This window comes from Petromyzon marinus, chromosome 10 (assembly GCF_048934315.1).
Source record: "Petromyzon marinus isolate PM22_M1 ecotype Great Lakes invasive population chromosome 10, UKy_Petmar_22M1.pri1.0, whole genome shotgun sequence".
In the NCBI taxonomy this organism is placed as follows: Eukaryota; Metazoa; Chordata; class Hyperoartia; order Petromyzontiformes; family Petromyzontidae; genus Petromyzon; species Petromyzon marinus.
Window position 1 is genome coordinate 10783503 of NC_133676.1, and position 287743 is coordinate 11071245.

The following is a 287743-nucleotide window of genomic DNA, read 5'->3' on the forward strand; positions in this document are numbered from 1 at the left end:
AACAACTCATAATCTTTATTTATCTTGGATGAATCCGATGAGCTACGGAGCACTTTTTCACCGATGTCCAGTCGGAACGTGGGGTCAGCGAGTGACATCAACACACAGTGCAAGAGTCGACCTGTCAGCGAGTGACATCAACACAGTGCAACAGTCGACCTGTCAGCGAGTGACATCTACACACAGTGCAAGAGTCGACCTGTCAGCGAGTGACATCTACACACAGTGCAAGAGTCGACCTGTCAGCGAGTGACATCAACACACAGTGCAAGAGTCGACCTGTCAGCGAGTGACATCAACACACAGTGCACGAGTCGACCTGTCAGCGAGATGACATCAACACACAGTGCAAGAGTCGACCTGTCAGCGAGTGACATCAACACACAGTGCAAGAGTCGACCTATCATCGAGTGACATCTACACACAGTAGAAAAGGCGACATGAGCGCAAGGGACAAGGTAAGCTTGTCGCTAAAATGAATACATCCAAATAAAGTACCGCACGGAAGTACAAATCGCACGAGGGCATTGCATTCCTGCCGGTAAGTCAGCGCCACAAGGAAGCTTTGGCGACGGGGCTGGAACAGCAACAGCCACAGACCACGACAGCGGCGCGCACCCTCGATCGGATACCACTCGTGGCTCTCACACTTGACCCGAACCCGAATCAACGATGCCAAACACAATATAGAATTGAAGCTCTCGTGACTGCAGAAATTACTATACTCGTTGTTTTTTTTAGGTAAAGTCACGTATGTAGAAATAAAATAAAAATTAAACTAAATAAAATTAAATTACAATAAATCACGACGTTTCGAACGAAACACAAGCGATCATCATCAGGTGTAAAACAAATAACGAGGGAACACATAGGGGGACATCACGCACATAGCACATAGAGAAATGTTAAACTGCACGGAGGCAAATACAAGAAGAAGATGAGAGACGAGAACTCAACACACCTAATGAAAAAATAATGTGATGCAAAAGCAGTCAGCCAACAACACAGTTAGACACTGACCTGGTTGATCACGTATTTCAGAAGACTGCTAAATTTCGTGTTCATCCTCTGGGTTGAACAAACCAGCATAGACAGAGTGAACAAATACGAGGTACAAGGTAGCAGAGATACATACACAGGGAAGAACATCCAGGTAAATATGTATTAGGCAGCACAGATGGACAACCAGAGTAACACCACACCAAGAGAGTTTAATTCATTGACTACGTCTGCAATGGGGACATCGTCCGGTGGCACCAAATACATGTACACAATATAGCAATGTATCACGTGATATTAAAACAAAAAACAAGAAAAAGTGATCACAGCGTTAGTATTTTTTTAATGTGTTGATGTTGTTTGGAAAACCATCCATTACGTCAAGCGGGAGCTAGTTCCAATGCCTCTTACAAATGTAAATTGGTATTATTATTATTATTCATGAGCTGTATGATGCATACATCGCTTTTTCCTGCGCCACAAATCGCGCCTCGAGACGCAACTTATTCCAACGGGCTTTTTTCTCCTCCTTTAATCGGTTGGATTTAATTGGTGTGGGCCTGCGTGTGTGCGCGCGTGTGTTTTGGGGGAGCGGTAGTGTCGCGGTTAGCGCCTTGGGCTACGGAGCCAGTTCGATTCCTGCTCACGGCCAACGCCAGTGATGATTATCTGTACCGGTCCTGGGCCTCGCATAGGTTGACTCAGCCTCAAATGAGTACCTGGTGTGGTGTGTAAACATCGTCACTCGGGAGACAAAGGCGGTCGGGCGTGGTGTTGGCCACCCCCTCGTGTGCCGTGCCGGCCCTTCAAATGTGCTCGCTAACAGCACTTGTCCCTACAGTCTTTTAAGGCTATACGGGGAATCTTTGTTTTTGTACAGCCAAATGCTCGTGTTATCTCCGAGTGAAATGCTCTTTAAAAGTGCACATCATTGAGTATTTCCGTATGACAGTGCACCCAATTATACTGCTGAGTGGACATAGGAGGCGGAGGGAAGGGGGCGTTTAACGAATTTGCACCATTGGGTCAACTGCCGCGCCCGGAGATCGAATTGACCTCTGCATTGCATGTTCAGTGTGCTGACCATTAACACCACGGCGGTAGCATCTGCCATGCCGGGTGTTATGAGTGTTTAAATCATCTGTCCGCGGAAGAAAATAAAAAAAATAACTTTGAGTGGCAATAAAACGGTGAAGTGATGTACGGGGCGAGGCGGCGTGAACAACGAGAGGCTGTGTTTATGTGTTTGTTTGGCTGACCCCGTGAGCTTTTTAAGCTCCACTATTGATTTCCTGAAGGGGGGGTGGGGGCTGCTGGGGTGGCAATAGGGGGGCATGGGGGGGTCGTGGATAGGAGGGGTGATGTGAAAGATCCTTTTATGGGCTGCCCTTACAGCAGAATTGCTGTGAGTAAAAAATAAATATATATACCGACATGAATTTGCACTCCACTCTGACCGGCGGTGAAAGTGAGAGTGAATGTATTTGGCGTTTCGTCGCCCGGCGTTCACTCCCCGTGTTTTTATTTGTGACGTACTCACGCGGTGTCTTCCTCGGATCCTGCAGCGCGCCGGGTAACGGGCAGTCGCATCTCTTCTCGTGTGCGACACCATTCCGCGATGTTGATTCAATCACTCGCTCGGCTCGCGCCGTGAGCCTTCTTGGGATCTGCGTGATGAAGGTGAATGTGCAGCGCTCTGCTACCTCTTGCTCGCGCCACTGCCGGTGGAGGGATAATAATAATAATGATACTGATTATAATTGACTTGTTTTTTTTATTCCGGGAAAGCCACACCGAATCATAGGACTCAGTTTCAGGAGGGTCCGATCGCATTGAGGTTTTTTTTTTTTAAAATAAGTGTTCCGCCAATTAATGAATAGTTGTGTTTATTATACTCGTGGGAGGAGACTGGAGCACCTGGAGAAAACCCACGCACGCGAGGGGACAACACTCTATCCCCGTACGAATGGTAACAGATGGCGATTAGTCCACTTGCTATACTGCCTTCTCCTGGCCAGCCAGGATGTGGCACCTCACCGCTGCCCCACGGGAAGGGAGTTTCACAACATTTGTGCGGTCATCCGCCGACCCTCGTTGCCTCCGCAAGAGGATTTGTTTTTGGCCTACTCTCCCACGCTGGCAAGACGTTTTGGAGGTTGTGGGAGTACCCACGCTTTAACCCACCACACACGACCTGCCGATCGACTACTCTATAGGCAATTAACAAGACAACTCAACAAACTCGTCAACAACACTGCCTTAAAGGAAAAATATATGTAATTGGCAACGTTTCAGGCAATAGCCCTTCTTCATAGCACAAAATCTATGTGCACGTAATTAAAATAAAATGTAACGTATCCAAACGCCTAGTCATTATGACGACCATTTATCGATCCGGTGCCTGGATGAGAGCCTCACCGCGCTGAACGTATGGGTCGTGGGGGGGGGTGCGCTTTGACCATACTTCACCAAGCTGGTCACTGCGGGTTGGTGAAGGCAAGGGGGCATGGATGTGGAAGCAACTAGAGTAGAATAATAGGATTTGTTGTACCGTGCTCTGTTGACAACGTAGCGGCGAACCCACGATTCCGAAGGAATTAAAACATTCATAAACATAGTGTATACCCACTCCCCCCAAAAAAATTGTATTCCAATTGCACTATCGACCTCATGTCACCAGACGTAGAATCCGTTCGGAACGCTCACACAGGGAGAACTGCATCACCCCGTGTAAGAGAACAAACCGTGGAAGCAGATATCATAGAAGTACTTTTGATGTTCCTTCAATTGCTCTTCCTATACTATATATATGTGTGTACATGTGATGATTTACGCGGGGGTATAGTCGCAGCTAAGCAATTGTGTGTGGATATTTCAGATAAAACATACTTGCATTTGACAGGCAGAGTGCATACATGTGAAAGATTCATTGAAACTGCATAGCTGTATGCGTCACCCACCGCACGCGTCTCATCGCTCTCAAACAAGCATGCTCGCGTCTCTGACCACACTCCCCCTCCACTCCCTCTCCAGCACGATGGGAGGTCGCTCCTTCTCTTCTGCTCCTCTCGAAGACATCTCAATTCTCCACGACGCAACGCACGGCTCGTGCCTGGGTGTCCGCGGGTGTGCACGCCGCGACGTCCGACGTTTCGCACCGCATTCGGGGAGCTTCTTCAATGGTACGCCAGATCTTGAAGAAGCTCCCAGGACGACGCGGGGCGAAACGTCGGACATCACGCCGAACAACACGCGGTATAACCCGAACGCACGTCCACAATTGCATCTTTGGCTGGGTGAAGCTCATGCCAACGTATTCCCTCCCTAGTGTCACAGACTCATTCTGTTGCACCACAGCATCGGCTCATCGCGCGACTGCTGCTCTCCCCCTCTTTTCTGTAGTTCCTCCTCCTGCCTTTGTGTCGTCCTCTCTCTCTCTCCTTCGAGAGAGTGAATACTGTGCTCATTATAAGTTGAAATTATTATTGTGACCATGAAGAATTCAATGGGTTTGTGCCGCACTTGCAAGATCCAATTTCCGAGTCCGGCAAGAGCCACTCGTCACATGCTGAAGTATTTTCCTGGAATCGTTTCTTGCATACTCTCACTCTCTCTCTCTCTCCCGGCTTCTAATACATCTCATTTCTTCCTATGTCTGTGCACGTGCGTATGCGTCATTATCCCTGGTTTGGCAACGTACGTATGTTGAACTGTCATGCATTGTGTATGTTCGTCAGCAACACTTGCCCCAAACGTCTCTGCAACGGGAGATGTTTATCTACGTGCATGGTTTTTTTAGTCTGTACGCGTGTCCGTGCGTGTGTGTTTGTATCAATGTGTTTGTGCTTGTATGGGTGGGGAGCGGTGGTGCAGCGGTTAGCGCGCCGCGCTACGAACCCGGCCACCCGAGTTTGATTCCCGCTCACGGCCAACACGGGTGACTATTATATGAACAGGTCCTGGGCCTCCCAAAGGTCGACTCAGCCTCATATGAGTGTGTAAACATCGCCACTGATGGGACGAAGGCGGTCGGGCATGTTGCTGGGTGTACCGTTACGGCGTTCGCTATCAACAAGGCTATGTATGTGGTTCACATGATGATTATGCTGCTGCAAGTACATCTTCAAAATAACGATGATCTTCAGAAGAATTAAGTCAATGTTCATGTGCAGCGGAGCATGCAGTTCACATCGTCATCATGATCATCATCATCATCCGCACCAGCTTATGTGCGCATCTGTGTACACTGCGTGTTAGTAGCGGCAGTGCAGCGGTTAGCGCACTGCGCTTCGATCCCAGCGAGCCGAGTTCACCATCAATGAGCAAACTTTCTATCTCGGCGCGTCCTGTAATGTGCCTGGTCCGGTGTGTAAACACAAGCACTGGGGAGACAAAGGCGGCAGAGCGTGGTGCTGACCACACCGTGCCCTCGTCCGCGGGTTCCGGTCTTCATAGGTGCGAACAGCACTTGCCCCAACAGTCTGTTAAGGCTATACGGGGGGGGGGTCATTGTCTTTGTTTGTTAAAAGAGCAATTGGTGAAAGCTCGTCATTTTACAGCAGCGGTGGAAAATCGACATTCGTATGCCGGCGTGAGTCCAATCAACGGACAATCACTGTCTACTTCCACAAAGTGGTACTTAATGTATCGACCCCCATAGTTGTGAGTGCAGAGGTGAGCAACTCTGATGTCGGCGTGGTACAAGCTGGCATCGCCACCACCATCATCGTCATCATCAAGTATGCATTACGTCACTCGCGCTTTTGAATCCCGACACCACGACGCGCTATGACGCGGCGTGTATAAATGACCACGCGGTCTCAAAGCTCAGAGATACACCGCTCTCCTACCCACACCTCTTACTCGCCTCTCGCTCACGCCCTCTCCTCTCTCTCTCCACTCCCATACGCTCATAACGCGGCGGATCAACACGGCTCCCCACCATGCTCCTACCGCTATTGTAAGTTACCACCTGCTGCACTCACACTTAATACTGTTACACCCAAATACATCATTACTATCATCATCATCATAAGCATCATCATCAGTATATAAATGTCCATGCATAAGTGTGTATGTGGTTCACATGATGATTATGCTGCTGCAACAGTGCATTTTCAAAATAATGATGATCATCAGAAGAATTATGTCATTGTTCATGTGCAGCGGAGCATGCAGTTCACATCGTCATCATCGTCATCATCATCATCATCCGCACCAGCAGCATAGTCATTCACTGGCTCACGTGGAAGTGCACATGATTCGGATCATCAACCGATAACCGGTTATCATCATCGCCGATATAACAGTGTATCTGGTCACTACTGGTACGAGTGGTGCCAAGATCGGCCTCTGTGAAGGAGGTTCGTGAAGGGCGCTACTGGGGAGTTGGAGGCAGTTTGCCCTCCAGCAAAACGAATAGGAGCGACGCTCACAATAACAAGCAGAGCGCCGGGTGGATAAAACGCAGAAAATTGGCACAGTGGGGAACTCAGTTGTGGTGCATCTGCGAGCCATCCCAGTCAGTCAACCCGTGGAACCTGGGTCTCTCCCGTGACCTGAGTTCCTACCAGCGAGCCTTCGGCACTTCACGTGGCCCCAAAGTGCCCCTAGCCTGGCACAAGCGCCGTGGCGACGTCACAGCCACTTAGTGGTGAGCGGCGGTTGTTGTTGTGGTCAGGCTTACACCGAAATTGTTCACGAGCAACGGTGAAAGTCCTTGCAAGCAGCGCTGGCGTAGTTTCCGCGCAGGGTTTTCATGTCCAACGGGTCGCGTGAATACGGTTCAGCCGACAATGATGACCACCAACGTTCAATTGCTCATGCGCGACAGTGCGCGTGGTTGCGACGACGAATATGATGGACTGTGATGCTCATCATGACCATGATCGTCGTCGTGTTCACCACCACCGCTTTCTTCACGTCAATGTTTACGCGCCGCGGCATTGCACTGCCCGTGTCGAGCAGTCGTGGCCACGTGGCGTGCGTGATGCGTCCTCTCTCTCACTCTCTCTCACTCTCTCTCTCACTCTCTCTCTCACTCTCTCTCACTCTCTCTCACTCTCTCTCTCACTCTCTCTCACTCTCTCTCTCTCACTCTCTCTCACTCTCTCTCACCGGCAGCGCGGCGGCCGTCGTCGTCGCGTCTCCTCGAGCCCGCTGCGTCGCCGCCCCCCCCCCACCCCCCAATTGGCGGCCGCCCTCAGTCGCAGTGGCATTGGCCTCTTTGTTGGTTATTTGTATACAAAATATCAAATATATTAAATGATTCTCGCCACCTGAAGAAGACCGCTTGTGTTGCGATCGAAACGTCGTGGGTTTTTTGCTTTTAATTTTGATTTTTGTTTTCTATCTACGTGACTTTACCGCAAGAACCAAGAATATATTAAATGATATTCAAAATGAAATATATACAATTTCTACCGCTTACAAAATTGCATATTTGTAATATATTAAATAGTAATACATTTTGACAAGCGTTTAATTTTGATTTAAAGCTTTCGTGACTGCAGGGATTCATATTCTTGGTTCTTTCAGTAAAGTCACGTAGAAGGGAAACAATAAACGACATTTTCATTATATATTTTATTATTTTATTGTTTCCCTTCTACGTGACTTTACCGAAAAAAACAAGAATAAGCGTTCAATTATTTATTTATTCCGACTCGTGTGTGTGGTCTTCAAATGGTATTATGGCAACAGTGTTATGTTTTCAGACGCATGCATCTGTTTGCTTTTTTTTACTGCAGATGCCACTTCGCCATAACTCGAGCTGCTGCTGCGACATCTGAGTGGCTCCCAACCACCCCGACTCCTCCATCTCTCTGATCTCCCCCCATCTCCCCCCTCGGCCCTTGTCATCTCCCACATTCTATCTCTCATATCTCCCCCATGCATTTATCCCATTTCCCCATCGCCTGCCTCAACCTTCTCATCTCCTATCTTTCCGGTCTCCCCAATCTATGTCATCTCACACTGCTCCTCTTCCTCCACATCTCTCCGACCTCTCCAAATCTCATAATCTTCCCTCATCTTCCCCATCTCTTTCATCTTCCCATCTTCCTCATGAATCCTTTCTTCCTCATTAATCCCATCTTCATCATGAATCCCATCTTCCTCAATAATCCCATCTTACTCATGAATCCCATCTTCCTCACGAATCCCATCTTCCTCATTAATCCCATCTTCATCATGAATCCCATCTTCCTCATTAATCCCATATTCCTCATGAATCCTATCTTCCTCATGAATCCCATCTTCATCATTAATACCATCTTCATCATTAATCCCATCTTCCTCATTAATCCCATCTCCCCCCGATCACTCCCCACATTTTCCTTCTCGTACTTTCTATCTTCAACATTTGCCAATTTCCCCGATCTCCCTATCTTATCTAGCTCGTCATCTCCTCATCCACTCATCTTATCCCCCATCTCATCATCTCCCCCCCCTTCTATCTCCCTCTGTGTTTCTGCACAGGAAAAACGGCGCCCCGTTTAGGGGGCTGAAGCTCCTGGCTGCCCTGGGGGGCCTCTGTCTCCTGCAGGCGACACTCGGAGTCGCGGAGAGCAGGCGACCACAACCGAGCCCCCTATATATCCGAGGTGAGACCCCCTTCTCGGGTTGGGTCAGCGACCACCTCGTCAGCTACTGTAACGAGGGGGCGGTCTGTTATAATAGTAATAATACATCTCCCCGTTTACTCAGATAACATCACGCAGTCTTGTGACACGTTCATCAGGAGTGTGCTGAATTAAAACCACACACTTTATATATTCCCATGTCTTTCACCGAGTCTCTTTATATGCAGTACTAGCTTTACTACCCGGCTTCGCCCGGGGCGTGGATCCACCACGCCCGGTCGCATTTGTCTCCCCAGTGGCGATGTTCACACACCACAGCAGTTACTCGTTTGAGGCTGAGTCGACCTAGGGGAGGCCCAGGACCGGTTAAAATAATCGTTACCGGTGGTGGCCGTGAGCGGCAATCGAACTCGGGTCGCCGGGTTCGTAGCGCAGCGCGCTCACCACTACACTACAATGCGTTACGGTTCCACACACACAGACACACACACAGACACATACACAGCGCGCTCACCACTACACTACAATACGTTACGGTTCCACACACACAGACACACACAGACAGACAGACACACAGACACATACACAGCGCGCTCACCACTACACTACAATGCGTTACGGTTCCACACACACAGACACATACACAGCGCGCTCACCACTACACTACAATGCGTTACGGTTCCACACACACAGACAGACACACAGACATACACAGTGCGCTAACCACTACACTACAATGCGTTACGCTTCCACACACAGACACACACACAGACACATACACAGTGCGCTCACCACTACACTACAATGCGTTACGCTTTCACATGCGCGGGTCACATGATAGATTTGACGTCACAGCTCACTTGCCGTGCAAAAAATTAAATGCATTATTGAGCTCTCGCCCCCCCCCCCCCCCCAAAAAAAGTGCATTTTTATAATTTTTGCATGGTGTACAGTCTGGAAAGTACCCACATGGAAAATTTCAAGTTTGTTGCATGGCGGGAAATACGCTAAACATTTTGAACAGACACACATAATCACAACCTTGTCTTTTATATATTTGGAGATTTCCGTCCCGTCTCCTTGTCTGTGTGTGTGTGTCTCTCCGTGCGTCTCTCTGCGTCCCCCCAATGTCTCTCCCCGCACGTCTGTGTACCTACGTCTCTGTGTGTAAGCGACTCCCCCCCCCCCAACTCGCCTCGACAAACCCTGGCCTCCATCGCCCTCTCGCTGCATGACCCCCCCCCCTCTACCCGCTACAGGTGTCGCGATTTGGACTCCTCTGAGTACGACATAAACAGCTCAACAAATGTCGCGTCCCGGCCCTTGTCAGTCCACTGCTGGATGAATCCCTTCCCACGCCGTGTGCCTCTTTTTGTGGGGGGTGGCCGCCTTGCGTTCACCACAATTGGCCCCCGCTCGCGATCGGTGTTTCAGAACCGGCTCAGGTATCACTCGTCACTGGCGTTGGTCGCGGCAGGGAATCGAACTCACGTCGCAACCGGGTTCGTGGCACAGCGCGTTAACCGCTGCGCCACGGCTCCACCAACACCCCCCCCCCTCCACCACTTCCCCTTCTCCATCGTATAACTTGACTTTGTTAAATGTTAGCATCTTCGCATTTAAAGTTTTTGGGCTCGTGCTCAAGTGCTCCCGAAGGTTCCACCTTCTCGTCCCGGTTGTGTGTGTGTGTCTGTGTGTGTGCGTGTGTCTCCAGTTTAACAGCAGAGGTCTCACTCCGAATCAGTCGAGCGGCATTATCTTTTCATCGGTTGCGTAACGCTGTGTGGAAGCTACCTGGTCTGTCGCTCCGCACTAAGCTTCAGGTCTTCTCGGCCACGGTCATTCCCTCCCTTCTCTACGCTTGCGAAACGTGGACCCCCCCCCCCTAATGGAACATCTTCGCCGGTTAGAAACATTTAGGCTGGCCTGCCTACGATCCATCCTGGGTTTAACCAGGCTGGATTGTGTGAGGAGCTCACAAATCCTTGAAAGATCTGGGCAAGGTCCCATCGGTGAGCTCCTCCGGCAGGCAAGGCTGCGTTGGCTGGGTCATGTAGCCCGCATGCCCAGCCACCGCATGCCGAAACAGCTTTTGTTCGGCCGGATTGAGGGGGCTAAACGGGCGCGGCACGGGCTAGAGAAGAGATGGAGTGATGTGGTACAGGAGGACGTGGAGCTGAGTGGACTTGCCGATGACTGGTACCAGCGGTGCCAAGATCGGCCTCTGTGGAGGAGGCTCGTGAAGGACGCTGCTGAGCAGTTGAAGGCAGTCGCCCTCCAACAACAACGGAGGGCGGAGGAGCGACGCTCACAACAACGAGCGGAGCGCCGGGTGTCTAAAGCACAGCAGGTTGGCACATTAGGGGGCACAGGTGGTGCACCAGCCAGTCATCCCAGTCAGTCGACCCGTGGCACCTGGGTCTGCCCCGTGACCTTCTGCCAGCGGGCGTTCGACACTCCACGTGGCCTCAAGGTGCACATGGCCTGGCACAAGCGTCGTCGTGGTGATGTCACCGCCACTTAGTGCGAATGGCTGTTGTTGTTGTTGTGTGAGTGTGTGTGTGTGTCTCTGTGTTGTGGGGAGCGATAGTGTATCGGTTATCGCTACGCTGCGCTATGAACCTGGCGACCCGGGTTCGATTCCCGCTCACGGCCAACACCAGTGACGATTATCTGAACCGGTCCAAGGCCTGCCCTAGGTCGACTCAGCCTCAAATGAGTACCTGGTGCGGTGTGTAAACATTGCCACTAGGGAGACAAAGGCGGTCGGGCGTGGTGCTGGCCACCCACCCCCTCGTGTACCGTTCCGGCCTTCATAGGTGCTCGCTAACAGCACTTGCCCCTACAGTCTGTTAAGGCTATATGGGGGATCTTTATCTGTGCGTGCGTGTGTCTGTGTGCGCGGTAGTGTAGCGGTTAGCGCTACGGTGCGCTGCGAACCTGGCGACCCGGGTTCGATTCCCGCTCACGGCCAACACCAGTGACGATTATCTGAACCGGTCTTGGGCCTCCCATAGGTCGACTCGGCCTCAAATGAGTACCTGGTGCGATGTGTAAACATCGCCACTATGAAAACAAAGGCGGCCGGGCGTGGTGTTGGCCACTCATAACAGCACTTGCCCCTACAGTCTGTTAAGGTTATACGGGGGGTCTTTGTCTTTGTGTCCATCACGATGTTTCGCGATCGTTTCGATGACTTTGCTTTGAATGCCACGTGGTGGTGCCCCCCCCCCCTTGGGCTCGAACCCGACTCGGTAAAAAAAAGTCTTCGCGTTTCCATGGCGTCACGACACAGGGAATTGAAAATTCGCGACGCGCGACGCCGATGCGCGGAGAAACGCCGCATTTACCGGTGCGCAACACGGGCAGTTCACGGCGCTGCAGCGCGACTTCTATTAAAGAGGGGACGGTAAGGGGGAGGGGCTGCAACACTAATGTGCGGGGGGACGGGGGCACGATGCAGTCAATGTTTTACAAACGTTCAACAAACGTTGACTTTAAAAATATTTTTTTTTAGCATGAAGGCCCGAGGCCCTTCATTAGTGGGACCTCAGCACGGTCTCCTCGCCCCTTCCCCGGGGCTACGGGAGTTGGGAGATCATTCTCGTCCGTGGGACTCACTGATTTACTGCTGCGCGTGATTCACACGACGCGCGCGATAATGATACCACGCCCTTTTGGCAAACCAAACTGCTGGATGTATGTATTTAATACGCCAGTGTATCGCACGGGGGACACGATGCCGCTGAAAGTTATTTGGACGTTTTTTTTCTTCCTATTTTTTTTTAAATAATGAAGTTGCCATCATATTTTCTCACCACCGCACCCATAACATCCCCCCGCTCCCCCACGCCCCGCCGCCACCAAGGACGAGAAGTGAACCCGCTGTGGTACGTGGGGCGCGGGGTGCGCCCAATCGGCCGCTTTGGGAAGAGGCAGACGCCGTGGTTCTCGGACGCCCCCGCCGTTCGGATCCAGCAGCAGGAGACCGCGTGGCCCGACGCGTCCCCGGCGAGAAGGGGCCTCTGGCTGGTCGAGGGGGCCACTGGGGCTCTCCTGGGCCGCAGCGAAGCGGCCCGTCGAGGAACCCTTTCCCCGACGGGGCTGGCTGCCTCACGGTTCGGATCCGGTCTGCGGATGAAGCGCCTCGGTTGAGAAATTTCGCTTTTGCAGCTCGCGATTGACTAGTTTGTTTATGGGTGTGTTTGTTGTTAGTTTGCTCGTTTTGGTTATTTTGTTATCCTTTCGGGTGTGTTTTTTATTTATTTTTGCCGAGCTCGCACGGGGCATTGTTATTCTACTGCCCGCTTTGTATAATAACCGAGGTCAAAGTCGCCTCATTTCCCCTTCTCGTCTGAAATGTGGGTGGTGTGGGGGTGGGGAATGTTTCCGATGCCCCCCCCGCCTCTTCTTCGTCGCCCGCAGTTACTGGGACAAACGCCAAACCGATCTGCCTCGGGTGTTTCAGAAAAAAAATGTTTCATCCAGACTCATGGTGGGAAATTGTCTGTTATTTAAAACAACACACGCGTTAATAATTTCTGAAGAAGCACCTTTGATATGTTATGTATCTTCGCACAGTCCAACGGATGTTCGTTGCCTTTTCATATTTATCGACGTAAAAAAGTGTAATTTCCAGCCGTTTGTCAATCTACTGTTGGATGAAGGCAGGCCTCCACCATACCCGTGTCAGTCACTGGGGTTGTTTGTCCATACTTCGCCACGCGGGTCAGTGTGGGTTTGGTGAAGGGGATGTGTTTCGATGATCACGAGCTGCTGATGTGTTAGCCGTGGTCTGGAATGGAAATCAAGTATCTCGGATACCCACCTTACCGATGCGACAAGGTGGGTATAAATAACAAATTAACCAGTGGCACGTCGCACGCTCCTGAAGATTGGTAAAGTCGCGTGAAAGGCAACGTTTCAGAAGCTCTGCTCCATGCGATGTGACCGCATCGCCTAATCGCCCGTGAAGTTGTGCCGCCGTGTGACGTAAATTAAGCATGATTTGAAAATAAGACAATAAATTTTCAAAATCAAAGTCATCCATCGCGACATTATTCCAGTGGGAGTGGGGGGGGGGGGTACAGTGAGGACGGTGGCAGGGTAAGGCAGGGAGGGTGGCATCCATGAAGGATATTAATTGAGGGGGCTGGGGGAGACAAAGCATCTCCATCTGTTGATGTTGGTGGTTATGGTGGTCGAGGTGGTGGTAGTAGCTGTGGTGTCATGTGTGCTAGTGGTGGTGTAATGATTTCGCGCACTACGCTACGAACCCAGCCACCCGAGTTCGATTCCCGCTCACGGTCCCAACATTCGTGACGAATATCTGAACCGGTCCCGAGCCATCCTCTCGGCTGACTCTCAACTTTAACGTAGTATTTGGTGTGGTGTGTAAACATCACCACTGGGGCGACAAAGGCAGCCGAGTGTGTTGCTAGCCAGACCACCCACTCGTATGCAGATAACGCGGAGAATGATCATGAATGCGAATGCTTTAAAGGCAAATTTCCGCACAGATGGATTCAATAATCCCGTACCGTTTTACAATCTCTTGGCCACTTTGCATTTCAAAACCAACATCGCCCAATATTCGCCGGCATTCTCCCTTACAAATACGAGCCGCCCCCGGACAAAAAAAAAACCTGCTTAGCTTCTGAGATATGAGATCAAATTGTGTTCAAGGTGATTTGGCCGAAGGCATTTTGGGAGAAGTGGCGTCGCGCGACCCCATCGACTTGGCCCTCTCGCCCAAAGAGTCGAAGGGGACCTCTGCTCTCCAGTTCTCCCATTCTCTCCTGGGTATCGACAACAGATCCACTTCTCATTGCAAAAACATCAACGGGTAAAAGAATTCTTCAAATCCACAGGGCTATACGTTTGTAAGCAAAGCGTCTTCTTTCAGCTACAGTTCTATGGGGGGGGGGGGGGGGGGGGGGGGCGGAGAGGGAACTGCACTTTTGGAGCAAAACCCTCTTGAAAGAAACACTCATTCTCACCATGGGAATCTCAAACCCACGCTGAGAAAGACCATAAGGTCCAGTCTCCGCACATCAAGGGCACCAGAAGGAATGTTCTTCTGTGGGTTCATAACAAAAATAAATTATCCCACCAGCAGAAGTTGACTTCAACAATCGCCTCCTGTGGTGCTGCAGGAAAAAAAAGCATCCAAGCAGGTGGGCCTAAAAAAACTAAAATCCCCTTTGTTAAGAGCAAGTTGCGTCAAAATGCTCACCGATATTTTTTCGATTTAAAGCTTTCGTGACTGCAGGGATTCATCTTCTTGGTTCTTTCGGTAAAGTCACGTAGAAGGGAAATAATAAAATAATAAAAAATAAACCACAATAACATGTACATTTATTTCCCTTCTACGTGACGTTACCGAAAAAATCAAGAAGATGCTCACCGATAGTTGCGTCAGGGGAAATTGCGAATTCGTGTTTGAAAGTCCGAGTGAAGTAAATGTGTTCGTTTCGATTTAGCTTCGTCACAGCTGCGACTTTTAAAATGAAAGAAAGAAATGTTTAACATTACAGTCCTGTATACTTACGTACAGCCCTTGTTAATCCACCGCTGGATCAAGACCGCCGCACGCCATGAGAACAGGGGGGTTCGTTTGGGCAAACTACATCATCGGGGGGACAATGAGGCACATGATTGGTTGAGATGACACTCGCCACTCATATTAACCGCGTGTGGGAATTGAACTCGGATTATCGTGGCTCTATAGAGCAGCATGCGAACCGCAGAACCACCGCCCCCCCCCCCCCTCGTTACTGAAAAGTAAAAAAATAGATAAAATGTGACGGCCGGTCCCGTATTCATGTTCCAGTAACCTTAATAATCACTGACATCGCTCAAAGACGTCGTGGTAAATTATGCACGTGCGACAAGAACGGATGAGAAATCTCATTAAATGTCTCAAGTCCCGCAAGATTTATTCATAATTTTTGCATACCGTATATTTATACACGTTTAAAATGAAACTCGATATCATTGTTATGGGCAGTAGAGCCTGCCACTTTTTTTAAAATATATACATGCTTTAAAAATAAATCGAACAAAAGCCCTCCCCCCCCCCCCAAAAAAAAATGTTTTTTTCGACAGAGCTCCAGGACTTGCCAGAGTATTGAACTCTGAAATAATCTTCATTCGTGCGATCGCTCATAATCTGAATGTGAACGAGAGGCCCACGGGGGGAAGGGCAATTGATCTCATCGTAATTAACTTAACGATTTGGACCAATTGAAACCCATGTACGGCTTCGGTTTGCACATCAGAGGCGGGTCAGGTGGGCGACCACGCGCGCCCATTTATTATCAACCGACCTCCCCCCCCCACTCTCAATCCCGAGCGAGCGAGCCGAGCTGAGAGGGCTCTCTGCAGAGAACCACGTGCTGCCATTAAAATCTCCACCACGCGAATGAGTCGTCGAACGCAATCGAAGGTCGCAACGCAGGGAGGAGACATCGGAATCGTTTGGGGGGGGTCACCGGGGCAGACTCGCCTCGAGGAGGGCGCACTCACTCGCCCGATCGGTTTCCGCCGCCCGTCTGTGATGCACATCGCGCGATCGTGCTCACGGGGCAAAAAAAAAATCGATTAGCTTTCATCTATATCACTTTTTTTTTTACATATCACGTTACCAATCACAACCGAACATATCCTGCAATGCCCATATATGGGGATTGAGTGCTAAGCGAGGGCTGCATCGGGGACAAATGGTCCCTACAAAAATATGCATCGCTCCGTGTTGTGCGTACGTATGCATCGCATCTTTCGCACTGTACGTAGCCAACCGTGCAAATTGGAGGTGCGGAGGAAGGACAACAAACTAAACACAAAAAGCATTGTTCATTGGTCGGTCCAGCACACGTGACAGCAGCCTCTGTGAGACTGCTCAATATACATTCCACGTGCCACTGCAGATACGCACACAAAACATCTACAAGCACCAACTTACACACCCCAGTGTCCATCACACCCAGGAGCAAATAAACACACGCTGGCCGACACACGGGAATTGCAACAACACAGAGCATCGGAGGGGAAGGACGTTCCAGGATTAGGGGGCAGCACGAGGGACCGAGCGACCTCCCACTCAGTAAAGGTTTGACTGGACTCTCGATATAAAGCCTTGCTTGGTTCCTGCAGTGAAAAGTGTCCGGAGCGGAGGAGAGAAGCGACGGGCTAGGTGGCCGGGGTGGTGAACCCATCGAGGAACTTCAAGGCAGGAGGGCGCGACCTCCCAAGTTCAGCCGAGATTGTAGTGGGAGCCAGTGGTGTTCGGTCCATGGGTGATGCGGGTCTGGTGTACGGGTCCGAGAGGGGTATTTTTAATTGGGACCATACATTGCAATCATCGGCCCCATACTGGCAGGCGAATGCCCCCGGTCACTCTTCCAAACGAGGCTAACGCTGGTCTCTTGACTTCTCACGTGCTTAAGGAATAAACACTCGAGACCTTTGAGTCTGGCAGTGGCTTTTTTATCGTCTGCAGGCTTGGAGAGGAGGAATTTGGGGAGGCCGTGGAGGAAAGAGTTGCACTCGTCTACTCGGGATGTGATGAAGCCATGGCCGAGGATCCCAGTGGCAGCAGGGCCGAGAAGCTGGACACTCACGAGAAAGTAAACCGTCTGAAGGGCCCCAGGCTAGGAGTTCCCAACGCTGGAAATCTGAGGGGGCACCTCGGGACCGGGGCGTGCAGCACAGTAAGGCCGAGAGCCCCGATTGTTCGGGAGAGGAGCTGTAAGGGCACGTGACGTGAGCACGGGGCTCTTACCGGGGGTGGGCGGGCGGGGGAGGGGGCTCAGCAAGCAGAGATGCGCGGTGGTATGGAGCGGAGTGGACCGTGTGGGGATGGAAACTGCTGGGCAGTAAGGTACACCTCGAACATAAGGCGTGCGGACCTCCCTAACGCGGACAGACGTGTGAAGTCCGGGTTCTTTGTCATCTGGATGCGGTTTGAGGAGCGAACTCAAATCGATTTCCCAATTTGAAATCCATCCAGTGGCTTCAGGAGACGTTGAGTGTGCGAGCGAGTGAGGGTACGCCACTCGGAGCTACTCGAAGCTCCTCGAAATGCTCGTAATGGACGGGGGGGGGGAGTTTACGATGCGTTCGATCGTTTGGTCACCGGTTGTGGAGTAGGTGCCCTCATCCTTCGTGGCCGCTCTCTCGAGCGGGATGACAGTATAGAAAGGAGCAAACCCCGGACGGCCGATTCATCGCGTGTGTAACTGCTGTGAGATCTTGCCACGAGGAAGGAAACGATGGCGAGGTGCAGTGGCATAAAGAGCACACATCAACTCGCGACGACCTTGCGTGCCTCTCCAGCCATCCCAAGGAGCTGTCTGTCAAGCGTGGTGCCACTGAAGCTGGCCACTGCCCTGGACGTGCATATGCGTGTACGTTGAACGTCTTTCACATCGAATGAAGCCAACCGTGCCAATCGGAGGTGCCGACGTGCGGGTTCATTGAAGCTCGCCAAGCACCGGCAAAACAAAACAAAAAAAACACCCTTCTCTGCTTCACCTCACAGAATTACAACCGGCCACAGCACAAGACATGGAAGGGATGGGGGGGGGGGTGAGAGGGACATGACACAGACGCAACTCGTACGATAACACCGCTCGGTCCGCGTCTACGTCTCTCCAGGTCGCTGCGGGCGACGTCCAACATTTCACTCCGCATCCCGGGAGCTTCGACGTCGGACCTCACGCCAAACAACGCGGCTGGAGAGAGCTGTGACAGCACGGCCGCAAAGGGAGGAAACGCAAAAAACAAACGCCGCCGTCGGTAAAGGGCACGCAAGAAAGACAGAGCGTCGTTTGGGTGAGCCTGCATGCTCTGCATGTGGCCTGCAAGGTTTGTCGAGTGGCCTTCCCGTGCAGGTTCGTGGGTTGGTGCCCGGGGGACAAAGGGCCGACCAAGAGTAACGCACGCACGGAGGAGTCCGGTGGGAGAGAGCCTGGTGCTCCAGCTTCATTAAGGCACTCGAGAGCAGCGGCGGCGGCGGCGGTGGCGGCGGCGGCGGCGGCGGTGGATAACTCGCGGAGTTCGAAGCAGCCTCGAAGCGGCGACCGTCCTAGAAAAGCAAACAAAATGCACGGACACAGGGCCAGGGACTTCCACGCACACATTAACAAAACACATTCACCAGCCCCCGCCCCCCAGTCACAAATCCCTTCCCCCCCCCCCCCCCCATCTCGTGAATGCCATCGTAACGAGGTGAAGTTTCATTGAACGCGAGCAAAAAGGGAAGTTTTTGTTTCAGATTTCTTTCTTTGTGACGGAGTCTACGGCTGCTTTGCCGATAATAATTTGACTCGGGTGTCTGGCAAAATGAGCACAAGCTCTCACCGAAGGAGTCGGGGGGGGGGGCCGACGAAGCCAGGGGGGGCAGACGGAGCTGGGGGGGGGCGACGGAGCCAGAAGGGGGGCTAACAGAGCCGGGGGGGCGACGGAGCGGGGGGGGGGCGACAGAGCCGGGGTGGGGTGGCGACGGAGCCGGGGGGGGGGGTGACAGAGCCGGGGGGGGGCCGACAGAACCGGGGGAGGCCGACAGAGCTGTGGGGAGGGCCGACGGAGCTGGGGGGGGGGGGCGACAGAGCCGGGGGGGGCCGACGGAGCCGGGGGGGGGGGGGCGACGAAGCCGGGGGAGGGGGGCGACGGCACGAGCAGAGGGAGCCGACACTGACTCACTCACACATCATACACTGACTCACTCACACATCATGCACTGACTCACTCACACATCATACACTGACTCACTCACACATCATACACTGACTCACTCACACATCATACACTGACTCACTCACACATCATACACTGACTCACTCACACATCATGCACTGACTCACACATCATGCACTGACTCACTCACACATCATACACTGACTCACTCACACATCATACACTGACTCACTCACACATCATACACTGACTCACTCACACATCATACACTGACTCACTCACACATCATGCACTGACTCACACATCATACACTGACTCACTCACACATCATTCACTGACTCACACATCATGCACTGACTCACTCACACATCATACACTGACTCACTCACACATCATACACTGACTCACTCACACATCATACACTGACTCACTCACACATCATACACTGACTCACTCACACATCATGCACTGACTCACACATCATACACTGACTCACTCACACATCATGCACTGACTCACACATCATGCACTGACTCACTCACACATCATGCACTGAATCACACATCATGCACTGACTCACTCACACATCATACACTGACTCACTCACACCATGCACTGACTCACACATCATGCACTGACTCACTCACACATCATGCACTGACTCACACATCATGCACTGACTCACTCACACATCATACACTGACTCACTCACACATCATGCACTGACTCACACATCATGCACTGACTCACTCACACATCATACACTGACTCACTCACACATCATGCACTGACTCACTCACACATCATACACTGACTCACTCACACATCATACACTGACTCACTCACACATCATGCACTGACTCACTCACACATCATACACTGACTCACTCACACATCATGCACTGACTCACACATCATGCACTGACTCACTCACACATCATGCACTGACTCACACATCATGCACTGACTCACTCACACATCATACACTGACTCACTCACACATCATGCACTGACTCACACATCATGCACTGACTCACTCACACATCATACACTGACTCACTCACACATCATGCACTGACTCACTCACACATCATACACTGACTCACTCACACATCATACACTGACTCACTCACATCATACACTGACTCACTCACACATCATACACTGACTCACTCACACATCATACACTGACTCACTCACACATCATGCACTGACTCACTCACACATCATACACTGACTCACTCACACATCATACACTGACTCACTCACACATTATACACTGACTCACTCACACATCATGCACTGACTCACTCACACATCATACACTGACTCACTCACACATCATGCACTGACTCACTCACACATCATACACTGACTCACTCACACATCATGCACTGACTCACTCACACATCATACACTGACTCACTCACACATCATGCACTGACTCACTCACACATCATACACTGACTCACTCACACATCATGCACTGACTCACTCACACATACACTGACTCACTCACACATCATGCACTGACTCACTCACACATCATACGCTGACTAACTCACACATCATGCACTGACTCACTCACACATCATACACTGACTCACTCACACATCATGCACTGACTCACTCACACATCATACACTGACTCACTCACACATCATGCACTGACTCACTCACACATCATACACTGACTCACTCACACATCATACACTGACTCACTCACACATCATGCACTGACTCGCTCATCATGCGCTTACTCACTCACACATCATACACTCGCACAACTACTGACCCATTCACTCATCATACATAGATTCACTCATCGTGTGCTGGCTCACTCGCACTTCATACACTGACTCACACTGCCGCTGACTCACTCACACATCATACACTGACTCACTCACACATCATGCACTGACTCACTCACACATCATACACTGACTCACTCACACATCATACACTGACTCACTCACACATCATACACTGACTCACTCACACATCATACACTGACTCACCCACACATCATGCACTGACTCACTCACACATCATACGCTGACTAACTCACACATCATGCACTGACTCACTCACACATCATACACTGACTCACTCACACATCATGCACTGACTCACTCACACATCATACACTGACTCACTCACACATCATGCACTGACTCACTCACACATCATACACTGACTCACTCACACATCATACACTGACTCACTCACACATCATGCACTGACTCGCTCATCATGCGCTTACTCACTCACACATCATACACTCGCACAACTACTGACCCATTCACTCATCATACATAGATTCACTCATCGTGTGCTGGCTCACTCGCACTTCATACACTGACTCACACTGCCGCTGACTCACTCACACATCATACACTGACTCACTCACACATCATGCACTGACTCACTCACACATCATACACTGACTCACTCACACATCATACACTGACTCACTCACACATCATACACTGACTCACTCACACATCATACACTGACTCACCCACACATCATGCACTGACTCACTCACACATCATACACTGACTCACTCACACATCATGCACTGACTCACTCACACATCATACACTGACTCACTCACACATCATACACTGACTCACTCACACATTATACACTGACTCACTCACACATCATGCACTGACTCACTCACACATCATACACTGACTCACTCACACATCATGCACTGACTCACTCACACATCATACACTGACTCACTCACACATCATGCACTGACTCACTCACACATACACTGACTCACTCACACATCATGCACTGACTCACTCACACATCATACACTGACTAACTCACACATCATGCACTGACTCACACACACATCATACACTGACTCACTCACACATCATGCACTGACTCACTCACACATCATACACTGACTCACTCACACATCATGCACTGACTCACTCACACATCATACACTGACTCACTCACACATCATACACTGACTCACTCACACATCATGCACTGACTCGCTCATCATGCACTTACTCACTCACACATCATACACTCGCACAACTACTGACCCATTCACTCATCATACATAGATTCACTCATCGTGTGCTGGCTCACTCGCACTTCATACACTGACTCACACTGCCGCTGACTCACTCACACATCATGCACTCACTCGCACATCATACACTGACTCACACATCATGCGCTGACTAACACATCGTGCGCTGACTCACACATCATACACTCACTCAACCTAATACTGACTCGCACATCATACGCTGACTCGCACATCATACGCTGACTCGCACATCATACACTCACTAACGCTGCTGCTGACTCACTCACACATCATACACTGGGAGTGTCGTGCTGCCAGCTATGGCTGCAGGTTTTGTCGTATGTGTTATGTATATCGTTTTTTGTTAAATTTAAAATCACAGTTCCTATGACTACTGTTGTTACAGTTTTTGTAGCTTTATTTTGGTCTGGTTGTGGTGTAATCGTTTCTGCCATGTAGATTCATATTGTGTTAGTTGCGGTTGCACCCGACTTAAGAGCCGCATGGCTCACAGGGCTATACCTATAAACGAAACTTGAAACTTGAATCATTTTTACATTTCATGCATAATCGGATTTTGGGTTCGGCTGCAAAATGTAATGTAGGTACGTACGCATGTTGAACTTCTTTCGTACCGTACGTAGCCAACCATGTTAATCGGAGGTGCGGGAAATGACCTGACGACATCTGTGTCAGTAAGAACCCTCTCTACCTCCCAACCTCCGATAAGCATGGTTGAAAACGTACGATGCGAAAAAGGTTCAACATACATACAACACAGCCAAACAAGTGAATTGCCACGTACTCCATTGTATGCATGTTGAACGTCTTAAACATCGTACGGAGCCATCCGCGCCAGTTGGGGATGCGTGGGAGGGACGGCAGACTATACACGAAAAGCAGTCTTAAATAAACGAGTTTTAAATTTATATTGACACGTGCACAGTTCCAGTGGGCAATCTAATGTCAGAAGGAAAAGTGTTCCAGACAGTTGCAGAGGCACAGCTAAAAGCAATGAAATGCCATGACCATCTCCGTTCGGTGGGCAGCAAATCGCGTTTAACATGCCAACAATTATGGCTCCAGCCCACCGGTAAGTTAGAGAACAGGACGCGGATTCGTTAATCTTGACTTTCTGGATCTTACATTTTGATTTAAAGCTTTCGTGACTGCAGGGATTCATATTCTTGGTTCTTTCGGTAAAGTCACGTAGAAGGGAAACAATAAAATCATAAAAAATATAAACCAATAAAATCCTCACGACATTTCGACTGCAACACAAGCAATCATCATCAGGTGTGAAAACCACAGCAAGAAAATTTGAAAAAAGTGGCGGGTTTTTTTTAACGTTAGCACCACGGAGAGCGATTTGGTAGTTTGTTCAGATGGACGAGTCCATCTATGTTCGGAAAAGAGGAGGGGGGAGACGAAAATAATGGATGCGGTCTGAAAGCCACCGTAAGCGTGAACAATCAATTAAGACCCGAAATGGTTTATCAAATCCTTCCAATGATTGCTAAGCCAGAATCCATCTTCTCGGTGGCGGTTTTTTTTTTACGTTAGCACCACGGAGAGCGATTTGGCAGTTATTCAGATGGACGAGTCCATCTATGTTCGGAAAAGAGGAGGGGGGAGACGAAAATAATGGATACGGTCTGAAAGCCACCATAAGCATGAACAATCAATTAAGACTCGAAATGGTTTTTCAAATCCTTCGAATGATTGCTAAGCCAGAATCCATCTTCTCGGTTGAAATTGTCTCTGTGTTTGTATATGTGGATAGCCTCATGAACGAATCTGTCATGGTAGCCAGATGGCTTGCAAATAACTTCTGTCTTGGAGAAGTCAATGTCATGTGAGCCTACTGAATTATAACAGTGATCTGCCACGGCCGAGGTGTTGGTCCTACTGTGTTTTAAGTCTGCATTGTGTTCACGAATGCGGTCCGAGACATGTCGTTTGGTTTCTCCAATGTAACTACTACCACAGAGGCAACTTAGTTTGTAGACGCCAGGGTACTGTATGTCCGGAATCACATCTTTTACAGACAGAACCAGATCACGGATGTTCTGTAATGTGTTGAATCGGACCTGGATTTTGTGTTTATTCAAGATTTTGGAGATCTTTTTTGTGATCCCCGCAACGTAGGTTAAAGTGATGGTTTTGAAAGGCTCCTCAAGAGGGTCCTTCTTCATGGTTGGAGTGATAGCTTTGCGGCTTGTGTAGTCGGAGTAACCATTAGCCTTAATATTTGACGGGAGTTTCAAATTAAACGTCGTAACTAATTTCTGCAAAATGTTGGTGGTGAGGATTGAATGGATTACCAGACTCGGCATATGAGCATAACGCTATGTCAGTTGCTTTTCAAATTACGTAAAATAGGGAAGGACTTACGACCCACACACACATTGTTGTTAGTCAACAATTTAATGACGGTGGCAAGATGTCAATTACCTCGCCTGGTATGCAGGAGGTCGTGGTTTCGATCCTGACCCTGACGACTGCTGTATATTTGGAGTTTGCATGTCTCCCTCCCCGTGGTCGCGTTTGATTTTTCTCCGGGTCTTCCGGTTTTTCTCTCCACATTTAGAATCAAAATGCAACTTAAGAGTATTCGGCTGCTCTGAAGTTTCCACACGATAAGCCGTGTCGTCGAGCTATCATTTGTGGCCAGGTCGCTCCTGAAAAAGAGCTGTATAGATAAAAAAAAAATAGTTTATAGTTTCTGTTCATAAGTTCATGATGAAGATGACGTTGATGGCACTCACCACGTCGCCCCTGGGCTCAAGCGAACTCCGAGGGCTCCCCGGACAGCTCCCTCATCCAGTCCGCTGGGGAGATCGCAGCGGCAGCGCCACCAGCCCGAGACAGTGCAAAGTAGCAAGGAAATGGATCATCACGAAGGGCTCGCGAGCGTCATTCACCCCACGGGTTTCAGTTTGGCGACAGCGCTTGAAATCAATCTGGAGGCATGACGATGCACGATTTGAGTGTAGAAGACGCTCCCAACGCGATCGCATTCTCAGGGCACTGTTCACCACTAAGTGGCGGTAACGTCACCACGGCACTTGCTTGTACCATGCCAGGTGCACTTTGACGTCACGTGATGTGCCGAAGGCCTGCTAGCAGGAGGTCACTGGACAGACCCAGGTGCCATGGGTTGACTGACTGAGATGGTTGGCAGATGCACCAGCTGTGCTCCCCACTGTGCCAACTCTCTGCGTTTCAGCCGCCCGGCACTCCGCTCATTATTGCGAGCGTCACTCCTCTGCCCTCCATTGTTGCGACCGCCTCCAACTCCCCAGCAGTGTCCTTCATGAACCTCTTCCATGAATCTCCTCCACAGAACCTCCTGTTATCTATCCGGGCAAGTAACACCTGGTCATCGTTCCACATTGCGGCTCGCTCCTTTAATCGCTAGACCGATCGATCAGTCCCCAAATAAATTACATCCCAACCGCCCCCTCCCACCCTCCCTCCCCCCACCCCCGGGTTGGAAGTAGAAAGTCCCCACAGGGCACACAATCGCAGCACGTACCTTGCACGTAGCTCTCACTTCCCGGTGGCGCTGGCAGCTTCCGGCTTCGTGGCTTTGGTGACTCCATGAGCGCGGCCTGTGGCATGGTGTCGGGGGGGGGGGTTTGGGTTAGATCGCGCAAATAAATAAATGTGTCGTTAAAACCCGCCACCACCCGACGCAGCCAACTAGTGAGGGTTGTCACGTAAACAGAACGTGGCCAATTCGTCACTAGTACAGCACTAACCGGTGTGTTGGAGAGCAAAGCCACAACATTCACAATCTGAGTACGACGTTTCGCCAGTAATGACAACTAGCTTCATCAGGCGAACGGCTACGTGTTAAACTTAATGACAACAACACGATAACAGCACTGCCGCCACGTGCGTAGTGAAGTAGGCGTCACCGCCTCGTGGCGTTTATGCCACTGCACATCACCGCCACACTCCCGCTCTTTGAGAAATCTCGTGATTGTTCAAAGGTCTGCATGATGATGATTCATGGCCTATGATGGTGACTGACAGATCATTGATGGATTATGATTAATGTGATGATGGCTGTCTTGTGGATGATGACTAAGATTATGATGTATGGATGAAAATTTATAGGGTGCTCATGACCGTGTATTGATGATGATTAATAAGGCACAGGCAAGGGTGCAATGATCATCAGTATGATAATGCCGATGATGATGATGATGATGCTGACGGTGATGATGACGGTGATGACGATGACGGTGATGACGATGAGGTTCGACGTCAGTCTGACCCTGCTGCCTGACCTGCGGCTCGCGTCTCGTTACGGGGCCGGCTGGCAGGCGGACGCCCAGGCAGGAGACGGACTGCTCGATGTCAGAGATCTGCTCCTCGGAGGGGACGAGCGAACAGGGCAGGCAGAGGAGCGACAGACGCAGCCGCCATCAGGGTCGGCGAACGTTCGTCCGCGACGACCACGCGCGGACGGCAAACGCGAGCGCGCTACACGTGAACGCGGCGGCGGTGTTTTGTGTAACGAGCAATGTACGTCCCATATAATGGACCTGAACAAAAAAAGCACAAAAAATTATCCGTTTACGTTTTGCGTCAGCAGCGCTGAGTATATCAACATGGGGGAGTGGTGGTGCAGCGGTTAGCGCTACGCTGCACTATGACAACCCGGCGACCCGAGCTCGAATCCCGCTCACAGCCAACACCACGTGACGATTATCTGAACCGGTCCTGGGCCTCCCCTAGGTCGACTCAGCCTCAACTGAGCACCTGGTGGTGTGTGTAAAGATCACCACTGGGGAGACAAAGGCAGTCGGGGACACGCGTGCGTGATGCTGAGCGGTGGTGAGAGGAGAGCGGAAGAGTGGGAGGAGGGGTAGGCGGAAGGGGAGAAGGATGGGGGGCGGGAGGTACAGGGGAGACCTACCCCCACCTGGAACCAAACCCGACTGCATCATCTGCCAATAAATTCTTACTTAGAATAGTTACCAAGAAGTGGTGGCAAATTCATCCTATTATCTGCATGTAGCCACAGATAAAGAGTCAGCTGGAAGTGGTCTCTCAGAAGAGCGAAAATTCATCCACCGAACAACCGCACCACTCAACCTGACACCACATTCATGAGCCGCCACGCACCACTCCCACCCTGCAATGCGCCTGGCTGCCACTACCTACCACGCCGCATCGCACCGCACCCATCAGTGGCAAAGTGTACTTGGCATGGGCCCTGGTGCAAGGCATTCAATGGGCCTGCCGTGTTCAATTCCCCCCTTCCCCTATCCCCCACTACGTAGCCCGATGCCGAGCCCCCTCTGGCCCATGAACCCCTGTGCAGTTGCACCTCCTGCACACCCGATAGCTATGCCACTGGCACCCACAGGCACACACAGCACCCAAGAGCCTGCGCCATATGTCCGCACCACCACACAACGCACCCGCCAACTTCACCCGCTGCAACGCACCCGAAATGTAAAAACGCGGCTGAAATAACGCGCATGAACAACCGTGAAACTTGGCAGAGACAGAAAAAATAACCAAGCCCGGCTGGAGGTTTCCTCCATTGTCGTCCGGACCTTTCTACTGGGCCGTCTGTAGCACCACCACCACCACCCTTACCTGTCCCTCGGCGCCCTGCACCTGCGCCGAGGCGGTGGCGACGCGATCCTCGAGCCACGCGAGCTCGCGCTCCGTGGTCGCCGCGTGGATCCCGCGCGCCCCCTCCTCCAGGTGCCGCAGCTCCTCCTCCAGCTCGAAGGCTTGGCCCGCGCCCACGTACACCTGCGGGCACGCGGGACGGCCACGGGGGCGGGGGGGGAGGGTCACGGTCACGTCCGCGACAGGGCTCTCGTGTGTTGACCTGCCGCTAGGTCTGGGCGGCCCAGGGCCCGCGGGTTATTATATCGCGCTCGTTGCGCGCAACAGACGCGGGGGGTGCATAGATTTTTGCGGGTTCGCTGACGGAATGGAGTAGGTGGGCACGTGACGACTGCCGAACTAATACGTTATAATAAAGTCGCGCTGATCACACACACACACAAAGTGCTTGCCACAAATTAACGAAAACACCTTGCTGATCTCGTCAAGGAGCATAAAACCGTCACGCGAATTCTGGCGATCCTCACAGCAGCGGCGGCGGCTTTTGGCTGCTGGCCATCGAACAAAGATGGCGGTCACCGCATCACGTGGCGCTTTCAGATGGGCTTCTGCGGCCGTCTGGAACGCTCTTCCTTTCGATATTAGGAAGCCACTGGAGCTATGCACTTTTAGATCATCAAGATTGAAAACTCATTTCTTTATAACTGATTTTTGTGTTTAGTTTGTTGCCCTTCCCCCACACCTCCGATTAATACGGTTGTCTACGTACGGTGCAAAAGAAGTTCAACATACATACGTGTATACATGTAGCAGCTACAGTGAGGAGGTATGATGGATGTGGTGTGACAGGTGCAAAGATATATTTTTATGGTCACCGACCAGGCTAAGTCACCGGGTGTAGTTTGCTAATCTATGTGCACCTGCTTTACCTCTAATAATAATAATAATTGAATATAGGAAAAGCTCACAGAGTAACAAGACGGATCCTGCATAGGCATGTAAGGCTACACGTGTGAGGAAAGCAACTGAAAATGTCCACACAGATGGGTTAATGAACCCGACTCGCTGTACTGCAATCGTTTGGCACCCCTCACAGCCCCACTGCTTTTTGGGAGGTTCACAAATCGGCACGCGATACACCAACCCTTACCGCCCGATGGCTCTGCTGAAAGCACAGCGAGCACATCAAGGCTGGCACGGCCCGGTTTTATTCATTCGGGTTTTAATCGTTTTTTTTAAATATAAAACCGAAGCACCTGGATCCTGCTCCAAATCCGGATTTATTAAAGTTAAGTCGGGATTTCTCATCGCACGCGCCCATTAGCGGGGTTCGGGCCGGGGCCCGGGCTCAGCGTCACGTGCGTGAGCCACGCGGTGCGTTCGGCCCTCGCCCAGGCTAACGTCGTCAGTTCGTCACTCGTCGGAAGCGACTATCCCGCAGCTCCAGAAGATCGCCATCAAACTGTTCAGCATGGCCACGTCTGAGCGAAACTTCTCGACGCTGGGATTGATCCATTCCAAGTTGAGGAACAGCCTGGCACCCAACACAGTCGAGAAGCTTGTCTTCATCAAGTCGAACCTCAACGCGTTCCACGACTACCCCACGCCCGACGACGGCGACGACAACACCGAGTCCAGCGGCGAGAGCGACGACGAAGACGACGACGAGGAGCAGGATTGAAGTGTGCACGAGACGCCGATAATAAAACCAGGTTTTAATCGGCAAAATCGGGTTTAATTCCATTAAAACCAATAACCCGATTTGTCGGGCAAAACAATCGGGGTTTTCCCACCCTTGGAGCACAGCGTTTCGTTGTTTGTATCTCCCCCACGGTTCCGTTGGAAACTTTTTTTTTATTTTACACACTTTCATTTAACTCACTCTGTTGTTGTTATTGTAACTCAACTTTTTACCCACTTCCCAATATGGAATCGACTGCAAACTTGGTATACTTATGTCATACTGATGACAATACTATATTCTATCATTAAAAATGTAAGCAATATTTTTTATATGTTATGTTTCGGCTTGGGTCTAATTGTCCACGGTCAACTGACGTTGGCTGTAATTGGTCACGGTCCCCTTACGTTGTGGCAAGCTTCGGGGTCACTTCATGGAGTCGTGGAGTTCTTCCATTACTAGTACATTTCATAAAAGCGTGTTTTTAAAAAAGTTGTTTAAATAGTACTTATTTAAAACGGAGAGCGCTGGGTCAGCCGCGTGACAGATAACTGGAAGTGACAGCCAGAACAAATTAAAAAAATGACACACGTCACTGTCATGTTCAAAACGAGTTGTGATGTGTCATCCTGACACGACTTATGCAAATGATATACAGTTATCAAATACAATACACACACTTGAGTCTACATCGGTATTGAAAAGAAAATGTTACAGAAAATGTAATTAAAAAATGTGAACATATATATCCTCTAAAGATACAGTATATTGCAGTCAACTGTTTCAAGTTAATTAACAATTGGTCATTTTCCATCTACAATGCAATCATCATCATCGACTGCGATCTTAGCTACTACTGGATGAAAGTCCCCCCAGTTCATCGCAATCTCCCTCGTAGTCCTGCAATTATCCATCTAACCCCTGAACATGATCCGATTTCATTGCCCCATCTCCGCAGTGGACGTCCTTTTGGGCCCATTCGCTTATTTTGGCAGCTGCTCTGTCATTAGAAAGAAGTAAAACATACATACATTAGTCTAGACCAGTTTGTGCTTAACCTGAGGTGCACGCACCCCCTGGGGATGCGAGATGCCCTGTCTGAAAACCAGTAAAAGTTAAGAACCACTGGTCTAGACTATCGAGTCATCCCTTGTCTCTAAAACGAATGCATGGTCTCTAATCCACGCGTTTCTCTTCCTCTCTCAGTGGAACTCCAAGATCAGGCCTCTCCGCCCTTCTGTTCCATTTTCTCTATTCAGGTCAACAACGTTCATGACGCGGACGTCATGGCAGGTAATTACGCACCGATCAAAACTGCCTTCATTCGGCACTTGGGTACATCGCATTTCATTGTCAGTTCCGTGTTCGAAAAATAAATCCAGCCTGATCTCGTCGGCGTATTTAATCTATCGCGTTGATCTCGGTCCACCTACAGTGTTCACTGCCCCAGATAGACACATTCAGTTGTGTCCCTCTGTCATACCTTTACATTTCCAAGCGAATTCACATGGATTTTGCTTTGCTCATCACACTTCATGCCATAATTTAGACAGTGCCGAATTAAAATTCGGTACAAACAGTCGCTAAAGAGCTCAATTCAATTTGTTTCAGCATTTGGCCCTGGTTCTCTGTAGATTTCCACAGCGACTCCATTTGGCCTGGCAACTTTTCCGTAATCCTGTGTTTATATTTATGCACCCATTTAACAACAACAAAATCTCCACTAGTTAGGTTTCTGTCGTGGACACTTGCACTTCGAGGGGCTGGCCCTTTGTGAGATTGCTACTGTTACTGCTCTTATGGAGTGTCGGAATATTTTCAGACGGTTTTGTCTTGGTCTCTTTTACTTTGCGTTTGTGTTGTTTCCCGGATTGTTTGCCATTTTCATCCTTTTTGTTAATCTCTACTTTTCATCGCGAAGCTTTTGGGGGTTTTTACATAACGCTCGATGTTTTGTGTTTTTTCATATATCTACGGTATATACGACGAGCCGTGCTCCGACCATGTAATTACATGCGTGTCTCTTTCCGTACGGCATCGTCGCAAGATCACGGGTCCTTTGACACGGCCGTATTCGGACACGTTAGATAACCGCCACTCGGCCGTGTCGTATCGTGTTTGACCCACACAGCGGCACGGCCTCTAAACACCGCTATCGGGGAAGATCGTGTAACACGAGCCCTTCCAGGGACGACGAGACCCCCGTACCAAGCGTAGATATCAGCCTGCTTGCTGGAAATGTACGCATCAAGAAAAATATATCTGAATCGCACACGATATGTACATTCAATGCCTTAATAATACATGTAAAGACGATGCTGCCACGTGGTTACGGTTGTTACACTGGACTTGCCATCCGGCGGTCGCCGGTTCGACCTCCAGGCTTGGCGGTAGAAACAATGGCCCAAGCTTCTTAAATCCCTCATCTCTCAACCCAGCAAATGCGAATGGGTTCACCACCCAGTCTATCGGCAGATCAACTCGTGGGGTAAAGTGTGGGTAATACCACCACTTCCAAAACGTCCGTCCATTGAGTAAGAAGAGGCCACGAATATCGTCTGGCGGATGTCATTATGCCAGCTGTGGCATTAGCACGTACTTGCAGGGCTGCATCTTTACCTTTAACATTTTAATAACACGTAGGCATTTTCTTATAATATTGTGCATTATAATATTTTAATTATAAGATTTTAATCATCGTTCAGCGTGCTTGCCCAGAAAATCCTCATTGATTCCCAATTCTCTTTTTCAGTAGCGTTCTGCCATAAACAAAAATGTTTTTTTGCAGAAGACGGTGATGTTGCCATGTGGAATCCCAATCGAGTAATTTTTCAGCATGAACATCATCACGATGATCGACGACGACAAGGATGGATGACCGCGACGATCAACGGCCCTTACGTTCTCCTCCAGCTCGGACAGCCGCTGGTCGAGCGCCCTGGCCACGCGTCGCGACGGCGCGGGGCCGCCATCGCCGGCGCCCGGCCGGGACAGCAGCCGCTGGGCGTCGGCGATGAGGCGCAGCGCGTGGGTCGTGAGGCTGCGCAGGGAGGCAGCCGTGTACCTCTAAGCGGAAGCAGGTCACCACAGCGGCAGGGCCACAGCGTCACGCGCGGAGGGGAACGGAGACATTGGGAGGGAAGGAGAAAGAGAGAGAGAGGAAGAGGAGCGGAGAGGAAACAAACTCAAGCCTGCCACCGCGAAGCATTGTCGGGGGTGGGGTGGGGTCGCATAGGGCCAACCCAAGCCATTCAGAATCGAACATCATTTTTAAATCGTTGCCATTTCTGTAGCTGCAAGACACGTTTTGATTTCCCCCCCTGCAACCCCCAGGCTAAGATCGTCTACGAAATATTTCCAGGATTCCGATGCAGATTATCAACATCAATGAGCCGAGAGTGCTGAGTGCCACACCTTCCGCATCTCCACCTCGACCTCCTCCTCTGCATCACCCTCATCTGTGGCGACGGTGGTAGAGTCCGAATCAGCAGCTGTCTCATCCTTTCCCTGGTCCTCCTCCTCTTCGTCCGCCTCCTCCTCCTCGGCGAGGATCCCAGTGGACATCCTCTCCTGCCGCTGCCCGTGTCTCAGCACCGTGCCCCATCGCAGAGGGCGCGGCGTGTCCCCGTGACGCTGGCCCAGCTCTGGAGACGACACGGACCTCACCCCACGCTGACAGCGGAGGGAGCGGAGGATGGAGAGGGTGCAGAGGGTAAATGATGGAGAGAGTCGAGAGACAGCGAAGAGAGTAGAGTGGAGAAAAAACAGGAAGTAGCAGGGTGGAAGATGGGGAGAGCAAAGAGAGTGATGAATGGAGAAAGTGGATGACAGAAACAGAGAGCGGAGTGGTCAAGTTGTGATCAAGTCCGTTACACACACTGCTCGAGCACCCCGTGATCAACGGATTCTTCAACATTTCGTCTGAATTGTCGTGCCGTGTGCCACCACGGCACCTGACGGCACCTCGCCCGTGCTCCGTACCTGAGCCCACGTGTGGGACGGCGCTAGTCCACTCTCCAGGCGGCACAGGCTGCTCTCTAGCACCGCCAGGCGACTGGACAGCGCCGCCAGCTGCAGGCGTGCTCGCAGAACAGAGGAGAGCGCCGACACGTGGCGATGGTGGCGATGGTGGCAGTGGTGGCAGTGGTGGGAATGGTGGCAGTGATGTCAATGGTGACAGTGGTGGCAGTGGTGGCAGTGATGTCAATGGTGACAGTGATGTCAATGGTGACAGTGGTGGCAGTGGTGGCAGTGGTGGCAGTGATGTCAATGGTGACAGTGGTGGCAGTGGTGACAGTGATGTCAATGGTGGCAGTGGTGGCAGTGATGTCAATGGTGACAGTGGTGGCAGTGATGTCAATGGTGGCAGTGGTGGCAGTGGTGGCAGTGGTGGCAGTGATGTCAATGGTGGCAGTGGTGACAGTGATGTCAATGGTGGCAGTGGTGACAGTGGTAGCAATGGTGACAGTGGTGGCAGTGGTTACAGTGGTGGCAGTGGTGGCAGTGATGTTAATGGTGACAGTGGTGGCAGTGGTGGCAATGGTGGCAATGGTGGCAGTGGTGGCATTGATGTCAATGGTGACAGTGGTGGCAATGGTAGCAATGGTGGCAATGGTGGCAATGGTAGCAATGGTGGCAGTGGTGGCATTGATGTCAATGGTAACAGTGGTGGCAATGGGGTGGGGGAGTGGGAGGGTGGAGACACGGTGGCAACGTTCGGGGAAAAAACATTTGAAATAACAAAATGAAAAAATAAAACCAGGTGACAAGAGTGGCAGCAACGTTAGACACAGGGATAGAATGGAGCAGAGGAATGAAAGCTCAAGAGACGTTTGGGGAAAAAAAATGTGAGGTCCATGGGAGAATAAGCCACGATGGTGTGACGTGACAGAGGAGTTTATTGAGAACAGATTTAACGACACAAATCGCACGATTCAGCACGTTGTTGGGGTTTTTGAATGCATGGGTCTTTTAGGCTTTTTTCAAACTTGCTCACAGTCTTGTTTGACACTCATTATTCTAAAATTTTCCCAGGTCTCACATGCAAAAAACTGCTTTATGTGGCCGTCTCAATTCTCTATACGTAAAAGCTTATAAAAAGCAAAACATATATAGCCTCTGTTCAGTCTCTATTTGCCACGGTAAACAATGGTAAGCGAACGCAAGTCATTTCAGTGCGTTGCAGTCATTTATTTTCAACTTACTGAAATCTTGCTATGACAATTTCATTGCAAATGAGAAGAGTGAGGTTGTGTGGGACCTGCAGTGTTTTTTTTATCACATAAGACATTTATTTTCACTACCTGTGAGGGAGTCAGTCAGCGATAACACTAAAAAGCAATTTCCATCGTAGATAGACACGTATCAGCTCATCATTACCACAAAAAACCATGGACCCTGTGGGAGTGATGAGAGCCATGTAGAATTTATGACCTTTGACTTGGGTCAAAAAATCCTCACCAACATTTCAACCGTAATCATCTTTATGTTTTCTAAAAAATACATATTCAAAAGATTTGAAAAGTTGTGGGTCAAGAACAATTTTCTAGAATGAAGAAAAATCCGTGCTATATTTTGCAGGGGGAAATTTGAGCCTTAAATGGGTGGTGCTGTATTGAGGGGCGGGTGTTAAACCGCAAAAATCCACAGGAACTCCACAGTCCACTCACACCACAGGGGCCGGAGTCCCCCTACGACAAGCAGCTGTACCTGATCCAAGCACCCCGGGCTGCCCTCGGCACCATAGGCACCCTCGGCCGCCGAGCCCTCCCCAAGCACCCGCGCTGGGCCCTCATGCAAAGTCCTCCTCGGCCCGCGCTCCGCGGCCGTCGGTGGCCCGTCGCCAACCCCCGCCGCTTCTCCGGCGTCGCACCCCGCTGGGCTGCCGCGACCTTCGCGGCCGCGTTCGGGGGAGCGCGATTCGCCGCCGCCCTCGGGCACGAGCGATTCGCCGGGGCCGTCGCTCGCCCGCGGAAGCCTCTCGGCCCCGGTCGGACCCGCGTCTGCGCGCGGCCGCCGACTTCTTCCACGGTGGCCAAGGCCCAGCGTCGCACGAACGGCATCGTCGTCGACGGAGTAGTCGCCGCTGCGGTGGCCCCACGGCGACTCTTCCCCCGGGTCCCCGCCTGCCCTCCGCCCGACTGACGCCGGCTGCTCATACGAAGAATCTCGCACGCCGATCGTTTCCCCTCCCGCGGCGGCAACCGGCGAAGGTCCGGCGTCGGGCGGTGGCACCGCCGGCGATGGGTCCACGGTGGTGCCGGGGGAGATGCTTGGATCGGCCAGGGGGCCGTCGGCGGTTGAGGAAGAGCGGCTAGCATCCCGACAGACCCCTACGCCTCCGGGACCGCGCGGTTCGTCCGTCTCCTCGCCCGGCGTGTCGGAGCAGCGGGGGACGTCCTCGCCGTTGGCATCATTGCCGGCTGCGGTCACGGGACGTCCCACACCCCCGGCGTTCCCGTCGCTCCCGGCGTTCTCGACGTTCCCGGCGTTCTCGACGTTCCCGCAGGTGTGAGCGGATGTGGCGGGGCCCGGAAGGAGCTCGGAGGTGTGGGTTGGTGCGATGGATGCACGGTCGCGCCGCCGTGCGGGCGCGGAGCGGCGGGGGCTGTCCGTGTCCGGGGATGTGATGGGGTCACCGTCACCGCCATCGTTACTCGGCATGTGGAGGACCCCACCGTGACCGGGAAATGAGGCGTCACCGTTCAATAGCTGAGGGAGGGGAAAGGAGGGGAGGGGAGGGGAGGGGAGGGGAGGGGAGGGGAGGGGAGGGGAGGGGAGGGGAGGGGAGGGGAGGGGAGGGAGGGAGGGAGGGAGGGAGGGAGGGAGGGAGGGAGGGAGGGAGGGAGGGAGGGAGGGAAAGCGATTCTCAGCTTGACTAAGATGCTTGTGAGCGAGCGAGCGACGCTTGACGTCACGGGTAACATGGCCAATGCAGGGTGTAACTGTTAGGTATGCAATGATTCACCATCCCTCCACCACCCAGGCCGGGTGATTTGATCAATTATAATGATTCAGAATCAAGGTCCAGAATCATGATTTAATTTAATAATTTGTTTGCTTAATTTTTGTACCGTTTATCTCACTTGTACAATTTAGCTTGCTCTGTTAGCCCATTTCTCAAATTAGGATATGTATATTGAATGCATTTCACACCGTACATAGCCAAACGTGCTAATCAGAGGTTCATGTCACTGTAAGGAAGAGCTGTTTAAGAGCGTTTTAAATCAGTGCCAAGTCCAAAAGTGCACTGACAAACAATGGAGAGATGTATTACTTGAAATCACGCTGACAGACAGAAAGATGAACACGTGGATCAAGGAATAGATGGAGATTGAAGACATCGAACTGACTGTAAAGACAAAACTAGTGGGCTGGGGGAGGACACGTCATGAGAAGGGAATGCGGCCAATGGTCGACACTGGTGGCAAGAGTGGCAGCTGAAGGACCTAACGCGCCCGACAGCACGTCAGCGGAGGAGATGGAGTGTGCGGGTGCTGGGCAGATTGTTACATCGCAGCATCGTGAGTGAAAGCGACGGCTTGGGGAGACCTTCGCCCAGCAGTGTATAAGACCATGGTGATGCTGATGAGAGTGATGAGGTGTGATTTGGTCTACGAATTTCACCAACGCAGTCATTTGAGCTTTACCATAAGCGACGGCGTAGCCGTCTATTAACGGCTGGGGTCACGGTTGCATGGTCCACGTGGGCGTGAACGTGAACGGTAATGAGTGACTGAATCATCAGACGCAGACCAAGGCAATGCCCTTAATTCGCCGAGTGCACGGAGGCAGAGCAATTCGCAAATGAAGCTCGTTAAAGGCTTAACAGTCTGACCCATGTGTTTGAGTGTCACAGTGGCCGAGTTGCTCGATTGCTGGGGTCAAAACTTCAAATGCTGCACCAATAAAATGTCTCTCCTGCGGGTCACTGATATGATGGGACCAACGGCTATGCTCATTAAACTGCCTGACCTGAGTCCTTAAGTCAGGATTTGTCAAAGTTCGGTTCTTCCCGACTCACCACGGCACGTCTCTCCGAGTTCACCAATTACGCACTACTGGACATCTGTGAAAAAGAGCGTGATAGCTCATCGGATTCCTCCAGTGTAAAAGAGATATTCTGATTCTGACAACGCCGACCAACTTGCAATTTGTACAATGGTTAGCGCACTATTCCCGCAACCCTGCAAAGTGGAGTGAATTTCTCCGGCCACGGCTGACATCAGCGGCGAGTAATATCTGAATCAGTCCACGATTTTCTCCACCAACCGCCACCCCAACATGGTGAAGTATGGTCAACAAGCCCCACGACAGATACATGGCATGGGGAGGCCCTCATCCAGCAGTGGATCGAAAAGGGCCGTGCAAAATAAAAATTAAGTTGTTACACTCTGCACTTGTCTGATGATTGATGAACATGAACACATCCCACGTGACATGGGGGTGCCGATTAACGTGGATCAAGCACCCACGTACATATACACAGTGAATGACTAAATTTGAATCGACACGTATTGTTACATCACGTAGGCTAGTGCAGTGCAAACTGACTATAGCTTGGCTCAGCTCGGCTAGATGCACCCTGGTGACTCACAAACAGACATGGGATCAATGGTAGTATTACCTCGATATTCACGAACTTGCTATCCGTAATTGTGATTGCTTATTTACGTACTCATTCAAGGTAAATATTTTTTTTAACATAGGTTTCCGTAGGTCAATATCATTATCCGAGAAATGTGCTATTCACGAGCGTCTCCGGAACGTAAATCCCTCGGCGAATGACGAGGGAGACGCTGCATTACAATTACGGGGGGGTGGGCATCGTTGAACGCAACCGCGACTGCATCGCGATCGTGTCGCTCGCGTCCGTGGCGGCGACGATCGCAGCCCTGAGCAGCCCGGCGCTCCGTGGGGATCCCCGCTCTGTTACAGCCGTGCGATGGGGCGCCCTCTGCTGGACGCATCGCGTTCCAGCACCACAAGCTGAACGTCCACAATCAAGGGTGAAAGATTCTTGGCCCTTTTCTTTGTCCACAAGGAAATGTATTTTTAATCCACGGCACGGATCCAGCCGATCCTCTTGCCCCCCACCACCCCCCCCGACCAATCAGAACGTGGAGTGTTTGCTCCGGCCTTCTTGAGATGACTCTGTCCCAGGGATCGTTTGGGACAATCACTACAAAGGTGTCGTTTTTTTTGAGCTAGATATTGCGTGAACGTAAATGTGCCGCAAACCCGCCACCACCCGCCACAGCCAATTAGTAAGGTTTGGCACGTAGAACAAAACGTGCCAATTAGTTACTACTTCAGCACATCCGGTTTGAGTACGACGTTTCTCTGGCGATTACAACAACCAGCTTTTTCAGGCGATTAGCCAGGATTGTGAAGTCGTCTTCTGCACGTGCCTGATGATTGGTAAACACAAACACGTCTTCTTCTGCACGTGCCTGATGATTGGTAAACATAAAGAAGTCGTCTTCTCAATCCTTAAGCCATGGCCGGGAATCGAACGCAGGTCGCCGGGTTTATAATACAAAAAGTACAAAACAAATTGCCATAGCGTGTGATAAGAGGACTTTAACTCGAAGAGGAATTATTTTAAATCGCTCTTAAAAGGGTTATGGGCTCAAACAGTAAAACCCTGCAGCTACATTGAAGCTGCCAAGACTCATGGCCACGGCCAAACGAAACAATATAAATGCCATCTGTAACGCTTTCAAATCTAAGGTTGAAGACGTTAATGCGTTAGCCCTGTCCATCTCTCTGCCCGTCCGTCTGTTACAGGGGAGATCATCAAACCGCTCGTAAATACGTATGCAACAGGAATTCGATTTCACATTTTTTTTCTTCTTCTCAAGGTTGCTGAGCAAGACCCGCAAAGGTCAAAGAAATAAACAGCACTTTTAAAGTTGTAATAGACAAGCGTTAATGTGTTTGGTTGAACTCGGTACGGTTAATATAAGAACTTTGGAAAATATACGATGGGAGGTAGTTCCAAAGTCGAGCAGCGCGAGGGAAGAAACAGCAAACGGAAGAGTCGTGGCCTGCAGCTTGCTGACTGAACGCATCACCGACGAGACGGAGCAGTCGCTCTTGAGGACAGTAGAGGGCGATGATTGCTGCGTTCTCTGAACGCTGTAACATCCTGCTGGAAACCTTCACAACGCTCGACCGCGATGCCAACACACACGGCCTGCCCTCTTTAAAACAACGTAACGGCGCGGAGAATGTCAGAATCAGAATATTTATTCATACTGGAGGAATCCAATGAACTATGAAGCTCTTTTTTCTCAAATGTTCTACCGGACAACTTTGAAAAATTTATTCATGTCCGGACTTGACATCTGTGAAAAAGAGCTTTAGAGCTCTTTGGACTCCAGGAGGACATTTTTTTAAATGCACCCGCAGCATTGACCAGGGCGGCCGTGGGGCCTCGCACCGCCAAGCTATGCAGCAAGCGGCGAGCAACCGGCCGCTGAGCGTGCTACCTTGCTGGTGATGCTGGCGGTGAGTTCGCTCACGAGGACGGCTCCGCTTCCGCGAAGGATGTCCAGCTGCCGCTCCTCCTCCACCCCTCCCTGTGGGAGAGACAAACGCAGCCGGGGGAGCGACGCGGCTTTGAGCGGGGCGCACCGCGGTGGCGGGATGTTATCTCCCTCGCCTGGTATGCAGGAGGTCGTGGGTTTGGTCCCGACCCTGACGCCTGCTGTATATTTTGGAGAGTTTGCGTGTCTCTCTCCCCTTGGTCGTGTGCATTTTTTTTCCCCTTCCACATTTAGAAACGTGCGTTTAGAGTATCTGCCTGCTATACATTTCCACGTGATAAGCCACTGCATTGGGCGATCATTGGTGGCCAGGTCACTTCTGAAAAAGAGCTATACAGCTTTGCCCGGTAATAAAATCGTGTTTAGTTTCGACGCACATTTTAGGCCGCTTTAGGTGAACTGAACCGCGAGGACGCACCACAAAAAAACCAGAGGCGAGGGCTCGACTAAAAATCCACGAGTCGTCGCTCTCGACTAACGACTCTGGCCGCGACATACCGCCGCCAGCGGCAAGGTCAATCCAGCGGTAGGCCCGCGCGAGCCGTTGACCTTTTGGCGCGCGAGCGACGGCGTCGTGGGGCCGTCGCCGGCGGCGAGCGTCCCCGCGGAGCGGCGTCCCCGGCGCTCGGCCCGCGAGGAGACGACCTCGCGCACGGCGTCGCTGGCGGCGCGCCACGCGGCAGCGCTCACCTCAGCCATCAGCGAGTCTGCGGGGACAGAAGCCGGGCGGCACGAGAGAGGGACAAGCGAGAGACTCCCCCCCCCCCCCCCACCATCGCCACCACCCGCCCGCCCCCGCCCGAGAGACTCGAGCGTGAAATTGTGTCGTAGAGAGAGAAAATTCGGTGGCACGTAGCGGATCTGTCTACAAGCTGTTGAATACATAGCAATGGTGATAGCTACGGGCCCGGTGGTGGGGGGAAAAACTGCAAGTGGAGATACGCTTGTACCGACGCATCATTTGATAATTTGACATCGATTCTTTACCCGTAAGAATCTATGCGTGCATCATAAGTGTTGGAATCAATGTTTATGGATGAATCGATGCAATGGGTCATTGTAGAATTTCCATTGCTGATTTTGAACGATAATTGTCTATGCACCAGAATGAATCAGAAAGTGTACTCAAATGTGCAACGCCGGTATAGGGGCCTCAACGTTAAAAGCCACATCACGTGCTCATGGCATTCTACACTGTTTGTCCACCACTGGTTTCCACCACGATCCGCCACGATCTACCCATTGCTGGATGAAGGCCTCCCTGTCCCCATCACTGACAGCCCCGCGATGCTCCGATCTGTCTCACTCGTGTGCACCTGAGCTGATGTAAAGATCTCCATCTCAGCGAGTTGTCTCATCCGCTCGGGTGCGTTCCTCCTTTGGCTTCTATTCCGTCACCAGTCTCGTCGTGCCTTCTAGCCGCGGCGTGCACATCCCAATCCCACTAACATTTCATGCGCGGTCAATCTGATGTTCATGATTTGCAATCAATCCCCGATCTACGTGCACCACTTGCCTGCCTCAGTGCAATTAAAAGCACGCACCTCCCCGGCACTTCTCCCACGCTTCTCACAAACGCCATCGTCTTTACGCTGCACTTTCGGCTACCCAAACGCCATTCAATTTTGCCATCAGCTGCCAATGTGAGCAGGGAGCGAGCCAGCGAGCCAGCGAGTGTAGTCCACACTGGTGGCGGCCCTGCTGCCTGGCTGACTCCCATCGCTGTCACGGGACCCCGGGCCGGTGTGCCGTCAAGCACCTGCCTCCAGCTCCAAGCAAGAGGAGGAGACGTCCATCTGCTCTCGTTCCCCAGGACACGTGGGCGCCTGCCCGTCCACTAACACGCGCACTTTTTGCCGAAGACATCTCGGAAACGGCAGCCGTATGGACCCCGACCTGGGTCCCCGTGCCGATTTCTTTCGCTTTCTGTTATCCAGCCACATGCCCAGATAAACGTCTCACTCCTCCGAATTAATTTCCCAGGATTGCACTAAAATTGAGCGCGCATTTTTTTTATTCAGGTTGCGCGGTCGAGCCTGCCCTGTTGTCACCTAATCCACAGCGATCGTGCCTGAATTGGAATGGCGCGCTGGTAATGGTTCAGCGTCGAGCAGTGATCATGACAAATGATAGAATAACAATACACACAATTATCTTAAAATGTACACTGCCATGTAGGTCATAAAATACAATCATTTGCAGCAAATTTCTCAATTCATTGCTGGATGATAAAGTCCCCCGGGGGAGGCGGGAGGTTCTGAACATTCTTCCCCATGCTGGTCAGTGCTGGTTGGCTCACATATCACTCGCCACTCGTGTTAATTGGAGCTGGGAATCGAATTCAGGTCGCTGGGTTCAAAGTGCAAAGCGCAAACCACTACCCCACCCACTTTCATGCATTAAATATATTACTTCATTAAATTAGTTCATCATTGTCAGCATCATCATCACCGATTTTTTTTGTTATACTTCACTGGATGTATTAAGACCTGAGTCAATCCAGAATTAAAACAATTATATCGTTATTTTAGACAGAAAATCCTCGCTGAAACTCAAGAACGATTTGCATGCGGGTCCTGCATTTGGATGTTTGGCCAAATTCCTTTTGCACAGCTCCGGCAACCGTCCCTAGAGCCAACACACGCAGCGTACGAGCGTCGTTTTTCATGGCGCGCCATCGTCTGGGTCGTCACGGCAAGCGTTTGCAACGATTCAAGGCCATATCCGGCAAATTTTCACCGCAAGCCAATGGAGTAGCGTGGAAGGAAAATGCTCACGGGGTGTATGTAAAGACCAGCTTACACGAAGCACCAACACTCACCAGCCACATATAAGAATTGGTTTTACCCGTTCTGGCAATGAAACAGTTTGTGTTAAGATGTTAAAACACCGAACAGAAACCTTATGCACGGAATCCCATCTGCATCAACCACTCGTACTCGTGGTGAACATGAAAAACATGCTCTGGTAGTATGTGCATTGTCTTTTAAACTGATTGGTCCACACCAGAGACAGCTTTCTTTAGAGCCTAGTCTCAAACGGTGTTAGACCAGAGGACGCCAAAAAGGCGAACAGCACAAAGACAATGCACGATCGGGCGCGTGCTTTTAAGAGACGGCGTCGCGAGCGTTAAACGGACGCAATGCCCCCCCACCACCACTGGTGACCATCATTGGCCAAGCTCGTTCTCGTCACGCGCGTCAAATTACATTTGCGCGAGTGGCCTTGCAGAAATTATGAAAAACATTAAATTAACCTGACGGCATCGCGCCTGACGGGGGCCTAATCCACGAGCGCTGCTGTTGTCTCGCCGGAGAGGGAGCCGGCCGTGTTGCTGAGATGCGTAGCCGTGGTGCGTCGATTCCATGAAGCGGGGCCGTTACGGTCACCCGTTCTAATCGCTCTCAAACCCAGGCCTATTTTGCAAGGGGCAGTCTATTGAACGGCATTGGTATTGTTATCCGTAGTTTTGTTTTGTTGATCTGCTCTGCATTGCGCTTGGTGGTGACCTTTGCGCATGATGAATACTAATAAGCCATCTACCCCTGCGACTACTACCGTGATTGTTATGCGCGCTGCACAACGCCGATCGTGCGTCCAAGAATTAGATCGCTTATAATTTAAGCGACGTTGAGCATGCACGCTATGCTTACATTAGGATACAGGGGCAAGATGTACAAATAGGGCGAAATAAAATCGATAGTACAAAATGAGGCTGGAAAAAAAGGGACAAAATAAGCAATCAATCTTGAATGGGCCCACGACTCCGAATTGTGGTAATTTATTTAATTGCTGGAGGGGGGGGTTGGGAGAAAGGAGACGCTATATGGTCTCATACCACCGAGTCTGAATTGTGACATTGTCAATGTTGTCACGGCGCTGCTAGGGGGCTCTAGAGCCACAGAAATCGCCAAAGACGTAAAGACTTGGGCACTCACACTCCGGAAGTCACAACACCGGCGGCGTGCGGATGCCACCATTATTTCGGCAGTGGCATTAACAAATAGGTTGAGGGTTTTGTTGTATTTTCTTGGTGCTTTCGGTAAAGTCACGTAGAAGGGAAACAATAAAATAATACAAATATAAAACAATAAAATTCTCACGACGTTTCGACTGCAACACAAGCAATCATCATCAGGTGTGAAAACCACAGCAATACAATTTAAAATTTTCTTGCTGTGGTTTTTCTGGCTGTGGTTATCACACCTGATGATGATTGCTTGTGTTGCAGTCCAAACGTCGTGAGAATTAGATTGTTTTATATTTTTATTATTTTATTGTTTCCCTTCTACGTGACTTTACTGAAAGAACCAAGAATATGTATCCCTGCAGCCACGAAAGCTTTAAATCAAAATGTTTTGTTGTAGTTGTTCTGTGTGTGTGTTCATTAATTGGGGAAGTTATTGATCAAGGCGGAGATGGCTGGGTGGCTAAGAAGTCAAAGCGAAGCAGACCCAGAACCGTTGAGGACCCGGGTTCAAATCTAGGTTTCGGCCTCGCTGCGATTAAATCAGGCGATGCTTGCCGGCTCAGTCACGAACGACTGCACAGCGAAATCAAATGCAGGTTTTGTTTGTCACTTAGCTTGGCTACCTTCCAGCTATGAGAATTAAAATTATCGGTTCGACTATCACACAACGACAAACACCAGTTTCACAGCAGAGTGAGCGTGCGGGAGTAAGCACGTGTGGGGGGCTTTTCATAGGCTCCGTGAAAGTCTCGGCCTCGCCCAGCCGTTGAAAGTCAAGCGGGGTCCCACTACGCTGCTGAGATTTCCGAATGGATTCTTCGTCTCATAGGACGTGACGCCAATCTCGCACGCCGGGAAAGAAAATTGCACGAAGGGATAAAAAAACCACGAGGAAAAGGCTTTGCTAAAAGGACGCGGTTGGCCCGCATTTACACACAATTCTCGACATTGCAGCATGTGGACTCAAATACAATCACGGTGTCCTTCCGAGCTGAAATATTGAAGCCCGAAAATTAATTTCCTGCTGCCACAGCACGCTCACTCATGCTCGCTCCACCCCCCACCATCGCCCTGTTCCCGTGTGTGGATTTAACACTTTCATCAAGTTCTGGCTCATGGCTAGATTCCTTCAAAGGGAAGAATTGCATTGGGGTGACGGCGACGGCGACGCTCACAACCCACGCGTTGCTCGCTCGCTCGCTCCCTCTCGTAATCAACAGCCCGGGCGTGCTACGGGTGCGCCGAGGCCAGACGCAGGGCCTGACGCGGGTCCACGCGGGTCCACAAAGATGCCCTCTGGGGAGCTGCGGATTGCGCGAATGGGTGAAGAAATCCCTTTAATTGGGCGCGGCTCAGCGGGCTGCGGTGCATTGGTGCTCCGGAAAAGGAGGGCCTCTACTTTTTTTAAAAATAAATTATAATCTCCAAATTGTTGGTCAAACCTGAAGGCCTCTTCCACAATGAAGCAGAGGACCCAAGACCGGTTCAAATACCAAATGCCACTGATGTTAGCCATGGTCGAGAATAAAACTCTTTGACAGGTCCATAGGACAATGTGCTAACCACAGCTTCACCCTCAACTAATTTCCATGCATCTAAACTTGTCTATGTGTGTGTCACGATTATGGGGTTGTCTCTCTCGCCTTCTGTGTCCGTCTTTGTGTGCCTCTCTCCGAGCTCTGTATCTATTCCCATCTCCCTATATTTGTCTTTCTCTCCCTACGTGTATCTATTTATTTGTCTCTTTATGCATCTCTCTGTGATATGTGGCTGTCTCTTCATGTTGCCCTTGTGTGTGTGCCTCTCTCTCTCCGTGACACCACACTCTCCACGTCTCTCTCTCTCTCTGTATCTGCTTCTATGACCTCTATGACCCCCGCCGTCCTGCCCATCATCTGAACGCTGCGACGCCTCTGGCTGACCGAACGCATCGCCTGTACTACGCGACGTCTCGATAAATATTTTTTTAAACACCACTGGTCAACACGCCAACGCTCGTCGCTCATCCATGAGAGATGATCCGATCTAACGCTTGAGAGATTGAGCCAATGGACACAGAATCACCTCCGTCCTCCCACAACCTTATAGGACCGCATTTTAGCATCATCACCATCAACAGCCACGATCAACCCAATGCTAGATAAAAGCTTCCCTTACGCCGTAGCTATCTGAGATGCAACAATCGTGCACCGCGCCTTAGCATGGAGCGGAAACGGGCCAGAATCATTTACACAATCGTAAGCTTGGCCATCCGTAACCCCCCCCCTCTACCCCCCCTGCCCTCCAACGCAACAACACAAACCAGCGGCCGGCAATACAGGCCGGCCCTTGAGCCTCCACCCCACGGCGATTCCTCAACCCACCTCCCCCCGCTGCGATTCCTCCACCCACCTGCTGCGATTCCTCCACCTACCTGCTGCGATTCCTCCACCCACCACCCCCTGCTGTGATTCCTCCACCCACCTGCTGCGATTCCTCCATCCACTACCAACTGCTGCGATTCTTCCACCCACCACCCCTGCTGCGATTCCTCCACCCACCACCCCCTGCTGCGATTCCTCCACCCACCACCCCCTGCCGCGATTCCTCCACCCACCACCCCCTGCTGCGATTCCTCCACCCACCACCCCCTGCTGTGATTCCTCCATCCACCACCCCCTGCCGCGATTCCTCCACCCACCACCCCCTGCTGCGATTCCTCCATCCACCTGCTACGATTCCTCCACCCACCACCACCTGCTGCGATTCCTCCACCCACCACCCCCTGCTGCAAATCCTCCACCCACCACCCACCTGCTGCGATTCCTCCACCCACCTGCTACGATTCCTCCACCCACCACCACCTGCTGCGATTCCTCCACCCACCACCCCCTGCTGCAAATCCTCCACCCACCACCCACCTGCTGCGATTCCTCCACCCACCTGCTACGATTCCTCCACCCACCACCACCTGCTGCGATTCCTCCACCCACCTGCTACGATTCCTCCACCCACCACCCACCTGCTGCGATTCCTCCACGCACCTGCTACGATTCCTCCACCCACCACCACCTGCTGTGATTCCTCCACCCACCACTCCTCTGCTGGGATTCTTCCACCCACCACCCCCCCTCTCCCCCCCCGATCTATTCGGACACGTTCACCTGACACGTTCAGCTTCCCGCCGCGTCCCCTCGGCGTTCGGCGGCGGGACACTGCCGAAGGCGCCGTTTCGCTGCTGAGCCTTCTCCTCCTGTCGCCACCGAGCGCGCCGCGTCACGCCTCGGTGCCATTCATCACCGGCGGCGGGAGAGGGCGGCAGGAAACTTTCCACTGCGAACGAAATCGATTCCCGTTCAAAATCCTTTCAGCCTCCGCGAGCATCGCCGGGCTCTGCAGCCCGATGGGGCTGAACGAAGCTCCAGGCAGACAGCGGTGCCGCCGCTGTTGTTGTTTACAATTCCCTCCGGTTATTCCTCTCCTCCGCATCCCGATGTGCCAACCCCCACGGGAGTGAGCATACGCAACACGAGGCCGCTGCTTCGTGTGCGTTGTTGCTCGTGGTTTCCACGATGCTGGCCCTGCTGGGTGAAGGGCCCCCACCACACGCACTGTGTGCGTATCGTGGGGGCCATTTGATTCGGTCGTGCATCACCACGCCGCTCAATGCCGTTTGGTTGATGGCAGGCGGCATAGGTGTCGCAGCATAGTACAGCGCAACGATGGATTTAGCAGCGCTGCCCTCTGCTGATAACGTCGCACCAAACAGCGCCCTATAGCAGCCGTTCTACGCATGGCGGTCGTCCATTCGAGGACTGTCCAACAGGCTAGAACCAGCTTAGCTTGCGAGATCTGACCAGATTGGTTCCTTTGCGAGTGACTTGGGTCACAGGAAATAATAACGTAGCGGAGGGAAAAGTCAAAACCTCTTTCATTCTGCTCTAAAAGCTGCTTATCGTGGGCACATTGCCACTGAAAATCATCGCAAACTCAATGTCCCGGGACAATAAAATCTGAGTGTGCAAGTGCACGCACATACATGCGTATAAGCACGTACGCGCGTATACGTGCGAATGAGTGATCAGCTCTCCGCGATCTAAACCCAGCGGCCTCGTAACAACTCCCAGTCGTGCACAACGTCATTGGCGAGTGGTGTTGGAACATACTGTGGGCCTTCTCGAGGTCGACTCAGCCTTAAATGAGTAAAGTGATTGGTGGGGTGGTTGAAACATCAGCAGCGGGGAGGCAAAGGTGGCTTGGATGTGGTGCTGGCCACGAACCCTCATTCCTATGCCACACCAGCCTAAATCGGTGCTTTCTATTAAAAGTGGCCAAACATTCTGCAAATATTTCAATGATAATAATAATAAGTTACAACCATATGTCAGGATGTCGGATGAAATCCTACCCATGCTGCGCCAGCCGTTGGGGATGTTTGACAATACTTTACGACGCTGGTCAGTGAGTGTGTTGGTCAAGGGAGGTGCCCAGGACACGTTGAGACATCACTCACAATTGGTTTGAGCCGCGGTCGGGAACCGAACTCAGGTTCCCGGATTTTAACGCACAGTGTGTTCACAGCTGCAACGGCGCTCACCGCCATAAAAATATACGAGGGGATCGTTTTGGCTTTTAGTTCACGTTTGTATGCGTATATGCGTGCGTGAGTACGTGCGTGGGTGGGTGCGTTTCCGTGTGGGAGTGGCGGCGGATTGGATGGCGCACTACGAACCCGGTGGATGTATTCAGGAACAAATATTCGGCCCCCTTGTCCGCGTGTACGCCTGGCCACGAATGCGCATGCGTGTACGTCTGCCGGTGCGCGCGAGCGCGTGTGCGTACGCGCGTGCGTGCGCGTGCGTCACCGCCAGCGCTTGCGCCCCTCACAATGCCACCACAGCCGAGCCAAAGTCCCCCCCGCCCCAGCCCCAAACGAAGCCATTATAATCCCACGCCGTGCGTGGAGTAATGAAAGTGTCAGATGCCACCTGCACACAATCGCTCTCTCATCTGCTAGTAAACGCGTCTTTCATTTTCCGGGAAGCAGCCACAAGTGCAGCCGTTCGCGTAGCGCGGGAAGGGTTGGGGGTGAGGCTGGCGGGGGTGGGGGGATGTCTCCTCCTGCTCGTCGTCGCGTGGAATCGCAGTGCGTGATAGCGCCCGAGGTTCGTCGTCGTAAAAACGCGCGCGGAACGAACGAACGAGTAATTGAGTGAGTGGTTTTAATCGACAGATGAACGGGACGGCTGTCGCGCGAGTGCCAATGCCAGAAAAAGCCACAGCGCAAATGCCCTCTGGGAGTTTTTTTTTAATGAGGGCTAAATCTCTATTCATCGCTGTGACCTCCGTAATAAGTCCGGTTTAGCCTGCCACTGACAAAAGGGGGAAAAAACGAATCGGCATATGCTTGTCTTTGTGGAATTTTCAGATAAATTACCACCGAGTTAACCTTGCAAACAACTTAAGCCTTGCGAATTGCGCCTTGTTCCATAAACGAGGAGTAGATTTCTCAACTTGTATTCCTCCAATGATGTTGCTCCTTGGCCAGTGTCAGGGAGCTGAACCAATCAACGTTAAGAACCGGAAACACCAGCAACAACAGCACCAGCAGCACCAGCAGCTCCTGCAGGAGTTCCCAGCACATGCTGCGTCGTGCCGAGCAAAACGCAGTACAACCCGAAAACGCGTGGGAGAGCTGCACTGCAGTTGCCCACAAATCGTATTCTCAACACCGTGGCCCTCTCGTATGCCATAGGGAGCAGGCACCGACCACCTGAGAGCATGTCATGATGCGGTGAAAACTGGCCAGTGGTTGAGACTAAGGATGGAGGTGCAGCCAAAGGAGGCAACACGCCCAAGGCGACGTCCACCGCAGAGATGGAGTGATTGAAATAATAAGCTCATGTGCAGGAGCTACATACATAGATTGTTGCGCCGCAGTCACTGTCTCTCCGGGGGAGAGAGACGATAAACTGCTTGTAGGGGGCTTTCATCCTGCAGTAGATAGATCATGGCTGATGAATAAGATAATAATGATGATGATGAAATTGAAGTGGCTTAGCGGCTCACATGAGCACAAGAGTATAGTCTTGCTTTTTGGGGCGGTGTTTTTCGCCGAATGTAAGAAAATAAATTAAATGAATTTATCCAACCCTGACATCTCGGCTGTCGGCAGGTGTGATATAAAAGTGAGTGAAGGCTCCGCTCGGCTCGTGAGCGCGCGGATTACACGGACCTCGGAGCCGTGTCCGTCACCGCCGATGACCCCTCATCTCATCTATTATAGCGACACGTTTAAAATGTTGACTTTTCATTCCCGTCGGGTTGAACGTCACGCGTCCGAGAAGAGGTCCACCGGGAGACGGAGCCATGGAATCAGTGCAGGCGCTGGGTGGATTGTTACCATCGCTGGATCGGCTGAAGGAGGCCTTTATCCAGCAGTAGATTGACCATGGCTGACGATGATGATGGTGGGTGGGTCAACGTGTAATTTCTCCTGGACTGGCAACATTATTTTACAGAACGTATTCAGCGATAGTTTTGTAAACTATTTAATTTTCAATTGGAAGATAGATTACTCCACTTGAACGTATAAATAAAAGTAGGTTTTATACTAATTAGGCTGGGACAAACAATCAAAGATAAATTATAACTAGAATTTCGTACGCTTGTTACACAAGAGTTGGATTGCACGTGTAAGAATCAGTTGTTTACGATTCATACAATTTACATGCAAATTGTATGTGAAATATTACTTTCAGACTATTGGAAAAAAAAATGCAGAACACAAAGAACTGAATATGCAAGACAGCCATGACCAATCCACTGCTGGATGAAATACTGCCTAAGCCATTGCCATCTCTCATGGCCTTGCGATGTAACGATAATTTATCTCCCCAGTGCTGCCATTTACACAAGGCGAATTTGACTTGGGGGAGACCAAAGATCAGTTCAAACATTCGCCACAGATCTGGCTCTGACATCGCTCGTCACTCATGTTAGCTATGGCTGGGCAGCACGCTTAGATTGGCTGGTTCATTGTGCAGTCAGCTAACCAGCTGCACCACCGATCCATGTCCATTTGCCTATAAATTTGCATGGATTGTCAATAATACAATTCTCATGTGCACAATTCTTTGCACGTATCACGAACGTGATGATCGAAGATTGCATTTGCTGAATCGGTGCATAGTTACATGCCTAACAAGTACACGGCAAGTGATAAGATTTGAAAAATATATTGTTTTTCAGGAGGGTCCTTATGGAGATATTGTACCAACATCTCACTGGTTCTATGAAACGTGTCAGGAACACGTGAAGAGCGCAGAGAAAGAAAAAAAACAACATATACGCACATCGGAAGAATGATCCCAACTCTGCGCAGATGCCAGTAACATATTTGTTGTACTGCCTCGCCTATATGCACCTCCCTGTCCGACCAAAGGCGCGGCGGAAGGAGGGGGGGCTTACGTAACCGGCGCGAACGGCAAAGATTGAAACTCTCGGGCAGCAGCTTCATCGCCCCGCGTGCGTGCGACGCGCCGCGGCGTCCCCACGCGTGTTCATGCTCGCCACGCGTGTTCATGCTCGCGCGCCACGCGTGTTCATGCTGGCGCGCCACGCGTGTTCATGCTCTCGCGCCACGCGTCGCTAATGCGCGTCGTCAGCAAGGAGGACCCCATCACTCGACAACTGCCGCTTGGAACGTCGTAAATTCGGCTCGCCCTTCGCCACCCGGGGATCGTTTCAGCCTAAACCGCGAGCGCGTCTCTCGCGCGCCCCGCCAACGATGATGCACTAAACGCCAGTGTTCAAATTCCCAGCCCCATACACACACACCCCTGCCCGCCTGCCCCCATCCGGTTGCCATGGGGACGCCGCTGTAATCCCGCGAGATAAAGATCTCGCGCAAAATCACAGCCGCCGTCGACAGGCGGACGACGGCAGTCTCGGCGAGACGGCAGGGCAGCGGCGGAGGGCAGCGGCGGCGGCTGCCCGTTTGACGGGCATCGTTTTGTTGTGCCTTGGCGAGTTACGCAGGCGCCTGTGATTACGATAGTTGACGATGGACTTGTGCCGTTTTACTCCTGATCTCTACGTTGCCATCATCATCAGCAAGTCATCATCATCATCATCACGATCCATGGGCAGATAGCCCCCGGAGGTGTGCACTGCACATTTCGTAATTTGTTTCCACTTTCCTCTGTCTTGTGCCAACATGCTCAAGTCGTGGCCCACGTCTCTCTGGCACCAACCTCAAGTCGTGGCCCACGTCTCTCTGGCACCAATCTCAAGTCGAGGCCCACGTCTCTCTGGCACCAATCTCAAGTCATGGCCCACGTCTCTCTGGCACCAATCTCAAGTCGTGGCCCACGTCTCTGTGGCACCAACCTCAAGTCGTGGCCCACGTCTCTCTGGCACCAACCTCAAGTCGTGGCCCACGTCTCTCTGGCACCAATCTCAAGTCGTGGCCCACGTCTCTCTGGCACCAATCTCAAGTCGTGCCCCACATCTCTCTGGCACCAACATGCTCAAGTCTTCGCCCACGTCTCTCTGGCACCAATCTCAAGTCGTGGCCCACGTCTCTCTGGCACTAATCTCTTGTGATGTCGTCGTCAAGCCATTCTCTGTTGGCTCTTCCTCTTTTTCCGGTTACTTCCATTTATCTGAAGAACACACTTGTAATTAATAATAATAGGGTTTTTCCCCCTTTTTTTCTGGCAACAAAACTGAAACCTTTTTACGAGAATTCATGTCTGCATTAACCACAATACTTGCATCAAAATGAAAACAAAAAAACATACTATGATAATATATGCATTGTCCTTGAAACTCTGGCACCAATCTCAAGTCGTGCCCTACGTCTCTCTGGCACCAATCTCAAGTCGTGGCCCACGTCTCTCTGGCACCAACCTCAAGTCGTGGCCCACGTCTCTCTGGCACCAATCTCAAGTCGTGGCCCACGTCTCTCTGGCACCAATCTCTTGTGATGTCGTCGTCAAGCCTTTCTCTGTTGGCTCTTCCTCTTTTTCCGGTTACTTCCATTTTTCTGAAGAACACACTTGTAATTAATAATAGGGTTTTTCCCCTTTTTTCTGGCAACAAAGCTGAAACCTTTTTTACAAGTATTAATGTCTGCATTAACCACAATACCTGCAGTCAAAATGAAAACAAAAAACATACTATGATAATATATGCATTGTCCTTGTAACTGATTGGTCCACACCAAGGGACAAAGAAAGCCGTCCCTTGGTGTGGACCAATCAGTTTCAAGGACAATGCATATAATATCATAATATGTTTATTGTTTGCATTTTGACTGCAGGTATTGTGGTTAATGCATACATGAATCTTTGTAAAAAGGTTTCAGTTTTGTTGCCAGAAAAAAAAGGGGAAAAACCCTATTATTACATTTTGGTACTGGCAAAGGAGGTCTAATGATGTCGACACTTGTAATTGTCCTGTTGTTGTTCTCCATCCTACACGTGTGTCCCAATAGTGCCAGTTTCCTTCTCATAACTGCCTGCATCATCAGGTTGTCTTCTTCTCCGTGCAACCTTTGTCTGACTTATACGTTTGTCACCCTTTGGGTCCAGTTTAGATGCAGTATCCTTCCATAGCAATGCATTTCAAATGCCAATAGCAGCAAGTGTGGGCTGGTATAAGAGGGACTTCGAGCTTTGGCTCTGCACACTCTTGAGTTCTGGAACATTGAGTACAATTCGCGAAATATGTGCGTTGTTATTACGATTGTAACAAAAAACTAAAACGTGTCCCCGAAATCACACGGCCGGATGGATACACTGTCCCACGTACAACAAAATCAGAATCTTTATTTATCCTGGAGGAATCTGATGAGCGATGAAGCTCTTTTTCCACAGATGTCCAGCTGGGGTGGGTCAGCAAATGACATCCGACAAACAACGCAAAACAAATTATATAAGCGCAACATAGAGACAACGTAAGCAAATAGAAATACTCTTTGCGGTGACCCCTAAAGGTTTGGGATCGCAAAATGAAAATCACACTAATTGCGACATCACTATTGTCACAACAAGGCAGCCACTGTCTTGGCTCGGGACCTCTGCTAAAAGAGCAGAGCGTGGAGAGGGACCTGTCCACGCTTCGTTATATCCCTGTCTGTCAGCGGCAAAACAACAAAAAACCAAAATAAACCTTAAACGCTGCTCAAGAGTGACACACCAACTGCTCCTTCGCGAATGGGATCCCATCATAAAGAAGCAAGTTTCCCCGGTTAACGCTGACGTGCATCGTAAATAATAAAGTATAGCAATTAATATTTATGTCCCAGTCAAAGTATCAGTTAATATTTATGAACGCGGTAAATAATAAAGCACCAAATTCAATCAACGGCTACAATTAAACTCTTATCACCAAACATAACTCTGATCAGAGTCTCCCCATCACTTTAGCCAATAGCTGCCAGTTCATTTCTTCCTCACAGATACACCTTGTTCTCCCCAAAAAAACTGTGTTCCCCTGCGTACCCCACGTGTCCACTTGCAGGAGGGTGTAATCTCAGCTGGGTGTGTCCGTGGCGGGACCCTAGGAAAAACATTTCCGCACCCGGCACCCCACATCGAGTATACCTCTCAATATGATGGCCTGGCAACTCATCACCTGCCACCTACTCCAGTCAACTACCAGCGACCCGGAAATTACTCCGTGAGAACTCCCCGTCAAATTCCACTGCACACAGAATGTCAAGCACCACCATGTACATTATTCCCCTGTTTTCCCATGTTCCGCCTTGTACCATATTTACCCTGTGCTCCATACCCCCACCAAGTACTCTGTGCCGCGTTCCCCTGTGTTCTACATTCCACCTTGTATCTTGTTCCCCTGCGGTTCACGTTCGACCAAGTAAAACGCTACACTGACGAACGACGTTCCACCACCACCCCGCGTTCTATCGTTCCACCACGTGCGAGCCCACCGTGCCGTGTTCCTCGTAACCCACCAACGCATCCCCCTCCCGACCCCGCGTATGCAGTTCAAGAGCCGAATGGCTCACAGGGCTATACCAAAAAAAAAACTGAAAACTGAAGTTCCGCCGCCGCACCCCGCGTCACGAGCCAGCGCCGCGTACCTGCCAGGTGGGAGCCGCCCTCCCAGGCGGGGCGCAGCCGTGCCCGCACCACGCATGCCACCTCGGCGCCACCGCAGCCGCCGAAACGAGCGCGCGCGCCGTCGTAGAACCAGCGCAGCGCGAGCGACTCCACGCGCCTGCACGGTAAGGGGTGGGTGGGTGGGTGGGGGAGGTGTTGATGGGAGTAGGGGGGGGGAGAGGCAGGCGAGTGGGTGAGTGAGTAACACGGGGGCGACTCCGCTCGGGCAACACCGCGGGGTGGACGCCACGGGTGGACGCCCGGCAGGCACTCCCCAAAGCCGGAGGTCTTCGACCGGGCGCGCCGCTTCTGTCCGTCAAGACGCACGATCTCTAATGCTGTGCAATAGGAGCTGCCGTGTGCATATACGGACAGAAGCGCGACAAACAAACGGAGACACGTACGACTCCTTCTTCTAAGCCAGATGTCCCATCATTGCCCGAGGTCAGCCGCTCAAGATTTGCTTTCTCTTCTCACGTCACGTACACGGTCCTCGCATCTCGCTCCACCGAGTCCTTTCCTCTCACCATCACTCTCCCTCTGCCCTGCACCGGTGGCATCTCCGCCACCCTCCCATTTGCATAGTCTTTGTCTCTTTCTCGACACGTGCCCAAACCCGGTCTAGGATCCATTAAATTTATCGAGCATTTGACGAATGCACGCACAATTTTTTTTCCCACCATATTTTAACAGTTAAAATATCCCTCTCTGCGCATTCGCTAACAAAACATGTAACACGTTTGCTGCGCGCGTAATGTAAAGCAACGTGAAAAGAATTGAGAGGAGCCGGGCCGATCCGGGCACTGGTGGCGACGCGTAACGCCCAAGCCATCGCAAGACACCACCGCAACCTCCACCACGACAATCACCGCGCTCACAGGTAAACGTGCCACGCTCACCCCACCCTCGTTTCAGTAGCCGGAATTAACCATCCGCCGCCGTGAGACCGCGCGTCTTCTCTCCCGGTGCACATCTACAGTCTGACCGCATCTTACCGGAACGCTCCCAAAAATATATATATATATTTAAAGAAATCCACATGGAACCAATGGAGGGGGGGGGGAGGTGGGAGGTTAGGGGCGTCTAAATAACTAAATAATAAATAAATATCGGCGACAATCCTTGTGTTTTGTGACGTGGAACCGTCACATCGTCAGCCTCCTCCAGAGCGAACGGGGTACAAAGCGCAGGGTCCGGTCCGCGATTCTTGGCTCCGAGCCAGCGATCGCTTCCCGCTTCATCCCCCGCCCATCCCCCACCACCGCCTCCGCCCCCCCTCCCAACCCGTCTGTCGGACGTGCGAATCGGCGAGTTACAGTGGCCGGCACGAGGCTGATTGCGCTCCCAATGGGGGGATTGGGGGGGCTCGGAGTGATGGTAGGAGTGGTGGGGGTTTGGGAGTTATGGTGGGCGGGCGGGCGGGCAATAGAGGGAGAGAGATGGGGGGGGGGCCCAAGATGAGTGAGTCCACTGCTGCTCTGTGTGCTCAGGCCTGCCCGCCCGCCTGCCTGGTGGGCGTGGATGGCGGGCGCATCCATAAGAGGGATAATTGGATGCCGCTCCTGCCCCTCTCCTCGGGGGACGGAGGGACCCATAGCAACCGACTCATTACGCCCACTGACATACGCGCTCGCCGACTCGAAGCGCGCTAATGAACGTCACTGGGACGAGGGTTCTCATTACGGCAATTAAGTGTGGGGGGGGAGGTCACACCAACTTGTTTAAAGCGTTTAATTGTGCAGACAAGCTAGCAACGAGCTGTGCCCGGCACGAATTCAGCGTGATGTGCCGTTGTACGAAAATGATACAATTGTAAAAAAAAAAAAGGACACCGTCCACACGATGCTTCGATTGCCAAATGAGGACCAATAAAATACAAACAATTTCTGTTACCCCCCTCCCACTGTGTGAAAACGAGCACAGCATCAGCGCGGTGCACTTGGCACGGACCCTGGTACAAGGAATGAGATGGGACCCCCTCCTCTCCCTTCATCCCGTGGGCCCCTGTGCAGCTGCACTGCCTGCACACTCGATAGCTACGCCACCGCAGGACGGAACATTGAAACTGCACTCGGCTGTAGAGCAACCTAAAAACAAATATATGAATTTCCCCTGCATGTGCCTTACCACTGGCACCACGATCATATAAAAACAAAAATTGGCAAATGTAAAAATAATTTCCCCATGGTGCGTGGAACATTACATTTCATATCCGTTAATTCTCCAGAGGTTTACACAGAGAGAGAGAGAGAGAAAAAAGAAAAGTGTGATCCGATCATGAACATGGATTTTGCATGTTTTAATGCGGCCCTCCCAGTTTCTCCCCGCTGGAAACGCTGCATCTGCTTGATGTAGCATTAGCATCACGCTTGGCTCAAGCGCCCAGCAGTGGCGTGCAACAAAAGCTCACCCACCACGTATACAGTGCGAGCGCACGCCACGCCAAACAGCCCCCCCCCCCACCCCCTCGCACAGTCTAACCACACCGATCATCAGCTCGATTGTGTGAACCGAATCGGGACCGGGCCACGGCCGATGCGGCAACCTTACGCACAAATGGCGCGTCAAAGACTCGGCGGGCCTGCGAGCGGTGCAGCCGCAGGTCCCAAACCATGGGCCGCATCGTCAACGCTCCGCTGCTGCTCCTGCTGTCCTCGCTCCTTTAAAGGGGGAATGGACACGAGGTCCACTCTGCTTGTGAACAGACAATTGGGTGGATAACAAATCTAAAATTACATCTTTAATCTGCTGCTATTAATCCATGCGGAGGAGGAGGAAGACGAAGAAGAAAGAAATAAGAAGCTCGACTGCTGTTGTTTGTAAATTGATAGTCCTCTTTCAAGCCAACGATTGGTGGCTCCCGTGTGAATCAGAATCAGAATCTTTGTTTAGACTGGAAGAATCCGATGAGCGATGAAGCTATTTTTTTTTACAGATGTCCAGTAGGGGGCGGGTCAGCAAGTTACAACAACAAACAAGGATATGAGTGCAAAATAGAGAAACGGTAAGCAAGTCATTAAAACATATATACATTAACAAAGTATACAAGTACAAATTGCATACGCACATTAATTCATGTCACAACGGTCGTGGGAGATGTATGACCATACTTCACCATTCGATTCGGCACGAGTTGGTGAAGAGAGGGGAGGCCCACAACTCTCTTGGCTATCGGTCGCCAATGATGCTAGCCGTGGCCAGCAAACAAACTCAGGTCACCGGGCTCATAGCGCAACGCGCTAACCACCATGTTTGGCGCTCTCCCGACAAGACTGCTGTTGGCGAGCACCTAATAAGTGAAAATAGAGGGGAGAGGTTGCCGGCACCTTACATGCACGATTGCATTTCTAGATTTAAAGCTTTCGTGACTGCAAGGATCCATACTCTTTGGTTCTGTTCGGTAAAGTCACGTAAAAAAACAACAAAAAATAAAAATTCACGACGTTTCGACACTCCACTCACTCACTCCACCCACTCACTCCACACACTCATTCCACTCTCCACTCACTCACTCCACTCACTCACTCCACTCACTCACTCCACTCACTCACTCCACCCACTCACTCCACTCACTCACTCCACTCACTCACTCCACTCACTCACTCTACTCCCCCCCCCCCCCCCGCTGCTGGTCCGTCATGGTCCCCACCCGCTCCTGGTCCATCATGGCCCATACACCTCCAACGTACATCGTGCTCATTTTTTATACTAATTCCTTTGTCAAGCGTTTTGCTTCCTCCCACACAGCTTAAAGGACGCGACCTGGGCTTGGCTGTTTTCACTCCAATGCTGTCCTCATGACAGCACGGTCCCTTCACCTGATGAAGGCCACTTGTGTTGTGGCCGAAACGTCGTGAATGCACGATTGCGTTCACCTCCCCAGTGCCGATATTCGCACGCAAAAACTTGTGCTCAATTTACGTTGAGTCGCGACATAAGAGCGTGCAAAATGCGGACACTAAGCACCTCACCGGCATCACGCACACTCAAGAGCCGTCCCTAAGCTACGGCGAATCGGGGCGACTGCCCCGGGCCCCGCGCTTTGGGGGGAGGGGCACGCTTTGCCGTCACAGTGTAAAATCCAATGGTTCCAGTTTACTTTGAAGACGTTGGGGGGCCCACACGGTGGGATATGCCCAGGGCCACGCACCACCCCCCCCCCCTCCTCTCATGGACGGCCCTGCACCTTCGTCGGTGGATCTGTGGCATGGCACTGACCGTCACACCACGACGAATAAACACAGCACGGCAAAAGCAATCGGCAAATTTAAAATTATTTGGCGACAGCGTGCCAACACATTAACTCGGCCGCTGCGGCACGGGCTGCCAGAGACACGCAACTGCCATTGCCATCAACAGGGCGACCTTTTGCCGAGGCCGAGGATAGGGCAGCCCGACTGTGCCTCCGCGCTTCCAATTACTGCACCGCCGTGCTGATCATTTTTAAAAATAGGCGCATGTAGAAGAAACACCCCCCAAACACGCGACGCACAGACCGCTGCGTGGGTTTTCACGGTTGTGCTACCGCGCGGCTATCCCGTGTCTTGTGGTGCTGTGCAGCATGTTGTTCGGATTGTGCCACGTGTTGTTCGGCAGGATTGTCCGACGTTTCGCCCCACGTGCTGGGAGCTTCCTTTGTTAGGTTCTCCCGCGATAGAGCCTTGAGGAGAGCTCCAGCACGTGGAGCGTAAATGTCGCACGTTGCGTGTTTGTAATTCCGAACATCTGTTATCGCGCGCTCTTACGAGTCCAGCCCATCACAAACACGCTGCGCTGATCACACACACAGGAGCATGCTCTTTGGAATAACAACACTGGTTTAAGTTTGTTGCAAAACTGGCTCAGAGGACGGATCCCGAACATCTAAATTTCATTAAATTTTTACTTTCAACGGCATCAAGAAGAAGTAACCGACGGATAATGAGCGGAGGCGACCTCCAGTTCATGGGACCAACCGCGGCCCCTGTAGCACAGCCACCGGCACTGGTGCGCGTGGTGGACTCGCCCGTGTGCCCGCTTTACACCGGTAGACATCACCGGTGGACTTTAGCCATAATTACCGAGGAGTCGCCGCCGGAGCTTCTGCCGTAAGGGGGGGAACCGTATCGTGGGAGAGCCAGGATGTTAACCTTTCGCCGTGAGAACGGTCCCACGTAAGCTATAGTCATAAATCACGGGAGCCGCCATGGGTTTTAAAATATATATATTTAAGCTTTAACCCGTACTCCGTGGGATGGGCAGCAGGATGGCGAGATTTCAACTCCCGTGCCTGGTATACAGGCAGTCGTAAGTTTGACCCCAACCCTGACGCCTGTGTATTTGGAGTTTGCATGTTCTCCCCGTGGTCGCATGGATTTTTCTCCGGGTCCTCCGGTTTTTCCCTCCACATTTAGAATATATGGCTGCTATGAATTCCCACATGATGAACCTCTTCGTTTGTGGCCAGGCCGATTCTGAAAAAGAGCTATAGAGCTCAGGTGGGGCCTTACCCTGTAAAATACAAATTAGTAATAGAAAAAATATATGGCAGCAGCATGCTTTAACTCGGCCAATCAACAAAGCCAACAGATGGAATTCCACCACCGAAAGAGACGAGATTCCCAAACTGCTGTTTCAGCTCAACAAAGCCAACCAATTGATTTCCTCCTCAAATGATAATTGACACTTGCTCAACTCCTGTTTATGGCTCTGAGCCAGTGGTTGGAATTCCACATTCCTATGGGGCGGGGGGCGGGGGAGGTTAGATGGGTGGTGAGTGTATCAATAGAACAACCACTGGTGACTTTTTCACAAAAATGTACTTACTTTATCAACTCTAAAGGGATGATGGGTTGAGTCAATTCCCAACCAGGACTTGAATTTGCTGGGAGCTCTACCTTTTGAACCAGCTGGTCGGATTGACAGAACACCTCGCGTTATGTAATTTATAAAAAAAAACAATTCCTAAGACGTGTTGACATTCTCACCACCCGTTAGTAATTGCACAAAAAAATACTCTGCCCCACTTACGGTACTGTAATATAGGAGGAAATATTACATAACCTCGTACAATACTAAACAGCAGCCAAGCAAGGGAGGCCGAGGAATGTGGTTTAAAAAAAATAATTTAATCACTCAACAACCTAAGCATCGCTGACATCAGAGTTTGTTTGAACACAGTTATCGGAGGTTAACCGGGAGCATTAAATCGGCTTACAAGAGCCGAGTTAATGGACTATCTCTGCAATGGACGTGGTAACATAACCATGTTTATGTCATACATGAAATGGAAATACTGTAATAGATTATTGCTTCATGAATTTACGCATGTAACCTGCACGCAAGAATCAATTTCATACCTTTTTTCCTATTTGTTCACTCCCACAATTTTATTTCAAATGCACCCTCCACGTCAGGGCCGAGAGTTGAAGAGATGCCCACCCGCAACACTTTTGCAGTGCAGTGCATCCCTCCATAACACAATCTGGCAGCCAAACCGAAATGTAATATTGTAATTCTCGAAGCCAGAATTTTTCCAAATTTGGTGACATTTGACCCGGTGGGTTTTAGTTTTTTTTTCGCGGTCAGCGTTGACCACGCTGAGGCCACCGACTCAACGCAATGGAGGCCGTTTTTAGCACGGGTGGCTGAAACCTGGTATCAAACCGAGGATTTTTGACCTCTCGGTCAAATGGCCACCGACAATGGGTTTTTTTTCGTATACAGTGTTCAAATAGTTTTAACTGATTAATCGTTAAGTTCATCCATCCCGGGCGATGCAACGAGGTATCTCAATTCGAGCTCGATATTCCAGAATCTATTCTGTTTTGTTTCATTTTTACCACCTCATTTGTATTATTTCTTTTTTTCTTGCTCTTTGGTATCGTTTCATCTGCTCAATATAACCTAAATATAACATTGGCATATAATTTTATATAAATTCACGGAAACCATAAATAGGCGATGCCCATACACAGATATTCATGCGTGGAACCGGGGGACCATGTGTTTGGAGGGGTGGCGCGGTTGTTAGCACACCGCACTGTGAACCCGGCAACTTGAGTTCATTTCCCAGCCATAGGTGATAATCGATTTTGAAATTGACGAACCAACAAACCCTCATTACTTGCATAAATCGTGAGCTCCCTAACGGGTAGCAACCCTGGTGACTGGAAGCAGTGAGCCTTGGCGGGGTGGCAGAGGCATCAGCCGTTCCCCCCTTTTGTCGCTCGCACATCCGGGCCATGCTGGTGCCCACGCCGGGCTGGCGAGGGGCGGGTCAGGAAGCACTGGATTTATTTTCCACTGCGTAAGCCGAGCCGTGCCACCGACGTCACCCTCGGGGTTAGCGCGGCACAAAAGACGCGTGCGTAGGCCGCGATGCGTTCGAGAGCCGCGCGCTTACCGACGTCACGCGTGCATTTTGCAGCCCCCCCCCATCCCCCGCAGCCTCTGGCCCCCGCGTTGGAACCCCGTCAAAAATAACCGGTGGAAAACCACCCGTGCCGTGCCAGCCCCCTCCCACCCCCCCCCCCCCCCCCCGCCTCAACACGTGCTGGCACGGCTCAGATGCGCCGGTCGAAAAAGGGCGGGGGGGGGGGGGGGAGGGTACACGGGGCGAGGGCGCAAACGCGAAGGCGGAGCGGTGCGAAGGAGAACGACGACTCACGTGGCCTTGCAGCACGTGCGGCACCTCCAGCCACGCTCGGCGCGCTCGCAGCACCAGCGGCGGCTGCAGCAGCAGCGGGCGCACACGAATCGGCGGCACGCCTGGCAGCGGCGCCGCGCGTTCAGGAGGCAGCAGAAGGCGGCGCAGCAGCGCACGCAGCGCTTGCCGCTGAAGCGCTCCTGCCGGGACAGCAGCGAGCCCTTGGTCTCCTCCTCCTCCACGTCCTGCCTCAGGGTGCTGGGGGTGCGCGACCGTTCGTTGGCACACGCGCACACGAACAAACAGACAGACAAAGATGCACTGTGTAGCCTTTGGTAGACTGTTGAGGCAAGTGCTGTTAGCGAGTAGCACCTACGATAAACGGCAGGTCACACGAGGCGGTGGTTGGCCAGCACCACGCTCTGCCGCATTTGTCTCCCCAGTGACAATGTTCACACATCCTACCAGGTAGTGTCATATGAGACGGAGTCAACTTAGGGGAGGCCCAGAACCGATTCAGATATCGTCACTGGTGTTGGCCATGAGTGGGAATTGAACTCAAGAAGCTAGGTTTTTAGCCCAGCGTGCTAACCCTACACTACCGCTCCCCGCATATATACAACAAAGACTAGTCAGTTTAACACGTATGCTTTCGCGACCAGTATTATTGTTAACGTGACACATTTTTTTTACTGATTGGCCGTGTCGGGTGGTGGAGGGTTGCGACACATTTATAATAACGCGATCTAACCCAAAAAAACTTAATTATGAACAACAAAGACTGTTGGGTGCTGCTAGCGAGCACCTATGAAGGCCGCCACAGCACACAAGGGGGTGGGTTGCCAGCTCATACACACGCACGGTCATCTGCCTCTGTCTCTCCATTACCGATGTTGACACACCACGTCACCAGGTACTCATTTTGGGCCGAGTCAATCTAGGGTTGGCCAAGGTGAGTCTGGGCTCCACTTATCAAGGGCAATGCTGCACCCAGCGCCGCACGTAGGCCACTACAGCACACACACCTGCCCGTAATTAATTGTACTTAATTAATTGCTCTTGTAACCATCTTGCAAAAGATGGGATTTATTAATCTACAAGGGTAATGGAAGGATGGGGGAAATTGCAGGAGTGCCATAACTCGTAAATCCTTGAAAAAACTACATTTAACCTTCACTGCATTCAGCACATATCCATTAACAATGTTTATTTTGCAATTTGTTTCCAACTGTTATCGGTATCAGTTCATGAGACAAATAAATCCAGAATTCTGGCAGAGGTGTGCACCAACCCACATAGTTAAGATATTGGCCCGTGGAAGGTGATATCACAGAACTATTTCCGAGATCCATTCAAGTGACCTCATTTTACACTTTCCCACATACCCTGCTAAAGAGATATTCATCACATGGCAATAACAAAAAGAGCTGCAATTTGTACCAACTTAAGTAAAAAAAACTAATTTAATACAGTGGTGACTGGCCAGAGACCAACTCACACCATTGGAGAACCTGGTTTAATCCTGGATACACTGATACCTGGATTTGAACCCAAATTTCCAACATCGCTGGCTCAGTGCTCAGACCTCTATGCCACCTGGCCACCTGGCCACGTGTTAGACTCTTAACTACCCTTGTACAGGGTGATTACATTTATTTTAACATAATCACAAAGGGTAATTTAATTTATTTTAACAAATGTTAAAAATGACTTCCCTTGAAATTAATGTATTCGTGAATTCTCTTTCGGAATGAATTTTGGACTTTTTCAAAGATTACAGCTTGTATAATCTTTGAAGATTCATCAATTTTTTCATTGTCTCAACGGATTTGAGGTGACCCCACAGGAAGAAGAAAACTAGACATTAATAATGATAATGGATAAAATAGTATCTTAAAGAATAAACAATAAAAATGTTTGAATACCGGTGTTAAAATAAATTAATAAAAAGACAATGTGTCCTGACTTTTGAGCCACCCTGTATAGATTTTTGAGGCCATCGTAAAGCAACCGAATAATTTTGAAATCAATCCAACCACGTTATATATTAAAGCAGTGGAGAACTCATTATTAAGATTAATTATCTCTTCATGAAGACCTGGGATTTACACTATTTAGTGGGTGGATTTTTAACACGATGTGTTTCTGTTTGTGTAGAGACAATCGAATTGTAAAAAAGTGGGTTTGGGCAGCAAACGTCAACAGGGATAATGGCCAGTAGCCCAGAATAATTATGGAGTGGCAGCCAAGGAATGTAATGCAATTGAGAGTGCGTCCACCAAAAGAGATGGAGTGATCAAATCAGCTCGTGTGGAGGTGCTTAGGTGGATGGTTACATGTTACACGAGAGATGGCTTGGGGGGAGGCATTCATCATTATCAACAACATTAACTAGACATTAATAATGATAATAGATAAAATAGTATCTTAAAGAAGAAACAATAAAAATGTTTGAATACCGGTGTTAAAATAAATTAATAAAAAGACAATGTGTCTTTACTTTTGAGCCACCCTGTATAGATTTTTGAGGCCATCGTAAAGCAACAACATTATTTTGGTTGTTGATAATGACGATAAAGAATTGCATTTTTCATCGTCGACAGACAGCCAGTCACGACGTAACCTGGACAACTGTGAACTCACGACCTTTCCAAAACGGACACATCCCCCGGGCTCATCTCCGGCGCGCTCCGGGGAAATGAAGGGTCACGAAAGGCGCGACTCTTCCGCTAACTTTGGCCCGACGCCAGCGGTCGAGGCGACGCCGGGTTTAATCCCCCTGCTCGAGATTAAACGCCCGCCCCGCTATCGCCTCCTGCAGTCTCAGCCACCGTGCTGTCGGTGCCAATGCGAAACGGAGGACTCATCGCAAAGTCTGAATAATCGAGGCCAGGACGCGCTCGGAATGACAAATTTTGACGGCGAGTTGTGCGGCGGTAACTAACGCGTTCGTTTTCATCCGCCACCACCTGCCGTTTGCCAAACGAAATCATCCCGTGTTGTCATTACAGTAACTAATCAAGATTACTGGGGTGGGGGGACAAATTAAAATTGTACTCGCTCGTTAATTGGTCATGCAAGCATTACATAATTGATGTGGTGCTCGATTTCACCAATCGTTGAACGCAAATTGTGGTTTACTTATGCTCTGTGTTCATGTTGAGCGGTGGGGGGGGTTTTTGCGGAATATTTACGGCTGACATGTTATCTGCCTTTTTGATATTCGATTGGGATATTCACAATCACGTTGCGGTTGTTGGTTGCAATTAAATTAATTGATTATAAAAAAAATGTGTGAATTACACGTCTGTCATGCAGTGTCAATGCTACTACGGATGAAGGACCCCCGCATTCGATTCGGGAGAGATTTAATCCATTCTTCCACACTGGGCCGGAAGGACTGCAAGATTTAGAGGCAACCACACTCAACCACCTTCACCTCAAATCAGAGGTGACAGCCCAAAATCATTTTAATGGGAACTGGGAAAGCATGAGAGTTGGGGGGGGGGGGTTGAAAGGAGAGTAGATGGAGCAGCCATGGATAGCTGGGTCAAGGCTGGCAGAAACGGCCATGAAAGAACAGAGAGACGACGAGAGAGAAAGAGAGAGGCAGACAAAGAGACACTTTAACACAGGCTTTCGCGACCAACATTATTATCCACAATTCTGGCTGTCCGTCTGATGACGCTAGTTGTAATTACCGACGAAACGTCGTACTCGAATTGTAAATGTTGTGGGTCTTCTCTCCAACACACCGATGTGCTGAACGGGTAACGAATTGGCACGTTTTGTTTACGTGACAAACCTTACTAATTGCCTGTGTCGGGCGGTGGCGGGTTTAACGACGCATTATTATTTACGCGATCTAACCCAAAAACCTAATTTATAGACAGAGACACGATAACATACGCATGCGAATGTTATTAATTTATTCATTCAGTTTACGGGTGGCAGTACCCAACTAAACACACCTTTTGGGGGCGCCACCCACCCCAGGTTTTCTCGCCTCCACCACCCACACCTGGAATGGAGACCACCTACAGATTGCAAAATCTGGCGTGCTGGCATCCGCACTGCCACCGCCACCACCACCACCCAACCACCACAGCTCACAAATAACGACCGTGGGCCCAACCGTGAGTGCACAGGCGCAGAATGAACAGATAAGTAAAGAACGCGAACTCCAGCGTGCGTGCGTGCGGACCCACGTTGCGGCGCGTGGCACGCGGGTTGGCGGGCGAGCGGGCGGGCACAGCATCGGCCTGGCGAGCCTAGCCCGTGAATCGAGGGGCATTGGCGCAAAGCAGCGGCGGCAACATTGTACCCCCGCTGCCTCCCCCCCCCATGAGAGTTCAGCATCGATTCTTTCTGCGGTAACAGCAGACGTGGGCTGGGCGTGCTTCGGCTGCACAAGGAGATTTACGCGCTCGCTCCCACACACGTAGAGAGAGACGTAGAGATGTTGCCTCTAACAGGCGTCTGCCGCTGCTGGGGCATAATTATGTTGTCAGCGAGCACCTAATAAAGCAGCCACGGCGCAACTGAGGGCGGTGTGGTCAGGACACTCTAATCCGGTTCTGCCTTCGTCTCTCCTGCGCCCATGTCTTACCCCACCCCAGACGATACTCATTTAAGGCTGCGCAAAAAACTACAGGAGGGTCAGAGAACCGGACATCGCTTGGCACCAATGTCAGCCAAGCCGTGGCAGGAAATCAAACTTGCCTGGCTGCGTTTCATGGCACGGTAAACACCCAAACAAACTACGCCACCACTCCATTGCGCCCTCTCCCTCCCTCCCACGAACGCACACACAAAGATCCCCCGTATAGCCTTAACAGACTGTCGGGGCAAGTGCTGTTAGCAAGCACCTATGAAGGCCGGCACGGCACACGAGGGGGTGGGGGGCCAAAACCTAGCGGCAATGTTTACACATCACACCAGGTACTCATTTGAGGCTGAGTCGACCTAGGGGAGGCCCAGGACCGGTTCAGATAATCGTCACTGGTGTTCTCCGTGAGCGGGAATCGAACCCGGGTCGCCAGGTTCGTAGCGCAGCGCGTTAACCGCTACACTACCGCTCCCCACACACACACAGACATGCGCGCACACACACGCACGCGTACCGATACACGCGCACGCAACAAGCTCTTTTCCAAAAGGCCCCTTCGCCTCAGAGCATCATTCCTCACGCCCGTGCTCTGCCCTTGACTTCTCCCCCGTTGCTAGGAAACTCCTCAATTCTAGAGACATCACAGCGCCGGCACAATATAAAAAAAAAATCCCGACGTTTCCCCTCTTCCTGTCCCCACAGCTCACCACGGCCACCGCCTCCATCACCCCCCCCCCTCCCCGACAAGAGGCACGCTCTGATGAGACGGCCTCTCTGCGAGCTCGGCGTCGCGGAGTCTCTGCAGCGGTGCTCCAGAAAGTGACCGCCAGGGAGTTTAAAATCACGACAGATCGCCCACCCCCAGACAGATCGCCCACATCGCCCCCACCAAACAACAAAAATAAACCCTGATGCGCTATGAACCCCCCCCCCCCAATAAAGCATTTTCGCGACAGCAACCGCGGCGGCCGATTGATTAAACGCTCGGGAGAGCAGAGGCGAGGGCCGAAGCCTCAAACAAACCGCACCCGGGCGCAACGCAGAGAGGCACGGCCACTCAAACGATCGATTGGCCAATCGTTCAATTTCCTTTATTTGACCGAACGAGAGAGCACGCCGAGGAGCGATCTATCCGGCGACCTGGGTTTACCCGCGCAGGCGAAAGCGAAGGCTTAGAAAATGCTCAATAACGGATCGCCCAAACAGCGCCGACAGAAACCTCCCGAGTCCTCGAGATGCAAGTTGGTGGTTGCTGAGTAAATTAAAAACAAATCCAAGCACTATTCAATAAAACAGGCGCATGTTTGATCTGCCACGTGTAATTAAAATAACATTTGGATCCATCAGCCTAGCAGTCCCTCTGAACTCGTGTTTCTCAGCAGCATTTGTATACGCAAGCAAACTTCGGATTGGTTGCAACCAGTGCCGGATTAAGATAAGTGCGGGGCCTGTAGCATATGTTAAAAAGGGATCTTAAATTATAAAAAAGTTAATATTAAAAAAAAATTGTACTTGCATAGTAAAGTAATTATATTTTTTCATTTGCTATACAGCCAGATAATACAACATCGCTAACCCTAAAACACACAGTCGTTCATAAAAGTTGAAGGCAGTATAGTATATGCTTGGTTCTTTCGGTAAAGTCACGTAGTAGAAGGGAAACAATAAAATAATAAAAATATAAAACAATACAATTCTCACGAGGTTTCGACTGCAACACAAGCAATCATCATCAGGTGTGAAAACCACAGCAAGAAAATTTGAAAAAAGTGGCGGTTATTTTAACGTTAGCACCACGGAGAGCGATTTGACAGTTTGTTCAGATGGACGAGTCCATCTATGTTCGGAAAAGAGGAGGCGGGAGACGGTATAGTACTATAGAAATAAGAGCAAGTGCAGAATCACTGAACCGGAATCGATAGCTTGAAATCATCTAGCGCGGGGCCCTTGAAAGTGCGGGGCCCGGAGTATGTGTAGCTACTTTTGCCACGAGGATAATCCGGCAACGTTTGCGACCTTTAGGTGATCGTCATCAGCAGAGTCGCGGGGCTTGTGTAGACGCACGGCTGCTGGGTTGCAGCGATGTCATGGCCAAGAGCGCTCCACAAACACTGGTTCAGTGGCGTGCACCAACGTGGTATAAATATATATACGGTACCGTAATAACGTTTAAGAGATATTCATTTGGCTCGTTGCATCGCAGGAACATGAGAGATGACGACGGCTTAGAGACGGCGGCTCATGGCTGATGATGACCATGACGATTAATTTCCATTTTATGTTTTTACCGTATTCTCCGGATTCGTAGGACGCACCTTTTCCCTCGGTATTTTAGAGCAAGCGTCGGGGAATGCGTCCTATAATTCGGTAGTCGTGCTTGCGTGCGTACGTGCGTGTGCACGTTGGTGCAGAATCGTGTAACTTTATTGACAACTGGGCATCAGTGTGGGAGCGCGTCCGACTTGTTTGATGCGTCTCATAATCCCGTGAATACAGTGGTTATGGGCACCTTTCCCAAAGTTTAAATGTTGCCTACGAGCATCGAGCAGTGCTTCGTCGTAATAAAATAAATAGTTCAGTGCCACGCTTTATTAATGACCCCCCTGAAAGTGCCTTTGCGTGTTTTTGCACTTCCTTCAGAGAAATGCTGCGAACTCAGGGAAAGAGTGCCAAAGGCATGACCACGGGCTGAGTGAAGAGGGTACCACACATACTCTTTGGTTCTATTCGGTAAAGTCACGTAGGTAAAAATAAAATAACAAAAAATCACGACGTTTCGGCCACAACACAAGTGGCCTTCATCAGGTGAAGGGACTGGACTGTCCAGAGGACAGCGTTGGAGTGAAGACAGCCAAGCCCAGGTCGCGTCCTTTAAGCTTGTTGTCACGGCATCTTTTGAGGAAGGTCAGCGTCTCGATGAGCTTTGACCTCTTGTCCCGTTGTCTGTTGAAAGCTCTAACAGATAGGTGAAAACCCTCCCCGTAGAGGTTATCAATTCTAAATTTTTAGCTTTCGTGACTGCAAGGATCCATACTCTTTGGTTCTATTCGGTAAAGTCACGTAGGTAAAAATGTGACTTTACCGAATAGAACCAAAGAGTATGGATCCTTGCAGTCACGAAAGCTTCAAATCTAGAAGAGGGTACCACACCTCCTGTGGGAATCACAACAAGGGAGCTGGGTGGCAGTTGGCAATCAGATCAATGGGCCGGAGGCACTGTCCTTTTATTACTGTAAATGTGCATGTTGTTTTCTGTGTGCATTCAAATGTGTGTATATATACGTAGACGTCTCAAGACTGTTTTCCCCTTCTACATTGCGTTGTATGGCCACTTCCATGGCATTGGGCGAATTCAGGGTAAAATAGACGCATCGAACTTATTAAACGCAAACATGAGCCCCATGGGGTTGAGTGGTGGGACAGCGGTTAGTGCACTTGGACTATTAACCAGTGCATTTCATCTGGATCCACGGACATGGTCAACATCGGTGGCGAGTGCCATCTATATCGGTCCTGGCCTTCTGCCTTAACAAATCCGCACTTACCAGGACAGTGAAGTATGGTCAAACGACCCCCGCCCGTGGCCAACACGATGCTAGGTCGCCTTCCTCCAGCACTCGATGGACAAAGGGTTGTAGATCACCACGATGAGCATGGCCACTCCGCCCTACGCGAGACTCCCTAACCCCGTGGGTCTGCTCCTATCGTTACAAATACACTCGCATCTTTCCGCTGGAAAAACGATTGACGTCTGTGCAGCAGCAGGGCATGCGTGGGATTTTGCTATCGGCAGCGACTGATCGATGAGACGAATCGTGGGGGGTGGGGGGGGGGGGGAGGGTTCTTCCCTCCGGTCATTTGTGGCCAACGCCACCATGCTCCCAAGCCTCCAGTGTCTACCGGCAGCATAGCAGTGCTCTCGCCTCGTGCCCGGGATGAAGAACACGTGATCGCTGCAGCACTGCAAGTCCTAGATAATAAGATACGGCGGGTAAAGCATCACGGTATTCGTGCGACGCGCGGAGAACACGACGTCGTGCTACGAACCACCGAGTTGCGTCAATTACGGTGTTAAAAAGTCAGTGATTTATTTGAGTTTTGCTCAAATGAGCATCGAGGCAGTGCTCATCTCCTGTGCACAGTCCTACACAGTGGTACACATTTTATCAACCCCAGGAGGGATGATGGGCTGAGTCAGCACCGAATGGAATATGGTGGCTGTAGTAATAATAATTTACAGACCTTTGTTAATCCGCTGCTGCTTTCATTCTGATGGCCTTAATCTAAGTTGTCTTGTGGTTGTTGTTGTTGTTGTTTGACTTGCATCCCACTGGGATTTTTTGCACACAGCGTTGGTGTACGGTGCTTTTTCTGCAATATTTTGCTGTCTTTTCTTGGATTATCTGTTTGCACAAAGTCACATAGTCACTTTAAGATGTTTTTCTTGTTCATGTTTTTTTGTTTGTTGCGGTTGCACCCGATTCAAGAGCCGGATGGCTCACAGGGCTATACCAAATAAATGAAACTGAAACTGAAAACTGAAACATTCGTTATCAGTCATGGGGACTGTTTGGATCATACTTCGCCACACAGGTTAGTGTGGATTGATGAAAGTGGCGGGACTGGTGAATAAATTACTCGTGACTAATATTAGCCGTGGTCATAGCAATGCACCACCCTTCTACGTCAAGGAATTCTGTTATAACCGTACTGCATGTGCTTCATTTGTCATGCACTGTGTAACAAGACGTGCTTTATATGTATAAGCTGACATAAACATACACTCGTACATTATCCATGCTAAAAAATGCAAATCCAAAACAAGAATTACTGCTGGGAAAATTATCATGTTTCGCCGTCACAAGGGCCTAAACGAGCCAGATGTATTTCTCGCAGTGTAGCACGTGAGCAGCTAAATTGCCGTAGTGGCTAAGAGCTATTTGCATTTTAAGCGGCTGCGTTGGCACACAAATCTGAGAAGATGTCAGCGTGTCTGGAGCCAGTGAAATATGAAAATCTCTACGGACTCTCTCTCTCTAACCGCAAGCACACCCAGCGACGCACAACCTCGTGCGCGGGGGCAGTTTCCCTGTTACAGCGGCATCACAAGGAAAACCATTTTAATATCGCTCGCGTTGGAGATAAAGGGGTGGTGGGAAGAGTAGCAGAGGGGGGGGGGGGGGTGGCACCCAGACATCGCCCGTGGCGAAAAACAGAAAGAAAAAGCCGAATGGCATCGAAACAAATTTCAGCGAGGATCGTATACCATATTACGTTTTGTTTATGTAGCGCACGACGGTCGAGGTGTTCCAACAGATGGCTCGTGACACTCACGCACGCGCGCGCACAGTCAGCAAGCCACCTTGATTTATCTGCCCAGGTGTGAGGCCGCCGCGGGGGGGGGAGGGGGGGGTGACGCGATGTGCGGCGGGGAGGGGCGGGCCGGTGTGGCAGCAGCTGAGGATTATTATGATTTAGAATAAAAAAAGACAGCCGCCACCGCTGTGCCACGGGGGGAGAGAAAGAGGAAAAAGAACGAAAAACAAAACACCCCACGAGGTGCGTACCATTAGCCGGCTGCGTACGTTGGGGGGGGGAGGGGGGGGGGAGCCTCGCGAGCGAACGAATGAATTGCCGTGAATTTGCGCAAGGAGCGTTATTAACGGTGAACTTGTATAATTCATGAGACTTAAGAATCGTGCCCTGCTGTTGTTGGTCAAATCGCACGCGGGAGGTGTCTGCAAGTCGCGGATGAGAGGACGGAACCGGTGTCGTGCCGTCACGGTCGCACGCATGCGATGCGCTCTTCGGACCGTTCGTCGGGATCCTAAAAGCGGGCAGGTTTTATATTTCATCGAAACCGGACCAGATCACTGTGCCGCAGACGCGCGGGCATTAAGTGGCATTTAACAACAGCTAACGGTACATTCCAGGAAAAGTATAAAAGCGTTATCATGAGTTGTACCTGCGGTGACTGCTATGTCGGGGAGACGAAACAACATATTTCTGACCGAATTCGCGAGCACAAACCAGATTTGAAACACGGCAGAACGAATTCTTCTGCCGTAACTGATCACTGTTACAACGCTGTGGGTTATCATCATATTGTTTTATCCGATACCAAGGTACTCTGCAAGCCGTCTGGATACCACCAACGATTTGTCCATGAAGCCATACAGATATACAAACATAGACATAACTTCAATCGAGAAGATGGATTCAAATTGAGCAATCATTGGAAAGATGTGATTAACCATGTTAAACCTCAACCGCTACTCTCCCCCGCTCCGCGTCCCCCCCACCCCCATCCGTGGCTCCGATGTTTTCTAGGACGAGCTTCACCTTTCTGGCTCCTCCCACACCCACCCCATGCTGCGCCCATCCTCCCTGGCTCCTCCCCCTCCTCTTACCCTATATAACAGTCTATCATCACAAATAGCTCTCTCTACAGTTATTTTGCTGTGCCTTTTTTACACCTTATGAAGGAAGCTTGTGTTGCCTCCGAAACGTCGTGATTTAATTTAGTTGTTTTCATTTATTTTTATTTTATTTTTTACCTATGTGACTTTACCGAAAAAAAACAAAGAGTATGAATCCTTGCAGTCACGAAAGCTTCAAATCTAGAATGTTATTATGCTGTTTATGCATAATAACACCTTTGACACTGCTGTGCATTCAATCATAAAGGAAACCAATAAACACGCTTTTCAGAAACGGCGCTTAATAGCGGCTCTGAGTAGAAAGCTAATGTAGCGGATTAATACTCTGGTTCTTAAAACTCCACTGCCCGTGCCTCCCCCACTGTCCACGTTTCCATGTTTACCGCTAACGATGCGTCGTGCACGCCTGTTGCCCGATACACAGGGGGAATCTGGGCCGTGAGGATAGTGTGGAGGGCCTGGAGAAGGAATTGAGACGCTGGTCTGCGTTTGTTCTGCGGAGATTGTTGTCGCGGGTGGGTTGGTTTCCTCCCAGAGCAAGCGAAACGACAATTTTCTGGCCTATGCCAGGGAGCTTTGTCAATTAGAGTCAAGAACCACTAGCATCAGCAGCACCATCAACAGCATCAGCAGCAGCCGGCAACGGTGGATAACTGACGGAGAAGGCGAGCCCCTCAATTCAGTTCCTGCAGAAGCCCCCTGCACATGCAGCACAACGTCGGACATCGTGCTGAGCAACACGCAGTACAACCGAAAAACACACGGGAGATCTGCACTTCAGTTGCCCACGAATCGTATTCTATCAACACTGTGGGCCTCTCGTATGTGGTGTAGTAATTCGGCACGTAAGGATTCACCCTCACAGAGATTTCATGAGTTGCCTTGTCTCACGGTTGCAATTTAATTCAAGAAATTCTTAATTTTGCGTCTCGTTTTTGTTTACCATCTCATTTGTACAATTTAGAATGTTTTTCTAAATGCATGCGGTCCCCTGTCCAATTTCTTCCATCCACTTCTTAGCCTGGGCGCCTTGAACCCCACACCAGCCCATCCATGGGCCCCAGGCGCATTGCAGCCTCACCGCCCCGCACACTCAAACAGCTCCGCCGTGGGCTCCCAGCCACGGACGCTCGTACACAGGAGATCTCCGCGCTTCGGGTAGCGCGATTGCCGCACTCACCGGATTCTGCGCGTCTCCCGGCGGCGCAGGCTCGCGTCTCGCTCCACCACGCGCAGCACGTGCAGCACCTCTTCCTCGGTCATCGTCGGCGGCAGCTCCAGCACCGTGGTGCCGTCCCCTTCCCTCTGCCCCCCCTTTTCCACCGCCCCCGCATCCTCTTCCTCCTCTCGCCGCGGCAGCCCCTGCCCCGCAACCGGCTTGGCGCTCCGCCTGCCTCTCATTGCGCCAGCTGCTTGTCGCGTCGAATAATTCCGCCTCTCGCTAAATTCACGAGACGCCTCCGCCTTAAAATTCACAGGACGCCTTCTTGAAATTCAACAGACGCCTTGTAAAAATTCACGGAATGCCTTCTCAGGATTCACTTGATACCATCGCAAAAAACCGTGGCCATGATAATTTTACGTGTAATAGGAAGAATGTTTACCTGTTGCCCATTCCTCAAATACTGCAGACTCTCCTGTCTGTAATCGGGTTCCTGCAATTGCTTCCTTCCCAACAGGATATTGTTTTGCCTTTCAACTCGAGCTCTTTGAGTGCCCTCTCTTCTTGCAATGCTCCTCTCGACATATAGACCCAGGCGATTGATAAAATGTTGCTTCAAAGCCCTTGAATTGCTTCTTCAAAGCTCTCCGTTCTACCGTTCACTTCATTGGGCTGGACTGAGCCAATCTCTCTCACTCTGTCACCTGCTCTTTATCCGACAAAATGATTGCCGGCAAATGACCCTTCTCCCTTCAGCTGCTGTCTGCTTACATCCTTAGCTAACTCGGCAATCCCTGCACGCATGGAATTAATTCCATGAACCTCAGTGCTATTTCAGTGTCCTTGAGTTTTAATCACCCACTGCTTTCAGAGTTGCTATTTAGAAATGGCACTATTCTGAAAAAACCCAGGCTCCCATCTTCTTTGTGACCTCCGTACCTTGTATACCCCAACACGCGCTTACTGCCTCGTCCAGAGATTTATGGATGAGGTTCCTGAAATTGAGAATAGGGCACAAATAATAAATTAAGCTCATAGAAAACAATAATAATACGAATAATGTATTCCCTTTATTTACCCATGAAAGCCTCACTGTGAGTCGAGGATCTATTTCAAGACGGCCGGCCCTGCACTGGGAAGTTTGGCCGATTCCATTCGTGTTTGTTTAGCTTTGCATAGGAGGAAACTGGAGATCCCAGAGAATTCCCATCACTCGTGCGAAGAGGGATAAGCAGACTGGTTCGTGACTATCGTTACATGATGCGTGGCATTTAACCAATTCGCTGTAATTATTTTTTACTGAGAACAGGGCATAAATGATTCATGTAGCTCGCAGCAAATAACAATCATTATAAATATATTTTATTTAACGAGGAAAACCTGACTAGAAATTAATTTTCGTTAATCGTTGGACATGTCCAGTAGTTCCACATCTGTCCAGTCAACATCCTTCACGTGGGAGGAACGGTAGCAGTACCGCTGGAAATGCTCACAACGCCTACAAAGTATTTCGCTCAATGGCTTTGCCACCTTGAGAAATGCTTTGCCACCTTCAAAGCCCCCTTTCAACAACCATCGTTACGTAACAGATAATGCCATTTAAAGCGCGCGCGCGAATTCTTGACTTGGTCCCCAATTGCAGAAGCGGGGTGTCTGACACGTGCAACGCACCATGCACTAAATTAGGCTGAGGAATTAATCTCAGGTGGAACATTTCACGCGAAGCGACAGGGGGATCTGGTTTTTAATTGTACATTGTTCAAACTTTGCGTCTCGCTCAAGCTATGGTCACCATTTCTCATAATCAAACGTGAGGTAGGGTGTTAATTGGTGGCGGCTGATGTTTCCACTGCGTATTATGTTTGTGTGTGTGAACTTTGCGGTATTGGAATCGCGTCAAATAATGACACTTCAGTTTTCACTGCAGTATCAAGCAACCATTTACGCATTCCAACACACACAAGCCAACATACAACAAATACCCCCCCGTGTAGCCTTAACAGATTGTTGAGGCAAGTGCTGTTAGCGAGCACCTATGAAGGCCGTCACCGCACACGAGGGGGTGGGTGGCCAGCACCACGTAACATACAACACACCCAAGCGTACATACATATCACATACACATAGCAACACACTCCAACAACACACACAGACACAGATCCCCCGCATAGCCTTAACAGACTGTTGGGGAAAGTGCTGTTAGCGGTTCGGCGCACGAGGGGGCTGGAGGTGATCAGCACCACGCCCGGCCGCCTTTGTCTCCCCAGCGCTGATATTTACAAACCGCAGCAGGCATTCATTTAAGGACGAGTTGACCTAGGGGAGGGTCTAGAACCGGTACAGATATTCGTCACTGTCACTGATCATAAGCGGTAATCCAACTCGGGTCGCTGGCTTCGTAGCGCAGTGCGCTAAACGCCACGCTACCGCTCCCCCAACATACCAACGGCACACGCCAGAACACTCGCACCAACGCACGTGCGCCCTGCCCTGCACGCTCGCCAACAAAGACAAAGCTCCTCCGTACAAACTGCACGCACGCCGTCGGGGCAAGCATTGTTGGCGGGCAACCTCGTGAAGGCCGGGTACGCGGTGCACGAGAGAATGGGGTGTTGCCAGCACCCACGCCCGACCGCCACGGACACACGGCCAGCCCTTGCAGCGCCAAATGCCTCCAATCATTCCACCCGTCCGTCCCGAACGTAGCAAAATTCCCCTTCTCTCGGTCCTCACCGCACAAAGCATCGTCCTCTTCTCCCGGCTGCCAACACACGAGGTCTGTCTTCATCGTCAACTGGAGACAGCCACCCCCCTCTCTCTCGTCCCTGGGCGATGGCTAGAGGAATTGTGTTGTGATCTATATCCAGGACTCGTCCAATGAGCGAGCCGACGCGCCTTGGGAGAAATCTGTGGTTTTGTCGTTGCTTTGTGGGGGGGTGCCTTGCGTCCGGAGGCACCCGCCTCTCACTCCTCCCTCCCCCATCTCATCCCTCCATCCTCCCCCTATTCCTCCTCCACATCCTCCACCCTCCCTTTTCACTTACTCCGCGACGCAGCGCCGTCACGTGACGCGTGATGGGATTCCAACACCCGTGATGAGCCTCCGTGTGCTTCGCGCGTGGCGTAGCCATCGAGGGTGCAGGCGGTGCGACTGCGCCGGAGAACGCGCGCGTTGGGAGTGGTGCTCAGGCGCCAGGCGACAAAGAGATGGGGGAGGGGGGGTTGTTTATTCTTGGCACCAGCGCCCGTACCAACCACGCTGGGCCCTTGAACGTTGCGACCATTATTAGTTTGTCGCTGTTATTGTTGAATTAATGAACACATATAGAGATCCCCCGGATTGCCTTAACGGACTGTTGGGGCAAGTGCTGTTAGCGAGCACCTATGAAGGCTGGCACGGCACACGAGGGGGTGGGTGGCCATCGCCTAGCCTGGCCGCCTTTGTCCCCTAGTCGTGATGTTTGCACACCGCGCCAGGTACTCATTTGAGGCTGAGTCGGCCTAGGGGAGGCCCAGGACCCGTTCAGAATAATCGTCACTTGTGTTGCCCGTGAGTAGGAATCGAACTCGGGGCGTCAGGTTCGTAGCATAGCGCTAACCACTACACTACCGCTCCCCACCTATGCACCATACTTCACCACATTGGGTAAGTGCGAGTGGTGAAGGAGCGTGCGCCAGGTTCAGGTACATCAGTCGCCACGTTGATTCGACTTACTCCGTGGCCGGGAACCGGACTAACGTTGATTTGGTTCACAGCGCAATGCGCTAACCACCGCACCGCCGTGCCGCTCTTAATTGAATGGGCGTTTATACATCGTTGCCAATTATCACGAGTCGGCATTCACTCAAGGGGCAGAACAACGGTGCAGTGGCGTTGTGAGAACTTGACTCGCCTTAATAGGCGCAAAACACTGTGCAACCAATCAGTAGCAATAACCATAAACCCTAAGGCCAACCCGATCCTCCTTACATGCCCGAACCATTTTCCGAACACTCACAATATTGACATCCTCAAAATGTTTTCTTCCCAAACGCAATTCATACTCCGCGTACTAGTCCTATCCATAACCCTGTTTCTGACCCCGAACCAAAATGTCTAACCCTATTCTTTGGTTCTTTGGGTGAAGTCACGTAGATGGAAAAAATAAAAGTAAATAAAATAAAATAAACTACGAGGTTTTTATCACAACACAAGCGATCCCCTCCCCCTTTTTCCTCCTGATGACGATCGCTTGTGTTGTGATCGAAACGCCGTAGTTTTTACTTGATTTACTTTTATTTTTTCTATCTATGTGACTTTACCGAAAGAACCAAAGAATGAGTTCCTGCAGTCACAACAGTCTTAAGTCAAAATCTCTAACCCTATTCATCACATGAACCAGCTCACTAAACCGCAGCCCTAATTCTATTCCTATTCCTAACCTGCACCCTATACCCAGCTCGAACTCAATTCAAATGCTTGACCCCATCTCTATCCCTGACCCCTGGGCCTCTTCCTATATTTCATACCTAACGGTTTCCCTAACCCCAACCCTATGTAACCCTTTTTCCTAAAGATGCATGGCTATACTATGAGACCTCCTTTGCCAGTAGCAAGATATAGTAATAGGTTTTTACCCTTTTATCTGGCACAAAAACTGACACCTTTATACAAGGGATCATGTTTGCAATAACCACAACACAAGCAGTCAAAATGCAAACAAAAAAGACAACTCTGATAATAATATGCACTGTCCTTGAAATTGATTGGTCCACACCCGAGACAGCTTTTGTTAGAGCCTAGTCTCCACTGGTGTTGGACCAGAAGACGCCAAAAGGCGTCTTCTGGTCCAACACCAGTGGAGACGATCTATTTCAAGGACAGTGCATTATCAGATTTGTCTCTTTTTGTTTGCATTTTGACTGCATGTGTTGTGGTTATTGCAAACATGATCCCTTGTATAAAGGTGTCAGTTTTTGTGCCAGATAAAAGGGTAAAAACCTATTACTATGCATGGCTATGTCACAGCCCATTGCCTCTTCCGAAAACAACACTAAAACTAACGCACCGTCTGCTTCACATTGGACCTTAAAAATCCCGTGACATAATTCGCAAGAGAAGGCCAACTTACTGAATAGCAATCGATTATACAGAGCAACCTTCGCTCCCTACTGCGACGACTTGGCAGGACCCTCCTGCTAAAGAGTCGTGAGACTCGGTGAGGCTTCAGTGGCTATACAAGTGAAATAATAGATACTAATGTGACGGATTCCATCCAATCCCAGACAGTTACAAAAAAAAACCTCAACACATGTGCCAAGAATATTTCCTTCAAATATATATACAGCACAGTATACATATATCATGCAACGTTTCTGGTAAAAGCCCTTCTTCAGAGCACGTGCTATTAAGTAGGGCCATTGGCCAAAACGTCGCTTATCTATGTATATATGTGTTATCTTAATGCAGTGCTATTGGCGATTGTGTTGAGTTCTTTTTCTTAATTGAGCTTGTGCAGCACTGCCAACGCAGCAGCAGCAGTAGCGACGCCAAACAAAGGTGATAACGAGGGCCCTATCGTCAACAACGCGTAAATCACAGCGCGCACGATGCAAGTACGCTGCAGAGCAATCATCACACCACGCTAAGTCGCTCAGCCTAGGCCAGGGGATCGGCAACCTGGGGCTCTTTAAGGACTGCTACGTGACGTTTATTTATTAACGGCCACCGTCTCGCATGCACATGCATTGGCGGCTCTTGACATATTGATGGCGGGGGGGGGGGGGTTTCTCCCCCGAATTTGAAAAAAATGACTCTTCTTGTTATTTTGGTTTCCGACCTCTGACCTAGACGAACACATTTAACTCGAATCCGCACAGCTACTTCCAATGCTTCCTGGGAACCCAGTGCCTCTGTCCATTTCATCATGTGCAGCAGGAGCAGCCATGATCAATTCTCTGCCGGATGAAGGCCTTTCCAAACTGTCGACATCACTCATGCGAGTGCGATGTAATAATTCACACAGCTCTGCCCCACAAGCGGATTCCATCGCTCCATCTCCTTGGAGGACGTTTTCTCAAACGCGTCCCATTCCATGGCTGCCACTGACGTCATTATCATTGTTAGCGACCATCGGATCTGATCCCGTCTAGCTATGGCGTGTCCTTCCCGAGCCCTCCATGCTTTTATTAACAGACTGAATGTTGATATTGTTAATAAAGTAAAAGAAGGGAGAACCAAACATATGATGCACTCACCTGCTTTAGAAATGCGTGCAAATTAAGATTATAAACAGTTTCTGGATTTGCGTGTCCTTAGTTACGTTTCAAATGAATTAATTTAGGCAACAGGGTTGAGAATAAATGAGAACATTGTATTAATTCGTTTAAAGCGGATTCATTACGGCCCACATAATTGGAAAGTAAGTGATTTACAAGGTATAATTAGGGTACCGCTGCTTAGGACCCCCTGATAAATACTATTAAGGCCGGTCCACAACATTACTTTAATATGGCTAGGAAACTGCTTATTATTATCAAACAAAAAAAAACTCAAAGTGCTTTCTCGCTCAAACAAACATGTGGAGGCACTCGCCTTCTGTTTATAGCTTGGAGGGCCAGTGGTGGAAATTCCATATTTCTATAACGGGGCCCAGTGAGACCATACAGTAAACATTTGCTCGTTGTAATCTGGTGTCTTCTACATTTGGGTATGAAGTTGTAGGTATATTTAATACGAACAATGCCTATAATGTGTAGGGAAACCTTAGCGAGTCTCAAAAATATTTTCAGGAGGGCCCTGCAACGTGCTGTTTGGTCAATGTCGTTAACGAGTGGGTTTGTGGAGCAACAAAAACACAGTACCACCCAGAGACAAAACCATGCCACCAAATCATTGGGTTTTTTTGTTTGCCATACCTCCGAAAGGACGACCGCCGCGATTATTTCGGCTAATTTCCAGACGCCATACGGATCGTGGCGTCGTGAGACCGCGAGGAGATGCCCTTACGACCTGGGCAGCTCCTTCATCCGGCAGTGGATGAAACACGGCTGTTGATGACGACGACGATGATATCCTTTGCGCTGGCATTATAATCACTCCTCCGTGCTGCTCTTACAGTGACTTCATTTAACGAGTTGGTCGGCGTGACTTTGAGCGATCTACGCGTGTGTACATGACGCACGCGCATCGCCGCAGGGAAGGCACCTGAAAGTCAATGATGATTGCTCACTGACGCAGCGTTGCCCCATCGAGTCAACGAGCCTTCGCGAATGTATTCCGGGGCAAGCGTGAACTGGAATATAAATGATCGCATCGCCGAGTCAGAACGGCAACCCGCACTCCGTTCAGCCGATATTAAGGAGCAGTTTACCGTATTCTCCCTATTGTGAGAGACTTTATTCGCCGTCTATTTAAAAGCGAAAAATACGTTGGGGGATGCGTCTTCGAAGCCCAAGAGGTGTGTGCTGCGCGTGCAAACAGGTATTAATGATTTTATGGACACCGGGCACACATTGTGGGTGCGTCTTACTTTCCAACGCGTCTTATAATCCGGAGAATTCGGTCAAATCTAGCGCAGGGTTTCGGCAACCTTTTTAAAAAAGAGTATAAAATGTTTTGTCTTTGACCAAAATAGTTTAAGAGCCGCATCACACGCGGAGCTACTTGTATAATACGCAAACACAGCAGTGGGTATACAGCAGATGACAAACACATTCTGACTTAAATAAACAAAATAGGTGATAAAATAAACTGCGTCTATTTAGTTGTACCGTTGTATATTTTGTCGTTACCAAGACATTCCACAGAGACCCATTCCCTATTGCATGTAATAAATTGCCGTATTTTCTTTGCGTCAAATTATGTTGACGATGTAAGGTTGTTGTTGTTATTGTTGTTATTTTACAAACCGGTTGCCCGCAAGTGGGAAGACACAAATCCGCGTGCGGTTCCAGATCCGCGGGTTGCCTGCCCCTAATTCTAGGCGGCTCCTGTCCTGTGCTGCGTTGACCTCTGGATGAGGCTTGGCAGCGTCGTAGGGATGGGGTCCACGGAACTGTTACATTCACGATTACTTCTCACAACGCACCCATGTATTTTTTTTTACCAATAACAAAAAACTCAACACATTCCTCAATAACGCTGCCTTTAAAGGAAAAAAAATCTATACAGAACAGGCGACGTTTCGGGAATAGGTCCTTCTTTATCGTGTTGTGTCGTTCGTGCTTGTGCACCCACGGCCACCACAGCATCACCGAATCGTACCGCGAGCGGGGCCGGTGAGGTTGGGAGCATCTGTCCTTGGAGGTGTCATGATTAAGCCACCCCTGTCACAATCTAGGGCAGTGGTATTATGTACAGGCCTCTCTCTATTGGTCGGAAGGGTCACATGATCCCATCAAGTACACCGTGTACGAAAATGCAACTACCGATTCGTACACACGTGATTCGATTAATGTAATATCGTATGCTTTAGGCACGTGTATCAATGGGTCATGACGCCCCGAGTCATCTTGGTTTGTTGGTGATGCATAACTATGTGTCTATATGTATATAAACTTACGTACTGGCTTGGCGCATTGTGAGTTATATGCAAGCGTCTGCTTCCTGGCTAAACGATGGAAATAGAATCGCCATTTAATCCATCAGACAAATGGCATGCTTAAATGTTTTCAGCACTCTGCTGATGCGAGGAAATAGGTGTAAACCGGTCCAGAATTTGCCTATTTTGTCAAACTATCCTGTTAAATATTGGCATTTTAGGCTGATGGTTAAATTTAGGCACTTATTTTTATGCCTAGAAAAGAGATTGTTTACGTGCATTATGCACCTCGTCCCGTATAGTGTCACTTACTAATATTGGCCACGAGGTGGCGGTCTCAAACCGTTTACGGTATTTCTTTTTGAGGTTTTGTTTTGGCACTGGTAAAACCCATTGGCCAATAAATGCTTATTTTCGATGAGCACCTAGTGACACCATAGAAACCTGGATACCGCCAAAAAGCATTCACAGAACCCACTGTACATAGTCAAGTTCTGAACGGCAAAGTCGTTCATAAAGCGGGTCGAACTAGGAAAAAAACAATACAAAGCTCGAAGAACGCATCGTATAAGTCTAAAAAGTAGAGCGAATAATTGCACGTACACATGTAAGGAAATCTGAAGTCCAAAAGGAATTTGAAGTGGGACAAGGGTGGTAAGGTGTATGTATGCATGAATGTTAAACTTCATTCGGACCGTACATAGCCAAACAAATATTCTTGCTCGGTAGTTCCAATGATTATGGGAGAGACTTAACGAGATGACTGTTTGACATTTACCGCAATTTCGTAGCAATTTATTCAGACGCTCCAAGCTCATTAGTGGAATTGTGTGTCCAATAAATACATGTTATTTTCGATTTCTGCACATTACAGACAAACGTTTTCTTTGGGTCAATGGACTAAAAGAACGAGACAAAGTAAATGACACGGTACAAACCAGACAGAACAAATAAGGGAAAAAAGTACCGACGAGACTACCAATTGGAACAGACGAGGCGGCATCGAGGAGACAGCCAGTGCGAATGCGACGGTTAGAAATGAAACAGACAAAACCGAAGTAACAGACATATCATATGCGGACATATGAGAAACTAGACGAAAAATATTCGATTCTTGCATCGAATAACGAGCTAATTGTGACAATTCGTCGAATCTATTCATGGCGAGTGCCCCCACCCCCGAGTGACTTTTTCAGAATAATTTCAGCACCAAGGCCAGCGCCCCAATGCAGTCACGTGACGCGGGCAATTGACCCTCACTCGAAAATTTGACACCACCCGCCCTGCCCCCACCCCGCTTCTACCCCCCCCCCCCCCCCGTTACCCACGCTGTCGAGTCCACGTACCCATTTTAAAATCAGGCTTAGGACCTTCATCTCCTCCTCCATGCCAGAAGTGGCCAATACGTGGATCGCGATCCACGGGTGAATCGCTAACGAAATGTTTTCGATCTCAGGATAAATCAGAGCGTACACTGACGTGAGCAGACAAAGATGTTCGTTACGGCTGTTGGCAGATAAAAAAAAATCCCAGATTAAGAATACGTATACATTAAAAAAACACACACTTTTACCAACAGTTGGCACGAGAACATTATCTCCGCAGTATACACACGACAGGGCTAAATCCGAGTAATTGTTGGCAGTAGCTTTCTGGTGGATCGCAGAGCCCTGTGAGATCAACCGAAATGGATCACAGAGCTTGGTGTATTGTTAACCACGATATCCTACTGGTTTTATAAGGCTTCTTGCATGTACACACTACTACCGATTATACTGACTAAAATATATATATACACATTGACATTGGTGGTTTTGATGTGGTTCGTGAGCTCTGAGTGGGCTCGATGCAACAATGCCGAGGAGACGCTACGGCACCGCGTGTGGCGCATCTTTCCGTCCCGGACACGAGACACCACTAGGTGGAACTCCAGTCTCCGATATATTTCCTCTGTTCACCGCGTTCTTTGCTTGTTTCAAGCAAGCCGTGGGTAGGGGGGGGGATACGAGCACTCATGTAATCCAGAGTTTTGTACGAGTGGTGAGGCTTAGATAGTAGATAGATTTGCGCAACTTCTACTTGCGTTGTGCTGCGAGGTGGCCAAGAGGCAGGGCCGTCCATAGGCGGGTGGGGTGCGGGGCCTGGGGCAAATCCCACTGTGTGGGCTCCCCGACGCCTTCCAGCTAAACCCCCCCCCCCCGCCCAAGCGCGGGGCCCGGGCGGTCGCCCCGATTCGCCGTACCCTAAGGATAGCTCTGCCGGGCGGTGGCGGTGTAGTATAGCCTAATGGATTTGTAAGCCATCTGTGCGTAACTTTGAGCGTTGTCTCCTCCTAACACTGGTTGGATAGTTGTTCGGGTAATTGTTAGGGATAATATTAGCGGCTGGTTAGCTAGTTGAATCGGGTTATTGTCAGTGAGAGGCTTAGGATTCGTGGCTGGTTGGTTCTACAGGACTATGGTTGATTCAGGCTGTAGAATTCGCTCGTGTGTATGCTGGGCTCGTGTTGCTCCGTGCGCAAACTAGTAAACACGGAACGTTGGACCACAACGTTGGTGCAACGTTGGCATGTTTACTATGACATTACTTGCCTCTCCTCCGATCGCAGTGTGTGGGCTGTTCAGTGTTTGCTGTTGTTGTCGATGTTATTGTTGTTTACAGCGCAGTGTGTGAGTGTGGGGGGGGGGGGGGATTGTGTCTTTGTATGTGCGACTCGAATCCCGCAGGGGCCGTGCGTGGGATCCCACCAGCCCCCCTCCCTCCCTCCCTCCCCTGCCGACGCTCTCTGCTCCATGGCTCCTCCTGACTCCAGCGCGCGTCATCGTCGGCAGCATTCGCGCTACCCTAGGGCGGTGTGGTTCTGAGCCCCGGGATGCACGCACACCCTCTGGGGGGGGGGGGGGTGCGTGATGCCCATTCTGAGAACCAAAGGGGGGGGGGCTGCAGGTTGCAGCAAAGGTTAAGAACCACTGCCCTAGGGCTAGGGGTTGGTGGATCAAGCGGGGATTGCCCCCACACGTGAGACACACGTGGGAGCACACTCAACCTGCAAGGACAGTGAGCTGAGTATGTGTGCGTTGTGCAGTACTGTAACAGACCACATTATAGAATATAGAACCTGCGATCAAATCACCCGGAATTGACACGATCTCGTTGGATATTAAAGTAACAAAACAATTCAACACATTCGTCAATAACACTGCCTCAAAAGAAGAAAAAGCCCACACACATATATAACGTAATAGACAACGTTACGGGCAATGGTTATTTTTTATTCGTTAAAACGTTGTCTAGTATATATGTTACCTTTTAAGGCAGCTTTGCTGATGAATACAGTATGTATGTGTTTTTGTTTGTTATTTGTGCTCGTGCACGACTGCCAACACAGCATCGCCAAAAACATCGTCCGATATCAGAAGCTAAGCGTGCTGGAGGCTGGATAGTTTTTAAATGGGCCACCGCAATCCATCAAAACGTCGTTATAGGCTCCTTCGGTGCTACGTGGTGAACTATGGCCAAATAACCCCCACCAGTGCCAGATTAACCCAGTCGCAAAAGTAGCTGCACGTGTTACGAGCCCCGCACTTTCAAGGGCCCCGCGCTCAATGTTTTCAAGCGATCAATTTAGGTTCAGTGATTCTGCACTTGCTCTATTACCATAGTACTATACCGCCTTTAACTCTTATGAACGACTGGGTGTTTAAGGTTAGCGATATGTCGTATTATCTGATTGTATAGCAAATGAAAAAATACAATTACTTTACTATGCAAGTAAAACAAGTGCGTTTTGATATTTGTGAGTTTTTTTTTTTATTTAGGGCCCCTTTATAACATCATATGCTACAGGCCCCGCATGAGCTTCATCTAGCACTGCCCCCACCCAAAGACCCGTACGGCATGGAGACGTCCTCACGACCGTGGCGGATTGACAAGAGCATGGGCATCTCCGTGCCCTGCCCGATTCACAATCTCCTTTATAGTCAGCTCTTGATGCCGTTCGTACAAAAAAAGATAACAGTGGCCCTATGCACGGCGTGGGAATATATGAAAGCCACTCTCACTTGCGCGGACAAACCACACTTAACTCGTGCCCAGGATTACACACACAGGCGAGAAACAACGACGGCGATTGTGTCTGGACTCGGAGCCATGAGATAGGCTGTGGAAACGCGAGAATTTTGGGGCAATTTGACAAAAAATATTCCCACGCATGCGAAAAAATAACTGAAGATAATCGACAAATACTGTAAGTTATTAGTCTAGTTGTTCTGCAGTCTTTCCGGGGGTCCCCCTCCCTCAGATTATCATACAGCGCTCCTTACTATGTGCTGTGGATTGTAAGCGAGTCACACCATCAATACCACCATCAACTACACGAACAATGCTATCAGCAACATCACGATCACCGACATTAGCACGACCGCCACCACAACCATCATCATAATCACGACCACGACTATCGTCCACCACCAACACAACTATTGTCACGGCAATCACGACCGGCATTGCCAGCATCACCATGACAATTATCACTTACACCGTGACCCCACCGCCACGAACACTATCATCAAACATCGTGACTATTATCGTCAGCGCCATCCTCATCACCACCATCACAACTATACCCTCACCATCACGACTATTTGCTACCGTTACCAGAATCACCTACTATCAACACCAAAAACAACGTGAAGGGTCAAAGGTTCACTGGCAGGAGGTCACGGCAAAGGAGGTTTCGGGGACACCATCGTCACACCCATCGTCATCATCACGACCATCACCATCACAACCATCACCACCATCGCGACTACACCCATCCGCGCGTCTGTCTCCCACCCTCCCTCGTCTGCCCAATGGCTCTTGTTCTGCTCGTGTCTCGGTGCGCAATTACCACCGCAATTACCACGTGCAAAAAAAATCACCGAAACTCCCCCCACCCTTTCCCCCTCGGGAGCCCTAATGGATATATCTCTCCACCACGCTCCCATGGAGATAGGGGCTGTGTGGGACGTCAGAGCCATCTCGCCTGGCTCCCTTCTGCTCAATACAGTGCAGTAGGTGGGCCCTTGCCTGCTCAACTTCAGCCGGGTCTGCGACACTTCACAATGTTTTCGCATCCGGCACACCACGTCCGGTATGCCTCCGGATAGAGGCTGTGGCTGTGCAGTCACGTGACTACTATTCCGGCCTACTCGGAATGTATTCACTGATAAACTAATCCCTGGCTGCAGTATTGCTACAATTGGGTGAGAAACATCTCACGGGCAGACTTTAAAGGAGGCGTGTGTTTGCGCCCTTTGTGTATGTGCGTGTAGTTGTATTGTAGCGCCGTGCGAAAACCACTGCAGTGGCGCACCGCGCTGCGAACCCAAGTTCGATTCCCGCTCACGACCAAATGACAGTGGCGAATACCGTGCCTCCCCCCAGGTCGACTCAGCCATAAATTGGTGTGGCGTGCTAACATCAGCAGTGGGGCGACAAATGTGGTTGAGAGTGGTGCTGCTCACACACCTCCTCGTGTGCTGTACCGGGGCTTATAGGTGCTCGCTAACAACCCTTGACCCAACAGCATGTTAAGGCTTTTCGGGAGGACTTTGTCAATGTTTTGTAATCTACTCGGAGTGGTGGCGCAGTGGTTAGCGCATTGCCTCTATAAACCCGACCAGCCGAGTTCGATCCCTGGACACGGATTAAAGAGCGAGCAATATCGACAGTGGTCAATGAGGCAACGTGACCGGGCGTGCTGCTGGTCACAAGTGCTCAGGATGTACCAGGTGGGCTGGAAAGCTGATAAGTTTTACGAATATTTGGAGTTTTCATGTCCGGGTCCTCCGGTTTTTCCCTCCACATTTAGAAACGTGAGTTTAAAATATTTAGCTGATCTACATTTCCACTTGATAATCCAATTCGATGAGCTATCATTTGTGGCCAGGTCGCTTCTAAAAAGGAGCTATGTAGCTCAGTGGGCCTTACCTGATCAATAAACATGGTTAGAAATATAAGCAGTACTTCTAAAGTTACAAAAATAAAATACATACGAAAAACACATTTTTTTATTTGTGCCTCTGGAGGTTGGTCGATGTTGCCCATTGGGAGAGTTTAGCCTGAAGTTGAACATTGCCCCAAGTCTCGCGCAAAACACTCAGTGTATGAATATAAGTGCGATGCATGGTATCTGCGAACCGAGCAACTTGCCTGACGCGGAGTGTGACGCCAAAGACAACAAAGAGCGGGATAGTCGAGAAAACGGTTACTTGTATTTATACAGGGACACGTAATATCAGAATCAGAAAGGGTTTTATTCGCCATGAAAGTTCACACAGACACGGAATTTACTTTGGCAGGATGGTGCATACATTCAACATATAGGAATCTAAAATCTTAAATAAGTGGTAAACAAGTCTTACTATAATAAGGGTTCAAAGTCTAACTAACACCAAGGGGCTAAAGTATATCAAATTTAATAAATAGCTATAAGATACAATCTAAAAATAAAAAAAAACACAAATAATACAAGACTCGATGTTTTCAACTCAACACTGCAGGAAAGTACACAGTAAGGTAACGTTTCGGGCAAATGACCCTTATTCAGGGCAGAGAGGGTAACAAGATTGACTGGCATTTGCAGGTCTCGCTGCATAATACGATGCAAAAGGTGGTCGTTGTGAGACGTTTTATCTTGACCACGAGAACACTGCCAATGCAGTCACGAATGTTCTCTTGCATACATGCATTCGTCTTTTGGTCTAAAGCAATGGGATGTTTAACTACAATGGGATCTTTAATCAGACGAAACTGGGTCAATGACAGGCTGTGGTTAACGTTACTGCGCGCACATAAACTAAACTCACCACCCCGGGTTATTAACACAGACACGGCAACATGGAGTACAATCGTCTAAACGTTTCGGGTATGGCCATTCTGCCGAGTTTTCAGGCAATGACCATTCTGATGTAGATTATTTTAGGGTCTTCGTAAGCAGAGGCCACTGCACCGGAACGTCGGCACGTATTATGAAGCAGTCCCGATTGACTAAGAACGCGTGTGAGGTTGTTGTGGTTGTTGTTGTTGTTTTTCGCGACGCGTGCCTCACTGCGGTGCGCTGATGAATGTCGCGCGGGCGCAATTTGTTAATGGGGCTCGATGTTTAATCCAGCTGGCTTTGCGCGCTCATAGTCGGAATCGATGCGTTGTTATTTTTCACCCCCCGATGCCTCGGGATCGTCGGTCAGGGCGACCTTTGCGGAGCAACGGGATGGTTCTCAGTCAGGTTCAGCCTTGTCCGATGGCAACTCAAACCTCGTCGTGTGGACCCAAACCCAGGGATAATGAACAAAGAGGCGCGCTCCTCGCCACATTCCACCTCATCTGTCAATCAAACCGCCCCCCCCCTCCTTCCACCACCGCCCCTCCCTTGTGCTTAACGCACGTGGAGGGCCCTCGAGACAATGCGTCTCTGTGTTGCAGGGGGATACCTGTTTTAGGGTAATGAAGTGCATGGAATGTGTGCGTGAGTGAAGACGCAATACGCAGGCAATGTCAGGCACCAGTGCAGAGGTAGGTTTCAAACGACGCATAACGGACCATTGTCCCTTATGCGGCGGACAACGAACACCATCAGCAGTTCCTGAAGACGAGTTAAGCACTGCGCTCCGCATTGTGGCATTGATGATTATACCGTACTGATGGGTTTTAATAATGACGATACCGGTGACCTAAGAAAAGTGACCCACAATGCACTATTGATGGTTTTTTTTGCATAATTCACAGAAGATGTGCGCTGTTGACGCGTTTTAACGTGTTGTTGTTACGTGTTGTTGTTGTTGCTGTTTGAAACGTATGGTTTTCCAGCATGCGCTACGTTTCCACTATTTTGATGGTGGGGAGGGGGGGTCTCGTCATTTACACATTTGATTAGAGTGCAGTGCTGCAGTGACAATTGAAGTTGTATGCGACTCATCGTGAGTGGAGTTGTGGCGCAGTGTTGCGCTAAAGACCTGGCTACTTGAGTTGAATTCCCCCGGCCACGATTGGTATTGTCGGGCGATATCTGAACAGGTCCTGGACTGCCGCCGTCCCCCGACCCCCTTCACCAACCCGTACTCCTTACGCTCACGGCACGTGCATTAAATTGTGTTGTTTACAGTATGAACAGGTTATTTTTACATTTTTGTTACTTATTGCACGATGATAATGTTTATGTATATTTTGTACGTATCAGTCATGCGGATTGTTTGACCATACCTCACCACGCTGGTCAGCGCGGGTTGGTAAAGGGTCGGGGGGGGGGGTGTGGAGGGGGCGCGAGACCGCGTCAGGTTTAACTCCACCGCTGATGTTCGGCATGACCGGGAATTAAACTCAGGTCACGGTTTTTCATAACGCAGCGCGCTACACCACTGTGCCACCGCTTACCCCTTGAAAACACGTTAATGTTCATTTTAGGATAATTGAACGGAACAGGACAATAACCAACAAAGCGTACGCCAATTCTTCGAGTCGAATGGCAACCCATAATCCTGACATTTAACCGCATCGTCGGAATTGGTGAATTGGTAATGTCCTTACTCGAGCGTGAGTGACAGCAGAATGGCGAGAGCGCGGCTATATAGAGAAAGAACTCCATTCCTGATATCGCGTCCACGTTTCAACGCGCCACGGGTCCAGGCGATGAGACGAGCCGCAGTCGATGCTCTTATCGGGGGGGGGGGGCAACCATCCATCCATCCATTCATTCGTTCGTTGTTCGTTCGTCGAGAGGGTCCCCCGCATCGGCTGGCTCAGCCTCGGCTCGTCCCTCGAGAATCGTACGCCTCGCCACTCGACAGTCTCAGCCGTCAAAAGGGCGATGCGACGAGTGACGGCACACCGCACACAATACTCGCCCGTCGACTCCAAAGCCCACTCCTGCACGACCCAGTCCCCTTCCATCAAACTTCCCAAATCCTCCTCCCTGGCCAGGCGCTCACTCTTTCACCTCCGATCTCAATGCCTCGAGGGATTACGCTGACCGCCAGCTGTGCGCTCAGCGCGCTCCGCCTCGTGCCGGGTTTTGTAATGTAGATATTGATAGGGTGTAATCGCCTTGACCTCCGGCCTTCCCCCCGCGCCACCCCCTTTAAGGCGAGCCGGGAAGCCCCTTGATGGGCCCCTGTTCTGCGGCACCAACCCCCTAAAGAGTGGTCGTGGTGTCCTCTGGGGGCGGGGGGGGGGGCATGGCAGAGAGAAATGCACTGCGGTTGCTGTGGTGTCTTTGTTAGTAGTCGGTCGCAGACGCTCACTCGTGGACGCGTGGGAGCGTTGCTCGCGAGGCGTTTAAAACAAACACATCGGTTTATTCATAAAACAATGGGTGGAGCAGTGGTGCGTTGGTTAGTGCGATGCCCATAATGAACCAGGTGACCTGAGTTTGATTCCAGGCCACGGCTAGCATCAGTGGCAAGTTCTATCTGAACCCGGTTTATGGGTCCTCCGTTCTGCAACCAAAATTGACAAGCATGGTGAGGTATGGTCAAAATAACCCTCATCACCGACAAGGCGTCGGGAGGCCTTCAGTCCGCAGTGGATTTATAAAGGGCTGTGAATTAAACAATATTTTAGGATACGTACAGCGGGTGCTACGCTATGAAAAATGTGTGCTTTATAACTAAAGGCCAATGCGTTCATTAATAAAGCAGCTGTCTTTAGACTCGTGGTTGTTAACCTGGGGTGCACGCACCCCCTGGGGGTGGCGAGATGCCCTTTCTGGGGATGCGAGACATGGCCAGATGATTTTTTTAAGGCAAATAATCGAAACACAAATTAAAGCACTGGGAACGCAAGAACAACTTCTTTGTTTCATCAAACCCTATGTGTTTATGGACATTATACATCGTTTAACGAGTGAGAGCCAACGGGGGCGCAAGGCTGCAGTGAAGGTTAAGAACCACTTTCTTTAGACCAACGTTACGTCTTCACGGGGTCTTCGTGCAGGCGCGTTTCTCGACAGACGTCCGCACACCGCGTACGCGTGTTTAACACGAGTAACACTTTGCGCTCGTGACTGACAAAAAAAACACCGTGGTGGTGATGATATTTCATAGCGCGCATTATCAATATTTGCGCATGACTTTTCCAATGCTAGGTTCTGGTCGGTGATCGTGGTGACTTAGCAGATGCATTTAAATTGCAACTCCATAATTGAAGTAATAATTGACGTCATTTCTAATACAGTAATAATTCATAATCATAATCCATTACAACATTACACGATCTTCAAGCAATTATTTACATTATCCACATTTAACGCAGCTTCAGGTATAACTCACGGGACATTTAAGACATACATTTTATATACAATCAGCCAATGAAACTTCCGGACTCTACATTATGGGTCTCAACCATGAGCAGTCAGGCCTGTTAAACCAATGCTGTTATGTCGCCAGATGTTAGAGGCACGGAGACATCCATTTAAGCTATGGGTCTTGCCGGCGCAAAAAATGAAAACCGAACACAAACTCATACAGATGTATTCCCGCGCTGCTGCTCCGAGCTTCTGGAATCGCCCTGCAGCTCATCTTCAACGCGGTTCCCTCCCTTCACACCTCCCCTCCCACCCACCCATATTAAACAACCAAACACGCATAGTCTACTTTGACCTGCACCTGACTGTTTATTGCTCTCGTGTTATATTTGCATGTGTTTCGTTTACGGCTCTTCGTAAAGCTCGTCGTGTTAGTTTTCGTTTGATAGTGAACCTCGTTTGTTAGTTGTGAAAAACTATATTCCTTACGCACGCCGTGAGCGGGGGCCGGATTAAGATTTTGTACAGGCCCCTGGGCTACGGGTACTGCGAGGCCCCCAGTAATATTTTCGAAAGGAAAACAAAGTTAAAGAAGAATAAAAATGTATTTCTACAAGGCTAACAACAAATAAAATTCAGCATTCACAAATGAAATGACTTGTCACTTAATCTCTGGAGGCCCTCCAGCTGGCGGAGGCCCCTTGGCTGCAGCCCCCACAAAGCCCCGTGCCTTAATCCGGCCGTGCCTGTAAGCAATATTCACGTCTTTGTTGTTTTGTTGTTGCTGTGCTCACGGATCCCCCTAGTAAAGTAACCGGACAACTGGCTGAACGGGAAGCATCCGTCTTCCAAACAACTCAAATAAACTCATTGGCGCTCCGAGTTCGATTCCAGGCCGCTGCTAACATCAGCTGTGAGTGAAATCTGAAACGATCATGACACCCTTCTCCACTCCCCCTTTCACCAACCCGCGCTGTCCAGAGTGAGGAAGTATGGTCAAACAACTCCCACGTGGCACGCAGCGTGGGGGGAGGGAAGTCTTCAACCAGCAACGGAATGACAATGGGAATTATTATCATTGTGATTAATTATTAAAAACTCATTACGCCATGTCTCTCCGCAAGAGCGCATATAATGAGTTTTTACTTTTAACAATATTAGTGAGTGCGGGGCTCCCAAGTCATGAAACTAGCCCACCCTACACCCGAGATGGCATACACTCCTTACACTCTTACACCGCACACCTCTTTAGAATTTAGAATGAAGCGTGTACAGAAAAAAAGCATCAAACATCCCGCAGGCTAAACATTAAGTCAATTACCAAGCGTTCACGCGCTCGCTCGCGCGTGCGCGCGTGTGCGCGTGCGTGTGTTTGGTGTGTGACGTCTGCATACAGAAGAGGAACGCTTCGCATAATTCATAAAAGCCAAACATTACCTGCAAGGTATTCCAACTCATCCGTTACAATTAAGGCAGATTAGCGTCGCATGGCCCGCGCGGAAGCCACGAATTACGCGGTGACCCCAGCTCGATCAAATGATGGCATCGCTTGACCACGAGATCTTAACTCCGATGATAAATAATGGGGGGCGTGAAGGGAGGCCCAGCGGGGCGCTGGGGGTTGGAGGGGGGGAGTCGTGGGGCGGGGGGAGTTGAGAAAGGGGGTTGGGGATAGGAGGATGGGGGGGGGGTGAAGCTAAATGAGATGACGTCAGCGAATTAGCGATGCTCGTAAACAAAGCCTAGAGGAGGGATCTGCCAATGGAGGAGTGGGGGGGGGGGTAGATAATCAGTGGGGGGAGGCGGGATGGGGGGAAGCGGGATGGGGGGGGGCGGGATGGGGGGGGCGGTATGGGGGGGGCGGGGATGCTCCAGGAAGAGGGAGCTCAGAGTGGCGCGCCAGGCGCGGGATGATGCCTCCTTGATACCCGAGTGCGCAGCACAGAGCCGTCACTGATCCGCGCGCGCACGCGCGCGCACTGCTCCGGGTCCCGAAGTCACCGCCAGTCACAAGCCGTCATCGTCGTCCCCGCTCTCCGATCACAATCTCTATCGCCAACGTCGTCATCATCAGCGCTCGTGCCTCGACTTTTTTCTCGAACCCAGCGCTGAGCCCCCAGTTGGGCGTGGGGCAACGCGCTAGGGTGCAGTTTCAACTGGACGGACATTCAAACCGAGGGGCTTCTAAGAACGTGGCATCGCGACGATCAGGAAGAGGAGTATCAGGAGGAGGAGGACTAGACACACGGGAAGAGGATAGGGAACATCGAGCACAGGATCAGGAGGAGGTTCGTAAGAAAACAAAATCAGAAAATAGGGGAGATTAGGAGGAGGTTCAGGAATAAGCTGAGGAGGAGCATCAGGATCGGAGTTCAGGTCTCGCTATCCCGCACCATGCATCGACCCGCAGGCGCGCTCACCGCCTTCACCATCGACTCCCTCATCGGGGGCGGACAGGGCAGCTGCGGTCAGCTGCTCTACCCGGGCTACCCGGGGCTCTTCCTGCCCCCCTATGGGCCCCTGGTGATCCCCAGCCCAGCCGCGCTGCAAGCCGGGCTGCACGGATTCGCGGGCGCTGCTTTCGGAGCCGCGGGGCTCTGCTCGGCTTTCGCCAGGACCCTGCCGCCCGTGATCCCCGACACGAGGCACTGCTACGGGAAGGGGAGACCCCCGGGCAGGGAGGAGCGCCTTCGCGACCACTCTCACGACTCCTCGGGGAGCTTCTCCCGAAGCCGGGAGACGGAGCACGAGGAGCACAAGGAGACGGAAGACGCGGGGCGAACGGAGCGTCCGCCCGCGGTGGTTCTTCACTGCGCCAAGCCCTGCAGGTCTCCCACCACGGGTGAGGTGCTGAGGGTTCGTGGCCGTTTCGGTTAACGGTGCCGATGTAACAGCGAGTGAATGGGTTGTGGCGAGGCCGGGTCGTTTGCCGCGGGTCGTTTGCACGACTCTGTGGCAATCGGCTGTGGCATCGTCACCAGCCGATTTAGCACGGTTGGCTACGTACGGTGCGAAAGAAGTTCGACAAACGTACGTCATTATGTTCAGCATCAAGACCATCATTCTCCACCATGTCAATCATCATCATCGGGAGCTTCATGGGCTTCATCAGCAGCTTTATCATGGCCGGTTGAATAATCATGAGTAAGTAGATCGTGATAAGCCGTGTGGCACAATCATCATCAGTAGGATCATCGTCGCTCAACAGTATTCGTATAGTCAGCCGCATCGTCTTCTATCGGATGCATAGGGGATGTATGCGCGCCGAACTTCTTTGGCGCCGTACGTAGCCAACCGTGCAGAGCGGAGGTGCCCCACGCGCAAGTTCTTCAGTCGTCATCTCGCGTTGTCTTTGCCTGAGCGAGTTGAGCCGCGAGTCTCGAGTTGCGTCCCGAGTCGCGAGTTGAGCCGCGAGTCTCGAGTTGTTTCTCTCTCTCGTGTCCCTGACGATGACCCACGCTGTCCAACTCCTGCACGTCTACGGAGTGTGCAGAGTTGTTCGTCTCTTGTAGAAATACTTTGGTGGGGGGGGGGTGAACAGCGGCTGTGTTCTCATTTAGACGAGAGCGGTGGCTAATTGGCGCCTGTGTTATCATGTGAAAGGCAGACGGCGCAGAACAAGTTCGCGTGACAAGAGAGAGAGAAGAACAGGAAATGAGAATAGGCTTTCCCCTTTCAGGCATCAAAACAGGCGTTAAGATGTTCAAACACGAAATAGATACATATTTCAAGGCATGATCTCTGCATTCACCACACAAACTTGTGGCAAAAGATGCAAACAAATATTGCCTTGATCCCATTTGCATTTTCTTTGGTGTCTCATTTGGTGTTTGAACATCTTATAGGCATGTTTTATTGTCAGACAGGGTAAAGGCCTATTCTTATTTATTCATCATTTTGATTCTGGCAAAAAAAAGTCCCGTAGATAAAGACATGAAATACAGGGATTATAGATAGATGGGATGCGTGCTATCAGATAAGAGGTGATTAGTCGATGTGTATTGTAGGGATTAACAGCCAACGCGTGTTAACAGAGACGAATAGCAGATGTCTGCTTTACGACGAGGTAGATGTGTATGTGTTTCACGACATAGGTGTGGAGAGTTTAGGCCAGGAATGAACATCGGACGTGTGTTTTAATGTAGAGCTGAGCAGCTAATTCTGCTGTGAGATAGAAATGAAAGGTAAATGTAATGCGGAGGTGTTCAAATGTATGGGACAGTGGTTAATAATACCAATTCTATTTTTTATATATAGCGCCAATCGTGCTAGTTGCATCTCAAAACGCTAGACGATTTAACCCACTATACAACCATCTTAAAATAAATACAAATCAGCAAAAGAAGGCAACGGGAACACCACAAATGAACACAACACGTAGGTAAGCAAAGCTCTGATTAGTTGGGACGACATCAATCACTCGAGCACTCAAGTCGCTGACACGTGTGACAAAAGAGTTTTATAGCTCATCGGATTCCTCCAGCGTAAATAACTATTCTGATTCTGATCCGAGAAAGTCGAGTAGGTGTGCGGGCCAGTAGATGTGTATGCACAGTGGCCCTCCAGCCACAGTGGAGGGCGGAGGAGCGACGCTCACAACAACGAGCAGAGCGCCGAGTGGATAAAACGCGGCAAGATAGCACGGTGGTGCATATGCCAGCCATCTCAGTCAGTCAACCCACGGCACCTGGATCTGTCCCGTGACCTCCTGCCAGGGGGCCTTCGACACTTGGCGTGGCCTCAAAGTGCACCTAGTCTGGCACAAGCACTACGGTGATGTCACCGACACTCAGTGGAGAACGGCGGTTGTTGTTGTTGCTGTTTGGAGTTACACAGTCGATGGGGTTGTGATATCTGGGATCAGCACTAGGTGCATCATGTGGTAAGGCAGTACAGGTCAGAACTGTCTCTAGGGTATGGCGAATCGGGGCGACTGCCCCGGGCCCCGCGCTTGGGGGGGGGGGGGCGATTCAACGTGAGGGTGGCAGATGTCATACTTCCCATTTACTTCGAAGGCACCGAGGCGGCCCACACGGTGTGATTTGCCCCGGCCCCGCGCGCCCCTATGGGACAGGTGTGCTTGTGTATGCACAGCAGTCGCCGTGTGTGCGACTCGCCGCGTCGTAGGGTACACACGGGTGGGGGGAGGATGGGGGGGGGCAGTTAATGGGGGTCCCTGTAGGAGTCTCTGCGGGAGGCTCAATCTGTTTGGATCTCGTCTGTGTGTGGGGCCGGTGGGGGGAGAATCCCACTCTGTTAGGGTCTCTGAATTCCACTCCGTCTGGGTCTCTCCCACTCTGCGTGCTTCTCTGAATATGCGTGGGGGGGGTCTATGTGGTACTTGTATGGGCCTCACTACGTTGGGGGTCTCAATCTCTGTCTCGACGGGGCTCTGTTGAGGCTCAATCTGTAAAGGGCTCTGGGGGTCTCTGTGCGGGGTCTCACTGCCCGGGGATCGCTTTGGGAGGTCACCCACTGTACCTGTCGTCCTGGAATCTATGGGAATCTGTGGGTCTCTGTAAGGGGTCTCCATGGGATATCCATATCTCTATGGGGTCTGTATGCATTGTCTGGGTATCTATGGGGTACTCTCTTTGGAGCCTCTGTTTTGGTCTCTGTTGGAGAGCCTCTGTAGATACCTCCTTAATGGGTCTCCGTAGGGATCTGTTTTGGTCTCTGTCTGAGGCTGTCTGTGTGTAGGGTCGTCTCTGTAGACGGGTCTCTTATCTGTGTGTCTGGTGGTGTCTGTGTAAGGGGTTGTCTCTGTGTGTATTATGTTGGAGTAAGTCTCGAAGGGAGTGGTTCTTCACCTGGGGTGCACGTGCTCCCTGGGGGTGCGAGATGCCCTTTCTGAGAACCAACGGGGTTGCAGGCTGTAGTAAAGGTTAAGAACAACTGGTCTAAAGGGTCGATCTATGCACGTGCGTGTGAGTGCGTAGGGGTGGGCACTGTGCGTGTGTCTGTGCGTGCGTCTGAGTGTGTGTCTGTGCGTGCGTCTGTGCGTGCGTCTGCGCGTGCGTCTGTGCGTGTGTCTGTGCGTGCGCATGGTTTTGGGGAGCGGTGGTGTAGCGGTTAGCGCTACGCCACGCTACGAACCCGGCGGCTCGAGTTCGATTCTCGCTCACGGCCTACACCGTTGCCAATTATCTGAACCGGTCCTAGACCTCCCCTAAGTCGACCAGCCTCCAACGAGTGCCCGGTGCTGTGTGTGTGAACGTCGCCATTGGGCAGACAAAATTCGGTCGGGCTTTATTGCTGGCCACCCACCCCCTCGTGTATCGTGCCGGCCTTCATAAGTGCTCGCTAACAGCACTTGGCCCCTACCGTCTGTTCAGGCTATAGGGGGATCTTTGTCTTTTGCGCATGGCGGTGCTGGTGGTGGTCTCACTCCCCGCGTGTCTCTTGCACTGCAGCGGCGCGGGTCGCGGCCTTCAGTCCCGGGGGGATCGAGGGCACGCGGGGCGGGCGCGGCGCCTCCTCCTCCTCCTCGTGCTCCGCGCCCGACGACGAATTCTCGTGCGACAGCGACGCTGACCACTGCAGCTCCGACGAGTTCAGCGGAGACAGCCTGCACTCCCCACGCGCTCTTCCCGCTACTCCCCGCTCCACCAGAGTGTCTCCCCCCCACTCGTCGTCATCGGCAGCATCCTTCTCGCCGGGTGACAGAGGTTACGCGGCCGAACACGATCAGCATCGCCGCCACGATGACCATCACCGCGTTGCTGAAGACCAACTTCAGAATGACCACAATATTCACCACCACCACCAGCAACAGCATCATCATCAGCATCTTCAGCAGTCTCACCACCACCACTTCGACTTTCACCAGCAGCAGCATCAGCAGCAAGTGGGCAAGTCCAATCTCAACCCCCAGCAGCAGCAGCAGCAGAGGAGACGGCGGCGCACAGCGTTCACGAGCGAGCAGCTGCTGGAGCTCGAGAAGGAGTTCTTGAGCAAGAAGTACCTCTCCCTGTCCGAGCGCTCTCAGATCGCGGCGGCGCTGCGTCTCAGCGAGGTGCAGGTGAAGATTTGGTTCCAGAACCGACGCGCCAAGTGGAAGCGCGTCAAGGCGGGCAACGGCGCGTCCCGGAGTGGGGAGCCGACGAGAAACCCCAAGATCGTGGTGCCCATCCCCATCCACGTGAACCGTTTCACCGCACGGGGAATCCAACCGGGGGGACTCGAGGCCGGTGGGCAGAGCCAGCCAGAGCAAGACAATATGTAGTCTCCCCCAACCCACATCGCTCCACTTTGGTTCAACCAGGGCAACATCCCCAACTCCCGTCTGGACTCTGAGGCTCGGCTCCGGACAGCTCCGGCTGAAATTGATCCCTGGGTTAAAGACGCAGCCTCAACTATTCGTCATCAAAATAATATAACAGGGCCGATTCATTGATGGATGAAAGCCACCCCAAAGCCGATTCCATCTCCTGTGATCCCGTGATGCAACACCTACAACATGAACGAGCTCTTATCTTGTAGCTACACTGCTTGGCTGTGTAGTGATATGGGCTGTCCCAGCACGTGTCCGCAGCTTCGCTTGTGTGTGGGAACATAAATTAAACATTTAGCTCGTTCTTGTGACACCCTTGCAGTGATGTCCAGATGCAAATCACAGTGAATGCGCCCGATCACGTCAGATCTTAGAAGCTAAGCAGCGTTGAGCCTCCAGGATAGTGCTGGGACGGGAGACTGTTCGCTAATGTACACCAGGCATCGTAGGCTTGAGCTGCGAGGTAAAACCAGGATATGGCAGTGCAGCAACGGTTTTCTTGAATATGTGGGCACAGCAATTGAGAGTTACTCCCTCGTATGGCCGGGTTTTCTTCAGGCATGCGACAAAAGAAAATCAGTTAATTAATGCATTGGTTCAATCATTACTTGGCCAAACATCCCAGTGCAGCAGGAGCCTCTTTTAAAAAAAATGATCTTGAGACTCGGTGAGCTTTTTTAGGAAATATAAAGGGGCAGCATCATCATTGCCGTGTATAATTCACGCCTCCGGCAATCACCTCCGATGAGCACGGTCGGCTACGTACGGTGCGAAAGAAGTTCACCATACATATATAGTGACGTCATTCTAGCGCATTAGCGGTGCTTATGAAAGAGAAAACGAGTAATTCTAAAATATAATAAAGTTATATTTTTCTCCCTCAACAACGAAGCTGAAAACTCGTGTGGGACAGCGCGGAACACAGCGTCCGCGTTGCGGGTGTTACAAGATAACAGCACAGTTGTTGTTGTTCTTGTTTCGTGTGGCTCGCGTCTTTGAATATATTTTAAGAGCTGCCCCGAATAACCCGAGCACGTGTTCGAACCCGCGGCCACGTGCCCAACCCGCGCCCACGTGCTCACGTGTAAGTCGGTCCCTTTTGAACTTGTCTCACCATCATTGGCCTCCCGCGTCCTCTGCGCGTAGCTGAGAAGCACCAACGACTGTTCGCTCATCACCCGACTTCGACGCGTTGTAAGGAGGGGCAGGCGGCATGTGTTCAATGAATACTCGAGCCTTTGTGTGTCTTTGTGTATATATATATATAAAACGCATCATTATACGTATTCGTGTACAATACAATTACCGACTGGTAATGGACATCGTTATCCGCTTGGTTAAGCAGAAGTGTGCGCGCATTGATTGTTTAGGAACAGTCGAGTAGACTTTGCTTCATTTGCGTGCCTTAATACTTACGCGTTCAGCGTATTCGTACCTGAGCTATAATTTCTGCGATTAAATTGTACGTGAGCGTTCACACACCCACACGTGAATAGCGCACATACACGGATGCATTGTTATGTTTGCATGTGCGTGCCTGTGTGTGTCTCTGCGACTGTGTGTGTCTGAATGTACAGGTTTCCCTCGCATTGTGCGGTAGATGCGTTCCAAAAAAGGGTTCACAAAGTGAAATCGCACGAGACAGCTGCCTGCCGAGTAGCGCACACAGTACACACACAGTACACAAACATTACACACACACAATGTTCTACCACGTTCGACCGCATTGCCGCATGTTAGTGAATTAAAACCGCATAGAGCGAAGTTTGGGTTGAAATAGGTTAACCGCATACACGCAAAATCGCACAAACTGAACCCGCACAAAACAAGGGAAACATGTCCTGGAGCAGAGTCGTAGCGGTCCGCGCGCTGCGCTACGATGCAGGCGACCCGAGTTCGATTCCCAGCCACGGACAACGGCAGCGGTAGTTTGTTTTCCAAGCTTATGCTAGGACCGCCATATCGACCATAGGTCGACATGGCCACACATTGCATTACATTTGTGTTCATTCAAGGCCCCAATGTTCTATCCCATTGTAAGCAGGAGTCACTCATATGTGACCTGCATTGCAAACAGCAAAGTTCCGAATGCAACAAAACACACGATTCATGATCATGAACGCAAAAAAAGCTTCTGGTGCAATATACAAACCAAACATCAAGACTAGGGAGACAAAGGCGGCCGGGCGCGGGTCTGACCACACCACCATATCGTGCGTCGTTACGGCCTTAATAGGTGCTCGCTAACAGCATTTGCCCCCCCCCCCCCCCCCCACCAGCCAGGTCTAAAAAATGCAACACGGCGGGATCTTTGTCTTTGTGTGCGCGCGTGTGTATACGCCTAACAGACTGTGTACGCCTAACAGACTGTTTCCCCAACAGTCTGTTAAGGCTATACGGTGGATATTTGTCTTTGTCTTGTACGCCTACCGGCGTGGGGAGCGGTAGTGTAGCGGTTAGCGCGCTGCGCTACGAACCCGTCAACCCGAGTTCAGTTTCTGCCCACGGCCAACACCAGTGACCGACCCTGGGCCTCCTCGAGGTCGACTCGGCCTTAAATGAGTACCTGATACTGTGTGTAAACATAGCCACGAGGGAGACAAAGGCGGCCGGGCGTGGTGCTGGCCACCCACCCCCTCGTGTGCCGTTCCGGCCTTCATAGGTGCTCGCCAACAGCACTTGCCGGTTTAGGCGATACGCGGGATCTTTGCCTTTGTGTGTCTGCCGCTATGCCATTGCGTCACTTGCTGGGCTTGTGCGATCATTCACACCCACGCTCACGTGGTTTAACAGAGCAATGGGCCACTGGAATGTCACGCATTAATTGCTTTTCCCCCTTCCACCAAAGGGTTATGCGCAATGCTTGTGGACCGTTCTTTGACTCGTACAACAAAGACAAACAACCTCAGTACAGCCTCAACAGACTGTAGGGACAAGTGCTGTTAGCGAGCGCCTATGAAGGCCGGCACGGCGAACGAGGGGGTTGGGTGGCCAGCACCACGCCTCGGCCGCCTTTGTCTCCCTCGTGGCTATGTTTACACACAGTATCAGGTACTCATTTGAGGCATGGGTCGACCTAGCGGAGGTCCAGGACCGGTTCAAATAATCGTGACTTGTGTTGGCCGTGAGCAGGAATCGAACTCGGTGCGTCCGGATTGGTCGCGCGGTAGCGTAGCGCTAACCGCTACACTACAGCTCCCCACTACTTCAACTCACGCACAACACACAAATACGAACATTGTCTGTACAACACTCAACACATTATATAACCTGCGAATTTTCTTTCTTTTATGAAGGTGGTCGTCCTTAAACATATAAACAGTTTCACATGTACGTTTTCGCGACCAATATTATCCATAAGAGGTTTTTTTGTGGTTAGATCGCGTAAATCTACGTGTCGTTAAGACCGAAACAGGAGGATTTCTCCACAACTCTGGCTGTCGACTGATGAGGCTGGTTGTAATTACTGACGAAACGTCGGCGTGCTGTACTAGTAACGAATTGGCACGTTTTGTTTACGTGACAAACTTTACTAGTTGGCTGTGTCGGGTGGTGGTGGGTTTAACGACACATTTATATTTAAGCAATCTTACCCACAAACCTCTATTATGGACCATTAAACACATTTTGAACATCTAAATCAATTAAAGAAACAATCAGCCAGCTTGTAAATACATCAGCGCAGTCACCATCGTTATCATGAGCCATGCATGGTATGGCCACTGCCATTCCGTTACCAGTCTCGCTGATCGGATGATGACCGATAGACGCGCTTTGTATAAATGAACGCGCCGTGAATACACACTTGTGCTCCGCCAGACTTTGTCTGCGACGAAAAAAATATATTGTTTAGTCTACGCGTGAATTATATTAGAACGGCAAAAGGTATATATATTCAAATATATTATTCCATCTTTATAATGAGTCTCTTTTTACACATGCGTGAATCGCGGACGCGTGCATGTCCCGTGTATATTATAACAAGCGGCGTGAACTAATGGAGCTGCATGTAATTACATTTGTACGCTTTCGCCTACGATATTTCATAATAAATTATTCAAATCCGAATCTAATTAACGGGGTGCCCGAAAACGCGTCCGGTGCGATGAGCGGCGATGCAGTGGCTCTGTATGTGTGTGTGTAATGGGATTTAGCAACACACGCTTTCCCCCATCTGTAACGCAATTAGGATTCGTGTGCGTCCCACATGGCGACATTCAACCCGACGTCAGCTGTCAGTGAGGGTTATCGTGAGTGCCACCGGCGGTGCGCACACGTGGGGAGCGGTGGTGCGGCGGTTAGGACGCTGCGCTTCGAAGCCCGCGACCACAGTTCGATTCCCGCTCAACGTTGAAACGCCGGTGACGGTTATCTGCGCCGGTCCCGAGGCTCTCCTAGGATCGACTCAGCCTCAAACGAGTACCTGGTGCGGTGTGCAAACAATCGCCACTGCGGAGACAAAGGCGGCCCGGGGTGGTGCTGGCCACCCACCCCCTCGTGCACAGTGCTGGCCTTCATAGGTGCTCGCTAACAGCACTTGCCCCAAAAGTATGTTATGACTATACGGGGGATCTTTGTATTGTTTTGCGCACGTGGGGAAGCGAGCACGTGAGTCGTGAAATTGCAGGGGAACTCAAATATCAGTTACCACGGCTACATATACACGGTATGTCTTTGCGTGTCTATCTATACCAGTCGTCTTAGTTCAAATATATGTGGGCATATATAGATATAACATAGAGTTATCACGCACTGCACGCGCATGATGATTGCGAAACTCACACGTGGTGTGCGAGGTAAGTCGTGTAAACATGGGTTCCCCATCCACACCCTCCAATCCTCGTAACCCACCACGATTTCATACGTCGCCTATCCCCTGTACTTTACCCATCGTCTCTGTTCAAATACAGTTCCATTCATTCGGCCCCGCACACGCCTGATGATTGCTAATCACGTCCCCTCCGTGTGACATCGAGAGCGCTGCTGATTCAAATTGGCTGAGTGAGTGTTTCGTGTGTGCGCGCCGCGTGTGCTCGCTGACGGCACTTGCTCCTACAGTCTCTTGAGGCTATACGGGGGATCTTTGTCTTTGTACGCGTGCGTGTACGTGTGTGTCCCACCGTGGGTAGAGAGGTGAAATCTTTCATTTAAAAAGGGGGGGGGGAGCACATAAAGTAAAGCATTGAAAAAAAAACCGAAATGATGAACGAAGCAAAGTGCCGACTACATCGAGCATCTTCTTGTTTCCTCTGATCGTAAAAAAGAGAGAGAGGAGAGACAGAGAGCTCCGATTCAAATAAACAGCTGGCGCTCTCTGTACGTCCTTTGGGTTTGTATGTGTTTAGCGCCTAAATATACTCAATTAGCTCGTGAATACTTAATTTGCATCGGCAAGGAGGTGAATTGGCAGAGCCGTAAAGACCCACAGCGGCGGGTAACGAGGAGTGGGCATTAAGATGTCCCTGCTGGAGACATCCCACAATCTCACCCACTGACCAGAGGACAATTTTGAATGAACTCACCGACGACATGACAAAGAAATAACAACAACAACACCACACACACAAAAACCGAATGAATGAATGAATCCCAGACCCAACAAGCGCGGGGCGCGAGCGGTCATTACACGGGAGAGATGCCCCGGCACGCTTAAGCCCGTGCGCGCGTGTGTGTATGTGTGTGTATGTGTGTGTATGTGTGTGTACGTGCATACAGTCCAGTCTCCTCTCATTAGAGAGACACGGCGAGAGAGAGAGAGGAGAGTGGAGTTGTTATTCAGAGAGCGCGCACGCCAAGTCCCGTCGGGAGCCGTGTCCGTGGGGTTGGCATGAAAGCCGCCCAGGAGACGAAAGAAGCCCCGAGCGCATCCTTGGAGACGCCAGAGGGGCGGTGTTAATCTACGGACGTATATCATCGCACTGTATTGCGTTGTGTTGTGGAGGGGGGGGGGCTATATCGCAACAGCAGGAGTATCAGCAGCAGCAGTAGCCGCGTTCAATCCACTGCTGGATGAAAGGCCTCCTCCAAAACCGTCGCCTCTTCTCGCGAGTCTACGACGTTTCGCACGTGCTTGTACAAGACAAACGATCGTCCATGTTAGCGATCACCTATTCAGGTTTGTACGGTGCACACGAGGGTGGCGGTCAGCTGAGAACGGGCACCACCCGTGCCCTGAGACATTCGCACCGCACCAACTCAACCGATCCTTCCCCTAGACTGACTCAGCCTCAAATGAGTACTGCGGTGTGTTCAAACATCAGCACTAAGGCGGTCGAGTGTGGATCTGGCCACGCCAACCCCTCGTGTGCCGTGCCAACCTCTATAGGTGCTCGCCCCAACCGTCTGTTGTTAAAGGCCACGCCAAAAAGCACACACGTCTACTCAGCAAAACAGACCTACACACAGGCTCATACACTCAAACACACAAACATACACGCGTGTACAGCTGAACACAAATGTATATACAAAGATCCCCTGTATAGCCTTAACATACTGTTGGGGCAAGTGGTGTTAGCGAGCGCCTATGAAGGCCGGCACGCCACGCGCACACACTTGCACAGGGAGACATGCATGAAACAGGTCCCTGCAGGGTGGGCTGGTAGGACAAGTCTCTGCGCTGTCTATTGCTGATTTTACACCCAACAGCACGAGATTTCACTTCGTTAAAGTATTGAAAGGGGACGGACGGACGGACACATTAATCTATTGCAGCCTGGTACACTCAGTTTACAACTTCGTTCCTACCAGTATAAACTTCCACTCACGCACACACGGACAGACACAGCTACACACCCGCAGACAGCAATAGCCGCCATTCGCCACTCAGTGGCGGTGACGTCGCCATAGAAATTGTGCCAGGCTAGGTGCACGTTGAGGCGATGCGAAGTGTCGAAAGCTTGCTGACAGGAGGTCACGAGATAGACCCATGTGACTGAAATCACTGACAGATGCATCGCCTGTTCTCCCTACTGTGCCAACTTTCTGCGTTTTAGCTGCCCGGCGCTCCGCTCGTTATCGCGAGCGGCGCTCCTCTGCCCTCCGTGGTTGCCGCAGGGCAATTTCCTCCAACTGCCCAGCAGCAGCAACAGCAGCAGCGTTCTACACGCGCCTCCACTCCACAGAGGCCGATTTTGACACCTTTGGTACCCCGATCGTCGGCAGGTCCACTCAGCTCCACATTCTCCTGGACCACGTCAGCCCATCTCTTCTCCAGCCCGTACCACGCCCGTTGAGCTCCCTCTCTCCGGCCAAACATTAAGTTGCTTGGGCATGCGGTGGATTCGGCGTGCGGGTTAAATGACCCAGCCAACACAGCCCGCACACCACAACCCAGACACATACCCTTTCGCCGTATAGACTGTTGGGGCAATTGATGTTCGCGAGTGCGCATCCGAGCCGGCACGGCACACGTGGGGGTTGGTGCCAACACCATGCCATCTTCCCGAAGTCGATATTTACATACACACCATACCAATGAATGCCGCCTTGGCCCATGGAGGCTCGGCACAGGTTCATATATACATCTTGTCATTGATGCGCGTGGCCGGCAATCGATTCCAGTACTTTGGTTTGTACTGCCAGTACGCATTGCGTATGGATGCGTTTGTATACTTAACGCAATGCACGCTCGACACGCACACCCTATACGGAGACAGATCTATCCCGGTGCAGCCTTAACAGTCTGTTGGGGGGTGGGGGGGGCGGGTAAATGTTGTTCGCGGGCCACCGATTAAGTCCCGCAGTTTGACACGCTGCTTCGGCGTGGCCAGAAACACGCCCGGTCGCCTTTGTCTCGCCAGTGCGGTGTGCAATCAAGTTGCGCAACCGATCGCTCAGATGAGGAGGGGACTTCCTCGGCTTTAAGGCGTCGCGAACGCGAACGCCGTTGGCTGTGCGGAGCCCTGCGGGGTTAGGCACGAAACGTGGATTTACGGAAATCGCCTTCGAGCAGATAATTGATCCCAGGTGGGTATAATCTCCGCGAATGGGCCTCTCTGACTCCCTGTCTCCCTCTCACCTCCCTTTCACCTCTCTCTAGTATCACACAATCACCCGTTTCATGCATTCGCGAAATTATGAAATGAGCCGCCATGTGTAATCATTCGTTTTTTTGTAGTAGTAGTAGTAGTTTTTGTTGTTGTTGCAAAAACCCAACATGAAAACAGGTTGTGAATTTAACGAATAAAAAAAAACAAGAGAACTCGGCAAACACATTCCGGGCCACGGCACGAAGCGAGGAAAGGGGTTCTGGGTGACGCAGGTTGGGTCTGGAGATCCACGAATCTCGCTGGACAGGAGCAGGCGAGTGAACAACCAGGGCATGCCACCTGCGATGTGTTTTTGGATTGTACCCGCACCTCCGATTAGCACGGTTGGCTACGTACGGTGCGAAAGAAGTTCAACCTACCGTACATGCGTACCGCGTGCTGCTCAGCAGAACGTCTGACACGTAGCTCTCCGTGCCGTGATATTTTTCTGAATATATTTCGAAACTATTTCGTGCATGCCGTAGCTCCCCGCGCACGTGGGTGATAGTTGCGTGGGATGACTATGTGTGTCTAAGTGCTTTTGTGCGCGTTATGTTCCCGAACAACGCGCGGAACACTCGTGTGTCGTTTCACATTTTTGTCCGACGTTTCGCTTCACGTACCGGGAGCTTCTTCAGAAACTGTCCAGCTCCTGAAGAGATTAATGGAGGGCATCGTGGGGAGCAACATTGTGCAGTAAAACCTGCAAACACATCGGACATATGCACAGCACAACCACGAACACCTTTGCAGTAGCGACCGGGGGTAGCCGTACACTGCTGGCAATCCACATTTCTTGAGCAGGGCGCTTGATCAAACGCTCCTATATGTATATTGAACTTCTTTCGCACCGTACGTAGCCAACCGTGCTAATCGGAGATGCGGGGGAAGGACAACAAACTAAACACAAAAAGCACTTCTAAAAACAACTTAGATTTAAAAGTGCATAGCTCCAGTGGCTTCCTAATATCGGAAGGAAGAGCGTTCCAGACGGCCGCAGAAGCGCATCCGAAAGCGCGCGATGCGGTGACCGCCGTGTTTGTTCGATATAGATAACATGACTCAGACCGGAGCCTCTTGCGAGGCACACCAAGGACGTCCCGAGTTCCAATCGCCAAGTCACCCCACTCCCCACCTTCATTGTCTACCCACTTCCCCCAGTCGCAACTGGCCTAGCTCTCGAGTGTGCAGGCGGTGCAATTGCACCGGGAGCCCCAAGGTGCCAAAGAGAGGCTCGCGTAGGCAACGTGGAGGTCGGGTTACGAAGAGCGGGGGAACTTCAGACAGAGAGACCCCCCTCTACCCTCCACCCCCATTGTGTGTGTGTGGGGTGGTTTTTTTGTCTCTTTGCACCAGGACCCATGCCAACCACGCCACGCCACCGCCTCACATTCCACCGCGAGCGTCAACTCTTTCGAGGGTGCTCTGCGCGCTGGCACCGTGCGTGGGTGATTTGTACAACAAAACGAAAAAAAAATCAGCCCGGGCGACCTCACGCACACCCAGTCAGTTTGTCACGCGTCACGCCCCTTGATTGATGGGTTGGCTGATTGGTTGATGGACGAGCGCTTTAATTAGTGGCTGCAACCCGCGTCCGTCCTGTGGTCGACAAGAGGCAAGCTCGCTCAGTTTCTGTGTTGTGTGTGTATGCCGTGTGTATGTCGTGTGTGTTGTGTGTGTATGCCGTGTGTGTGTATGCTGTGTTGTGTGTGTATGCCGTGTGTGTGTATGTCGTGTGTGTGGTGTGTGTATGCCGTGTGTGTGTATGTCGTGTGTGTTGTGTGTGTATGCCGTGTGTGTGTATGTCGTGTGTGTTGTGTGTGTATGCCGTGTGTGTGTATGCTGTGTGTGTGTTGTGTGTATGCCGTGTGTGTATGTCGTGTGTGTTGTGTGTATGCCGTGTGTGTGTATGTCGTGTGTGTGTTGTGTGTATGCCGTGTGTGTATGCCGTGTGTGTTGTGTATGCCGTGTGTGTGTGTTGTGTGTATGCCGTGTGTGTGTTGTGTGTATGCCGTGTGTGTGTGTTGTGTGTATGCCGTGTGTGTGTATGTCGTGTGTGTGTTGTGTGTATGCCGTGTGTGTGTATGCCGTGTGTGTGTATGCCGTGTGTGTGTGTATGCCGTGTGTGTGCCGTGTGTGTGTTGTGTGTATGCCGTGTCTGTGAATGCCGTGTGTGTTTGTCGTGTTTGTGTTGTGTGTGTATACCCCGTGTGTTTGTGTATGTCGTGTGTGCTGTGTGCATGTCGTGTGTATTGTCTATGTCGTGTGATTCTCGTGTGTGTGTTGTGTTCGTCTTGTGCAGTGTGCCGGTGTTGTGTATCTAGTAGTCAATTGTGCTGTACAACGTATAGATAGATGTGTGCTGTGTGTGCGTTATGTAATTTGTTTGTATGTGTAAATGTGCTGTGTGTGCTGGGGGTGGGGGAGTAGTGGCGCAGTGGTGTGCGCACTGATATACAAACCCGGCTGCTTGAGTAAACATCTCGGCCACAACTGCCACTAGTGGCGAACGTTGTCCGAACCTGGCGTTGAGCCTTGACAGCGTATCTGGTGCGGACGACACATTCACGCAACTGCTCTTGGCAAAGTCGAGTGCTACTTTGCTGCCGCAAAAAAATAGCCACCCAGCAGTCATCAATGTCTGATCCGTGCCGTGGACATGCACAGGGTGCAGACGACGAGATGTAAATCATTCCACTCATCTTGACACTCTGTCCGCACTCAAGGATGGCCCAGCCAAGCGACGGGAAGACGTCAAAGCGACGATGAACAAACTCCCAAACTGAAGACGCACGACACATTTTGGAACACGCCTGCCTTTTATTCGCCAAGTGAGACGTTTCAATGCACATCAATAGTCACGATCTCTTCATCGTAGTCATCATCATCAATGCTCCCCCCCATACCCCCCATCGCGATAGAGTATACGTTGGTTGCCACGGAACCAATGGAGGGACTGGGCGAGTAGTTTATCGAGACGGTACAAGCGGTTTCCGTTCGTCGCGTGGTGTTAACGCCTCTCGCCAGTGGCATTCGATGAAGAGGCCCATCGCTGAATGACGAGCCTCAAAACATGTGCGACTCTCATCTCCAGTTTGCTGCTGAAACCAACGCCGCTGTAAAACAACATTGGTTAAGAAGGCCCATGGGCGGATAAAGTGTTAATGTATGTTTACAAAGGAGGGGAAATACACGTATCTGTTGTTGTTTGCTACACCACTAGGGTAAAGTTAAATGTAATGCTTTTGCCAAAAACTGTCCAGCCGAGTATCCACCCCCCCCACTCCCCATGATGCGTTTGTGCCAACTTAGACCTGGGAGAGCGACGGTGCAGTGGTTTGCACTTCGCATTATGAATCTGGCAAGCTGAGTTCGATTCCTGCCCACATCCGTTCGTGGGGAGTGATATCTAAACTCATCCTGGCTGCCCCCTCCTTCACCAACCCGCATTTTCCAGCGTGGTGAAGTATGGTCAAAAGCTCCAGTTACCGACATGACATGGCGGATGCCTTACTCCAGCAGTGGATAGATAAAGGCTGAATATTAAGTATGCCTATCACAACGGTTTTGTTCAGATTTCTCTTGAGTCCAACTTTGCAGCTTTCTTCGTAAGCATATCCCTAACATTTCCCGGAATGCATTCCAATTTGACGATGATGATCACAATGGTGGGGAAATTTCAGACCTATCATGACTCCGATCTCCTTGCTGTCGGTGAAACGCCTCACTCGTTAAATACAACCCAGTGTGTGTGTCCCAGCTTGTGATCACGAGCTTTCATAGCGCACAGCTGTCTGAAACTTAACCGTGTATCCATACAACTGAACCGAATAACAGCAGCGCATTGTAGTGCACCTGCGCCGTGGGTGATGGAGTGACCTCTACATTCCGTGACTTGAGTTTCAGCCAGGCAATGTTGTGTCACTGCGTGTTACGCTTCACCTGGCACCGCTTCTCATTCTGGCGTCTGGATAAATGTACGTGTGAAAAGCTGCACTTGAATATCGACAAATGTGAGCCACGTGACGGCGTCGGGTGTCGTCTTGTTGATGCACCTCGACTTTAAAACGTCCCCTAGCCTGCAGTGAGTGGTGGCGGTGGTGGTGCTAGTCCATTCATTATGGGCCCGGAGAAATGTTTTCATGGGTGCGACCCCCCCCCCCTCGCTGCCGCCCACCTTTCAATTAAATTGAAATCCTCGAGAGAGACACAGACAAGAGACAAAGACGTAGTGTGAGATAGGTAGAAATTTGGATACAAATATGAATGTAGTGAGATGGAAAAAAGATGCAGACAAGAGAGAGTCCGAGAGATTAATTGTTTTTTTTAAAGTTAGCATTGTTATGTTTATGACGATGTTAACTTTAGTTAATATTTTATTCACCCCTAATTCCCCGTGAATCCTGGCCCCACTTCAGTTGCTTTGGGTTGCTCAGGGCCCAGCGTCGCCACTGCCTGCCAGCTGGCATGACCCCAGTGCACGTGTACATGTGTACAAGTTACGGCCCGTTTGTCAATCCACCGCTGGATGAGGGCCTCCTCCCCAACGCCGCGCTTGGCCGTTAAGGGTCATGTGACCACACTTCACCCTCTGCAGCTTGGCGAAGGCGGGGGGAGCACAGATGTGGCAGCATATGAAGTACCGTTCAATACCAGCGATGGGTTTTGCTGCACTTGACCCTCTGCTGATCACCAACGTGAGCACAGCTCGGAAGCCAGGTGCGCGACACGACTTGTTTCTGCACACGGCTGGTCGCCCATCCAAGATCTGACGCATTCCGTGTGATTTTGTCACAGAAACCGCAGGTGTAACGACCGTGACTAAACTCAGTGTAACGCGTGTGGTGGTCTAAACGTAAAAAAACCCAGAAAAACCGATAGCTTTCACGCCCGTAAACACCGAGGCTATAGCATGCACCTCGTTCTCAGAATCAACAATGACCAACCCACGTTCTGTGTGTGTATATATACATACACACAGTGTATATATAACTCGTGATGGTACATGTGGGTCAGTGCATACATTTTTGCTTTATCTTAAATAACTTCCGATGTCCACTATTTGTTTAGTTTCAAGCTGGAAGCTCTGGACCAGCCAAATGCGATGGCCAATGTCCTCAAAGACTTGGTGAAACATCGCTGCTGCTGCTGCTAATTCTATGCGGCACAAACATTATTCACAAATTAAAGGCGCACCAGATGCGTGCCATCTCCCTGCTCTCCTAGCCCACATCGGCTGCTCAAGCAGACATGACCACCGCAACAAGCCGGATGCGTATTTTTACACGGAACAATCGTAATTTGCATCCCTCCAGGGGTTGCTAAAATAGGTACCACCCTGCTGAAGCTGCAGCAGCTTGCATTGAAAACGTCAACAACGGTGGTACGACATGAGCTAAAAACTATTTACCGTATATATGTGTCCCCCGTCATAGGAATGAGAAATTTCAAACCGCCGGCTTTTGGACCAACAAGAGAGATAGGTGAGAGCATCTCGCAAGGCCCGTTATTATTATTATTGAGGCCACTGTTATTTGTTGGGAGTCTCAAATTATTGCGCGCAGAACCGCACGGTGACACTCTTGTGAATAAAACAGTTGCCCCTTCCCCTAGCCGATATATACACAAGCCCCATTCAACATCACCACACGAGTCGCCAAGGGGTGTAACGATGCATCGTCGATTCACCGATTACGATCATCTCGCGATGTAATGTACAGTACATGCAATCGAATCGCGTGTGTAAATAATCAGTGCTTTTCAATCAGTACGTGTTGTATATAACAAGAATAATAGTGGGTTAACGGGACTTTCTCCATCCACTGGAGTCCTTTACATTCAACACCAGCACCATCAGGATATATCCCCTGTAGAAGTCGACAATCTCTTGCGTTCCTGCGATGTCACTCACGATCCATCTCTTAGACACTCGCACGCGCGCTCACTGAATCGCTCCATCTGCACGGTGGGAATACTCGCGGGCGCTTTCCCTACATTCACTACAATGTGGGGGAAAAAAAAAAACTAATTTTGAATTGAACCGCGACCCTGGAACGCTGTGCGGCGGAAGGGGCGGTGGGAAATAATGGCACTCCCTTCCAAACTGCAGCCGCACGCGGGGCTTCATTTCACCCAGATCTGTCCGAGTCGGCGAACCAGAAAACATTTCCCTACACACCCGGCACATCACATCCAATGTCCATCTCGCCATAGTTGTCGGAACCAAACCACGCGCCCCTCCCTCACCCCCGGTCCACTACGAAGCGACGCGGAAAATATCCGGCGAAGGATTAAGCCCTGCGCGCACAACTCCAAGGGAGACAGACAACTGCGGCCACCCCGGCTCGTTATTGCTCAAACACGACCGCTGATCCGCGAAACGAAGCGATTTGAATTGGACCGATGAGTTGTACACGGCTCAGAGCAGCTGCGTGGGCTCGTGTAGTGAAGCGATTTGACTTTGCTCGGCGGTTCACTCGCTCGCGTGTTACGCCTCGATGCCGCGCTCTCTTTCTCTCTCCAACAAGAACACACGGACTAAAGAACACCATCCCGGCTCTCTCTAAATCGTCTTGTAGCCACACACCGAGGCGGCGGTGTGCTGTCAACACGGCTGTCTGTGCAGCTTCGTCTAATCGGACAGGAGACGCAACCGTGAATTACTTTGAGTTAACGCTGCAAGTCGGCGTTCTCGCGACGTCGCTGCGCTACTTGCGTTACAATCTAAAATACCCTATGCATATAACAACGTAAGTATGCGGACAAACGTCTTCTTCACATATGCGTCTCCACGTACGTTAAAAAAAAACATCTTACTTTGATTTATGCGTGTAATACTAAGCTACGGGCGGGAGCACCATTATAGCACTTGAGTGGCGTCACCCCCATTCATCATCGCAATGCGCATATGCAATGTCACCACGGCAGTGTTAACGCACAGGGACTATAGCCATCGTTTTCGGACATCCGTGATGGCCAGGCGCTCATCGCCGATGCGGCTTTCAAGCTCACGTCAGAGAGCCGGGACAACGACGCATCGATGTGCAGATACAAAACAACAGCCTCTACGGGAAGTTTCAACCTCCTTGGATCCACAACCACAGACAGGATGTATGCGTTTCCTCGGCGAGGTATAGACCAGGGCTTTCCCCAACCTTCACTCCTCGCGGCCCACCACGTTACACGTGTCCATGTCCACCGGCCTCCGTTCAAAATACAATTTAAGTCGTTACACGCTGCACGCGCCCGATTACGGCCAAACGACGTTCCACAGGATCTATTTAATGCGAATAGGAACTCTGTACACCATATGGCAAGTGCTGTGAGCGAGCACCTACGAAGGTCGGCACGGCACGAGACGGGGGAATGGGTGGCCAACAACCACGCCGGCGTGCTGATGTTTACACACTATCGGGTACTCATTTAAGGCTGAGGCGACCTAGGGGAAGCCCAGTGCCCGGTACACATATTCTCCACTATCATCGAACTCGCGTCGCTGCATGGGTTCATTTGCGCAGTACGATAATCACTTCGCGACCGCTCTCACCCACGCACACGTCACCACAAGAGGCGTGCCTCTTCATTTTAATCAGCGTTCCGTACGTCCACACATATGGAACCCGCTCGCAAACAATCGATCCTCTATATCTCAACTTTTAATCCGTCGTGCACACCACGTGCGCTAGCGATCGCCAAGCACGCGCGCGTGTGTGTGTGTATATATAGAACACGACTGTTATTCGTAATTGAGTAGAGAAGACGCGACCGGTGCCACGTGCAGAATGCGCACCGTGGCAGTGTCGCGAGGAGCGGCGTTTTGTTTGAGTTGTTGTCAACACTCAGCTCAGAGTGTGTTTATGTACACACGTTATAAATACAGGGCAAACCAGCCTTTGTCAAAAGTATATCCCGCCACAATATAAAACACATATATACACACCGCTCGGGGGGAGGGGGTGGGGTGGGGTGGGGTGCTCAGTGGGCGATATCGGTGCGACCGTGAAGCAAAGAGCCGCGGACACTGAAATTCTCATGCCCACGCGACGCAGTGCGGGCGTCGCGATAATTGCGAGTGGCGTGCCAATTAATTAACGGATTCATCGCTCCGTCTCGTCCCGTCTTTAATTGCCAATGTCAAGCTTCCCTACGAGAGGGCCTCTTCTGCTGTCGCGCTCACGATGATCAAACTGCGCGCTCAAGTTTTCCGACGACTGTACGGCTGCACCCCGGTTTACGTCGGTGATGCGTTCCTGAAAGGCGCCAAGGATACTGAAACGCCGTGAATTAAAACAATTGACAGGGTAGTAGGTATGAGGTGGAGGCTGAAGCCGTGCGGATACGAGAAAGTGAGCGACGTAAGTGCGAGTTGATGCGACGCATAACTGGTCGAGGTATTAATACAGTGACGACGTATTTGCGAAACAACGTAGAAGGGGGACGGGGGGGGGTGTACGTAAATCGGGGTATTACTGTAAAGTGAAAACCTTCAATGGTTGAGAGCCCCGTTTTTAAAGGTCGCACGCATTACACGCAAAGTGCTCCTCGCCACAAGTGAACACACAGTACCTTGCTGAGCTCGCCAAGCAGCACAAAGCCGTCGGCGATCCTCGCAGCAGCGGCGGCGGCTTTTGGCTGCTGGCCATCGAACAAAGACGGCGGTCACCGCATCGCGTGGCGCTTTCAGATGCGCTTCTGCGGCCGTCTGGAACGCTCTTCCTTTCGATATTAAGAAGCCACGGGAACTATGCCACTTTTAGATCGAAAACGAATTTCTTTAGAACGGAGTTGTGTTTAGATTGTTGTCCTTCCCCCCGTACTTCCACAATTAGTACGGTTGGTTACGTACGGTGCGAAAGAAGTCCAACATGCATGCATACATACGTAGATTTTCAGAAACTGCGAGCCGCATCTTCACGTGCTTTCGGAATTTTTTTCCCAGCCCTTTTCAAATAAAATTGCGATTGAAAAGTTTCTGTTTGTGTAAATGTAGCCGCCGCGTCTCTATCGGGCCACAAACTTCATTCAACTGCACCGCGAGCCGCATGCGTGTCTGTGAGCCACGGGGTGGCTCGCTCACACCCCCCCCCACTAAGCGAGAGAGGCTCCTGCAGATTCCACGCAGCTAAACGTCCACGAAGACGCAATGGAAACGTTTCGCGCGACATCTACACGAGGTTGGCTGGGGAGCAGTTCGCGTGCGGACGAATTTGTGTCACTTGAAGGCGTGCCGAGGTCTGCTGCATCTCGTCGACAAGACGGGATCGTTCAACTCGCCAAGGCAACGTGCTACGGCCGTTTTTGTCCACATGTAAATGTGTTCATATATACGTCATCGGCCGCGATCTTATCCACTGCTTGATACGGGTCTCCCTAACCACGTGTCTGTATGGATACAGGCTACATAGTACTCACCGCAGCGAGATCGACGCGTTTTGAGAACGAGGGTCGTACAATATGACACTAGCCTTTAGCTTCAAGGCGTCATCTTTCTGTGCTAAATATATTCAAGAAAAGGGGTAACATGAAAGTGCATTTACTTATAGGGGCCACTACAACACACACGCCACATCAAAACATAAATAACCAAGTGCAATTATTTTCTCGCGTAATGCTAACACCCCGTTCTCAAAATCGTACGGTCTCAACTCGTGTGTGTATCTACCGGGATTTCTTAAAAACCGCATATTCCTCGCGACTCGTTACACGCCGTACGCATCCGATGATTGCTAAACACGTCAAACTGAATGTGAGAAAGCACTGTGATAAGACTGTGTGTGTGTGTACTCACGTGACGTGATTCGTGTATCAAGATTATCCCAACGTGACGCGTTACCAATCATCAGGCGCATGCAGCGTGCAACGAATTCGCGTTTAAAAAGGGGGTAAAACACGGCAAGGCAGATCACAGCGAGTGGTGTTGACTGGAGTTTGGGGAAACTCTGGTACAGACTTTTAGAAAAGCACATACACACACACACGTGGGCGCGCGTGACTGCCCATACAGTGCAGGGTGGGTCCAGATGTGTTGTGACCCCCCCTCCCTATTTAATTCTCTAAACCAGAAATTAATATGCAAATGAAAAAAAATTATGGGTTAAATTAATTGGGGACCACAAGACATCTGGAGCACCCGGTACAGACACCCACACGTGGGTTCGACCATGGAGCTTACACGTAGGGTGCTGATGGTGCATTTCCGTCCGATGTTGGCGAAACCGTGTCGCCAACAATGGACAGAATCGCCAAGGAGATGTTTTTTTTTTTCCAGGAGTTTCATAAAGATGCACATTTCGTATAAATTTCACCACTCAAAGGCGCATAGCCTTCCACTGGTATCCACTGCTGGACGAAATGCCTCACCACGCCATAACCAGGCTTGGCAGAGTCAATCTTTTTTCCACGCGGGGTTTAAACGTTGGCACACGTGGCCACCTTTGAATTAATTCTTATTTGTTTCATCACGTGATCACTCTCCGGGAGATTAAGATACTGCGATATGATCCCACTGCCATACATCACAGGTTGGCACGCGACTGTATTTCAAACTCCGTTCATAACCACCCATCATTCCACGCATTTGTATCTCGTACGTACGCCACACTGACCTAGCCTCGTATTAAAAGGCCACCTTAAACTATCATTGTTAATATCTGTTATTCAAAATAACAGCAGTCGGGTACTTATAAAAACACACAGCGTTTACGGAATAACACTAAATAAAAGCGATACTCCGTTGGCAGTGGTGCATAAGCGTACAAAAAATAAACGCCTCAATATCACATTGGCAGCAAAAGCGTTGCGTTTCATGATAATTAAACAATAAGGTCATTCAGGCGGTGCTCTTGGTTCCGGCGAGTATGCACCAAGCGAATCACCATGTGTGGTGGTGTTTGTCAGCACCACACGGAACCACGTGTGTTCGCTTACCTGTTCATAGCGTGCCATCAATTGGTTATGGAGCCTCACTCCTACAGAATCACAGCAGCGCCTTCGTTTTGGAATACCAACCTCGCGCTATGAGAATGATGACGTCAACACCAAATGTATTAAATTATAAATTATTCTTTGTTAAGGATTCATTGGCACCAATATCACGTTTCTTTCGCTCTTCTAGAGCCAAGCTGTTTTTTTTTACGAAATCAAAGTTTGATGTGGAACTGCAAATGTGTCTTGAAGCGGGGCTTTCGGAGGCACATACATTGTTGTAACACGTATAGCTATTAATTACATTCCATCAATGGCGCAGATTCCCCAACTTCAGTCCTCGACTCACCACCAACTACACCCAGAATGTGCCAGTTGTTTAATGATTGTAACCCCCTTTCAAAGAAATACAAAGTCGTTACACGCAGCACGCGTCCTACGATTGCTCAACTCGTTCCACGTGCTGGAGCGACTGCCCCCGATTCTAATTAAACAAGGAACCGTGTGTGGTATGTGTGTACGTATATGTACTGTGGTATGTCAATGTCCAAATCTCTAATGGGATAGCAGAAGCTTCGTGGTTATCTCACGTGGGCTACAAAACCACCTGCCGGAGTTCGAGTCCTGGCCATGCTCAAGAGGCGAGTGGTTATCTCACGTGCCGGAGTTCGAGTCCTGGCCATACTCAAGAGGCGAGTGGTTATCTCACGTACCGGAGTTCGATACCTGGCCGTGGTTTTCTCAACCGGTGCTGGGCTCTTTCTAGGTCGACTCGGCCTTAAACGAGTACCCGATGCGGCGTGTAAATATCAGCACTCGTGGCTGGGTGTGGTGCTGGCAAACACCACCATCACCATACTCTTTGGTTCTTTCGGTAAAGTCACGTATGTGAAAAATAAATAAAATACAATTTAAATAATTTACTTTTTTTTCACCTACGTGACTTTACCGAAAGAACCACGAAAACTTCAAATCTAGAATGAACCACCATCACCACCACCCCCCTCTTACGCGGCCGTCCCGACCGCAATAGCTGGGTGCTCGATCACAGCACCTGCCAAAACAGCCGGTAACGGTGAGCGGAGGATATTTATTTTGCTGTGTACGTCTCCCAAATGAAATTGAGAGCACCGATTCAATTTAAACGAGGCAGGCCTTGCGGTGCGAGTGCGTTTGTGAAGCTGTTAACGTCGACGCGGGGAATCTTTTGCACGTCTCCCACGTGATGTGAGGGAGCAAATTAATGTTGTCCGTGTCTACCCGATCTTCCCGTGTCAAGGTACAACAGAAAAGCCCACCGATTTATATTTAATCAAAGCTCCTCACAGCCACCACGGATGTGTGAAGCAATCATCAGGCTCACACAGCCTGTAATTAATCGGGGCTTTAGCAGAGGTAAATTCGTAAACTCGGAACGTTGTAATGCGGTGGGTCATGAATGTTATGAAACTGAGGTAGTGACGGAGTCTCAGATGTGCGCGACTTCTCGATAGTTTGACTGAAATCTGAGTGTAATATGAAATCTATGATCACAATTACTTATTAAATGCCCCTACTCTTGATCAATAACACTGCAGGTTTAATGAAGTTATCTTGTTCAATCTTTTGCGATTTAATTAGAATGTGGAGGTGGGCTAGAATTCAAGAGTGAGAGAGGGAAGTTTGTGACATCCTCTCTGAACATTATTTGATTTCTTAAAAGAAAAAGACGGTTCATCTCCCGCTGTGAATATATCCCACTGTGAGCGCTGTAGAGTTAACATTTCATGAATGAATGTATTTTTTCAAAGATAATAAAAACATTTAATGATCCCTTGTGACCAAGGCAAAACAAGTGATGGATTAGAGCCAGCGCTTACTGTGACCCACAATTGTATGCCTTGCCATGTTGATCAATCCTCCTTGGTTCAAATATAAATTAAGTCAGCACGCTGGCCACACCAGGTGATTGCTAAACACTTCCCGATAAGTCACGTGGTATACTCGCGTACATACACACACTTTAGTTGAATCGGCGCTATCTGTTGCATGGGGCGTGCGCGTACACACATGCACTGCACATGCCTGATGATGAATTAACGCCGCTCGCAGGTCTAACATAGAGCGGTAATCCAACTGGCGCTATCGCTGTTGTATGCGTGTGTGCACACGTGCGTGCGTGCACACGTGCATCCCAGTGACGTTGACAGCTCTCGATAGCACGTGGGGTATGTGTAGCAATCAAGAGGTGTGCGTATTGTGTGTTAACTACATCATTTGTACTCTTAACGAAGATTCGTAAACATGGGATACCATGGTGAGTTACAAAAACTAGGGTTTGGCAAACGCTAGATGGGAGTAAATGCTGGCACTGGAATTTGTACTCCGCGGCCAGTAAATCAGCTCGGTTCTTTGTTGAAACACAACTTCTGCAGTGCATGCTTTGTCCGGACGCAGCTGCGAAATTTGCACAGCCCTGGAGTTTTCGCTTTGATCGAGGCCCTTCGAGCTGCTCCATCTCAAATGTTCGAACGAAGAGACGATGACTACGGTGAGTCCGCGGTCTGTACCTGAGGTGCTGTGCGCTATACAGGATATAAAGACAAAGATAGCCTTAACAGACTGTTGGGGCAAGTGCTCTTAGCGAGCACCTATGAAGGGGAGCGGTCGTGAAACGGTTAGCGCGCTGGGCTACGAACCCGGTGATCCGAGTTCGATTTATGCTCACGGCCAACACCAGTGACAATTATTTGAACCGGTCCTGCCCCCCCCCCCTCTAGGTCGACTCAGCCTAAAATGAGTACCTGCTGCGCTGTGTATACGTCACCACGAGAGAGACAAACGTGGTCGGGCGTGGTGCTCGCCGGCCACCCACCCGCTCGTGTGCCGTGCCGGCCTTCATAGGCGCTCGCCATGCAAGGATACACGTGCATATACACACGCAGGCTTAAATACATCCCGTTGATTTCGGAGCCGAAACGGAATGCTCGCGATGTAGCGAAGGCGGCAGGCAGTAGCGCTGGAGGTTCAGAGGCAGGGAGCTCTTCTCCCAGCCACGTCGCCCGGCTTGGCAGGAGGCGGCGACGTCCACCACGCCGATCCCAACCGACCCGTCGACGCGACCCATCGGCGAAACGTTTCAAGACGTAAAAGCCACGGCCGACCGCACGGTGGCACGGGACGCGGGCGGGGGAAGGGAGCGAGAGGCGCGAGCGATCGTTAGTTTTCCACGGGCGATCACACGATGCTGGTCGACGCCTTGGCGTCCCCGCGGCCGCACGCCGCGTTGCTGTTGCCGACGTTGGAGTTGCAGCCGCGCGTTGCTGTCGCGGCGGCTGTCGTCGTCGTCGCCGCCGTTGCTGTTGATGTTGTCGCGGCGACCACTGCCGCCGTCGTCGCTGCCGCCGCCGCCGCGGCCTCGTCAGGGCAGCCGTGCTGAATGAGGAGCTCCGCACACTCGGCGCTGTTGGCGCGACGCGCGTGCACGAGCGCCGTGTGCCCCCGCGCGTCCCTGGCGGCCACGTCGACGCCGTACTGCGGAGCGACGGTGGAGGGGGAGCGGGGTCGGGGGAGGGTGGCGCGGGGGTGTGGAGGTGGAGGAGATAAACAGTTACGTTTGTCGTGCGAGTGAAAACACTCTCAACAACGCAGCAAGGGGGGCAGCTGGTGGGGGCAGCAGTGGGAGTGGGGCGGGCAGCCGACGCACCCAGATGAGCAGCTGGGCCAGCACGACGTTGGCCATGGCGCAGGCGAGGTGCAGCGCCGAGCGTCCGTCGCCGTCGCCGTACGTGTCGTTGACGTCGTCGCGCGAGCCGTGGGCCAGCAGCAGCACGGCGGTGCGCAGGTCGTCCTCCACGACGGCGCGCAGCAGCTGCTGGCCCAGCGGCACCTCGCAGGCCGGCGCCGCCCCCAGGAACGCGCGGCTCTCGTACTTGGTTCGGATCCAGCGCTCCTTCTCCTCCCTGGCGGGACACACGCACGGTTTCTCGGGGTCGTCAGAGAGGCGGAGGGCCGTTAACGCACGTAACGGTTTCAACGTGAGGCCGGACGCTGGTCACACAGCACCCCCCCCACTCAACTTAACTGTCCCCCTCGCGACTCACTGAAGGGTCACGATCTCGACGAAGGGTCACGATGTCGGCGACAATCTTACGCTGCCCAGCAACTTTTGCGCACGAATAATTTTCAATCAAGGAGTTGTTGTTGTTGTTGATGATGATATTGGTCTCGGCAGCCTGTGGTTTAAAAAAACAATACGTTTTATTTATATGTGTAAAGTGTGGTTGGCTCCCACCTCTTCCAATACGTATGGCCAGCATGAGAGAGTAGGCCAGAATATCCTCTACAGCCTTTGCGAGTGTAGCCCCTTCCCCCAGCAGTGGCGTGAGCCAGGATTTGCAAGGCTGCTCCTTTTATATAAATGGAGACACAGAATTGTGATGATATATGCTGAAACCCAGGATGCTCCACAAACCGACATGTCATGTGCTTATATGCAACTGCTCTTGCCGAGTTCAGTTAGAGACACCGCACGGACTGCGTGACGTCTCCAACGTTGGACCGGTAGCCAAGGGAAGGGATGCACATTGACAATACGCATTGCGTGGAGCAATGAAAGCAGCTCGTGATGCCGGAGCAAGGAGGGAGTGCTGCGTTGTGAGACCACAAGAGATGGCGGGTGGCTTCAGGAGGCGTTCATCCAGCAGTGGATAGATCATTACTGATGATGATGATGATTACATATGTAATGTCTTCACATAACCCCGGGCAGCTGCCCGTCTCCACTACAATCACCGTTGTTAGAAAATAACAATCGATTCTCGATTCAAACCGTGACCCTGGATCACGACAATTCATTGACTCTCCGAGGTGGTGAATCGTTACACCTCTAGCTCTCAGTGTCTGGCATTTGCATGAGGTGGTTGGGAGGTGGTTGGGTGGTGGGGGGGGGTGGCGGCTGACGGGGTGACTGACAGGTGCTGACATGAGCCCCCCACGGGATTCTCGAGGTTAATTGGGTGAAGCTGGAGATTGCTGCTGACGCCCGATGACCGCCAACCATTTCGCGGTGTCCCAGTGATGCGACTCCGTAATTGATTGCTCCCCGAGTGATTTAATGTACGTAACCCGATGCTTTCAATAGCGGGTGTTCTCCCCCCATCACCCCCCAACCAGGCTGAGAAATACGTGTTCCCGTGACACAGCCTGGTCGGGTCTTTAGAGTTTAGGATTTACCGTTCACACGACAATGCTGAATATAGGCATTTTGAGCTCAAAGACGACAATGCAACAGGACGCGTTCCGAATGGCCACGTTGTTTTACGCTCTGTTGTAAAGCACTTTATTGGCGGCGTGGTTGGGAAGGGCAATGGGCCTCCCCTGTCCAATCTCCTCTCTCTCTCTCCGTAAGCACACGGGCCCCGACGGACGATGGGTTCCAGTGCAGTTGCACCGCCCGCACACTCGGTATCTACGAGACTGTTGCTCTAGTTAGGGGACTTTAAATAAATGCGTAGAAACTATTCCTGTTGTTTGGGATACACCGTGCCAGTATGAGCATCTCTTCGGAGGAGAAACGAACGGCCGAATGTATTAGTAGATATTAAAAATAAAAGCAGTAATGAAAAAACCGACAGGTTATGCTTTATTAAAGCCCACCTCTCCTCCCTTGCCTGTTCTCTTCTACTCCCCTCCCCTTTCCTAACCCCTACTTACCCTAGATCGTGGCCGCCCATTCCTCATCCCCTGCACGCCCCTGCCATCGAAATAACGTCCTTGTTTATACCTTTTTTAATGTTAAGCACCTTGTTCAAAGGCGCACGATAAATATGAATGAAGATCAAGCGTGACTTGAACTCGTGCGGTTACAACGCACGTGCGAGGAGTGTAAGGGGACTTCTCCAATCATGCCCTGTGATGTTCATTAACAATTGCACAAGTCACCCAAGAAGCAAGCAGCTTTTAACATAAAGGTTGTGTGTCCTGGGCTTTTCGACACAAACTTGAAGTTATGTTATTGAGGCATATTTAAGTGTAATAAGTGGAGTGCTTTTGGGAGATTGAATTTTATCATGAAAATCACCGTACCCAGCAATGCATGGCAATTACACTATTTTTTAAAGCTATTTTTTATTTATTTGCCACTTAAGGCCCACTGAGCTATATAGCTCTTTTCGGAAGCAACCTGGCTACAAATGATAGCTCAACGAAGTGGCTTATCACGTGGAAATGCATAGCAGCCAAATATTCCAGTCTACACGCATGTTGATTTTAAATGTGGAGGGAAAAACTGGAGGACTCGCAGACATGTTCCCACGACCATGGGGAGAGAGAACACGCAAACTCCAAATATACAGCAGACGTCAGTAGCCAGGATCGAACCCACGCACTCCTGCATACCAGGCGAGCTAGCTAACATCTCACCACTGCTATGACAAGGATGAAACACGTAGACCCAGACCAAGGACATGTAACACAACCTGAAAGGCAATGCAAAGAAGCGTGGAGAGAGGAGGCAAGCGTGGAATCACACCGGGTGACAGAAAGAGGGACACAGGGATCAGAGTCCCGGTGCAAAGTAGAGACATCATATTGGCAGTTAAGAAAAGTGGAGTTTGGTTTGGGCAGGGAAATCATGGGCTCGCTACAACGGCTGATGGCCAGTAGTTGAGACTCATGACAGAGTGGCAGGTAAAGGAGATATTGCACGCAGATGATATGCTATTTTGAATTTAGGCTCATGAGACAGAACAAAATTGTTTCAAAAGCGAGAGAACCAACCTCAACCATCCCCATCCCCCCCCCCTTACCAAATGAACTCTACGCAATGAACTATCATAAAAAAACGAAACAACAAAAAACTATTCTTGAATCAAATCACGGGAAGTCGTCGCATCGCTGCGGTGGCCGGTTGTGGCCGTGTGGTGGGGCGCGGTGCTGCTGCTGCTGCTGGTGGGGAATGAATGGGGGGGGGGGGGAACTTGGGTTGCCCAACTTCCCCAGCCATCTACAAGAGGAGGAGAGCCTTGTTTGTTTTTCTGGTTTCTCGTCCTCCTTTGAAGAGGTGGGCACACCCCCCCCCCTCCCTCCCCCCTGCTGTAGGCACCACGCACCGCCGCCCTCCCAACAACAAACTGCTGCGGCCACGCAGACAACCGAGAAGAAGGCGGCTTAAAGAGCGAGCCGCCAAATTTCCTGTGCTCGCCCCGAGGATGAGGCACTGCCCATCCCCCCCCCCCCCCCCATTGTCTGCACAACAGCGCTCAAAAAAAACCACAGCCCCAAATTTCCTCTCTGCAGGGGGGGGGGGGGCAAGGTTGGGGAGGGGGTGGGGCCACGGTCCCAGCGAGCGACCACCACCGCCCCTCCTGCCACTCCCGCCCGCCCGCTCGCCCGTCTCTCCGTACCGTCTGTGGGGGGGGGGGGGGGGGCTCGCCCCGGCATCACGGCGGATGGCAGCAGTGAGAAGAGGCAGCGTGGGGGGGGGGGGTAGTTAATGGGTGGAGGGGGGAGGGGCACAAACCGACGTCTTGCAGACCTCAAAAGCTCGCGGTGAAAGTGTGTTTTAGTAGGCTGCTGTTTTTTGGTTTGTTTTTGTCAGTGTTTTTGTTTGTTTGTGTAAATGTGCATATATTGTGATTGTCTTTTTGTGTGTATGTGTGTGGCGCTGCAGTTAGCCCACTTGCGATACGAACCCGGCGACCCGAGTTCCTCTCGCGCTTACAACATCAGTGAGGAATGTCTGACCCCAGTCTTGGGCCACCCCCCCTAGGTCGACTCAGCCTTCAATGAGGATCTGGTGTGGTGTGTAAACATCAGCACTGGGAAGGCAAAGGCGGCCGGGCGTGGTGCTAAGTCACACCCACCCCCTTGTAGGTTGCACTCTGCCAGTCTCCACAGGTGCTCTCGCTCAGAGCACTTGCCCCAATAGCGTGTGAAGATCTTTGTCTTTGTGCGTGCTTTTACAAGTGTAATTGTGTGTGTGTGTGTACCTGTTTAGATTCCCGCTCACGGCCAACACCAGTGACGATTATCTGAACCGGTCCTGGGCCTCCCCCCTAGGTCGACTCAGCCTCAAATGAGTACCCAGGACCGATTCAGATAATCGTCACTTGCAATTGGCCGTGAGCGGGAATCGAACTGGGGCCGCCGGGTTTTTAGCGCAGCACACTGATCGCTACACCACTGCTCTTGCACGTATCAAATATCCCCCGTGTAGCCTTAAGAGACTGTTGGGGCAAGTGCTGTTAGCGAGTGGCACCTACGAAGGCCGGCACGGCACATGATGGGGTTGGGTGGCCAGGACCAATGCCCAGCCGCCTTCGTCTTCCCTCGTGGTGATGCATGCAAACCGCAGCAGGTATTCGTTTGAGGCCGAGTCGACGATAACCGTCACTTGCGCTTGGCCACGAGCGGGAGTCGAACTTGGGTCGCCGGGTTCGCAGCGCTCCGCTCCTGCCGATCGCTGCGCTCAGTGGCCGTGAGCTCAAAAACAGTGCAGCTTCACCCCCCCCCCACCCACCACCCTGCCCCCCCCCCCCCCCCCCCCGGCGAGGCACACACACAGCCCGGCAGAGCGCAAGCCTTTCGCGACGGCGCACCCCAATGCCACTCCGCTTGCCCCCGTGGTAATTGCCCTTCAATTATAGTAATATCACAGGGTGTTTTGCGACGCTGGGAGATAGAGGATAAAGGCGACCCCATTCATGAGTCTCCGAGGGCCCCTGTGGGTGGGGGGCGAAGCCGGCTCGCGTCACTCGCCGGCGAGAGGGCAATTTATTGGATATGAGAGGCGCGCTGTGTTGCCTCTCGCCCGGGATGAAAAGGGCAAGCGCTGGATCCTTTATGCGGCTGTCGATTTGAGATGGGGGGAGGGGTGGGAGGGTGGGGGGGTGGGAGGGTGGGTGGGGAGCGCGGATGTGTGGGGGAGGGCCGGTTAGCTCGCACGCCCGCTCGCCGAATCTGGCCGCGCTACGAGTCTTTTTTTTTCTCTCTCATTCAGCTGCCCCGGTGGTGGAGGATTGTGATGATGATTTACTCCTTCCACCACCGCAACCCCCCCCCCTCCCCCAAAACACAGCCGGAGACGGCGATGAATCGTCACAACTCAGGGCTGCGATGCGAAATGAGAATTTAACTTCCTCGGCTTTACCATCCCATTTGGGCTGTTTTTCTTCTATTTAAAATGTAATTATAATAAGCAGTGCTGTTATGCAACAATTCACTCCCCCAGAAATTCAACGATTTGCTGGCAACGACGATCATTTTTTGAAAATATATTTTTAGTTTTCTTCACGGTCTTGTTTATATTTATGTTACATTCTCAAGGTTTGTTCGTTTCATCAGCCTAAATGGCGCATCGATGGCGCATCGTTTGCAAAAAAAAAATACGTAAAATTAAGAGCACTCTGTCAATCCGCCGAAGGCCTCCACGCATCGTGTCGGTCACGCGTGCTTGTTGGACAGACTTCACCGTTTGCTCAGGTTGGTCGCTTTCGACGAGTTCGGATATCACTCGCCACTCATGTTCGTTGTGGCCTAGAAGCAAGCTCAGTAAATGGGCACTGCGGAGTGCCAGTTGAACTCTGCAGTGCCCTGTCAAGGATGAACGGTGGTCGAGACTAACGGTGGAGTGGCATCGAAAGGAGGGAACGATTAAATCAGCTTGTATGCAGGTGATAGACGGATCGTTGCATCACATGAGAGATGCCGACGGCTTAAAGATGCCTTCAATCCAGCAGTGCATTGAACATGATTGATGGGGATTATTGGAGAAACATTTTGACGTATATAATACGAGTAGAGCATGTTTTCCTAATTGTAAATCCCAGTAAGGGGCCATCCATTTAGTAGGTACGCAAAAATCTGTCAAAACTTGACCCCTCCCCCCTCCCTGTCAGCACGCGTACTTTTTACCACCCCCACCCCCACCTGCGTACGTACGCTTGACGGACCCCCCCCCCCCCAGAATCCTATAGAACGGCCAATATATAATCCACGCAGAATCGATCAAGGATTCATAATATTCTTGGTTCTTTCGGTAAAGTCACGTGGAAGGGAAACAATAAAATAATAAAAATATAAAACAATAAAATTCTCACGACGTTTCGACTGCAACACAAGCAATCATCATCAGGTGTGATTTTATTGTTTCCCTCCCCGTTTCCTGTGCGTACGTACATTGTTAGTAGACCACCCACACGCAAGAGTACGCATTTGGGTTAACTCCCCCGCCTCCCCCCTCCATGATACGTACTAAATGGATGGCCCCTAATATCTAAGCCAGTAAACCCACTTGCTACACTTCTTCTTCCTCACCAGACAAGTCCTCCCTGACCACAGCTCGGCCTGCGTGTCCGTTAGCATGGCTGAAAGTTCTCTCAAGACAGGAGAGCGGTAGCGGTGGGTGAAGAGGGGGGATTGGTGGTGTCAGATTCAGAGAGGGGGGCAGCAGGGAGGAGAGGTTCGTACTGAGCCAGGGATAAGTCAAGCGGCCCCTGGGGGGTGTGTGGGGGGGGGGGGATCATAGCAGGAAGTGGGAAGGACACGGAACGAGCACTCTGGGCCGTAATTACAACACGGGCACAATCACAAGACCTCGACGAGACAATGGCGGGCAGGAAATGAATCCGGCAGCCGCAGATGGCTAGCGGAGGGCGAGATGCAACGCACGAGCAACACCCCCCTGCTGGGAGCGCGGGACGCTGCCGGACAGCCACCGCTCCGACTTAAAAGTTTCCAAAGAGCGGAAGGCGAGCAGAGAAAGTGGTTTCCCGTCTCTCTGGGATGAACTCTCCCTCCTCCTGCCCTTCCTCCTCCTCCTCCTCCTGTGGGTTGTGTTCATCTCTCACCTAGGCAACGACTGTCGTGGCGATGCATTCCCCGGCTCCCTTCCCCCTGCCCACACCTCCCTCCTCAACGATGAAAAGTTACTCTGAATACACTGTCATATAGCACACAGATGAACGGAAGCTGCAATGGGAAGAATAGTTCTTATCTATAGTAATAAATATAATAAAGTGCATTTGGAATTCACACTGTTATTCTTATCGCGGTGCAAGGCCAACCTGAAGAAAGGCGCTACGAATTTCACACAGTCTGCAGTAGTTACACAGTATGGGTCTCTGTTGCAAAGTGCAATCCCACATGAGTAATTTGCAGGTAATCTTATGAATGTTGGCAAAATGCGTATGTGAATATACATGCGATATTGCAGGCTGTGTTTCTTGGCTCGTCAAACACAATCTTGAAACTTACGTTGGGGATATTTTTTTCTTTAAAGTCACCGACAAACACAGCGCAAAATCACCCGAGTGACATGACCACGACAACACTGCCATACATCGCGATGCGATGTCAGTGTAGTGATACCACTCCGGTACACTCGAGTGGCGAGCTCGACCCAAAAAGTCTTCTCGTTAACGAATATTCACACTTGTATCAGACGGCCTGGGAATATCAGCCGTAGGGTATGTATCTGAAGGATAACAAGAGGTTCTTGAAACCCTTCCAGAATCTCTGCAATATGAAAGCAGACAGGGGTCCTCCTCCTCCTCTCAGGACAGGACAGCAGCCAACCCCATGTAATCATGGGACTGTTGTCTTAGAAATAGATGTATGTCTATGTATGTATACAGGTGTCTATGTAAGTAGTGGTAGTGGAGTGGTCAGCGCGCTCTGCTACGAACCCAGTGACCCGAGTTCGATTCCCGCTCACGGCCAACGCCAGTGACGATTATCTGAACCAGTCCTGGTCCTCCCCTAGGTCACCTCAACCTCAAATGAGTACCTGGTGTGGTGTGTAAAACATCACCACTGGGGAGATAAAGGCGGCCGGGCGTGGTGGTGGCCACCCACCCCCTCGTGTGCCGTTCTGGCCTTCATAGGTGCTCGCTAACAGCACTTGCCTACAGTATGTTAAAGCTATACAGGAGATGTTTGTCTGTGTGTGCGCGCAGCTAGGTGAGTGTGTATGTATGTATGTATGACCGCGTGTTGTAATTGCACGAGAGTACGTGAGTATGCATGAGTGTGCAGAAGTGCCTGTTGGCAAGTTTGTGGTTAAGTGTGTGCATGAGTGTGCGTGTGTCTAAGAACGAGTGTGTGCGTGCAGGGGTTTGTGGATGTGCAAGTACTGATGTGTATGTTTAGTGTATGTGTGTGCATGAGTGTGTAGGTCAGTGTGTGTGCATATGCATGTTTGTGTGTAAGTATTTGCAAATACGTGCATGTGGAGACTGTTTAGGCTATACGGGGGATATTTGTCTTTATGTAAGTATATGGTTCTCTGTGGATCATCTACTACAGCACAAAATGCTTCCCACAGATGAAGCACATAACCCATCACGTGAACTCCAGTCATCCTCGCAGCGGCTTTTGGTTAGCCATCAAATAAAAACGGTCACCGCATCACGCGCTTTCAGATGCGTGTCTGCGGCCGTCTGGAACGTTCTTCCTTGCGATATTAGGAAGCCACTGGAGCTATGCACTTTTAAATCATCTAGATTGAAAACGAATTTCTTTAAAACTGCTTTTTGTGTCTAGTTTGTTCTTTCTCTGCACATACGATTATCATGGTTGGTTATGTATGGTGCTAAAGAAGTTCAATATACTGTACATACAATTACATAGAGACCCATATACTTCCATAAACCTACATAGATATCCATACACTTACACAAACCATGTACATGCAGATAATTAGAGAGACCCATACACTTGCATCTTTTCCAAAGCCAAAAATCACATTGTTGCATGGGGTCGGCAGCTCGGAGTTTTCTTTCTTCAAATCAATCACCGCAGATTCTGGGGGCTCTCACACCGCGTAACTCATGTTGCGCAAATTGCATCCAAAGTAATCCTGTTCTGCATGGGAGGAGGCAATCACCGGCAGATGCACCGCGTGCACCACCCACCTCCCTGACTGGCGATTGGCACTTCGCTCGCTGGATAGGGGGGGGGGGAGCAGAAGGAAACGGCGCTACTGGGTGTGATCAATGGCCTGAATTCAATTACTTCTGCCATCTCTCGGCTAATTGAATGCAGTGATGTGTGCCGCACACTGCTCCCCTCTCTTCCCTGCCGCAACCATTATCGCCGACTTGTCTTGATTAGTCAGGGCTTTTGATGTTTTTTTTAAACCGCAATCGGGGGGGAAAAGAAATCCAACGGCACAACAGGAAGGAGTAACACCGGACTACACCACTACCACCATGACCTCCACCACAACGGCCAAAATCCCCACTACCATCACCCCCACCCACAACTGCGACCACCACCACCACCACCACTGCGGCCACCATCCCCACCACCACTTCCGCTATCATCACCACCGACCGCTGGCGGCGGCATCGGCGGCGGCGGCGACGACGGTTGGGGGCCACAAGCCGCCACCGTCATGCGGCGGTCGGCGGGGCCTCACCTGGGCGAGTCTGGCTGCGGCCTGCCACGGCCCCGCGTGTCGGCCTCCCACACGCCGTTGGCTGTGGCGTTGCCGATGGCCAGCATGACGGCGGCGAGCTCCAGCGGCCAGTCGTCCAGGTCGAGCGAGCGCACGCGCGACAGGTGCGTGCCCAGGTTGCGGTGGATCCCCGAACACTCGATGCACATGAGGGCGCCCAGGTTCAGGCTCGCCCAATCCGGGTCTGCGGACGGACGGACGGACGGATGGACGGATGGGACAGATCGATAGATGGACAGATGAATGGACAGATGGGTGCATAGATGGGTAGAGGAATGGACAGAGAGATGAACGGACAGATTGACGAATGGGCAGATGAAATTATAGACGAACGATGCATGTATATGTGTGCAACAGCACTTGCCCCTACAGTCTGTTAAGGCTACACGGGGGATCTTTGTTTTTGTATGTACGTACGTATATATGTGTCAGTGCTACCCAAACGTCTGCGTGCATGTATCAGCGTCGTGCATGTATGTGCCTGTGTGTATGTATCGGCGTCATTTGGATTAATGTGTGTGCCTGTGCACATGTGTGTGCCAATGTTAGTATCGTTGAAGAATCCATGGGGGGGGGGCAACCACTGCCACCCCCCAGCCCCCACAAAACGCAAAAAATGTGTATTTGATTGATATATACCAGAGAAAATATACTGACATTGTTTTCCCAAATATGATTAATCCAGGGCTATATTTTAAAAGCTTAACATTTCATAACCTACCACCCCCCCCGCCTTGGGACGTTTCTATATCCGCCTCTAATCCACATGTGTGCGCGTGAACGCGCACGTAGGTATACATGGTGCTGGCCACACCACCCCCTCACCCACCATGCCAACCTCTACAGACACTCGCTCACGGCACTTGCCTCGGCAGCCCGTTAAGGCTATATGGGAGACCTTCGTCTCTGGTGTAAGTATGTATGGATGTTGAACTTCTTTCGCACCGTATGCTGCCAACCGCGCTAATCGTAGGTGCGGGGAAGGACGAAAAAACGAACAGTTTTCAATATAGATTTAAAGTGCACAGCTCCAGTTTCTTCCTAATATTGGCAGGAAGGGGCGTTCCAGTTGGCCGCAGAAGCGCATCTGAAAGCGCACAATGCAATAACTGTCTTAGTTCGATGGCACGCCAAAAGCTACTTCGAGGATGACGGTAGTTCACGTGGTGGTTTACACTCCTCGATGAGAGACACGTGCGTGAATGTATTGGTGTGATGTTCGTGGACACGCGGATCAAAAACTCACTGGGGGCGTCACAGTCCACGCACACAGAATTCCCGCGCACGTTCCGGATCGACTGGATCGTGACCGCATCGCTCTGGCTTCCCGTCCGCGTCTGCTCCACAGGGAGAGCCGTACATGCACACCATATCCACCTTCATAGATGCTCTGTGACGGTCAAAGCTCGTGAACAGACCACATTGTTCATGAGCACCTAATGAGGGAAGGAGTGGCACACTGGAGGGTAGTAGGCCCGAACCAACCTCACCACCTGTGTCTCCCCATCTTTGATGTCTATTCATCACATCAGTTACTTACATGAGGCTGAGTAGACCTAGGGGAGACCAAATAATCTTTGAGATATGATTGCTGTTCAATCTTGATTTTAAGCTTTAGTGACTGCAGGAATCCATACTCTTTGGTTCTTTCGGTAAAGTCACGTAGTAGGAAGAAATAAAATAAATCACGACGTTTCGGGCGCAACACAAGCATCCATCATCAGGTGGGAAAGCTTTCCCACCTGATGATGGACGCTTGGGAAAGCTTTCCCACCTGATGATGGCCGCTTGGGAAAGCTTTCCCACCTGATGATGGACGCTTGGGAAAGCTTTCCCACCTGATGATGGACGCTTGTGTTGCGCCCGAAACGTCGTGATTTATTTTATTTTATACCTACGTGACTTTACCGAAAGAACCAAAGAGTATGATTGCTGTTGTTTATGGCCAGGATTTAAACCCTTCTGGATTCTAGTCCAGGAACCACTCAACCTCTGCTCCCCACTACACACCCCCACACGTGTATATATATATATAAACACAAAGCATTGTAAATGAATTTTAGGTTAACTTAAATGCATTTCCAACTATTTCACAAGTGCCATTTATTTAAGTAGGGTATTTCAAAAATAGATACTTGGGTGAAACGCAGTTATTTCTCCTGACTTCTTACAAGAAACGACAGGGAAGTCGGACCACTCCACACCAACGCAGGCAATTCAAATCCCACCAATGCACGGGAACCACACCGGCGTCACAAACGAGAGCGTGCCACGTGCAGGTCAAAGGGCGTTAAAAGAGTGCCGGCGAGCGTTGGCCACTGTGTGCCGCCGACCTTGCTGCCGGCGCTGTGGCAGGACTGCAGGCTGGCGAAGATCTGGCTCTCGATGGCCTGGACCCAGGCCTCGCGCTCCTCCGCACTGGAGGCCTCCAGGTGCCAGCTCTGCCCCGTGAGCGACACGATGAGGAACTCAAACGACTCCTCCGCGTCTGTTGGGGCGGAACGAGGAGGCGGTAGGGGGGAGGTGGATTGGGGGGGGGGGATGGGGGGGTGGAGGGCGTACAGGGGTGAGGATGTTCCAGAGTGCCGGTTTTAATAATAATACTAATTTTCGGCACTTTGTCAAACCACTGTCCGAAGAAGGCCTCCTCGTGCCGCGTCGATGTCAGGTGTTGTTTGATCATACTTCGCCACAATTGTCAGTGGGGGTTGGCGCTCGCTACAACACATTAACAAATATCACCGGTAGTTGCTTTACAACTCAAGGCTTTCATTGACATCACGAGTGTCGACTTCTAACCCCACTACGCTACGTCGTGGAATTCGTATTATTCAATTCGTGTTGTTCAGCGCAACAGCTTGGGAACGTCTCTCCCCCCCCCCCCCCCCAAAAAAGGCACGAGTGTGCACGCCGACCTCCACGGCCGGAACCTGGACCTGCCCCCCCACTTCTCCCCTCCCTAACACCCATCCCCCCCTTTCTCTCCCACAACTGGAAGGAAGCGGCCGCAGCCTTAAATCAATCAGCAGCGGGTACGGGGGCAATGATTTCGAGACGAGTTCAAAACTTTGGCATCGCCGTCGGAGCTTGAAAAGAAAAATAAGAGCGGGGAATGTTTGCGAGCGGCACCAAATCCCTACGCAGCGCGCAGAGGACCCGACCGCCAGTGTCCGGTTTGTGTTCCCGGCCTTGGAAAAGCTGTGACTGACGGGAGTATTTATTATGCATTGTTGCTCGCGACTATCCTCTAATGAGTTTTTTTATTTAAATAATAAAAACAACGTGGTACATTTCGACGTTGCCTTTCGAAGACCAGAGCCGGCGGACGCGCTTTGAGCCGCGTTGATTGGCGACGAGCTACGGGGGTGAAGAGACGCAAGAGCCAGATTGTGATTTTCAGCGCAGACGCGATGAGTTGGTGGAAATTGAAGTGATCTACTTGATATGTGAGCAACGCAAAAAAAAACACAATTCGCGCAGCTCAGAAACACGAAAAACATTTTAAAAAATGGATCGTGAGGTTAAACGAGTTTAGTCAACACACACACACACTGGTACAACGAAGAATGCAACAAAAATGCAGAAACCGCTAATCGTACTAATTTACAAAAAACTAATTGGTGCATAAAGTGGTGTTAACAAAGACCGCCTCCATCAGATGTGAAAATGGTTACATATGTTCTCGTACATTGCTGCCCCTTGTTTTTAGAGGAGGAGGGGGCTTCCTTTGGAATTAAACAATTATGCATGAATTGAGGGGTGGGGGGGCAAGGGGGTGGGGGGCCCTAGAGGTTTGGCGAAAAGGCTTCGGAAGGCCGGACATCCTGGCCATGCCCGCTGTGAGCACAGACGCCCGTCGCTCTCTCTCTCTCTCTATCCCAGCGGCCACGGAGAGGCCGTGCGAATGCCACATCAAGGATACGCCACAAATTAATAACCTATGGCAACAAAATTAGCTTTGCGGCTCCCCCACCTCGCGCGTTTCCTCCCCAAAACAATACGCCGCCGAAAGGGCAACATCCGCCTTTCGCAAGGACAAAGACGGCCTGTGCCCTCGCGCGCTTCACCAACAAGGCCCGCTTTTGTCTGATGCTGTTCCAGCGATCGTGGGGGAAGCTTCGCGGCTCCCATGAAGCTCTCGGGAAATGGGAAAACGTGGCTAGGGCAGGGGCAGGCCCCGCGGCGGCGGCGGCGGCCATTATCTGTCGGAAGGTGGAATGAACCGCACTGGCACAAACAATGGGGAGACGTGCGCAGACGAACGAGCGGACAAACAAGCGGACAAACGAGCGGACGAACGAGCGGACGAGTCATCGCCGAGGGGGTAGGAAGAGGAGTAAGCGCGCGGGGAGGGCGGGGGGGTGGGTTCCGACGGTGGGCCGGCCGATCGGCCGGCCGTACCTTCCGCGCTGTTGGCCGTGCCGTCTGGCCTCGGGTTGGCGGCGCTCTTTTTCCGCCGGTGCTTCTTGCGGTTGGCGTGCGGCGACGCAGGCGGCTCCAGCTTGGGGCTGGTGGTGGCGCAGGGCGCCAGCCCAGGGCCCAGGGAGTCGCACGTGCCGTCAGCTGCGCGGCCGCCGTGGAGGCCCCGGCCACGGGGCCCAGATGCATGCCGCCAACGGCCACCGACGGCAACCGGCAAACGAGCAACGAGACACAGCGAATGAGGAAGATTCAACGTTTTTTTAGACGTTCCTTTGAGGGCATTGTCGACCGATGGTCCTAGCCAGTTTCCATTGATGCCATTCCCACTTTGCCGTCACGACCTTCTGCCAGATTCCATCGTTTTGCATAGTTGATGATATCCAACCACCAAGTTCTGGTCTTACAATTTCATCATCATTGTCACTACCACCACTGCCATCTGAGTTTAGGTCTTGCCCTTGTTCCATAATAAATACATCATCACCACCACCAGCATCTGATTTTAGAATTTCCTTGTCGTCATCGGCCTCTGGGTGCCGCTTCAAGGCCTGTCTGGGTAACATGCCCTCCTCCATCCTGCGTACGTGCCCCACCCATCATCATAACCGCCACTCTCCACGATTACGTTCTATTGTTTCCATAAAATAAGCTGACATGCAGGTGCTACATTATTCGCTACAAATTGCACCGTGAGGCCATGAGAAAGGGCGATGAACTAGGGAGACATTAATCCGACAATGAATAGATCGAGGATGACGATGACGACAAAGACAATGATGATGATTGTATTGGGATACAAACAAATATTAAATTTAATTAATGAAGTCTTACATTCGGCGCGTGTATCATGAGCATCTTGAAATGAAGCTGCATTTGAGACAAGATGTGAATGAAAATTGTTACAATTTAAATTTCATGGCTCAAGGCCAATAAAAGGAAGGCAATTTCCTTCTCAACTGAGCATCGAGGCAACCTGCCGTTTACAGCCCTGCAGAGCCAATTGTGGAAATTCTACAATCATATGGCCGGGAGAGTCTATCCATATGAACCCGCTGTCGATTTCCTCACGAAGTGGCACTAATATGTAATGGCCCCAGACGTATGCATGTTTGTGCTGAACTTCTTTCGCACCGTATCAAAGCCAACCGTGCTGATCATCGCACGTGGGACAATGGGCTGAGTCAACTCCAACCATGATTTGAGCTGAGCTGCGGAGCCACCTGGCCGGATTGCGTAAAATTTAATCGATGACTTGGTCGGTACATTTCGAGTGAAACTGCATCCTCGGTACGCGTCGTGGATCGTAACATTTACATTAATTTTTTTTTGTCCATTGTTGTCATAGCTTGCGGGAAGCAGATAGGGCTCTGCCAGAAAAAAATACAAGCGCACACACATACACACACACACACTTGGCATTCAGGGTCCATTGAACAATAACAGTGGGTAGCCTGGCCACAAGGACGTGGCCAACAATGGCATGCCGATGTTTAGTGCTCTGTAAGCTCCTGCTTGTGAGAAATTTCCATAAATTCGAGAAAGCCAATAAAAACTCGCTTGGACGACGTCTTAGCGGCGAAGTAATAAAGAGGTTGACGAGGGAGAGAGCGCCCGCAAGGTACGCGCAACGGACGCCGTGCAGCAGCAACGTGATCCGCATTGTTGGGATCGACGCCGTGGTGTCCGATTGAAAGCCATCCTCCCCCCCCTCCCCTCCTAATTCAATTGGGCATGACCCCCTCTCGCATCTCATCACACGCTCCGGCCGCTTTGTCGAGTCGTCACCTCCACAAAGAAGCCTCCCTGCGGCGTGTCAAGCAAGCGGTGCGTCCACGCGCACCACGCTGGTGTCCCCGGTGGAGGGACACTACACCCGCACCCACGCCCCCTTCTCGGGATCGGTTCTCGCTCGCTCGCTCGCTCGCCGGAGTGAATAAAAAAAATGAAGAATATTCCACGGCGTGCGACTGTAGTCACCGATCTCGAACTACGGACCACACGGTTAACGCCACTGCCCGCTCACATCGTTCGCCGGCGGCGTTGCCGACAGTCGCCGCGAGGCTGACTCCCGACGCCGCCCACTGGCTCCCTCCCCACCAACGGCGACGCGAAGTCGACATGCAACGTTGCTAATTCAATCCCTCGCCGTGCGAAAGACGAAATTAAGAGAAGCGTTCGAGGAGGAGGAGTGCCGTCCCGTTGGCCGCGCTTCCCCCGGGAGCCTCCGCTCGCTTTCACGGTTTGGGCGAGTTCTGACAATGCCGCTCGTCTTCACGGCCCCGAGGGGGGGGGGGGGGCGGTCGGCGGGGGGGGGGGGGGGGGCGACCGCCGGGAAGCGATACATCCCGAAACGCTTGGCGCAATGTGGTCGCGACCGGTGTGGGGTTTCCGAACGACGCTCTTTAAACGGGCGGGGGACGTTTAAGATCGTCCCGTATCATCAAAGCAGCACGATCGCGACCCCGAATCACTCCCCACCCCCCAACCCCTCACATTCGCTCCCGCGTCGGTCAGTAATCAAAGCGTGCCATGCATGTAACCGGAGCCCTCCCATGCAGGTCACTCGATACGGAAAGAACACGGCACGCAAAGGTTGAATGGCGCTCCAGCGATCGGCCAAACAGAATTCCTCGTGATATTGAGTTGCGTTTCGAGAATCTTTCGTCTCGAAGAGAACCGTTTCGGGAGCAATAAGTGTTACCGTTTAAGCGTGCACGTTTTGAAAAAGATGCGCGCCAGAAAGTGGCGGGATTGCCACTTCCCACGCTCAAGGAACGTCAGCCTTGCAGTAAGGTATCGCTTGGAAGTCAGGCGATCCGCGTTACAATTGAGGGAGATGAATACCACACCCCCGATTGCCCCCAGCCACAACATTGTTAATTAGTCTCAATTATAAATCAAGAAAAAGGCATGCGTGCGCGCAGGAAGCTGTTACAGTACGTTTAGACACGAGGATGAGTCCAATTCCATGAAAGTGCCAGAAAATGTATATGAAATACGTGCTTAATTTATTGTGTCCATTAAGAGGCATATGAAATTTAAAAAAACCCTCCTGCATAAAACTATTTTGCAAGCTTCACAGCCAATTGATCAATGCTGTCAAGAGCCTAACGATGCATTTTCAAATGGAGGTAAGTGTTACTGGCTTGGCTGTACCCTCATAATAAGCAATTTACACAGTGGGAGACAGCCAATGCGACGCCCAAGCATTAATAGGGATGCGCTTACACGGTCACACTTTAATTAAATCAATAGCCACTAATTGTCTCTGCACTGGGTTTAGCACAATTGCCATTAATTACTGCTACAAATGATCAATTTCACTCCCGGTTTATATTAATTACTCAGAGTTATTATTGGAAAACGTTTAACTCTGAATGCTAAAGGTTTTTGCGTTCAATTAGTCAAAAATGCCCCACACGTTTGTTAAGGCGTTAAATGCACAATTAGCAGCGTGTTGTCCGCAACAAAAGCTGGTAATTAGAAAAGGGCTTCTCTCAAATTGTCCGTCCAGCATTCAATTTTACGCTTGGCTTATTTTACATAATTTACATTGAAACAAAAATATATATATTATTTTCATTAAAAAGAAGATTACAATCTGGACACACCAGAGCCAGCGTGCGATAAATTGCGTTCGATTGCAGGTGGTCAGTCTCACGGTGCCCACATTTCTCCAGTCGCGGCGAGTCAGTGGAGCGCCGTCAGCCGCCACCAAGCGGGCCGGGGGACCTCAACGAGGTCCCCGTTAGAAAGGCGATCCGCGCGCAGCCGGGGCGCCACTTCCGAACTTCTAAAACACCACGCAAACACGTGTCCGCAGACGAGCAGCGCCAAGCTCTGTGAACACACCAGAGTGTCTCTAGCTTAAACCTATTTCCTGCGCGTTCGAAGTCTGCGCTCCCGAGAAGCGCGCAGGGAAAAACCTTTGGACCGCGCCAAATTTCTCGCAGGCCTGCACCGGAATCTGCGAGAGCCTGATTTCTGTGCCAAAGCTCAAAAGTACGTAAAAAAAACACAACAACACACAAGCAACGGGCAACTAAAAACGAAGACCCGCGCAACACGCATGCTAAAATGTTACCGTCGGTGCACCGCGCATGCTTAAGTGAGCTGTCATAATTACAGACAAATTGCACATTACGATGCAGTAACGCGACGTGTGTGCCCCGAGGATAACGCCGCACCATATTTAACCAATTGCCGTGCCCATTTGGCTGCGACCGGGTTCCCTAATGGGACGCCTGCTCGCCGGCCCGACGGGAGCCGTGCCCGTTTGGGGGGGGGGGGGGGGGGGGGCACGGCTCTTGCATGTGTACCGCAAGGCCACGGCATAATTGCTTCCTGTTCCCGTAAGCCGATATCGTGGCCCGTAGGAGGAGGTTAGAAGAAGCAGGGGTGCATGGAAATTAAAAACATCCCGCACATGAAAAGCTCCTTTTGATTCGAATGTCGGCGGGGCGGCGGGGCGGCGGGGCAGCGGGCCGTGCGAGCGGCGAGTGAGCGGAGGAGAGCCTGACTCTGGTCCAAATCAAGGACCACACATCGCGCGCCTCCATGCATGCGCGCATGCCTGCGCACTGCTACCCCGTGGCGGTATCACCCCCACCCACTATCTCGTGGGTCACGGTCAAACTGCGACGTCCAACCGGACATCCCGCCACCCCCCGCGCCTGCGGTCAATGTGGCAGTGGGCTTCCGTGACATCTGTTCGCTTGCGACACCGCCCAGCGCTTGGCCGGCGGTGAAATCGCCACCGACGCTGTACGGCGCCGCGGAGGGAGATCCTGGTGCGAGGCAATCTGGGCGAGACTGCTGTGAGTGCTAAATAAATAAATAAGCAGGGATTGCTGTGTGAGCTATACTCTCTTAGTAAAATAAAATACAAACTTTATTAATCGCTTAGTCACCTGGCACGTAATGATGCGTCGATTCATCATTTACTATTGATTCTTATGCTCATGATGCACACGTTGAATCGCGTGCAATGCAAGTTTCCCTCGCTTTGTGCGATTTCACGTATTTCAACTCAAACTTCGCTCTATGCGGTTCAAATTCACTCAGCATGTGGCAAAGCAGTCGGACGTGGGACAACATTGTCTGTATGTACTGTCTGTGTACTGTTTGTGTACTGTGTGTGTACTGTGTGTGTACTGTGTTTGTACTGTGTGTGTACTGTGTGTGTACTGTGTGTGTACTGTGTGCGCTACTCGGCGAGCAGCTGTTTCGTGCGGTTTCGCTTTGTGTGGCCTTTTCTGAATGCATCTACTATCACATAAAGCGAGGGAAATGTGTACAACAAACATAATCTATAAGCAATAGAAATTGTAGACGATAAAATGGAGGCAAAAAAAGCACTTTCATGAATCGAATCGTGACCCAGAACCGTGACCCAGAATCGTGACCCAGAACCGTGACCCAGAACCGTGACCCAGAATCGTGACCCAGAATCGTGACCCAGAATCGTGACCCAGAATCGTGACCCAGAACCGTGACCCAGAATCATGACCCAGAATCGTGACCCAGAACCGTGACCCAGAATCGTGACCCAGAACCATGACCCAGAATCGCTGTGGGGGTTGGGTGAATCATTAGAAGCCTAATTGGTATCTCATCTCTCACCCACAGTTCCTCTCCCCACACCTCACCCCTCCCCGCCACCCACCTACGAACGCTGTACGAGACTCAACCTCAACAGCCATGAAACAAGGACAGAGCATTCTACTCAAGTCTCGCTTCAGTGAGGCTGGTGGGGCTCGTGAGGTTAGTGAGGTCGGTGGGGGTGGTGGTGCCGATGGGGGTGGTCGGGCTGGTGTGGGTCGTGAGGTTAGTGAGGCTGGCGATGCTGGTGGGTCCGGTGATGGTTGGTGATAGGTGGTGGTGGTGGTGGTATGGGTGATGAAGCCAATGGAGGTGGCGGGGATGACCCCGCGCCAGCGCTCCTCATTACCGTTGGCCAGGGCGGCCCCACCGCCGGCCGGGCCTCCAGCCTCGCCCCACTGCTCGGCACCCGACACTGAGAAGGAGCGCTGGTGAAGACCCTCGGGCCGTGCCACGAACGAAACGAGGTTGATGCCGCTGGTGGAGCGCTCGGCCTGCACGCCGCCTGGGGACAGAGAATCATGGTCAGGGGTCGGTTTGTGGGGGGGGGGAGGGGGGGGGCAGAGGAGATGAGAAGCCGTGAGGTGATGTGGCGGCACGGTCCTGTACCATGAGAAAGGGGCACGCAGGCGCTGCGCAGGAGAAATAGAACAGAAATGGATTTGCAAACGGCTGACAATATTCAATGAGCTGTGGTGGATGATCTGAATGAATTAGATCATTATGACTCAAATAAGAGGATCGTAGTCTTCATCAATTGGAGGTCTTCATCCTTTTCCGACTGATGAAGACTACGACCCCCCCTTCACGCGACCGTCGCAACGTGTCGATTATTAAAACCATAGGGTTGGTCTGCCACAACTTGTTTGTCAACAAGAACAAAAGTGCCCATGCAGCCCGGTAAATGTTGTTTGCGTGTCCATTTTTGACGACGGCACAAACTACCTTTAAAATATCTGCGTCGTCACTCAGCATGGCCTATAACGGAATCGAGAGACTGGAAATACCCTTTCTGTCGTTGTCATTAACGGCGCTTCACGGTTGAAGAGTGCACAATAAGTGTCGGGGCAATTGCTCCATGAAAGCCACCCTTTTGTGGATCCAAAATAAAAACGTTGCAAAAATGAACAGTCGCTCCTGGTGCTTAGCTGCAATCGTGGAGCGGTGGACATACTCACTCTGAACAAGAGCTGCCGCGTCTGACTTTTGCAAATCAAAGATTTTCTTTCCTGCAAGCAATTGTCTGTTGATGTCAACGACAATGAAGCGTTTGTATTCTGCTTTTTCAACACCGCCGCCAACGTGACTCCTGGACCGTTTATTATAGCAGAGTCGTGTGTGGCATTAAAGCTTCTTTTTCGTGTAGTGCCAATCATTCCTCCATCACAAATGGGCTTACACCAATGACTAAACAAATGGAGCTTTTATTGCCTACCACAAATGTTAATGCATGAAATGATGCATCGTGCATAATGATTAAAGTGAAGCCAAAAAATTCGGAGTCATTTCCTCCTCGAATGAGCATCGAGGCAGTGCTCATCTCCCGTTTACAGCCCTGAGCCAGTGTTGGAAATTCCACATTCCTATGGCAGGGGCGAGTCCATCCATAGCACCTGACCTTAACCAAACAGTGGTTACTCGTTTTATCGACCCTGTTTTATTGATGCGTGAGTCAACCCACAACCAGGATTTGAACTTTCCGATTGTGAGCTGCTCGCTCGTCTGTTGAGCTGGAGTAATGATCCCATTATGCACTGCTAAGGAGCACTGTGGGCCAAAGCAAACTTATAAGGTCAACTCCGTTCAGTGTCTCCACCTATTAACAACATGCCAATAGGCTTATAGACTGAAACGTATATCTCTGTTGATATGCAGGGGGGAGTGCAAAAATACGTGCGCTTTTAACCAATATCGTTTTTGCACAGCAAGCTGTTCTCAAAAGCACTGCGATTCCGAATTCTTGTTCGTTAAATTGTGGCAGCATGTGGCGTGGGGTGGAGCCAATCCCACGCCAGCTTACTTAATGACCCGCGACTGATGCGTTCAATTAGCGACGAGCGCACCCACAAACGAACGTCGGCACTTGGAAACTATTGCATTTACCGTCTGAACGTTCAAGAAAAAAAAGATTCTGCATCTTTAACAACTTTGTCAACAATTGGCGTGGCGTATTAATTGCGTCGGCGGCACGGGTGTTGTTTGTTCGGCAACAAAAGTAGCATTTTCTTTTCACGGGAAACAAAAAAAAACGTATTCCTGCATCGTATTAATTGCATTATCATGATTATATTATTTACTCATTAATACGGTTTTTAAACTCGCGTACCAAAAACCTAACATTCCTTCATTTTTAATCACACTCTCCGTTTAATGAGAAACAAACGCACTGCCACTAAAAATATCGCAACTACTAAACTATTTGCACGAGGCAGAACACGGGGTTACCACTTAAAATACCAACCTCTAAATTAGAACAAAACAACCGGTCACAGATGTTGCGATAAAACAAAACAAAATTTTATATTAACTGTCATTGGGATTAGTAACACGATGCTAAAATGAGATTTGTTATTTTATTTGAATCATCAAACTAAAAGTATACTATGAACATTTGTTTTAATTTGACCAGGTAAGGCCCATTGATCTATATAGCTCTTTTTCAGAAGCGATCTGGCCACAAATGATAGCTCAACAAAGTGGCTTATCATGCAGACATTCATAGGAGCCAAATACTCTAAACACATATTTCTGAATGCGGAGGGAAAACTCGGACCACGAGGAGACCACGTAAACTCCATATAAACAGGTGTCAGGGGTCGGGATCGAACCCACATCCTCCTTCATACCAGGCGAGGTGGTTAACATCTCGCCACCACGATGTTCGGGGGGCTAGGTCCTGCAATGGCCGTCTCGTACCGTGGAAACGAAGGCCCACAGTGAGCCACTCGCTGTTACACACAGCGGAGAGAAGCAACGACGGGCGTCGGCACTCACGGACAAACCCCGGGTGTCCGGTGAACGAGAGTGGAAACGACATTCGTTGCCGTTGAAAAATATTTCCGTGCTCACCGACACCCATGGAGGCCGAGGCGGACAGCTGCGTGTTGCTGGGGTCCTTGGTCAGACCGTTCTCCTTGGGGCTGGACCCGGGGGCCCCCGCGTAGGCCCGCGGCGGCCGCTTACCGGGGACCTTCACCGTGGTGCGCAGCAGGTCGATCTCCTTCCCGTGCACGTTCTGCATATAATCCTGCTGGGGCAAACGGGCCACGGCGTTTAGCAATCATCTGGCGCATGCAGCATGCACCAGCCCTTCGTCAACACACTACTGCGGTGATCGGCCTCCGCGTGGCCTCCCCGCACGGACGTGTCAGTCATCGGAATCGTTTGGCCATACTTCAGCACGCTGGTCAGTGCGAGCAGGGTTTACGGGTCCCTGGCAGACTTGAGCAGGCACGTGACTTGTAGGCACAGCGAGCAGTAGACTCGATATTACGTGCTTGGGGGATAAAATAATTTTCGGTTTCCCCAGTCGGACAGACTGGGCTAAAATTAAGCCTGAGTGTGGGTTACTGAAGGGGCGAGCTCAGTTCAGATGTCGCCACCACCGATGATAGCCTTGGCCAGGAGTCAAACTCAGTTCGTGGGCTTCACTCCGCAATGTGCCCAATGACTGTGGCGGCGCTCCGCAAGCATGTGACGCAGCACGAACTTGTTTAGCATGCACCTGAAAGAAGGTGGATTGGTAAATCTGGAGCCAAGCGCTGTGGGTGGGACACAAGGAGTGAAGTTTGGGAACACCGGGGTGCAGCATCGCATGACGCGCGACAACGCACAACGCACAGTTACAAATCACACGCAATGGACACACGACACAGGGCGACACATCACACTGCCACGTTAAGTCACACGTTGATAGGTATGGCGCGTCACGCCACAGGCATTGGAGACCACAAGCAGGTTTCCACTCTGAGAGTACGGGTCAAGTAAAGTTTTGAGGTCAAATGAAGTTCCAGTTGCGTTTGAAACGAATCTTAAAGAGACCTCGTCTCACGGAAATAACGGCACATCCTCCACAGCAATTGGAATTTGCGTTTCACTGCAGCCTCATCGCAAAGGAAAACGAAAAGGTACGCGCGGTAATGGCATGACACCGCAACAGAGCTGCGTTTGTCTTTGAATAAAATACAAATGTCCTGTTCGCTGTTGTAATTATAATTTTTTTTAGCAGTTTTACAGAAATATGAAGAAACTGTTTAACATCTTGAACAGCAAAAAGGGGGCAGTGCTGTGTGCTCGTTACAACGAGTCGGGAATGGCCCGCGAGTAATTACTTTCATACGGTTGATGATTATGAGCGCTCCCGATCAATTCCGGAATCGGATAATTAAGGAACCAATTACGCTATTTTAATCTGATCAGAAGCGCCTGTGTGTGTGTGTGTGAGCTGCAATCAGCGCCATACTCACGTAAGTAATGGATTGCCAGACGCCTCTTTTCAATTGGTTTAATTACCTGTGACACGTTAATAGCTTCTGATGGTGGGAAATAAGCGAATGTCTGCAAAAGCTAACCTTCTCATTATTATAACTCTCGTAATTTAATTTCCTATTTTATCTCCTTTGTTCATACAATTATGCAGCCAAATTAGCACATGCTATTCCTATCACAGAGTGATACAATTTTGCAATATTAAGCACAGAATGAGAGCAATTACTTAAAAATAAAGTCATGCACTCAATTCAAGAAGCTGCCGCAATAATGAATTAATTTGTAAACCAAGTTTATTATCCCGACTCGAAATGCATTTAGCCGTCATTACGGTGATCATCGCCTCTGGCCACACGGCCTGCAATGTCCCCCAATCTCATCAGATCTCAGCAGCTCAGCAAAGCTGAACCTGGACAGTCCTCCGACGGGTTTACCGCCACGACACAAACGGCGTTTTTCCATAGGGCGGCTTCATAATCCATTGTTGTTCTAGAGGATGGTCCAGATGTCTTGTGACCCAAAATGAATTGACCCCCCCTTTAAACGTTGTTTTCCTTTGCTTAGTCGTTTCTGTTTTCACGCCCATTGGTATCCAAAAAATATGATTAAGTTCTAGAGAATTAAATGAAGAGGGGGGGGGGTCACAAGACATCTGGACCACCTTGCGCACACACAAACACAACCCCCCAACTTCCCCATCCCACTCTGACCAGTATGGTAAAGTATGGTCAAATAATCTTTGGGGTCAATTAACCCATGGGGAGGTCCTCATTCAGCAGTGGATTGACAAAAATGGGATGTACACGTAGAAGCCAAACACTCATTCATGGAATCGGCCAAACATCCAAATGGCGTAGACACCCTCCTAAAAGGTCTTGCTCCTCAGTGGGGCTCTCGTGGATAAATAATGAGGTAATTATTCTTATTCTAGTCCATCAGGCAGCCACGAGTTGGAATACATTGTATTTTATATAAATAGCACAAAACGCATCGACTTATATTTTCTACAAAGGTACAATTCCCCCAAGTAAAAACGAACCGCGGGACCTCGCTGTGACCCTTAAATCTGCGAGGCCTGATCGGCTGGGCTCATAAGCTCATTTAACATCGCCCCCCCTGCCACTTCCGCCCGCGTTGTGTGGTGAGCACTGCTTATTCCCCCCCGCCTCCCCGCGGATTGTTTGTCCACATTTGCTAAGTCGCTTATTGTTCTACAAGGTTCTGCCAAACAAGCACCGCGCCCCCCAGGCATGGAAAGGCTCCTTAAGTCCATCCATGGGATCAAGGCCCAGCCACCTGCATCCTTTCTAGGATCTGCTGGAGGCTGTGTTGGGCCTGCCTGCTATTTACGGTTATCCGCTATCTGAGCTCTGACAAGAGGGTTTTGCATTTAAGACAAAAACTAGACTGGAATATAAAGAGTATACATAAACAACTGATTATGTCTGAATTGTGCAATGTTTCCGTGTAGTAAAGTTTAAAAAAGTTGGTTTTATTGATGTTTGTTGTGTTTACATCTTTCTCCGCTTGTGCCCATGGCGTGTTCTGCGCCGTTGTATCTTTGATAAAATACTACTTTGGAGGAAAAATCTATACGGGGAATTGTGTTTAGTTTACAATTGGGCACGAGAAGTGTATTTAATTTTATCAGCAACTCGTCGCTCTAGATGTTCAGTTCTCCCCGCACTTAGAGTGAAACGTCAGACACCATGTCGACCAACACGCGGTACAACCCGATAGAAAAAAAAACACATAAAAGCAAGTCGTTAACTAAAATACGTCTGCATGGCAGGAGAGGTGGCTCTAGTCAGGGACACTCAGCCAGCGCAAATGAGATTTCACGTTCAAATCTGTGTTTCAGCTGTATGTGATTAAATTGGCTTCTCCAGTGTAGAAAGCTGATGATCTCAATCCAGTAAACGATGACTGCCCCAAAAATACATGAAATTCAATTTGTTTCCTCACTTAATTTTGAGCTGGTGATCTGGGTTGTGTGCTTTACACACACAGTATGGTGATGTCATGTGACATGCATGCAAGGTATGATGGGTAGGCCGATCCTTAGGTCACAATTGTGCTTTTTCCCGTCGAGAAATCACTGCTGTTTCAAATTATTATTATTGCTACTGTTTGTTACTTCCAACCTGCACACACTTTTTGTGTGATTTTTATCTCATAATTTCTAGAAAGTCTTAGAATTAGGTTTAACCAAGATGTGATTCTACACGTATTGTGAGCGCGGTACCCGGCTTTAATGCATTAATCGACGAATCATCAGCAACCGCGGCCATGCCCATCAGCTCTGAGACCTCAGTAAAATCAGCTGTTGAGACTGGCGCTCCTGGATGCAACCTTTGTGAATTTTACATTGAATACAAAAAGTTTGTCTATTTCTCAATATCCAATAATGGGTATGCCAAATTGATACTTTTCACCTGTAACCATTCTTAAAATTACATTTCAATCAAGGCCCCATAATGAATAGTCTGCAAATATAGTCTGCAACTATTCACTCAAAAGATCACGTTTACATAAATGTTAGCTTTTCAGGCCACAGTGTTATCGACAAAAGTGTTGAGCAACTGCGAGGCGTGTCTGCGGAGGGGCCAAGCGGGCGAGACCAGTGGGTGGCGAGCCTCTGGACGCAAGTAGCTGGGCCGTTCGCTCACCCACAGGCCACAGCCACCGGCTATATCACTGCCAGATTAAGCGCCTAACAATCCACTGATCCTCGAGACCAACACGGGTTTCCTAAGAAAATCCCGGGAGCAGCCATTGTGCGAGGGGATTACTGGGGTGGATTAACTCGTGGGTGCCGTGCGTGCGGGCTAGGCCGGGTTAACTAGCGGTCACAGATCCTCGGAGCCTCCGTGCCCCCTCGCAGGATAAGCAGGCTCGGAGCGTAGAACAACGCAAGCATTTTTAAGTGCCCGCGGAAGAGATCTGCGACCACCGGTGCTTGCCGTGTAAATGAGAGGCCAATTATGATCTATGCCAGCTGCAGTCGTGCCACAAAGGCTTTTGCCATCACTATCATCATCACGTCCGCAAAGTAATGCTTGTAAATTAAAAGAAATAAACTCCGACCGCAGTGATCATGTGCGTTGGACAGGACGGCAATTAATGATATTTCTGGAGCGGTAATAAATTGGGGTACGAGCAAAAGCCCACGTGAACTGTAAGCGTCGGATGTTAATGCGTTGGAACAAATGCACTACTGGGTGGGGGGGGTGGCGAGGGGGGGGGAAAGGAGGGGGTAGTGGCTCTGGGTAACTGATGCGTGCGGCACGATCGCTGCTCACGTGCAGGCTTGGGTGGTAGGTGAGGATGCCGTTGTCGCACAGGGTGACGTATTTCTTCTTCCACTCCTTGTTGAGCGACTTCCCACTGCGCTTCAATAGAACTCCCTTGGAAATGGGGGTGGGGGGGGGGGAAAGAGACAAAAAAGGACATTGTCTTGCGTGCCCATGAATGAAATATCCATTGTACGTTGGCGCAGCATTAGCGACGTAATTGATGCCCGAAAAATTACAGAGGGGATATCGGACGGTCTTGAAAATGCACGAGAATTAGCGTTCCGCCGGGCACGCTCGTTAGGGGACAAATGCCCGCCTTTCACGACCGGCATTGTCCACGAAAAGCGCTTTACTCCAACCCGGCATTCCTCATTCGGACAGCGACGTTTGTGCCCGACTGGTGAGAAGGAAGCGAAAAGACCACGCGAGTGCGCCGCGTGCTCCTGCAGGATAAACATTTCAAACCGCCAAGCGAATCTCGGCTCTTGACTTTGCGTGACTTCCCCCCAACCGTTACACCCGGCGAGTCAGAATGCAATCTCTTGTGCTCCCCTGCCCATTGACTTTCCGGCGGCGGTGGCGGCCGTGGCGAGAGGAGGCAGCGTGGCTAATGTGACCCCGTTTAACCCCGGCGCCTCGGCCCGTCCCACCCCCCGGAATAAAACTGCCCTTTGTTGCGGCGCTCATCGCTCACTCGCGGAGGAGGCACTTCCCAGCCCGGCCGGGAGAGAAAGACGCGTGGGGGGACATCTTTTCCCAGCAGCCCCGTCGCCGCCGCCGCCGCGGCCGCCACCACCGCCACCGCTGCGTTTCCACGCCCCTCAGGGATGCGGGCCCCACCTCATGAATCTCCTATTAATCACACGCCGGGGACACGTTCCCAGCCCACTGCCCTTTCCTTCACTTTCACTGCGCCACTTATAGCAGTTGTTAGGAGTCATAGCAATAACGATGGGGAGTGGTGGTGCAATGGTTAGCACACCGTTAGATGAACCACATACAGTGAGGGGAAAAAAAGTATTTGATCCCCCGGCTGATTTTGTACGTTTTTCCACTGACAAAGAAATGATCAGTCTATAATTTTAATGGTAGGTTTATTGGCATTTTAATGAGGGAAATAAGTATTTGACCCCTCTGCAAAACATGACTTAGTACTTGGTGGCAAAACCCTTGTTGGCAATCACAGAGGTCAGACGTTTCTTGTAGTTGGCCACCAGGTTTGCACACATCTCAGGAGGGATTTTGTCCCACTCCTCTTTGCAGATCTTCTCCAAGTCATTAAGGTTTCGAGGCTGACGTTTGGCAACTCGAACCTTCAGCTCCATCCACAGATTTTCTATGGGATTAATGTCTGGAGACTGGCTAGGCCACTCCAGGACCTTAATGTGCATCTTCTTGAGCCACTCCTTTGTTGCCTTGGCCGTGTGTTTTGGGTCATTGTCATGCTGGAATACCCATCCACGACCCATTTTCAATGCCCTGGCTGAGGGAAGGAGGTTCTCACCCAAGATTTGACGGTACATGGCACCGCGTCCCTTTGATGCGGTGAAGTTGTCCTGTCCCCTTAGCAGAAAAAACACCCCCAAAGCATGTTTCCACCTCCATGTTTGACGGTGGGGATGGTGTTCTTGGGGTCATAGGCAGCATTGCTCCTCCTCCAAACACGGCGAGTTGAGTTGATGCCAAAGAGCTCCATTTTGGTCTCATCTGACCACAACACTTTCACCCAGTTGTCCTCTGAATCATTCAGATGTTCATTGGTAAACTTCAGACGGGCATGTATATGTGCTTTCTTGAGCAGGGGACCTTGCGGGAGCTGCAGGATTTCAGTCCTTCACGGCGTAGTGTGTTACCAATTGTTTTCTTGATGACTATGGTCCCAGCTGCCTTGAGATCATTCACAATATCCTTCCGTGTAGTTCTGGGCTGATTCCTCACTGTTCTCATGATCATTGCAACTCCACGATGTGAGATCTTGCATGGAGCCCCAGGCCGAAGGAGATTGACAGTTCTTTTGTGTTTCTTCTATTTGCGAATAATCGCACCAACTGTTGTCACCTTCTCACCAAGCTGCTTGGCAATGGTCGTGTAGCCCATTCCAGCCTTTTGTAGGTCTACAATCTTGTCCCTGACATCCTTGGAGAGCTCTTTGGTCTTGGCCATGGTGGAGAGTTTGGAATCTGATTGATTACTTCTGTGGACAGGTGTCTTTATTACAGGTAACAAGCTGAGATTAGGAGCACTCCTTTTAAGAGTGTGCTCCTAATCTCAGCTCGTTACCTGTATAAAAGACACCTGGGAGCCAGAAATCTTTCTGATTGAGAGGGGGTCAAATACTTATTTCCCTCATTAAAATGCAATTCATAACATTTTTGACATGCGTTTTTCTGGATGTTTGTGTTGTTATTCTGTCTCTCACTGTTCAAATTAACCTACCATTAAAATTATAGACTGATAATTTCTTTGTCAGTGGGCAAACGTACAAAATAAGCAGGGGATAAAATACTTTTTTCCCTCACTGTAGTTGATGATGTTTAACAAAATACATTATCTATCACACCGTAATGCCGACCGAAATCTATGCCGGCTCATTGTAAAATATTTACATGGCGAGCGCACTGCATTGTAAACCCAGCGATCTGAATTTAGCGATTCCCTTCCACCGCTAACATCCAATGACGAAGTGGTCCTGGGTTCCCCACCTTCAGCAACGTGCACCGACCAGCACAACTGCCCTTGGGGTACGACGAATCGGGGCGACCACCCTGGGCCCCGCTCTTTGGGCGGGGGGGGCGCCACGCTTCGACGTCATGGTGTCAGATGCAGTACTTCCGGTTTAGTTTGAAGGTATTGAGGGGGGCCCCACACAATGGGAATTGCTCTAGGCCCCGCACCCCCCCCACCCCCCCCCCCCATGGGTATCTCTGCTAACCAACGTAGTGAAGCATGGTCAAACAACCACAAAAACCGACACGTTGCAAGGAACCCTTCATCCAGCAGTGGTTAACAAAGGGACGTGCGAACAATAGTTCATAACAAACAAAGCCCAAAGCCCCCACACTTGCGATCTACCACGGCAGTCGCCAGCGGCGGATTTTTTTAATCAACGCGTCGTGGCGACAGTCAGAGCGACGCTCGCTCGAGAGGCGGGGTAAATCTGGGTTCTACCACGTTTGGCTAGACAACAAATTCTACATTAAATATTCAGCTTTCGCCAGTCCGCATTAAATATTTCACTTTCGCCATCTCACATGAAATATTTAATTGCGTTCGTTTTACGCCGCACAATAACACATTTGTCTTTGATGCGTCTGAGTTAATGTCATATAAAGCGTTTTAATAATGCAGTTCAAGCGAAGGCGGTGGGGGACACGTGGCAGGGACTAGGGAAGAAATGGAGGAGGAGGGGGGGGGGGCATTTTCTCCATTGTCCATAATTATACCTAATCATCATCACTCTTTCTGAAGCCACTTACACCTAACGGAGCCTTTTAGTGCAGAAATGAAGCCAGATTGTTGATGAGATCTGATTATAGAGCCTGCCCGCGATAGCGCTGTCACACCAGTGGAGTAAAAAAAAATTTGAAAAAGAGATCAGAACGTTTAGGCCAATTCATTACGGATTAACGGCGCAAAATACAGAGCGGAGGGAAAGCACGCGTCGGAGTAAGGCCCTGTTCCGAAGCAGCTGCCAAAAACCAAACTACACGGTGACTCTAAAAATGTAAATCTATTTTTTATACATATAACATTGTTTCCGTCATAAAGACTAGGCCTGAGGCTGATTTAACTGCAATCACTTTGAAAATTGGCGATCATAACACAAAGTATGGTGACATTTTTTTAAAGAACACATTCGTGCGGCACCGGCGATGCCTGCAATCATAAACAATTATAGGCATGCAGGCAGGTTCACACAGAGCATCAATCCACTTGATAGTACGCTAATAGGGGGCCGTCAAATGGCACATATTGTATTGTCCTATCGATCTCCCAAGTCTCAATTCTGAAAACCCATCCATATTTATATTGCGACAAACGACATCAATTAAAGGGCGGTATTGGCCGTGCTCTCGTTATGCACGGGCCGTGGCGCGCCTGTTCCCCCCCCCCCCACCCAGTTTATCCCCATTAGCATGCTGCCCCGCTCGTGATGGATGGAACGCCAAGACGCCTTTTTCCAGCCTCTCAATGCCTGTGGCAGAATAAAGGGCCGATGGGAGGTCTCTTGCCTGCCTTTCTCATGGCTTTATAGGGATCTGTGCCTCTGCTCTGTGCCGCTGGGCCAGCCCTCGCATGGGGAGGGATGGGGGGGGGGGGAGTTTAATCCCACTAGAAACAGGCATTCTCATCCCGTGCCCTCGTCCAAGCCTCGGGGCCCGTCCACCTCCAGCCCCCACGAAACCCAGGCCGCCCGATTTCTGGTCCTCACTCTGCTGAGGCAGCGGCTTGTCAGAGGTCGGGAGCGGGTCAACAGGGGATTAAGATAACCTCGACAAAATGACTTAACGACCAGCGGACCCTTTCCACCATCGCCCCCCCCCCCGGCCGTAGTCTTCCCCCCCGCTCCTCACCACGACCCACTCCATTAACTGGGCCGTTGATCAACAGACACAGAAGGAAGTTTTCTCCAGGCTTGTGGCTACATCATTAATTGGCATAAGGGAGCGGGCCGCGAGTTGGCGTCGAGTCTGGGTGAATTTACCGACAGAGCAGGGCGTGCGTTCAGGAGTGTGATAATAAGGCGCCATTGGTTCGTAAAGGTACGGAAAGAGTGCCGAGGATATTTACTAAAAGGACGAGCTGCACAGTCACCGACGGAACCCGTTTAGTAAATGATTATCGAGCAATTTTTTTTTCCTGGCATTTCCATTTTAATGAGAAAAATTAGAAGATGTTTTAATTATCACATTTAATGCTCCGATGAAACATATTTTCGCCTAAAAATATATATATTTAATCAAAGACATTTTGTCACATCACAAGCAGAGCTGTGCATGGATGAGAATACAATTACACAAACAAGTCTGAGATCATTTGCCACGAAATGTAAAAAGGGAACAAAATATTCAATTATTTTAAAGATCGCAAATTGACAAAAAGAAAATTCAACGAAGCACTGTTTTTTTTTTACATTTATAAACCGCACTTTGAAAAAGTAATTAAACACCTACTGTACACGGCGTACATAAACACGGGCGCAAATACGTATGTGCGTGCTTGTATAAAACGGAAATTTGAAAAGGGTTCATGCGAGACGTGTCGTTGCCGCGATTTATGCACCCTCGTCGGCCCCCTATTCTGCCGAGCCTTACTAATGGAAACAACCGCTCGCAATTAGACAAGATTAATCCGGAATGGTAATGGCCTGTGTGATGAATATGGCCTAGCCCTAATGGCCCCGCTGATTGAAAAGGGGCCGGACGTGCTGTCTCGTTAGTAATATATATTTGTTTCGATCTCCCTGTGCTGCGGACGCAACAACATGGGCTCATGCGTCCTGTTTGCGTCCCTGCTTGTTCGTGTCCTGCTCGCTCGCGTCCGGCTCACATCCTGCTCATGTCCTGTTCATATCCTGTTCGCATCCTGTTTGCTTGTGTCCTGCTCGCGTCTTGTTCGCGTCCTGTTCGTTCACGTCCTGCTCACTCGTGTCCTGCTCATATCCTGTTCGCATCCTGCTTATATCCTGCTCGCTCGTAACCTGCTCACTCGCATCCTGCTCGCATCCTGCTCGTATTCGGTTCACGTCCTTCTCTCGTCCTGTTGCTGAAGTGACAGTGTCCAGTAAAACCTCTCAAAGGTGGGACTCGAGTAAGCCGGAATCTAAGCTGTGCAAATAAATAAGATGTACAACATACGTGTTTAAACATTACAAAGCAGAACACCAAATTATTCAGTCAATCCTCATGCATCCATCTCACGCATCGACCATGACCAATCCACTGCTGGATCTGTCATACTCAGTAGAGCAAAAGCAATCGTGATAAGAGGAAGAAATTGGAGAGAGAGAGAGAGACAAAAAAGGACACGTCTGGACGAATGCAAGCGGCTTGCGGCGAAAGACGCCCGAGCGAAGGACTTGTGTTTCACAAGCTCTGAGACACGAAGCACGAGAAACAAGAACAACAGGCTAGGAGCCGGTGAGCCTGGGAGAGCCGTTTGGCTCACTCCGGGCGATAATAAACCCCCTGAAGCGCACGTTTTAATTTTTTCTCTCTCTATCACTGCCGCCCGCTCTCATTAGTGACCGGCGGACGCGCACCACTGCCCCCCCCCCCCCGCCACACACACACCTCCCCCCCCCCCCCAGCAGGGAGCTCACACCACCTGGAGTTCATTACAGCGGTGATTATGACTGTGATTAAACCGCTCACACTGCAATAGACAAAGGAAAAGATTCCCCATACTGCCTTTAACAGACTGTTATGGCAAGTGCTGTTAGCGAGCACCTATGTAGGGCCGGCACGGCACACGAGGGGGGTGGGTGGCCAACACCACGCCCGGGCGCCTTTGTCTCCCCAGTGGCGATGTTTACACATCGCACCAGGTACTCATTGTAGGCTGAGTCAGTCTAGGGGAGCCCCAGGACCGGTTCAGATAACCGTCACCAGTGTTGGCCATGAGCAGGAATTGGAACTCGGGTCGCCGGGTTCGTAGCGCAGTGCGCTAACTGCTACACTACCACTCCCCCTGCAATGCACACACACGTACGGGGATAAATACTGGCAGAGATTCCACCTCCACCCACTCCTGCCCACTACCCCCCCCCCCCACCAATAGACTCCTGAAGCAAGTGCTGCCTGCCGTCAGTGAGCGCATACTCACTAGACTAGACTAAACTACTTTTATTAGACTCCTGAAGCAAGTGCTGCCTGCCGTCAGTGAGCGCATACTGACTAGACTAAACTACTTTTATTAGACTCCTGAAGCAAGTGCTTGCCTGCCGTCAGTGAGCGCATACTGACTAGACTAAACTATTTTTATGTTACCAGGTAATGCCCACTGAGCTATATTGCTGTTTTTCAGAAGCGACCTGGCCACAAATGATAGCTCGACTAAGTGGCTCATCACGTGGACATTTAGATTCGCCAAATACTCTAAACGCGTGTTGATTCTATATGTGGAGGGAAAATCTGGAGGACCCGGAAAAATAAATCCACACGACCACGGAGAGAACATGCAAACTCCAAATATACAGGCGTCAGGTTCGTGATTGAACTCCTCGACCTCCTGCATTCCAGGCATAGATCAAAGATGTTATCCGGCCACGAGGTAGTTGACAACATGGCTGGCATGGTGATCAAGACCGTGGTGTGACCAGCACCGTAACCGGCCGCATTTGTCTTCCCCGCCCCATCCTCCAGTGATGATGTTTACACGCCGCACCATAAGTATTAATTTACGGCTAAGCTGACCTCAGAGAGGTCAGAAATGGTTCAGATATTACTTATCAATTAAATATTTGAAATTGAACTCAAGTCACCGGTTCGTAGCACGCTGTGCCAACCACTGCACCACCACTCCCCACATCTGGCCGCAACACACGTACATACAAACAGTACAACAGGCGCCATTCGCCACTAAGTGACGGTGATGTAACCATATATCTTGTGCCACCGGAGGTGCAAGTACAGCAAAAGAACAAAGGCCTCCCCATATCCTTGATCGTACAGTCAGAGAAACAATGCAGGCTGATCCCAATGAGTGACCGAGAATATGAGTAAATGAATGAGCGAGCCAGTTAATAAGTGGGTAAGCGAGTATGTGAGAGAGTGAGTGAATGAGTGAGCGAGCCGGTGAATGAGTAAGTGAACAAGCGATTACGTGAGAAAATGAGTGACTGAGCGAGTGAGAGAATCAGTGAGCGAGTCAGTGAATGAGTTAAGTGAGCAAGCGCTTATGCGACAGTGACCGAGCCAGCGAGTGAATGAGTGAGCGAGCCAGTGAATGAGTAAGTGAGCCAACGAGTAAGTAAGCGTGAGAGTGAGTGACCGCGCAAATGAATGAATGAGTGAGCAAGTGAGCAAGCGAGCTAGCGAGCGAGTGGGTTGAGCGAACAGGCAGATGGGCTGGGACGGTCGGGACGGGCGATAAAGCGAGCTGATTAAAAGACTGGGTGTCGTAACGGGGCCATAACAGGTGGAGTCCTGCCCAGATGGGACGCCGCACCAGGCGGCCAGGAGACACGGCTCGCGTGCTGCGTGGCCGGGATGTCAGCATATGGTGCCGTCTAATCCCGCGCACAATCACCCACCGTAGCGTGTCGGGGAAGCTACTGCCAACAAGGGCATCAGGGCGCTCGCGCACCTCCCGTGCCTCCACTCCTGACAAATGACTCGTGTTCTACGCGCGGATTAAATTTTCTACACGGCTGTGTTCAGATCGGCGAGCCGTAAATACATCCACTGCAACTGGCACGCCACGTCCTGTACACCTTCTGGCTATGGCTGTGGCTACCAGCCCACGTTGACTCCAGCCTGCCAACGTCCCGGATATTGCAGTGGGAAAGTGATGCCTGCGTCTATGAATGAGAACAGCGTTTTAGTGGGAGGGGATAGATTAAGAAGACACCGTTGTGTTTACTTATGGCTCTTGTCGCCCCCTTCCGGCCATCAGGATCTTCTCTACACCACAGGTTCCATTGATCAGTTGACAAAACGGGAGAAATGCATCGCAGCTTGGCATCACTTTGGCGAATGGCGCCTATGTTTGTGAAGAAAACGCTGGCAGGATTTAATTAAAATAACTGGAAAGTTCACATCATAGAGGTTTTGGGTTAGATCGTATGGATATAAATGTGTCGTTAAACCCGCCACCACCACCCGACACAGCCAATTAGTAAAGTTTGTCACGTAAACAAAACATGCCAATTATTTACTAGTACAGCACACCGGTGTGTTGGAGAGTAAACCCACAACATTTACAATTCGAGTACGACGTTTCACCGATAATTACAACCAGTCTCATCAGGCGCTGAACTAGTAACGAATTGCCATGTTCTGTTTACGTGACAAATCTTCCTAATTGACTGTGTCGGGTGGTGGCGGGTTTAACGACACGTTTTACATTTACACGATCTAACCCCAAAAACCTCTATTATGGATAATATTGGTCGCGAAAGCTTACGTGTTAAACTGGAGAGTTCACGTTTGCCAAAACATGAATTAGGGCACCAGGCACGTTCGATACATTGAGTGCACGATAGGGCCATGTGGTCGTATTGTTCACACTGGCCGGGATCTTAGTTTGTTGGGAGAGCGGCACATGCCTCTGAATTAATATATTTTGTCCCCATTATACAATTATATCGTGATGCTTGCATCATCTTGGTCATGAGATGAAGAGGTTAACATACTGGACTCTCACAGAGAACAGTCCCCGGGAGATGACGTCATAGAACTACTACTGAAGCCCGTTCAATTGCCTCTTATCCACGCTGGGGGTCCCGCACATTTCATATTTCCTCCAAAGAATTCTCATTGCATGGCAATCAACCCAAGTTGAGACCATCAATTGCTTTACACTGCGAATCCAGTTTAACCATGGGTGGCAGACACCTGGATTCGAACCCAGGTACTCAGCGGTGCCAGTTCAGTGTCTTGATGCGGCCAGCCCAGCGCACGCACCTGCTTGATGGGGATGGCTCTGCCACTGCCGATGTTATCGGACTTCCCTTCTCCGCTCTTCTTCTCCTTCTCCGTGTCGCTGCCCTTCCGTGACTGCAGAGGAGGACGTGGTGGGAAGGGGGAGGGGGGGGGGCGAGGAGTTGGGGCGGGAGGGGAGCGGTTCGTAAGGAGGAGGCTCATGAGTGCAGGACAACTACGACTGCTGTGTATTAGAATGAGGGGGTCCATGAAATTCCCCATATCCCATTTACTATTACACACAAGAGTTTTTATTTCAATTACACTATCGTTTCAATTACATTTCCCCAATTCAACCTGGTAACAGCCTGTAGGAGAGTGTTATTGCTTTCTTATTAAGGTAGTATATATGAGTAATTGTAATTTAGTATCGATGGTGATTACATTTTTTCAATTTTAGAGATGAATGCTGCAAAAAGTGTAAAGTAATTTGGAAAATTCCCTTTTCAGAGTGATGCTCATGGTGCTGCAATGCACCTACGAAAATTTTTTACCCTTTCCTGATCACCAAATGATGACTATCTATCCACATATATTTCTATCTCACCTATTTCTCAGGATTCTTGGGATTAAGTGGGAATGCTTGCTTGTAGCTTCAAATAACCAACCTCACATTTTAAAATGACACAATCCACCTGAAAACCCAAGGTAACAAACAAAACCATCAACAATTATCATAAACCCAAATGTCCCCAACTGCCCAAGCGGCCCGGTCAATGGCCTAGCTATCGGGTATACAGGCGGTGCAACTGCACCGGGGCCCATGGACCGGAGGGGCGCAGTTCGCCGGGTGAAATTCTACGGGAGGTCCCATTTCATTCCTTGCAAGCACCAGAGCTCGCACCAAGCCCGCCACGTGGCTCGAGCCTGGTCCAGGCTATTGCGCCTCTGTGCAAGTGAGCGAGAGAGAGAGAATCAGCCTTTCTACCGTGAAGAGGTTGGAGCGGCGTTTGGACTGCTTGCGCACGGGCGTCGGCGTGCCCGAGGAGGAGGGCACCGTCTCCAGGCGCAGCTCCTTCTGGCTCGTGCTGGGCGTGGACGGCATCGACGAGGAGCAGTCGCTGGCGCCGCCCCCGCCGCCCCCGCCAACGGTGCTGTTGCTCGTTATAGTCACCTGCAGACCACGCATGTCCAGAGCTCATGTCACGGAATATTTCCAGTGCTCCAGGCAGCCAATTCGAATCCAACTGCCTCTCTGTATGCATGCATGTGGCACTTGGTTCGCGCCGTACGGAGCCAACCGTGCTAATCGGTGGAGACGAAAGCACCTAGAAGTACTGAACAGCGATTTACAGCCCGGTGTCAGTCCACCAATCGATGAAGGCCTCCTGTGGTGGTTATTGGATCATATTTCACCGTGCTGGTCAGTGACGGTGGGGAGAATTGATGTTGAAGCGTGGAACAGTATAATCATGAATTTGGCTGCACTGCCCTCTGCTGTCAACATATGGGACCAGCTCGTGATTTATTTTTTAATGAACGCCCTCCACATGCTCTCGGCTGATTGTGTATATATATTTTTACACGGTTCGACACGTTAAAAACTACATCTGACGTATTCATTTTTTTTGGCGAGATTCCAAAACGTGGTCTCAAGAGATTGTGGAGCAATGTGGGCAGAAGGACTAGGCACATAATGACGCGTCAATTCATCGATTTAAACAGACTCCGAACTCCAACGACACGTGCATCAAACCATGACTTTAGATCAGTGGCCTAGCTATCGCGTGGGCAGGGTGGTGGGACTGCACTGGCTCCCACTTCTTAGACGTGGCCCAGACCCCTCCAGTTTAGGAAAACGGAATTTGCCACGGCACCCCAATTCATTCCTCGCACCAGGGCCCATGCCAATCACACTCCGCCACCGGCCCCGCTGGACGAAGTGGTAATGGGGCCACTACATCGTGTGATGCATGCCCACCCACCTTTGTCTCCCCAGCTAAGACGCTGGTGCACGACAGGCCGACACCGTGCACACACGGCAATTGCTATCACTGCACATGGCAGTGAAAAGTGGGTCACTGGGATTAATGCACAGAGCAGGGTTGATATGACACGTTCACGCACTTATGTATTCATACATTCAAATACGCTGGCATGCACTCACACACACATGCAAATACATGCAAATACATATATACACGCACATGCACATATATACACTTGCACATGCACTTATCTGCACGTGCAAATACTTACACACACAAACATGCATATGCACACACACACTCGCCTACACACACACTAAAATATACACACATCAGTACTTGAACATCCACAAACTCCTGCACCACGCACACTCGTACTTAGACACACGCACACTCATGCACACACTTAACCACAAACTTGCCAACAGGCACTTCTGCACACTCATGCATACTCACGTACTCTCATGCAATTACAACACGCGGTCATACATACATACACACTCACCTAGCTGTGCGCACACAAAGACAAACATCTCCTGTATAGCCTTAACATACTGTAGGGGCAAGTGCTGTTAGCGAGGACCAATGAAGGCCAGCACAGCACAGGAGGGGGTGGGTGGCCAGCACCACACCCGACCGCCCTTGTCTCCCAAGTGGCGATGTTTACGCACCGCACCCGCTGCTCATTTGAAGCCGAGTCGGCCGAGGGAAGGCCCAGGACCGGTTCAGAATATTCACCACCGTTATTGATCGTGAGCGAGAATCGAACTCGGGTCGCCGGGCTCGTAGTGCCCGCTGTGCTACCGATCCCCACACACGCACACGTGCACGCACACACACGCACACACACGCACACACACGCACACACACGCACACACACGCACACACACACACACACGCACACACACGCACACACACGCACACACACGCACACACACACACACGCACACACACACGCCCCGTCACCGCCTCACCTGGTTGACGTGCACGGGCGGCATCGCCGCCGACGAGACGCACGTGTGGCTGGGCGAGTTTGGCAGCGACTTGCACTGCCCGATGGAGACCTGCTGCTTCTTCCTGGACGCGACGATCTTCTGAGCCACTGCCCAGCGAGGAAAGAGACGTGTGTTCATCGCCGAAGGTGCGCAGGAGAGACCGCTGCGTTCGAAATACCGCCGCCACGCGAGCTCTGTGGCCGAGCGCACCCATCGGCCAATGCAAATGGTCGGGGCTATTCAACGCCGTTGCTCCCCTATTCTCACAGTCGGAATAAATAGGTCAAGCGTTCAGCGTGGGACTGCGTTGCCACCTGCTGGCTACGCCCGAGTCGTGCACGTGCTGGGACTAAGGCATGCGCGCATTCAGGTTCATGCGAAACGCGCGCGTGCATGCGTTTCGCAGGTGGACTCAGCTAAAACACGAGAGAGTTGGGCCAGCGAGTAGCAGGAGGGATGCATGTGGCAGGAACCGTCCCGGTCTGTTCACCCATAATGCCCGCCGTGTCCTGTCATATCGCATGAGTTAGCGTGCGACAATGAGCACAGCGTCAGAGTGCACCTAGCCTGGCACAAAGCGCCATTGTGGCATCACCACCAATAATCGGTGTGGTTGAGCGAGCTAAACATTTTTCAGTACAACTGCAAGTGCTGATATGCACAGTCCCAGAGGCCTATAATAAAAAGTCAAGAGATCAACTAACGATAGTCCAGCAGCAGCTAAGGGCGTGACTTCTTGCATTGAGCGAGTTTGTGGGAACTTGAGGCAAGAGGCAATGGGAGTGACTTCGAGAGACAGCGATGGCGAGCACGAATCCAGAGTCCACAAGGTAAGAGTCGACACATTTCCTGAATTGAGCAAGGTTAGAGGAACTTGGGGAAAATATATTGCTCAAGAGTCGAGCGATGCAGGAAAATAAGGGGGAAGAGTTGAGAATCGAATGTTGAACACGGTAGGTTTGAGAGAAATCGGACAATCTAATCGAACTAGTCCTCAACATGGGGGGAGGAATAATAATCCATAATACATGTTTTTTTTGGGTGAAATCGCATAAATATATAAATATGTCGTTAAACCCGCCACCACCCAAAACGGTCAATTAGTAAGGTTTGTCACGTAAACAGAGCGTGTCCATTCGTTACTAGTACAGCACACCGGTGTGTTGGAGAGCAAAGCCACAACATTTACAATCTGAAAGTACGACGTTTCGTCATTAACTACAACTAGCTTCATCAGGCGATAGCCATAAATTTCGTGGCGGGTTTAACGACACATTTATATATGTACGTGATCTAACCCAAAAAAACCTGTATTATGAATATTGGTCGCGAAAGCCTACGTGTTAAACAGGAATAATAAGACTAAAAATGCTGATTATTATATCCAGTTGTAACACGCCGCACAGCACTCACTCAACACTCTATCCCAAACGGGTGCAGTCCACATCTTTTTTACTCTACTGCCTTCTCCTGGCGAGCCAGGGTATGGCACCTCCTCGATGTCTACGGGAAGGGAGTTTCACAGCATCTCTGCGGTGATTTACCAACCCTCACCTCCACACTGCTCGATTACAGGCGCGCACCACCACCATCCGTATCAAGGTGTGTAAGAGTTCCCGATAATTCCATTGCTCACTGGGGCGAGTGTGAGCGTGCGAGCGTGCGTGCGAGTACGAGCGTGGGAGTGTGAGCGTGTGAGCGCGAGCGTGCGTGTGCTACCATCCTGGAAGACACGCTCCACGTTGAGGCCGTAGGTGGAGCACGTTTCGTAGTAGGTGCAGCGCTTGAGGTCATTGGAGAGCTTGCGTGCACGTGTGTCGTCGATCACGCGCGGATTCGTGGCGCTGATGGCGTCTGCCGGAGGTAGACGGACGTTGACGGTGATGAGAGACGGTAACGGCCGTGATGATGATGACGATGATGATGATGTTGGTGACGATCGTGGCAATGTCAACAATTACGACCTCGCCAACTGGACCTACCAGACATCTGCGAAAAAGAGCTTCATCGCTCATTGGATTCCTCCAGCATAATTAAACATTCTGATTCACAGGCGGCACCGTCATAAAAAAAGCAATCACCCTGAGTGTAACAGGGAGACCAAACCCACTCTGACACGTAACAGTGGAAGGAGCAAGCATTAATTTTTCATGTCGGCCACGCAACATTAGCACGAGCGAGCGAGGGCCCCCCCCACCCACCCCTGCAAGGGAAGCCTCCCAAGAATCTTCGCGCGGCGTCTCCACGCGGCTCTTCCGGTCCGCCGAGCACCGAGGTTCCGCGATGTGGCACGTTGCTATTTTGGTTCTGCGCGGTGGCCTATTTCTTCGCGGGCTCGCTTCGAGTGGGTTAACGCGAGCGGGCGCCGGCGAGCGGCGATAACGCTCGTGTGCGTCGACAAGACCCGACCACCCCAGCCGCAGGAACTCACCACGCGAACTCACACGCGAAGTCACAAGCGCGCGCACACATGACCAAACACGTGACCTCGCACGCGAACACGTACACGAGCACATACGCGAGCGCGCACGTGAAGGAAAAGCCCCGAATCGCAGGGAAGCCGCCTCGTCACACAAAACCGTGTCGAGCTTGCCGATTGCTGTGCCTGTAAAATAAAAAAAATAAAAAACCCAGGTGATCCATTCAAAGATAGGTTTACCAATATATGGTGACCCTCTTACCCTCTACTCCACAGCCGATTGATAATTGTGAAACGACCGGCTCGATATCTTAGAGGGGAGAGTGTTATGAGATTTAACTCGCGCACTGAGAGTGGTGGGAGACATTTGGAGGCTGTCAAATAAAATATGGTATTGTCTATAATGTTTTCCTATTATTTTAGCGGGGTATTTATAGAGTGCGGAAGACTAGGCCAAATGCTCTATACAGGGGATTCCTCCAGGAGAGCTCCTTCTACTGGACGATCCCCTGTGGGCAGTGGCATGTGCAAGCAATTGCAGGGGCCGGTACCTTGACCCATCTGTAAATGAACCACCCTGTACTTCGCTCGTCCATACCCCTGCCCGTCCCGAGGATGCGTCACGAAACACTACAAAACAGCGAAGCGCAATCTCCACAAAAACTCAACCGCACGGCTCGCCAACACCGATGCTCAGATGTGTTGTTATTTTTTTCTTCCAAGAAAAAAAATATATAACGATAACACGAAAGTCACGCTGTGTGCCCAGCACAATCAGATGTGCGTGCGTTCGAGCTCGGGCTCGCGCTGCACGGGGCTGCCTAAAACGAATTGGCTTTCCAGCTCGTTACACGTGCGGCTATCGTGCTCAGATTTCACCGTTCGTTATATATAAATGTAATCTCGAACCCTTTGTGACCCGACCCCTCCCCACCCACCCCCCCCCCCCCCCCGGGACAATCTTGCCTCCATGGCAACGACGCTCGCACCGCTGACCTGTTCATGAGCATGTAAGCGCACAATTTTGACACGCCACACAAATCCTCATGTCCTGCGGGATAAGGGTGAGGTCAAGGGTTAGGAGCCGAGGTCAGAGTGATGGCTGTACGCAGGAATTGCCAGCTAATTCGCTGATGCTTGAAAGTGTCTGCTTTTGATTGGCTGGGAGTGGAAGCCGTCTGCGCGCGACTGGTCGGTTGTGAAGACCGCCGAGTCGTCACAGAGCATCACTCATCGGTGCAGCTGATGCGTGTGGTGATAGCCTAACATCGGAACGATCTCACAAAGGAGAAGCTTCTCCAAACGTAGTAATTTAATCTCCGGACGTTTCGACAGCCAATCGTGAGATCTTTGAGACGAAATCACCCCGGTTGGAGAAGCGTCATCATCGTGAGATATTTTATCTATAATTGTTCGGAAGTCAAGTCTAAATCTCAACCGCCACAATGGATGCGGCGGTGATAGAGCAGCTCAAAAATGTTACATTTCTGCCGCAGTTGACGCAGTGCTGTGAATTGCAGCACTGGTACTTCTGAAAGACTTCAGTAATTCTGCATTGGCAATATTCCCCCACATGGACTCGAAAACATCCACGCATGAAACAAGTTAGAGACATCATATCGACCGGTAAGAAAAGCAAAATGGGCAGGGATGATTGACCGATGGTCGAGACTTATGATGGAATGGCATCCATTGGGGATAACAGGCCCGAAAGCACGTCCAGAGATGGGGCGATAAAATCAGCGCATGCTCGTGTGCGAGATGAGCTGTTGTATTGCAGGACTGTGAGAGGTAGGGAAAGCTTCGGTGGATGACCGATGATGACGATGCATAGATTATGGCTAATAATGACGAATATTCTCTAAGAGCGGTGGCTCTGGGTGTAAATTTGACTCCTGTCTGAGTGCTCTTCAATCCCAAATAATCTACAATGCAATACAAACCCCACAATACTTCATGTCCGTAACATTAACTACATTTAACATTTCTATCAATAAATATGAACGTCAAATGAGAACGCATGATAATATAATAACTAATTTTCAACACCCCACCGGGCACATTTTTTTTACATGTACTCTGTAGTTTGTTTTTGTCTTTCCTCAATGTTACCCCAACTGCGCTACCGAAGTCACGGAATGAGACGGAGAATCCATCAGGAACGCTCAACAAAAAAACTGTCTCGTGGAAGAAGTTTTCGAAGAACTGATTTTGAAACGTCACGGGACTATCGTGCACTAGAGGGCAGCACTTCTCCAACCTCCCTCAGACGTAAATGTTCATCGTATCATAGTCAAATGAAAATATGAAATTCTCATAGCTGGGATTAATTTAAGAAAATGTGTTTCCGCGTACAGTCATTGCTGACTGGGCTGATGACATCAACTCACTACACTTGAGAACCCAGTTTGATCTCGCACAGCTGCCAGGATTCAAACCCACGATCTGAGCGGTGCCCGCACAGCGCTCTGACCTCTGAACCCTACCACGTCTCATTATTTTAAATATTTATAAAACCCAACGTAGCACCATACCATGTAATCAAAGTCACAACATGGTTGGTTCATACTTGATTTTTTTTGGGTCAGATCGCTTGGGTAACTTCTTTCACACCATGCGTAGCCGACCGTGCTAAGCGGAGGTGTGGGAAATAAATTAACATGTATGCTGTGATTAATAAAGTTTTACGGTTAATATCGTTGCAATTGGCTGTGTCGGCTGGAGGAGAATGTACTTCACACCTTCAACTTTGGAAAGCGTGACCCAAATATCAATAACGAATCATAATAATCGTCGCAAAAGCCGACACGTACCTCCGATTAGCACGGTTGGCTATGTACGGTACGAAAGAAGTTCAACATACATACACAATGTAGTTGTTGCCGCGTTCTTCTCAGGGAACGCAGAAAAACAAACAACAACAACAACGCCTGAGGCCGGCGTTAGCTCCACGTCATGAACCATGATAGGGAGTTGACGCCGACAACGATGACGATGATGACGATGATGACGATGATGATGATGACGATGATGGGGCGACTCGTTCTGGCGCGCTGGCGTTTCATCGTCACCTTGCGTTCCAACCAGCAGCAGTGGCAGGTCGGCGATGTTGCGCACGTTGGCGAGGCGGCTGTAGTAGTTGTACACCGTCTGGAAGCTGATCTCGTCCTCCAGGCTGAACACGAAGATGGTCGCGTCCACCCACGACGCAAACTGCCGCCCGGCACACGGCACGCGCCGCAGAGGGAGTTGTTAGGGGGGGGGGGGGGGTGGTGCGGTAGGGGCCAAGGGAGGGGGATTTGGCGGGGGGTGGGGAGTCTGTTTCGGAAAATATATTCGCAGGTTCAACAGCACCAGTGTTATTGCCAACTGAGATAAGAAAACGCTTGTGCATTAGCTCTGTCCATCTGTTCATAACGGCGGTGGGGGGGGGGGGGGTCACGTCACGATAAGTCTCGTAAAGGTCATCCAATATGACCCAACTGTAGTATCAAGGATTCCCAAAACACGGAATAACAAAACTCCAAACGCCTAATCGCCAACCGTTACACAGGGAGTGGGGGTGGGGGGAAACGAATGTTTACTGGGAGGAACAAATATTTAGTTTACACCAGATTGGTTTACCTGTGGCTCTGGGGGACCTCCCTCATCGCGGATGAGGAGCAGGTAGCTCTGCCCATCCACGACAATCTCCTTCTTGAAGCGACCTCCTGCGGAGGAGATTTCCGCCATTAGTCTCACGCCCAGCCCATCATCGCGCTCAACCACGCCGCAAAAAAATAAAACAAGCTGCCGAGATACATTCATTTATTTCAGACGTGCTGAGTGTTTACTTCCCCCCCCCCCCAATATATAAACAAGGGGCCGACTAATTAATCGGTCAATCGATCAATCAAGCCCCGTGCTTGGGAATCTCCTCACGTCGTCGCAGAGGTCAGAGGTCAGACGCGCAAGCAGGGATGCCGAAGAGGGGGGAAAAACGCAACCAGATTTTAAAACGCGGCCGTATTTTCAAAACGATCAGCGCTGCTATAAAAGGCTCTTATTTGATTCTCCTTTTGCCCTTTCACTCTGCACTAAAGTGAAGGTGGCAGCTTGAAACAAGCCAGTGCATGTTTTGTTAACGACCCAAGACGCCTCGGCACTCACTTCGGGCCCACTTGACCGGAACATTTTCGCCGGCAGGGCCGTGGGCTTTGCGAGCTCAACCTCCGATAGTCGCCGATGCCCCCCCCCCCACCACCCCCACCCCCCCCCCCCCCAACCGCACGCTCTGCCCGTGCCGCACTCTCGACGGCCGCGCAGCTCTTGACGCACGCCGCAGGTTTTTTTCGTTGGAAAAAAAACAAAGCAGATGAGCGCTTCCTTTACCAGGTACTGTTGTGCTCCCGTTACAGGCTAAGGTGGTGCAAGGTGCAGCCCCGCGGTTTCTTGCTAACGCCACTGCCCGTGGAAGAGCCTCCACCAGATGGGAGTTCTAGAGAGCCGCTCTTAAGCTAGCAGTTTGGCCCTGCTCATGCACACTGGGCCAGGCCGCTTTGAGGTGGGAGCACCCGCACTTTACACCACCGCACGCGACCTGTGGATTCGAGAAACTGCGCTGCACGCATTAACATTGCTGGGTGGACAGAGGTGAGGTTGGCATTAAGAAACCTGCGTTGCCACGACGGGAGATCTGCACTGCAGATGCGCGTGCTCATCATTACACCAGCGAGTCGGAGGACCTGGCGTCACTTCATATCTCTCGCACAGCATGTCTGCACGATCTACGCTCGTAACTCGCTCTGATCTCCGGGTGCGCGTGCGGCATGGCTCTGATTAACGCGCTCGTGCTGGCACATCACAGGTGGGAGTGCGCGGGAAATGAGCAGAGCTGACACGAAGGGATGCCCGCCCGATCGCCCTACCCGCTCGCCCTGCCCGCTCGCCCTGCCCGCTCGCCCTGCCTGAGCAATCACGAGCTGCGTGTCGCTGTCGGCCTTTGTTGACAACAACATCTCGGGGCTGATTTAAGCACGGCTGACAGCGGGGAGGCCGTGGTACGCTATAAATGTTGTATTCGCGCAAAAACAAGTTATTTATTTATTTCTATTTTTTACTTTCCTCCAAATTATATTGCAGCCCGATTCTGCGCTCGGCATCACGTCATGAGGTGAAGCATCCATTCGCGGATCTCTCGCAGACCAGAGCAATTGGGAAATGGCCTGCAGAAATGGAGACCACAGAGCTACGTTAGAGATCCCTTCAACTGAACTGTGGTTCACACGGTAGGGGACAGGAGGCATTTTCCCCAGTCAATTACAGAGCCAAATGTCATGCGATGGGCGATTTTCTTTTTAGTGCAACCCTTGTTGGTGACTGGGCGGAGACCATCGGGTCACTACAATTGAGACACGAGTTTCATCACAGGCAGCCGGAACGTGGATTCAAACCCAGGAACTCGGCAGCGCTGGCTCGGCACTCTGACCTCTGAGCCGATCCGACCACCTCGTAAGCGTTAACATTTTTGATAGCTCCGCAGTCCAGGAGAGAGCGCAACACCGAGGAGGCAGCGTGTCACGGATCGGTGAGATCGGCTCACGGCAAGACGGGGCGTCCTGACCGGCAGCCTAAGAAGGCGGAGCGAGCGGCTGGGCATTGTGAACAGACGACGACGCGCAGCGTGCCAGGTTCCAGCAAATCAATTTGGCAAAAGGTCGAATGATACGCAGCGTCCGTCGCCATGGCGATCAAAAATAGTTGGGGGGGGGGGGGGGGCGGGAATGACGTCAGCGAGCCGACGGCAGCCGCGCGATGCTCGGCGGAACGATCCGTCGAGCGTCCCCCGAAACGACGCCACCCCCCCCACTCCACCCGCCCGACACGACTACCGCCCAGGTGCCGATGCTGCTGCTGCTGCTGCTCAACCACGATCCACACGTCGTTGTTGTTGTTGTTGCCTCTCCTCTTTAATCGCTTTGTGTTGTTATGGCGGTATTACAGTATTCATGATGAGGCGGTGGAGCTGTGGTGCAGCGGTTAGCGCACTGCGCTATGAACCTGCCACAACCTGAGCTCGATTCCTAGCCACGGCTAATATTAATTATATCTGAACTGATTCTGCCCTACCACCCCCTCTCCTCCTCACCACCCCTACCACCATCCCCCATCTCTTCACCCACCAACGCTGACCAAGGTGGTGAAGTATAGTTAGACAACCCCTATAAACGACACCGTGGAGAGGACAATATCCAGCAGTGGACTGACAAAGGGCAATGATTATTAATATTAAACATCGCTTATTTATCTACTTATTTAAATAGAGAGCAGATGTGCACCACACAAATGTGGATTTCAGGGATAAACAAGACAACATTGGACGAGAAACCAAGAGACAATAAAGAAGGCATGGGTGGTGGGCGACCGACTCAGACAGGCGGAGAGAAAGTCAACTCAGATAGCAAGGACGTCAAGGACGCACGAGAAGAGAGGTCAACCACAGCAGGACAAACGCGATGAGCGTGGAAGCAACAGGGCGAAGACTGAGTGGCCGGGTAAAGAAAGAGGTGGTTCAAAGCGATGGGCCAGGATATGAAGGATGCGAGATAGAGAGCAACGTTGAATCAATACCCTGGTGCACGACCGACAACACCGAGGAGCTGTTGCCTTTTTTGCCATTCACATTCAAGTGGGGAGCTGCTCTATCAATAACAGCGACGACAACGGCGCCAGTCAACCCGACCCAGCAGCCACACACAGACGGGGCGTAACACCGGGCCGCTCTCGAGACCCCCCCCCCCGTGCACCCACGGGGCACTGCGCATGTCTCGGACTCCGCTCTGTGAAGTTTGTCCTGTTGCCAGGGCAACGCGTGCACAGCGAGCCACGAGGCCACCAAAGACTCGGTTCCGATTCGAGTGCGTCCACTTCGCACTCGTACAAACAGCACTCCCCCGATGCCTGTCAGCCGATTGCCGGCCGCCGTGCGGAAGCTGCGTGCAGGTGACGGTGTACTCACGCCGGATTGTCAAGCCGGGATGGGTCGTCGCTAATGCGGCAGATGTCCTCGTGTGTGCGTGTGTGTGTGTGTGTGTCGAACTAGCCGCTACGTCTAAAAAGGCGCAGACCTGCAATTGCTTGCTCGCTTCGCTGCTGACGGAAGAGCAAATTCCTTCACTGGAGGGAGCTGTCGGGAGCCCCATGAGGGTACTTTTGACTTTCCACGCTCGCCAGACGTCTTGGTAGAGGTGGCAGTGCCCGCACTTTGCACCCACCACGTGCGAGCTTTCCGATCGACTAACTGCAGTGTAGCCATTTAGACCGCCGGGTAGACGGAGGCGGCTGGGGAGGAGTCCAGCGTGCCAACCATCACACCGCAGTAGCAAACGCTTGGCGACATGGATTTTAATCACAATATATTAACCCTTTCCTGTTGCGATGACGTACCTGTACGTCACCAGTTTTTCTTCCGATTTCGAGCGGAATCGGAAGTCAAAGGCCATGCGGGAGGGCGTGTGGCACAGTTTGGCGCAAGCTATTATAGAATGTGTCGCTACAGTTATTTGTGCTGAGTACAATGTCTTTAAAAACAGCAGCATTACGCCTCTCTAAACAAAATGAACGCGAACCGCTTGCGCATTCCGCGATTCGGCGGTGACCAGGACCCACCCTGCAAATTTGCAGACGTCTCGAAAACGGGAAGGCGTTAAACTCCCTCTCAAGGTGACTTCTGAAACGTTTGCTTCGGCGTCGACATTTACTCGCACGTTAAAAACATCGTTACATACATCTTGGGAATGTCGGCTCATTGGTCCTAACTTGTTTTCCGCGGCAATGGAAACCCACGCGTGAATTCCAAGAGGTGGTCCATGCGATCGTCCCACCGCGCTCCGCGCCCGTTTGCTCCATGTGATTGCGCCAAGTAATCCTGCATTTGCCGAGCGATATCCAGCACGGGGCGATTGCGTCCGCTCACTCCGTGCTGTCCGCGCAAGCGCTGGGCACGCTACCCCTAAAGTGCACGTAAATCCTCATGAAAAGGTCTTTATATTTTCAGCCCAGCATTAAGCTGGTGTTAAATAAATGCGAGTGTCATGTGTTTTGAGTGGCGAGAGAGAGGTGGTGCCATGCTGGTTCACGCAATATCGCACACAGAGCTAACGGCTGCAACGAACGCTTGAATTTCCATTGCCCTTCACACGTCTACTCCAGTTTATCAATGACGCGGAAAATATTCAGCAAGACATTAAGTTCCCGTTGTTGTGCTTTTGTAGCTCTCAATTGGTTAATGTTGTGGTTGTTAACCGCTTGGTTATCGTGGTGGTTGTTGTTGTGTGGTAATGTTTGAGGTTGTTCATGTTGATTGCGTGGTTGTTGTTGTTGATTGAGTGGACATTGTTGCGCTTGTTGATTGCGTGGTTGTTGTTGCTGTATTTGTTGTTGTTGATACGGTGTGATTGTTGTTGTTGTTCCTGAGCCAGAAGCTCACCTTCGGGAGACTCCTCCTGCATGTACGCCCCCGTCAGGTAGCGGTGAACCAGGGCCGACTTCCCACTTGCCAGATTACCCACAATGCCCTGCCACACACATCCCGTCATCAGCAATGTTCACCCAACAAGGACAAGCGCAAGTCCGTTGGTGGGTGGAAGCGGCAATGGTGCTGGTGGCGGTTGTGTAGACCTGAAATTCAGCACTTCAAAGACAAGAGTTACTGGATCGCGTCGACTTTCGAAACTCCAAAACCCAACGTACTGCGAGGCGGCCAGGGGATGGCCAGACAGGAAGTGTGTTCATGAAGCCATCCGTGCGGACTTCTCAGTATCCCCTCATGCGTGTGGATTTTTCCTCCGAGCATTCACGTCTTCTCCCACAAGCAAAACACGCCCTAAAATACCAATCATCCCAATTGAGGACCCTCATCAAAATGAGTCGTTGGTACTCAGTGTGGCTTTCCCCATGAATACATAGATGGTATTATTATTATTAATCTTTGGTTCTTTCGGTAAAGTCATGTAGATAAAAAATTAATAGGTGAGACAAACACAGCAGGAGAACTGCTACTATCTACGTGAATTTACCGAAAGAACCAGAGTATGGATTCCTGCAGTCACGAAAGCTTCAAATCAAGATTATTATTATTATTCTCATGAGGTCAGCAAGCACTTAGCTCTGTCTAACGCTTGCTGGGGTGTGGGAACAGTGACAAATGTAGCGGTGACCATCAGCCCAACACAACATGTATGTTTAACTTCTTTCGCGCCGCATGTAGACAAACCGTGCTAATCGGAGGTGGCGGACACCACTACGTCCTCTCTCAATCCTGAACTGAACAAAAGAGCCGTTAACGGTCAACGGGGCAAATCGCCAACGCGATGAGCTTCAGCCAAATTCGTCAGGACGTGAACGTCCTCCTGAACGCGGTGTGTGCATGCGTGCGTGTGTGGGCACGCGTGTGTGTGAATGGGGAGCGGTAGTGTAACGGTTCGATTCCTACTCACGGCCATATCACCACTTAAGGAGACAATGGTGGCCAGACGTGGTGTCGGCCACCAATCCGCTCGTGTGGCGTGCCGGCCTTTACAGGTGCTCGCTAACAGCACTTGCCCCGACAGTCTGTTAAGGCTATACGGGGGATCTTTGTCTTTGTTGTTCATGTGTGTGCGTGCGGTCACGACGCAGGGCCAGCGCTCACCACTTTTAGCTCCGGCACGGCGCGGCTCAGCGTCCACTCCTGGCTGTTCACAAATGAATCTGCAAAGGCATGAGGGGTGGGGTAGAGTGGGGGAGATTGTGTTCACACACTGGCACCACACCAGGACCCTCGTGTACAGCACATCCGACGAAATGGACGGAGCTCATGACGAAAACGATCAGCAGGATTCCCTGAGCTCTGATTGGGCAACTGGGATTAACGGTACTGCCACTCGACCACTGAACCCACCTGGGTCATACACCTGGATCACTCGGACTATCAGGACGACTACTCAGATCACCGGGACTACCAAATTATGGGTTACTCACCCACTCATGCATGTATACACACACAGATGCTCGCTCACGCATGTACATATTCACACACAAAGATGTTGACTCGTGTCTATGTATGGAGATGTTAACGTGAGAATCACCCATGGAAGGATCAGGAGTCCTGCAGCAATCAACCAGGGCAGGATTGTAGGAACTAAATGTTTCCCGCAGAAATGCCCCAGCTCAAATGGATATATTTACAAAATCCAAAATGCACTTAAGGTGCACAGGTGAAAGCCTACGGTCACTTGGCAATTCAAACAATTTCAATAATACAGCGGGACTGTTATGCTCGGCTGTTCTTATGAGGGCATTGCAGATTTAATGGCCGAGCAGAAGAATTGGCAGCAGGAGAGTCCGCTGCGGTGTTCGTGGGAACCCTGCAGCGCATCGGGAAATCATTTCCGCAGAATCGCTGGCCTCGAAGCTGCACGTTCTGCGACTGCAACGACTGAACTAATTCCTTTTTTCACCACCGGGCATAACCAACTCCACCTCTACCGAGCGGCGGACGGAAACATCTATCTTTGTTTCTCTATTCCGCCTGCATATGTTATTACATCTTGATGCATAATTCAGATTAATCACAGATGTGCCGACTTGGCATTCATCATCGAGGGCCCTTTTGCCTCAGCACGGCGTGTGAATTCTTGACTCGGGGTCACCGTGAACTCCAACTCTAACCCTCGACGCCAATCTATTTGCGGCCACATAGAAAAACGTGGCTTTATTTATTTGTATTTCTTCCACATCAACAGGCCGAGATAAATTATCTAGCCAACAAACACTGTGGGTATTCACACACAGTTTTACCCGTTGACGGGATTGAGATATTTTTTTCACGCACCAAAAAGAATAAGAAATATCCATTTCAGTCGCTAATTTTAAGGAATGTTGAGTTGTTAAGCAGCTGACTTTTGGCCACCGTGGAGGAGGGGGGCCATGAATCGCACGGCGTGAGAATCACCGCAGACCGAGGGGTCCTGTTCGCCTTTGGACGTCTGACTCAATCTGCCTGTTTGCACGTTGTTTTTTTTGTCTCAACGATTTTTTGCGTGCAATTTTTCAGACCAGCACTGGCGGGCATCTCAGAGTGCAGTTGAGCAGTGTGCACCAAACATTCCTCCCTCCTAGGAGGAGGAAGCTTCGTGCGGCCCCAGAATCAATCTTCCCGATTCGGAGCACTGCCCACACAGCACAAGCACAGCCCCATTAGAGAGGGATAAGCAGAGATCCATTCTGTCTCCACGCATAAATAAAAATATGCTTAAGTATATCAGCTTAAGAGATCAATATTATCGATCAACATTTGTTTAAGCGAGAAAATTCTAGACCAGCAGTGTCAGACGTGTTAAACAAATACTGTTGGATTACTAGTTGTTATTAACAAGATTACTCCATGGACATGATGAAGCCTCATATGGCACTCCTGCACTTATCGAGGGAGAGATATGCGTTAAGGACGCTTAGAGACTTTTCAACAAAAATAAACAGCTTATGTAATGCACCGTCAAAGTAAAAGCGCTGTATGACCTGTGGAAAACAACAGAAACGTATAATTATAATTTACAGCACTTTATCAATCTACTGCTGGATGATGGCCTCCTGAGGCCATGTCAGTCATGGGGGCGACTTGACCATACTTGAAGACGTTTATCAGTGTGGTTTGGCGATGGAGGAGGGTACCCAGGAATGCTTCGGATATCACTCGTGACTGATCTATGCTGTGGAATGAAACTCAGGTCACAGGGTTCGCAAGCACAGTGCGCTAATCACTACACCACCGCTCCACTCCGGGAGAAGATAAGGTTTCGCAAAGTATTACCACGGGACTGTATGTGTGGTGAGTTACTGTGGAATTATTTTGTAGCATCTCAATCTAAATATATTTTTGACTGACACACACATATTGTTTTGTTCCACGAATTGAGCCTTCACCTTAAGAAAATCTGTGATGAAGATGGACGCAGATTATTTTTTAAAATACAATCCCGATATGTATTGGGATATAAATAAATAAGTGTTAAGAGACATAACGTACGCCAGGGGAAGAGTAAAATCTAGACGTGTCAGTCACATGCCCGAGAAGCCCTCAGCACAGTTGGCAGCGAGCTTCCTCGAAAATCTGGAACAGTGCGAATCTTGACTTCTTTGTTCAAACGGCATGGCAGTGTGGTGCAAGTTCAGGACAGCGCAAAGAAAACAACGCAACCATTCCGAAAATCCCACCACTCCTGACCAGTCATGCACGTGGTCGCCCTGCAACACCAGCGCAAATACAACGGCACGACAGATCTTCGCATATTGCAATCGCGAGTGTTTCTGCGTGTGTGTGTGTGATGGTGTGGTGATGTGCACTCTGTGTGTGTGTGTGTGATGGTGTGGTGATGTACGCTCGTGTGTGTGTGATGGTGTGGTCAAGTGCGCTCGTGTGTGTACCTGGCGCAGCCTGAGGCCTGGTTGGTCGCGCATGTGGCGCAGCCTGAGTGAGGCCTGGTTGGTTGCGCACGTGGCGCAGCCCGAGTGAGGCCTGGTTGATCGTGCACCTGGTGCGGCCTGGGTGGGGCCTGGTTGGTCGTGCACATGACACTGCCTGAGTGAGGCCTAGCTGATCATGCACCTGGCGCAGCCTGAGTGAAGCCTAGCTAGATCGTGCGCCTGGCACAGCCTGAGTGAGGCCTAGCTAATAGTGCACCTGGAGCAGCGTGAGGCCTAGTTAATCGTGCACTTGGCGCAGCCTGAGTGAGGCCTAGTTAATCGTGCACGTGGCACGGCCTGAGTGAGGCCTAGGTAGTACTGCACATGACACAGCCTGAGTGAGGCCTAGTAAATTGTGCACGTGACACTGCCTGAGTGAGGCCTAGCTAATCGTGCACCTGGCACAGCCTGAGTGAGGCCTAGTAAATCATGCACAAGGCGCAGCCTGAGTGAGGCTTAGTTGGTCATACACGTGGCACGGCCCGAGTGAGGCCTGGTTAATCATGCACGAGGCGCAGCCTGAGTGAGGCCTGGTTGTCAGTGCACCTGGCGCAGCCTGAGTGAGGCATAGTAAATCGTGCACCTGGCGCAGCCTGAGTGAGGCCTAGTTAATAGTTTGACGGACCACAAGCTGTGTTCCTGCCAAGACGGCATTGCCATGGACCCCAAGCTGTGTTCCTGCCAAGGCAACATTGCCGTGGACCCCAACCTGTGTTCCTGCCAAGGCAACATTACCACGGACTCCAAGCTGTGTTCCTGCCAAGGCAACATTGCCACGGACCCCAAGCTGTGTTCTTGCCAAGGCAACATTGCCACGGACCCCAGGCTGTGTTCCTGCCAAAGCAGCATTGCCACGGACCCCAAGCTGTGTTCCTGCCACGGCAACATTGCCACGGAGCCCAAGCTGTGTTTCTGCCAAGGCAACATTGCCACGGACCCCAATCTGTGTTCCTGCCAAGGCAACATTGCCACGGACCCCAAGCTTTGTTCCTGGAAAACTTCACGGAGATCGTCAAGACGACCAAGGGTCGTGAATGAAGAGTCCCCTGTGTGGGCTTCAGTGGGGCCGTCTGGTCGGGCAGCAGAGACACGAGAGGCCAAGAAACGACATTCCAGTCGTGGGCTGAGCTCAAGGAGGGCTCGCTCGAGCACAATCCTGCGGCGGGGAAAGGAGGCGGTGCAAGCGGTTCAGCCGAGCCCACAATAGCCAAAAATCTGCTGTCCCTGTCTGGGGGGGGGGGCGCTGTTCAACCCTAGTGCGGCAAGACGTTTTCTCGCGCTCAGCCTACAAGTATTTATATTTTTTTCTCTTCCGCTTGTGTGTTAATCTGTGTTTACCCCACTACACTTGCTAATGAAACAGCTCATAGACACTTCTACACTCCATCATTGTATCCTTTTAAACCCTATCTTTGTCCCATTACTTCACCAGGACTCCTTCCAAACGTCATTCTGCTCGTAAAAATAACACCATCTGTGAGCTACTGCAAGTCATTGACAAAGGGGGCCCTAAAGACGATCCAAATAACTACCGACCAATCTCAATTTTGTCCCCGTTGATGAAAACTTTTGAAAAATTATTGAACTACCAAATTAGCAGTTTCCTGTCCACCAACAATCTATTACATCTAAAACAATCTGGGTTCCGAAAAAAATACAGCACCACATCTGCTGCATTAGACTCTCTGAATCACATTTACAGTAGCCTTGATAATAAGCAGTGCTGTGCCTGTCTTTTTCTAGACCTGTCCAAAGTTTTGATACAGTAGACCACAACACCCTGCTTAGTAAACTAAGCTGCCTCGGTTTTTCCGAAAACGCAGTAAAATGGTTACAAAATTACCTCTTTTCTCGCACCCAAACTGTATTCACAGATGGTTGGAGGTCAAACAGTGTTAAGATAACAAAAGGAGTTCCACAGGGTTCCATCCTCGGCCCCCTTTTGTTCTCTCTTTATGTCAATGACTTGGGCACTGACCTGGATCATTCCAGGGTAAATCTTTTTGCAGATGACACGATACTGATTACTGCTGGCTGCTCTCCGGATGACGTGATTGCTAAGCTACAGGGTGATTTCAACAAACTACAACATCAGCTAGTTGCTCTTAAACTAGTCCTGAATACCTCCAGAACCAAGGTGCTATGCTTCTCACCAGGACTAAAGCAGGAAGTTATTTTTCCCCAATTACATTCCTTAAATAATTATCAAATAGAGCAAGTCAAGATCTATAAGTATATTGGGGTCATCCTGGATTCAAAACTGAATTTTGAAGATCACATTGATTATATTGGTAAAAAGACAAAAATAAAAATTGGTTTTCTGTATCTACACAAGCACTGCTTCCCCCCAATGTTCCGTTTGGAATTGATTAAAGCTACCATACTGCCTCTACTTGACTACTGTGACATCGTGTACAAATCAGCCCCAAGTACTGTACTGAAGAAGCTTGATTCCATCTATCACTCGGCCTTAAGATTTATATTGAACTGCCCATATAGGACTCACCACTGTGATCTCTACATTGGGTCAAACTTAACATCTCTTAATGTTCGACGGCTTGTGCACCAGATCTTATTTATTCAGATTGTACTTACTAAAAAATCCGCAAACTACCTGCTGGATTTCCTCTCTGTTTCAAAGAACAAATTTGACCTCAGGTCTTCGCTCATTTACCAGCTTCACATTCCCTATTGCCGTACAAAAACTGGAGGAAGGGCCTTTGCTATTGATGCCCCCAAAATCTGGAATGCTATTGCCAATAAACTGCAACTTGAATCGCTACCAATGAGATCTTCTCTCAAAACTGCTCTAGAGGAGTTGTACACCCCTAGCTGCCACTGCTATTCATTGGCGTAAAATAAAATCAAATGTTTCGCTCCGGATGACGCTGCAAAGTATTATCTGTATGTTGATTTAGCGTGCTGATCTTAAAGGTGCATTGAAAAAATTGATACTCCGACTGATGCTTCTGTTGTTGTGGAGTAACTCATGCAGCCAGCTATGGCTCTAGGATTTTGGTGTTACATGTTATTTATGTAGTTTATTGTAAAAATTCGGTCACAGTCCCTATGATCACTGTTACGTTGCAATTATGGCTTTATTTTTTGGTGATTTCGAAAACGTTTTTTGGTTTGGACATGTTTGTTTTGTTGTAGTACGGAGTTCGACTGATGGCCTTAATCTAAGTTTTCATGTTGTTGTTGTTTGACTTGCATCCCACTGGAATTTTTTGCACACAGCGTTGGTGTACGGCGCTTTTTTCAGGAATATTTTGCTGTGTTTTCTCATGGATTTTCTGTTTGCACAGTAACAGTCACTTTAAGATGTTTTCTTGTTCGTGTTTTTGTTTTTTGTTTGTTGTGGCTGCACCCGATTCAAGAGCCGAATGGCTCACAGGGCTATACCAAAATAAATAAACTAAACTTGTGCGAGCGCATTCCTTGCGCACCACGAAAAGGGCACCGAGTGTGTTTATGTCAGCGTGGCCTCGTTTCTAAAAGTACATGGCAGAGGAAATGTTGCGATCTATCAAAAATTAAGCTGGTGTGAAAGCTCACATGCATGGTTCAGTCGGTTGACACTTGCATAGCAGTGTGGGTAATTCCCATGATGCTGTGCAGCCTGAACAGCATTCACACTCGGGACACAGCCCATTAATGTTGGCAATTCCCGAATCCGCCGACCCCTGCCAAACTCAGCGCCGCATGTGGCACGACGCTTCGTGTTATTTTATTTGCTATTTTTCTGTGCAGAATAACCACGGCTTGCCTATGGCCAAGCGTCAGCAGGTTTACCGCTTGTTTCAGATTTGCGGTATGAGCCCACGGGCTGCCCTGATTAATTAACCAAAATTAACCTCCATTTGCTTCACAGCGGAGGTTAAACATCACACAACGTAGTCATGGTCCAAATTTGCCAAATTAGAAAATTACCCACAAATTACTTAAATTACTAAAACCACATGGCCATGTCACCTCCTACTGGCAGACTTCACCCATCTGTGACACACAGCACCTTCATGAGAGCCTTGTGCGATAAGCATGTCACAAATACCAACTATGCTCATCATTATCATTTTTTATGACAGGATGTCGCCATCATCATTACAAAATACAGAAAATGAACAACCACGGAAGTCGTTTTAATCATTCCTTGCATCCATCTTTATTTCTGTTCTTGAGGCAGCAATATAAATGTTAAGGCAGTCCATAAGGATGAGTTCCTGTGGCCTTGTTTGCGAGCCAGGCCCCTGCACGAGGCATTGCTTTCACGAATAAATCATCACCGACGTGTTCCAACAAACATCTCATTGTTTTTAATACTTCAGGAATGCTTAAAAATGTATGGCCCGTCTAAGTGTTTTTCGGATATATTTTAAAGTAGTAATAATAATTACCGACTGGGTTTAGTCAATTCCAGATGGTTTCTTTCGTTTACCCATGACATACACACAGTCCCGCCTGCCGAATAAACCATCCTCGGCTCCCCTGCGTTTCATTTTACATGACGTCTCCTGCGCGTAACTACGATCACATGTGCCGCGGAATCCAAAGGAATACGAACAGACAGAGCCCATTCCCCCCATTAGATCCGAAAGCTCGGACTAACACAAACCAACAGTTTTCTGAGGGTGGGAGAGAGATTAAGAGACTCCTAAAGCACTTCAGCATGTGCCTAAGCCTGCCGGAGTCTGAGGAACCACAGCAGGAGGATTGCTGTGCCCCCATTTTGCCCGGACGGCACTAATGTCTTATGACAAGCCGCATCTAATTAAATATCTACAGAGGGCTGGCGACAGCCTCACCCTGGGTCCGTGAATTGTGGTCGGGAGAGGCAGCGTGGGACCAGTTTGATGGATCCAGGAAAAATTTAAACTTTGGGCCATGGAGAATAAGAGTTGGGAAAAAAATAATAAACAACTCGTGCCTTCTTTACTTTGTAAACTTGCGAAACAAGGATAATCCTGGAGAGATACAACAGGAAAACACGAGAGCACTACGTATAGCTTTATTGAATGCAGATCGGGATCAAAAGGGGAAACTGAATTTGGTCACGGAGAGCAACAACATGCAAAGTGTGCACACAGAAGAACGTTTTTAATCAGTGCACGTTGCTCGCGATGAGTTGAGTTCTTCTCCATGAAAGATGGATTTTGCCATCATGGACACTGACAAAAAAAAGTGGAACAAAAAGCTCCGAAGAGTGTGCGCACAGACGCACAGGGAAACGCACATTTGGAATTACACTGCGTTACAGCAACAAATCAGAGACATCGTGTTGTAAGTATTTTGAACTTCTTTCGCACCGAACATAGCCAACCGTGCTAATCGGAGGTGCGGGGAAAGGACAACAAACTAAAGACAAAAAGCAGTTCTAAAGAAGTTAATTTTTAATTTAGATTTAAAAGTCCATAGCTCCAGTGGCTTCCTAATGTTGGAAGGAAGAACGTTCCGGACGGCCGCAGAAGCGCGTTGACTGTTAAGATCCATAAGCAGGCATGGGCAGGACACGAAACTAGAAGGGATGATGGCCAATGGAAAAGGCTTGGTGACGGAATGGTAGGATAACACTTCGGCTTTCGCGACCAATATTATCCATAACAAAACATGCCAATTCGTTACAAGTACAGCACACCGGTGTATTGGAGAGTAAACCCACAACATTTACAATTCGAGTACGACGTTTCGCCAGTAATTACAACTCGCATCATCAGGCGACAGCAAGTCTGGCTATTATGGAATGGCAGAAGACGAAGGAGCAATGAGATCAGTTCATCCGTAAGAGCTATGTGGGTTTTGGGATCGCGGGGCAGTGACGGCATATTTACGACGAAGCTCTGTTTCATAGATGTCCGGTAAGGGCAGGTCAGAACGTTACAACAAACAATACCAAAACACGATAGGAGTGTAAAGTTTCGGGAAGGTAAACACATCTCTTTAAAATATACACAAATAAAACTATAAACAGCAGTGAAGTGCTGTGGAGTGACGATGATTGATGATGATGACCCTGTTTTGAAATACTTGTCGTTCTGTGATCCCACGAGTGTCATATTTCTGGGATATCGCAGATCGGTTATCAGCTCCTCCGTGAGTAATGAATACAATTTGTTTTAATGTGAATGGAAATTCCTAATGAAGAATTAAAAAACCTTTGAAAATAAATCATACCCTTAAGTCGGAACAGAAAAAAAACCCTTCAACCTTTGAAATTTTACCAAATGCAAAGCCAAAAACCTCTACCTCTGAAGGTAAAACCTCTGAAAGGGAATCGATGCTGCCCCGTGATACCCCCACGCATTCCCCAGTACGCTTTCACACAATCTCAGTTATGCCGCCAATTATGATGCTTAGTGAGAGACGGCAACAAACAGCACCGGGAGGACTACATATGACGTGGAGACAAGAGGGGGGGGGGGGTCTCAGAGGATGATTCAATGCGCCGTGATTGTATATCATAGAAAACACAGTGTACGTTGTTTACCATGCTGGTCAGTGCGGGTTTGGATTGGCAAGTAGCTGTAAATATATAATTGTTATTCTGTGTGATACATAGTTCACAAAAAGATGTTTGCGAGCGAGTCCATGACCGATGTCGATTCTAATGGTGCTCTGGAAGGGCTAGAAAGCTCACATTTGCCAAAAGAAATGTTGAGGGCTTACGAATGTAATGTCGGTTTCAAATTCATAGACGCAATATTTTCGACACTACTTCACCACGCTGGTCAGTCTGGGTTTGTGAATGAGAGGGCGCCCAGGACTGGTTCAGATATCACTCGCCACCGATTTAGCCGCGAATCGAACTCGAACTCGGGTCGCCCGGGGCCCCACACGGCAGCGCGCTAGCCAACAAATCACATACCTACATAAACACGGCGTCCTAAAAATGCACGCACGCACAGAAAACTGCCACATCTCGCCAAAGCACCTCACGCCCTCATTTGCAAACCCTCTGCGGCGACGCCCCCCGAGGAGTCGAGAAAGCTGCCTTGAGAGGAATACCGCCAGCGGAGACGGCGCTGACTAATCATCGGCCGCGGCGGACCGATGCCATCACCGCCGCGCGCCTTCCCGCATGGCAATGAGGGTGCCGGTTGTCGTCACGGCGCTCACCGACAGGGAAGGGGGAGGCGAGGGGGGTTCATCACCCCGGCACGACGCTGCTCATCTGCTAATTGCCATCCCAGAGAGCCGCCAAGAGCAATTATCCACATCACAAACAGCGAGCGGCGGTGGCGGTTGCGGCGGCGGCTGCGGTATTGGCGGTGGAATATTTTCAGAACGCGTCATGTCAGTGCGGGAGCGTAATTGCACGAGAAAAACCCAGAGTGCTATAAGATTCCACCATCAAACCCCAGCTGGCCCAGCGCAGTAACAGTGGGTTAGATACCGCGCTAATTAGAAGGGTGCGCATCTCTGCAGAAGAGTCTCTTGATATTAATTAATAAAGATAATTTACTGCACGTGACACTCGTCTGCACAGCAGCGGTTGAAAAGCGAACATTATTTTTGTTTTTCTCATGAAATTCGAGTTGTGCTCCCGGCGTCACGACGATTAGACGAGTTTGTTTACAATTGTGAACTCTCGCGGCTGGTAGTGGACCACCTTGTGTCAGGGAACAGCTTTGGAAGATGTCACTTCACAAAGGCACCTTAAGCCACACAGATCATGGCCACACATTGTATTATGCCTCCTGCAAAGAATGTTTGTCGCATGTCAATCAAACCAAAATATGAATCCTCAGTGCTCTAATGATTCTAAAGGATCGCGAGAGATGGCGGAGGCTGGGAGAGCCTTCAACCAGCAGCGGATTGAGCATGGCTGTTGATGAGGATGACTACGGTGGTGATGATGATGATGACAGCATTTTCATTCCGCGCTGTCCAGAGTGTCTCTGTTCTGATTCCGCGATCTCGTTTCGACTTACGGGAGCTCGCGCGTCGCGTTCACGCTCCTTCGCCTTCACGCTCGGCACGCGGCGTAGGCACACGACGTGTCCGCCGTGGTTATCGCCACCGCGGGAGAGATTTACACAAGTGAGCAACGTGCACCGGGGGATTAATGGCTCGCTCGCCGTTCATTCTCTTTAGAAGTAAAAACGTTCCGGAGAAGCTGCCCGACGAGGACAGCTCCTTTGTGGAGCCTATCTACGGACCTTTGTTGATCCACTGCTGAATGGAGGCTATGTCAGTTTTGGGGGTTGTTTGACCAACTTCACACCGATTGTCAACATGCCCTCTCTGTACAAGCTCTTGATGTACATTTTTATTTAAACGAGGTAAGCTGCACAGGGGGTGGACCGGTGGCGTGCTCGTTGCGCAGTGCGATATGAACCCGGCACCATGAGTTCCAGTCCCGGTTATGGACAACAAGGGCGGTGAGTGGAGTTTGCATGTCTCTCTCCCCCGTGGTCGCGTGAATTTTTCTCCGGCTTCTCCGGTTTTTTCCTACACATTTAGAAACACGCGTTTAGAGTATTTGGTTGCTATAAATTTCCACATAAGCCAGTTCGTTGAGCTATCAATTGTGGCCAGGTCGCTTCTGAAAAAAGAGCTATACAGCTCAGTGGGCCTTACGCGGTAAAATCCGAGCCTATCCTGAGCAGGCCCTTCACCTTCCCGCATTGACAAGTTTGATAAAATATGGTTAAACAAACCCAATCACTGATGCGGTGTGGACAGGCCATCAATAATGACAGAGTGACAGTCAAGCGATGGAGTGCTTCCCAGAGGGCTTCCACTGGGTAGATGGAGTGATGACATCAGATCATGTGCAGGTGCAAGGTCAGAGAAAAAAAAAGGTGTGGTATACGGGATCTTAAAACCCAGTGGAGTAGCTATCCAGTGTGCAGGCAGTGCAACTGCACCGGGGCCCCACAGGGGCTGGAAGGTGCCCAGGCGCTGGGCTACAAAATGAAAACGAGGACACTGGACTGGGGGGCACCGTTTCATTCCTGGCACCACGGCACCGTGGCCAACTGCGCTCCTCCACCGCTGAACACATTTAGCGGTAAGCCCACGTTCGGTCCTGCTTGAGTCTGGCTCCAGGAAAATCTTTTGAATCCTTCAAATCCCCAGAATAAAGGGCGAGTTCAGCGCAATGATGTTAGGTGCGACACTGCAAACACAAAGGACGCCGAGTGTAAGCTCCGCCATGGAGCGCAAACATGCGGCTCTGACAAAATCAGGCGCACGTTATCTCCTGTATTGACTCGGGCTTTTTTTATTAATCCTCTCTCTCAAGCCCACGTCAACGCATTGATTATTCTATGCTGCCGAAGACATTCCAAGAAGCTATGTTTCACATCGCCGGCGTTTTTGTTAATTACAATTTAAATTCTCGTCATTACCTTCGTTATCATCGTCAGCATCGGCATCCCTCGTCACAGCACAGGCCTTGGGGCGCTTAACGAAGCGTGGGATTTTAAATAACCTGCAGATGACCATTCTCAAGGTCATCTCACGGCGCATGGCAACTTGAAATTCATCCGAACACATTCCTTCACGTAGCCAATCTTATGATTTGCAATCAATTTCCGCAGCCCAAAAAAAAATCAATGATGAACATTCCTTTTACATCAGAGTTATGATCATTAACGTGTGGTTTTTTCATTGCTTGGATTGTTCAACACATAACGTGAAAACATTACATGCGTGTGTGGCAAATAAAACTAAAATATGGCACTATATATGCAGTAGACATTCCAGCATTCATCAGTCACAACAATGGCAATGGTGACAGGCAGGGGAACATACAAAAATATAAATATATACGCACTTCATACATAATTTCACATTGTTTCACTTACAGCACGTGCGCTCTTGTCTGTAATAATTTCTCAAGCAACAAAGGCTCGAAGAAGCTCCTGCGAGCGGATGAGGGAGTGATTGCGGATGTGCTCTGCAAACCCCCCCCCCCGCCCATGGCACAATCACCCGCATCGTATCACGTTTCGATTCATCGATCCACCAATCAAAATTGATTCTGACGTGCATGATACCTACATCCCCACTCTGTGAATATTTAACAATTAAATCCCCTTCAACGATTGGATGACGATTCGCGTAACGTATTCCTTCCTGCTGATCGTGGTGCTTGGGTAAATCCACGTCGCTGTGAAGCGACATCAGCATCAGTTGTGTCTGTAAATCTACGTGCATTATACGGAACTCATTCTCACACACCTGATCTGATGCGTGTGTCCCGTGCGTCCGTCAATTTCAATCAATTTCAATCGAGTTACTGTTGCGCATCTACCCGGGACATGACGCACACGTGTCATTCACACAGCCTGTTCCCACGCATCTTCTCTGTCTGGCACAAACAACGTGATTCTGTGACATTTTAAGGTCCGCGATCATCCCACACAAAGTGCTTGCCACAAATGAACCACGATACCTTGCTGATCTTGTCAAGGAGCATTACCCATCACGCAAACTCCGAGGCTTTTGGCTAACCTTTGAACAAAGACGGTCACTACATCGCGTGCTTTCAGATGCCCTTCTGCGGCCGTCTGGAACGCTCTTCCCTTACGATATTAGGAAACCACTGCAGCTATGCACTTTTACATCTAGATTGAAACTCATTTTTTTCCAACTGCTTTTTGTGTTTCGTTTTTCATCCTTCCGCCGCACCTCCGATTAGCACGGTTGGCTATGTACAGTGCGAAAGAAGTTCAACTTACATAGGAACATCACCAGGCTACACAAAGGCCCTATGCTGACTCGTGCCTTGTAAGCCTTACAGAACATTTCCAACTTGAGTTTCTACTCCACAGGGAGCATTTCCTTCGAGCCAACGGAGTTGGGAGCTGCTATAAATAATTGTGTTAATTTACAACCTATTGCCAAGGCGCTGACGGATGAAGGCCTCCCTGTGCTGTGTCAGACATGGCAATTGCTTGACCGCACTTCACCACGCTGGTCAGCACATGTCGGTGAAAGGTGCGAGAAGGACGTGGACCGAACTCGGGTAACTGGGGTTATTAGCAAAGTGCACTGACATCGGTTACAGAGCTCCCCCAGAGCACCTATAGCTCAAACCAAAACACAAATGTCATAATGGCCTTTATTTACCCAGGAAACCCTCGCCGAGTCTGATATTTTTTCGGAGGATTCTGCATTGGCATATTTGCCTAATTTCATGAATCAGTGTTTGACACATCAGAGGGAACTGGAGTACCTGGTGAAAACCCATGCCTATAAGGAGGTAATATTCAGAACTTTGCAAATATTGATTAAAACACGTATTGCTGCACTGCTACCTCCGAAGCCGTCACGTCACAGCTGCGATGGGCGGCAATACGAACACTTATCGCAGAAGGCAGAGTTAACACAGGTTGTCTTTGCATAAAGTGTTGATTTTGCAGATGCATGGAGGTTAGTGACCTCCTCCTATTCATGCTGCAATCTCGGTCGTCATCATCATCGGCCATGGACGATCCTCTACTGAATGAACGCCTGCCCAGGCCGTCGCCATCTCTCACGATCCTGCGATGTAACAAATCAACGAGCACAGGGGTCGGAAACCAAAATAACAAGAGCCAATTTTAGTTTGGATTTGTTAAAAAATAAATACATCCATATTACAAGAGCCGCAATGCACTGTGGTGAATACGTGACCTCGGTGGGTCTTTCATAAATAACGAGTCACGAAGCAGTCCTTAAAGAGCGGCATGCGGCTCTGCAGCCGCAGGTTGCCGACCCCTGATCCAGCACCTGCACACGAACTGATGCCATCGCTCCATCTCCCCAGTGGAAGTCCTTAGCGAAGTGCTGCGTCGCTTGACTGTCACCGTCATTGTGCTTGACAGTCGGCCATCATCCTTTCTAGTGACGTGTTTTGCGCAAGCAGAGTTACTTAATTTTTAAAGTAAGAATTATGTCCTGCGTCTGTTCTCGTCACAGTATGGTGTAAAAACAATCACTCAAGAAAATACACAACTCAAAAAGCAAATAAAAGTAAAACCGAAGATGAAAGTGAAGTATCGACAATTAAATCAGGCCTTAATACAAAAGAAATATAAATTATACTGCAATGATGTGATTATAAGAAAGCTAGAAGTGAAAACCTGGGATTACTCTTTCCAATTTGGAATGCATCTTCGCTTAAAACCCCATCGAGTAAAAAAAAAAAGCCATTGGCTTATCGCCTCCAGTGCGAGATTTCAAGGGATTGCACGCACGCGACATTGTACCGCACACTCCCGTGACGATCCTGTACGCCTTACGTGTGCGGTGGGGGCTCGTTGGGGGGGGCATCAGCAGTGAAAGGATGGGGCCTGTGCCCCCCACCAAAAAAAACCCATTTGGGATCTGGATTCCTCATCAACTGAGCTAGGCAAGAGCCTGCTCACACGTGGGCCTACGATCTTGCCCGAGCGGGAGCCTCGCAACTCGCAGCACTAAAATCCTGCGGCGAAGATTAACAGCTTCCAACAGCTGTGACACCTGTCATCTTTAAACACAGAGCCCGCTCAGAATCGCGTTGCCCGTTCTGCCGGATTACGCCCACAGGCCAGACGGGGCGATGCCCCTCGAACGCGCTGACGGCGACCCGCCTCGCTCAGTCAACGGCCTCTCCCTTCGGAGCGGAGGGGTCTCTCCACCATGAATGGAAGGCCCCCGACCGTAACGTCGCCCAGTTACCGTATTCCCCAGATTTGTAAGACGCTCCCCCAAAAATGGATAGATACGCCCCAAACTAGTGCCTCGGCGTGAAGTTGAATGAATGTCAACAACAACCGCCACTTCACCTTTAGACCTCCTTTGCCAGTACCAAAATATAATAATAGGGTTTTTCCCCTTTTTTCTGGCAACAAAACTGAAACCTTTTTACAGGGATTCATGTCTTTTGGCGTCCTTTGGTCGAGCAACAATTGGGTCGAGGCTCAAAAGAAAGCCGTCCCTTGGTGTGGACCAATCAGTTTCAAGGACAATGCAAATATTATCATAGTGTGTTTTGTTTGCATTTCGACTGCAAGTATTGTGGTTAATGTAGACATGAATCCTTGTAAAAAGGTTTCAGTTTTGTTGCCAGAACAAAGGGGAAAAAGCATATTATTATTATAATAACCGCCACTGTTTGCCACTGAGTGGCGGTCACTTCACCACAGCGTTTGTGCCAGGCCAGGTGCACCTTCAAGACAAAAATCCCCCGTATAGCCTTAACATACTGTTGGGGCAAGTTCTGTTTGCGAGCACCTATGAAGGCCGGCACGGCACACGAAGGGGTGGGTGGCCAGTACCATGCATGATCGCCTTTGTCTTCACAGTTGCGATGTTTACACACCACACCAGGTACCCATTTGAGGCCGAGTCGATCTAGGGGAGGCCCAGGACCGGTTCAAATAATCGTCACTGGTATTGGCCGTGAGCGGGAATCTAACTCGGGTGGCCAGGTTCATAGTGCAACGCACCTTCCGCGATACTACCGCTCCCCATATATATGGTCACATATATGGTCACACACGTAACGGATTATAAGATATGCTCCCCAACTTCTGCTTTAAAATACAGGGGGGAGGAGGGCGGGAGGAACGTGAAGTCTTATCGTTAGAATACGGTATGTCATAATCGCTCGTTGGGGCAGTGATATTGACGAACGTGCCGAGTTCTAGTTATCTCTGCAGTGTACCACTGCCGACGCAGTATCACATTTTCATTTGCCTCCTACGAGATCGATAATGATTAACTCAAGTGCCGCACCAATAACCCTTCTGCACCAATATTTGTCATTGCATCTCTATAGATATGTATGAAGCTGGCAATTATGACGTTGTTGTTCGGCTACAGACGTCCCATAGAGACGTTTCAGACACGGGGGACGGAGTGGTGCTGCAGTGGTGAGCGCATTGCGCTATGAACCCAGAGAATTGAGTTTGATTTCAAACCACAACTGACATCAGTAACCTGCGACATCTGAACCAGTCCTGGGCCCTCCTTTCAACAACCTACAATGACCACGATGGTGAAGTATGGTCAAACACCCCCCCCATGAGTGACATGGTGCGGTAAGGTCTTAACCCAACAGCGGATTGACAAAGGGCTGTAAAGAATACATTTATCTAGCTGCAGTATGTCCAACCAAAGCATATGATATGATATCTAGAATTGGTCAAATCCAGCCTGCTTAAAAGGCATCCTTGCATGCTGAAGAGGAGCCCAATGTCAAAATTTACAACTCTTACACACACACACCCATGCTCTCCGACACTCACAAAGTAAATAACCACTTTACATCATAAAGCTGTCATCCCGTTTCAACAGCAGCTGTCCAGAGTACGAGCGTGGCAGGTCAAGCCCTCTTCACTCCCACACAGTGGTTGAGGCCTGTTTAGTTTCCTAAACCTCACGGGGGTGCAGATCTTGGGTCACGGGGGACGTCTGCAGTGCCAGGCAGCCACGGGAGTGAAGTCTGTCACGTGTCGACGTGTGTGCGTGTGCGGTGCTAAAAACACGACCTCTCCGTGCGCTGGGCAGGCCCTCGTATTTTCTCCCTAACACAACACTTGCCCGCAACAATCTGTTGCGGCTGTACAGGGGATCTTTGCCTTTGTGTGTTTGCTCAACGGGGTATTGTGGCGCAGTGGTTAGCGCACTGCGCAATGCACCAGGCGACCCGAGTTCGATTACGTTTCGTTGGTAATTACATCCAGCATCATCGGGCAACGTCGTACTCAAAAAATTGTAAATGTTGTGGATTCACTCTTCAACACACTGGTAGGCTAAAGTAGTGAACTATTTGTCTTTTGTCAACGTGACACTTTTTTACTGATTGGCCGTGTCGGGTGGTGGAGGGTTACGACACATTTATAAATAACGCGATCAAACCCAAACAAGTTTATTATGAATAGTATTGGTCGCGAAAGCCTACGTGTTAAATTGAGGCGTATTATCATACTAAAATTTGTTATTATTATCAAACGATTCCTCTGTCATGTAACACTGTATTTGCCTCAGTGATTTTCAGTGAATTCACTTCATGCAACTGACAGCACAGTGGGGGTGGCTACAAGCCGTGGCGCTTGGCCCTTCGGCTGAAGATGAGAGTCGCTCACCAAGCCATTACTGGGAATCTCTCTGACCCAACAATGCTCTTGCCCTGTTAAACGGCAACACCTTAACCGGTAGAGCCATTAAAAAAAAAAAACCCCACGAATGAACCTGCTCCTTGCCGTTCCACTACTTGGCCCCTGCTGGCCGATACGTCCGGAATATTCCGTACACAAAGACCAACTTGAAAACGCGCGCTGCATTTAAATGTAAACATAACAAAAACAGAGCAGTCTGGAGCAACGCGATCCAGGGTCAACAAGAGAGACCCCCCCCCCCCCCCCCCAAAATTAAACGTTTTAGTCTTTCTGTTGTGGTTTTAAGACGCGCGATCGCTCGCCAACCACGGAGCACTCCCCAGGTTGACCGGCGTCGCGGCCGCGGGGCGGATGAAGCGGCTCTACAGCGCAGGCCAAGGTCGCGCGTAATCAAACGCCGAGGAGGAGCCGCTCCGTTTGAAATGCGGATGGTGACACTTTCATCAGCGCAGCTGCCATGGGAACCGCCCCCGCCGGCGTTATATCGACGATGAATGCCGCACATCTCGGCTCAATATCTGTTCCACTCCCCGAGCTGGGTGTAGCGGCGGCAGTGGTTAGCAGCGCACCGCTCGGGTGTGTTCGCCGTTTACCCGCCGTGGCTAACATTGCTGGTGAGCGATATCAGAACCAGTTCTGGGTATGCCAGCCTTCAGCAATCGACACTGGCGAACGTTGAAAAGTATGGCCAACCAACCCCAAATAACGTGCATGGCGTGAGGAGGTCTTCATCCAACAGTGGATTGACAAAATGCTGTAAATTACGTTATTACCATATTACATTACTTACTCGCAATGTACCGACTCACTGCCCACCCTCATACCCCACACCCCGTCCCGTCGATGAATCGTTGCGATTTCATTCGCAGCCGTCTCTTCCGCAGTCTTATTTATGTTATTGATTGTTTGCTTTGCCTCGCTTGTACAGTTTGATTTACTCCTTCTGCCCAAATGTAACAGGAGCGGAGGGTATTGCAGTAAACGTGTGTGAACGACTCTCAAACAGATGGTTCAATGCGCGTCTTCGTGAACGCAATAATCCCATTTGTAAATCTACGATGCACCACTTCTTGCCTATGACTTCTGTGAAATAAATGAGCCGGAAAAAAGCAGTTTACAATGATTATATAAAGGTGAAAATAAATTGTCTCCCCGCTATTGGTGACCATCACATTGAATCTTTATACGATCCGGTCTCGTTTTACAATATCACTCGCCACTCACTCATTACAGGGGCTCTTTTATCAACGATACCTGCAGTTATAACTTTGGAGTGCGACGTGTGTCGAATTTAAAGTTGCAACCTTTGATTTTCTATTTAAAATTGAAAAAGCAAGCAGGTGGAAGTAGTAATCGCATTTTGTGTAAAAGCCAAACTGGGCACGACACACACACGTGTGTTGCTGATGCACCTGTCGAACGGTATCAGCCCTTTAACAAATCTCACCCTGCCGCCACCCATACAGTGATTGTATATTCGATGAATTTGCGGTTGCCATTACATTCAATAAGCTAAAGAGTTTCGTCCAACCCATTAAATAGCCATGTGATACCCTAATACGTATAATTTTAATCAAACATAGAATTGTTGTTTTGACACGCACTATTCTATGCATGTATCGTGAGCGTGAGAATCCATTTGAATCCACACTGATCATGCGTAGCCAGTGTAGAGCGCTGGGCTGGAATAAACATTGGGATGTAAAGCATCTGGAGATGCAGTTGCAGTTAGGGCTCCGTAAAAATTCGAACCGTATTTTAAGCAGTGGCGTAGCGCGGCTGGCATGGACCCTGGAATGAAAAGGGGGCCCCCTATTCAACTCCCCACCCTCTTTACAGCCCGGAGCCAGGACCCCTTCCCCAACCCAGGGGCCCCAGTGCAGTTTCATCGCCTGCACACCAAAACCATGGAAGTGCCCACCTCGTAGCCACGGACTGAAAGCAATGAAGGGGAATCTTAAAAGCTCCGTGTAAAAAATATATATATATGGTGTGCGAGTTACCCTCAGAGGTGGTGCTGAAGTCACCCGTGCCATCGACGCTCGCACCCCCCAGGGACTCGGCGTGCCGAGCAGCGGCGTAGACGCGGTCGTCTGGATCCGCGTTCGGTTTTTCCGGAACCCTCTCGGCGTCGCCATCCGCACCTCCAGCGCCGGCGAACCAGAGGTGCGATCCCGAGTCCCTGAGGCCCAGGAAGCCACTGAAGAACCTTCTGAATTTGTGCTGGTCCTCGGAAATGCCCGCGGAAGCGGCGCTCGCGTTGCGCCTGCCCGCGAAATCCTTCCCGTCTAAGTCGGCGGAGGCGGATTTTGGCGTCGCTCTCACTTTGGCGGAGTGGCCGCGGTGGTGCTGGTTGTGGTGCAGCAGGAGCAGCAGCAGCCCGTCCGCCTTGCTCATCACCTCGCCGACGTCGACGGTTTTTCGCTTGTCCCGCAAACGCTCGGAACTCAGGCCCGTTCGCTCACAACGCTCGTCACCGCCCTCGGCGGTTTTCTCCGCCGAGCTCGATTCCCCGTCAGCTTTACTCAGAATGTCTGCGTGCAGCCGATTTTTGGCCTCCCTGCTGCCCAGCAGCCGAAAGCTAAAACTTTTCCGCGGCTTGTTCACGCACGGCTTTGAGGTGGCGGCGAGGAATTTGATTCTGCCGTTCTCGTGCTGGCTGGTGACGCAAGCGTGGCACTTGCCGCACGCCTCCCTCTCCGTGCCCCCGGGGGACGACCGCTCGCCTATCACCTGCCTCGACCCCCGACCAAAGGGACTGAAAAACACCATGCTCGCCGGCCTCCGTTGCCTTCCTGGCAAAGCGCTCCTCGCAGGCAGATCCCTCGCGCATTTCACAGAAACGCCGTCGTCTGGTGAATTCCGAGGGGCAAACGCGGAGCGGGTCCTGCGCTTCACGTGTGCGTGTTTGTCTTCCGTGATCGCGCCGTGCGGGGAATCGAACGGAGACTTGGAGAGCTCGCCGTCGAACTGTGTCTTTGGCTGCAGAGGTATAAAACCGTCTAATGTTTCCAAGACGCAATCGCAATCGGTGGGGGGCATGCGGTTCGTTGTTGGGTCAATAAGGAGTCGAGAGTGGTTCACGGCCGCGTGACCAATGCCGTGGCCGTTGAGCTCCAAGAGCGACTCACTGTCTCTCGTGCACGGTAAGCACACCTCATCTGTACGTGGACAAGGTGGCTGAGACTGCGAATTAAACACATCGCCTCGATCCAGTGCCTCCACCTTCTCACCATTCAAGAATAACACAGGGGCCCATGCATCAACAATTAGATCGCTCATCTCAACGTCTCCCTTGATTATATTCGTGACCCCAACATTTGTCGCTTCACATTCCCGTCCCTCCCCTTTGCTGCGCGCAAATGCAGACGACATCTCACGATCTGCAGCATCAGCCCCGTTGGACTCGGCCGAGTGGCGCAACAGAGGCTGCTCCGAGCCCTTCACCACCCTCGCGCAAACTTCCGCTTGCGCGCCCGTCTCGCATCCGGCACGATGGAGGACGACGCGCACGCCATCGGCGGCGACATCGTCGCCGTTGTTATCGCGTCCTGGCCGAGGCGTTTGCAGCAGCGTGCCCGCATTGCCTTCTGGGAGCGCGTCCGAGCTCTCGTCTGGCTCGCTGGCGCTGTCCACTTCTGCGCTGCCGCTCTCCAAACCAGCGTCGTCCGCACGCCGCCCGCCGCCGGCCGCGCGGGGCGAACGATCGGACGTGGAGTTTGCAAAGACGCGACAGGGCCGCTCTTTTCTCAATGTCGCTTCTCCGATCTCATCGGGCCGCGGAGCGTGGCCTGTGTCTATACAGATCTGGGGGATGTTCAAGACGCAGTCCCGCCCATCTACTGCTGCCCCCTTTTGGCGATTGAACGAGTGGAACCCATGGCAATTCACAATTTGTTGGCGAGGTGTCGGTGCCAACGATTCTCCGTTAGTGGTGAAGCACTCAGCAGGAAAAACTCCTGAAGGTGGCACCTTCCATGCAGATGTCACTTCGTGTCTGTCGCTTTCATCCGCAGTGTGGATATTTTGGTTTGGCAATTTCCCAAGAGTTTTCGTTGATTTGTCACCAGAATGTCCATAACTGCGAGACATCCCACATTCACCTTCTTCACCATTAGCAGTTCTACATTTACCGGCAGTGCCATTGCTATAAGCACAGACTCGTGTCACTTTATCGTCCAAATCGTTCTCCTCTGTCAACGTCCCAACGCAGACCCCGTTTGAGAGCTGTTTACATTCTCCGCCGCCGTCTGGTTTAATCGCACGCTCCGCTCTTGCTCTTTCAGCAACCGTGGCCACCGGATACCTCCCAACACCATCACACCTCTCCACCTTAGTCTCTCCAATTTCCACACCGTCCACGGCCTCGGCAGCAGCGGCAGCAACAGCAGCTGCTCCTGCAAAAATGTCTCCCTCTCTCGTGCTCTCATGCAGGCACTCTCTCTTCACCAAGGTCAGGCGAATGCAAAAGACGGTCTTCCTCTTGTGCGACGCCGGCTGCGGTCGCAGAGCTCTGGAGCCACCGCAGTTCAGCACAGCTGCACGGTCCGGCCCTTGCACATCCATAACGTCCTTCGTCACGATCCCCTGCGATGACGGTCGTTGCTGTCGTGGTTGTCGGGCGCATCAGCGGGCGCACGCCGTTACGGCACACGCGTGACACCTGTTGTGGCTGGGACGCCAAACACCGTCCGGCGACACGTCTGCAGGTCCGGGCATCCTTTTTTTTTTGATGACCAACTTATTGAAGCGAATTTGATTTGTCTTAGGCCAGCGTTTGTCTCAGTGCTACAGCTAATGTAAAATTAAAACAAATTCATGACACCGCTACCGTGTGTTTTCAAGAACACATTTAGGATTATGCATTTTAAACACGTAAAGCGGCGAACTCAAAACCGCTGCTCCTTGTCCCGACCAACGCGGCCTGCAGCACACGCCACAAACGCGACGGCCGTCCGAGCTGAAGATGGCCCGAGCAGAGTAAAGGCAACGAAACAAACAAGCACGCATGCCGCTCGAGTCACGTACCCCAAGAACTTTCTCTCAAGAGACATTCACCGGTAACGTGCTGCTCCGGCGGGCCGGTGACCAGGATAAAACGACGCGACTCGGGAGCACCGGCTGCGGAGTCTCCGACGCGAGGATTCGCAACGATCTCGCTTCGCCCCCAGCCGAGCAACGGAGCTCCCTGCCTCGCTGGCGCCGCGAGCCGTCTGTGCGAGACACACTCGCTACACCACCCCCCCACACACACAGCCGCACGCCACCCACCCTCTCCAGCAGCCGCGCGTTGGGGCTGTGTTGCGGTTGTGTTTTTTTTTTACCTTACACGCTCCACACCCCCTCCTCCTCCCATGCCGCACGGTCACGGCGGCGCGCGTGACGGTCTCTGCCGGGGGTGGGGGTGCGTGCACGGTTACGCGGCTCAGCCGTCTCGCTCTAATGGAACCAACGCGAGAGCCCTCGTCCTGGCGACGACGGCTCGTCACTCACGGCGGCGACGGTTGTTGCTGCTGCTGCTGCAGTAGCGCCGGGGTTGCGGCGGTGGCCCGTGGCGCCGCAACGATCAGAGAAGCGGACGGATTCCCCTCGTCGACGGGCAATTTGCTTCGAGCGTTTGCGAGCCCCGCGGGCGCTGCCGGTAAAATACGCGCGTGGGAGCACGAGGCGCGGCTGGCACGGAGCCTGCCCGCGTTCGCCGGTGCCTCCGAGCGGGAGCCCGAGACGTCAAAGGGCATTAAAAGAAAATACTTAAAACCATTATATAGGGAGGGGAAAGGACAACATTTCAAAGAAATGTATCAATCGCTCGACTCGCAGCCGCGCATTGCAATCCCGCACCGAGCCGGAGTGAAATCCCATCTCAATGCTTGCGGATGATCGCGATTGGGATGGTGGGTGGGTATGAACCGGGATTAACCATGTGCGCTCGCTATGGGAGGGAAATATATTTAAAGCCAAGCGTTCAGGAGAAAAAGTGTACGTCCAAAAACACAACAACCATCACTCATTTTCGATCGCTCGGCGCGAAGCACATCGTACAGCATCGCTTCGATGGCCGCCGACCGCCGTCTGTGACCCGACATCTGCCAAGAGCAGCGAGATCCCCAATTCACTCTCACTTGGACTCTCCCAGCTCAGTGCTTGTGTTGGACATCCCGTGGGGAGCTGGCCGGCAGTGAGCGCGCTGATAAAAGGCGACAGAAGCCCCCCACCCCCAGCACGTGATAAATGCGCACCGCAATCTGTGTCGACAAACCTCACTCTCACGTGCTCTGCACTGCCAAGAGGAAGGGGCTGGGGGGAAGAGAGACCCCACGGTTTCCTGTGTGGGCAATTCTGGGTGACCGTGTTGTTGTTTAGCGACTCGGCTCGGCTCAGAGCGACGCTGTCACAACACGTGTGGGACATCTGGTAGCCCGATAAGCAAAATAGATTATGTAAAGCGTACGCGTGTGTGCGTGTGCGTGCGTGTACACACGAGTGCGTACACTTTGCAAATCCACAGCAAATTACACACATATAGGGACTGCATAATTTACATGCATGTGTGTGTATATACAGTCATGATAATCGAGTGGATGAATCCGATGAGCTATGAAGCTCTTTATCACAGATGTCCGGTATTCACAGATGTTCAGTACGAGAAAAGATGATGGCCAGTGGTTAAGAATCTCGAGCTGGAGCGAGGAAACCAGCTTGTGTGCAGGCGCCGGATGGGTTGTTGCATGCCTGCATGCAGCAGCGGAGAGAGCATGCCTAATGAGGATGGTGAATGCAGAAAAGCCTCAATACCCGTTTTATTGCATTTGGATGTTTAATTCAATTCTGCTCAAGTGTTCTGCACGATGAAGAAAGCCAGAGCACGGCCGGAAAAAATAAAAACCCAAACCAGATAACGGCACCGAGAGGTCCGCAACAATTTGTTTTTGTGAATCCATCTGCTGGGCCACTATCTCCTCCTGGCCGTCCCAGAGTTCGAAGGGTTTGAGATTTTCGCAAATCTGCGTGAGCCACCAACGTTGTTTCCCAACTACCAGATTACATGCGTGCTCAACCACGCCTGACTACGGCACTGCTGTTATTCAACACCAGTTTATACACGTATGAAGAAATGAATAAAGCCACATGGGGTTGCTTTCTTCCACATCGTAAGCATGATCATAACGAAGTGATACAACTCGTGTATTTTTGTTTTTGTTATGAGAGAAACACGTGACTCTAATAACAAAGATAATGCAATCGCAACAAATGCCACCCACCCCCCTCTGCCCCCACCACCACCACCCTCCACCCACAGGTAATTAAATCACGACGAGTGACATGAAAAGGATTTATCCCTGAAGGGGGCACGATCGGAGCCATACCGGGTCGGCGCTGACCCTTGCAAATAAACGCCGACGGGAGCTCGAGCCAATGGCTTCCAGATTTTTCAGCCCCTGGCCGCCCTGTGCGAGTAGCGTACTCCATTCTCCCGCGTAGGCGCCCCACAAATTCAGCCCGAGCCTCCTTACCCTGTCCCCCCCGCCCGCCCGCCCGCCCCCGGCTGCTGTCATGGGAAATATTTGTGTTTGCCTTCTCTGAGCGTGGTTTTTCTGTGGAACAAACATTTCTGCTGGAGGCTCCAGTGATCCCAGCGTGGGCGCTCTCGAGAAGCCATCCCAGATGTGGCCTCCGCACCACAGAGGAGCCACCCCCCCCCCGCGCTCCCCTCTCGATGGAGGTCCGTAGGCTCTGGGGCCGCGATTTGCTTCTTGCACGATGGAAGAAACAACGACAAAAAAACCCACGGGGCAGCGGCAGAAACCCACGCCCCTTCCGGAACGTTCCTCGTGTAGGCAGCTGCGGGGCCACGTAGTCGTCAGAGGGGTCGGTGCAAGAAAATCCATTGTTGTGCTGTACTACGCTCCAACGACTATGCTCTCCATCTTTCTCCCATGAGCAGAAATCCATTGTTGTGCTGTACTACGCTCCAACGACGATGCTCTCTCTTTCTCCCAGAAGCAACAATCCATTGTTGTGCTGTACTACGCTCCAACGACGATGCTGTCTCTCACTCTTCTCACGGTTTTAGGCCGAGTATGATGCCGGTGGGGACGATGCATCGATTCGTCGATTGTTACGCTCGTTTTTTTAATGCGTCGAATTGCGTGCACGAATTGACGTTTAATGCGCATGTGGTTGCTTTATGTGACCCCTGCAGCCACTGGAGGCGCTAATATTCACAGCAATGTAAAAATAATGGATACATTCTTGGATTAGCCACCCAGAATCGTTAATAAAAAATCAGGAGCGGAAGAATTGTTGCACCAGTTTTGAGCGATAGAATGAACGCGCTATATTAAACATTGTATCGAAATTAACAATCAATCATTTACCACCCTTTGCCTATCCACGAATCGATGGTCTCCCAAGGCTTTGTCGGTTGAGGAGGTTGCCGGACTATACTTCACCACACTGGTCAGCAAGGGTTGATCACAGAGTGGTGGCCGGGACTGGTTCGGACATCACTCGCCACTTCTGTTAGGCACGGCCGGGAATTCAACTCGTGTCACCGAGTTCACAGCTAATTGCTCTAACCACTGGGAAACCGTTCCCCAAGTAATGCATTTAAAAGAACACAAATGGCACTGAGAATAAAAGGGGTTTGGTATGGGAATTGGGTTGGTCGTGGGAGAGCGTGAGAGAGAGAAAAAAGTTGCACTTTTGGAGGAAGCAGTCCAAGCAATAACCCAAACAACGTGTACAGCTCTGCTCTTGTTCAGCAGCGACATTCCTGACGTGTAACTCGAGCGAAGCTCCAGGGCAGCTAAGTCATGGAAGGACATCTTGAAGGTATGCGCTTGTCCAAGTGTCCCCTAACTTGGGCCAAACGATGATGTTGAAATGGAAATCGACGCCGATGATTATTTTTCTTCTTTTTAAATAGAGGATCTGACATTTTTCGAAAATGACTACTACTGAATTCAGCGGAGCTGTGGTGCAGTGATTAGTGCAGTGATTAGTGCACTGCACGAGGAATTTGGTGACCTAAGTTTGATTCCTGGCCACGGCTAACATATCTGAACCGGTCCTGGGCACCCCCTTCACCAACCAACAAAGACCAGCGTGGTAAAGTATGGTAAAAATCTACCCATGACTGATTCGGCATGGAGAGACGTCCGCACGGCAATGTTTTAATTAAGGGCTGTATAACATTTTTATTATTATAATTACTAGGCATTCATAACAAGAAGCACATTTGCGAATATAAGCTGGGGCATTCATGCAAACCATCACTCTTGAGCCACGATGTTCCAACTGCGCGAGGACTGCAACACGGTCGTAACTTCTCAAACGCCAGGAAGAAATCTTCCCACCAACCATCACCCACATCCGGTGGCTCAATGATTCGCAAAAAAAGAATTGCGGTCAATATTTAATTGAAGAATTGTGCACGTTTTATTGTGCACGTTTTTAGAGCTTTGTAACGTTTCCCTTTCTCATGTATTGTTTGGATGTGTGTATTCATCCCATTTGCCTCAGTGTGACGTAAGGAAAGGTAAAAGTGCAGCCCTGCGATTGCTCGCTCACACCACTGCTGGCCTCCACCAGAGGGAGCTCGTGAGAGCCCCTCCACAGGGTATTCGGCCTGCTCTTCCACACTGTCCAGATATCTTGGCAGTAGTGGAAGGACCCACACTTTACCCCGGCCACACGCAACCTGCCGATCGACTGACGGTGGTCTACTCATTCACACTACTGGGCAGACAGAGGCGGGGGAGGGGTGGAATTTAAGAAATGTGTATATAATTGGCTCAACATGCAAATTATCAATTGCCACACATAAATGCTGTATCGTGAGCGTAAGAATCGACTTTAATTGGAGGATCCATGCATGGTTACGTGCCTGGGCAGTTCAAAGACTGCAGCCAACTCCACACACCACAGCTACGCCACTGATCCACACCATTAAAATGTTCTCGAGCAATACGTCTGAAATCGTGAAAATGCCCACGTGGTAATTACGTGTATTAAACGTTTTGCGCCCCCCCCCTCCCCACTTCCCCGTGATCCGTGGATACAACAAATCAGCGGAGACGCCGGTGTATGGCAGCAAGAGCAGTTTGATATGCGAATGCCGTCGCGAGAGGTCACACGTTTGGCGCAACGGTCTCTTCGCCGACGACGCGTGATGAATGAATGAATAATTGCGTATCCTCTTTGCAAGTGGCGCAGCTGTCAAGTGGGCAGGCGAGAACTGCACCTGGACCAACGGCCCGGACCGGGCCCGGGCCGGTGATTGGAATACGCTGAGGGGGGTGTGCGGGTGGCGAAGCCGAGAGGGTTCCGGAAAAAAAACCTAGCGCGGATCGCAGACGGCCGCGTCTCCTCCGCTCCTCGGCACGCAGAGTCGCTGGGGGGGGGGGGGGCGAGCGTCGATGGCACGGGTGACGTCAGCACCACCTTTGAGGTTAACTCACACGTCTAGTTTTTTTTACAGAGCCTTTCAAGATTGCCTTTAATTGCTTTCTGTCCGTAGCTTCTACGCGGGCAATTCCATGATTTTAGACGTGCTTTTGAGACACTGTTAAGATATCGCTCGGTGGCCTAGCTGAGTGTACAGGCGGTGTAACTGCACTGAGGCCCATAGACCGGGGAAGGGTCCTGCCGCCGGGCTGTGAAGAGGGGAAATTGAACAAGGGGCCCCATTTAATTCCTTCCACCAGGGCTCTTGCCAACCAAGCTACACCATCGCGACAGACCCCCATTGCTCACAATCCTCTCACGCCCATGGTGCTGGTCAGCGCGCATGCACGCACACACAGAGATTACCGCGTGCCAGTTAACATGTGCTCACTGCTCAAAGGCTTCCTTTCATCTGGATACGTCCAAAGTCAGTGACCGGGAAAAAAAAATTCCGCACGTGGCACACCACATCCAGTGTATGCCTCTCGCTTAACGCTGCGGCTACTTGTCACGTTCCTACAACTCCGGTCCACCGGCGACCCGGAAAGCATTCCTCGGTGAGAAATTAAGAGACCTGCCTCAACGGGAAGGAGGTGAGGATGGCAGGGTTTATCAAAAGAGCAGAACGGGAACAGAGGAGCTGGGTGGCGCGGTGGCGAAGGGCGCGGGCCAGGGGGTCGGGGACCTGGCGGCGCCGCTCGTGACGAGCGGCCGCCAGAGCGTGACACGGAGACGCGGCCTCGGGTCGTCCCGCGCCTTCACGACGGCGCGTTTTCGTCGCCGAACAGGGACGCGATTGTGCGAGCGGCCCTCGGGATGGGGTGGGGAGGGGGGGGCGTGGACCGTGCAGCGAGCGCAGCAGGCGACCCGATTATAGCGCGAGACCCGGCCGGGGTGTGGTGGGTGGCTGGGGGGAGAGACGAGGAGCGACTACTTTGCGAATGTGAGAGAAGAGCTCCGGCGAGTTCCCCCACCCCCTCCCCCCGCAGCAATTATTCATCTCTCTTTAAAGCATTTGCAGATCCCGCTTTAAAGTTTTAGCGTGTACGCCCGAGGGAATATAAACAGAGGAGAGATGTTGTCGTGCAAATTTAATGGCGGTGCTCTCCGTGTGACGTAAGCGGAGAGCACACGCTCGGGAGAGCCTCAATGTCTGGATGGGAAAGGTCACGACCCTAATGAGGTAAAATACAAAGTGTGGGGAAACTCTGAAAGTAAAGCTCTTGATGTTCAGTTAAATGTATTTTCAGCAAGTCAGGATTTGTTACCCGCATTATTAATTTATAGGGCCCTTTGTCAATCGACTGTGGATGAAGACCCCGCAAGGTCATCTCGGTCATGGGGGTTACTTGACTATTCTTCGCCAATGGGTTGATAAAGTTGAGGCCCAGGACCGGATTGGATATCACTCGCCACCGATGTTAGCCAAAGCCACTTGATTCAAAGGACAGTTCATGGACCACTGCACCACTGCTCCAAGCTCAGTGCATAACAATGCAGTAATTACACAGGTAGGAGCGCACACCATTGGAATAAGACAAGATATGCTCATGAACTGTCCTTGTATCAGAAGATGCTCTTCCCCTTCCACCCACCTGTGTAAGGTAAGCATGTATTGCTTATATCAGAGCCGCACTTATATGTGGTGTGATTATATCCGTCGTCTACTGCATATGCATAACTTTGTCAATTAAATGTGAGCAAAGTCATATCGTAAAAAAGGTTAAAATACCAAGCTTTTGTTTAACGAACAACCCAGCTATAATCTGTATTTGGTAAAGATTTATATATTGTGTATTGCAATAAAAGAAATCATTATTTCTTCCTAAGCTATTTGGAAGCAACTTGAAAAGATGTCATTGAATTTGATAAAGAATGCAGCTGGAAGCTGTGCAGCTGAAGCATCTGTGTTTCACAATCTACTGAGATAACAGAACAAAGGCCAGACATCCTACAGCTGGACACAGCAACAACCAAGCGTGATTTATGTTTCCCAGGACGAGATTAAATCGCCTCTATCCAAAACCATGACGTTATTTTGTGCGTACATCAAAAGATACAACTGCATTACTTAATTACAAAAACAACCACCGTAAAAGACGAACATATACAGAATATTAATCTACTTGACACAAATTCTTCGAGCAAAAAAATAAGTTTGGAGACTAAAAATCCAGGATGGATTATGCAAGGTGACAAAATGCAGATTACTGGGACCCACAAATGACTGATCAAGGCTCTGCTCCCCTGGTGGAGCTATCGAGGGTGCAGACGGGGACGGAGGGGGTGGTTTGCAGACACTGGGCTACGAAAAGGGTGGAAAATTGGAAAGGGGGCGCCACTTTTATTCTTTTGCACTGGGGCCCATGCCAACCAAAAGTTACTTTGAAAAAAGAGGTTCGTTTGACTCGAATTACCCGCGCGAAATGTACGGACAGAAGTTCTCTGCAGATGCCAAGTAAATGAAGCCTAATGAGACATCTGCATTTCAGTCTGCTGCGAGATAATTGCAGAGAGGCCAGGCATTTCGGAGTTCAAAACAAAAACAAAGCATTCCTCTTAAAAACCATGTGCACAAAATTCTGCGCACTGGGACAAAGAATGTGGATCTACTTTCATGGGATTTATGGCATGGGGGGGAAAGAAAGGGCATGTTTTTTCTTTTGCCAATTAGTTTGACAATGTTAAGCTGGAGAATGGAGTCATTTTTAGTGTTATTGAATTACACTAACAAGCAGGCGAGGTTAAGGTAAATGCTGCAAAGTCTTGAAACTGAACAGAAACGTCAATGACAGACAGCCGGTTGCGGGTTTCTCATGCGGAGACCACACATGGCACACAACCATATGAACCAGATCTACATTATTTTCCAAAAAAAGACTTTGGTTATTTCCCTCAATTGTATCCCAGTTGTGCCATCTATTGTGCAATCTATCGGCATCATATACTGTGACGACGGATCCATTCAGATCTTTTGAGGGAGCTGGGAAACCCTTCGAACTGGAGAACAGCCAACATAAGTGGACATCACAGATATAATGCCGAGATGCAAGTGACCTTTGGTGCACACGAGTAGGGAGCAGCACTTTCCCATTCATTCTCATTCGCCAAAACGGCCGTAACACATCGGCTAGCAATGTGCTCCATTTACGATGACGGACACATTGCCACATTTATGCAAACATTTCATGAAAATTAACCTGCGCCAATAAGTTAATTGGCCCAAAATACAACAGTGTGAAGGTACTATTTTGTAAGTGTGCGGTTCAACAAAGTCAAGCAACAGATGGATAATGCCAAAACAAATAAATATAGAGCCCTTTGATCAATCCACTGCTGGATGAGGGCCTCGTCACACCGTGTGGATCGTGGGGAGGTTACAGGACCATACTTCTCCACGCTGGTCAGCACAAGTTGGCGTAGGCAGGGAGCAACAGAGACGTTGGAGCAGGAGAGCAGAGAGCTCCAGCGGGACAATGGATCTTGCTGCACTGCCCCCTGCTGCTCGCCACGCATGTCGGCTGCACCGCAGTGGACGGTGCACGCGTCTGTACGTAATGTACGTTGAACTTCTTTCGCACCGTACGTAGTCAACCGAGCTAATCGGAGGTGCGGGGGAATGACAACAAACTAAATACAAAAAATTAGTTCTAAAGAAATTAATTTTCAATGTAAATTTATTAAGTGTTATAGCTGCGGTGGCTTCCTAATATTGGAAGAAAGAGCGTTCCAGACGGCCGCAGATAAAATGAATCCGCGACAGAATTAATGATAAATTATGTTAATGTAGAAGTAATCCATTCAGCGTCAAGGGGCGGCCTAACACGGGCTTTTTTGATCCACAAATCGTCCCTTTAGAACCAGAATTCATGTGGGAGCATGAATCAAGGCTTTGTATCCTTAACAATCAGTCGATTCCCATTCAAACGAGCATTGGATCGTTGAAAAACCCGTCGATTCCCCTTCCAATATTCCTTATACGGCACAAAGCCACGTTCGATTACTCCATCTATGGGCCTACAACATCAGCATAATTTATCATTCATTCTGTCGCGGATTCATTTTCATCCTGTTACAGCGCTACGCAGTGATCGTCCTTGGCAATCGATGGCTGGCCAAAAGCCCGTTGCTGTGAGGATGGCCGGAGTTCGCGTGATGGTTCACGCCCCCCTCGACGAGATCAGCGAGGCGTTGTGGTTCACTCGTGGCCAGCACTTCGCGCGCAATGAGAGCGCGCGACCTTTCCATGTATTCGTTCAGCAGCAGCGAGCCAACGCAGCTCGGCGAGCGCCGTGATAGGACACGAAGCACCCTGCTCTCCACTTACCCGAACACCGCCCTCTGCTGCACGCGCGGCACTATGCGAGCAAAGCACGTAAACTACACGTCGATTCACCCTGACGTGCACTTCGTATCCATCACGTGAATGTGTAGTATCTCACTACCATCATCATCATCGCCGCCAGCTATGATCTATCCACTGTCGGATGAAGGCCTCGCCCAAGCCGTTGTCATCTGCTGCAGTCTCGCCGGTGCAAACTCCCGTGTACGTGAACAGACACGGCGTAATTATATTATTACGCATGCGTATTTTATTTTACGTATGCATGATGAAGGTACGATTCTACTTTTAGATTTAATATTTTTAGAACGGTTACAACCCCTGGTGGCCACTGCTACGGAGCCTCGTTTAAAATTCATGCAGGCACTTTAAACTCTTTAATTGGCTGGAACTTGGCAGACCCAATGTGTCTGCAGAGTTGAGCCAAGCGCTTGCAAATCCAGAGAAAGAAAGGGAACGCACAGCGGCAACACACACAAAAGCCCAACCAGATAAATGTTTAGTTATTCCATCCTCCCGAGTGAAAAACACATCATCATCAGGGATGATATAACCACTGCTGAATAAAGGCTTCGCCAATCCGTCTACTCCCTGGACCCGAGCTGCTTTCATTGCTCCCTCGATGCAGCGGACATCCTCACGGGGCATGTTCCCTCCTTTGGCTGCTACTCCGTCATTAGTCTCGATCACTGGCCATCATTCATTCTCGCGACGTGTCATGCCCAAGCCCACTTACTTTACTTGACGGACAAAATTATGATGAAATACATGGACGAGGTGTATTTATAACCAGGAGGTCTCCTTTTCAAGAGAGACGACGGATACATGAAGTATGGGGAAAAAAGCAGCAAACGAATTCCAATGGATGACTTCGCTGGCGGGTGATATCTGAACTGGCCCTTGGTCTCCCCGCTGCATAAGTGCACATCGACCAGCATAGTAAGTACTGTAGTCAAACAACCCCCCATGGCCGCGATGGCCTGGGATAATCATTTGGCAGTGGATTGACAAAGGGCTGAAAATGTATTAACATTGGCAACACAACCAAACGAACTGTCAATATTAATCAAATAACTACAGTATCATTGGGTCTCAACAACAGTCATGCCTCATACCTCATTCCTACATTCCATCTTACCTGGCATATTAAGTGCAATAGCAAGCCTTATACTGCTGAGTTTTAAATGCTCTCACTGTTAACGTTTCCCAAATCAGGTTGAAAGCACAAACCGAAGGGCCACAATAACTCTCCTGAAGATGATCCAACATGAACCAAATGTGTCGTATAAAGTTGCGATCCAATTGCATACCTGTCAACCCCTTTTAAGTGCCTACCTTATGACAAAGTCAGACCTTATTGGTCGCCCCGTGCCCTTTATAAATCTCAACGTTCATCCTCAAAGTTCCATAACAAGGGAGAAACACAATCAAATAGACGCAATGTTTTGCCCATATTGAAACGGCTGTACGCCAAATGGACCTGAAAACCCAATTTCCCTGTACAAGAATACGGGGTAACCGTATGGGTCGACAGGTGTGCAATTTTGGACTTATCCTCCAGAAAACCAGCCAAATTAAGGAACGAGTTGCCCAAAAGCACGAGATTTTCGTACCGACGTCAAGTCCGGTTTTCATAGGTGGTCACCGACACGCTCAGCTTCCCCTCGAGTGGCTTTCCCCAAATGGGGGGGGGGGGGGTGAGGGAGTATGCGGGGGATCGGCCATGGACCGTACGGTGGTGGTAGAGCGGTGGTGTAGCGGTTAGCGCGCTGCGCTATGAAGCCGGCGACTCGGGTTCGATTCCCGCTCACGGCCAACACCGGTGACTATTATCTGAAAACCGGTCGTGTGCCTCCCCTAGGTCGACTCGGCCTCAAATGAGTACCTGGTGCGGTGTGAAAAACATCGCCACTCGGGAGACAAAGGCGGCCTGACGTGGTTGTTGGCCACCCACCCACCCCCTCGTGTGCGGTGCCGACCTTCATAGGTGCTCGCTAACAGCACTTGCCCCAACAGTCTGTTAAGGCTCCCACGGGGTATCTTTTCCCGGTGGCGTACTTACGGAGACTGGGCCACAGAGAGTTGCGTTCCACGCTTCGGGCCCCCGTTGTCCTGCAAAGCTTTCGCAGCAGGGGGCGACGGTTGCTGCTGCGATGTTTTCCCAAACTCAGTAAACTGCCGGTGAATTTTATTTTTTTTCAAACGCGGCCAAAGTCTGGACCAACGGTAAGCACTCTTCTTCGACTTGCGCTTCGCGAGGTCCTTGACGTCCATCGTTAAGAGGACTTCATTCGTTCAGCACATATCGGAGGCAGCGAAGGAGCCGCTGCGCCAAGCGTTGTGACCGCTTGCGACAGAGTCCGCACATCACCAACTGCTCTCGCTGCCATACGCCGGCGTCGCCAGTGATTTGTTTTATTCACGGTGAGGGGTGGGGGGGGGACCACGGGAGTGGCGCCGTTCCTCTCGGGGGGGGTGGGGGGGTCGCAGTCCCCACTTCGAACGTCAACCGCCAACTGAACAAGTGCCCAAATGCGTTCAAATTCGAGACTTGTACAGCACAACGGGCACTTCATTAGTATGCGGGCAGCGCACCCGCAGATGTTAACGAGGGCGGCCTGCCGTATTGAACCGCGAACCTCTGAAACAAGCGCTGAACGCCCCACTGCTCGACCCTTGGTGTAACTCTTCCAAGCCCGGTTCTACCCAGCCTGGGTCACTTCACTGCCCCCACTACCAGTGCCGGATTAAGCTAGTGTGGGGCCTGTAGCATATGTTATGAAGGGGCCCTAAATTAAAAAAAACACATAAATATGAAAGCACAATTTTTTTACTTGCATAGTAAAGTTATTGTATTTTTTCATTTGCTATACAATCAGATAATACGACAAATCGCTAACCTTAAACACCCAGTCGTTCATAAAAAGTTGAAGGCGGTATAGTACGATAGTAATAGAGCAAGTGCAGAATCACTGACCTGGAATTGATAGTTTGAAAGCGTTTAGCGCAGGGCCCTTGAAAGTGCGGGGCCCGTAGCTACTACTACACGTGGTGTAGCTACTACATATGTATCTACTTTTGCTACGAGCATAATTCGGCACTGGCCACTCCGGCGACAAGGATACACGGCGATGGTGCGGTAAATGCCGGCTTGCAACCACACGTTGGCGGTTGGCTCCCAGAGGTGGAGCCGATCCGACGCTTTCAAGTGACAAGCTCTCTCGCGAGATTCACAGCTTATGTATTTATTTACATATTCTTGCTACCTTGAACAAGGACATTCAATGAATAAATGCCTGAATGTGATTGTGGACTCACCAACCGGACTATCGTCCACGTGGTAGTAAAGCCAATTCTTCTTAACTTGTCTGGACACAGACTTGTAAAGTTGCTATTCGTCCGACCAGAGTTTGATTTCTTAACTAAATATATGATATGACTGGCATAGACACATGGCGAGTATATACGCACTAGCCACCTTCAAGCAGCAGCTCAAGGCTCTCACCTGTTCAGGCTCTCACCTGTTCTGGCTCCCACCCCCGTTCAGGCTCTCACCTGTTCTGGCTCCCATCCCCGTTCAGGCTCTCACCTGTTCTGGCTCCCACCCCCGTTCAGGCTCTCACCTGTGCAGGTTTGCATACGAGGGAACCATTGGGGCTCTGGCTCTGCACCTCCGAGCTCTTGATTGCATAACGGATCCGATTCGCGAAACGTGTGCACGCTAGAGGCTATGTTTATTATTGTTACAAGTAACCACAGCTATAGAGAGAAAGAGAGGTGTGGTGGATGCGGCGTTATGGATGCAGAATTGTTTTATTTAGGTTGCCAACTCCGAAAAAATAAAAACCAGGACATATCACGGGGTGAAAAATATTTCACAGCACCAGAAGTGGGGAGAACGACATACATTGTCTTGAGCCGTGTATTATTATTACTGTGCAATTGACAAAAACACGACTGTTAATGTCTCGGGAAGCCTTACATATTTTCCCAGGACAGCCAGCTCAACAAGAGTACAATTTTGGAAAAATAACGAGAGGTGGCAACCCTATCGCCGACCCAGAGAGACCCAGCTGAAATTAAACCCTGCTCTCCAGTATATTTAAGACTCTCTCTCCATCTCTGCCCACGTTCTGCCCTTTTGTCAATCCGCTGCTGGACGAGGTGCTTCTCTGTATCCAGCCATATGCAAGAAGAAGAAGAGGACATTTCTCAACGGGAGCCACTTGAAGGCAGTGAGGGGGGTCGGCGAGTGACAGAACAATGCCCCGCTGCGTTGCTGCTGCTGCCCGTTTCGCTAGCAATCTAAACGCCACTGCGGCAGACACTCGGGCAGAGAGGACAATGACAAAGCGAGCCCCAGCGGACACCTCCACGCCGCCGCCAGCGGCCGCCGCGCAATTGAATTCGAGCTGAAATAAGCGAGTGGATGTTAACCCTGGAGTCGTCGTCAAGAGGCTCGGTGAGGCTCTGTGCACTCGACTGTGCCCTACGCCGTCTCCCGACAGCAGGCGCTCCCTTAAGTTGTACTCATTCGCGTCGTGTACGCACACGGGCAGGCGTTTGCCAATGCACCTCCGGAAGAGGGCATCCTCATGCCGTTGCAGGCTCAGAAGGGTTGTGTGACCATACTTCGGCGCACCGGTTCGGCAAACACGTGGGAGCACATACATAAAGCAGAGCAACGGATTTCGCTGCACTGCCCCTGCGCCAACTCCATAACGAGTACCGCCCCTCCCACCACAGCCTATAACACCTGTTACACACAGATTTGCAATGCCCGAGGCAGGGAAGCAAGAGAGCAGAGCGAACTGTTCACACTCCACTCGGCGACTAGGCGACAAGCCTCCGATGAAGCGGCGGCGCCGTGGATGAACGCCGCGCTGGCTCAAGTCAACGATGCACTTGGGTGGGTGGGTTGGGACCGACTGCGATGTCCCCTCTGTCACTGCGAAAACGAGCCACGCTTTGCACGACGTCGTGAGATTTTCAGAGGAGTGTTATTTTTTTTTTCCACGAGCGAATAAGTTCAGGTCGTGTTTCAAAATGTACGGCGACTCTATCTCTTTAGGCTTCCCGCAATGGTACGTTTCGACAGTTCTATTAATGAATGTTTGGGATGTGGACGGAAAATTAAACACGTGGACTTTTGCATGAAGCCCAGAAGGTGCTGACATTCAGCACTGCCATCTCCTGGCCGTTCCGCAGACACACATCCACAACCCCTGTCAAGCCCTGTTGATCACCCATCCAAGTATGAACCAGGTTCAACCAATCAGGCAAATTTATGGTTATTTCATCTTTCAAATGATTTGCTCTAATTAAACCCAAACTATTGTATTTTGTTCCTACCATTGCTGTACATTGTCCAGAGTCAGCCATGTGTTTTGGTTACTTAACACAGCCCATGTTAGAATTGGATGGGCTCATTTCCATGCATGGGCTAATTTCTCGTTAGTTAAAGCAATGCTACTCACACGTCTGATAATGGTGGCACACATTACCCAACTACTCCTAAAAATACGGACGAGAGGTAGAGTGGTGAATCGATAAATCGTCTGAAATGTATTTCTAGGCTCATGATACGTGCATCGAATTGTGCATGTAAGAAACGTATTCTTGGGATTCGTATACAGTAATTTGTATGTGGAGGAGTGGTGGCGCAGTGATTAGCGCACTACGCTATGAACTTGCCAACCATGGTTTGATTCCAGGGAGATGGCTAACATCAGTGGAGAGTCTTATCATCCACATGTTGCACGTTGTTGAACTTATTTCACACCATACGTAGCTAACCGTGGTAATCGGAGGGATTGTTGTCAGCAGCATTTGGTTTAATACAGTTCAAATCTGTGCCAGTTTCAACATTCATCATCTCATCGGCAGCCATGATGGTGAGACGCACCAGATGTCAACTGGCAAGGACTCTCCCTATGAGACACGGAACTATGCATTTAGTTTTATATTCTGTAATGGGTTCAACATGACCTCTGTTGCCATGAGATGCGGCTAATTTCACCACTCACGTAAGCATATCAAATAAACACATTTTCAATTAAATCACGGTGCTGAACCATGACGATTCATCAAACCGTCACAGGGACGTATCGCCACAGGATGAACGCCGCATCCGTGCATGTCTCACGTCGGCGTCAGCCGTACTTCCTCGTGCCATTTGGATGCAAAGCCGAATTTGAAATGGCCCAAATGTACGATACCGCCTGCCGCACATTTCGGCACCGACTCCCGCAGTCTCGAAGGCCATTTATGCATCGCTGGGGAGACGAGACTGCCTGCAATTGGATTGGCAATACAAGAAATTATCATCCTCAAAACGTGTTGCTGGCGGTCAACAGTGGCACTCACTGCCAAGTACTGGGCTCGCAAGCCAAGGCACCAACGTTCCATTTCAAGAGAGATGAAATCCATACGGTTTCACATTTTAACCCATGAATAAAGAGTATATGTTACGTTTTTTTCTCCATTTTATCAAATTCATTACCACACAGCCCTTTGTCAAGGCCCCTCCGCACCACCGATTAGCACGATCGGCTACATACGGTGGCGAAAGAAGTTCAACGTACGTACATACAAGCCACTGCTGGATCAGGGCGTTACAATGTCGTGTTGGTCATGGGATTATTTTTTGCATACTTCACCATGCTGGTCAGTGCTGGTTGGTGAAGAATGGAGAGATCCAGGACCGGTTCAGAGATCACTTGGCAGTGTTGTGGCCAGGAACTGAACTCATAGTGCAGTACACCTCGCTTCCCCCATTGTTTTCAATGCGCTTCTGCAATCGGCACTGTCCAGAATTTATGTGAATCACTATATATGTACCAAGCATTATAGTACACATATGCAAATCACAGACATTGTGTAGGAACATTAAGACAACTAAGTTGGCTTGCACAGTGCACACAACAGCACTGCTGATGATGGCCAATGGTCAGCACTGTCAACTAAAGCAGAAAATGCGCCTGAGAGGATAACCGGTTTGTAAAAGGAGCAGTGAGATATATTTGCGTGGGAATGAGGAATGTAGCATCACAGGACTAAGAGTGGGCATAGGCGATGATATGGGGAGGCCTTCACCCAGCAGTGGATTAACAATGCTAATGATGATGACGGTAAAGAATGTAACAATTATTGCTCTGAGGACGATGTTGAGGATTCCATTCATGAGTGTGCTGATGATGATATATTGTACACATGTCAACATACATTTAATAGTATTTTTACTAATATTTTTTGTTTTCAGATTTTAATTGTTTTCTTCCCAGCCCATTGCGTGCATGGCTTTAGCGTGTATTGAGACAACCCTGAAGCAATGGCTGGCCTCATAGCTGCACGCTTAGCATATATCAGCAAATGTGTCTCTCCCCCACAGGGGTTAACGCCCCAGCTGTCCTCTCGCTGCCAGAGACATAAGATCTCTCAACACTCGTCTACGAGACTGCATGCCACATGGGGGATAATTGGTCAATGCAGTTTCCCATGCCACATTTGCGAAAAGAAAGTCAAATAAAATCCAAGTGTTCGAGCTGACAATTTTGGTGCAACTTAAAGTGAATCTATACTCCATTCCCAGTCAACCTGTATATGAGCACGGTTAGCTACGTACAGTGCGAAAGAAGTTCAACGTACATAAATACATATGTACTGCCCTTTGGTAATCCACTGTTGGTCGAGGGCCTGCCCCAAAGACCCCTACGGCGCCGGTTAATGAAGGGCATGGAGCACAGATATTGGAGCATAGAAGTACAGTACAATGGATTTTGAAACACTGCAATATGTTACGAACCATGTAGCCTGTAGCACCTGTTATGTATGTTGGCTGCCCATCGAAGTATTATCCAGGAATGAACCTAGCTTAGCTCCCTAGATCTGGCACCTGGGCACCAAACTCAGGTAACAGTGCGCATATCACTGCCCATACACTACACTCCTTACTGGATAAATTACATTTTATGTTTATAGCTAATACAAAACAAACATTCACTAGTTAAAATGTCAGTGTTTTGAACGATCCAACCACAAAATATACTTCAGTTATATTGCTTTGCAAACCTCGATATTATTGCCCGTTATAATTTTACGAACACTGCCGATTACATTTGATGAGTGGAACGTTAGACAAAAAAAACAATTTACGACGAACAAAAACTGGAAAATACCCATGCCACAGTTGTGCCTTATTTATAGCCCGTGACTCATGCACAGACGTTACCCTCAAAGAAACTGGCAAAACAATTATAATCGTTTCCCACCCATATCTTTTGACACGTCTTGACAGCTCATAATGTGCAGGTTTCTCCTAAGCACACAATGAACCCACCATCCGCAACGCCCACACATGTCTACCAGCAGCAGCAGCAGATCACACACTCTCCGTGGCTGAGGTCAAAGCCCATTTATTTCAAACACTTTTAAATATTCGGATTATTATTTTTATCACGTCTTTATATTATTAGTATTAACCTTGAGACCTCCTTTGCCAGTAACAAGATATAGTAATAGGTTTTACCCTTTTAACTGGCACAAAAACTGACGCCTTTATTCAAGGCATCATGTTTGCAATAACCACAGCACAAGCAGTCGCCTTTTGGCGTCTTCTGGTCCAACACCACTGGAGACTAGGCTCTAAGAAAAGCCGTCTCGGGTGTGGACCAATCAAATTCAAGGACAGTGCATATTATTATTATCAGAGTTGTCTCTTTTGTTTGCATTTTTACTGCTTGTGCTGTGGTTATTGCAAACATGATGCCTTGAATAAAGGTGTCAGTTTTTGTGCCAGTTAAAAGGATAAAACCTATTACTATAGTATTAACCTTGCTTTACCCGGGAAAAAAAAAACCTCACCGAGTCTAATGACTCTTTTATTTTAGGAGGGTCCTGCCAAGTTTTCAGAATAGGGGACCGTGATTGCCGCGTGTCATCACCAACTGTGTCATTTGCGGGAAATTCTCAAATTTGGCAAAGTTCGACCGTGACGCCGTCACACAATGGCCCGCTCCTGTGAACGACTTCACAGGATCTTGAGCGTCCACTACGGGTGAAGCCGACGGCACGTATTTTTTTACGCTCAATGCACCTGCAAGTATTAATCACGGCAAGCCGCGGAATTCTAACCGCTGAAGCTCTGCAACGAGCATTGAATGCTCTGCAGCTAGAGCAAGTTATCCAGCAGTGGATAGATGACAGTCAATGATGTTAATGACGACTGCGGAATGATGTAACGTTATTTTAATATCACCGAGAGCAAAGTAAGGGAAATAATACGTAGCAGGGGTATTGGGTTTGGGTGTACACTGGAAGGTTCAAATCGACGCTTATGCCACAGCGGTCATTTGTATGTGTAGCGACATAGAATCAGTAATGTAGCAGCATAGCGCTGCCTGCTGGCAGGGAAGGGGATCTGCGGCTTACAGCAGCTCTGACATAAGCAGGCCACGTGATACACCAGAGGGGGATCTAGGGGAAAGATCACAGAGGGGGCAAATCAAGAACCCGCTGGTAGGTTCTAGAAAGGGGGCGTGGTCGGGGGAGGAGCCAGGCCACGGTGACAGTATAAAAGGGGGCCCCTGTGCGGGACCTCGGGGCTGTCGTTTGGAGTGGGATCTCCGTCGTGCTGCTGAAGTCTTCACCATTCTTCTCGTCGACTTCACCATCTCGAGGCGTCACCAGTCGGGCAGCCTACCAACTGTCCTGAGTAACGTCGCTGATCACAGATGGACCTTAAAAGTGTTAACCCCGATGGTGCTGGTTAATAAAGAAAGTGCCTCCAAGTCTTATTCGTAAACCGAGTTAGTCACTACACATGCATAACCGACATCGTCATTACCATTAACCTCATCACTTAACGACCTGCGTAACACTTTAACGCAGGGGCCACTTTTCCGCGAAGAAAATCCTTTTATTCCGCCAACGTCCTTCACAGAGATCACGTTTATCGAGAGCCATAACCCTGCTTTCCCGTCACGTGACACTGCCCCCGTGTTTCTTCCACCAATGGGCCCTGAATCCGTGTGTATCTGGTTCCCGCAGCCTTCCGCCCCCTTCAAAGGCATCAACACTACCTAGACGTGGCCCGATGGTTCACAGGTCACAGGGGACTGAGCTAGAACCACTGAGGCGCCAGGTTCGAATCCAGGTTTCAGCGACCCGCGAGCAGGCCGTGTCAGCCCACTCGCCGACGACTGCGCAAAAGCAAAAAAAAAACGTCACGTAAAATTTGCTTCTGTGCTTAATTTCAGCTCTCTGAGAATAACATGTGACATACATTAGTCTTGGTGGCAGAGCGAATGGAAAAGTGCTGTCCCTTACTGCATGGAACAGAACTCTGTTTGGCGACACCGCATTAGCAGTGGTGCACAAGCACACTTAACAAAACAACTCAATGAATCTGTGGAAGAGGTCAGATTAAAGGATCTCACATGCAGTTCTGTGAAATCCGATTGTGTAAGAGATTCAAATCGACACGATGCCGATGGCACATGATGGAGTTGGGGGGATAATGTAACAAAAGGTATAACACCACCCATCAAATTCTCAGTGCTTCAGCCTTGCTGCAGGTGTAGACACTGGACGTTTGGAGACACTTAACTGATAACCCTCAAGGCAGTAGCATCAGCGAGCAATCGATTTCGCCCCGGCAGTCGCGGCCCACTGCTGTGATCCAGCACTGTGTGCCCGAGGATTGGTGGATCACCACACAAATGATGGGGAAACTCCCTTCCCATGGGGGTCGAGGGTGCCATACCCTGGCTCGCCAGGAGATGTTCCAGAAAAATGTGAATTCCACCTTCTTCACCTGTACGGTGTGTTGAGTGTTGCCCTCTCACACATGCGGGTATTCTTCTGCTGCTGTGGTTTCCTCCCACATGTGAACACTCATTAATTGGCTGAAAACGCCTTCATAGAGGAGCGCAGGAGATTGGCGGTGTGGTTTGGCACGACCTCATCGCGCGGCTGCCTCCCGCTTTGACCGTGGTTCCTCACGCCTCCGAGTCGTTCTCTCTCTCTCTCTCTTCGAAAGTGAAAGAACACCGTGCGGTACCGTTTCAAGGTGAAATTGTTATGACGGTATCATAATTATTATTGTCATTTATACAACACCAGCATTTGTTTCACAAGCCGAACTCTGCTGATGAGACCCTGAAGGTTGCACAACTGGTCCAGACTTCGCTTGCTTAAACGGGCACCACGGTGGCTAGGCGATGTTAACTACCTCGCGTGATATGCAGGAGGTCGTGGGTGCAATCCCGACCCTGACGCCTGCTGTATATTTGGAGTTTGCATATTCTCCCCGTGGTCACATGGATTGTTATCCGGGTCCTTCGGTTTTTCCCTCCACATTTAGAAACATGCGTTTAGAGTATTTGGCTGCTATGAATATCCATCCGAATGATAATCCTTTTTGTTGAGCTATCATTTGTGGCCAGGTCGCTTCTGCAAAAGACCTAAATAGCTCAGAGAATCTTACTTGGTAAAATTGTTTTTAATATATATAGTTGAGTTTATGCGATGAGATAATATGGGTCTGCAGAGCCAAGCCAAGGGACAGACCGACTAATACATATTTTAATCTATGTGGAGACAAAGAACGTTCTGCTCCACACACACACACTGTTGATCAATTTGGGAAGACCACTTTCATCGGCACTTCAAGATGTATTTGTCGGATGCTGAGCAAAGGTTTAAAACGAGAGCCTGGCTGTCGAATCATGAGTGTGTGGGAGGTGGGGATGGCTGCGGGAGCATGGTTTGTGCAGATTGATTCGGGTGGCAGCGCCAAATGCATATTGAAAACCTCTCGTCTCTGCGCAACTTCTAAGTGAGACAGTAAGGGAGAGTGCTCACCATCACGCAAACTCTGGTCATACTCGCAACAGCTTTTGGCTAACCATCAGACAAAGACGGTCACTGCAGGGCGCGCTTTCAGATGTGCTTCTGCGGCCGTCTGGAAAGCTCGTCCTTCAGAAATTAGGAAGTTACTGGAGCTATGCACTTTAAAATCTGGATTTGCAAAACTCATTTCTTTACAACTGCTTTGTGTTTATTTTGTTGTGCTTCCCCCACACCTCTGATTAGCACAGTTGGCTATGCACGGTGCGAAACAAGTTCAACGTACGTACGTACATCATAAATAGCATAAAAGCGTGCATGCATTTTATGGGGGGAGCGGATTGCACAGGCTGTACACTCAAGAGTACGTAAACATATTCTTTCAAGCGATACATGTGGTTTATAAAAAAAAAGCATGTTGAAATTATGCGTGACCCTACAGAGTTGTGTTTGAAGAGGTAATCACGCTGATGAAAGGCTGAAGACTGGCAACACCGGAGGCACATTGGGTTTTGCAGCTCCCAAGATGGTTGCCGATTGAGTTCGCGAAACATTATTTCTTCATTTGAACCAAAATCGAAATCATTTTTCACAGATGAGAATACAATTCTGTCACATGCCGGGGACATGTTCACGTTAACGCATCTTCTTGGCCTCAGATCCGTCCAAAAACTGCAGACAGCATAAACTCTCGGGGAATTCCAGTTTAAGTTTCTGATTATAACACGCAGGATATAAATCGTTCTGCTTCACACTTTTTTTTCATATCCACGAAAGCTAAGCATCCATTCTTGTAACTCTCCAGTCATGCTAATAACTGGGCCTGTAATTTTGTGCACCCTTCACGATTTGATTCATTGCCACAATTGTGGCTTGCGATTTCGAATCAAAAATTAATGACTTTCTTATTTGTTGAGGTGAATTTAACAGCCTCAAGTGGCAGGAGGGGTCATATGAACCCATTAGATGCCAGGCATGCGAACCGAAAGTCAAATATTGCTCGCACTAATCAACTAATGTATGAGAAATTCATCCTTACAACCCTACTAATAGTTATCAATAATTTACAGCCCTGGTTAATCGACTGCTGGATTAAGGCGTCCTCCACACTCTTTGACGATACTTTCTCATGCTGGTCACGGGGCTGGTCAAGGGTGAAAGCCAGCACTGGTTCAGATATGACTCACCACGGATGTTAGCACTGGTAGGTAATCAATCTCAAGTCACTGATTTAATAGTGCAATGCACTAACCATTGCACTACACCGGTTCACTGGCAGTTGGTGAATGAGTATGCTGTACAGATTTTAAACTAAATGATAAAAAATCATTCTTTACCAGATAAGGCCCACTGTGCTATATAGCTCTTTTTCAAAAACAACCTGGCCACAAATGATAGCTCAACCGAAGTGGCTTATCATGTGGACCATTGCTCTAAATTCGTGTTATAAATGCGGTATGCGAAATACCAGATGACCTGGAGAAAAATCCACGTGACTACGGGCAGATCATGCAAACTCCAAATACACGGGCATCAGGGTGGGGTTCAAACCAACGACCTCCTGCACACAACATCCAGGACTTTTGCCGTTTGACCATCATGAGCTTGCCGGTTGACTGGATGGAAATCAGTTGTCCTGGCACCGTCATTGAAAAGCGGAGAAAACAAATGAGAACGCATCGCACACATCTGACCCTTTGGTTTCAACATGAAAGGCGGGCTCAGCTAGGAATCTCTTGATCTAGGTACGACGGCTAGCTGCGACACTATGCCCTAGGGCCTAGACTATATTAAAGTGGACCGATACAGACATATCATACAAGCAGAACGTCCATGTTCAAGACGGCATCTTTCAATCCCAATTGGGATGTCTTCGAAAGTACTTTTTTTTACGAAGCTTAAGTGCATAATTAAATGAAGCCCTTAATTCGGTGTCGTTTGATTTTTAAGTCAATGACAGAGTCAAATTTCACATCAAAGAGGCTAATTGCTCATGTCTCTGCTTTCATTTGCTCTCTTCCGATCACATCAAATAACTGCAAAGGCCAAGATTAAGGTTAAGTGTTGCAGCTATTTGTGAAAGACAACATCAAAGTGCCACCCACTTGGCATGTATTTCATAAGAGAGGCACTTGATTCCATTTGTGAAATGATGAGCAGTTGCAGTATTTAATGTTCCGCTCGATTGTGCAACCATGAAAGGGTAAAGGCGCAGTCCTGCAATAGCTTGTCCACGCCACTTACAAGGAGCGCGATGGAGCGCCTCTAAGGGGTATTAGGCCTACTCTTCTAAGTTGGACAGACATTCTCGAAGAGGTGAGAGAGTCTCCCTTGCTTTAACCAACCAGAATCAGAACCTTCATTTATGCTGGAGAAATCTGATGAGTTATGAAGCTCTTTCTTCACAGCTGTCAGATAGGGGTGGGTCAGAAAGTGACAACGACCACACCCGCCACCTGCCCAATCGGCCAACTGTGGTGTAACCCATTTATACTGCTGGGTGGACGGAGGAGGAGGGGGGAATTCAAGAAGCTTGCCCATTATTTCAACTGCAGCCACTGCCGCATTATCCTAGTAGCAAAAGTAGCATATGCTTACAGGACCTGGAATTTCAAGGGCCCCACGCTAAATGCTTGAAATGCTTTCAATTCCGGTTCGGTGATTCTGCACTTGCTCTATTACTATAGTACTGTAATGCCTTCAACTTTTATGAATAATTGGATGTTTAAGGTTAGCGATTTGTCATATTATCTTGTCGGCCGGGGAGGAACACAGTACACACATTGCACGTGTACACACACACAGACATCCTCCATTGAGCCTTGTAGACTGCAGGGGTGAATGCTGCTTCAGAGCGTGCATCTCTTTGCAGGCAGCAACGGCGCCGGGAGTGGGTGGGTGGTTGATGCCAACACCACGCATGCCTGACTGCCTCTGTCTTGGCGTTAGCGACGTTTACGCATCCTGAGAAGGGCTCACTTAAGGCCGAGTTGATCTGGAGGAAGCCGAGGTTATGTTCACAAAGGGCTTGCCGTCAATGCTGTCGGTGGGCAAGAATTGAACTGAGACGATGGGATTGCAGCGCAATGCTAAAACAATGCTACTGCTAAGACGAGCTCACCCATGTCCGTTACATAGTGCCGTTAAGCGAGCACCTGTTCAGATTTCCATGGCACACCAGGGGCTTGTGTGGTTAACACCACGCTTGCCTGCCTATTGTTCCCCCAGTCCTGATGTCTATACACTGCAGCAGGTACTCATTTAAGGCTGAGTCTACCCGGAGGAGGAACAGGACATCACTCGCCATTGACGTTGGCCTGTGGTCGGGAATGGAATTCCCAGTGGTCATATTCCTCGAGCAATGCAGTGACCACAACGCCACTGCTCTCCATACACATTCAACTGAAGCCTACCACACACGGAGACACGCTCTCTCTCTCTCCCCCTCTCAAAACACACCCACACATACACCATGTGGGCAGCCACAGGACCCACTTAGTTACCCTTGAAAAAGCCTGCACTTTGCACAATTATAATTGGCTGCATGCTTGGACAGATCTGAATGCGGGGCGAGCCGTGGTGCGCTCGGCAGCAACTGCTGCCGCCGCAAGAGCCTCGCTCCGCATCCACTCCCAAAGGCCGGGCTCCCGACACATTTCCATAACGACCTGGGGTAACCCACAATCCTTTCACTGCCTCTTCCGCCTCTTTGCACATGGAGGTCATGCCCTGACCCAGTTTTTCGGCGGCACGCCTGTCTGCGGTCGGTCCCGGGGGCCCCTAAAACACAAACACGAGAGGGAAGAGGCTGTGTGCACCGTTGCGAATACTGCGCGCGATTGTCCGGCGGCCTAAATATTCAATTAGGCGAATCCCCAGCAGTGCAGCAGATGTGTGTGGTCACCCTCGGCTCTCAACACCAACGTGAGGCTTTCCCTGCCGACGAACAACGCGTGCATCAGTGGCCCGTTCACCCTCAAAGCTGCCCCCACGTTAACCTGTTTATGACACCTGTGAGTAGGGGGGGCATGGTGAGGCAACCGCCCCCCCCCCCCCGTGACAGCTTCTGTTGGGTTAACCGCCGCACGTGATTATTTTGGACATTATTAGCAAAGGTCAATTCCAGTGAAAGAGCACACTACCCGAATTGTTATCTGACGTGCTATTTAACACCAGCGAGCTGACCTCGACATCTCCTGAGCGATTCATTCACCGCAATTAAAGTTCAGGACACGCACCGAGAGAAAGCGTATGTGTGTGTGTCAAAATATTTGCACTGCACTGCTTGCTGCTATATATGGGAGAGCCAATTATGACATTCTGGACATGGTGTACCATGCCTCTACGGTTCTTTGCTAGGGGCACCTGGCGGGTGGAGAGAGGCCAAGGGAATTATGCGTTTCCATAGAAACAAGACTAACATAGCATGCATAACCTAACATGGGACCTATAGACTAATGTACGACCCCTGGGTAAATGCAGGAACATAGACTAACAAGATCCATAAACTCACACAGAAACCACCGGCTAACATAAGACTCGCCAAACTGACATGATCCATAGCCTCTGAGATCCAAACCACTCACATAGGAGTCGGGATATGGCGAGTGAAGGAGGCTTAGGGCACTGGCCCCAGGCCTCCTAGCTGCATCAGATTGACAGTTGCCATGGAGAGCGAGGAGTGAGAAGGGGGGGGTTGGGCCAAAACGGGCCTATGATTAACACCATCAATGCGTGTCAACTGAGGGCCTCCCCAGGGTCGTTTTAGCCTTAAAATGAGTACTGTACTGTACCTGATGCCTTCTGTAAAAAAAAACATCAGCAATGGGGAGACAAAGGTGGCCGGGCGTGGAGTTGGCCACCGACCTCCAAGCGTGTCGTGCTGGCCTTCACACGTGCTCGCGAAACAGCACTTGTCCCAACAGTCTGCTAAGGCGATACGGTGGATCTCTGTGCGTGTATGCTCCCACGGTAAAGGGTGGCTAGAGTGGCACGTGATTTGGGAAGTCATGGGGCAGTTTGACCCATTACACCTTCACCTGTCCCGTGACCTCCTGCCAGCAAGCCTTCGACACTTCACGGAGACGGCCTCAGAGTGCACCTAGCCTGGCACGAGTGCTGTGGTGAATGACATTTGTTGCTGGTCCCACACTCGAGTGCTTCAATCACAGCAGGTTACACAGAAACAATATGAATCGATTGGCGGTGACCCGGGGGTACCAAAACCTCCATAACTCTGAAACCAGAAGGCCTATGAAGACGGGAGATGTCATTGAGCCCGATACGCACGCCAAATATCGAAGTAAAAAAACAAATGCCAAACACCCATAAAAAAGGGGGGCTGCTGGGGATTTGTGTGTGGCAACAGCTGTTTATTGCTTGTTTTGAAAGTACATCAGGATGCTGGTCTGGTCATTCCCCAGCACGTTCTGCTTCTTACGGGGGTGGCCACCACCCTTGTCTTTGTGAGCGAGACCACTTGGAGGCAATGGCGCACCAGGTGCTCTCTTGGTACGGCCGGCGGTCATGGTCGTGCTGGCGGGATCGACATCGTCGTCATCATCGCTCCCAGCGTCGCCCTCCGTCAGGACAGGGTAGTACCAGCGATGCTCATATAAAAAAAAACCTTAAACTATGCCCAGTCCACCAAAATTTTGCGGTGACCCGGGCTACCGCCAATCAATTCATATGTTCACACGTCACTACTCGGATCGTAGCAGAAGAGCCAACGTCGTCGTCGTCGTCATCATCGGTTTAATCATTTACACCACTTGTCCAGCAAGGAATCTTTTGTCATCCCCAGCAGCGATAGCCTGCTCTCCAGGGATTGCATTCACACAAGTCAATTACATGCACTTAGGAGACTGGGTAGGCCACTCTGCTCAGCACAGGACAGCTCTGTGTAGTAATCTACTGCATTATACTCTACCTTCCAACGGCAGGCGATTAAAGGGAACTATTTATAGCTGCACACGGACATACCGTCAGTGACATCGCCTCAGTGGAAGGGCATTTGGCAATTGTTGTAAATGCTCGTGGTTCGAATCAAGCAGGCCGCCCTGGTTATTACTGCGGGGGCATTAACCATACTAATACGTGCCATCTGCTTTGCAGTGGATGTCAAAGACGCCGTGACATCATTGGAAACGAGTAGGCCATCGTGTCGCCACGACATGGTCCACTTTTGCCGCACCTCCAGCACGGTTGGCTATGTATGGTGCGAAAGAAGCTGAACATACGTACGTACACATACATTGCCCTTTATTTATTACCTGCAAAAATCCTCAATTGGGATTGCACGCAGCAACATTGCTCCTTCCTGGCAAAATATATCCGTCTCTAAAACATCACACCTTTGTGATGGCTCGAAGCTACATAAATGGCACGAACAAAAATGTAATCGATTATTATTGCTTCTATAAATTATTATAGAAAAAAATATATCTAATATTTCAGCTCTTCCGTAGAAACGCCACGTGCAGTGGCACATCGGACAGCAGTCTCCACGGCCCCTCCGGAGTTATAGAAGCCACGAGGAGGAATCGGTGTACAAAAAAAGCTCTTCCGTGTGCTGTTTCTGCGACGATAAGGAGACTAATGTGGACTTGAGAGACCGATAATCATCCCACACAGAAGCGCCGGCCGCGCCAGGGATTTGCATTCCTTCAGATGGGACCTCTAAATTATGCATGGCCAATAGAAGAGAATTCATGCTCGCACACAAGCACCAGTGAAAATGCAACGGTAACAATGCACGCAACATGAATGTTTGTTGTCCTTCCCCGCACCTCCGATTGGCACGGTTGGCTATGCACGGTGTGAAAGAAGTTCAACATACATACGTACATGCATCTCTGACTTGATTATTTCCAGCTGATTGCAATATTTACAAAGCAGGCCCGCGTGCACACATTTCCACGTGTAATAATATTGCTAAAGAAAGACGTATTAGTTGCTTATTGTAACAACCTTACCTGGGCAGGTGCTCCTCCTGAAATAGTTTTAGCCCAGGAACTGCACCGTAACATTGGAAGTAAAAGATTAAATGTAATGAATGTGCAGCGCATTGTAAATTGCCAAGAAGCAAAGCCGTGCAGCCTTCGGTTGCAAGCAATGTAGCCTGCAGTGACGGCAGCGTGTAGACCAGAGAGACGCATGGTCTGAGGCGAAACGAGCATGCAGACTACGAAGATACATGATCTGTAGTGACACGTGCGTGTGCGTAGACTGTGGCGACAAGCAGTCGTTAGTGACAACGGCATTCAGACGAAAGAGGGTTTTTTTTAAGTGATACGAGTTGTGGGGATTGTGAGAAAACATAATATGTAGTGACACCAGCGAGTAGACCGCAGAGGTCCGTGGTTTGTATCAATGCCAATGACACCTCCCCCCCACCGCCCACTTGAACGTGCCTGATTCACACCCCCACCACAACACCAACCGCCAAAAAACATTTTGTTCATTCGTCTCTGGTGGCAGCTCTTTGCGATATCGCTCGCAAATGCCACGATGTCAAAGTAAAAAAAATAAAAGGTGCGTCTGCGGAGAGGCGCGTGCGACCTGAACGTGGAAGGCGAGCCTGCTTTCCTCACGGATAGCGGAGCTCACAAAACGCTCACGATGTTCATCGCAGACAACCCGCCATTGTGCTCTGGAGATTCCTGGTTCGCTCGTAATTTGGGGAACACAATACGAGCAAGTTTCTTTTTTCTTACTGTGTCAGGATTCTTCTTCCCCCCCCCCCACCTCTCGAGGAGCAAACAAAACACAACTTAGTTGGGGAATCCAGTGTCGTTGTAAACGATGTGTCAGAATGGACATTTATTTACGCATTGCAGTAAATTTTGCATTACCACCATCCAAGCACTTCTACGAGTGTTTCAACAATAAACAAGAGTAAGTTTATGCTGTAATAAATTGTATCTTTCTCCCAGGAGCCATGTGACTTTTTTTTAGCTTACTTGGGCTTCAGATTTTTTTTTACCTATGCACAGAAGACACATGCCACCATTCAGGCAATCAAACACGTGTTGTAGGTTTGAACAACCGAAATAACTCACTGGGATTTATTTGTCTGCAAGTGTCGTCATGCGGATATTCACGAGCGAGCTTCCCTGCATCCTGGACAAATTCCCCGTGGAACAAACGTGGTCGCTGGTTAGAAGCATTGCGAAGAACCCAGCAATGGTAAAAGCGTATTCACCTCCGAGAGAGAGCCCTTAATTTCTATTCTGTTGCATATGGAAATTTGTTCGGGAGCTAAATGGCAATATCAAAGTCTGCTGGCCATGAGAAGGGCTTCAGGGGAGAGATCGTGTTGTTTTGCTCTTCCTCCGTTGAAGGAGTACAGACTACCGTGGTATTATTTTGTGGTCCACAGTAAAACCACTGTAATCTGTGCTCCTTCAATGAAGGATTAGCAACAAAAAACGCTCTAAAAAGTGTATGCATCGTGGTAAATTTCGCATGGGCGGGGGAACCTTTTCCTCATCCAGAACCGAATAAAATGATCTCCGCTCAACCATTCCTCTATTACCCACGTTGCTCTGAGACTCCTCCATCGATGGATGGATATCGTTTGTGGGCCGTTTGGAAGAGGTATGCATTGTGCAGCTACGGGCCGCGTGAAATTAAATCGCGGGTCAAAGAGGCCCCCCAAAGTTGAACTACAGCTCGTGAGCCCCCGGCCCCGTGCAACCGACTGTGATGCCAACGTAAAGAGGGCACCGCGCCAATGATTTATGTTGGCAAAGCAGGCACGATACAATAAAAAAACTATCAACTATTTTTATGTTACCAAGTAAGGCCGACCGAGCTGTACATCTTTTTATTTGCAGAAGCGACCTGGCCACAAATGATAGCTCAAAGAAGTGGCTCATCGTGGGAAAATGTATCGCAGCCAAATACTCTGAACACATTTTGTTCTAAATGTGGATGTAAAATCTGGAGGACCCAGAAACAAAATCCACGCACCCACGGTGAGAACATGCACACTTTAAATATGCAGGCGTCAGGGTCGGGATTGAACCCACGACATCCTGAAAACCAGGCGAGGGAATTAACATCTCGCCAGCGCGACGCATCTACAGAGACGGCGGAATTAAAGTGCCGTATGTTACGCCGATGAAGGCATCTCTATCAATTACAAGCAGCACGATGACTTATCTGCGAAGCGTATTGCAGTGTTCTGGAGCTATTGCCCAAGAGCCATTTATTGTGTACAGCCACTTTATATTCATGAGCACGTGTTTTGAGGGTGTGGGAGGGACGGTGAGGGGGTTGCAATTAGCGATGCATTTATGCACACGATGTGTGCAAAACGTGCGAGTTCTCTCGCACGTTTTATTTCAACGGATGTCCTCTGAGTAACCTACGCGTTTCCACCAGTTTAAAAGGCTGGCCCTTTGAAAAAACTTGTGCTCTGCTATAATGCTGACTTAGTGTATTCTCCAGGCGTTCTAAAACCTGGAATAACAAATTTCATCGATAGTCGGGGTGGGGAAAGAAATACGCGAGCGGTTTGCAAACAATCGCGTTCACATTTGAAAATACGTTGGCCTTGGCACGTTTCAGGAATTCCTCTCAAGTTGGCCGAGACAGGCATTCCAATTTGCACCTTTTTTATGAACTGACGTTTCAAAGTCTCCGCGGAGAATTAATTATAGATGGGAACACTGTGATTTGAGCAGAGCCTCTGCCAAACGACCGTAGCATACGAATTCTCCTTCACCAAATACATTATGGCTTTTCTTAAAGGCACAACGCTTGCCGTGTTAGTGTTCAACTAAAATTTTTAGTGTGTTCAATTTAAACCTGAAGACGTTGATCGACGCGGCGTGCACATCGAAATTTGCAATCGCATAAGTCTAGCAACGAGGCAACCTGTGCTGACAATTTTGCAGATCATGCATGCAACTCAAGCCTTGAATTTAAAACAACTGGATTGTTTTATTTTCTTCAGTGGGACGCACGTTATGACAAGTGCACAATAGCCTAGACTTGCGAGCAATGTCGCAGTATTTTAAACATTAGCGTTGAATAATCGCGGCAGGCACGCTTTTGGAAATTTATGGGAGAAAATGTGAGGCGTGTAACGATGCATCGATTCATCAATTGAAGTCGACTGCTGTGCTCACGGTACTTGCATCGAATCAAATTGTGAAAACCAATTGTTTTTACCATGTGTGTACATACGGTGTGTAGATTTGTCGTTTCCAAAATATGATCAATTGTGTGTGTGTGTGTGATCAATGGTATGGAAGCGTTTCTTCAACTCAGCCAGCTCACAGGGTAGGCTGACGTTCCATTAATCTGTTCCCACATGATGTCTGTGAACAATGTGATAGAGAGGCTAATTGGTCTGCAATTCTTAAAATCAGCTTTATAACTCGTTTTGAACGGGCTGATGATATACGTTATATGTCACATCAGGCGCAACATTCATCACTCAATGAAAAAAAAACGTGATTCTTGAATCAAATTGTGAACCCAAATCACTCATCGTATTACAGGGGAATTAATCTTTACATGGCAAGCAGCACTCGAAAGCCAACTGTCAACTCTGTGGAAACTCGTTCAAAGAAGTTGCAGATTTTTATGAGCTAATACAGTATTAAAATTTCTCGATGTAAAATCTACGAGGCGCGCAAGAAGTCCAAAGTAAAATAAATAATATCAAGAGTCCTCGCCATATTACTAAACAACACAAATAAAATGTAACCCCTGCGAGGCGAGACAAACGCCACCCGACACGCAACGTCACAGAAAGATCGCTCGCAAAACACTGGTGTGTGCGCGCCGACTCACCGCGAAGGCAAAAGTAGCCCTTCCGCATAAATCTTCACCGCATGGCAGCTCGTGGCAAAAGCGTAGATGCGATAAATCAGCTGGTAGGTAGGGGGTCAGCGCAATGTACACATTTTCACGCTGTGCATCGCAATCCATTGGGCCAGACTCTCGGGCTCTCAGCCAGGCGCAACCCCCCCCCCCAGCCCCCCTCGACCCTCTCGCCACACCGCGGCAACCAACACGGCAGGTAAAAACCAAACACGGCCTCTGCCCAACTGCCGTGAACCAGAGGTGAGCTTCAGGAGCGGGAGAGGGGGCGAGGTGGGGCAGAGGTGGGGTGTGCAGAAAGTGGCAGTTTCCGCCAGCGCCATAAATGTTTGGATGGCCGTTGTACGTCATGGACACATTTTTCTGTTTGTTTTCATATAGTGTAAAACATTTTAAAAATAAATACTGGATAATTCTCGATGTGTACAGAATTATATGTTCTATACGTTTCATATTATATAATGAACACTCAATTTACATGTGCAAGACATTTGTTTTTGCGAAATGATTTGCCCCCTCTGAAATGTGCCCCTTCCAAAATGTTCACCTGAATGCCCTCACCTGTCAGGCCTCAACGGGGCTTTGTTTTTACTGCCACTTAGATAAAAGTGAGGTTTTGTACGTATGTGTATCTTTGTAGACGACACGCTCGTATCACCTCAGACCATATGTCTCTCTGGTCTACACGCTGCTGCCACTGCAGGCCACATTGTTTGCACTGAAGGCTGCATGGCTCTGCTTCTTGGCAATTTGAAATGCGCTGGACATTCATGACAATTCATCTTTTACTCCCAATTTTACGGTGCAGTTCCTGGGCTAAAACATTTCAGGGGGAGCACCTGCCCACGTAAGTTTTCTACAGCAATCAAATAATATGCCTTTCTTTTAGCGAGATTCTTACACGTGTAAGTGTGTCCATGTGGGCCTGCTTTCTATACATCGCAATCAGCTGGAAATCACAACGTCAGCAATGCAGACATGCATGTATATATGTACATATATGCACCGTGCATAGCCAACCATGCTAATTGGAGGCTTGGGATCTCTGCATTTTGGACGATGGTCCTTCTTCAGGTAATATTAAGGCTTACAGAGAGCGAGAGAGGACCTTTAATAGATAATGAGTAGGGTTGGATTGATTGCTGTTTGTGCAGCACAAATCATCAGGGTGCGGCGAGCAATGGCAGGTCGGGTGGAGAAGATATCAAAGAGTCCTCAGAGTTTTAAGAGTTTTAAGAATCCAGAAGGAAATCCAGAGAATGTGGATTGGTATGGGAGTTCTCCAACAGTGCCCTCCATCATGACACAAAGTCTATACGTAACATAATGATTGAGGCTCCATCACATGAGTATTACATGCCTCTCTCATTTTTTTTTCCCCATACGACAACGAGCACTTGACCCTCCGGCAAAAGGGAACACTTGAAGGAAAATCTTTCCCGACGAATTGCTGCTGCTTGTCCAATATCCCGAGCGCTTAATCAGGCACTTTGTTCGTAACATATGTAAGTATATGGCAGGGAAAAAAATACTTTAAAAAATATTTGCAATCCATTATTTCAATCCACTCCTGGATGAAGGTCTCCCAGTGCTGTGATGGTCATGGGGGTTGTTTTACCATACTTCACACTGCCAGCCAAATAGCTGCGGGTTGCTGTGGCCAGGAATGGAACCCAGGACACCAGGCTCATCGCGTAGTGCATTCACCACTGCGCCACCGCTCCCTGCCATGTATAGTCTACAAGTAAATAAATAAAAGCCAATCACCTCTGGAAAGCTTTTAGCTTATAAGGCTCCAAATGATCTCACTCCCCCTAACCTAACTAAACTGCTGTCTCATGTCGCAGGTCACTAACTCTATTCACTCGACGCAAGCCCACTAAGACGCCTTCCGTCCTATAAGCTAACGGTGGTCGAACTTCCCCTCTCATGATGCGCCAGGCATCGTGAGAGGGGAAGATTCACCAATTTCACTGTCCATTTGTTTCGCCACGCCTCAAGACGTAATTGTTTAAATGGGCTTTTAATAACATTTAAATGAGCGACAATGAGCTGTGATTTGTTTACCTGATTTTAATCTCGTAATTGTTGTAACTACAGATAGCGGTTGGTTTGTTAAGCACGAATTGAGGACCTGAGACCTTCAAGGTGCTAAAGAAAGGTTTTGTTATTGTTGTTCTGATTTCCTTCAGCATTCATTTTCGATGTGTGACACCGCTCGCTTTGTTAATATTTTATCTGCTTGTGTGCAGACGTCTTTGAGCTTAGCTGGCACTGCACATACCCGGGTCCAAATCCAAGCGGCTGCCTGTGGTTCTCAAGTGTGGTCAGTTGCTAGTCTCAGCCTTGCCATCAAATAATTGCACGCAAAAAAACCCTATGAAATTAAATGTGGGTCTGCATTTGAGGGCGCACAGTTCCAGCTCTGAGACCAAACAAAATATTGATTGGACTTATTCGCATTAAAAGAACATGACTTTTATTGCAATGAACCCCAGAATATAGCACTTCTCATTCCACTGCTGGATGAGGACCTCACCATCTTGGTCAGTACGGGTTGGTGAAGGCAGAGCGCATAGATGTGGGAGCATAGGTGTAGAGTACAGCAATGCATTTTGCTGTACTTTGCTCTGCTGCCCGCCACGTCGCCCCACTGTTCGTGTGACAACTGGCTTCATCCATGGCCTATGAGTGATTTTGTGCTTGTTTACCCAGGAAAGCTTCAGTGAGTCTCAACGCTCTTTTTCAGCAGGGTCCTGCCAAGAGATTGGTCATTTGGCAAGAACCAAAAGCGACCCGGAGTGCGCCCGATCTTGTCACATCTCGGAAGCTAAGCGGGCGTTGACCCCGGAGAGCACCACACTATGCATAAATCCGTGGCCTGGTGTGCTGGTGATGTTTACTCCTCAGAGCCAGCGCGTGAGGGACGAACAACGACTCACTCGGCAGGAGCCACTCGCTGCGCCACGTCGACTCTGTCACCGCGGAGACGACCCGAGTTGTCCCGTTCGGACGCGTGCACAAACGATTGAATCCCCCCACTCCGGTCAACGGTTAAAGCGCCCACGAGGACAACAACAACAACACCGCCGATGGAAATGATGGCTGGGGAACAAAGGCGAGCGACATCGTAAAAGAGGCAGCCAAGTCAGCGGCCGCAACGACAACGATGGAACCTCAATTTGTGTCAGTGATCAGAGCCTGGCCCACTGTAGTACAGTACATCTTCATTCAAGGTCCGAGGGCAAATTATTGCCCGTGGTGAAGGCTGTTCCGGCAGCAGTGTTTTGAGAGGCAGGTGTAAATCCATTCATTTTTTTTCTGGGTCTCACAAAAAAAAAGGAACGGGGGCTCTGGCATGAACGCCGATGGTGACTGTGCCGAGGCGATTGACAACTAATCCTGCCGTAATTACAAAGCGCTGCGAGGTCCTCGGAGCTGCAGTAATGAATGGTAAGTTGTCCGCTGTAAAGATTTCTCTGGCTCTTCTGCTGCATGCGGGTTTTTTTTTTGGGACAGACAGCGCTGGTAGTAAATAACCGCGTATCTCTTGAGCAGTTAGCCGTTACGTCTGGGTGCAGGCTAACGACACGCAACACACTGCCATTCGCAGGACTAAGGCGAGACACTGGATGCCTGCACATGTGCACCTCAGTGACATTGTTATGGCACTCATCAAGAAAGCGCCCTACACTTCCCAGCTTCGGAAGAAAAAAAACACTCACAGGCACCATCAATAACTCTGTCACCAAGGCAATACAATTTTTTTTTAAATTCCGTCTTGTTTTAATTTTATTTCGAAAATTCGTGGCTAATAATCCACTGTATTTAATAATAATAATAAAAACCTTTGCAATAAGCACGGTCCTGTGACAATCTTTAAATTATCCTTGTGACTCAATATAACAATACAAGTTGATGCACTGCAGCGTGGTGGTAGTGATGCATGATGACACGGGCAGTGTTATTTTGTTAAGTGGCATCAGTTTGCGTGACGTCCGTCAGCACGACACAGCTCCTGGACCCCTATATTAATCAAAAACAATAGCCTGGAAAGGTCATGGCGTGACCTCTGCATGCTCCTCTTTATTGGAGAGGAGGGGGGGGTGAAGGGTGGAGGAGGACTCACCCTCGATGCAGATGATGTGTTCTCGCAGCTGGTTCTGCACCGACGGCTCCTCCACGCGCTCCAGGAGGTCGTAGATGGCGTAGATGTTGGGGTGGACGCTCTCGAACCGCTGGATCTCGGCGCGAATGGCAGCCGAGATGGACAGCTGCTGCTGCTGGAAATTCATCGCCTCTCCCCTTCCCGTCTCTTTGTCTCGTTCCGCTCCTCCCTCGCTCCCGTTCCGCTCACTCGCCCCCCCCCCCAGCCGCACGTCGCCCGCCGGCGCCTCGTCGGGTCGCCGAATCGCGGCGCGCGGGACAAAAAACAAATCCCGGCCGCTCACGCTCTTATGGGGCGGACCACCATGGTGCTCCACCGCGGCACAAAAAAAAGGAAGCTAAAAAGAGGCACCAAAACCCGAGCGGGCGAGTCACCCCACTCACCAACCGGCGGGGCTATTGCCGGGCACCTCGTCCCATCCGCCAGCGCTCTGTTGAGGAAACTCCCCGTTAAATACTGCTCTATGGTCTCCCCTGCAGCCTTGTTTCCCCACCACCCACCCCCCCATCCCTGATCACCTCATACCCCCAAGTCCTAGGCACGAATGGTTTGGTCCGCCACCCCTCTCCTTCCCTCCCGCCTGCCAGCCCGCCCACCCCTCTCAACGTGTACAGTTGCTGCCAAACATATGCAGCGTGGGGTGGGGATGTAGGATGGGTGCTGGGGAGGTGGTAGGGGGAGAGGAGGGGAGGGAGGAGAGTGCAGAGGGGGATTTGAGCACAATGGATTTAATCGCATCCCAGGCTTCCAGTGACGGGAAAAGTTTGCTGCGTTTTAGGAGATTTCTTTGTTTGTCGTGATCGTCCGTACATTACATAGGTAAGGTGGAATTAGCGGTGGCACAACGATTAGCGGACTGAGCTGTGAACCTGGCTGCCTTGAGTTTGATTCCTGGAAGAGGTATCTGAAGGAGTGATGGGCCATCGCTAACGCCGAGAAGCCACGGTCTTCGAAGGAGCACAATCCCGAGATCTGCTGATGCCCCCAAGATCTGCTGATGGTCCCCAGTCAGGACCGTCCTGGCTCAGGGGGAAATTTCTGTGGCTGCACCTTTGATCTGGAACTCTCTCTCTCTCTCCTGCTCTGCACGGGAACTGTTCAAACCCCCTGTTGTAGGTCAGCTGAAGGCTGACACTCGCGTAACCGTGACCCCCGTGCGTTCGCGAGTCCGCATTCGAATAGTGGTTCGTCTGTTTCGCGAAATTTATTACACGTTACAAATTGCTTTTTATAATTATTATTACACCTTTCGCCAACCCACATTGACCAGCATTGCGGATGCTTAAAACAAATCGCCTTTAAACCAGCAGTCGGAAGACAAAGGGCTGAACCTTGTTTGAACCTAATACTAGCACTGCCCGTGCATTTGCGTGAGATCCACGGCTAGGGTGGAGTTGGGGGGGGGGTGACATTAACGCGGACTCAAGAACCCGGCTGAACGCCACGGGATGTGAGCGATGTCCTCACATAGATGTGCGTGGTGATGTCACCACCGCACACGTGCCTGCCCTCGCACCAGCCAGACAGCAAAACTTTAAATATATATATTATGCTTGTGGGTGGAGCGGTGGCGCAGTGGTTAGTGCACTGCACTATGAACCTGGTGATGGCCTCAGGTTCGATTCCACGTCGCGGCTCACATCAGTCGCGAGTGATTTCTAAACCGGTCCTTGGCACCCCTTCACAAGCCCACACTGACCAGCATGGGGGAAGCATGCTTGAACAATTTCCATTACTGACACGGCACAGGGATGCCTCCGTCCAGCAGTAGGCTGATGAAGGGTTCTAAAATTATTCCTATTTTACAGAGGTAAAGGACAAAATACCGAGTACATGGAGCCTCTCTGTGTTAAGGACACATTTCATAAGAACATTAGATCTGTATAAAGCATCATTCATGCATCTCAACATGCCAAAACATTTGTAAAACACGGGAGCATGGGAAACCACTCAGCTACAACCGGCACCAACAACTGTCCAAGCTCTACAGTTTATACGTTTTGGATGGGAATAATTGTTCAATTTAAAACAAGCACAGACATGTGCAGCGAGTGGCTGCGTTGAAAAGAGAAGGCACCCACTATTTACCCTACCACAATCATTGCACTATATATAGATCTTCCATGTAGCCTGCGTAGGGTGTTGAGGCAAGTGCTGATAGCTATCAGCACCTACAAAGGCGAGCAGCACGGCCGCCTGCCTCTGTGCTTATTATATATATTCTCCTGACAGCAATAAACTGTAGCTATTTTATCTAACAAGGCTCAATTTAACTCTGAATATATAATGATATAAACTATTTTATACTTAAATGGGATTTGATACGCATGCTAATTAATCAATGGCCACTAATAGACATATATTTACCCAATTCATGACGGAAGTAATTTTGGTACTTTTAAATGCATCACTACGGTGTCAGCCAGTGTGCGTGAATACAAATATTTTGTTGTCCGGTAACGCTTTGCCTTCATTTAGTGCGTTGTAAAATGTCACTTTAATTTCCGTTCATTTCATTTTAAATGGAAGCCGCAACTGCATCTTAAGTGACCTCGCCCTCCGTTGTTGCTCCACAACCGCTTGGTAACGAAACTTATGCTTGACTGAAAAAAAACATTACAAAGGGCTCACATGTTAGCGGTTCCTCTTGCCAGTTCCACTGCTAAATTCAAAACAATCTGGAGAGAAAATCCTCGGTCCTCAACTCCGTAAGCCGCATTCACACCTAAACGAAACGGCTGAAACACATTACCTTAGCAATTTTCAATGTGCTTGCGAATGAAGAGCTTGGCAAAACGCTGCCAAACATTGTACGAAAGTGAGTATTTACCAATGCGTGAATGAGTTATAAAGCTATACGTGATTATATATCAATACTTCATCTCCTTGGATTTTAGTGCCACTTCAAAGACGGCACTGTGTTAAATCTTCACGGCAACACCTGTGTATAGGTGCTTGTGAATAAAAACGGCATACATATCAACACGATTATTTAACAAACCTATGTCAATCTACTGCTAGATGAAGGCCATCCTATGCCATGTTGATCACGGGGGGTTGTTTGATCCATAAATCACCACGCTGGTCAGTGCGGGTTGGTGGGAAATAGTCGTCAGTCGGTGTATGTCCTAAAGTTGCTGAGTTGAGACCTGCGACGTTGCTGAAATGTCAGTGCAATGTTATAACAAGGTTGGGACTATTTAAATAGCCTGCTCATCGATTAAATGCTGTACCCGGTGAGTGCATGGTGGGTTGTTTCCAGATCTAGTGGTGATATCATAGCACTTACTTTCATAGGCAGAGCCAAGTGCATCTGGATCAATAAAATAGCAGTAAAACGGACTTCTTGCTAAAGCATGCTGCAAAAGCGCATTCAATTACCTAGGCACTGATGCTGCACAACTGCTCGGCGACTATTAATGACCATCTCTGCTTTACTATCAACATTTATTTTTATTATCCAAAAAAATTCACGCAATTTTGCACTCCGCAAAATGTTAGGGTTGAAGCAGTTCCATTTCTGACCATGGCTAACATGGGAGATGAGTGATATCAGAGCCGGTCCAGCCCTCCCCCCACCCCCCCCTTCACCAACCTGCACTCGCCAGTGGAGTGAAGTATGGTCAATATCTCCAATTACCGAAATTGTGGGAGGCCTTCATTCATTGGTGGACTGAGAATAGTGAGAACATTTATCTTTTAAGCATATCGGTGGAATTTCACTTCTGACAAACGATCTGCTGAGGACCCCCCGTAAACTCTCTGCTGGAGTGTAATTATCGTTTTCTAACCAGTGGCAGTGGCAATGTTGAGGCTCTGCGAAACAATACATCCCCAAAAAAACAATGCGGGAAGCGGGTAGATGGGGTGGGGAGAGCAGCGAATGTCTGGCACACCGGGACCGAAAAAATGCTGGCGATCAATGTGCATTGCGCGGAGCTCACGTTGCAAGAGGTACCATTAGAGTTATTTGACGTCACTCACAATCGAGCTTCCTCTCACTTCAAGTGGAATCGGCAATGCCATCAGCAAAGCTCGGTTTTGAAGGCTCTTCGTGAAAAGGTGTTTTGTTTGCTTGTTCACTTCTGTCCTCACCTTGCATCCACTTCGCCTCTGAAGGATAAACCGTTTAGAAACACTGGTATTAGATTACAGTACTGCAGCCATGTATTTTCTCAATGTTGCGTATTATTCTGACTGTTTAACCATCAGTCATAAGTGCAGCCTTTAAAGTAATCATCACCAGACATGACCAATCCAATGCTGGAAAAATGCCTCCTCAAGGATTCTCCATCACCCACGATCCTGTGATGGAAAAATCCGCGTTGCATCTGCGCGCGAGCTAATTTCATTGCTCTATCTCCACGGAGGACGTTCTGTCAGGCACATTCTCTACTTTCAAGTACATAGACTGGAATACAATGATATTTCCCTCATCTGCGTCTCTATCACCCACTAATTATATTACCCATAACCTGTTATCCACATATATTTGCATACAAGAGGTGTTACCCAAAAGTGGTCTCTCAGCAGTGCAGAATTCATCCTCATATCTGAATATTACTTGCAGATACAAAAGATCAACAAAAGGTGGCACCAAATCCATCCTATTCACATTTCCCCACGAACAATTAAAACATTCACCCACAAATGCTCTCGTAGAAACCCTAATTTTCTTCCTATTATCCACATTTTTTTCCCCATGGATAAGTCACCAGAAAATCCATTATATTATTCACGAGTCAATTCAAAGTGATTTCCTGCTCAAGTGAGCATGGCCATGTTGCTCATCTCCTATTAACAGCGGTGAGCCAGTGAAATTCTGCATTCCAATTGTGGGGAGAGAGGGGGGTCTATCCTTAGGACAAATAAAGTGGTAAATAATTTGATCGACCCCCAGATGGATGACGGGTTAAGCCCAACCCCCAATCAGGATTTTAACTCGCAATCTTCTCATTGCGAATCACTCGCTCTACCGCTGAGCCGCCAGGCTTATTGTCGCAGACATGCGGGGACAATAGTGGGCCCTCTACATCAATGAGAATAAGGGAAGTTCCACCGAGAATGTACAAGAGCGAAGAACCGTGTACCAAAAACGTGTCAAGTATAATTTGAGAAAACATGGCACCCAGCGCTGATTATAATTCAGGTTGGCAGATGGCCGGCACAACTGCCGTTGGGAGAGAGCCCCCCACGTCTGCTGGGCTATTAAAGAGTCCGCGAGGAGAAGGACCAATTACAGCGGCCCACACCATTTACATAATGCCTCATAAGCGTGCCACGTCAGCCCTGCCCCTAATTGTTACGTGGTTCGTCATTAACGCCGCTCTCCTTATATGTGGGCGATGTCTCTGTTAGCATTATCAAGCAATGTCATTGTGTCGCACTGAATGACTTGGGCTAAATTAGGAAGCAACAACAAAAACACTCAGAGCATTTGTAAAAAAACACCACCGTTCGAAAAGGAAAAAAATATTTAACATGTGACATTTTTGGGGAAATGATCCTTCTTCATAGCAGACATATCAACGGATCTGCTATGAAAAAGTATTATTGCTCAAAACGTACGTATATATGTATTCATTTTTTCCTGTTAGGGAAGTTGTTATTGATGAATGTGTTTAGTTTTTATCGGTGCTTGTGCACCAATACCAACGCAGTATCACAAAACTGAAGGCGGCATTTTGAAGCTCTGCAGCAGCGCTTGACATTAAAAGCAGCCACCATCAATCCGCTGCTCGATAAAGGCTCCCCTGAACCATCATCTCTCATGATCCTGCGGTGCACAAAGAATCCATTCGGCACACCTGCACAGCAAGTATACACAGCCTTGGGAATTGAATAGGGATTCTTTTTCTGGTTTTACTCCGAGTTGCAAACAGCCTCTTAAAGAGATAGGATCGTTTATTTAATCAGGCGAAGGCGCATGGAGGCAAGCCCATATATCAGTATCAAGAATGGCCATTAAAGCCAAATGAATTTTGCCTGGGTTCCCGGTTTCCGTGGTAGAATAATTTATTGTTATCATTATTACCAACACTGGATGCAAGTGCAATTTTTCGAACGTGCACGTGACCTCCACATTCAATAGCAATGTTTACTTTAATATCGCGTCGTTCGTGCGAATTGTATCTCGCAGTGGCCGAGAAAACCACAACCATGCGGGAAGGTGGCCAGACGGTTAGCCACCGGCAACATTTGCCATAGCTTCGCAGTCCTCTGTACATTAAGATATTTTTCATCCGATTAATTAATGATTAATAGGAAAATGGAGAAAACCGGAGCACCCCGAAAAAAACCCCTACGCGTGTAAGGGGAGGAACGCGTTACAGATCCGTGTTTTCTATTTCAGGGCCCGCGGGCCACTCCTGGTGGCCTCTAGTCCAGCCCCTGACGTGCAGCCACCGACAATACACAACACGTGACAACAACACCACGTGACAACAACAACACGTGACAACATCGTGCCGTCGAACCCTAACGGTTTCAAATGAGTGGCGGCCCTCACGCTGATGTCTTATTGGCAAAAGTGCCCCCCACCCCCCCCCATGAAAGTGAGTGAAGAACACTGTTATACATAATGACTGCTGTCCGTGCTTTACTGTCGGCGCCTGGCGAGCCACAGGGAATGGCACCCCCTCGGCGGCAACCCTCGCTGCCTTCAAAGGGCTGGATTACAGGCCACGTGCATAAGGCACCACCGCCGATTTCAACAAACATCAAATGAAGGCGTGCAACACAACAGGAGGAGAGTCACAACACAACCGTCGTCTCAAGCTCTCCGTTGTCCAAGGGCAAAAAAAACACGGCTTAAGTTTCCCCTCTTTCCCATCCGATTCCGCCCCTCCCCTTCAAACTCGCAACTCCACAATTTACACGACAGTATGCGAGGGTCCTTGAGCCACGAATATTAAAGAACAGTTGAGAGGTGGTTTCCTCTGAACTTACTCAAGATTTAAAACTAATTTCTTGAAAACTGTTTTTTTGCGTTTAGTTTGTTGTCATCCCCCTCCCCCCGCCGCACCACCGGTGAGCACGTTTGGCTACGTACGGTGCGAATGAAGTCCAGAATACATACAAGAGTATTTTTTTAGTGACACCAGCTATTCACTAGAAATGTAATTCGCGGTCACAACGTGAATGAGAAAAAGGACACTTCCAGTACCGCACGGCATACTCTGCACTCGACTCAAAAGTACTGCAATGCAGTTCGCCCCGAATGTTCATGTTATAATAAATGCTTCGTTATAAAATATTAACATTTGGCCCCACGTGTTTTTCAGCCGTACACCTAACAATGGATTTCCAGTTAGCTTTTTTTTTCTAATCACCGTTTGATAATAATAATTTACAGACCTTTGTCAATCCACTGCTCGACGAAGGCTTCCGCCGTCGTGTTAGCCACGGGAGGGTTGCTTGACCATACTTCACCGTGCTGGTTCCGTGGAGGGTGGTGACATGGGGGTGGACTAATTCAGATGTCACTCGCCGCTGATGTGCTCGTCCGCTGGCAACTGAACTCGCGCCGCGCGGGGTCACGGCGCAGTGCGCTCGCTACTGCCCCGCCCACGTGCGTGTTCATCCCAATTTGAGTCCCAAGGGTCGGCAACATGCGGTTCTTTAAAGGCTTGTCCGGTGACATTTATTCAAGACCGTTTCGCATCGACGTGCATTGTGCCTCTTGAAATATTGAGGGTTGCTTTTGACCGAATTCGAAAACAAAAATTGCTCTTCTTGTCGTGTTGGTTGCCGAACCCTGGAATATACCGATAACTTTATTTAAACTAATCTATTTTCTACCGATTAAAAACGCAAGGCGCACCCCAGTCGTGTGCCAATAAAGTTATACACATCTGGTCACAACAGATTATAGAGGCGCACCCGCAGCAATGTGTTCTAGTGGCCCGACGCTCCGCTCCGCTCGTCAGCCACGTGTTCGCCCCAAATTCAACTCGATTGTGTGATGACAGCGCCCCCTTGCGAATCGCAGTTTACAATTAACCGATTGGCTCTCGCCACAATTATAATTGTCTTACAATCGACAGCGTAGCTATCGCGTGCGCAGGCGGTGCAACTGCACCGGGGGGCGTTGTGTCGGAGGCGCAGTGCGACGAAGAAGGGGCCGTTCCAACCACGCCGCGCCACTGCTGCCAATCACCGCACTTCTAGATTTAAAGCTTTCGTGACTGCAAGGATCCATACTCTTTGGTTCTATTGGGTAAAGTCACGTAGGTAAAAAATAAAATATTTTTTGTTATTTTATAAAATAAAATATTTTTTGTTATTTTTTTTTTTACCTACGTGACTTTACCCAATAGAACCAAAGAGTATGAATCACTGCACTGTCATCATCGTCAACTGTTGTCCTATCATCATCAACTCTCGTACTGCCATCATCTATTGTACTACCACCACCATCATGATGGGGGGGGGGGGGGGTAGCTTACGAGACCCCGCCAGGCGACCCTACCCTGCGCTCCCCGCTACGCAGAGGGCAGGACAAGGCGATGATGGTGAAGATCAGCCTCGTGTCAACCGGGGCCTGTCCCGGGGTCGTCTCCAATCCCCGTGGTGGTGTGGATCTGCTGAGGTGTCAGCAACGTGTCAGAAGAAGCAGTCTTCTGGCTCTGACTACGAAAGTCTTCTGGCTCTGGCTCTATATAGTCTCCTAATTGTGCTTTTATTGCATTTGCACTGGGAACTCTCCAGGTGCTAATAGAACAAACAAAAAAAATCCGCCGGTCACGCACTCACAGCGGCCAGAAAACAGCGAATTACATGGAGTGAAACTTAGCAGTCACGATTCGGGAATTCTGTAAGATTGGATTTTAAGTAACAATGCAACCCCCGTGCCTGTAAGTACATGTTGTTTCGGCTCTGAAGCTCTAAACTGAAAACAATTAAACATGTTAGTGGAACGCGTCCTCTAAAAGAATACAGAACTACTGCCGATGTCCCTTGCATTGCCTATTTTCCACACTAGGTGGTGATTGCCTTCTGAAAATGTTCTTCTGTCAAAGACGTGGTGCCAGTCGCATCACGAAAGGTAAAGCTGAAAAGTTGGTAAGCCCGCACAGCTGGATTAAAAAAAAAATCTTCACGATAAATAAAGTCCAGCCACGAAATTGTCTCCGCACGCCGTGTCAGTCGTGGGATTTTTGACCATACCGCACCACGCTGATCGGTTGCGAGTTGGTGGAAGGGTGGAATACAGTTCTGGCTCTGGTATCACTTAACCAATGATGTTTTAGCCGTGTTCGAGAATCGAACTATGATCGACGTGTTCATAGTAGGATCATTAAACGTACAAGCGGCACCGCGTAGTACAATTACCCTTGTTGCTCAGTTATGGGAGAAAGGTGCAACTTTGCTATCTCTTGCTCATGCCACTGCTGGCAGACGGGCCTCCACTCAAGGAAGCGTTTGGTCTACTCTTCCACAATGACTAGGCGTATTTTTTTTGTCAGAGATGCGTGTACTCACACTGTTCCCCACCACAGACAACCTGTCAATCAAATAACTGTGGCGTAGCTATTTTATAGGGCTGATTGAACAACGTGCCCGCCGTTTAAACTGCATTGAAATTCTGGAACGCCAATCCATGGTGCCGACCATTTCACCACGGCATCTCCTTTCGTTTCTCAAGTAAAGAAAAAGGGTAAAGCAAACTGTTTCTTTCATAGGACCTCCTTTGCCAGTACCAGAATATGATAATAGGGTTTCCCCTTTTTCCTGGCAACAAAACAGTTGTTAAGATGTAAAAACAACAAACTGAAACCTTTTACAAGGAATCGTGTCTGCATTAACCACAATACTTGTGGTTTGCATTCTGACCACAAGTATTGTGGTGAATGCAGATACGACTCCTTGTCAAAGGTTTCATTTTGGTGTTTGAACATCTTAACACCAGTTATGTTGCCAGAAAAAACTGTTTATTTCTATATGTGCGGAAAACAGGTACCCAATATTTACCGATATTTCATGGGGTAACCGATCATGCAAAACCCTGGTTCATCGTGGCTGACATTTCACATTCCTATGGCAGGGGCGAGTTTATTCAGAGGACTAGCACTGTTAACTTCCCCGCAAAGCACTTTATCCCCATTACACATCATAATCCTACACCCGTGCCGGTCTATGCAGTAGAGGGTTAAATGCTGACGAGTCCACTGTGAGCCATGACACTATGAAGCCAGCGGGGAATTTTGTACGCTGTTTTATTTATTTACTACAAATGTATCATTCCACGAAAATGATCACGAGCTCTGGCCCGTGCTGTTGTTGATAATGGTGGTGATGACGACGTTGGCACTCTTTAAATGACCACCAATACTGTACATGTGTTTATAGAGATAACGCGCGCTTTAACAGCCCTTGCTGACGATGACACAGTAATCACGGTGGTTATTTGTCAATTCTCACGAGTGTGCTGCTGATGATGAAGATGATGCGAAATGTAACTGCTTTCGACGATGACGATGATGATGACATGTTTTAAATGATCTCAATGGGAATTCACTGGTGTTGCATGGTCGACCACCAACCGAAGCAGGACCGACATGGTCCATGCGGTCACCTGATGATGCACGAATGGCTCATCAAAGATTCGGCGGCCTGCGAGGGGTTCGGCCAACAATCCCAAACGATCGACCGCATTGTAAACAGCTGCTGCCTTCACTCCTTCAAAGGAGGAACGGGCGAGATGCACGCTGCTTCTGAACAAACGATTGAGTGGATAAACGAATCTCAAATGGCATCTTTTAATCTGCTATGATTAATGTTGAAAATCATGTGCGTGGAACTGTTGTTAATCGATGTTGGTGAAGATTTTTCAGTCACCACGACTGCAATTGTGATGCACATCCTATCCCGTATAACTGTTCTTGATTGATGATGGCGGTGGTGATGATTATTATCGATGATAATAACATCTCTCAAGCGAGTGACAATAACACGTGTTATTTGGTGGTACAGTGTTCGTAGCCACGTGCTATGAATAAGGTATATTACCCGAAACGTCAGCTATTGCACATTTTCTTGCAGCAACATGCTGCACTTCCGCGGTAAAAGGATGGCGAACACGTCCGGAGACCGATGGTTTCATAAACTAAATAGTTCCACTTTACCCCCCCCCCCCACCATGCAGGGCTCATGACGTCTCAACCTACATCCCCTGTCCTCACAACCACACACCGCGACCTCGTCTGGCGTCAATCTCGAACGTCACCACCACCACCACCCCCTCCTCCTCTCGTCCACCGCACCCCTAGTCTCGCGCGAATTCAGCAGGGCGTTAATAGAGTCAGACTGTGTACGCGTTACTGCAGGAGGAATCTCATGAGCTAGAGGGATATGTTTTTTCACAGATGTCCAGTCGGGGCGGGTAAGAACGTTACACCGACAATAACAACACAATGTAAAAACATGATAGCAGACAGACAGACACACACGAATAAGCATATTATAAAGAGGCACATTGAGACAAGGCCGTAATTATAATATATTGGGGGGGGGGGATGCACCCCCCCCCCCAATATTCAAATATGATCAAAATGCCCCCCCCCAATATATTGCTATAAAATAGATTTCTGTTTATATGATTGTGGCTATGGTTGTACTTTATTAATCCGTAATGTCTGCCATTACATACAACGAAACAAAGGTAAAAAAGAAAAAAACAGAGCAATGTAATACAATACACTAATAGACATTGTCAAATATAAAAAAAGAAGATTTGGTCCCCCCAATGTTGACTCCATGGCTACGGCCTTGCATTGAGACATTAGTGAAAGGCGCCTTACAAATGTACATCATTATTTTTATTCCATAATATATCGCCAGTGTTTTTTACACGAACGTGTTGAGTATCCTTTATTAAGTGAGCATGACCCCTGCTGAGTCACAACTCAGTGCGCACTCTGGAGGTTGCACTCGAGTCGCTCGCAACCACAGGGTGCCAGTTACCCACTGCAGCTTCGCGAAAAAAACTACTTTGCAGGGAGATGTCGCAATGCCAAGCAGTCGGGACAACGTTTTTTTCCCAAGTCGCTGCAGGAGTTTCCATGTGTCAGGACCCCCTCCCCCATCCCAAAATTCCGTATCTCAAGTCCACAAAGCTACAATAGAAGCACAGGATGTGAGATGACATCCGCCCCAGCAGCGTGTTATTACGACATCTGCAATATTATTTGCGCTCTGGGGTGTTTGTGGTCAATGCAGAGGTAGGAGAGAAGCTGGATTTTTCCACAATTCTCCTAGCATCCAATGAAAGGGGAGCAATATACACGCATACCTTCTTTAGGGGGGGGGTGGTGGGGGGGGGGCATTGATATATTGCTTTTCATTTTAGGGGGGCAGCCGTGAGGCAAGTGAAAATAATCTTCCGTAGAGTAATAATATTATCCTTGGATACGAGCTGGCCCTAAACTCAAAACCACGGCCACGTTTAAACTTTTTAAAAGGCCAACTGGCCCTGTGACGAAATATAAACCGAAGGCGAAATTGAATAACCTGGAGGCAAAGCCTGAAAACTGCCATAAAGGAAGTACAACTCTGACATCTGCCACACAAAAAAATGTCCCGAGGTGGTATCTGAAAACCTATATGCCAGTTGCAGACTATTGCGCTCCAACCCGGTCCAGGGGGTCATATACAAAACTACCAGACACACCTTTTGATTTAAAGCTTTCGTGACTGCAGGGATTCATATTCTTGGTTCTTTCGGTAAAGTCACGTAGAAGGGAAACAATAAAATAATTTTAAAAAATGAGCCACTCTGTTTACAGGAAAGCTACCCATACGGATGCTTACCTGAAACCGGATTCCCATCCATCCCAGAAGAATTCCCTCATCAAGATTCTGCACCATAGAGCCCAATGCATATCCGACCAGGAACACATAGCCAGTGAACTCAAGCATGTACACCAAGCTCTTAAGGCTAATGGTTACTCCGACTACACAATACGCAAAGCTATCACTCCAACCATGAAAGAAGGACCCTCTTGAGGAGCCATTCAAAACCATCACTTTACCCTACATTGCGGGGATTACAAAAAATATCTCCAAAATCTTGAATAAACACAAGATCCAGGTCCGATTCAACACATTACATAAAATCCGTGATCTGGTTCCGTCTGTAAAAGATGTGATTCCGGACATACAGTACCCTGGCGTCTACAAACTAAGTTGCCTCTGTGGTAGTAGTTACATTGGAGAAACCAAACGACATGTCTCGGACCGCATTCGTGACCACAAAGGAGACCTAAAAAACGGTAGGACAGATCACTGTTATAATTCAGTAGGCTCACATGACATTGACTTCTCCAAGACAGAGGTTATTTGCAAGCCATCTGGCTACCATGAGAGATTCGTTCATGAGGCTATCCACATATACAAACACAGAGACAATTTCAACCGAGAAGATGGATTCTGGCTTAGCAATCATTGGAAGTATTTGATAAACCATTTCGGGTCTTAATTGATTGTTCATGCTTACGGTGGCTTTCAGACCGCATCCATTATTTTCGTCTCCCCCCTCCTATTTTTCGAACATAGATGGACTCGTCCATCTAAACAAACTGTCAAATCGCTCTCCGTGGTGCTAACGTTAAAAATAACCGCCACTTTTTTTCAAATTTTCTTGCTGTGGTTTTCACACCTGATGATGATTGCTTGTGTTGCAGTCGAAACGTCGTGATAATTTTATTGTTCAATATTATTTATTTATTATTTTATTGTTTCCCTTCTACGTGACTTTACCGAAAGAACCAAGAATACCAGACACACAGTTAAATAACGCGGGGCGCACCAAAACCCGAAACACTGAAACCGACAATTCCCTGGCTCCCTGTTCTGGCGAACATTCTGCCATCAAATATCCGCAGAGAAATGGAAACTGCAAAGGAACTGCAAAGGAGTTTACACGTTTTCTTGCCAACAAAACCAAGACCTCCGAAATGTTCCTCGCTGCCGACTCAGATCCTAATGCCCCTTTTGGGTTCGTGCTCTCACCTATCCGAGACTCTCACCCGGATCTGGAGGAGCGCTGGCGAACAGAGTGGAACAATGTGGACGTCCAGAATAAACACCTCATTCGAGACCCAAACATTCCACCTCCTGGTTTTGACATTCCTCAGCGACACCGGTGTAGAGTCAGCACATCAGAACATCAACAGACCAATGTGTTCATCTCCTTCGTAAATTGACAATTAAAGGCGAGCCACAGTCTTAGCTGTGGCCACGCAACTCAAACTATGGACCATGAACTAAACCCACTGTAGTCTGCGCTCCTTTAATGGGTACTTCGACATTGGCATTTAACTACTTACATAAAAATAGAATAGCTGGCCACCTATGATACTGTTAATAATGCCCCCCCCACCACATCCCACGTCGATTATTTCACCACGGTAATAAAGGTTTCCACGTGCCGTGTTTGCAGGTCAATAACACGACTTATCCTTCTCAGATTATACAAGCTACTTGGACTTAGTATGAGTGCCCTACAATTTACATGGCTCAAATATTGGATTCCGTTCGCATTGCTCAGCTGAACATGATTTGAGGAACCATGATTTTGTTGTTCTTGCAGGTTTTTTTTTACAGTGAAATTGTTCACACATATTTTGCACATCTGCAATCACAATCAAATGCTTTTGTACAAGGGCATTAAACATATGACATATCACACACACACACACACATCTGAAATAGATGTTATTCATATTACACTGACACTCGCTGGCCTACTACGTGCAAGTACCCATTCATCATTGCAAGGCACGTTCCAATGACATAAAATACCAATGGGGTGCTACTGGATATTCTGGGATGTTCAGTCACATTTTCAGGGTCAAAATGTTTGAAATTCCATAAGGCAACAATTTTGCAGAGATGTCCTTGGCAAGAGAGACATTTTTGGTTCATCTTTTCCTCGGATATCACGGATGGGATATAACAAAGCGTGACGGACGGATGGACAGACACTTGTGAATTATAGTTGTCAATAAGACATTCTCTACGAAGAGGGAATGCAGGATCGGCTATTATATTACAGCCCTTTGTCAATCCACACCAGGACGAAGGCTCCCCCACGCTTTGCCATCCACAGCGGTAGTTTGATTTCCGTGCGGGCTGGTGAAGGGAGGTCCCAAGGCCAGTTCAGATATATCACTCGCTACTGATGTAGCCATGGCTGGCAATCAAACTTGAGTGACTAAGGTTAATACTGCCGTGCACCACCCGCTGTGCCGCTGCTGCGGATCAAGGATGACAAAGATTGCGTAATAAAGCCACTGTTTGAAGTGGCATCATAGAAAACTTAACTTATAACACTAACTTCCGTTTACTGCCATCTGCGGAAAAAATGATGTGCATGCCTTCCGCTATGTGCACATTCTGATATTCCTCTACTGAGTATACGTTTGAAACAAAAATAATAATAAAGCACCGTTGTGTTAGTTTCATTTTCTAAAATCGTATTCGGTATATAAATACCCATCGTTGAAGTAGTGATCACATGATCGTGTTAGCCTGTCATTGAGCAAATGGGAAAAGAGGAACAGCTATGAGTTGAGAAAAAATATATAATTTCGCTTTAACATTAATCACCACGCGCTGAGAGGTATGTTCATTGCCATGACCAATCCACTGCTGGACGAAGGCCTCCAACTAGTCTCAGAATCCTGCGATACAATGATGAACCGAGCGCATGCACACAAGCTGATTTCATCTCTCCCAATTCCGAGATAGAGGTGACAACCCACTCCCCACCACCTTCACCCACGTATCTCATCTCAATCAACGTATCCGGAAGTCTTTAGCAGTTTTTTTTACACATTTGAGAATATCAACATTGTCAACTCATCGGTCATGGGAATTTGATTTCAGCTGGAAGAACACAATGGGTTGATGTTTTTTTTCCTCACGTATGACCAGTCGAATCTGGGACCGGAAATGGTGGAAATTTACTGTGGAAGTTACGTTGGTGGAGAAAAATGCAACTATCCAAAGTAAACTCAATGACACATCAACTCGAAGTAAACAACGGAATAATAAAGGGAAAAAGATTACCTTTAGTTACAGTTGAACAAAGAAAGGATAACTTACACTTTGCACATTCACATTTGATAAAAATTATAGCTTCAGATCACAACTCCAAGTTTAAAATGTTGCGTAATTCTGGTAGTCACCAATGATTTCAGGCGGCTGCAGCCACGTGGCACGGTCAACGGGATCTTGGATAACTTTCCCGCACAGTATTCAACGCAACTTTAACCAAACGAGACGGGGGAAATCCACAGGCAGTGCCCGCCTTTGACACACACAACAAAAAAACCCTCCCAAATTAGCTCATGCATCCTGCAGTGTGAAGCCGCAGCTATATTGTGCTGTTATGAAATGTTCTCTTAGTTGTATCTCGATCAACTGAGAAAAACCTATCCATTAAACCTAATGTATTTTTTCATGCAATTTGTCATTTTATATAACTTGGCGCTTTGGGGGATATTTGTCTAAATTTGTGTGCCGTTTAGCACATTCATTCATCTGTCTATATAGGATTTGACATTGTAATATAGTCTTTGGTTCTTTCGGTAAAGTCACGTAAGCATGTAATAAAATAAATCACGACGTTTCGATCGCAACACAAGCGGTCGTCCTCAGGTGGAAAAAATAATCCATCAGTGGAACTGCTGTTGATCGTCTCTTTGGGTTCGTTAAACTTTGCTGCCGTATTTTCCAGACATTTGGTGAAAATTGTTCTTATACCATTACCACAATACTTTTTTGCATTGTATATTAGAGAATTGCTACTGTCGATGAATATGGAGATTAAATATCCGATGGCAGATACCAAATCATTATATTGGGATCTGGTTATTTGATTTAAAAAAATATAATCAGATGTCTCATTACTTTTTTGTGGAAATTTTAAATCCCTTATTTCTGGTCAATTATTTATTGTGCCAGCACTAGACCAATTTTTCAACCACATCAATTCCATACACCCATCCATCAAATTCACCATGGAAGTGGAAAATGATGGCAAGCTACCATTGCTGAATGTTTTGATCAAGAAGAGGCCTGATGGCTCTTTGGGACATTCCATCTACAGGAAAGCCACCCATACGGATTCCTATCTAAAACCTGATTCCCACCACCATCCAGCCCAGAAGAACTCCCTCATCAGAACACTACACCATAGGGTCCGCTGCATCTCCGACCAGCGCCACCTAGCCAGTGAACTGGACCACGTACACCAAGCCCTCAAGATGAATGGATACTCAGACCGCACAATCCGCAAAGCTGTAGCCCCAACTATGGGGAGACAACCATCTGAGGACCCAATCAAAACGATCACCTTGCCATACATAGCAGGTGTTACCAAAAATATTTCCAAAATTTTAAAGAAACACAAGATCCAGGTCTGATTCAATACAATACACAAAATCCGTGATTTGATCCCATCTGTGAAGGATGTAATTCCTGACATGCAATACCCTGATGTCTACAAACTAAGTTGTGTCTGCTGCAGCAGTTACATTGGTGAAATGAAACGACATGTCTCGGACCGTTTTCGCGAACAAAAGGCAGATTTGAAACACGGCAGAACCAATATCTCTGCCGTGGCTGAACATTGTTATAACGAAGTGGGCTTACACGATATTGATTTTTCCGAGACCAATGCAAACCTTCGGGCTACCATGAAAGATTTATCCATGAAGCCATCCAGACATATATAAACACAGCGACAATTTCAAACGGGAAGATGGGTATACGCTGAGCAATCATTGGAAAGACGTTATTAACCAAGCAAAGTCGTAACTTGCGTAGTGCTTCCATTCTTCCTTGCCGTTTGGCTGTTATCTCCGACTCTCTGAGTTGCCCTGTTGGGTGCCCCTGCATTAACGGGCTGGGGTCTCACTAACATGGCCACCTCTGCTCCCTTAGAATTGATGTATCGATGGTTCTGACTGTGTGATGGGCTGTGTGTCTCACTGGCGCGACCACCATTGCGATGGTTTTCTTGCATTGACGTGTTTGCCTCTCACAGCGCAGTTGGCAGCGCCACAGCTTGTGTTACACATAGACATGACATTAACTTGCTAATCCCCCTAATCTCTCTGCCTAATCTCTCCCATCAACATAGTGCTAATCTCCCAGTAACACTGCTGTTGTGTGCATATGCAGCGACGGAAGCTCATTTCATGCCAATCTCTCTCCCTAATGTCTCTCCCCATAATCTCCCCCATTAACACAACTTATGTGCTTGCTTGCGGGGATGGAATTCCTTTCCAGCTCAAACCCCGCTCGCTTGTCCTTCGCCACATATATAACCTCTTGTTGTAACAGCTCTCTTGCTGTGTTTCTTCCTGGTTCAGCAGTTCCACTGCTGGATTATTTTTTCTGCCTGAGGACGACCGCTTGTGTTGCGATCGAAACGTCGTGATTTATTTCATTTTATACCTACGTGACTTTACCGAAATAACCAAAGAGTATGGATCCCTGCAGTCACGAAAGCTTCAAATCAAGATTGTAATATAGCTTGGCAATTTTGTAGATTTTCTCCAAAAAATGTTTTGTTCACCATGGCCGTTTGATATCACTTCGTTGTTTTGTAGATATCACATCTTTACGATACTGATCTCTTTTCTAACGTGGCTGTTTTAGTACACTTCTGCAACGACTCGATGACAAGTTATACAAACAGCCACTTTTATTTGAAGAATTCCACATTCAGGAACCCTAGGCTTCATGCTTGTCTTCCAGCTTGTATATTCCTCCGAAGGTCCCCACTGCTCGTGCTCTCCGCTTATATATCCCTCGATCCCCTTTCTCAAATGTTCCCTCACTGTATTTCCCTTAGCCAATCCCTGTCCTATCCCTCCAACAGATCCAAACCGTCGCCTCTGGGTTCCACTTTGTTTCCCGCCTATTCTCATTAAAAACTTTTCCTTCAATCACGTCAAAAGCCACGCCTCCTGAGGCCTCTTTCAATCGGAGACCTTGGTTTCTCTTTGAATAGCCGTTAGGCGGCACATTGGCTTGGGGTCATTTTTGGTCATTACACTTATAATGTTTTTGTGCATCCGGACTGCATATGCAATGCAGCCATTGCAGCTGCATGAGCCACAGTCCTGAACCTCACCCATTTCCCCTCAGTATCAGGAGGTGACAATGCCAACCCCAGTTGCAATTGACGTTCAAATTCCTGCTTGCAACTATCTTCAGCTAGCTGAGACCAGGCTACTGTGAGTTTGAATGGGGTCCTAGATAGACACCCATCACCAGAGTGGAAGAATGGCAGGCGCATCTTAGAGATTACTAGCTGATGGGCAGTTGGCAGAACAGCTCTATGGTAGGTTCTAGCGTCAAATACACGGGCTAGCAGATGTTCTCACTTGTGTAGCGTCAGCGGAGCAGGAGACAATATTTTTCAGGAGCACCTTCTTTATTAACACCTTCAAGGTTCACAGGTTTACCCTCGCACTCTCCTTAGTCGCCTAGCTTAGCCTTAACACAACCCTGACCGTGTAACACCGACGGCACCGACCGAGACAGCCAACAACTATCCGGCCGCGCAATATCTAGCGAAGACGGCAGCGACGACAAGACAAGTCCACTTCCCAGAACCGGCAGCCACGAGCTCCCGCTATCAGCTGCTTTTATGCTATCCGGAGCGGCATGGCTGCGCCCTGGTCGTGCCTCCCTTCTTGAACAGACTAGTGGGTTCCAGGGTCTTCCATGACCCTTGCCCCAGTTCCTCCGCCCTGTCAACAACACTCGTGCGGATGCTCACCGGCGTGTGCACTGCTTGTCCACCGCAGTTGCCGTTGCTGGACAACAGTCGGCGCTATTATACTACACTTGGACCTGGCGTGCATCCATGATATTGCGTGATTCGCAGATGCCGGAACAGCGTGTTGGTAATTACAAAAGTCTAGCAGGCGCCTACCATTATTATTGAGTTGATCTGGTCCATGCCTTCCAATCATTCCGACCCAGGTGTCTGCATCGTGATCCACTTGGGAAGTGATGTCACCCAACAGGATGACTATCTCGAGGGGCCACTTTAGCTAGCACCTGGGATAGGAAGTTATAAAGGGCGTCTGACAAATCGGCTTTGTCTGCACCCGTCCACTGATGATTAATTTCGGTGAGGGCATAAGCAAACATCACCACCATTCATTGCCTCTTGTTTATGGGGAGGCAAGTCACCAGCAGCCTGGGACTTACAGCATCCCACACTATAAAAAGTGCCACTTTCTTTTATTTGGCAGTTTCCTGCCCCGAGTGGAGAGCTGTCCACCCCTCATGATGAGTGGAGCCAGAACCGGTCCACCGGTCCTCCTGTATTCCACAGAGGTCCAGGCGGTATCGATCCATCTCCCGACAGAGTAGTGGCAGCCCCTCCTTCGCAATGTGGCCAATTGCAGTAGTCTCCTGTTCCTGGAGGAATCACGAGAGGGGGGGTGGGTGGGAGAAGTCAGTCTGGCTCTGTCAAATGGAGTTTGGCCAGAAGGCGTCATGAATCCCTGTTGTCTGGGGCCTCCAGCACAAGCTTAAGTCCGTGTTTTCACCGTGGCGTTTGGTTTAAGAAGTGCCATTGTGGAGGGGTTACCCAGCCCTACTCACACTCTAACTTAATGACAAACATCCCCCACTCACACTCAGACTACCACCAGTATGGCCAAACAACCCACATGACCGACATGCCACGTAAGAGGCGTTTATCCAGCAGTAGATTGACAAAGGGCTGTTAATAATTACGTTGTAAATATCGTTATTTATTCGCGAATGCAATTCTCATTAAAGCAATATCCTTCAATTATTTTAATTACATTAAATGTATATTTTATACAATGTATTAAATTGTCATTGTTTTCGCCAAATAATTCAACAAGAGCGAGTGTTTGAAATGTCCAGTATTTTTGCATATTATGTTTGACGTAAAATAGAAACCGAAATTATTCACGTCTGTTGAATCCCTCTTTATCCTATGCCGTCACGGTATGCATTCCGGTGGGATGCGATGGTCGGATGACGTCATTCTATTAAACGAAAATGTTTTTTTTTTAAATGCATCCGGATGTAATGACGCAATCGACAAATTTGGGCTTTCCCACATTTCGGAATCAATAGGATGACCGTATAGATACCGGACATAAATACGGGGATGGCGCTCATTGTGAATAACCGTCGGGTCTTTCAACTCGAGACACAAACTCGCTCCTCGTGAGCACGCGACTTTGCATCCGAATTTGTAACAGCAATGATTCCGACAGGTACCCTGCACGGCGTACACTGGAATAAGAACGGTTTGCCTCGAGTCGACGATTTCACGCGCGGTTTTTCTATACGGGAGTGATGTGCCCGGAAAATCCGAGTTTGATTCCCGGCCACGGCTAACATCGGTGGCCGGTACCATTTGTGACACGGCTCTGTTTTTTATTGTTGTTTTATCCCCACCGAATACGCACTGACCAGCGTGAAGTATGGTAAACAACGAAAAACAAAGACACTTTTTCATCCAGTAATGGATTGAAAAGGGGGTTGTAAATTAAGACTAGCATTAAGGTGTGTAGCGTAGGCGGTAAGCGCGTTGATTACATCGACTGATTATGGCTGTTTAATGCGTAAAACAAAGTTAAAGTATTTTAAAACACGATTTGAGCGCGAAGGCGACACGGCGCCCGGATAGTTGTGCGTACATTGCGAGTAACCATTAGTCTCAATTCAAGCACCCTAAGCCATCATTTATTGCATTCCGCACACTGACGTTAATGAACAACAAAAGGATACACAAACGCGAATTATTAACCGCGCGTGCGTTCGCAATCCTCCCGAGCGACGCCAATCTCGTTCGCTCACGCCTCTTCCTTCTCTCCCACCTCTTTCTCCCTCCACCACCACCTCTCAGCACCAGCGTCCGCTGTGCACGCAGCGTCTTTGCGCATGCTGCGCGGGCTCCAGGCGCTGACGGTCACGATGACGGTGATGTCCACGATGAGGATGGGAACGCACGGACGCGCCGTTCCGCCGCCCCCCTTGGGCACAGGCGAGCCGCGGCTGCAGCCGCTGCTGCTCAACGTCGCCGAGAAGCTGCTCACCGACTCTCAGACCGCCTTAAATGATTACGTGAGTTGTGGCAACCCACCCGCAGCGATTCGATGCGAGTACGGTACTTGTACAAAAGCTTTTTTTGTTTTTTTTTTTGTCGCAGAACGCGTATAATGTTATACACATGTATGGCTGTGTGTTTTTACACTTGGAATTATCATCATAATCGTTGCTTCATGGTCCACCCTGAACCACCTTTAACAAACAACACACACTCCAGTATGCGACTGTGGTCATCCAGAACAGAGCGCACAACGACGGTCATCTGGCTTGACCACCTGATTGTGAAATTGCAGTTGTTGTTCTGCATTCCTGCCCATTATCATTCACTATCAGCATCACAAAGATCATCATCACGGTCATCACTCTACAGTACTATGAGTTACATGATTGTCAACACTCAAGGCTATCATCAGACATGATCTAGCTACTGTTAGCTGCAAGAGTCGCACATCTCTCATTGCACATACGATGTAACCATCTATAACTTTTTCGCACGCTGATTTTCATCGCTCCATTTCCGCTGTAGCTATTCCCTTGGGTAGCTTCTCTCCTTGAGCTGAAATCGTCCATCGACACCTAGATGGGACGTGTACTGCCAAGCCAACTTAAATCCGATGTACTTATTACAAGTACGCGCCTCTCTCTCTCGCCACGCTTCTCTGTGCACGCCTTCGTTAATATCCACGTTTCTGATCCATATGCCACAGCAGGTTATATACACTGATCCGATCTGCCTTATTTTAGGCACGTGAGAATGTAGCCTTTCATGATTCAGTTCACTCTTCCAAAAGCAATCCAACCTGTTCTTATACGGCTTACTATTTCATCATTGAGATCCTAAGCGGTTACCACAATTCTCATCCCAGGAAATGGCGTACTGTGTATGTTGTTTTACCATCATCTCTTCATTACCTGGACAGTATACGCCACCGTCTCTGCCCTCTCCCTCTTTCGTACAGTGCAGCATTCTTGAGATGTTATCATCACAGGCAGTAACTCTAAGTCCACTACGAACTGCAAGGGCATCTGTTTTATATCACAGTCAATGCAGCTCAAATGCAATAAATCGTCGGTGCACTTCAAAGGAAAGTTGTACAATAGGTGGAGTTTCATTATTTGTCGGGAGATTCCGCGATAACCATGCAGTTGTAGTGCAATCGTAATTTATAGTTGCAATTCCTATTTTAACTCTCGTATTACATTTCGAGAATTACTTGCCAGAGACTTTTGGAGAAAAACATTTCCGTTTAGATGTTCACAGTTTAAAGCCGACGCTTTGGGTGTAAAGAGGGGCATGAGCCAAGGCTGTCTGTAGGGGGCATCGTTTCCACAGCCGTTGCCGGCAGAGAGACATGATTATCAGCTTGGACGCATAGAGTAACTTACAGCAAGAATACTACGCATGTGTCAATCCACTGCTGGATGAGGGCCCTCTGCACACCATGTCGCTCGTCTCGTCGGTGTCGTTGACCATACTTCACCACCTTGGGCATTGCGGGTTCGTGGCGGTGAAGGGCAATAGACGTGGGAGCATTATAATCACGGGGGGAGAAAAAACATCTCGCGCAGTCTTTGACTTAAAGCTTTCGTGACTGCAGGAATTAATATTATTTGGGTCTTTCGGTAAAGTCACGTAGATACTACGACGTTTCGATCGCAACACAAGCGGTCTTCAGGCAGACGACTGCTTGTGTTGCGATCGAAACGTAGTTTTATTTTTATTTGAACCTATTTACGTGACTTTACCGAAAGACCCAAATAATATCTAGCGAAGCGTTCGTCATTGCAAGGCCCCTTTGGCCACTGGCGGCCCTGGTGGCCTTTAGTGCGGCCCCTGACGTGCGGTCCCCCGACAGTTACACAACAACAACAACACGTGACAACACCCCCCATCATCTTCATCATCATCGTGCTGCTGTCAAACCCAACAATGGTTTCAAATGTGTGGCAGCCCTCGCACACTGATGATGTCTTATCGACGAAAGTGCCCCCACCGAAAATTAGTGAGGAACACTGCTTTAGATTGTCTCGGTCCTCCACTCGCCCGAACTTTAGCCTATATAGCAACCTGCACTTTTTTTTCGTAACCATCCATTCAAGTAATGTACTCTACGGACACACCCTTGCTTATCAAATTCCAGACGTTACAAATTGCAGCTTCCCATAATTTGAACAAAACCACCGTGTTGCCCTGTCACGTGGTTGATGTTAACATCTGGTGCCCTTGCTGTGTGTGTGTGTGCAGATGCAGGAGGTGATGCCTCCTTGCAGGGCTCAGAGCGGCTGCGAGGAATTATTGGGCAAGGAGTTTCCCGCGATGCTGCCAACGAACGTGAATAACTGCAGTCAGGCTGCCCTCAATACCGTACGTGTTACACAAACTGCCGTCGCCACCGCTACCACCACCGCTGTTCTAATTTGTGGGCGTATGGCGGCATCAGTACGAATCCTTGAGCGTCAAGAGTATAATCTCACCGCTAAGCACGGTGGCAAAAGTAGCAGCCAAGGAATAGAACACATCCGAGAAGACGTCCACCGGTGGGATGGAGTGATACAATTGGCTCGTGTGGAGGTGGATTATTATATCGTAGGATAGTGGGAAATGGTGGCTGATTGGGCAGGCCTTCATCCAGCTGTGGATTGACTCTCGATGATGATGATGAAGAGGAGATGTGCAAATAATTACGGTCATCATAATTTTCCATGTTCAATCCACTGCTGGATAGCAGAGGGCACCCTACTTACATTAAAATGCCCATGAGTTAATTTGTGCAGTATGCTTTAACGGTTGTTTGTGAAATTTGTATACTAATCATGCATTTCGATTTTAATTTACAGAGCCATGACCTCTGCATGAAGAATATCTGGAGAAACTTGAAGATATTTGAGATGTACTTACAGCTCATCACTGAAAACTCAGGAAGACAATTGAGACTGAAGCACGTCAACACCGACATGAAGCACCTCATGAACCTCATCCATTCACAGGTGAGAACACCACTGTTACCCCGCACGTGATACTTGCGCATAATGAAGACGGAGATGGATAGGTCACCAGATGCAAGCACCAGGGGTCAGCGAATAAAGAGAAGGCCTAAACCACATGTTGTTGTTGGTGGTGATGGTGAACTTTAAGAGCGGTCTTTGAGACTGTAAGAGCAAGCTTTGAATGTCGGGTTATTGAATTTGCAGCATCTATGAGATCTGGGAGTAGGAAGGAAGTAATGACTGGGTGTAGTGCCACCAGTGGTATTCGCTGTGATGTACTATTAACTTTTATCTTGGGGGTTATTACTTATAATTTGAAGAAGCTAGTGCGCCGATACACCATTTAGAAGTTGCTGCCCTTTGTCAACCCGTTGCTGATGAAGGCTAATTTTCAAAATAAAGGTTTTTGGGTTAAAGCGTGTAAATACAAATTGTACGGTTAACCCACCACCACGCGACACAGCCCCTCTGATCCTTGCACCTGATCGGCTCACAGTGATGACATCATCTTGCTCTATTTAAGAGCGGAATCAGGAAGGCTTCTTCACAATTCAGGCAAATCGCCTGATGAAGTTGGTTACAATCACCAACAAAACGTTGTACTCCATTGTAAATGTTGCTGGTTTACTCGCCATCACACAGATGTGCTAAAATAATAGCTAATTGCCAGGTTTGTTCACATGGCAAACCTTACTAATTGGCTGTGTCTGGTGGTGGTGGGTTAACGACACATTTATATTTATGCGAAATAACCCCCCCAAAAAACATTTATTGTTACTACTATTGCTCGCGAAAGCCTACATGTTAAATGGAGTGCTATTTTACCATGGTTTACCAATGTTGGTCAGTGCGGGTTGGTGAATTGTGCAGTGGGGGGTGGTGGAGTTGGGGGGTCCAGGCCTGGTTTGATGATCGATGACTCACCACTGCCATGGCTCAGAAGCAAATTCAATATCAGGTCACAGATTTCATAGCAAAGCTGACCACCACTTCCCATATACAATTTATATAAAATGTATGTTCCGTAAATATGTAGTGAAGCACAATCCTTATAAAAATATTGCCTCATGCATCAAGGAATTGAGCGGCTACATGATAAAAGGATGTGGTACCACAACAGGCAACTGCAGGGATGAGATTCCCGACGTTGAATGTGAATACCAACAGCAGCACCGATTGAGTGGGCAGAGCCCCCACAGCTCATACAGCTCGTGGCTGTGACGTGGGGAGTGTGATCAGCGTGCAGCCACGGGGCTGTCAGTCAAGGGCAGTTGAGTGAGTTGAAGAGCAGACTAAAAGGGGTGGAATGGCAATTGGAGTTTAAATAAGCCTGGAGAGGAAGAGGGAACGATTGAGTTTCTTAGAGCTTTCCATGAAGTTATAGAATAATAGAAGTGAAAGAAGACACAACACCGATTGTTCCAATTGTTGAGCAGCATATGCTTTTATTAAATTGTTTTACCCGTTTCGATTCAGACATTCGATCGTCGGACTCTCCTTCTACTGTTTAAATATAGTAACACGTAGACGAGGTTACACACACACAATGCAATCATGCAATTAGTTGTCTGTAGTAGGCTTGTCAGCTGGTTAGAGTTATGTCATCTGTTCCGTGTTGAGTGCAACCCTAGTGTACGCAAGGGTTTTTCGGGGTATTCCAGTGCATTCACCCACACATACAACAACCCTGAAACAGGAATTAGTCAAACTGAACAAAGCAAGACTCTTCCGAAATTGAGTGACTGAACTTGAGTGAGGCTTTTCGGTGTTAACGAAGACTATTATTAGCACACGTCTTGTACGCTGAGAATTACAATGTCAGACAGAAAGAGGAACACATGGCTAAGAGGGAAAAACATTTTCAAATCAGACACATATTGACTCTTAAGCGGTGGGCTTGGACAGGAGACATCTCAAAAAGGGACGATGGATGACGGTAGACTCACTACAGATGACATCCGAATGTGAGAATATGATTAATGGTTACGTCAGCTGCGGAGATGGAGCTGTTAGGGCCATTCATGTAAAGCAGGGAGATGGATTGTGGCATCGCAGTACGTCACAGTACCGATGAGTGCGATTGGCTGCGCATGGTGAAAAAGAAGTTCAACATACATACATACGAAGGACAGTACTAGCGTAGGAACTAGGCAGGCCTTTATCTAGCAGTGGAAAGACCATGACTGACGATGATGATGATGATGATATTAATGAAGGATGGCTCTGTGCTTTTGTCATTTAATTTAGTTTGGCTTGGAGGAACAACAGGACATCCATGATCTCAAAGTCACTGCAGAAAACTTGGAAGAGCTGATGGGAACGTGGTCAAAAAAGGTGTTTACGGCCCGAGTTCTACACCTCTTTATCCACCAGATCGAGGTGGTCGTCCGAACATTTTTGATGATGAACACTGCGATTTAAGATGTCAATGTACAGGGTGACCCATGTATCGATACCCCACTGGTTTCTAATGTATATACAGTATAAGGTCGCACTAATGACGCACAGAGTGCTTGCCACAAATGAACCACAACACCTTGCGAATCTCATCAAGGAACCTAAACTATCACGTGAAATCTGGTCATCCTCGCAGGGGCTTATGGATAGCCATTAAACAAAGGTGGCCACTGTGTCGCGCGCGTTCACACGTGCTGGGGTGCTTTCACTTGCGATATTAGGAAGCCACTGGAGCTATGCACGTTTACATGTTGATTGAAAATTCTTATTTTTAGAACTGCTTTTCGTGTTTAGTTTGTTGTCCTTCCGCCGCACCCCGGATTAGCATGGTTGGTTACGTACAGTGTGAAAGAAGTTCAACATACATACATGCAGTCACATGTATGTTAAACGAGACCAGATAATGACCCTGGTCTCATGCAGCACACGATTCATTGTGAAGAGACATTTGTTATTTTGGAGTGATTGAGGTGAAAGATTTTCATTCGCCACTGGATAATTATTATTATGTTGTTGTCTTGTGGAATTACTGATATCAAGGAAGGTGTGTGTATGTGTGACAATGCTGCAAGGTATCAATGACCCAATACTGCTGCACAAGTTTTGATGGTCACACTTTATAGCCCTTTGCACATGTTTTTGAGAAAGTAATATACGATGCAACCCAGAAAATCACACTCCGACACTTAGGTTTACAAAATAGGCGGATGTAAGGTGGTTTGCACTTGCCGGGCGTTTCGTAAAATGGGTGAATTCCAAAGTTTACGTGAACATATATTTATTTATACATATTTAAAAGCATCACTGACAACGTTATTTATTGAATATGCTGTTTATTGAATGAGAATTCGTTTACATTTTTATAATAATAATAAAAAAGACAACTCTCACTTTGTGTTATTGTATTTTTACTCCTGCAAACCGGTGCGACATATTGCACTTCATCGTGAACATCATCGATCATCAGCTCTCGTCTCGGCCACTGCTGTATGAAGATCTCGACATGCCATCACCATCCCACACCGTCCTGCGATGCTATATTCTAAAGCCTACACGTGTGTGCTGATTTAATCACTCCCATTACACAGACAGTTGTCCCCTTTGGCTGCAATTCCATCCGCAGCCTCGTCTATGGGACACGTCACTCCTAGTGTCCCATGAGCATCGTGGTATGAGCTGAAAACATTTCCATTCTGAGCGCTCCTTTGTCAAGAGATTGGCCGAGAACAGCGGTGAGCAACCTGCGGCTCGGAAGCCGGGTGCGGCTCTTTGGCTGCCTCCTTGCGGGCAGCTGTTTAAAGAAAGAAAAAATTCGATTCTTTACACTCCAAAAATGTAGTAACTCAGCGTTCCCCGCTTTTACGACCCAATGTGTTGCTGGAAACCTTGTCGTAAATCGGACCCTATTTTCCCCATAAGATGCAATGTGAGCGTGTTGGTGACAACAAAATGTACAGTCAAACTGCATTGTTAAAAATACAACTAAGGGGAAAATTACCTAAATAGAAGCAGTTGATTCCATCGCATGTTTGTGTTTATTTAAGTCAGAATGTGTTTGTCATCTGCTGTATGCCCTGCTCGCTTTGTGTACAAGAAGTTACCTCTCCGTGTGATGCGGCTCTCGAAATAATTTTGGTCAGAGACGAAACAAAAAATATGGCCCTTCCTCTTTGAAAGGTTGCCAGTCCCTGACCTCGAAGATGATTTCACAGATCTACTTCTGAAGTCACTTCAATTGGCTTCTTTATCCACACTTCAAGGCAAATCTAAAGCATGTCTTGAAAAAAATGCAAATATTGCACTTCTCGGGGCAGGAATATGCAAAGCAATTTTAATTTAACGGGACTCTCACGTAGCAATGCGACCGTTGGTGTTGGAGAACTGCCCGTGGAAGTAGATATCACTGAACCACCCCTGAAATTATTTCAATGAGGCCTCTATTCTACACAAGAGGGGGCAGGATTTTCCCAACCGTTCTGCCATCCAGAGTGTTAATTTAACACTCGAGAGTCAGTCAACGCGCAATTAACGCACAGCCTGGTTGATTACGTTCTTCCAAAGATTGCTGAATTAGAAGTTGTGTGAAATTTTGAGAAAGAGACGAGATACAGACACGGAGACGCAAAGACAGACACACTTTACTAAAAGAACCAACGAGTTTAATCTTAATTGTAAACTACAGAAATTGAATTGAATAAAGGTGCCCCAAACTTCGCCCATGGTAAACTTTCCATTTCCACACGTTTCACCTGTTTTCCCGAAGCGGCGGCAAACACTTGTTGTGCTTCATTGAATGGCAGTGGGAAAGGTGCCGTCGCGCTCGAAACGAGATGACTCACAAGTCTAGACGCTGACATCATTGCAGGCCGAGTGGCTCCGTGGTGGGGAGTCTCAACATCACTGCAGGCCACGCGCTGACTCGCGACGCAGCGGATGGGGCACCTTGCACGGTCGTTCCATCGCGTGCTCCCCCTCCCCCAAAGTTGTAGGGCAATATGTAAAACGAGGCGTTTAAGTTCAGCCAGAGATATCTAGCGCTGGCGTGGATTGGCCGTGGCTGATGACGATGACATTGTCACAGTGTGTCGTTAAAGACTGAGGTGGCGAGGTATTTTTGTGCGTAAAGATCTTGATGTTTTATATGCCTTTGCGAACATTCTCAGGGAAGGCTTGACGACCAAGCGCTCAAAGCTTCATCACAAATATTGTTCTCGGCAGACGTGCAGTGCTGCAATCAGCTTTTATGCAGGAGCTAAATGAACGCAAGAGATGGTGACGGCTTGCAGGGAGGCGCGCATCCAGCAGTGGATAGGTCGTGACCGATGACAGCTGGGATGACTGGCCGCCAGCTACTGCTGCTTAACATATATGTGCAGCTTTAATTCCGATATTTCCAACTTGTAACGTATCCACTGGATGTAAAATGGGATAAAGGTGCGGCCCTGCAGTTGCTTGCTCGCCACACCGCTGGCAGAAGGGCCTCCACTCGGGGAAGGTCTAGAAAGACCCTCTTGAGGGTCATTTGGTCTACTCTTCAACGCTGGAAGAAGTGGATGTACCCACCACCCTTTACCCACAGCGGAGGAGATAAGTCGAGGGTCTTACATCTAAACCTAGAGGATAGGGAGCAAAATCTACACATAGATCGCTGGAGCCAATGCAGCTTATGAGTTTGCACTATCCACGAACCCCCCACCTCGCTTCCGCTGTGCCAGAGACAACCGGTGAGAATGAATCTTCGTAAAGGCTGAAAGACGACTTTGATATATTAACAGAATTTTTAATAAGTGAAAGATCGGCGCGGTTGGCTTCGTACGGTGCGAAACAAATTTCAGCATGCATAAAAAAACTAAGTTTCCCCGTATAGCCTGTAGGGTCAAGTGCTGTTAGCGAGCACCTATGAAGGTCGGAACGGTACACGAGGGGGTGGGTGGCCAGCACCACGCTCGACCGCCTTTGTCTCCCTAGTGGCGATGTTTACACACCGCACCAGGTGCTCATTTGGGACCGAGTCGACTTAGAGAGAGGCCCAGGACCAGTTCAGATAATCGTCACTGGTGTTGGCCGTGAGCGGGAATCGAACATTCCATCGCCGGGTTTATAGCGCAGCGCGCTAACCGTTACACTACCGCTCCCCAAGTATGCGTACACATACACACGTCGCCTGTCGATCGAAAAATGGTGAACCCATCCATAATGCTGGATGGACCGGCTGCCTCGGGGATTTAAGAAACTTGCTATTTGTTTCAACCGCCGCGATCGAACCGGCGACTTCTGCATTGCAACTTGAAAATCCAATGCGCTCACCATTACACCTCATCAGCTAGCAACGCCAACGCGAATTATTCTGCAATACAAAAAAAACCACAACGCATTGCTGCGTGTCCCGGGGCTGCCCGCGAGTGATACTCCATGCTCTGGTGAAATCACTGCGGTGACCCCTAGTACTTTTTCACAATTGTCGAGTGCTTATATGCGTTTGATAACGGCTGTTTTATTGTACTGGGTCGCGTCTCGTGTTAAATATATATATGTTTTAACAATTGTAAGATTATGATCGGGAATGGGGGAAATGTTGGGACTAAAAGTCAAATTTGTATTGCGTTATATTTTTAGCTTGCGATGACCCAGTGTTGTTGTTGGGGCTCTAAGTTTGTCCTTTTTTAGGGGGGGGAGGGGAGTTACTGATTGAAGATGGAAATTATAAATTAACAAAACTAAAGTGAAGTTAAATATATACGCAACGCATTTCAATAAGACACCGAGTGAATGTACGCACTTAGATTCGTCAATTAAAAGTGATAATTGGAACCTATTTTCAACATACATACATACAGAGTACCGCGAATTTCTTAATATAAATAATTAAGAGGAACCTTACGTGTTGAAATAATTAGTGGATAATTTTGTTGGGCAATTTAACTCTAGAGGGAAATTTAGTGAATGTCTTTTTTTCCTGTTGCTTAACATCCACAATGTTCCACACGCAATGTCTTAAAACCGAAGTGCCACATTCCATGGCAAGACTCTATGGCACAACTCATCTACTCTACGCATAGATTCATATACCACAAGTATCAGACGAATATATATGACTAATACTGTAACTGAAACTTTTTACTCGCAAAAAGCCTCACTGAGTTATCTCAATAATTTGTTTTATAAGGGTGCGGCTACTATCTATTCATCTATGGTTATCGCACCTGTACGCTCCAGCGTCTACGATCGACGTACGTGTCAAAACCCACTGTGGTGAAGTATGGTCTGACACTAATTCCCTAATGTTGTGCACGGCGTGGCGAAGTCGCATTTAGCGGCGGACTGACAAAAGCGCTGAACGCGCATCGCTTGTGTCAAGCGTTACTCTCACGGACATCACATACACACTCATTGGTGACGTTTCCTGGGAAACATGTGTCCTAGTCCCGTCATGGGAATGTAGAATTTTTACCCATTTGACTTTGATAAATCGTATAAACTATGCTCAGAGCTCAGAAGCTAAGCATGTCTTTAACGGGCGAGTACCATGTGTAACAGGTGATATCGTTTTCGGGGTTATGTATTATGGAGCAAAGGGCAGTGCAGCATAATCCACTATGGTAGTTGTGCTGTACTTCTACGCTCCCGCTTCGATTATTTCCACTTTCACGAACCAGTATTGACCAGCCCGATGAAGTATGGTGAAACAACTCCCACGACACCTCAACAGCGCAGGGATGCACTTGGCCAGTCGTGGATGGACAATCTATTGACGCAATCAGCATGCGCGAGATCCTATTAAGGAGTGGAAAGCACACGATGTGGTCAGAACCGCGCTATCCCAGCCGCATTTGTCTCTCCAGTAGCCTAATGATGATGCTCGCGACATATTGCACCATATGTAAGGCTAAGTGAACGAAGTGAACCGAGTTGCGAATGGCCACTTATGATGTGCTTTGTAGCCGGGAATCAAACCCGGTTTTCTGAGCTCGTAGGATAGCAAGCTTAACCACTACGCACCCAAGTTCGATTTAAAAAAAGTCCTGTTAGCGATCGCCCATCACATCACACAAGGCTGGTGTGCATCGAACAACGCCCGACCACCTTTGTCCCCCCCCCCCCCCCCCCTTGGTAATACCCACGCCACCCAGATGACTCGTTTGAGGCTTAGTCGCCCCAAGCGGAGGTCCGCAACAGATTCAGATAAGAAAGACTTGGCCGCGTGCCAGATACAGACTGGTGGAGCGGCAATTTGGGTGAATTCAAACATCACCCCAAACGAAGACTCCCATCGAGGAGTCATCAACCAGCGCTGCCATCAGGAGGCTCACTACACCGCGCCCACTTCCTCCCCTCTTCCGCCCGCATCAAGTGCGATCACCTCTTTCACAATGGAAAATGAAATCACCCAAATGCCACCGCGGCGCGTGACAACAAGCGGTGGAACACATCGTGGTTCCTATGGGTCTCTCTGTGAATCTGTGGATCTCTGTGTGAGTCTATGCGTCTCTGCGAGAGTCTATGAGTCTCTGTGCGTGTCTATGGATCTCTGCGAGGGTCTGTGGGTCTCTGTGTGTCTATGGGTCTCTGTGTGTCTATGGGTCTCTGTGTGAGTCTATGGGTCTCTCTGTGAATCTGTGGGTCTCTGTGTGAGTCTATGGGTCTCTGTGTGAGTCTATGCGTCTCTGTGTGTCTATGGGTCTCTGAGTGAGTCTATGGGTCTCTGTGTGAGTCTACGGGTCTCTGCGAGAGTCTATGGGTCTATGTGTGAGTCTATGGGTCTCTGCGAGGGTCTATGAGTCTCTGTGTGTCTAAGGGTCTCTGTGTGAGTCTATGGGTCTCTGTGTGAGTCTATGCGTCTCTGTGTGTCTATGGGTCTATGTGTGAGTCTATGGGTCTCTGCGAGGGTATATGAGTCTCTGTGCGTGTCTATGGGTCTCTGCCAGGGTCTGTGGGTCTCCGTGTGTCTGTGTCTCTGTGGGAGTCTATGGGTCTCTGTGTGAGTCTATGGGTCTCTGCGAGCGTCTATGGGTCTCTGTGTGAGTCTATGCGTCTCTGTGTGTCTATGGGTCTCTGCGAGTGTCTATGAGTCTCTGCGAGGGCTGATGTCCACTGCGAGCGTTCTCCGAGCGCACTTGTGGGATTCACTCGTCGTTCTTTTAAGCCAACAGCTGAATTCACAGCTTGGACATCGATAGTTTCTATACAATTCATATCCATACGAAAAAAAACCCCACTAGCATTTGATATTAGTCCTGGCCGGGAATTGAATTGAGTTCAACACTGCGCTACCGCTCTCCCAAACAACAATCATACTACAAAGACAAAGATTCCCTATACAACCTTCACAGATTGAGCAAGTACAATTAGAGAGAACATATGAAAGTACACGTGGGGCCAGCACCACGCCCGGCTGCCTTTGTCTCCCGAGTGACGATGTTTACACATCGCACCAGGTACTGATTTGAGACCGAGTCGACCGGTCCAAATAGTCATCACTGCGCGACGTTGGCCTAAGCTGGAATCGAGCCCGGAGCACGGGTTAGGATTTCACACACTAAAACACAGACACGACAACAACAGACGCCAAGTGGCGGTGACGTCACAAAGGCGCTTGTGCCAGGCTAGGTGCACTTTGAGGCCACGAAGACTCGCTGACAGGAGGTTCCCGGGTCAGACCCATCTACCGTGGGTTGACTGACTGAGACCAAATGCAGACTAGGACACACAGACAGACACAGGTCTGCGAGTAGACGACTGTATTTTCTCAACATCCGCAGCAGTCATTCTGGTCGTCACATTACGCAACCTACATGTTTACTTGCTCACGCATGCATGCCTGCCGACCTTTTTTCACATCGTACGTAGACAACCGTGCTAATCGAAGGTTGCGGGAGGCGGTGTAAGTAGGTAACATGTTGCATGCTCCAGACCGCACCCTATTTTACTTTCCCCCAAATGTGTGCAGCGCGTGGAAGGCGGTGGGGGGGAGGAGGGGGGGATTTTCCCAAGGGTCATCACAGACAAAAATTCCGGATCTTAGAGGCGACTATAAGAAGTCAGACTCTTGCGATGGACGACCAAGAACCGACTTGAAGCAACTGGCGAGAGCGCAACTGGAGGAGCGCCAGAGACCTATGCAGACACGCCGCCGTCATTCCGTTTTCCAGATGGTTCCAAGACTCTCGCCACCGCGGAATGGTGGGTTGCACCGGAGACCTCCAGGGCTAAGACCGTTTTGTTTGCATTCCTCGTGTCTCCAAGAGACACTGCGTACTCGTTCGGGTCTCAACACACATTGCATTTAACGCATCAATTATTTTAAGTATTCGTTGCGTTTCGGCACAATCGCATGTCACGCATGTCCTTATTTGGCATGCGGTGTTTGTTATAGTTGCGGACTATACTGCACTGCGTTCTTCTTTAAAAAGGCCAGTCGATCGAAACGTCGCAATGTACAGATGATATAATTTTGAGCAGCGAGCGGTGGTGGTGGGGGGGGGGGCAATTTTCCATGATGGTTTTTACTTGTCTGTGTTAGTCTTGGTATATTTAAATTTGTAGGCGATCCCAACGAATGCTGACGCGTAGCCACATTTAACACGTCGGCTTTCGCGACCGATGTCATCCATAATGCAGGTTTTTTTGGGTTAGATCGCGTAAATATATGTGTCGTTAACCCCGCCATTGCCCGACACAGCTAATTAGTAAGGTTTGTCACGTGATTAAGGAACGAAACAGGTGGACTTCTCCACTAATCTGGCTGTCGCCTGATGAAGCTAGTTGTTATTACTGGCGAAACGTCGTACTCAGATTGTAAATGTTGTGGCTTGGCTCTCCAACACATCGGCGTGCTGTACTATAGTCACGAATTGGCCACGTTGTGTTTATGTGACAAACATTACTAATTGGCTGTGTCGAGTGGTGGTGGGTTAAACGACACATTTATACATTTACGCGATCTAACCCCCCCAAAAACCCCTCTATTATGGTTATGGCCACGTGCCGATGCCTCATTATGGATGTGGCCACGTGCCGATGCCTCATTCCATCAAAATGAGGAACTCCAGCAGTGACCACACATTGGGTCAGATGGGTTTTCTATTCCTCCCCCTGAGTCAATAAACACTGCACGAAATCTCGGACTAAAGCTACCCTGCTAGCACTGTTTAATTTGGCAAACGAATTAAGAGACTAAATAACATGCATGCGTTTGCATTGCACGAAGACACTTACATCTGTTGAAAAACTGCGAGACCGGAGGTTATTTTTGGGGTCGAATTTTTAAACGCTCGCAAGTGTTGACTGGGGGCGTGGGGGGGAGCTGTGGTTTTTTTTTCGAAGTTGCGATGAGCACGAGGCAGGGGGCATCTGCAATCAATCACGAGCCATCGCAGCCATTCACCTCACAGGCTGCGCCCGCGTGCGTGGACGGAAATGCACGTAAATCTCTACACAGATGCTTGCGCGTGTGCGTAGCTAAGGAGACGTGAATTAGGTACCGGATATCTCACAGAGTTTTAGAAGCGACATTGAGGGGACTGCATTGGCGAAGCCAATCCCCAGCCACGTCAGACGATATTTACGTACCTTCTAACCTCTGCTCTGAAGGGCCGTCACTCAAGACACTCGACTTCTCAATATATATACACACACATATCGTATACAGCCCTTAGTCTATACGCTGTTGGCTGCAGACCTCCCGAAGTGGTGTTGGCCATAGGTTTGTTTGACCATACTTCACCACGCCGGTCGGATGGAAGATTTCTCATTACACATTTTTATGCAACCGACACCCCGGAGGCGTAACGCCAATGTCCGACCACCGCGACTTTTCTCTTTCTCTTCTTCATTCGTTCCCTTCAATTCATTCGCCCGCAGGTGCCGCGTGCTCGTTCAGTCGCTGGATGCTGCTCGCCCACGTCCTGTGGGCCTGCGTCGAGGGGGCTCCGCTGATCGCCTCCCCGCACGGTCGACGAGCCGTCTCGGACTGCCTGCGCGCCGCAGAGAAGCTGAGCACGGACGCTGAAACCCACCTCCAGAAATACGTGAGTGCTGGAGATAAACCGCGGCACTCCGGCGCATTGTCGCGTTTAAGTAGGCGCGCTGTTGCCCAAGGTGGGGGGGGGGGGCATTGACGCCCGACGTTTCGCTGCACGTGCCGTGGGAGCTTCTCGAGCTGCAGTTAATTTCCTGAAAGGAAGACAAATGAAAAGCTCCCAGCCGTATCGGGCGAAACACCCGGGCATCGTGTCCAACAAGTTGCTGCACAACCGGAAAACACGTGGCATAGTGACACACGTGTGAAAACCCCAGGGCAGTAAGCACCCGTGCAGCGGTCTCTTTCGATTACTCGCGCCATCATTCCAACAACAACAAAAACAAAAGGCAGTGGTCCAACCTCAAAGTGTTTGCTGTGGAATTTCCACAGTTGGCCGTCTATTCCTGTTTGCAGCCTTGCATTCGTGTGCGGAAATTCCCCCACTTGGGAGAGGCATTGCCTTGACAGCTATTGTTCACGTTCCACAAACTGGAAGTAACTTCTAATATAAACCTGCACTGACAACCCTGCAGAGGGATGAAGGGCTGAGTTTACCCACTTTGAGCATTATGTATGCGCTACACATTGAAACGTGCCATTGCCGTCTCGTAGCTATACGTATGAATAAGGCAATGAATAGGAATGAAAGGGGGAAAATGCAACAGAACAAACGGGAATTGTTTTCTGTTATGTCTGCCCACCGCTTCCGTTTTTCGTTATCTCACGGCGTTGTCGCTTATCTCTCCTGTTCGACGACAACATGTCCACACAAATACGAAAACTCTACACTAAGATGCTGATTTATTCGTCTGATTAAAACACATACTATAGATAAACTAAATGGATAAACGAAGTGAATGACATACTCTCACTGGTTTTTAGTGCTACTGGTTTGTTGATGTATTTGTGTTAGAAGAGATGTCAAATAATTGCAGTACATTCATTCCACTATTAAGCAATTACTTGGGTAATTTCCCCACTGAAACATCCTCGATGGTTTGTTATTGTTAGAACTGAACCTCAACAATTATGTGTAGGAGTCTTAAAGTCACCTCAACACAGCACATCTGCGACAAATCCCCGCTTTGTGAATGAATGGCTTCTTGTCCATTGGACCAGTGAGTGGGGATTTCCCCAAACCAAATTGACGAGAGTGCGTTTTTTTTAAAGTAATTAATAAGTTCTGCCATCTCCTTTCCCCCCACCTCTCTCTTACCCCCCCCCACCACATCTCATCACTCCGCCTCCTCTACGCTGTCATCTGACTCACTTCACCACCACCATCACCACCACCACACTCAACCGCCTTCCTCCCGCATCTCCCCCCCCCGCCTCCTCCACTCTCCTCTCACCACCGCCCCCCGAACACGCTGCCCGCCCCGACACAGATAACGGAGGTGCTGCAATGCAGAGAAACCGACTGCGAGGAGAAGTTCTTTATGGAGTTGCCGGAGGAACTGCCGACACAGATCGACCACTGCGCGATCAGGAGACAGGTGAATGCCCGTCTGGCCCGCTGATCGCCGTGTGGTCGCGAGGTGGCCTGCAGAAGGCGTTACAGCAAATCGGTTGCTGAATTGTCTGTACGCTATTTGTGTGCTGTTATGCCATTGTATTGCATGGGGTTTCCACCGGATGCCCCGGCTTCCTCTATAAGGCAAATTATAATTCAGTGATTGTCTTAAGTCCCAATATAGGACCATATGCATTTTGTTTAATTTGAGGCTCAGTTATAATTTCCTGGATAAGGGACGATGATAAATGCATTGCATTGTCCCGCTGGTTATTTAAACCCGTTGTTGTCATTTTACCATTCATAAAAAATGTCTATATATTTACATTTCTCAATGGGTTATATTACGTGGTTAAACCAGTCTCTTGCCGTACTTCAGGAGTAAGGTAACTGTAGTTTGTTTTTTTAATGATTCAACTCAGCGGCTACACATAGAGGAAGTTTGTTTTCTTCCTTCGCTTCGTTCAGAGACTCTGTTATTGCATTCACGGCGTGGTGGACGCTACGTTGTAAATATCTTGTTACTCACCCCCCTCCCCTGCCCGTTGATTCACGTTATTGCCGTGCGAGTTATTCAGCTGTGCTGCTGATAGCGTCTGGATGAGACTGCAATAATCAATCGGATATTTAAAGCGCAGATGCGAAGTTAGTTTGCGTGTGTGTACACTCGAGCCATTGAATGCTCAATAAAGCATATTCATCTGCACCAAAGGGGTTGGCACAAATCAGAGCAAATAAATATACGTTCAGTATTGACTTGTATATACGTGGATTAACTGTGACCCATGCTGTCACACATGAGTATGACAGCATGGGTCACATACTGATCTTTCTGGTTAGTAAGTAGCCAGAAAGAACATCCTATTATTTCTGGTTACTTTCAGGCGTAATTGGCATTTCATAGTTGCAGTGACTGTGTTGAAAGGGTTGCGGCATTCGACGCTGCAGTGACATCATCTGGGCACACCTAGCGTGTCAGAAAGTTACTTTAAACGTTCTCAGACATTCCTAAAGTCTTCTTCTTCTCATAAACAAAGAATGAAATTCACGGCAGACAGCGCAAAAAAGCCCATAGCCACGGGAATGCATCTACAATATATAAGAGCTCTGTGGCTCTCCGATGCGTGTTCGACTGGACTGCGTGATGTCCGGCACAACGTCCGACGTTTCCTTACACGTGTTGGGAGCTTCATCAGCGCGTGGAACGAAACGTCGGACATCCGCTAAAACCGACGCAGTAGTAGTAAGAGCTACGTGTTTTTTTTCTGGCTGGACCTTCCTTTGCTGTTGCATGTCGTTGAACTTATTTCGCACCCTACGTAGCCAACCGTGCTCATCGACGTTGCGGGGGAATAACGAAAGCGTTCCAGACGGCCGCAGAAGTGCATTATTTAAACATCGTGAGGTTTCAGCCGCTGCTGTCTGCCTGCACGCGTGCACGCCTGCCCCCACATCGCAACGTCGCAAACTCTGAACGTGGAACGTCTCCCGTCTCACAGGGGTGGAGTTTTGACCGGTGCTTCGGGAGCATCGCGCACAACCTCCGCATCTACGAGACCTACTTGGTGTCTCTACGCGACAGATCCGCGACCGACACTGACATTCTGGTGACGGGCATTCGAGAAATGCTGAACCTCATCTCTGCTGCGGAGGTACAATGCAACACGATGCGGAACTACATAGCGGTCAAATCTACATAGCCACGGAGTCCGTTTTTCTCCAATATCATTTATTAGGCTGACTTGTTCTACCTTTGGCAAGGACATTCTAAGCACATGATGGCTATGGTGTGTGCACTCCATATACTTATTATACGCAATGTATTATTCAGATAATTTGTAGACTTTACATGGCGACGGCTTTGGAAGACCTACATCCAGCAGTGAATTGATGAGAGCTGAAGATGATAATTTACAATGTTGCAGTATACCTAATTATTGCTTTAGCGTTCAGACTGTGCTGTGACACAGCATTGCAGCCATGAGATCGGCTCCTGTGCGAGAGATGGATGGATTATTGCATCATTGGAATAGCAATGGCATCAGATGGCCTTCATCCATGAGTGGATGCAACATGGCCTATGATGTTTATTGAATATTATGAGATGAAATACCTCATTATGATAGCTATTCAGGAGCCATTGGTGGATCTATCATGATGATGATTATGATGTCGAGCATTGCTGACAATTTATACCATCAGTGGTGAGCGATATCTGAACCGTTACCCCCCCCCCCCCATTCACTAATTTGCACTGACTAGCATGGGGAGGTATAGCCAAACAAATACGTGAGTGATCTGGCGTGGGGGAGATCCCCAAACAACTGGTGATGCATGTAAGGTAAATTCATTGTTGTCAGTTTGAGTAACGGGTTATGCAATTGTGTCGTCTGCAGGTGGATGTTTCCGATAATCTGGTCGTTGAGCCCATTTCTCCCGACGTGGCGAGCAAGATTTACTCCAGCGATTGGCAAACGCGACAGGCCAGCTTCCAGATCCTGCACATGTTTCAGCACATGGCATCCGTGGTGGCCCGTAGCCTGCATGTGCTGAACAAAAAGGCGAACCCACAGTGAGATCCTCGTCCTTCCATCTATACCTCTGTCTACAGCTTCGTTGTCCTTCCTTTGGTAGTCGTGTGACCTTGAGCAGTGAAACTTTAATTTCTTTGAAAGTGACGAGACGAGCACAATTATTTGGCAGTTGTTACCAGAAATTGACACCGGCGGTGCTCACAATCACGAGCAATTATGACAACCCTGGTTACAGCCGTGTAGCGTGGAGTGACACAATGTTGCCTCGCCAATGAAAACAATACATTCTTGATAGGTGTGTTGATGAACAATTACTGGTCTACATAGCATACAACGTTGGCATACTGGCGAATGACACTGCCTTAAAAGAACAACTATTGAACAGGTATTTACATTTTGAGCAATGGCCCTGCTTTGGAGGACTAAGATGGTCACATGACCTTCAGCCTCTGATCTGACTGCAGGCTTTATTTATTTATTTAACTGTGGGCTAGCTCCCCGATATTATTAAAAAAATCAACGAAATATTGCACGTAATAAAAAGTTTACTGTGAGAATGTAATTTATTCCAAAGTATTGGTATTTTCTATATATTTATTATATTGTCATTAGGCTAGTCTAGCAAGTATTCTATTACGATAATATGAATTCCACTGTAAGTTAGTGTGGTGTGAGGGTGGATTATTTATTGGTGGAAGATGTGGATTAACACTGACACCGTGGGTGTATGGTCTGTCCTGATGTTGTTCTGTGCTAACACACAACGGATCTGCCTTGGCAAACTAGCCGGATAACTGGCTAAATGGGACTTTCCATGTAAACAGTAAACATTTGCTGTACAGGGACTCCTCTACTTACGAATACTCGACTTACGAACTTTCAGAGATACAAAGAAACCTGTCCGTATGTCCAGTTGCCCATTCGGACCGAGAGTTGTAAGTTCAACCGCCGCGCGTTAGATGGCGGTTGTGGCATCTGCATATGGAGAACAAATGGCATCTACATCTACAGGAGATTATGCGACTTTTAAAGCCATTCCCAGTTTTTAGTGTACATGTTCAAAATCGACAGAAGTAAAGTTGCACCTACGAACACATCGATTTACGAACAGACCTCCGGAATCGAATTCGTTCGTAAGTAGAGGAGTCCCTGCATTGTCAAAATATTGTAGGTTAGGCCACGCCCCCTCTCCGATGTTGGGAGGGGCGTGGCTTCCTGACAAATTTGTTTCATTAACCGCTGTGTATTTATATAACATATTTATATTTTTTTTACAATTGAGAACCAAGGCTCCAGTGAAGGCTAAGAACCACTGGTACAGAGTATTATAGAATGTTGTCATAGGATATTTTATACGTGACATTGCGTGTTATGGTACGATGTTTTTTGTTCTAAAAATACATCATTGCATCAAGATGGGTGTATGCTTGACTACAATGTGAGATTATGATTATCCATTTGAATAATTTATATATAAACAAAGACGTTTGCTTTAAGCTGGAAAAACCCGATTAGCTATGAACGCCTTGACTACGGGTGTCCAGCCTCTCAAGCTGGAGTGGGCAATGATGGAACATTTACAGAGGAAGTTACATTAAGGTAGATGCTTAAACAATCATATATGATTTAAAGTTTTCGTGACTGCAGGGATTCATATTATTGGTTCTTTCGGTAAAGTTACATAGAAGGGAAACAATAAAATAATAAAAATATATAATAAAATTCTCACGGCGTTTCGACTGCAACACAAGCAATCATCATCAGCTGTGAAACCACAGCATTTTATTGTATTAAATTTGTATTATTTTATTGTTTCCTTTCTACGTGACTTTACCGAAAGAACCAAGAATAACAAAAATAACAGTTATGTTTAAAAAAAAAAAGTATGTATCCAAAGACAGGATAAATTACACTTATAGACTGACAGTTGCCAATTCATAGATGCGAATCACATTCGATAGTATGGCTGTGGTGAACACGAAGCGTGAGTTTAAGAGCATTCCTTGGTGGTTAATTGGCCAATTTGAAAAGAAGACAATGGTGGTACTGTACTTGAGGTTGTAAATGTGATGTGGATTTTTTGTTATTGTCGTATTTTAATATGTATTTGCTTATTTATTTATGTAACTATTGGCCTGTTTATTTTTCCTCGGCAACGTGTCTTATTTTCACTACTGCGATAGTGTTAAATTATTAACAAGGTGTTGACGTTTGCTGTAAAACGTGGGCAGTTTGCAATGTCATGCTGTATGCAATCAATAAATATTTTATTGAAGCAAATCTTTTTTGGAACAAAATGTACTCTTTCGAACTGCACGGAAACTAGTGGTATCTCCAGCATATGCATCTCTCTCCGTCTCAACCCCCTTGCACAAAAAAACGCAACAATCCCCCCCGTGTAGTATTTTCAGAATGTTGGGACAAGTGCTGAAAGCGAGCACCTATTAATGCCGGGATTATCGGTAACATTTCTCGCCAGTGTTGACGTTTACACAACGCCACAGGTCCTCACCTAAGGCTGAGTTGATCTAGGCGAGACCCAGGACTGATTTAAAATACACGTGAGTGATTTAAAGCTCTCGTGACTGCAATGATTCATCTTCTTTGGTTCTTTCGGTAAAGTCACGTAGAATGAGAATAAAATAATAAATTGATAAAATAAAATAACACAATAATATTCTCACGACGTTTCGGCCACAACACAAGCGGTCTTCATCAGGTGAAGGGACGAGACTGTCTGGTAGGACAGCGCTGGAGTGAAAGAGCCACGTTCAGATCACGGCCTTTAAGCTGTGTGAGAGGAACAAAGCGCCCTCATGGTGCTAAGTTGAGGGCGCTTTGTTCCTCTCACACAGCTTAAAGGCCGTGATCTGAACGTGGCTCTTTCACTCCAGCGCTGTCCTACCAGACAGTCTCGTCCCTTCACCTGATGAAGACCGCTTGTGTTGTGGCCGAAACGTCGTGAGAATATTATTGTGTTATTTTATTTTATCAATTTATTATTTTTATTCTCATGGTGCTAAGTTGAGGGCGCTTTGTTCCTCTCACACAGCTTAAAGGCCGTGATCTGAACGTGGCTCTTTCACTCCAGCGCTGTCCTACCAGACAGTCTCGTCCCTTCACCTGATGAAGGCCGCTTGTGTTGTCGCCGAAACGTCGTGAGAATATTATTGTGTTATTTTATTTGATCAATTTATTATTTTATTCTCATTCTACGTGACTTACCGAAAGAACCAAAGAAGAACACGTGAGTGATGTTAGCCGTGAGCTGGAATCAATCTGGGGAAACCGTTGTTCGTAGCGCAGTACGCTAACCGCCACACTATATCTCCCCACCACAGATTGTACACAACAGAGAGTCCTTTTAAGGGAAGGAAATGTCTGAATTCTTTGAGTACCTGTGCCGTCATATGTATGAGTCTGTGGGAAGCACATCCTTACTTCAGGAGTTTCCGACAGGTGCAACCATCAAATGTAACCCTCCTGCCTGCCGACTAATGCATTGTTTCCGGCCTGAGTAACGCGACATTCCTCACGCATTCGATCAACATCACCTATTCAGAAAGTACTCGCCTGGGGGTGTTGCAAGTCACGTTGGGTGTTTCTTTTAAAAAAGAACATTTGGTGAGTGTTAGCGGAAGTGGTGGCACAGTGAGAGTGGTTCACGGAACCTACCTACATGAGTTGAATTCCTGATAAGACCGACCGAGCGTGGCGAGTGACGTTTTGAACCAGTCCTGGCCCACCGCTCCCAAACATCACCAATCCTCACTCACCAACGTGCTGTAAAGCGTGTTCAACAAATCCCCACGGTACCGACGCGGAATTACAGCACTCGATTGACAGAGGGCCGTGATTTTTTTTTACTATCAAAATGTAAAACGCATATGCGATAGCCGGACTCATTCCTTTAGAACTGATTTTTTTGTCTTCTTTGGTTCTTTCGGTAAAGTCACGTATAATGAGAATAAAATAATAAAATAAAACAATAAAATTCTCACGACGTTTCGGCCACAACACAAGTGGCCTTCTTCAGGTGAAAGGAGCAAACCTGTCGGGACGACAGAGCTACAATGAACGCTGCTATGATTCGCAGCGTCTTTTAAGCTGGTTGAGGGAAGTGAGGCACCTTGATTTTTTGTGTTTAGTTTGCTGTCCTTGCCCCGCACCTCCGATGAGCACGGTTGGCTACGTACGGTAGATAGGGGACATGTTGCGATGCATTACTGCCTGGCATTCTGGCTGATCACTGGGTAAACCACTCAAATGAGGAAATTGAATCTTATACTTCAGGGAAATAACTCGCACATTAAAAGGGATGTTGCTAAGTTGTATTTATAGCTCTTCTCCGTTTTGATTGAATGGCTTGTGTTGATGTGTGCAATAAGTGTGGACATTTAAAAAAGCCTTAAGTTGTTATTGCTTAGAATCAATTAACATTGGAGTGCATTCATGTTGTAAAATCTGACTTGTATTTAATGTCAGGTAAATATACAAAAGTCTCAATCGGGAAGAGGTGCATATCCTCGGGAGGATTGATTACGTTCATAAATTTAAGTAAAATAAAACTTTCAAAATACAGGAATATGGTGCAAATTAACATGGCAGGATAATAGTACACGTATTCTATTGAAACCAATCATGCATAACCAGGACACCTTAACTGCCTTACACTATTTAAAATAGTTGACATTCACGAAGCATGTCAATGCAATCGCTCTTGAGATGCAACCGCATCTCAAATCAGTGAGACGTGTATATCACGTGGGAAAAGGAAGCGCATGTACAGTTTAGCCAATGCTGTTGCAAAGGGAGATGGGTGAGATTGCAGCGTCTATAGAGTTATGGCAACTACTGGTGACTTGTGCGGACAGGGCATCTGGTGATGACTCCAGTCCCAAGAGATACGTGAAAAAAAACCGCACTCAGTGCCTTGGCGTGATTGGCTTGGAAGCCGGCGCCATCAATTTAAACGCAGCCAGCTGTACAAATTATACCCCTACCCCTCTTCGTAGCCTGGCGCCTGGGCCCCTCTGGCTCGTGGACACAGGTGCAGTTGCACCGCCTGCACACTCGATCGATAGCCTCGCCACTGTATCTGCTACGTTTTGGGAAATCCCGTCGGAGAAATGTGTTCCTGTTGGCGTGCCGCCCACCCCCCATGTGCGACTGGAATAACGCGCCAATGGGTGTCTCTTCGCTCGCACCACTTCTCGCTCAGTCGCTGGAGCCAAACCAGCAGCAGGTGGCAGCATGTGGACAATGAAACGAGCGGCAGCATTACAACTTCTGATTTATTTATTTTATTTATGCTAGAAAGCCTCACGGAGTCGTCGGAGGCTTTCTTTTTTGTCGGGAGGGTCCTGCGATAGTTTTTTTTTATTTTGAATGTTTTTTCACCCATTCATGGTGAGTGTTTATACCGGTGGGATGAAACCGGAGCGCCCGGAGAAAACTTACTCGCGAGGGGGCAACACCCTATCCCCACGCAGATGGAAACAGATGGTGATTCGTCCACTTGTCGTACCGCCTTATCCAGGGTACGGCACCTCCTCGACGCCCACGGCAAGGGAGATTTCACAACATTTGTGCGATCCACCAAAAAAACTCGTCTCCACAGCGCTACATTACAGGACACGTGCATATGGCCCACCATCGCCCGGCTGGATTTCATAATTCGTGGCCACTCGCCCTCACGTAGAGAATGCATGAATTGTCACGGCTCATAGTCACGGCGAGCGAGAACGCCGATTAATCTGCGCTTGGCTGCTGGCCAGACCCTCGGGCGTTCAGCTGCACAAGTCGGGAGTGCGGGCCCACGGCGTGACACCCGGAGGTGTTGCTGCACCCCCCCCCCCCACACACACAAAGGGCGGGGCCCAGGACGGTCGCTGGCTGGATCATGAGCTTCCCCAGAGAGGCCCAGGTGCGAAGTGAACGCTGAGCCACTGACTCCCTCAACCTGCCAGACCCCTCCTCAACAGGTTCCGAGACCACCAAGGTGCATGTGCACTAGGGCTGAACGATTAATAGATTTAAAATCGAAATCGCAATTTGAAACAATTCGATTAACAAATCGCAAAGGCTGCGATTTTTTTGCGATTTGAAAATTCCTATTACTTTCTTATTGGAATTGTTTTATTTTATTATTATTATAAATTCATTTATTTAACTTAACAATTGTTCTATGTTTGATTGTTCTATTTCAATTAAAACGTTTTAATAAATACATGTTGGAAGCAATTAATATATTTTAAGTTCTCATCCTTGAATTAGAATATATAGAACAGTTCATATTTTGATGGTATCATGTGGTAATTCCCCACCACGTGTTTTAAATCTATGACACAGTGAACATTGAACTGAAGCTAGACAAATTTTAATCGCAATATCTGTCAGAAAAATCACGGTTAAATATTTTCCCCAAATCGTTCCAACCCCAGCGTGCAGACGACTCCGCGCAGGGCGCGCGGTGGCGCTGAAGGCGACGACAACCCGAGCCGTCACCGCGTGGCGAGAGTCGCACACCGTGGAAGGCGGTCGCCGCTGACCAAGCTGATCGGTTGTCTTGAGCACGACACCGCTGCATTAGCGCACATGGAGGAGGAGAAGCTGCTGCTGCTGCTGCCGCTGCCGCTGCTGTTGCCTGGCTAGACGCGAACGATGAATACACACGTAATAATAATAATTAATTAGTTACGGCTTTGGTTCAACGACCTAGATTTAATTTGATCGTTTTTACCATCTAATTTGCTTTTGATTTTTTTTTTGGGGGGGGGGGGGGCTTCTTTGTTCTGTCTTGTTTGTACAGTTTGGGTTCGTCTCATTCGCGTAAATTCGATACAATAAGCTAATTTGAATTACATTTGAAAAAAGTAATACATCATTGATGCCCACATTCGTTATTCGAGGCATGTGACGTGAGCATGATCAATTCATCGATGCTTCGTTGCTTCTCTAATTTATACCACTGCAGTATTACACGTACATTTTAGAATAACTTACACTGCAGGTGTAAAGGTCCAGGACCGGTTTACGATGTAACTCGCACTAGCTGCTATGTATGTACGTACAGTATGTTGAACTTCTTGCGCACCGCACGTAACCAACAGTGCTATTCGGAGGTGCGGGGGAAGGACCGCTCTCCACAAATAAAACAAAGATCCAGTCGCGTAACCATCGTGGGGGCAGGGGCTGCCTTGCTCCCCACCCCTTGTAGCCAAAGCTACGAGTTTGGGCCCCCCTTGACAACCACCGTGAGATATGTTTTCAACAACAGTGTAGAGGAACAAAGACGGATGTACTTTTGTGATGTATAGCAGCCGAGGTGCGACCGTGCGAGACAAATCAAATATTGGGGCTCCACCTGACCAATTGCCGCACCCCCTGAGCTGCTAATGTAGTTACGCCACTGCAAAGATCCCCCGTATAGCCTTGACGGACTATTGGGGCAAGTGCTGTTAGCGAGCACCTATTAAGACAGGAAAGGCACACGAGGGGGTGGGTGGCCAGCACCACGCCAGACCACCTTTATCTCCCCAGTGGCGATGTTTTTACACAGCGCACCAGGTACTCGTTTTGAGGCTGAGTTAACCTAGGGGAGCCCCATGATCGGTTCCGATAATCGCCGTTGGCGTTGGCACACATGTGGACACGCACAGCACACACTGCAATGCATGGACAATGCAAAGCTGGGTCATTGATCCGTTTTGTATGTCACAAATTACATTTAAACGATTTTCACACATTCACGCTAACGTTTTTGGGACTTGACATTTCAGGTCTGTACAGATCCTACCACGGTTTGTGAGAATAGGTAACATATATACACATGTTTGTTTAATTATTGAAACTGACACATTTGGTCCGTTGCTCCCTACATCGGCAGGATGAGTTGGAAATGAGAATGTGATATCGTTTGCACAGGTGGCACTGGGTGCATGCGAATGAGATTCATCGCACCGTGATGCTTTGCATCAATTTTTGAAAAGTACATGCAAAAAAAGGACGTGAGACTTTTGCGCGAGGCATCAATCTCAGAGTTGTTAAGAAGAAGGATAGGTAACTCCGGAAATTGTTTTAAAATACTGGTGCCCTATAATAATAATCATCATTTTATTACATTTTACAGCTCATTGTCAATCCATTGCTGGATGAAAGGCTTCCCCAGAGAGTTGTTTTGACCATACTTCACCACACCGTTCACTGCGGGTTCATATAGCCCACCAACGATGCTAGCTTTGGCCGGCAACTGAACTCGTGTCGCCAGGTTCACAGCGCAATGTGCTAACAACTGCACCGCAGCTCCACCCCCCCCCCCCCCCCAAACAATAACGTCTCTGTAATAATAACAATAATACGATGCGAACAAATGCAACATTGACATTTTCAGCTTGTAGCCGAGATGTGTTTAGTGACCTGTGGGCACGCGGTGGACAAAGACGACGTGTCTCAGCAGATAGCCCCGTAACACGCGGCATTTACATAAAACAAATGGTTGGAAGGGCGCGCTGAATACTAATGCTGTAATATGAAATATGGGAAATGAAATTATGGGTCAATAATCCAATACACATTGCTTCACACGGTGCCATCGCGTTTTGGGTTTTTGTTTTTGCTTTCGGAAAATTCACATATCTTTAAGCGTATAACATCAGTGTAAATAAAGCATTATTACACGTTAGTAAGGGCTGTGTGGTTAGAGTGAATGGTCGAATTTTTGACCATATGCGAGTTCGATTCTCAGTTGTGATCACCCAAATATATTTCATCTCATCGCTAAAATGAGCACCACTTTGTGAATGGACAATAGTAGTTATTTTGTGGAGAGACTTAACCCGGCCATAGGAATGTCCAATTCCTACCACTGGCCTAGGTCTCTAAACAGCAGAACCAAATGTATATCACAAGAAATTAGTTTGTATATTGTACATAGCACCTGGAGTTAAAACATAGTGAACATAATTTGTATCTGTCGATGGGATATCACCTATAAGAGGCAACATCATGATAAGCTTCATACTGTAAATGCTAGACCAAAAACTTATGCTGAAATGGGTCCACGAGCCACCGTCCAGGGCATTTGAGATGCTGAACGAGATGCTTTACATAAGGGGGCTCAACGTACTTTTAAACCATTTTAAACCAAAAAAAAATATTTTACCAGATAAGGCCCACTGAGCTATATATCTCTTTTTTCAGAAGTGACTTAGCCACAAATGATAGCTCAACCAAGTAGCTCATCGTGTGAAAATTTATAGCAGCCAAATACTCTGAACGCGTGTTTCTAAATGTCGAGGGGAAACCCGAAGGACCTGGAGAAAAATCCACACTACCACAGGAAGAACATGCAAACTCCAAATATATAGCAGGCGTCAGGGTCTGGATTGATCCCACGACCTCCTGTATACCGAGCGAGGTAGTTAACATCTCGCCACGGTTGACAAGGGAGGTAGCACTCACGATATTTAACAAGGCGGTGCACACAATTCCAGTGAACAATTGCCAGCCATAACAATGTAGAATTTCCCCCACTGGTTCAGGGCTGCAAACAGTAGATGGTCACTGACTCGATGCTCATCTGAGCAGGATGTATTTGACATGTTTGAAGCGCAGTGTATAATTACAATGGTGTGGACCGCATGAGTCAGATCTGCCCAATTGTTTTCACTCTACCAAACAAGAGTATCGGGACATGAGTATTTTTACAAGACCGAACACGCAATTATACTGGACGATTGCCTCTTCCCATGCCGTGTCAGTCGTGGCAGTTGTAAAAACCGTACTTCACCACGCAGGCATGTGTGAGTATACTCTTTGGTTCTATTGGGTAAAGTCACGTAGGTGAAAATAAAATAACAAAAAATCACGACGTTTCTGTCTGGAGGAGAGACAGACAGTCTCGTCCCTTCACCTGATGAAGGCCGCTTGTGTTGTGGCCGAAACGTCGTGATTTTTTGTTATTTTATTTTCACCTACGTGACTTTACCCAATAGAACCAAAGAGTATGGATCCTAGCAGTCACAAAAGCTTTAAATCTACATGTGTGAGTAGTTGGTGAAGCGGGGGAGGGGTGCCCAGCACCGATTCAGATATAAACTCGCCACCGATGCTGATGGCCATTACCGGAAATTAACTCGGATTTCATGGGTTCATAGTGAAGTGCTGTCTCATCACTCCCTCGATAACTGAGATGATGACAAAGAATAAATACTGACCAAAAGAACGGAAGGAAATGGATACATTTGTGCAAATGTACACAGTTGATTCATTCAAACAAATGAGAAACTTTACACGGTGTGTTTAGTTTGTCGGTCTTCCCCCGTACCTCCGATTAGCACGGTTGGCTAAGTACGGTTCAAAAGAAGTTCAATGTACATGTACCCATTTATAATTGTGGATATAAAAAAGCGGGCGGGGATTTAAAACTAATTTGCCCACTGTGTACAACTGACGGGCCGGGAGAACGTACCGGCAAATCCAGAGATCATCGTTACAACAATTGCATCGTTTCTTGAATATTGATGAGAAGACTTTGCTGTTTTTTTCAGGATTTCTCTGTTGCGCGTAGTCACTTTAAGATGTTTCTTGTTCATGTTTTTGTTTTGTTGCGGTTGCACCCGAGTCAAGAGCCGCATGGCTCGCAGGGTTATACCTCCTAATAAATGAAACTGAACTGAAACATGACCGAATATAAATTTTAACAAGTTCACGGTTAAAATACACATCGTGATGGGTCGCTTAAACGTCAATACGTGACTGCTGTTCAGAGCGTTCACTTTTTGGCTGACGCTTGTGCAGGGGAATCAATGCGTGTCACCGCCATCCGCACGACAAAGGGTGATTCGTCGGCACCGACAGTTTGACATTTCAATCAATATCTGCCATTGCCTGTAGTGAACATTGGCAAACCGAACTTAGGTAACCTGGAGATAACCACAGCATTGCAGGAACCATCTGCAGTTGCTGTTGTCATTGTTGCGGAGATCTGAATGTAAACGCTTTCAACATTGGTGTATATAGTACCTGACTGTCTTATTTTTTGC

General features: G+C 49.5%; 6 protein-coding genes and 1 long non-coding RNA gene across 14 annotated transcripts; 4 read left to right on the forward strand and 3 right to left on the reverse strand.

Moving 5' to 3' along the window:
- The first annotated feature begins 5806 nt into the window (after nucleotides 1–5806).
- Nucleotides 5807–13623, forward strand: LOC116940923 (uncharacterized). Its single transcript, XM_032951309.2, has 3 exons — nucleotides 5807–5959; nucleotides 8479–8603; nucleotides 12451–13623. The coding sequence occupies exons 1-3, from the start codon at nucleotides 5943–5945 to the stop codon at nucleotides 12735–12737; spliced, it is 429 nt and encodes a 142-aa protein (XP_032807200.2). The 5' UTR covers nucleotides 5807–5942; the 3' UTR covers nucleotides 12738–13623.
- A 1871-nt stretch (nucleotides 13624–15494) lies between these two features.
- On the reverse strand, nucleotides 15495–82544 carry LOC116940922 (uncharacterized). 6 transcript variants are annotated; one of them, XM_032951306.2, is made up of 15 exons: nucleotides 81987–82544; nucleotides 75108–76084; nucleotides 62900–63136; nucleotides 55233–55369; nucleotides 40723–40880; nucleotides 40117–40206; nucleotides 35333–36334; nucleotides 33605–33694; nucleotides 33038–33295; nucleotides 32525–32689; nucleotides 27964–28125; nucleotides 26643–26720; nucleotides 25883–25958; nucleotides 25113–25175; nucleotides 15495–18669 (listed from the first exon to the last, which is right to left on the reverse strand). In XM_032951306.2, the coding sequence occupies exons 2-14, from the start codon at nucleotides 75326–75328 to the stop codon at nucleotides 25129–25131; spliced, it is 2721 nt and encodes a 906-aa protein (XP_032807197.2). In that variant the 5' UTR covers nucleotides 75329–76084; nucleotides 81987–82544; the 3' UTR covers nucleotides 15495–18669; nucleotides 25113–25128. The 6 variants fall into 6 exon arrangements, 4 of the variants coding, with proteins under 4 accessions (XP_032807197.2, XP_032807196.2, XP_032807198.2 ...); XM_032951305.2 differs by lacking the exon at nucleotides 81987–82544 and adding an exon at nucleotides 77823–78082; XM_032951307.2 differs by lacking the exons at nucleotides 33605–33694; nucleotides 81987–82544 and adding an exon at nucleotides 77823–78082.
- Nucleotides 82545–95754: 13210 nt separating this feature from the next.
- LOC116940921 (uncharacterized) lies at nucleotides 95755–105239 on the forward strand. Its single transcript, XM_032951304.2, has 2 exons — nucleotides 95755–96735; nucleotides 100307–105239. Exons 1-2 carry the CDS (start codon nucleotides 96288–96290, stop codon nucleotides 101116–101118), a joined length of 1260 nt encoding a protein of 419 aa, XP_032807195.2. The 5' UTR covers nucleotides 95755–96287; the 3' UTR covers nucleotides 101119–105239.
- Nucleotides 105240–111993: 6754 nt separating this feature from the next.
- On the reverse strand, nucleotides 111994–236060 carry LOC116940920 (arf-GAP with GTPase, ANK repeat and PH domain-containing protein 1-like). Of its 3 annotated transcripts, none has more exons than XM_032951301.2 (18): nucleotides 235526–236060; nucleotides 176018–176076; nucleotides 174815–174902; nucleotides 169972–170057; nucleotides 169419–169560; nucleotides 165648–165782; nucleotides 163908–164035; nucleotides 161934–162119; nucleotides 160988–161080; nucleotides 151368–151472; nucleotides 146647–146824; nucleotides 143927–144082; nucleotides 137956–138117; nucleotides 135888–136042; nucleotides 134801–134891; nucleotides 133516–133738; nucleotides 123802–124057; nucleotides 111994–123629 (listed from the first exon to the last, which is right to left on the reverse strand). In XM_032951301.2, exons 1-18 carry the CDS (start codon nucleotides 235689–235691, stop codon nucleotides 123333–123335), a joined length of 2706 nt encoding a protein of 901 aa, XP_032807192.2. In that variant the 5' UTR covers nucleotides 235692–236060; the 3' UTR covers nucleotides 111994–123332. The 3 variants fall into 3 exon arrangements, with proteins under 3 accessions (XP_032807192.2, XP_032807193.2, XP_032807191.2); XM_032951302.2 differs by lacking the exon at nucleotides 235526–236060 and adding an exon at nucleotides 199247–200126; XM_032951300.2 differs by lacking the exon at nucleotides 235526–236060 and adding an exon at nucleotides 195926–199214.
- An 18935-nt stretch (nucleotides 236061–254995) lies between these two features.
- Nucleotides 254996–257563, reverse strand: LOC142924231 (uncharacterized). Its single transcript, XR_012941421.1, has 2 exons — nucleotides 257455–257563; nucleotides 254996–256012 (listed from the first exon to the last, which is right to left on the reverse strand). It is a non-coding gene; the product is annotated as an uncharacterized LOC142924231 (long non-coding RNA).
- Nucleotides 256665–264021, forward strand: LOC116940919 (uncharacterized). The gene is made up of 5 exons (XM_032951299.2): nucleotides 256665–256848; nucleotides 257484–257701; nucleotides 259932–260051; nucleotides 260525–260674; nucleotides 262922–264021. Exons 1-5 carry the CDS (start codon nucleotides 256836–256838, stop codon nucleotides 263093–263095), a joined length of 675 nt encoding a protein of 224 aa, XP_032807190.1. The 5' UTR covers nucleotides 256665–256835; the 3' UTR covers nucleotides 263096–264021.
- Nucleotides 264022–270677: 6656 nt separating this feature from the next.
- On the forward strand, nucleotides 270678–278978 carry LOC116940918 (uncharacterized). Its single transcript, XM_032951298.2, has 5 exons — nucleotides 270678–270811; nucleotides 272492–272658; nucleotides 274040–274147; nucleotides 275664–275816; nucleotides 276561–278978. Exons 1-5 carry the CDS (start codon nucleotides 270748–270750, stop codon nucleotides 276738–276740), a joined length of 672 nt encoding a protein of 223 aa, XP_032807189.1. The 5' UTR covers nucleotides 270678–270747; the 3' UTR covers nucleotides 276741–278978.
- Nucleotides 278979–287743: the final 8765 nt, after the last annotated feature.

What these genes read in the sequence shown, in the direction of transcription:
- LOC116940923 (XM_032951309.2), top strand. An exon ending in GAGCCCCCTATATATCCGAG is followed by an intron (nt 8,604 to 12,450) that starts GTGAGACCCCCT and finishes GCCGCCACCAAG; the next exon opens with GACGAGAAGTGAACCCGCTG.
- LOC116940922 (XM_032951306.2), bottom strand. Translation starts at nt 75,328, where the DNA reads ATGAGAGGCAGGCGGAGCGCCAAGCCGGTTGCGGGGCAGGGGCTGCCG. An exon ending in CCGCCAGCATCACCAGCAAG is followed by an intron (nt 36,335 to 40,116) that starts GTAGCACGCTCA and finishes CCCCTCCCTCAG; the next exon opens with CTATTGAACGGTGACGCCTC. An exon ending in AAGTGAGAGCTACGTGCAAG is followed by an intron (nt 25,176 to 25,882) that starts GTACGTGCTGCG and finishes CGATCTCCCCAG; the next exon opens with CGGACTGGATGAGGGAGCTG.
- LOC116940921 (XM_032951304.2), top strand. Translation starts at nt 96,288, where the DNA reads ATGCATCGACCCGCAGGCGCGCTCACCGCCTTCACCATCGACTCCCTC. An exon ending in CTGCAGGTCTCCCACCACGG is followed by an intron (nt 96,736 to 100,306) that starts GTGAGGTGCTGA and finishes CTTGCACTGCAG; the next exon opens with CGGCGCGGGTCGCGGCCTTC.
- LOC116940920 (XM_032951300.2), bottom strand. Translation starts at nt 198,488, where the DNA reads ATGGATGTGCAAGGGCCGGACCGTGCAGCTGTGCTGAACTGCGGTGGC. An exon ending in GCAGGAGGAGTCTCCCGAAG is followed by an intron (nt 170,058 to 174,814) that starts GTGAGCTTCTGG and finishes TCTCCTCCGCAG; the next exon opens with GAGGTCGCTTCAAGAAGGAG. An exon ending in GCTGCTGGTTGGAACGCAAG is followed by an intron (nt 165,783 to 169,418) that starts GTGACGATGAAA and finishes TACCTCCGGCAG; the next exon opens with ACGCCATCAGCGCCACGAAT.
- LOC116940919 (XM_032951299.2), top strand. An exon ending in AGACCGCCTTAAATGATTAC is followed by an intron (nt 257,702 to 259,931) that starts GTGAGTTGTGGC and finishes GTGTGTGTGCAG; the next exon opens with ATGCAGGAGGTGATGCCTCC. An exon ending in GTCAGGCTGCCCTCAATACC is followed by an intron (nt 260,052 to 260,524) that starts GTACGTGTTACA and finishes TTTAATTTACAG; the next exon opens with AGCCATGACCTCTGCATGAA.
- LOC116940918 (XM_032951298.2), top strand. Translation starts at nt 270,748, where the DNA reads ATGCAGACACGCCGCCGTCATTCCGTTTTCCAGATGGTTCCAAGACTC. An exon ending in ACTGCGCGATCAGGAGACAG is followed by an intron (nt 274,148 to 275,663) that starts GTGAATGCCCGT and finishes CCCGTCTCACAG; the next exon opens with GGGTGGAGTTTTGACCGGTG. An exon ending in ACCTCATCTCTGCTGCGGAG is followed by an intron (nt 275,817 to 276,560) that starts GTACAATGCAAC and finishes TGTCGTCTGCAG; the next exon opens with GTGGATGTTTCCGATAATCT.